The sequence below is a fragment of the Pleurodeles waltl genome, chromosome 9 (assembly GCF_031143425.1).
Source record: "Pleurodeles waltl isolate 20211129_DDA chromosome 9, aPleWal1.hap1.20221129, whole genome shotgun sequence".
In the NCBI taxonomy this organism is placed as follows: domain Eukaryota; kingdom Metazoa; phylum Chordata; class Amphibia; order Caudata; family Salamandridae; genus Pleurodeles; species Pleurodeles waltl.
In genome coordinates, this window is record NC_090448.1 from 1,077,433,824 (window position 1) to 1,077,722,181 (window position 288,358).

Sequence of the window (288,358 nt, forward strand, 5' to 3'; positions counted from 1 at the left end):
CCCCCTTCCCAACACTAGCTTTGGATCTGCCCCTAGTGACGGTATTTACTGAGGACCGTTCTTCCTCGTCCTCACTTAGGGTCAGATGCCTTCCCTCCCCTGAGTGGTTAGAGCTTGCATCCTCCCTTCTTTCTCCCTCCTCTGGAGCTTCTTCTGACTCTACCTCTTGGGCCTCAGCCCATGCTGTCAGGGATGTGATCAGGATTTGCTTCCTGAGATCAGTGGTTGCAGGCAACCCTCTTTCAATACACAACCCCCTAAGCTGGACTACTGTCAGTGTGGGTAGGCTAGCCAGATCAAGCTCCATCGTTCCCTAGTTTTGTGTCAACAAAAACTTTTTGCAAAAATTGGAAACAAGAATTTAGAAAAATTACAAAAATTCAATAATTGAAATTAATCCAAATTAAAAATTAAAAACAATTTTTGCACTAGGACAATTTAAAGGATTTTTAATTTGTTTTACCTAAAACTGTAACGTGATATTGAACACAAGTACAGGATCCCATCGCTGCTTCCAATTATGTTGGAAAATGGGTTATTGGTAGGGCAGATAGGTACCTACACCTAGCAACAAGCCACTAACCTCCACTTAGGTACAGTTAGGTCTCAGTAAATTAATCCCAGCTCAACCCTTGGTAGCTTGGCAACGAGCGTCAAGGCTTAACTTAGGAGACAAAGTGTAAAGCATTCAAATATCACAAAACAGTAATTAAATAAAACACAGGAAACAGTTTAAAAATCCAAAACCAATTTATAAAAATAGTTTATATTTTTATCTTTAAAATGACACAAAAACGATTAAAATCGGTTCAGGGGAACCGGAGTTATGAATTTTTAAAGAATTATTACTTTTATAGCGCTTAGAAACAAAAAGCGCCAATCGGGTCATCTGGTTGCACCTCGACCGGGGCAAAGTCAAACTTTCAGGCCGACCGCGATGGAGCCCTGCTCGGCTACAGGTCGCGGGAGGCCTCGGTTAAAAAGTTACCTTCTGACTTCGTCTTTATTTTGAAGTTTTTCTTCACCGGGACGAACCTGCCAGTTGAATCCGACCTCCTGGAGCCCTTGTCCGGATACGCGATGTGGGTTTCCTCGGTGGAGTCTTTTACCTTCGGACTTAGTCGTTTTTTCGAGATGAAAATCCTTCGACCGGGGTAAACCTGGATCTTGATCCGACGTCCATGGAGCCCTTCTCGGATACGATGGCTGGGAGGTCCCGGTCAACTTTTTACGTTCGGACTTAGTCTCTTTTTTGGATGTTTTTCTTTACCGGGACGAACCACAAAGTCAGGCCGGGTCGCGGTTGAGGCAAGCCGGCTAGAATTTCCGCGGCGGGTCGGTCCCTCTCTGGAGCTTTTTTCCAAAAATTCTCAAATCTTTTCCAAACTTCTGGGGCTTCACCCAGATGTTCTTTTAAGGTTCTTTTGGGGTCCACAGCTCACCCCAAGGGTCCAGAAGTTCTGTGATGGTCCTTGGGGGGTGCGGACTTCAACTCCCAGAATGCACCTGGCGCAAACTCCTTTTTGGCCACTGGACAGTGGTCAGCTGGTCGCTTTCTTCAGGAGTTGGTGCAGGGGACTCTGGTTTAGCAATTTTTCACCTGTAGCAAACAGGGAGTCCCTCCTTGAACCAGTTGAAGCCAGGCAAAGTCCTTCTTGTGGTGAAGCCCAAGTGTGCAGCTGGTGCAGTCCTTCTGAGTGCAGGGTCCAGGTGCAGGCCAGGGGTCCAGCAGGGCAGTCCTTCTTCTTCTTTAGTTCCTTTCTTGTTGAATTCTGGAGGGGATCTGAGGTGTGGGTGCAGGTCTGCCAGTTTTATCCTTGCTCCTGGGTGAAAAGCAGGGGGGTCCTGGTTCTCCAATCAGGGACAGGGTCGTCCCCCTGTGATGACCACTTCCTGGGAAGTGTGGCAAAAATCCATCCCAGAAGGCAACAGTCTCTAAAAATCCAACATGGATGAATCTGATTTTTGGAGGTTACATCTGGCTGAGGCCACCCACTGGTGTGGCTAAAAATCATAAACACACCCCTCTCCTGCCCTCTCCTAATCTAATCAAGGGGGCACCTAATTGTCTGGGGTTGCAGGATGTGGGGGTGTTGCTGGGTGCTCCAAATGTCCTTCTCTGCCTTTGAAGACCAGTTTGGCCGCCCTCCCCCTTCCTGCCTCACCATCTGCTGAGGGGAGATTCTCTCCCCCAAGCACATTCCTTTGTGTGAAGTCAGGCCACTTCACGCCTCATCAAGGTAGCCTGGCAGAAGCTGCTGCAGGCTGGCCAATCAGAGCACAGCAGCAAAAACAATGCAGAGCTGAAATTGGCAACTTTTTAGGTAAAGTCTAAACTTTCTACCTGAACAAGTTATATTAAATCCAACAACTGGAAGTTGTGGGATTTATTACAACAATTAATTTGATACCAAATTCTTGGTATGTAACATTTAAGGAGACTTTAAAATTTAAAATAAAGTCTGCCCATTCTAGCCTATGAAGGCCATTTACTTCAATGAGGGAAAAACGAATTTGGCTGTTTTTACCTCACCTGGGCTTATAAATCTATTTTTATAAAGTCCCTGCTTATAGTTACATGGCACCCAGCCCTAGGGGCACATAGGGCACACCTTAGGGGTGACTTATATGTAAAAATAAGGTAGTTTAAGACTTTGGAAGTACCTTTAATTCCAAAGTCGAATTTGCATATAACTTTAATTTAAAAGCAGCCAGCAAGGCAGGCTTGCTTTTAAAATGACACTGGGCACCTCAGCAGTGCACCTAGGTGTGCACCACCTATGCTGTGGTCCCTAAACCTACATGCCCTACCATATACTAGGGACTTATAGGTAGGTTAACTTAGCCAATTATAATTAGCCTAATTTGCATATCCATTTTACCCAGAGCACAGGCCCTGGGACTGGTTAGCAGTACGCAGGGCACCATCAGAGTCAGGAAAACACCAGCATAAATTGGAAAATGGGGGCAAAAAGTTATGGGGCCTCTGCAATCAGCCCTAGTTTCTCACAAGAGGTATGCACCCTATCCAAGCAGGAACCACAGTCCTATTCAGGGTAAGTCACAACCACATCCTAAATTAACCAGTGCTCACACCCTGGTTGCTTGGCACAGAGCAGTCAGGCTTAACTTAAGAGACAATGAGTAAAGTATTTGTGCAACACTTCAAACTGTAACACAGTGAACACACCACAATAAGACTCCACACTAAGTTAGAAAAATAGATCATATTTTCATGAGCATAACAAGACCAAAATGACAACAATACAGGAAGTACAATCTGAGATATGAACTTTTAAAGAAGAAACTGAAATGTAGAGCTTAAAAGCATAAAGCGATAATCAGAGTTATCTGGTCGCACTAGACCAGGTTAAATCAAAATGTTGAGGCCGAACATGATGGAGCGTGGGTTGGATACAGCCCCAGACAAGTTTTGCCTTCTCAAGATTTGAGCCAAGAGTCCCGTTCACTGGGAAGAAGTTTAGCTGGAGCAAGAAGAACATCACTGGGTGTTGTGGACAGGCAGACTGGAGCATCACGTTCACGAGCAGTGTGAAGAGACAAACTTGTGGTGGCTCGCTCTGATTCTTTGGGTGAGCAGCACAGTTCAAAAGCAAATAGACATGTTTGCAATTGCGAAAAGCCCAAAAGCTTGATTTCAGGAGCCCAAAAAACACTTTTAAGGGCCCAGGACTTGAGGGGCATCTGTTGGGGTCAGGAGATGGTGTAAGATGGATTCAGGAGCTGTAGCAGGTGTGTTGGAAGTCTTGAGTGTCTCTGAGACTTCAGAATAGCAGGAGGCAAGTCAGCAAGCGTTTGGAGTCACTCTGGTTCTAGGTGAGATAATGTGTGTCCAGTACTTCTGACCTAAGAAAGGAGGGCAGCAGGCAGCAAGTCAGCAGTGCAAGAAAGTAGTTCTTCCAGGTCAACAGTCCAGCAGAGTAGCGTCCTTGCAGCAGCAAGGCAGACCTTCTTCCTGGCAGAGTATCCACAGGTCTAGAAGTGTACTGAAGTGGAAGTGTCTGAGGTTCAGAATTTATACTTCGGTGCCCTGGTTTTGAAAGGTGGGAGAAGCTTTTAGACAGTGGCTTTGAATTCCCTTCCTCCCCTGCCTGGCTCCAAGCTGGCTGGAGTGACAATACAGAGTCATAAGGCCTATTGTGAGGAGACAGAGCACAGCATATGAAAGTGCAAGTGGGGCTCTGCTTAGCTCTGTCCCTCCCATCAAGCCAGTTAATGGTCATCAGAGCCCATGATGTCACACCTAAGCTCCCATTATGTGTGGCTTTCTAGAAGGAATGCACAAAACCCAGCTGTCATCCGATCCCAGATGTGTGTTGGAGACCAGCTGCAGGCACATAGGGCTAAGAGCAGGAACATGCCACATATTACTGAAAACTGAAAATGGCATTTTCCAAATTGTAACAATAAATCTGACTTTCCACTAAGGTGGATTTATCATTACTATGCCATATATACTAAACATGACAGCTCCACCCCTTCCCAATCATGAATTACAGCTTATGAAATGTAATTAGGAATCCCCAATATAATCATAAGAGAGGGATAGGCCTCACACCAGTGAAAATTGAATTTTGGAGTTTTTTACTACCAATACATATAGAAAGTAAAAGTATGTGTCCTTACTTTTAATTACACAGCACCCTATGGGCTACCTTGGGCCTACCTTAGGGGGGACTTGTATGTAATAAAAGGGGAGTTTAAGGCTTGTAAAGGGAGTTTATATGCCATGTCGACATAACAATGTAACTCTGCAGTCAGGCTGCAATGGCAGGCCTGGGACATGTTTTAAAGTGCTACTTTAGTGGGTGGCAAAAGAAGTTCTGCAGACCCACTAGTAGCATTTAATTTACTGGTCCTTGGCACATGTAGTGCATTTTACTAGGGACTTATAAGTAAATGAAATATGACAATAGGGTATATACTAATCCAACCTTATTTTAGGGGGAGAGCACAAGCACTTCAGCATTGGTTAGCAGTGGTAAAGTGCACAGAGTCCTAAGGCCAATAAAAACAAATACAGCAAAAAGTAGAGGGGAAAAGGCAAAAGTGGAGGGGAAAGGTAAAATGTGTGGATACTATGCAGAGAGAGCCATGCCCAACATTTGTGTTAAACAACTAGCATCTGCATACATACAGGTGAACCAGACTCTTGCTTCGGTTGAGTTTCCTGGGAAGATTTTGGTTTGCTGGGACAATTCAATTTCAGTCTTCCTGGTGTTAACCATGATAACAGTCACCACTGTCCATAAGTGGGTGCAGCACTGAGTGCCTTGGCAGAAAAAGGAGGGCTTTATGCCAGTGGTGGCAACAGATTTTTTCTCCTCAATAGTCACTTTTTTGGCAGGAACATCGGTCTTTGTGACCATCTTCTTTACTACCTGTTGATCAGCAGCACAAGTAGCACTTAGCCAGAAGGTCTCTATACTACGATGTCTGCTTATTCACATACTTCTCTGTGTCTTAGTGTCACTTTTTGAACCTGCATGCAATAAAAAAATAGGATAATCAGAGATGGCTATTTTAGTTGATTCAATACAAATCATCATCATAACAATATTATACCCACATGTAACCTAACAGATTTGTTAGACAGGGCACTACTTAAATCCTTGAAAAAGGTACCTAACAATACCCAATGTTTCTCAAGGGCCAATGGGTCCCCATTGGATCCAGGGAAAAGTTGGCAAAAAATTGAGATTTTCCTAGCCTTGGTGTCAGAAAGGCTAGATTTTATTAAGGACAAGGAGGCGAGTATTATGCTTTACTTTTCTTGCTTTATTTTAAACAGCAGCCAAGAACTACAAATCCCAGAATCCCTGGGAAAAAACTACGAAATTGCGTCACAATGGGGCCCACCAATCACACAACGAGCCCCTTAATAACTATCTTGACTGAGAGCAACAAGCCCTCTTTTCTTGCGAAAGTCAATCAATAGAACGGTGCGAGAAAAACAACAATAAACCATAAAGAGTCAAAAAAGCTGAAAGGAAGTCTATACAGAAGGCCTTGAGGAAAGGATAATCTTGTGTAGATCCTCTTGGTTGAGGCGAAGGTCCAGAAGAAGGAGCTGATGGAAGCTGGTCAGACAGTAGCGTTGGTATTGGTTGCAGTTGAGGCACCTAGAATAAAAGAACAGGGAGGGTTAGAAGAGGCGGGATAATACTCGCCTCCTTCTCTTTAATAAAATCTAGCCTTTCTGACACCAAGGCTAGGAAAATCTAAATTTTATTACAAGACAGGAGGCTCATATTATGCTTGTTCAAAGCAATGAAACAACAGTTTGCAGAGGATGATCAACTGGTTTACAATAGAAAGTTCTAAACGTACTGACGTTAGACCAATCTGCAGATCTGAGGATATCTTGTAAACTAGCGTCATCTAAAAAGGCTTTAGAAGCTGTAGCTCCCCTAACGGAGTGGGCACCATAAATGTTAGTAGGGATACCAGCCAAATCCATCAGCCACTTGAGCCAACGGGCTAAAGTGGGAGACGAGACAGGTTTGTGGGGTTTTTGATAGGAAATTAGCAATTGAGAAGAAGAAGCTGCCCTGAGATCTGCAGTTCGTGAAACGTACGTTTTCAAGCAATTAGCCACACACAACTTGGGTTGGGAAGGAAAAAAGGGTTAAAACACAGAAGACAGATTAGTCTTAGTACGTCTAGCCACATTAAAACACACACCGAAGGCAGAGAAATGAAAGGAGGAAACATCCAGAGCTTTAACATCTGAAACTCGTTTGATGGAGATCAGACAGAAGAGCATAGTGATCTTAGCAGATAAATATTTTAACGATAGGTCCGAATTATCGGGCCAAGAAAGCAGAAGCCGGAGAACTGAGTTCACATCCCACATGGAATTATATTTGGGGGCTGGAGGTTTGGAAAAACGTATTCCTTTTAGCAGACGGCAAACCAAGGGGTGTTCTCCCACTGGTCTACCCTCCACTCTGATGTGTTCTGAAGAGACTGCTGACCTGTAGATATTGACGGTACGGTACGCCTTGCCTTGAGAGGCTAAGGAAGCTAGAAAATTTACAATTAAGGTAACATCCGCTGAAACGGGATCGGAATCCCTGTCCATACACCAGCTGCACCATACTGACCAAGCAGATCGATAGACCTTTGAGGTACCCGGAGCCCAAGATTGTTGGATGAACTGGACAGCCTGTTGCGAAATTCCTGGGGTTCTCCAGGAAGCCCCGAAACTCTCCAAGCTATGAGGAACAGGGAACCTTGAACTATGAGGTTGTGAGGATGTCCCTGGGGATTCAAAAGAAGGTCTGGGAAGGGGGAGATCAGAACTGGAAGGTCTGACGAGAGTTCTAGTAGGGTCGGAAACCAAGGTTGAGACTGCCAGAAAGGGATGATTAGAACCAGGGAGGAACGCTGGCGGCGGACATGTGCCAGGACCCGGGCAATAAAGAGGAAAGGGGGAAAGGCGTACAGAAGGGAAGGAGGCCACGTTTGGAGAAAAGCGTCGGAAGCCAAGGCCAAGGGGTCTGGTCTCCAACTGAAGAAGTTGGGAAGATGGGAGTTGAGTCGTGAGGCAAAGAGGTCTATGGACATTATATCGAAGATAGAAGAAAGACGCTTGAATATAGAAGGGTGAAGACGCCAATCGCTTGAGTCCTGGGAGTGTCTTGAAAACCAATCGGCCACCACATTTAGATTGCCTGGGAGGTATTCCGCTCTGACAGAGATATTTTTGTGAAGACAAAACTCCCAAAGACTCTTGGCCAAGAGAGCTAGAGGTTTGGATCGAGTCCCGCCCAGGCGGTTGATGTAGGTTACCGCCGATAGATTGTCCATTCTGAGAAGAATGGAACATTTTACTCTGTCTTTGGTAAAGGACTGGATGGCAAAGGAACCTGCAAGCATCTCTAAACAGTTTATGTGCATTGACGACTCCTGAACGGACCATGGTCCGCCAGTCGAGTGTGGACCACATCTTGCGCCCCATCCTGTCAGACTTGCATCTGATTCTAAGACAAGATCTGGGGCGGCAGAGAAAATCGTTCTCCCGTTCCAGGCATCTAAATGACTCATCCACCATGTGAGTTCTTCCCTGGAGTCTGCGTCGAGAACAACCTGATCTGAATATGACAGTCCCTGTTGGAGGTGGCGGATCTTGAGCCTCTGAAGGGCTCTGTAATGAAGAGGGCCCGGAAAAATGGCCTGGATGGAAGAAGAAAGGAGGCCTACGAGACGGGCAAGTGCCCTGAGGGAAGTACAAGGGAGAGACAAGGTCTGACGAATCTCTTTCTTTATCCAAGAAACTTTGTCTTGAGGGAGTTGGAGAATCGACTCGGCAGTGTTGACGAGGAAACCAAGGAACTCGAGTGCCTGTGAAGGAACTGGAGATGACTTCTGGAAATTTATAAGAAAACCCAACTGGGAAAGAAAGTCTTGGCAAATTTTTAGATGAGATATCAGGGAAGACTTGTTTTGAGCCATAATTAGGAAGTCGTCGAGATAGACGATTAGGCGTATTCCCTGAGCCCTGAGGGAGGACACCACGGGTTTTAGTATCTTGGTGAAGCACCAAGGGGCCGAAGCAAGTCCGAAGGGAAGAGTTTTGAAACAGAAGAAAGTATGTTCCCATTGGAACTGAAGGAATTTTCTGAAAGAAGGGTGCACCGGAACTGAGAGGTAGGCGTCCAGAAGATCTATACGAACTAACCAGTCGTTGTGCAGAAGAATATCCCTGAGATGGAGAATGGTTTCCATCTTGAAGTGGTGATACACTACAAAGTTGTTGAATTCTTTTAAATTTATGACCGGGCGATGTTTTTTGTTCTTCTTTTGAACAAGAAAGATATTGCTGAGAAACCCAGAAGTGTCGAACACCACTTCCTCGATAGCCTGTTTTGACAGCAAACCCTGTATTTCGTCCTGAATGAGACGAGATTGATCGTGAGAGAAACGAAGAGGACGAGGAAGGAAAGGTTGAAAAGGGGTCTGATAAAGTTCTATACAGTATCCTTGGACGGTCTGAATTACCCAAGGGTCGGAAGTTATTGACAACCACGCGCCTAAACACAAAGCTAGTCTGCCTCCTACTGGAGGAAGGCCAGAACTGAAAGTTCTTACCTGCAAGGTGTTCTCCTTTGGCTCTGTAACTCCTGTTACGGCCGCCGCGGAATCTGCGGGGGTAGAATTGGGGCTTGTATCCTTGATACACGTCAAGCTGGTTGGACTGAGTGTAGGAGCCTCTGTTGAGGGACTGGCCTCTTGCTGAGAAGCGGCCGGCAAAACAGCTCCTTCCTTTGCCGGCCCTTCCAAAAACCCGATTGGAAAATATTCTCTTCATTGAATAATGAGCTTTGTCAAGAGAATTAAACGTAGAGACGTATTTGCCCATCTCCTTTATGAAAGAGTCCCCAAATAGAAGACCATCAGCACTAAGGCCTTCTTCCTTGGAAGCAAGAGTGCTGAGTTTTGGATCGATCCTGAGAAGGAGGCTCTTCCGGCATTTCTGGGAAATGTAGGAGTTGGCGTTACCCAACATACAGATCGCCCTTTGAGCCCAGTTGGAGAGGGTCTCCGGATCCACCTGTGAGCCCTCCATCTTGGCTTCCTCAGCAAGGTCGAAGATCCTGGTGAGGGGACCCACCAAGTCTAGGAGTCTGTCTTGACAATTTGACCATGCCCGGTCAACTCCTTTCTTGGGGTCTTTGCCAAATTTTGTGAAGAAAAGAAGCATATTGGGGTCAATGGCAGGGGTATCTGTAACCTTACAGGGAAGGGAAGGTCTGGGACACTCGGATTTTAATTTATTTCTGGATGATTTATCTAGGGGATGCCGGAGATAGAAAGAAACGTAATCAGAAACATGATCGGAGGGGAACCATTCCGAGGAGTTGGGATGATGGATAGAAGTAGGGTCAAATAAGGGTTCGCCAACCGGGTCAATCAGGTCCTCGGGCACTAAGTGAGGGGAGTACTCATGTGGAGAAATTTTTCGCCTTTTCTCCGGAGGCCCATCAAAATAATCATCATCTACATTGTCTTGTAAGACATCATCATCCCCGTCACTATCAGTGTCCCGTAAGTGAAGGATGTTAAGGGGGAGGAGGGGAGACCCGAAGATTTCGCCTCTCGGGTTGGAGGCCCAAATTTATGAGAAACGCCTTTTGAACTGCCATGGGAATAGGACACACGTTTCTTACCTCTCAAAAGAGGATTCACCTTGGGTGCCTTAAGCATTTTTTAGAGAGAGGCTTCCAAATTTTTGGAAACGTCCAACATAGACACCGAAACAGCGTGTTGGACGGAATCCTTGATAAAGGATTTCAAATTATCTTTTATGGACTGGGTCTGGTCGTCCTCTGACATAATGAGAAAAACAATTATAGTTAAAATCAATAAATAAGGAGAGGAAACAGGAAAATCCTGTTAAACCAAAGTTTATGGTTAAGAAAGGGTTAAATGGCTTGGTAGCCTGGCCATGGTGTGAGGGGGGCATGCCACTAACCTGAAGGGTGGTGGCTGGGTTTGAACCACTGTCCAAGGGTAGCTTCATGCACCAAAGGTACTAGACTTGCCACTGAGCTACAGTCTCTTGATGGGAAAAAGCACGCTTGAATACAGTTAAGCGTGAAGTGGCAAACAGAATTCCTGTAGGGACGTGCTGGAACAAAGAAAGGCAGTCAAGCGTGTGAGACTGAACACGCTGTGAGGCCGGTGAACGAAGCGGGAAGATTACGAGCAAAATGCTCATAAAACCAAGGGAGCGTGACGGAGCCTGAAGCACTCGCTGCCGGCGAGTAGAAAATATGCCAGGAATGCCGTTGCCTGAGGCACGGCTGTCAGAACGTTGGAGTAACGTTCTGACAGACGGCCTGCAAGCGCAGAGGTGCGCAATGAAGCGCGCGAGCGCGTTTAAAGAAAGAAACAACGGAAGACAGTTTAGGAAAGGCACAATCCACACAAAAAACACACGCACGTAATAAATGTTAATAACATATAACTACAACATTTTAATATCATAGAAAAATTATATAAAGGCGAGCAGTGTACTTATCTTGACTGCGAGCAGCAAGAAAAGAGGGCTTGTTGCTCTCAGTCAAGATAGTTATTAAGGGGCTCGTTGTGTGATTGGTGGGCCCCATTGTGACGCAATTTCGTAGTTTTTTCCCAGGGATTCTGGGATTTGTAGTTCTTGGCTGCTGTTTAAAATAAAGCAAGAAAAGTAAAGCATAATATGAGCCTCCTGTCTTGTAATAAAATCAAATACATAATTAATAAATGCCTGGTGTCCCACCATATCCCATGGGATCCCTATGGGAACTAGGTCAAGGCTGACAAACATGATTAAATTAAGTAATAATTACTAGCTGTACTTTTACAGTCCATGGGAAGCAAGTGAGAGCAAGAACAAGGCTGGCAAAATCTATTAATTCAATTGAAAACAAGCACACTGACCCAAAAGGGTCAATTGATTAGGCAAAACATATGGGGGAAAATATAATACTTGGAAATAAATACCTGGAGTCACTCCACAGCCCATAGGACCCATATAGGAGCCATGGGAAGCAGAAATCAATGACTAAAAATAAAAATAACAACCATGTACTTTAGAATACTGCAAGCAGCCACATGAACAAACACATGTAACAGGACATTTATATTTTAAAAAGGGCCATTACAATGATTGCTTCTAGTAAAAGGCTTTTAAAAGTGCCATAAAATGAGTAATACTCAGGCACATACTGGTTTCACAAAATGTTGGTCGTCAGCATGGCAAGAAAGGCTAAGGCATGGAGAACAAATGCAAAATGGCTTCCGATGAGGCACACAATGGATTCACAAAATGGTGGTCAGCCATATGGCAAGCAAATAAGGAGGCATGAAGAATAAAGACAAAATGGCCACCAATGACACACACAGGTTCCACAGAAGGGTGGAACCAATCACCGTGCAGGGCAGCATGTGTACACGATGGCTTGCTGTGCAGCCCTGAGCCAAAAGTCCATACAAAGGGGTTAAAGTGACATTATTCCATTGTTAAAGGTAATTTTGTCACGGTTTAGTCAGCTCTATAAAGAGCAGGGTAAAGAAAAAAATATTAATGTCTATATATTTAACATATTTGTATGGTTTCGAAAACGCAAATATATTGTGATCCTATGTGAAGGACTCTCCTAGTTTTGATTATTTTGCAGAACACCTCTCTATTTCAGCAGTTGCCTTTTCTTTTCTCATCTAGCCACCCACCATCCTTGCGGGAAGCCATTCAGAAAACATAATTCTGGCTTCCAAACTGGTGATTTTCTCACAAGCTTAAACCATCATTTTAATATTCATTGTGTACCCATGATATGCCTTTATTGTGAAATCCACAATCCACTGTTGACAGCACAGCCGAGGAAATAGTATGCAAAGCTTTCATTATCCATGTACATATTATTGAAATGATTTCACATTTTAATACAGACTGATCATCAAAGAGTGAAAACAAAGGAACACCCCATCTGTGTTCTGAAAGAAGCTTTCTTCAAGACCGCATTACACTGACAATATGGACGCCAGCGATCAAAGCACAATAAGCTCCTTTTACCCAACTGTGTAGATTTGTTAACAAAATCCTTTGAAATGTTCAAATCCCACCACTCCCCACAATGCCTGAGCCTTCTGTTGGCAGACGTCTAAACTCTTCCATTTACAAGCAGATCATCAGCTGCATGCAGGCGTATGAGCATTTTGTAGAACGGACTTCAACATGAAAAATCTCGGAAACAACCAGAATTATGTCTCTGCTAAATAATTCAGCCTGACTTTGGCAGAAAAATATACATGATAAAGTCGGCATGAGTTGAAGTAGAAAGGAAAGAAACAGCATAATTATGTGAGACAAACTCAAATCATGGCTACGTAGCATTTAATTTCCAGAGAGATCTTGCAAGTATTTTGTTTCTGCAAAATGTGTTCTTTTTACCTGATTTAAACAAATCATATTCTGTCTTTTTTGTACTCTGAGGCTTAGGCGTCTGAATGGTTGCAGACACAGAGGCAACATCAGTGGAAAAGAAAAGGCATGTGCAGTGCTTAATTTGTAAATAAAAACGTGCCAGTGCCCAAAGCTCTCCTTTGAAACACTGGGTTTCCGCAATTGAATGCGCGAGCACGGAATACTGAGGTAGGGAAATCATAAAGCCATATAGGGCCTCCTTAATCCATTTACAGCCACTCACTGTCCCTTCACCTCACTCTTGCACCTTTCTGCTTTCTCCCTTTGTGATGCTTTTTCTTCCTCCATCTTACCCATATTTGTCTTTTGAGCACAGTCAATGCTTGAGACAGAAAAATAAGTGCTGTCCCTCAAAAATAAGTGCTGATGCCCAGCACCAGAAAACACCAACACAAATTAAGCACTAGGCATTTGAGATGTACATGTATATAGCATAAGAATAGCACTGTATGCTATTTCTTAACATTGTTCAGTGGTTCTTAACCTGCGATCTGCGGAAACATGGGGATCCACAGCACCTACTCTGGGATGTTTGCGACACTACAGGAAATTAAATAATATTAGCAGATCAGTAAAGGGTAAAGAAACATACTGTAAATTAAGACTGTTAAAACGGTCTGTAAATGTGAGGGAATTTGAAACTGGAGGGTAAAAATTAAGCTAGTATCCTTAGCTTGATTTGTTAAAGCATAGCAAACACAATATAGTATGGGTGATGAGCAGCCTCATTTGAATACAGACAAAAACACAGCATGATTGAGGAGCAAAAAAGAAAAAAAAGATATGCTAGACTGAATTGGGAGCAATCCCAGTTGATGTGCGTGTTTGCAGAACATTCTTGCTTTTTTGTACAGGTTTATTCTTCCTTTTTAGGTTGAGTGTAAGCTTAGGGCCTCTTGTATACTTTTAGTATACTTCTGTGGCCTTAACCCCTTCGCTGCCAGGCCTTTTCCCCCTCCTGTGCCGGTCCTTTTTTTGCCTATTTGGGGCAGTTCGCGCTTAGGCCCTCATAACTTTTTGTCCACATAAGCTAACCAAGCCAAATTTGCGTCCTTTTTTTCCAACATCCTAGGGATTCTAGAGGTACCCAGACTTTGTGGGTTCCCTTGAAGGAGGCCAAGAAATTGGCCAAAATACAGTGAAAATTTCGTTTTTTTAAAAAAAATTGGAAAAAGTGGCTGCAGAAGAAGGCTTGTGGTTTTTCCCCTGAAAATGGCATCAACAAAGGGTTTGCGGTGCTAAACTCAGCAGCTTCCCAGCTTTCAGGAACAGGCAGACTTGAATCAGAAAACCCAATTTTTCAACACAATTTTGGCATTTTACTGGGGCATACCCCATTTGTGCAATTTTTTGTGCTTTCAGCCTCCTTCCAGTCAGTGACAGGAATGGTCATGAAACCAATGCTGGATCCCAGAAACCTAAACATTTCTGGAAAGTAGACAAAATTCTGAATTCAGCAAGGGGTCATTTGTGTAGATCCTACAAGGGTTTCCTACAGAAAATAACAGCTGAAAAAGAAAAATATTGAAATTGAGGTGAAAAAACCATCAATTTTTCTCTACGTTTTACTCTGTAACTTTTCCCTGCAATGTCAGATTATCGAAAGCAATATACTGTTACGTCTGCTGGACTCCTCTGGTTGCGGGGATATATAGGGTTTGTAGGTTCATCAAGAACCCGAGGAACCCAGAGCCAATAAATGAGCTGCACCCTGCAGTGCGTTTTCATTCTATACCGGGTATACAGCAATTCATTTGCTGAAATATAAGGAGTAAAAAATTGCTATCAAGAAAACCTTTGCATTTCCAAAAAGGGCACAAGATAAGGTGTTGAGGAGCAGTGGTTATTTGCACATCTCTGAATTCCGGGGTGACCATAGTAGCACGTGAATTACAGGGAATTTCTCAAATAGATGTCTTTTTTACACACACTCCTATATTTGGAAGGAAAAAATGTAGAGAAAGACAAGGGGCAATAGTACTTGTTTTGCTAATCTATGTTCCCCCAAGTCTCCCGATAAAAATGGTACCTCACTTGTGTGGGTAGGCCTAGCACCCGCGACAGGATATGCCCCAAAACACAACGTGGACACATCACAGAAAACAGAGCTGTTTTTAGCAAAGTGACTACCTGTAGATTTTGGCCTCTAGCTCAGCCGCCACCTAGGGAAACCTACCAAACCTGTGCATTTCTGAAAACTAGAGACCTAGGGGAATCCAAGGAGGGGTGACTTGCGGGGCTCGGACCAGGTTCTGTTACCCAGAATCCTTTGCAAATCTCAAAATTTGGCTAAAAAAACACATGTTCCTCACATTTCTGTGGCAGAAAGTTCTGGAATCTGAGAGGAGCCACAAATTTCCTTCCACCCAGCGTTCCCCCACGTCTCCCGATAAAAATGATACCTCACTTGTGTGGGTAGGCCTAGCGCCCGCGACAGGATATGCCCCAAAACACAACGTGGACATATCACAGAAAACAGAGCTGTTTTTAGCAAAGTGACTACCTGTAGATTTTGGCCTCTAGCTCAGCCGCCACCTAGGGAAACCTACCAAACCTGTGCATTTCTGAAAACTAGAGACCTAGGGGAATCCAAGGAGGGGTGACTTGCGGGGCTCGGACCAGGTTCTGTTACCCAGAATCCTTTGCAAATCTCAAAATTTGGCTAAAAAAACACATGTTCCTCACATTTCTGTGGCAGAAAGTTCTGGAATCTGAGAGGAGCCACAAATTTCCTTCCACCCAGCGTTCCCCAACGTCTCCCGATAAAAATGATACCTCACTTGTGTGGGTAGGCCTAGCGCCCGCGACAGGATATGCCCCAAAACACAACGTGGACATATCACAGAAAACAGAGCTGTTTTTAGCAAAGTGACTACCTGTAGATTTTGGCCTCTAGCTCAGCCGCCACCTAGGGAAACCTACCAAACCTGTGCATTTCTGAAAACTAGAGACCTAGGGGAATCCAAGGAGGGGTGACTTGCGGGGCTCGGACCAGGTTCTGTTACCCAGAATCCTTTGCAAATCTCAAAATTTGGCTAAAAAAACACATGTTCCTCACATTTCTGTGGCAGAAAGTTCTGGAATCTGAGAGGAGCCACAAATTTTCTTCCACCCAGCGTTCCCCCACGTCTCCCGATAAAAATGATACCTCACTTGTGTGGGTAGGCCTAGCGCCCGCGACAGGATATGCCCCAAAACACAACGTGGACATATCACAGAAAACAGAGCTGTTTTTAGCAAAGTGACTACCTGTAGATTTTGGCCTCTAGCTCAGCCGGCACCTAGGGAAACCTACCAAACCTGTGCATTTCTGACAACTAGAGACCTAGGGGAATCCAAGGAGGGGTGACTTGTGTGGCTCGGACCAGGTTCTGTTACCCAGAATCCTTTGCAAACCTCAAAATTTGGCTAAAAAAACACATGTTCCTCACATTTCTGTGGCAGAAAGTTCTGGAATCTGAGAGGAGCCACAAATTTCCTTCCACCCAGCGTTCCCCCACGTCTCCCGATCAAAATGATACCTCACTTGTGTGGGTAGGCCTAGCGCCCGCGACAGGATATGCCCCAAAACACAACGTGGACATATCACAGAAAACAGAGCTGTTTTTAGCAAAGTGACTACCTGTAGATTTTGGCCTCTAGCTCAGCCGCCACCTAGGGAAACCTACCAAACCTGTGCATTTCTGAAAACTAGAGACCTAGGGGAATCCAAGGAGGGGTGACTTGCGGGGCTCGGACCAGGTTCTGTTACCCAGAATCCTTTGCAAACCTCAAAATTTGGTTAAAAAAACACATGTTCCTCACATTTCTGTGGCAGAAAGTTCTGGAATCTGAGAGGAGCCACAAATTTCCTTCCACCCAGCGTTCCCCCACGTCTCCCGATAAAAATGATACCTCACTTGTGTGGGTAGGCCTAGCGCCCGCGACAGGATATGCCCCCAAACACAACGTGGACATATCACAGAAAACAGAGCTGTTTTTAGCAAAGTGACTACCTGTAGATTTTGGCCTCTAGCTCAGCCGCCACCTAGGGAAACCTACCAAACCTGTGCATTTCTGAAAACTAGAGACCTAGGGGAATCCAAGGAGGGGTGACTTGCGGGGCTCGGACCAGGTTCTGTTACCCAGAATCCTTTGCAAATCTAAAAATTTGGCTAAAAAAACACATGTTCCTCACATTTCTGTGGCAGAAAGTTCTGGAATCTGAGAGGAGCCACAAATTTCCTTCCACCCAGCGTTCCCCCACGTCTCCCGATAAAAATGATACCTCACTTGTGTGGGTAGGCCTAGCGCCCGCGACAGGATATGCCCCAAAACACAACGTGGACATATCACAGAAAACAGAGCTGTTTTTAGCAAAGTGACTACCTGTAGATTTTGGCCTCTAGCTCAGCCGCCACCTAGGGAAACCTACCAAACCTGTGCATTTCTGAAAACTAGAGACCTAGGGGAATCCAAGGAGGGGTGACTTGCGGGGCTCGGACCAGGTTCTGTTACCCAGAATCCTTTGCAAACCTCAAAATTTGGCTAAAAAAACACATGTTCCTCACATTTCTGTGGCAGAAAGTTCTGGAATCTGAGAGGAGCCACAAATTTCCTTCCACCCAGCGTTCCCCCACGTCTCCCGATAAAAATGATACCTCACTTGTGTGGGTAGGCCTAGCGCCCGCGACAGGATATGCCCAAAAACACAACGTGGACACATCACAGAAAACAGAGCTGTTTTTAGCAAAGTGACTACCTGGAGATTTTGGCCTCTAGCTCAGCGGCCACATAGGGAAACCTACCAAACCTGTACATTTCTGAAAACTAGAGACCTAGGGGAATCCAAGGAGGGGTGACTTGTGTGGCTCGGACCAGGTTCTGTTACCCAGAATCCTTTGCAAACCTCAAAATTTGGCTAAAAAAACACATGTCCCTCACATTTCTGTGGCAGAAAGTTCTGGAATCTGAGAGGAGCTACAAATTTCCTTCCACCCAGCGTTCCCCCAAGTCTCCCGATAAAAATGATACCTCACTTGCATGGGTAGGCCTAGCGCCGGCGACAGGAAACACCCCAAAGCGCAACGTGGACACATCCTAAATTTTGGAAAAAAACAGAGGTGTTTTTTGCGAAGTGCCTACCTGTAGATTTTGGCCTCTAGCTCAGCCAGCACCTAGGGAAACCTACCAAACCTGTGCATTTCTGAAAACTAGAGACCTAGGGGAATCCAAGGAGGGGTGACTTGCGGGGCTCGGACCAGGTTCTATTACCCAGAATCCTTTGCAAACCTCAAAATTTGGCTAAAAAAACACATGTCCCTCACATTTCTGTGGCAGAAAGTTCTGGAATCTGAGAGGAGCTACAAATTTCCTTCCACCCAGCGTTCCCCCAAGTCTCCCGATAAAAATGATACCTCACTTGCGTGGGTAGGCCTAGCGCCGGCGACAGGAAACACCCCAAAGCGCAACGTGGACACATCCTAAATTTTGGAAAAAAACAGAGGTGTTTTTTGCGAAGTGACTACCTGTAGATTTTGGCCTCTAGCTCAGCCGGCACCTTGGGAAACCTACCAAACCTGTGCATTTCTGAAAACTAGAGACCTAGGGGAATTCAAGGAGGGGTGACTTGCGGGGCTCGGACCAGGTTCTGTTACCCAGAATCCTTTGCAAACCTCAAAATTTGGCTAAAAATACACATGTTACTCACATTTCTGTGGCAGAAAGTTCTGGAATCTGAGAGGAGCCACAAATTTCCTTCTACCCAGCGTTCCCCCAAGTCTCCCGATAAAAATGATACCTCACTTGTGTGGGTAGGACTAGCGCCCACGAAAGGAAAGGGCCCAAAACACAACGTGGACACATCACATTTTTTTATAAAAAGCAGTGCCTACCTGTGGATTTTGGCCTATAGCTCAGCCGACACCTGAGGAAACCTAGCAAACCAGTGCATTTTTGAAAACTAGAAACCCAGGGGAATCCAAGATGGGGTGACTTGCGGGGCTCTGACCAGGTTATGTTACCCAGAATCCTTTGCAAACATCAAAATTTGGCCCAAAAAACACTTTTTCCTCTCATTTCGGTGACAGAAAGTTCTGGAATCTGAGAGGAGCCACAAATTTCCTTCCACCCAGCGTTCCCCTAACTCTCTCGATAAAAATGGTACATCACTTCTGTGGGTAGGCCTAGCGCCCACAAAAGGAAATGGCCCAAAACACAACGTGGACACAACATATTTTTTCAAAGAAAACAGAGGTGTTTTTTGCAATGGCCTACCTGTGGTGTTTGGCCTGTAGCTCAGCCGGCCCCAGGGGGGGGGGGGGCAGATATGCCCTAAAATAAATTTGCCCCCCCAACCCCCACCCTCCCCCGCCGTGACATTGGCGCCAAAAAACAAATCCCCGGTGCCTAGTGGTTTCTGCCCCCTTGGGGGCAGATTGACCTAAAATTGGCCAATCTGCCCCCAGGGGGGCAGAAATGGTCTAAATACAATTTGCCCCCCCAGGGGAGCGACCCTTGCCTGATGGGTCGCTCCCCATCTCTAAAAAAAGAAACAAAAAAAAAAAAAAAAAACAGAAAAAAAAAATTGCCCTGGTGCCTAGAGTGTTCTGCCCCCCCCCGGGGGCAGTTCGGCCTAATAATAGGCTGATCTGTCCCCCGGGGGGCAGAAATGGCCTAAAATAAATTTGCCCCCCCAACACCCACCCCCCCCCGGGAGCGACCCTTGCCTACGGGGTCGCTCCCCCTGCGTGACATTGGCGCCAAAAAACAAATCCCCGGTGCCTAGTGGTTTCTGCCCCCTTGGGGGCAGGTTGACCTAAACTCAGCCAATCTGCCCCCAAGGGGGGCAGAAATGGCCTAAATACAATTTGTCCCCCAGGGGAGCGACTTTTGCCTGATGGGTCACTCCCCATCTCTAAAAAAAAAAAAACAAAGAAAAAAAAAGGAAAAAAAAGAAAAATTCCCCTGGCGCCTAGAGGTTTCTGCCCCCCCCCGGGGGCAGAAATGGCCTAAAATAAATTTGCCCCCCCAACCACCACCCCCCCCCCCCGGGAGCGACCCTTGCCTACGGGGTCGCTCCCCCTGCGTGACATTGGCGCCAAAAAACAAATCCCCGGTGCCTAGTGGTTTCTGCCCCCTTGGGGGCAGATTGACCTAAAATTGGCCAATCTGCCCCCAGGGGGGCAGAAATGGTCTAAATACAATTTGCCCCCCAGGGGAGCGACCCTTGCCTGATGGGTCGCTCCCCATCTCTAAAAAAAAAAAAAGAACAAAAAAAAAAAACACAAAAAAAAAATTTGCCCTGGCGCCTAGAGGTTTCTTCCCCCCCTGGGGGCAGATAAGGCCTTCCCAAAAAATTGCCCCCCCTGGGAGCGACCCTTGCCAAAGGGGTCGCTTTGTTGCGTGACATTCGCGCGCAAAAACAAACTCCCTGGTGTCTAATGGTTTCTGCCCCCCTTGGGGGCAGATTGGCCTTATCAAAATAGGCCAATCTGCCCCCAAGGGGGGCAGAAATGGCCTAAATATATATTGCCCCGTAGGGGAGCGACCCTTGCCTAAGGGATCGCTCCCCACCTAAAAAAAAAGAATTCATCACAAAAAAAAAAAAAAAAAAAAATGGTCCCTGGTGCCTAGAGGTTTCTGCCCCCCCTGGGGGCAGATCGGCCTAATAATAGGCCAATCTGCCCCCAGGGGGGGCAAAAAGGCCTTCCTAAAAAAATGCCCCTCCTGGGAGCGACCCTTGCCCAAGGGGTCGCTCCCTTTTGCCAATTTCAAGAAGAAAAAAAAAAAATCCCTGGTGTCTAGTGGGGTTTCAAAAGCCGGATTGCAAGCAATCCGGCTTTTGAAACCTGTGAGAGACTTCAAAGGGAAGGAAATACATTTCCTTCCCTTTGAAGCCTCTCGGGGCCTCCCCCATGGGATTGAAAAAGAAATGCAAAAGCATTTCTTTTTCAATCGCGCTGGAAGCTCTGCTTCCAGCGCGATGGGGGAGACCCTGTGACTAATCAGCGCGCGCTCGCGCGCTGACGTCACAGGGGGGGTTGGGGGGGTCGGGGGTGGGAGGGGAAGGGCTTCCCCTTCCATCCCTGACTTGGGGGGGTGGGGGGGAACCCCACAGAGGGAGCGAGAGCGCTCCCTCTGGGCTCTGTGCACAGGACGTAATGGTTACGTCCTGGGCACAGCAGCACTGTGCCTCAGGACGTAACCATTACGTCCTGGGCACAGAAGGGGTTAAAGCCATTTTATTTGTTATTTTCAGTGTCATTTGAAAATCCTTGCTTGCTAGTGATCAGTCATGCCTTTTTGTCCCTCTTTTTTCTCTCTGGGAGCAGGGACTAACTGCTGTATCTTTACGCTTTGTCGTGTTAATCTGTTATTTGGGGGACTTTTTTTCTTCGTTTCCTGCTCGTCTTCGACAAAGCTTCCCTTTTCATTTGCAAAGCATTCTTGCTCTTAGCTAAAGTTCTTTATGAGTATTTACCTTTTCCAGTATGTTTTTTTTTTTCAGCCAGCACATTACTCTTTTCTTCCTTTCATCATAACCAGAATACACAGCGTAAAACGTTTCAAAAACTGGGTGCCAGCACAGGACAGACAAATTCACCTAAAACTTGCAGATCCTCACATCTGGTGTCTCTCTTCTGGGGCCCCTCCCTGCCATTCCTCACAACATCTACATGCTGCACATAGCTTATCTCCCTCATCAGGGCCATAAATCTTCTCAGGCTGCTTGTTTGCTTCACTCTCATGTCCTAGCTCAGCCACTGTTGTGGTTAACGTCGAGCACGCGCTTTACTGCTGAATAGCATTTCACTCCATCGACCGATGGCCAGAACCATAGCGCTGTGTTTTTATTTTTTTTCTGTCTTTTAAAGTTTACCGTGTTGAATCCGCCAGACAGTAGATGCATTTTATTATAAACTCACGTCCTCCTCCCTGCCGTTAATGTTGACATGGCACTGGGCCTCCTCCCGCCTCCTTCTTATTTCCAAAATTAGTTGGCTGCACTGCAGCAGCTTGCCTAGAGGACACAGTCCCCCAGAGGTCTGAGACTGCTGCCTTAAAAACCTCTGTGGTGCCGGCTTGAGGAAATGGCCACAACAAAGGGTGGTCAGTTTACAGGCCAGCTATTTTCAGTTAGTGCCTTAAAAGCAGGAAGGTTTATATTTGGAGTTATTCCTTGCTAAGGACACCCTTTCATCTTCACAGTAGGCCATCTTCACAGTAGGCCATCTACTGCGTCCTGATGAGGGTGGTGCAGTCTGCAAATAGCTCCCACATACACGGTCACTGGAACACCATTCCACCTCTGGGGTGTGAGCCTTGAACAGTGTGTGTTGAAGATCCTGCTCCCCGGGGGAAGAACAGGTTTATTTATTTAATTTATTCTTTGCAGGTTTATAGCGCACAAATAAGCACTAAAAGGTGTCAGGGAACTGAACATGGCACAGAGAAAACAGAAATGCTAATCACCTGGCATTGCTGAGATATAGCAGTTGAGCCGATAAGACACTGTAGCCTTTACAGTGGTACCTTGTGTATCTCCTAGAAATCATAAGTTCACGTAGCCTAGGTTTTCTACACTACTTGTTTTCCCTTCATAGCTCTGCTGATATCAACCTACTTGGGCCCTCATTACGACCCTGGCGGTTTGTAACCGCCAGGGCCGCTGGACGCGGAGGCACCGCCGACAGGCCGGCGGTGCCCCGCAGGGCATTCTGACCGCGGCGGCTTAGCCGCGGTCAGAGAAGGGAAACCGGCGGTCTCCCGCCGGTTTCCCGCTGCCCCCAAGGAATCCTCCAAGCTGGCGCAGCTTGCTGCGCCGGCTTGGGGATTCCGACTCCCCCTCCCGCCATCCAGTTCCTGGCGGTTCTCCCGCCGGGAACCGGATGGCGGGAGGGGGAGTCGCGGGGCCCCCGTCAGAGGGCCCCAAAATGTATTTCACTGTCTGCCTTGCAGACAGTGGAATACGCGACGGGTGCAACAGCACCCGTCGCACCTTCCCACTCCGCCGGCTCTATTACGAGCCGGCATCGTCGTGGGAAGGGAGTTTTTCCCTGGGCTGGCGGGCGGTCTTTTGAAGACCGCCCGCCAGCCCAGGGAAAAACTCATAATACCCTCCGCGGTCTTCTGACCGCGGAGCGGTATTACGGAGGCCGGAATTCTGGCGGGTGGCCTCCGCCGCCCGCCGGAGTCATAATGAGGGCCTTGGTGTCATACAAATATTATAAAGGAACATGGGTCCCTTAGATAAAGACACTATAGACTAAATACAACATAGAATTATAATGAAATCTATGGAAAATATACAATAAATTTATATATTTATTCCAAACGAAATAAAAAAACAATGTAATAGGAGCTTGTGTCAGCATTAGGACCATATTTTCTATGTATTATTACTTTTTTTGATAATCCATGTAGTATTACTATTATGTAATGTGGAATGGAGTCCCTTCGAAATAGCAAGTCGCAGTGATATGAAAGATTGTTTTGCGAAAGTGAATGCGGTCACAAAACAATCACAATTACCTCCAACCTCAAGTTGGTGGAAACACATTCACAAACAGGAAGAGGTCCCCAAGGAACTCCTTCCCCTTTGTGAATGTGGTACCAAAATGATTTCCCACAGACCACGGCATAGTCTGAAAACATGAAAACAAAACTTTTCATTTTTTTTGTAGTACATCCCATTTTCCTTTGAGGTAAATGGGCTGCATTTGAAAAAAACTGCTTTATTTATGAAGCAGTCACAGACATGTGGGGTCTCCTGTCCCCAGCAGGCCACCATCCCTGTGAATGCAGCCATTCCCAATGGGGTCGCAAATTGCGACTTACCTCATGAATATTATTGAGGGTATGTAGTTTGCAACCCCACTGGGAATCGCAAACAATATGCTTGACACTATTGTACATTTTCTTTTGTGACTCGCAATTTGCAATTCCCAAACAGATCGCAAATTGCGAGTCGCAAAAGTCATACATCTGGCCCTTAGGCATGCCCTAAGTGTGACGAGTCTGCTCAGACATGGGTCCAGTGCTCACCGTGCCACTGGAATCAAGGTATACCTGGCTGAAAAGCCCATATTAAGTGCAAAATCGGTCCTTGGTTGCATGTATTCCAGTTCAGAGAGGACCTGTCCTGACAGTTCAGTTGGACTGTTCCCATTATAGCGGGGTCAAGGCTGATTTCCATATGGCTGGGTCCAAGCTGAGGTGGCATGATGGGCAAAAAATGATGGAGTGGGATGCGGCCCAAGCAATCACCAGGGGCTGAGATTAATTCAAGCATTCCATCCATCCATTTGTTTTTTGACACCCTAAGTGGGATGGAAACACCCAAACGTGGGTGGCATGCTCACTGTGACACTGGAACCAAGCTGTACCTGGCGAATGAACTCACAAAAAGAATGAAACAGTCCTGGGTTGTTTGCATTCTAGTTCTAGGAAGACCTTGGCTGATAGTTTGGCTGGACTGTTCCAATTGGAGTAGGGTCAAGGCTGATTTGCATATGACTGGGTCCAAGCTGAGGTGAATTGGGATGGAGCCTGTCACGATTCTTCCATTTCGATTGTAGGCAAGCTAACAGCTATGATTTGATTCTGGTATGTTCCAGTGTAGTGTTCATTGTAGGACAGTGGCGGTGAGTGTTAGCTGTGTTACAGACTCGTTTTGACATCGTCATGTTCATGGGATATTGTTCATTGCAATGTTGATCATGTCCTTTCCCAGTTCAATTGCAGCAATCAGTTGCATTTTCCAAGGCTTTTTGAACTTTGCAGTAATCCTTGTGTCCTTTCTCAGTTTCCATGGTAGCTTCCACGGCTGTCTATGGGGCTATATCAGCAGCCCCACCCCACACACACATGCAGGTTATTCAAGGCAGAGACGGAGGTCTGGTGTTGTCTCTGATCGTACTCATTTCCATGGAGACGCTCTTCTTTCCCTGTCCCCAGAGAATCAGCGTGTCATTGCGTGTTGTAAAAGCAGAATTCACCAAATGTTTTTAGTCATTGTCAGGAAGGGGATAAACGGTTATTTATAGAATCTAAAGAGCGACAATCCAGCAGCAAGTTCCAGCATTTAAGGTTTGTTTTTGAGTTTCTATGGCAGGCCGAACTGCCCAGTGAACTTTTGTCAAGCGTTAAACCAGTGAAATCAACATCATAACAAACAATATTGAAATATGGATGATTGTTGTAATTTCAGGATGTTCTCATAAAGTGAGAAACAAAATCGAAAGTGAACTTTTGTCAAGTGTTAAACCAGTGAAATCAATGTTGTAACGATTGTTACCGATGATTGTCATACTTTTAATGCTGTTCACCTAAAACAGGAAACGAAACCGAAAGTGAATGCTCGTCAATAGTTAAAACATAAAGGCAATGTCATAATGAACAATAGTTATATACCAATGATCGTTATAATGTTCATGATATTCAAATAAAGCCAGAAGTGAAACCGAAAGTAAATGGAAAAGGAGAAATCATCATAAATACGAGAAGGAAGTAAATCTAACAAATTCTTATAATTTGATAATGGTTTGAGAGTGTTTAACGAAGAATTCAAGGTAAAGCAAACTTTAAGAATTTACAAGTAATATGAAGTGTATTCTAACCGACTCTAAGACAAAAGAAGGTCACAGCATTCGCAGGTATTAGTGACTACATTTTTGAACCTTGATATTATATTTACTGAGAGAGAAAAGACAGGATTCTAATTATTATATTCTGCTTTAAGTTATCCCTCCCCGCACCACCCTCCCTGAATCCCTTCCCCTTGTCTGGCAATTCTGATACTCTGTAAATATATATATATAATCAAAGTCGGAGCTGCCGGAAGGAGGGCCTCTTGAGGGTACTGCTCCTGAGAACCAATCAAACGAACCTTGACAGAGCCCCAGCAGTCGCCAGTGGCTGAGATTATTTCAAGCATTCCAACAATCACTTTTTCTTTTGATTATCCCTGAAGGGGCACAGATACTATCAGTCAAGAAGAGTCTCTAGATTTTGATAATTCCATTGTTTGAAAGTAATCTTGTGAAGGAAAAGTTCTGAAGGCAGACACTAGACTTGGCAGGCCTAATTTAGTGCAAAGGGTTCTAAAGTGGCGCAATGCATGCATTGAACCACTTTGTAAGTATAGCACAGGGAAAAGACCACCTTAGCGTAAAAGAAAGTTATGCTAAGGTGGCGCTAAAGAGGTGCTAGGCCCTCTTAAATTAGGGCCTTAGTGTTTTAGACAGTATTCAGCCTTTAGACTTTTTACTCCAAAATGTTAATAACACATTAAACTCAAGAAGCTATTTTTCTCCTGGTATCTTATGAAATCACAATAGAACTGCATTGTAGAAATTGTGGAATTCCATTCCACCTTTTAACTCAGAAACACAGGCTTCGAGTGACATCAGGGTAGCCTTCATTGTGTTACCCTATTCCAATTACATTTTGGATTTAGGTGTTTTTATGGCAGGGGAAGAATCTTTGATTGAAATAATATTTTCACTTCAGATAACAAAAGCAGACCTTACATTTTTCACAAAATGCTTTTTTACAAACTGCTTCTAGACACTGAGTTAGTTCGAGTTAACAAAATGCATCTCAATTTGGGATGGCGAAACTGGCTTAGAATGGTATGTAACTAAAGCTAAATCATTAGGGGCCTAGTATTATTAAAACAGTAAAACAAGCAGCTGTCCCCGGGCTGTTTTACATAAAATGAACAATGGAAGTACTAAGTATTGAATACACTGTCTCTGCAACAGGTTTGAGTGGGCTGGTGTATTAAACTGTTGACAAACTGGAGCAGTGCTATTTTACCACCCTAGAAAGTAGTAAATGGTTGTTTTTCACTCGTTCTCTAAAAGGAATTTTATGTTTTTGGCTTGACATTTAGTGACATTTTTCATAGTGTCTAAAGTAAATACAGAAGAACACAGCAAATTAATGTAAGTGAAATAAAAATATAAACATGAGAAAAACATAAATGGTCAGAAAATAGCATCAAGATTCACCAATATGCCTATGATACACAACTCTACCTGTGCTGCAGACATCGAACACCTCAATCACGGCTGCACTTCATTCAGACTAGAGTGGGCGGAATATTCCTTTCCGCCCATGGAATTGGTGGAATTTTAGCAATTTTGCATTACTGTTGTAACAGGGAGTTCAGGCTAAAGTCTGCCAATCACGTGTGGTGGACTGTTTTCTCACATCCGGCTCCAGAACAGTAAGTTGGTGAGTGTGAGTGAGATTTGGCATTTCCTAGCACTATTTCTGGTCACTAGGTGAACATCCAGTAAAATTTTACTAACATGGGCAGCTGCGGGTGGTCGCGACTTCTCACTGTCAGAAAGCTGCTTACCAAAGTAATAAATCTATTCAAGCAGCAGCAAAATCAACTTGAGTGCTGAATTTTCAACATGGAACATGCTACTGACACTAAATCACAATGTGAGCAGAGCAACTTGCTTATTTCTTCCCATTGACAGAACTCCGGAGAATCTCAAGAAGGTTTTATGTAACTCTGAAGCGGAGTCAAACTTCACATGTTCCGCCCACCCCTAATCCAGAACTGAATATCTAGGGTCTACTAGAAGCTCAACCCAACCAATACAGAATTCTGTGCCAAAACAAAAAACAAATTACATTACTAAGCTGGCTAATGAAGGAACCTTGAATGTTTCAAACAAGTATCACAAAATGCAAAGTCACTTGGACTCACACTGGAAATGTGGAAAGAACACCAGTGATACAAGGCTTTGTGTTGTGCACCCCATGTCAGATGCTCTTGCTCCAAATTCATAGCTACTTTTGGATGGCACATTCGACTACCTACTGGCAGGGGGGAAGAAAACTCACTGGATTTCATGTATTATGCCAGTACAATATTAAGGCCTTATGTATTATGTCCTAATCACCAGTTGGTGTCTTTTGCATGCAAGCTGTGTGGCGACCTGCATTTCATTTTGCAATGTGACTAATGTACTAATCACTTTCTCAGAAAGTTACAAAATCTCATGCCTAAATAATATTTCAGAGGCAGCAGTGATTTTAGGAAGTCCTCCTTATACTGGAAAGGAGGCCTTTTGGGATGGCAGGTCTCATCCATGTATTTGCATTGTTTGCATGTGAACTTTTCAATAAGAAGACCCTACCATTTATTGGGAAGAATGATCCCTCTAGACAGCTGTCTGCTCCCCTCACTGCCACTATTCAGAAAGTGAGAGCTGTCCCAATGGGAACCTTTAGTCCATGGGTTTCCAGAAAGGGTTTGCATAATTTAAGCTATGCTCTAAAAATTAAACATGGTTGTTCTAGGCTAGAGTAGGGTAGGAATTGTACTTTGTGTATGTCATTAGAATACTGTGCATGCAATAAGACAATGGGTTCCTCAAGATTCTAGGCTCTGGCAGTTGGCACTGGAGTTGGAGTCTGGCAAGGAGCTGTTGATGGTGCTTACTGTTAACTTGAATAAATCCACATCTTCTCCCTTAACCTAGGTGTAGAGTCTACTCTAACCAATGTTATTCGCCAGATCACATATGAAGAGTGTAAGAAAATATTATAGGCCTAAGACCGTCAGGACAAAAATGGCATTAGTACCGCAAAAGGCTGGCGGTACTAAAGCCCGCATTATGACCCTGGCGGTCTTGCCACGGTCATACAGTCGGGACTGCCAGACTACCGCCATGGCGGTCCCGGCGGTTGTAATCCTGACCTGGGGATTACGAGTCCCCATCCGCCAGCCGTTCCATGGTGGTAAATACCACCATGGAACAATTGACCGAATGGGTGACTCGGGGGGCCCCTGGGGGCCCCTGCACTGCCCATGCACTTGGCATGGGCAGTGCAGGGGTCCCCATGCACAGCCCCATTGTGCAATCCACTGCCTGAATTACGGGCAGTGGATTGCGCGATGAGTGCTGCTGCAGCCACCGCACCGCCACATTGCCCCGCCTCCATTAGGAGCCGGCTGCAATGTTATGGCCGTAGTCCCCGCTGGGCCGGCGGGATGTCAAATTACAGCCGGTGGATTTCAGTCCGCATTGGAGGCCTGATGGTGGTACAATTTGTTGTAATGAGGGCCTATGCTTTTGCATGTTCACCCCCCTAATTTTTGGACTAATGCTGCTGATATTTGGATTTTTTGAAAACTGGGGTGCTGAAGTACAGTTCCCAATGTGTGTTGTAACCCCTAAAAAAAGGTAGAATTGGCTAATTCCTGACTGGCACATTTAACTTAGTATATGGTACTCTGAGAACCCAGGGCCTGTAATTTAAATGCCACTAGTCCACTGCAGCACCTTTTGTGCCACCACTAAAGTGGCAATGCAAAGCATGCCTTTATGCTTGCACCTGCAGCCTGAGTGTGCAGTTTTAAAAACACAAATTCGACCGAGCAAAATAAGCACTTTGCTGGCCTAAACCTACTTTTTTAATACTTATGAGTAACTCTTAAGGTAGGCCATAAATGCCCATATGTCAGGGTTCATGGTATTTAGGAAGTAGGAGATGTGTACTTAAGTTTCATATCTCCTGGCAGTGAAACATTTTCAAATACGTTTTTCACTGTGGCAATGCTGGCTCATTCAAAGAAAAGCACTGAGTTACATTATAACACTTTATAACGTTTAACTTGAATTTGGAAAGTTATAATGATGATTGAAGGACTCAAATAAATAGGAATTTAAAATTCAACCTGATGGTAAAGTGGAATTTTAAAGTAGTATTTTGGAAATGGCACTTTTAGAAAGTTGGTATTTTTCTGCCTAAAAGACTCTAGCAGCCTTTTAGGAAATCCTTGGTGTAGCTTTCACACCAGCATTTTGCCTTACTGCTCTTGTTTTTGCAGACTTTGTTTTTGCTGGCTTTAGGACTCTGTGCACGGTACCACTGCTAACCAGTGCTATAGTGCTTATGCTTAAACAAGGTAAAATTGGCTTACATCCAATTGACATATTTAATGTACTTGTAAGTACGGCACATGCTGCAGGCCCATATCTACAAGGCCAAGCAAAGCCACTTTGCATGGCTTTTCATGGCCTTGTAGATATGGAGTAATGCAATGCAGCACAAGTTACTGTGTTGCCTGTGTTGCCTTACCTTGCATCAAAGAGGCGTTCCATGGGTGTTGTGGTGGGTGAATTTTTATGCATTCCCAGATTTTGTAAACCTGGGAATACCTCAAAAACCTACACCTCCTCAGGTGAGGCATAAGGGAGGCACAACCAGGAGGAATACCTTTACTTCTCATTGTTTTTTTTCTTTCTGTGAGCTGCATTCTGCATCACACATAGAAAGAGGAAAACACCTCTCCTGAAGGCATGCCTGCATTGCTGCATGGCAGCCCATTGTGTGCCAGAGCAGTTAGTCCTGTCACCTCGATATACCTCCTTAAAAAATTGTTGTCCGGAGATTTTCATTTTTATTTTGTGTTTTTGAAAAATGGCGGATATGTTGCAGTGATGATGTCATATTTCAGGAAGCATGAGACCTATTGTGGTATCTCATTGTCTATTTTCACTTGTTAAATATCTTCATGTTGTTATGTTCCTTTCTCCCCTTTTTTCTCCCGTAAGAAATGTATTGTTCCTATTTGGTTCTAAGTTGGAATGTTACCTTTCAAATGTGGCGTTTAATGGAGAAGCCAGTGGATGCATGATCTTTGTGGCTGGAGTTTCTTCTTTGATATTAAACTTCAAATATTCATGCTTTACTATCCGGATCCAGAGTCATCATTTTATTACCTGTACTACAATTTGGTGGCGTTTGGACTTACCCATTGTTAACGCGTCCTTAATGTCAATTTTATACACATTAGGACTCGTTTTAGGCCGATGAATCTTTTGACCCAGTGGTGAGACACCGCAGGACGAGATAACTGATCAATTTTTCAAGTAATATATCAATGACGTTATCAATATATATCACCACAATATACTTTACTTTGGATAAAGACATTGATTAAACTGTCGGCGCAACCATGACCTTTCAGTCATGAATAAGCACACCTTATTAGAGTTTTGTGAATTTTATTCCCTATTAATTACAATCTAATAATAGAAGTGTCAATCTCAAAACCAAGAAGCAAAAGAGCAAAGTCACAATATGGCAGCTGTGCTAAGACTTCGATAATGCAAAGATCACAAACACAAGAGTACCAATATAAGATATGCATAGATCAGAGTGCATAGAATATCATATATGTCTCAGTTCAGCATAGCACAATGTCAGTCACGTCTATTTGAGTCAGTCAAAGTGATCACCTAGCCTAACCACTAATTAGCATCAGCATGTTGGGCTTCATGCAAAATAATTTTGAACACAAATTTGGAAAACATCTAACTAAGGTCTCTATTAAAAAATACAGCAGTTGGTACCTAGAAAGGAAAAGCAAACAGACAAATTACAATAGCATTGTCATAATTACCCTCCTCGGAATAAGTCAGCATACAGGATCAGTCTTCGTCTTCAGGACATCAGTTAGATCGCCATCAGTCTATTTCATCTAAGGGACAGGGGACACTTCCCTCATAAGGAGGAAAAGTGTAAAGGGGCAGTCTATGAATGAGGATAGTTGGTTTAAGTCTCAAGTCACCAAACAGAGTGACAGAGTTTCTGGATGCAATCGATATCATTCCCTACCTAGTTCTAACGACCCTTCTGTGTCCTGAGTTTTTATCCCTTTTTCACAATACCTTCCCCGAAAATTCTATTGGATATTCACTATACCCCACTATCTTCAACCTATCAAATTATACATTAGGTAATCCAAATTGTCACCCCACGATAATTTATAAGACGTTGATTGGTCTTCATAATTGACGTCTTCGTAGGTGGCACATCCGGAGGATGTCATCGCCTTGGCACGTTCCTCAGGTCAAAAGTTCTCTTTTCCATGGTCAAATGTCCTTGAATATTTCTACTTTTGTTGTAAAACGTATAAAGTCCATGGTACAAACAGCCAATATGTGGATGGGAAGAAAATCATTATTGTTACACGAAACAAAGGAAAAGAACAAATGCTGGGTCATGGCCCTTTGCGAGTCAGCACACTAGAAAAACAGAAAATATACTTTAATATGAGAGTTACATGGCTAAATCTTCGACTCACGCTAACTTAAGGCCTATAGGATTTTTAATGTAATATCGTAAATACTAATATAAGTTTGATTAATCATATCATAAACAAGTTTACTCATTATTGTCATTAGTTCAGTTTATCATAGTCGTAATTCAAATGTACATTAAGCAAATAACTAAAATTATTGTTTTCTATGTCCAGCATTGTTAAGCATTTCACGTTAGCATATGTAATATTTAAGCTACGCTCTCTCACCATGATATATTTTTACTTCAAGGAACTTCAACACAGCCTTTGGTCACCTTTACAAGGCGTTCGAGGTATGCATATACTCTCGTTGCCGCTCACTTTTATGGTTAAATCTCTGTGATTTCTGCAGACCATTTGAAACTATTAATCCTCTAGCATCCTGTGACGCAAGTTTTCTCTGGGGCATCCGCGTTCAATATGCTCGTATGTTTTTGGTAATTTACCGGTGCTGTGTAGGCGGGCTAAACACCGGATGAGGCATGACGTATGCATGCCTTTCACAAATGAAAGCAAGCGGATTTTAAAGAGCAAGCCAAGGAACCAATGAAAGAGACTGACATGACCTGGGCGTGGTTTGAAGCCCAAAGAGAGATTACTTTATAGCCGGAGCGCTTTGCACTCGCCCATAAAAAGGACTATAACATATAACTGGACTCCCATCAACATCAGAGCTGCAACATGTTACTCAACTCTCATCAACATCGGAGCTTCATCTTTATTTTATTTTCCTGCAGAGGACCTCGAGTATAAAGTTTGTATACCGGAGTATTATTTTCTTTCAGTATTTGTTTGTATAAATCATTATATTTCTGCAAGTGCTGCATGTATATATATTTGTTTCATTATTTATTTTCCTTACAATGCAGCACATTACTCCACCACCTTTCTTTCTACCAGTTCCTGGAGAACCACATATTTCTGGGCCAAAATGAAGGAATGTATTCTTAACATATATTCTTGTGTATGGCAGTAGTTTATCAGCTGAAAGAAAAAATTCTCTATTACAGCATTATTTGAGGACAAGAGAATTCAGAAACGTTACCGCCCATTTCAGCATTTGATAAAAGTGAAGGTGATGTGACATTAAATGAATTTGAATGTATATTATTAAGATTAGACAAACACTATTTACCCAAAATTTCTGTTATATTTCTAAGATACCATTTTGGCAAATGCAAACAGAATGATGAGGAAAGTGTAGAAGATTATTGCTCTGTGTAAATTAGTACCATCTTGCAATTTTGGTAATAGTGTATAGAACAGTTATGAAACTAATTTATGTTGGAGCGTAAGAGTGACAAAATTAGGGAGGAACTATGGTCTAAGAGAGACCCCTGTCTTGATGAGGTGTTGCCATAGTGAAACAAGTGGAGCATTCCATGTCATGCATTAGAAAATTACAAAAATCTAAAAAAAAATCACTTCTAGTGTACATAAACTTGAACTTAAAGACAACATAAAATATAATTGTATTCAAAGGGAAAAGTGTTATGTTATCGGTATGCACCCATTAGTCACCTAGGTTATTTGCAATCGTTGTGGTAAAAAGGGTTGTTAGAAATTAGGTATTTGGTTGGCAGAGGGGTTACCCCCTGTTCAAGCAAGAACCCTCACTCTAGTCAGGGTAAAAGAGAATCCCCCTCAGCTAACCCCTGCTTACCCTCTTGGTAGCTTGGCACGAGCAGTAGGCTTAACTTCAGAGTGCTAGGTGTAAAGCATTTGTACCAACACACACAAATAACTTAATGAAAACACTACAAAATGACACAACACAAGTTTAGACAAATAGGACATATTTATCTGAACAAAACAAGACCAAAACAACAAAAATCCACAATACACAACTCAAGTTAGCAATAAAAAAGCAAAAAGAGTCTTCATGTAGTTTTAAACACACACTAACACTGTTATAATGAAAATGTACCTTGGGCGCAACAAAAAAAAGAGCGCGGGAGAGTGTGCATCAGAAAGGGCTTGCGATGTGTCGATTTCACACACAAGCGAGACCTTGCGTTGGTTCTCCTTTCGTCGGGTCGGGCGCGTCGTTTCTTCTCTCTGCAGGAGAGCGATGCATCGATCCGGTCAGCACTCTCGGGTCCTGCAGGCCTTGCATTATTTTTACACGCCCAGCGGTGTTTGCCTCAGAAATCCAGCCGCACTATCATCCGAAAACCACGCAGCGCGGGTTGTGATCTCACCAGCCTCCCTCAGCAATGCTGCGCATCGTTTCTCCAGCTCCGTGCATCGATCTTCGGGTCGCGTTGCAGGCGAGTGCGATTTTCAGCTGCAAAGCCGGCAGCGCATCGATTTTTCAGCCACAGATCGGAGTTGCGTCAATCTTTTCCCCGCGAGGCGTTCTGTGCGTGGATTCCTTCCTCTTAGGCTGCCAACTTCTCCTTTCAGGGTTGCAGGAACTGGATGGGAACCACAGTGCAGAGTAGGAGTCTCTCCAGAGACTCCAGTGGCTGGCAGAGAGAAGTCTTTGTTGTCCCTGAGACGTCAAACAACAGGAGACAAGCTCTAAATCAAGCCCTTGAAGCTCTTCACAAGATGGAAGGCACACAAAGTCCAGTCTTTACCCTCTTAATCTGGCAGAAGCAGCAACTGCAGGATAGCTCCACAAAGCACAGTCACAAGCAGGGCAGCTCTTCTTCCTCAGCTCTTCAGCCCTTCTCCAGGCAGAGGTTCCTTGGTTTCCAGAAGTGTTGTAAAGTCTGGGGTTTTGAGTACCCTTCTTATACCCACTTTCTCCTTTGAAGTAGGCCTACTTCAAAGCAAAGTCTCTCTTGAATGTGAAATCCTGTCCAGGCCAGGCCACAGACACTCACCAGGGGGTTGGAGACTGCATTGTGTGAGAACGGGCACAGCCCTTTCAGGTGTAAATGACCACTCCTTCCCTCCATCCTAGCACAGATGGCTCATCAGGAAATGCAGACTACACCCCAGCTCCCTTTGTGTCACTATCTAGTGTGAGGTGCAACCAGTCCAACTGCCAAACTGACCCAGACAGGGAATCCACAACCAGGCAGAGTCACAGAAATGGTATAAGCAAGAAAATGCTCACTTTCTAAAAGTGGCATTTTCAAACACACAATCTTAAAATCAACTTTACTATTTAAATTGTGAGCTTAGAGATCCCAAACTCCAAATGTCCATCCGCTTCCAAAGGGAATCTACACTGTAATCAGATTTGAAGGTGGTCCCCATGTTAACCTATGAGAGAGACAGGCCTTGCAACAGTGAAAAATGAATTTAGCAACATTTCACTGTCAGGACATATATAAACACATTACTATATGTCCTACCCTAACCATACACTGCACCCTGCCCTTGGGGCTGCCTAGGGCCTACCTTAGGGGTTACATGTAAGAAAAGGGAAGGTTTAGGCCTGGCAAGTGGGTACACTTGCCAAGTCGAATTTACAGTTAAAACTGCACACACAGACACTGCAGTGGCACGTCTGAGACATGAGTACAGAGCTACTTATGTGGGTGGCACAACCGGTGCTGCAGGCCCACTAGTAGCATTTGATTTACAGGCCCTGGCACCTCTAGTGCACTTTACTAGGGACTTAGTAGAAAACCAAATATGCCAATCATGGATAAACCAATTACATATATATTTTGTAAAGGAGCACTTGCACTTTAGCATTGGTTAGCAGTGGCAAAGTGCCCAGAGTGACAGAAACAGCAAAATCAGAGTCCAGCTCACATCAACAACCTGGGAAACAGGCAAGAAGTTAAGGGAGACCACGCCAAGGATGAAAAGTCTAACAATGGTCATTTTGCCAAAAGTTGTAATTCAGTAGCTTCAAATAAGTTGAAAGTTAATGAAGTTGGGTATTATGAAGGAGCTCAATTTGTCCTGCAAGTTGTGAATGATGTAAATTATGTTTTTAAGATATGTTGCGAATATCCATCAGATGAAGTGAATTTGAATGGTATAAGTTTATCCATGATGATGAATTCAGGAGCCAAATTGTCATTGGTTTCTGAATATGACTATTCTAATTATTTTGAAGGCATAGTCCAATTGTTTGAACCAGATGTTACAACTTACAGTTCATTTGGGAAATCCCCATAATGGGTTATTTTATTGCCAATGTCATTTTCAAAGGAAACAAAGCTACAGGAAAAATGTATGTGCCTGTGAAAGGAGATACTATCTTGAGTTGGCCACACCAGAAACTGCTAGGAATTTATTTCAATCCCAATTCAGTTATTCAGGTTTGTGTTCACAAAATTGGAAACTTGAAAGTTGAACTAGTGAAAGAATTCTCTGATGTGTTTGATTCAAAGATTGGTTGTATCAAATAATAAAAACACAGTATATGTCTAAACAATGATGCTGCACCTGTGGCTTTTAAAGTGAGGAGTATACTTTTAGTTTTCAAGAAGCTGCACGCTCTGAACTTAAAAGGTTGTAATCAGAAGGAATTATTGAAACAGTAGAAGCTTCACTATGGATAGATCCTGTGACTGTAGCTACTAAATGGTCAGGGGAAATTAGACTTTGTGTTGAACGTATGCACTTGAATAAAGAAGTTATAGAATATGAATTTCATTTGCCCAATATCACAGAGATGATTAGTTGATTGGGAAATGCTAATTATTTCACAACATTGGATTTAAGTTCAACCTATCATCAGGGTCAATTAAGTGATGAATCGAAAAATGTTACAGCTTTTATAACGCCTTTTGGGGTGTACAGGTTTAACAGGCTGACATTTGGTTTATGTTCTGCTGCATCAGTCTTCCAGAGAACAATGAATGACATTCTTGGTGGGGATGAAGGAGTAAACGTTTTCAAGATGATGTTCTTATTTTCTCTGATAAGATGGAAAAACACACATCTATACTGAAGGAAGTTTTGAGTGTTTTCAAGTCAGAGGAAATCATGTTAAAAAGTGAAAAATGTAAATATGGATGGTGAGAGATAACCTACTTATGTCAAGTAATTTCGGCAGAAGGAGTCAAACCTAAAGAAGAATTAGTAAGGTCTATTGCTGAATTGAAGAGTCTAGAAAAACTTGTAACTCAACTGCCTTGCCAACGTGTGTGAAATCACTACAAGCCATCAACACATCCAAGTCTACCAGAATGTTTCAAAGTGGCTGAGGACATGGATCTTCTACCTGACACTGCGGTCTGCAAAGCTGATTTAACTGAATTTATTGTGTTGCTTATTCGGTGTGGACTGAAAGATGAAGGATGAAGAAAAGCCAGTTCCACCTGGGCGGGAATTCATGCTCTGATCTCCCTGAATGCCATGCCTCTGAAAAAGGTTGTATTTTTACCAGTAGCACAATTTCCAGTCACAAACTATGCAACAGTATGTACAGCTCTAAGAAATTTCCGAATTGGGCGGCTCAGCTTGAAGACCAGCCTAGCGTGCCAATTTTCTGCGATGAAGGTGTTTTCCGTATTGTAGCTGACATTTTTAGGATTAAATTGATTTCTATTGATTTTCATGGACATCAGAACCGCTCACCCACATCCAATGGCCGGCGAGTAATAAGCAATAATAAAGAATTAACAATGGGGAGGGATACAAGGAGGGGAAGATGGAGAGAATTAACTAAAATCCCAAAAGCTCCTGGGTGGGGGTGGGGGAGGAGGGGAAGGCGGGGGGGGGAAGAGAAAACAGTGCTCACACTTTTTAATGTCTCTCAGGTAATTTGCTAGTGGTAGAAGGAGAAAGAACCACCATCAACAGGCAATTAGGTGGAGTCAGGGATCTCCATTGTAAGCTGCAGCATTCAAAGATATGATGGACACATCAATTTGTGAAAGTGGGCTGGGAACTGGATGCAAGGGCTCTAGCGTTTCGGAAATCAGGGAAGAGTGTGATCGACAAAGGCTGTCAGTTTCTCCATACTTAGAAGGCCCCAGAGTTTATACTGCCAATCTGTGTATGTGGGTATGGTCTCTGTGCCACATCTCAATAAATAGACTTGATAGTTGCGCAGAGCACCAACGTAACTGCCCTTCCTTTAAAAAACCACAGGGGGCAGGTCAAGATGTTGGGAACACCAAGGAGGATCTAACTAAGGAAGCATGCCAGTTCGGTATCAAACATCTGATCTATGTCTGCTAGGACATTCGCCCAATAGCTGCGCAGTTTGAGGCAGTGTCAGAGTAGGTGGGTCAGTGTGCCTGTGTGATTGCATTGGCGCCAGCAGCGACCACTGCTGTGTTTCCATATCGCCATGTGCACTTGCGTGTAGTGTCATTAATGGACTAATTGAGGAGGGTCTCTTTCCCGAATGTGCTGCCAGCTGAAGTGCATGCTTGTTGTAATACGTCTGACCATTCTTTGTCAGAAAATTGTCACTCGCATCCCAGTTCCCACCGGATTCGGGCAGGAGAGGTGATATGTGTGGTATGTGTATTAAGGAAGGCATAAATGTCTGAAAGGATGCGTTTATCATTGCTCCTGGTGAGGAGTCACTTCTCAAATGGGGTAAGAGACCTACTTACATCTGGGCGCAGTACGGGGTGTCTGACCCAGTGTTTTGAAGCAGTATAGTGCCCTTATTCTATATCTGTAAGACTGCAATCTTCTTGGAGCTATGGGAAGTCCAGTAGTCTGGGTACATCAAACATGTTTCCTGCTCATTTGCAGTTAGCTTCCTGCCAGTGTTGGAAAGCAGATTCCTGGAAGGCTTAAAGGAAGGCGGGTTTTCCTATGATTAGTGTGAGCGGGGCGACCGGTGTGAAAAGGTGTTTAGAGGTGCAAAGTTTATCTCATGTCCCCATTGTAGTCCTTACCACAGGTTACTTGTTGACTCACAGTGGGTGGTGTTTTTTTAGGGAGCCAGGAAACTTTCCATATGTATATACCCGCGATGGGGGAATGGCCTTTTTTACAGGGCAAAAGCAATGCAAGTGCATGGTTAAGGCACCATGCATATGCGTAGTTCAGGCACACAGCAGGAACAGCCAGGAGAGGAACACAGTGGCCTGGTAAGTGAAGCTGGAGTGGGTGGGGGGATTTTTAAGGACAGGGTTGGGTAGGTTTTAGAGTTCAGGGCAGGGGATTGTGGTAGTTTTTTTGGCCAGGGTAGGGTAGATTTTAGGGTTCAGGGTGGTGGGTTGGGGAAGTTTTTAGGGCAGGGTGGGATAGGTTTTAGGGTTCAGTGTGGGGCTGGGGAGGGGTAGTTGTTAAGACAGGGTGGGGTAGGTTTTAGGGTTTGGGTGAGGCGAGTGGTCAGGTAGCTTTTAGGACAGGGCAGGCTAGGTTTTAGGGTTTAAGAAGGGGTGGGGTTTTGTGGTCGGTACTAGGACAGGTTAGGTTTTAGGGTTTAGGGCTGGGGTCAGGTAGTTTTTAGGTCAAGGCAGGGTAGGTTTTAGGACCGGGCAGGGTAGCTGTTAGGGTTTAGGGTGGGAGCGGGGTCAGAGTAGTTTTTAGGACAGGGTTGGGTAGGTTTTAGGGTTCAGGGTGGGTTTTAGGACTGAGTGGGATAGTTTTTAGGACAGGATAGGTTTTAGGATTAAGGGCAAGGGTCAGGTCGTTTTTAGGACAGGGCGGATAGGTTTTAGGGTTCAGGGTGGGATGGGGGATCAGGGTAGTTTTTGTAACAGGGTGGGTGGGTTTTAGGGTTGGGTTCAAGGTAGTTTTTAGGACAGTGCAGTGTAGGTCTTAGCATTTAGGGCAGGGTGGGGTGTCAGGGTACTTTTTGGGACATGGTGTGATAGTTTTTAGGACAGGTCAGGTTTGAAAGTTTAAGGTGGGAGGGTCGGGCAGTTTATAGGACAGGGTGGGGTAGGTTTTAGGGTTCAAGACGGGGATGGGGGCTGGGGTAGTTTTTAGGACAGGGTAGGGTAGTTTTAGGACAGGGTAGGTTTTATGGCTCAGGGCAGATCAGGATAGGTCTTAGGACCAGTGGGGTAGTTTTTAGAGCAGGGTGTGGTAGGTTTAGGGCTTAGGGGGCGGGGACGAGAGTCAGGGTAGTTTTTAGATCAGGGCAGGGTAGGTTTTAGGGTTTAGGACAGGGGTGGGGGGTCGGGATAGATTTTAGTACAGGTGCTGTAGTTTTGAAGACAGGATAGATTTTAGGGTCTAGGACAGGGGTTGGGGGTAGCTTTTAGGACAGGGTAGGTTTTATGGTGTAGAGCGGAGGGTCAGGGTATTTTTCAGGCAGGGAGGGGTATTTTTTAGGACAGGGGAGGTTTTAGGGTGGGGCTCAGGGTAGTTTTTAGGAATTGGCTTGGTAGGTTTTAGGACAGGGCAGGGTAGGTTTTAGGGTTTAGGGTAGGGTCAGGGTCATTAGTAGGACAGAGCAGGATAGGTTTTAGGGCTGGGGCGGTGGGTCTGGGTAGTTTTAGGACAGGGTAGGTTTTAGGGTTTAGGGCGGGGGTCGGGGTCGTTTTTAGGACAAGGTGGGGTAGGTTTTAGGACAGGGCAGGTTTTAAGGTTTAGGGCAGGGGTGTGGGGGTCAGGATAGTTTTTAAGACAGGGAGAGGTAGGTTTTTTGGACAGGGTAGGGTAGCTTTTAGGGTATGGGATGGGGCAGGGTAGTTGTTAGGACAGGATAGGTTTTAGGGTTTAGGATGGGGGTCATGGTAGTTTTTAGGACAGGGCGGGTAGTTTTTAGGACAGAATGGGGTAGTTTTTAGAACAGAGCAGGTTTTAGGGTTTAGTGCAAGGGTCAGGTAGTTTTTAGGACAACCTATGTTTTAGGGTTTAGGGCGGGGGTCAGGGTAGTTTTTAGGACAGGGCGGGGTAGGTTTTAGGTAAGGGCTACTTAACTTCTAGGGTTTAGGGGAGGACAGGGCAGGGTAGGTTTTAGGGTTTAGGGTGGGGGTGGATTGGGGTAGGTTTTAGGACAGGGTGGGTAGTTTTTAGGACAGGATAGGTTTTAGGTTTTACCACAGGTGATCGGGGTAGTTTTTAGGACAGGGTGGGGTACTTTTTAGGACACAGTAGGTTTTACTGTTTAGTGCAGGGTTAGGGATAGTTTTTGGGACAGGGTGGGGTAGTTTTTAGGACAGGGCAGGGTAGCTTTCAGGGTTTAGGACAGTACGTGGGGTCAGGGTAGTTTTTAGGACAGGGTAGGTTTTACGGTTTAGGGTGGGGGGTTGGGGTAATTTTTAGGACAGGGTGGGGTCGTTTTTGGACAGGATAAGCTTTAGGGTTTAGGGCAGGGGCAAGGGGTCAGAGGAGTTGTATCACATGACCACTCATGGCGTTACCACATATACCTTTACTAAGTATGCTTTTACAACGAAATTTGTTGTAAAGGCATGTGTGGTAAACACACAGTCGTAGTTCGGACCGTGTTGTTAAGCCATGGGTGGTTCTGCCATGCCTGGTTCTGTTATACAATCCCCGCAATGGCCTGATCAATAAAACACATTTGTTACTCTGTGCTCGGCCTCTGCCATTCTACCAGGTAGCTTAACTGGGTCACCTGACAATAAATAGTGTACCAGGTGTGGGATGCCCAACCCTCCCGCGTCAATGGGAAGTATCTTTGCTTCTTGGCCATGCAGGGATGCCTCCCCTCCCAGATATATAATTCAAGGAGCTGCTGAAGTTTCTGCAATATGTTGGGGGGTGGTTGAAGGGGTAGTATTTGCAAAAGGTATAAAATCTTGGGGAGGATAGACATTTTGATAGCTGCTATGCACACAATCCACTACACAGGACCCCCCACTCCAGGACAGTATTGTGGAGTGAACGGTGTGTACTAGAGTCATGTAGTTGCGGTCGGTGGTCTTGTCCAAGGTGGGGAATAGTTGAATACCCAAGTAAGTGACTCTTAAGTGCACCCAGGGGAATGGAAAGTGAGTGTGACTTCCCTGTCTGTGGGATAGTGAGGTTTAGGGCTTGGGATTTTTGTGTATTTTATCTTGAACCCAGGCACTGTGCTGAATGATTTAAGCCCCATTAGTAGTGGAGGTAAAAACTGGTGTGGTTGGGTGAAGGCTAGCAATACATTGTCCACCATAAAGTGGCATTTTAATGCTATTTATGAGAGGGTACTGCCAAATCCACTCCGCTAGAGGTTCCATATACAGAGTGAATAGGAGTGATGATAATGGGCACCCTTGACACATTCCATCAGAGATGGAAAAGGGACGGGAGAGCAGCCCTTTGATCCGGACGGAGGCCATGGAGCTAGAATAACTAGACCACACCCAGTTGTGAAATCACAGCCCAGACCTACTTTCTCTAAAACCAGGCAGGGAAATGGCCTGTGAACTGGATCGAACGCATTCCCAGCATCAGTACATATCAGGAGCACCAGTATGCGGGAGAGAGTACATTTCTCAATAAGATGGAGAAGACATGTAGGCCCTCATTACAACATTCGCGTTAAGTGACGCTTACCGCAATGCTGACTGCTGCCAACATACCACAACCGCGGCATTATACCGCTACCCGTATTATGACCGACACATAGAAATCCGCCACTATACAGACACATACACAAGTCCGCAAGCCCAAAGGTAAATGATAAACTGGCGGTACCAATACCCACACCGTTACTGCAACAGAAATACACCCACAGCATCATGACCAAGGAATCACGGCGGCGGTTACTCAACCGCAGTAATCCATTGGAGGTATACACTGCCGCGCTCAAAAGACACACACACTAACAAAACAACAACACATTGGACAATTCAAAATACACACACCTGCTACACATACCCACACCACACCCACACACCCACACCACTATAAAACACACACCCACACTACCAACAACCCTTTACGACCCAAAGATTTTGGCAAGTGAGAGAGACAAGCCAGGAGCACCCACTGAATCTGAGCCACAAAACACCATCACCCATATACCATCCACGCACCTCACAGCACACACCCCAACACATCAACCCACACACCCTCACACATACCACTCACACTACACCCATGGCACCACAAGACACCCCCAGGTTCTCAGAGGAGGAGCTAAGGGTCACAGTGGAGGAAATCATCCGGGTACAGCCACAGCTATTCTGATCACGGGTGCAGCAGACGTCCATTGCAAGGAAGATAGAGCAATGCCGGAGAGTTGTGGACAGGCTCAACGCCATGGGACAGCACCCCAGAACAAGAGATGACATCAGGAAGAGATGGAGCAACCTACAGGGGAAGGTGTGTTACGAGGTTGCAAGACACCAGATAGCTGTACAGAGGACTGGCGGTGGACCCCCACCTTCTCCCCTACAACTAACAACAAGGGAGGAGCAAGTCTTGGCGATCATGCATCCTGAGGGTCTGGCAGGAGTAGCAGGAGGACTGGACTCTGGTAAGTCAAATCTTTGCTACTTTATCCCCCACCCTACCTGCATGCCATCACAAACACCAACCCCTACCCTCACCCCCATGACCCCACCACCTCACACATACCCCACCATCACAACCCACCCATCCCAATACCAAGCCCTGCGTACTATAACAATGCATGGACCCCCATCACAGACCTGCATGGACACCCATCACCACAGCATGCACACTAGTGACAATCACTTAGCCAAACCAATCACAACTCACACAAGCCAAAGCTGCCTTGCTAATAACAACCAGAGAGGAAAACATTGCCATGCACAAGATGGCACACGCAGATACAAGAACACTGCATTTACATCCCCACAGGACCCCCACTCAATGTCACAGGAGAGGAGGTGCCAGCCACATCCATCCCCCCCCCCCAGAAAAGGCCTGCAGTGATGACAGCAGCTCTGCATGCCTGGATCACGACGACCAACCTGACCCATTAGGGACCTCTGGACAGTTGGTGACCCAGGCACAGTCCCAACCCACCAAAGAGCCTCCCCTCTCAGGAAACACTACCACAGCACCCACCCAGAGGGCCCATCCCTCTGTCCCCAGGACACGTCAATCAGCAGTGTGTCCACCACTACAGGGACCCCAGGCAAACCCACAAACACAGGACGATCAGGGACCTGGGGTCAGTGGCAGTGGGCACATGGTTCAGTGGACAGAGGCACAGGACAATAGGGAAGCTGGAAGGACTGCTGTACGACAGGGGGAGGATGGGCCCAGGGAACTAAGTCTCCACAAGGCACTCACCAATATCCTGGGAGCATACCACCATTCCTAGGAGACCATGGGCCAGATACTGGCCAAGTTGCGGGAGACCCAGCAGCTGCAGGAGGGACAGTACCTGGGGATCAGAAAGGACCTGAGGGGCATCCACACTACCCTGGTCACCATTGCAGGGGTGCTGGCAGACATGGCCAACACCATGAGGGAGGCAGTGGCACATCAACGGCCCCTGAAACTAGCCACAACGAAGAACAGCCCTCCACCTCCGCCGACTCTAGTGGACAGGAGGCCCTGCCACTGGAACAACAGGCCACCGGCACCCCACCCTCCTGCAGAAGGAGAACCACCTCGCAAACGGTCCCTGCGATCCAGGCAGAAGCCAGAGAACATTGCCAAGATCCCCGCCAGGAAATGAGACTCTCCTGATTGTCAGCCTTGTGTCCCACTCTGTCACCCTGTCCACCTTGAACTGCCATTGCTCTCCTTCCTATGCCCCCTTGGACAATGCACCTGTGATACAAATAGACTGGACTCTACCCTGGACTTTCCTCCATCAGCAACCCAGCCCATTGCAATACCCACTCCACTTATTAGCACCAAAATAAACACCCTTGGAACAAAATCAAATATGGAGTCTGTCAATTGTTTGACAAATGTATTAGTTTCATAAACTGTAAACATTGCAATTCAAATGCACTGTAATATTTACATAGGTATGACCTGTAGTGGGCAGCAGTAAACACACCAGGAGCCAAAGTGGGGCACAGAGATCTGAAAATGGAGATGCCAAAGGGTACAGTAAGTGGCCATAGAAATAGGGAATTCAGGATGCCATGTTCAATGTCAAGCACAAAACTGGCAATGGAAGGTGAAGTTACAGTGTTTTACCTGTGTGTCACTGGAAGTACTGTTGAATTACTGTAGTTCTGTTGTCCACATCTTCTTCCTCTACCTCCTCTTTGTCACTGTCCACCGGCTCCACCGCTGCCACACGACCATCCCCAGGCTCATCCTCCTGCAGAAAAGGTACCTGGCATCTCAAGGCCAGGTTGCGCAACATGCAACGATGATCTGGCACACCTTCTTGGGTGAGTAGTATAGGGATCCACCTGTCAGATGGAGGCAGCGGAATCTGGCCTTCAGGACGCCAAAGGTTCACTCAGTGATCCCCCTTGTTCACCCATGTGCCTCATTGTAACGTTCCTCTGCCCTTGTCCTGGCATTCCTCACTGGGGTCAGTAGCCATGAGAGGTTGGGATAACCAGAGTCACCTGCAAAGATCGAGGGATACCTGTTAGCCACACATTCACCCTTAGGGCCAAACCCACACCCATATACCTACATCAACAAGGTGGGGACCTTGGGCTCACCTATTAACCACACCCAGTGCCTCTGGAGTTGAGACATCACATGTGGGATGCTGCTATTCCTCAGGATAAAGGCATCATGGACAGAGCCAGAATACTTTGCATTGACGTGGGAGATGTATTGGTCTGCCAAACACACCATCTGCACATTCAGAGAGTGAAAGCTTTTTCTATTTCTGAACACTTGATCATTTCTCCGGGAGCGGGGACAAATACAATATGTGTACCATCAATGGCACCAATGATGTTGGGGATATGTCCCAGTGCATAGAAGTCAGCCTTCACTGTAGCCAAATCCTCCACCTGGGGGAATACGGTGTAGCTGTGCGTGTGTTTCAGCAGGGCAGACAACACTCTGGTCAGCACGTTTGAGAACATAGGCTGTGACATCCCTGATGCCATGGTCACTATTGCTTGGAAGGAACCACTTGCCAGGAAATGGAGCACTGACAGGACCTGCACTAGAGGGGGGATACCTGTGGGATGGCTGATAGTTGAGATCAGGTCTGGCTCCAATTGGGCACACAGTTCTTGGATTGTGGCCCTATCAAGTCTGTAGTTCAGGATAATGTGTCTGTCCCCCATCCATTGTTGCCAGGTCCACCAGGGGTCTGTACATGGGGGGATGTCTCTAACTCCTATTCATCCTCAGTGGTTGAACTCTAGGGTGAAAAATGGTGAGCAGAAGGTATTATACACACATATTCCAACATTATTATGCAATTTCTTCTTTACAGAAACAGTATGTGAAGTCGTAAGTCAGTTGAGGTGGCAATGTCTTCTGTGATGCAGATAGATATGTTGGGCCATGACCTGTGCCCCCCCCTGAAAAGGCGGCTGCCTGACATGTGGGGGGTACAAGTGGAAATGAGGTAATTCCGCTGGTGTTGTGTGCCGGTGCGGTCGCCGGTGGACGACCGACACGCAACAACGCATTGCTTATTATTGGGCCCTATAGGTTCCAGGAGCCAATGGCAATGTACGCCGGCGGTGACGGTACGCACCGCCGCTGACGTGACCACCGTTTCCTATCTGTTCACTCACTTGCTACCTGACCTTCAACAGAAGATGACCTACACTGCAAGTGCTGCTGTGGCCTGTGTCTGGAAGCGACAATGGCTCGAGTGACTGGGGAAAGGGCCCCAGCCTTTACTGCGGAGGAGTTGGGCAGACTGGTGGATGGGGTCCTACCCCAGTACACTTTACTCAGTGGTCCTCCAGAGAAACAGATGAGTATACTGTGAGCATGATGTGTGGGCCATGAATGTATGGATTGCTATGTGTGTAAGCCTCGTACTGGGCAGAGGGGTCCTGGGCAGAGTGCTTCATGTATGCTGGGCAATGTATGTGCATAAGAGGATGGGGGGATATGTTGGGCCATGAGTATAACAATCCGAACGGTATGACTAATACAGTTTCTGCTGTTTTTTTTCTGCAGCTCAGCGCCCATCAGAAAAAGGGTATTTGGCATGCCATCGCCAAGGAGGTGCGGACCCTGGTGGTCTTTGACAGGCGGAGCACCCACTGCTGTAAACAGTGGGAGGACCTGCGCTGCTGGGCAAGGAAGATGGCAGAGGCCCAGCTGGGGCTGGCCTCAAAATGAAGAAGGGGTAGTATTCATACCCTAACCCCCCTGATGTTCCGCATCCTGGCGGTGGCTTATCCGGAGTTGGATGGGCGCTTGAAGGCTTCACAGCAGCCACAAGGGGGTGAGTACAGATTCAGAATCATGACTTGGCACGCGTTAAGGTATTACCTAGGTGGGGGATGTGGGCTGTGGGTGCCCCTAGGCCAGGGTGAACATGGCAAGGTATGTTCAATGATGGGCAAGCTCAGATGCACTCCAACCCCAATAATGTTAGTGGGAATCTACTACTGGGCAGGGTCCTGTGGGTTTCAGGTGTGCAGCTAATGGCGTTAGGCATTGCACCCCATGGGCTGGTGACTAGCATTGTAACTGGTAGTGCATGGCCTAGTGCATACGGCTGTTCCCTGTGAGTTGTGTACACCAACGGTAGTGTTGTTGCTGGCATTGACCAAGTTTACCTCTGTCTCCCCCCCCCCTTTTGTTTTGTCACCCTGTCCTTGTGTGCATTAGCATCATCTGGCAGAGGAGCAGAGGGACCGGTGACAGAGCGAGCTATATCCCACATGGGCCTGGAGTCCGAATCCACCAACGGTGAGGGCACCAGTGGGACGGAGGGCGAGGGGAGCACCACGACGGAGACAGGAGGGGACACTACCGACAGCGACACCTCCGCAGATGGAAGCTCCCAGGTGGTGGCGGACACCTCTGTGGCCACCCCAACTACAGGTATATCTGCCACCCCCGTACCAGCACCGCCCTCCCAGCAGCCCCTCAGCGAGCTTCCCGTGCCCGCTCACCCAGGAGAGTGGGCATCTCCTTCGCCCCATGCACCTCAGGCCCTGCCCCAGTCAGCCCTTCTGCCCTCAGTGAGGAGGGAATTGACCTCCTGAGATCCCTCTCTGTTGGACAGTCAACCATACTGAATGCCATCCAGGGTGTCGAGAGGCATTTGCAACAAACAAGTGCATACTTGGAGGACATTCACTCTGGTGTGGCGACCCAACAGAGAGCATTTCAGGCTCTGGCCTCTGCACTGATGGCAGCCATTGTACCTGTCTCCAGCCTCCCCCCTCCAACTTACTCTACCCAGTCCCAATCCCCTCAACCCCAACCTATCCCAAGCACACCTGCAGACCAGCATTCACCCAAATCAACACACAGAAGTGGCTCAGGCAAACACAAGCACCACACGTCATCTCACAGGCACTTACACAAGCACCATCCCCATGCAGACACACCAACATCCACTGCCTCCACTGTGTCCCCCTCCCCCTTGCCATCCTCCTACCTCCCAGTAGCTTCTCCACCCACACCTGAATGCACTACATCCTCATCCAATACCTCCATTACCAGCACGCCCATCACTACACACCCCTCATTGGCAGTCACCACCCCCACATCCATGCACACGTCCCCTGTGTCGTCTCCCAGTGTGTCTGTGACTCCTTCTCCCAAAGTACACAAACGCAATATGTTGCTAAAAGTAGGAAGGATATAGCATTGAAGCTTACTTGCTTCTTTTAGGGTTTGCACAAAGGGTACCCTGTAATTTTTCAAGAGGCTCAGGAGCGAAGCTGCCTCCGAGGATGGTCTGGTTGTTTTGATGTGACTGCCCAGGGTCCTGGTGTTGATGTTGCCTGCCATAATTGGCATGTGGGAGTAGTATTTGTTTAGAAGCTCTTCAATTATGGATATTAGAGAGTTTATGGCCTATTTGTTCTGATGCTGTACAGGATTGACAAGCAGTTTAATAGCAGCACTGGGAGTGATTTAAAGTCATTTTTTAGGTCCTTAATGAGAAATGTTTGCAGTGTGTGTAAGTTGGTGGGTATTGTAGTGGCCTTTATTTTTCAGTTGTGCTTGACATAGTTGGAAAGTCCTCCTAATGGCCAGCAGAAGATATTAAGTTTTTGTGCTGGAGAATGAAATTCATAGTAGACTGAGAGTGTAGTTGTTCCTGAAGCCCAGGTCTCCTGAAAGCATAAGATGTCTCCTTTGTGAAGATAACCAAGGGCTGAGTTGTCCTCAGTAATTAACTTGAGGCCTGCCACGTTCAATGAAATGATTATTAACGAAGGGCTGGAGACACCCACACCTGAGTGATTGCTTTTTGTACAAGTGTGGTTGGTGTTAGGAATGGCATTGGTTGAGACACAAAACAGGCAATGTCCATTGTTTCCGTTCCAAGTGCACAACCCTCTGTTCATTTGTGCATGATATTTTAAAAATGATATGCGTCTTTAATTCAGCTTGATATTCAGGAACATGATAGGTATTTTTGTCCCTCGAACTATGGATTGACCCATTGCTTCAGGCGTTGGCCCTGGAACACATGTGGGTATTTCTATGGGTGATTTTATTTAATGTCTATTCCCCATTCCGTGCACAGGGGCACTTCCTTAAGTGTAGCGACCTGGTGTGGTTGTTGACGCAAGCCTACCAGAGTTGAGTCACCATGAGTGTGAGTATTGCCTGGGAGTTTTTAGAACCTAACCCAGACAAGATCTGCCAAGCGAATATGGGCTAAAGATGGTATATGTCTGAATAGACGAAGAATGTCTTCTCTGTTTAAAATGTCATGTTGTCCTTTAATGTGGTATTAGGGGATAACAATGTCTCCAGGATGCCCATTCTCACCTTAGTATGAGTTGATTACAGTGTTTTGGCCTAATGTTCCAGGGGAACATTGGCTTAGTCGGTACCCAGGGTTCCTGAGGTTGAAGACACATTTTGAATGGATCCAGGGTTTGACAGAGTGATGGGCTGCCCTGTGGAACTGTATCTTTGTTATGGTGTTTTTCCTAGGCTTGTGGATTAGTGTGACTCAGGTGCTTTGGCCACCCTTTCCTTGTTTGTTGGTTGGGAAAGAGTGATGTTAAGGGCTGAGCTTACTACAGAGATATCTTTTCTTTCCTTGTTTGTCATTGAGAGTGGGGCTGTCTTGGGGACTTATCTTGCTACAGCAAGGTCTTTCATGCTGTTAATGCCTGCCCTGGTGATGAATATTGGGTACAATTGAGCGCCGTCATATTCTGCAGGTCGTTTCCGATCTTTGGTGGTTATCAGGGAGGCCAATCTTTTGGCCTTTGTGCCCCTTTTATGCTGTTTCATTCATTTTAACTTTGGTCTCCTGGAGAGTGACCTAGCTGTGATGGACTACTAGGTAGTATCTCCTTTTTGTTGCCTCCTGTTAGCTGATCACTGCTACTAGAGCCACAGTCTGTGTTAAGAAGTGGTTGGTTTTGCAGGGACATTGAGCTCTGAATGTGGGGGTTTGACTAAGAGCCATCTATATTGTTTATTGTTGAGATGAGGTATGTTCCTTCTGCATCTTCAGCCACCTTTTTTGTTGAGGTGTAACAAGTGCCTGCTGTCTGTGGTGGGGTCAGCCTTACATTTGACTGTGGCAACAAGTTTAGTTATGACCTCTGGAAGTGTGGCCAGTTTGTCGATGATGAATGTTCATGAGAGGGTACATGGCCTGTGTTCTAAACTACGTTTGATTTTGACATCAATAAGGTCCATCTTGACACTCAGATCTGTGAGGCGCTGAGCGATTGACTGTAGGAGGTCAGTCTGTAATTCCATCTTGGCGGGCTGTCATGTCAGTGCTCTGAATATTGTGGTGTTTTGTGCAGCACAAATGGAGGTCAATTGCAGGTCTGCATTCCCATTGGTGTCTTGTGCGTAGGGGGAGGATCGGCTTGTTGCATCCAGTGGTCTGAACAGCTCTGGTGTGAGGTCCAGTGATGTTTCTAACTTTGACTCCAAGTTGTGATAATAGGATGCTGAGAAGTCACCCAGATCATAATTGTGTTCAGCTGCAGTGATCACATTCATACTTGTGCTGATTAGCTCAGGAGAGCTATTCTGAAAGGCAAGTCGCACTGATGGATTTTTTTGGTAATTACTTTGAAGGTTCATGAAGGTTCAGGACAGAAGAGTGAGCTTCAAGGGCTTTTTGGCTATCCTACTAGTAAGCTGCAGGGTCACCAAAAACTGCAAGAATATCACCTTTCAGATGAATCAACTGACCAGTTCCAAATGGACTTGCCCCAGAGTAAAAACATTTCCAAGGATTTTTTCTAAAAGAACCAGAGACTATCACCAGACTACCGCCAAGCCTCAGCTGCTGACCATGTATCACTGACCAGATGGCAGTCCAAATACTAGAGCCATATGTCAGACTTTCAACTTTTTTGTATGTCCAAAAAGGAAATTCCAAAGCTTTTCTTTTTGAAAATAAAAGAAAAACAGTCACCCCCTCACCTTGGAAGGATACTCCTATGGTGTGAGGGTCATTTTGCAGTTTTTACTGACCTTTACCTTATCTGGCAGTGATGAACAGTGAAAACTGGTGATGTGTTAGTGCACTCTAAATAGGGCAGGTGAACACATTGCCAAACCTCCAACGCTGTTTAATCTGTTTTGTCATCAGAGGTGTACGTTGGTTACAGAGATGGAGTAGTTTCTGCTGTCTACATATTCAAGTTCCCCCCAACTCTAAACGTGGTTTGCAGTACTTTGATTTGGTGGACAAGGTACTCCATTGCTGTTGTGACAGAGTAACCCCTCACCCAAAGTCTAAATCAGGACTTGAGTCACATTTTTCGGGTTCAGATTCTTCCAGTGGGGAAAGCTGCAGGCTGTTGCAGAAGAGGCCTTCACAAGGTCAGACACCTTGTTTGAGAAGTCCCGCTGGATCTGATTTGCTGATGATGAGAAGAATGATGCACATTTGCTGGATCAGCTTGGCAGGTTGGTCCACATGCTCCATTGGTTCTCACAGCAGAAAGTTGGCAAAAAAAATTTAAGTCCCAGGTTTCAACTTTCTAGCAACCACCAGACCTGAATCAAGCACTCTTAGTTGTTATAATGTAACCCAGTATTTTTCTATGTGAGGGCCAGCCTAGCAAGGGTGAAAAATGACTGTATATTTTACACTGCCAGAACATGTAAAACTTTAAATATACATGCCCTACTTTTTAAATACCAGTCACTCGGCCCTGCCACCCAGGCGTCATATTTGTACTATGACGCTGGGTGGCACTAAAAATTGATTAGAGTTATATTCCCGAAGTTAACCGTTGTGCCTTGTTGTAAGGCAAAAAGACGTTAACGGAGGAAAAATGACTTTAATCCATTTTACGACATGTAACATGTCGCAAAAAGGAAATGCACCATTTTTGTCCGCAATAGCATCAAATACAGACGCTAATGGAGAAAACAGTGCTAAGGAGAGTCAAAATGGAGCCAGGAAGCCAGGAGAGCCCCCAGGGAGACCCCATTCAACCAGGAACCAGACAGGAGGACACAGACAAGACCTAGGGGAGGGAGAAGAAAAAAGAGAAAGTGTTGTTTCAGTGCAGAGGAGCATGAAATACTGGTGATAGGGGTGAGCATCAAAATCAACTCTTTGTCACCTCAAAATTGCCAACTGGAAGGAGAGAGGCTATTTGGCAGCAGATAGTGGATAAGATTAACAGTGTGGCAGAGGTCAGGAGAACTGTAACTGACTGCAAGAAATGCTGGAATAACTGCAAATGAAGGACAAAGTAAAAACTTGCAAGGAACAGGAAGGCAGCACTGCAAACTGGAGGTGGGAGTCCAGCACCACAAGAGGACTTGGACGAGATAGAGGAGATGGTTACAGCGGTCTTCCCGGAGAAAATCGTCACAGGCATTGCAGGACAAGCAGAGCAGACTACCAGGAAACACCACAAATGTTGCGTGGGTAAGTTGCATGGGGAAAGTTTCTGCTAAAATGTCAAGTGCAAGAAGGGGGATACACTTAGGACTCAGGCAATGCATGTCAAAGGAGGGCAGAGGGACACAATGCACATTCAGCAAGTTGCACCATGCTGACGTAAGCTACACATGTACCTTTGCCTTGGAAGTGCCATGCACCATAGCACATACACAATCTGGACATACGTTGAACACCAGGCCTCAATACCTAGATGTACATATGCAGCACATGGGATGGATGGCACGTATAATCACTGTGCCACTGGTTGTGTCATCACAACATCCCTTGCATATAGCCATGTCAACCCTACCAACACGACCAAGACTACCTCTGAGACTAGTTAGTCAAGCAAAACCATTCCACGGGTTACGTCAAAGTGGTGTCCCTTGCAGTATCACCTTGCAACTGCCTTGCCTCAATGCCCAAAGGCATGTATGCTGCATCTCACAGCACACAAGTCATTGCAACTGTCCCAACAGTGCCCAGACATGCGCCGGTAGCACCACCACACCGCACATTGACAACACATCCACATGAGGTAGCCACCACTCCATCATGCAGTCAGAGTGCCCCATGGGTGCATGGAACAATTAACTGAACAGGCGCTGGGGGAATAGGAGGCTGGACCTGTATCATTGGTAACATGCCACTCCCCAGACCAGCTAAACTGCAGTAGTGTTGAACCACACATCTTGATGCTGAACTGAAATATGCCACTACAGAAAAATTGTACCACAGATAGCAAACAGTAGATCACAACAGTCACAGGCTAAGCCCACAACTACTCTGACACAGCCATGTCATACACATGTGAATGGGAATAAACACACACATACAACACAAGGGGTATGACTGTGAAAATAATGGCTTATAATTCCACATCGACGGGCGGGGGATGGTGCATGAGCAAGTCCGGTGTTGGTAAGACTGCCAGTGCAGTGTACCCTTTGCGGTTGCCAATATGAGTCACACGTTGGGATGGCGGCTGGAAATCTGTATGCTAATGGTAGCTCTGTAGGGCACTTAGTACACCATTGTTGATGGATCAAATAGACTCAGTGCCAGTTTTGGGGTGCATTGGGTGTGACGCGACACGCTGCACTCAGCCCTGCAAATCAGGCAGTGGAAAGGGCAAAGGGGCAGGGCATGGGACCCCCTGCACTGCCCATGCCAAGTGCATGGGCTGTTCAGGGGCACCCACCGCCACACCACATCACCAGCAACCTTTACATAGGGGTTTCACCACCATGCAAAGGCTGGTGGAAATGCCTATACAGACCTGGAAGGTAGTATTGAATGTAATACTGGTCTTGTGTCACAGGACAGATGGAATTGCCAGTCTGTAAGCTGCTAGAAACCTGCCAGTGCCAGGCCATTGGCCCATGGGGCATTCCACATTGACAGTTGCCACTACACCTGTGCTGTTGGGGGTGGTCAAATACACAAGGGCAGTCAGGTGCCCATTGGACTGACACTTGAAATGAGGGACCAGTATGACTACCTTCAGAATCACGTCAAACTAGCTTCAGGCCCTGACCTAAGTACAACTCCTGTTAACTGGCTCTGTCCATAGACTTATTTACCATCAGGCACTGTCACATACAGAATGATGTACACAGCAGAAATTTCAAACCCATGCTGGCCATCCCTGGGTCTAACCCTGTGCTTGTGTCAAGCCAGCTGCACTGCCACCATGCTGCACTTATGTATCATAGTGCAAGGAAGGCTGCATTGAGGGGGAGGACGTAGGTGTGTAGGAAGGCAAACAAACCTGCACAGACAGATGATGAAACTGAACTCTGCCAGGTCCATGAGTGCCATGCAATGTAGCACACATACACAAACAACAACATGAGGAGCCAGTATTTGTAACAAGAGCATGATGTGCTGGCAATGCCATCCTTGGGGTGGTGCAAGGTCCCAGCACCGCATGGGTGTATGTGAAAAATGTAATACTGTGACAGGTAAAAATTGCCATGTGTAGTGCAGTGGCATAAGCACAGCAACACCCATTGCAAGGCCTCGCCATGCAAATGGATGCATAGGGAGGGATGACGACGACAAGATGGTGTCAAGCCACAAAATGGATAGACATCCCACCTAGAAGATATGATGCAGCTAATTGTGCCAACTGGGCTTCCCTCCATGTGACACGGAGATGTGGCATAGGGCTGTAGACTGCAGCCATGATGTACAGGAACAATGTTTTGTAACTAAGGTGCCTATTTATAGGCCCCTATCGCCACAGAAGCGTCACTTTTAGTGACTCTCCTGTGGCGCTAAGCACTGTGCCGTATTTACAAGGTGGCGTTAAGCCACTTTTATGTGGCTTAATGTCACCTTGTAAATACAGCCCCTTCCCGCACAGCACTGTGCATGGAAGTGGCATGCAATGGGTGTTGCTGTGGGTGTGCCACAGCAACACCCATTGCATTTTGACGCTGCCTTCGATTTATGCCTCAGGGGTGGCGTTAGCAGGGTGCAACGAAGAGGAATACTTTTATTCCCCCCTTGTTTTTTGCTTTTCCTCTGTGTGCTGCATTCTGCAGCACGCATAGAAAGAGTAAAATGCCAGAAATTATTGTTTATGTGCAGGAAGGTGTCCCTTCCTGCACATAAACAATCATTTGAAACTGACACTTTGGCACTTCTGTGTGTGCTGCATTCTACAGCTCTCACAGAAGTGCCAAAGCACCATTAGCGATTGTTTATGTGCAGGAAGGGACACCTTCCCGCGCATAAACAATCCCAACCCTCAACACAGACATCCTTGCACAATGGTGCAAGAATGCCTGCGTTGGCGCTGGCAGCTGAATTTAGCGCCACCACAGGTGACAACACAGGGATGTGCCATTTCACTTACATATGGTGCATCCCTGTGTTTCTAAAGTGACCGAGCGAGGCACTGCCAATTTTGATGCAGCACCACACTGCGCCACTTTTCCATAAATCTGGCCCTAAGATGACAATGAGCCTCAAATATCATGTCAGTGACGTGACATATCAACTGCCACAACACAGATAGACTGATTTTACACCATCTCATTGCAGAGGATGATCGCTTTCCTGCTGATCTGCCTGTCCTGGAGTACCCTGATGACCTGGATGACCAGCTGGCAACCATCAGCCAAGAGACCCTCCAAGAAGTCCTTGTAAACCTACAGACACCACCTCCAGTCACAAGGAGGAGTACTGATGTAGCAGACATCCCACATGCCCCACTTAGCACCCCAATAGTATGACCTGCCAGCACCAACACAGCTGAGGACTCTGAGAACCCAGTAACTAGCTTTGAGAGGACAGTCGTAGGAGTCCAGCGGGAGCTGGCCAAGGAGGGCCACATATCCATGCCAGCACACGTCTGGCCTTGACCTGCATTCACGCCTATTACATTCCACATAAGTGTCATGTAAATGGAGTACAAAATATGGGGCACCATGCTGGGGGACAATTGCCCACCCTATATATACATTGCAATACAGGGATGCACCAATTTGTGTTCAAAATGTTGCATCACTGTGTAGTGGGAATGACGGTGTCCCCCATTGCCAATATTCTCACAGCGGTGCACTTCTAAGTCACATATGGGCCTACATGTGGCTTGTCATCACCTTGTTTACACAATGTTGCCCATTCAGCCCCACAAGCCTCACAAGATATGACTCTCTGCTCATGCATGGGGAACCCTTAAATGGGACACAATGCTACCATCCACCCTACTCTGATATCTGATCATTTGACAGCTCATCTCTTCTAGCATTGTGTGCAACACACATGATTCACTCACACAAAAGCCTCAATCACTACGCAGGACAGACATAAGCACACTTACTGGATACATGTGGGTCCTCAAATCTTCCCACTTCGCTGACGGGTTAGGGGGCAGGTCCACCTGTAAGATATGGATGGAAAAATATGCTTAGTGTCATATCACCGTCACTACTAGTGAACAACATATTACAGTGTGTACTATTTTAGAGGAGTTAGCTAATTATCCAGGTTGAAGGCAGTGCAACAGACACACCACTGCAAACTCACGATGAGACTGACACTCAGGTGAGTGAGAGACACACATCTCCACACTTACATTGGGCCTGAGGCTCATGTAGTGCTACACCCTGCAACAACCATATGTGGGCAATCTGTAGAATATGGAACTCCATGGTACGAGGGGAGTTGGGTGACAGATACATGACACTACCCTGGTGCTCTGCAAAACAACTGACTCAGGTATTCTGCCTTGTCTTGCAAGGCACACAGAGGTACTTTGTGATGGACCAGCGGCTCAATTTTTAGTCAGCAATAATCATGCCTTGAGTCATCCATGGCTGATGTGTCAAAGTCGTCTGATGGTATCAAATGCCCCATTGCCAGTGCCCCCTAAGGTAGGTATTCCCCCATTGCTAACATAATGGCAGGGATAATGTGTGTGAAATGTTGACAATGTAGCACTATACATGGATTGCCCAATTTTGATATCACAATCGAGTCACATATGGTATGCTGGTGGTGTGTTGGCTTATCATACATGACACTATGCTGGGGTACAGGTGTTGCCATGGCCCCTGAAACATGTGTGACTTAGTGATGGGTGCGCATGACTCACCAAACATCTGACCTGCGTTGGTAAAATGGTAGGACATGTGAACTCCATGTCGGGACTGCCGTAGTTACACTTAATTCATGTTGCATGCAACCTGCCCACAAGCATTGCATGCAGCATGCCAACACATCTGCTACTGTAATTCAAGAGTGGTGAACAGTAAATAGTTTGCCAATGGGAGACTCACCAACACGGCCACCGATCACCACACCAAGATGGTCAAGCAGATCCTGCTCCCTAGCTACCAGATCTGCATAGCGATGCTTCAGCTGGTGCTCGTTGCAGCTGCTGCAAAACACCCTCTTCAGGTGGTGGAGCACCTTGCCCCACCGCAGCCGCCTCGCCTCCGTCCGGTATCTTTGGATCACACGTCCCCCATCTCCAACATTAAAGGCAGGTAGTGGGCTACCAGCCACACAGAGCCTCCCAGCTCCTCCTACCCCTTCCGTGTCAGCCTCACCCTACCAGACATATCTCTCAGGTACAGGTTGACAACAATAATGAATATAAACAAAATTAAAATAAAGGAAACGTAAGGCCCAAAAAAATAATCCCAACTAACCCAACCTAACAACTATCCCGGACAGACACCCAACAGTACAAGTACAATGATAGATACAAAAAACAAACAAATTTACAAACACTGGGACAAAGTACAGTCAAAAAACAGGAGGGACACCACAAGGTACAATACAGAGCAAGAACACACCACCAATCCCAGGACACAACCACACAGTCAAAAGAGGCACAGACTGTAAAGAGAAAGTGAAAGTATACCCACTGTACCATGCCTGTAAACAGGATTTCCTATTACATCACTTACTGACCCCATACGTATTTCAGACGCATGACCTACATGCGTCTTTTATTTTGATGCATTACCTTTATACATCGATCTAACAGTAAATCAGCATTGAGATGAGTGCGAAGGTGGAATTCACACTAAGGGCCCATGGGTTATATACCTTGCGCATGCGGATGATTTCAACACATTTGCGTCATTTTTTTTTACTCTATTCCTGAATGTGTGATTTTGTTCCATTGTCTATGGATGGACCCTGTATCAACATACAAATGGAATGGGCGGTGCTGCAGTGTGGCATTTTGTGTATGGCCACATGTGGTAGTCCATGCAACAATGTGATTTGGATGTGATTGGTCTGTTACACCGATGTGTGTGTTGCAGAATCGACAGTATGCAAATATTTGCACGTCATGCATATGTGTGCATGTGTGACAACAGTGTATCCACATATGGATGGCAGTCAGTACTATGCAACAGTTATTGTATGTGATTGTGAATTGTGTTTACTAATGTGATGTGTGTAGTTGTCTTACAGGGCATAATATTTTAGATGACATACACAGCTCGGACATTGTTGATGATGGCTGATGAATGCTATTTAGGAAATGTTACACAATAACTGTCTCCATATGTTGATCTTGAGTTTATGGTGATTTATGTGTGAACTACACATATGTCTGGTATGTGTACATATTTCGTATATACTGTGATTGACACACTCTGCCTACATTCCACCCATATCATGTTTTGAACCCAATAGAAAGATTAAAGTCATTATATTTAGCAAAGGTCATTGTTTTTGTGTGGTGGACCTGCAGCCCTAACTACATATGTTATCCATTCTGATGTGTATTTCACAGATGTGCCTGTGCAAAGTGTGAGGTTATGTGTACCCTGTGTCAGGATTGGGCCACATGGCACTGGCAGGGTTGATTTCTATGGATGTACTGCACAGGCAACATTTTCCATTGCTTGTCATACCTGGGCTAATCATGATGACCATTGTTACCAAAGATGTCCCCTCCTTGTCACACATGCTCTATGCAGCCACTGCAACTCTCACACTGAGTTGTATCAGTGGTCTGTTCAAACATTACAGTATCACCATGTTTTGACATCCACTGCCTCATGTGTGGAGCCATTGTTTACCTCCTATTTGGACATGTTGTAGTTGTGTGTGATGAGCTATTGTTGTACAAGTTGGCAACGTGGATGTAAATAATATGTTGTGGTCTATAGATTGTGTTCTTCAGTTGTCACATTCAAGTGGTGAGGCTATTTATGATTTGTGTGATGGTAGCAGTTCACATATCACATGTGATGTTGCTACAGTACTCTTCAGATTAGTGTTTGTAACATGCTCACTGAGGTTAGACTCACAATCCTGAGGTATATGTTGTGGGGATTATAGAGACCAAAGCCGGATTGTTTGAAAAGTGAGGTGTTTATTGACGAAATGTACAAGGTGAGTTACATGATTATTAAGAGAAGAAATTCTCCAGGATGTGCAGTCTGTGGCGTATCCCAGCAGCTGTGTTGTGCTGTTCCCCCTCATTTTCTTCTCCTCCGTCCTCCTCCTCTGGCAGGTCATCAACCTGCTCATATAAGGGGATGTTCATCTACACAAATATGTTGTGCAGGATAGCACATGTCATTATAATCTTGCAGAGGATGTGAGGGGCATATAGGAGGCTGCTTCCTGTGATGTCCAGGCACCTGAATATGGACTTCCGGATGCCAAATGTCCTCTCCACAATAGTCCGTGTCCTCCAATGTCCCTCATTATATGCACGCTGCTGTGCTTGGGTTGGGAAATGGGGTCATTATACATGTCTTTATGTCAATCAAAAGATTAAAGGAGTAAGTTGTTGTTAGGACTTGCAACAGGTTTGTCCTGTAGCATAGCAGTTGATATTTTGAGTTGGTTGTGACTCATATGTGTTTGTGGTATGCTGTGAGTTCCTATCCTTGTGTAATGTCTCCTCAGCACTGGGTTGTTGGACATGACAATCTTGTGTTTGGCTCGAGGACCTGGGACATATGATTTGGATTCCAAACTGATGGTCATAATGTATGTACCATGCGTTGTGTAGTGCACCTTTGTATCAGTGTGCTATCACTAGAGGGGACATAACACGTCCTCATAACACAATGGGGTCAGATGTAGTGGCAACACGGTAGCACCATAGAGCCTGGAGATCCAATCCATTTTTACATGTGTCATTGCAGACGATGTGCGTCACTTAGGGTCTTTGAAGTTGGTAAGTGAAAAGGCACAACACGTCTCCAAAATTGGCTGCACTGTCCTGCAACACTTAGACTCTGCAAGAATGCCCCATGTGTGACATGTTACTAGGCAACCCTTTGTTGTCCCCTGCACCAGTTTCTCATATCCAGCCATGCACCTACACTACCTACCTTGCACCAGGGTACTTGGCTAGCTGCCTTGTGGAGGTAGATGTATCTCTGCAGGAAGGGACATTGCCCTATACATGTGCTATTTTGATGACCAATTGGCCCTTTCTGTGTGTGCAGCAGTATGCAGCATGCATTGATGGTACAATCATCTGAGTTCACAGTCTACTTCCCTATTGCAACGTGCATACTGCACCCTTGGGGTGGTGTTTGTTCTTGCCACTGCCTCAGGTTTTAGGTGACAGCTACATTTGAGTCAGCATCATCATGCTATGTATCTTGTGGTGACAGCCCTGCAGTGTCACACATTGCACACCCGTCCACACTGCATACATCATTGGAGGGTGGGCAATTTGCAATTTGGCTTCAAGTCATTACGAAATGGTCATCTGCCAAGTTGTACATACATTTTAGGTCATGACAATGGCACTTTGGGCTTTTATAGAGGTCCCTTGGTGATCCAGAGTGGCAGCTAATGTTTGTGGCAGCCATGAGGTGCCCAAGGGTGTGTATCCCATTGTTACAGGATGATCAACATAACTACCAGTGTCTCTCCTATCTTCCAAAACATTAATCAGCATTTATACTGTCGACACATGCACAGTGCAGACTATGGGATGGAGCTCAGCTACTTAGCAAATGTGTCCCTGGGCACAGTGCATGTGAGGTCAGTGTTGTCCTGTTTTGTCCTCCTGGGTCCCACTATGGCCCCCATGAACTACAATGTCTGACAGTGACTCTGCCCCATGGTGGACCATTTATTGTATCTGTTAGCAAAAGGTACATGTCTGCACCTGTCCTTCACGTGGTGTGCCTAGTAAGTTGTGGGTGTGTTACATACATGTGGGTGTATGTGTTTGTGGTGTGCACTGATTGTTCTGTACTGCAGCATGGTGCATATGTGCTGTTACCTGCACATCTGTGTTACCCTGGCCATTTGTTAATGTAGTGGTGTATGTCTTGTGTGTCCTTCAGGGTTGGTGTGTTGTGTGCATATTGCTAAGTTTGTTGACTTACCCACAAGTAGGCAATTTTCATATTGTCCATCCTGGAGTTGTTCATTGATCCTGCTGTGCTGTAATATGTAGGCATCATGGACACTCCCAGGATACTTGCCCAAAATGCTTATGAATAGTCACCGGTGTCCCACTATGGCCTGCACATTAATGGAATGTGTGTGCTTGTGATTCCGGTATAAGTGCTCGGTTGCTGCAGGTGCTACGAGCATGGGTGCAGTCATTTGCACCAAGCTCATGCAGGAAGCCATGGATTTGATAGAACCCCTGTTTTTTCTCCTGCTGCTTTTGCTGGGTGTTGGGCAAGCTGATGTGGTGGGGTGTCAGGGAGATAATAGCATCTAACACCTTTGGCAGGAATGTAGAGAACGACGGCTGTGAGGCACCAGCAACCAGGGCACCCATTGTTTGGAAGGAGGCACTTGCCAGCATGTGTAGGACAGCTAGCACCTTTGTCCCAGGTGGTATGTTGTGTGGGGTCTGCAGGCTAGCTGTGATATGTGGCTCAATGTGGTGCAGCAGGTGTAGTATAGCTTGCCGGTCATGTCCTAATGATGCCCTGGTCCCTTAGGCCAGTGAGGGTTGTCCTGGTTCTGAAGACCCTCTCCTGCCTTCTGTGTTGCCATTGTGGCCCGCGTTGTTATGGTGGTGATTGCTGTAGTTGTTGCTGTCCTCTGCGTCGTTTCGCAAGCTGGATCAGTATCACCTCCATCTTCTCCTGTGGGTTGGTAATGCTGCTTCTGTGTGTTCTCCTTAAGTAATGATGAGTTTGCCTCATTTTTATGCCTGCCCTGACCCAGGTGTTAGATTTTGACGCAAATCAGTGTTAACGTAATTTTTGGGGTCCGCCTCCCACCCGTGCGTCTTTTTTGCCTGGGTGGATAACTATAGCTCTAGAGGATTTGAGTCATTTTTGGGACGGAAAGTCTAACTTGCATCCCATTGACGCAAGGAGGTTTCACACATCCTGAAAATGACGTTAACACCAATATTTTGATGGTAGACTGTTCTAGCGTCAAAATATAAGTATGGCCTTTAGATTGCGCTGTATTAGCATAAACATTGACGCTAATTCAGCGCAAACAGAGTATAAATATGCCCCTCAATGTGCCAATCAGGTGCATGTCCATTTTACAAGGCACAAGCACTTTACTACTGGTAAGCCAGAGTAAATAGCGCAGATTCCTATAGCCAACAAAAATGGGTTCAGTTAAAAAGGCAAAGAAATCTGGCTGAATACCACCGAAAAGAATATCATTTCCAACTGAAATATATATTATAAAACCATGCATGATTAGTGCATGTCCAATTGCCTTGAAATTGATAAAAAAACATCATTCGAATTGCCGAATTCTTGCTGCAACAGTAGTCAATGTAATACATTGGAAGAGCTGCCTGCCACTTTATTATTTGAAAATGTACAGTACCGATGTGTTGTGAGTCTCAAGTATCAAAGAGCTGCAGCATTCTACAATAAAAACCCACGAAAATAAGCAAGATAAAAAGTAATTTCGCCATCCACTGATGTTACAATAGCCAAACAAACCAGTACGTTATCAGAACTATTTCCCACCTCAATTAACAGAATGGAGACTTACTATAATTCTGTTACAAGAAGTGTTTAAAAATGAAACCCTGAAGCAAGCACTGACATGTAAATGCCCTAAAGGATTAAAATACAACAATCTACAATAATCCAATAACGCATTGAGTCATAGCTCTCAAGATGTAATTTCTAAATTTGACATGGTTAAATCACTTCCTATTTGGACAACAACTGAAAATGTGATAGATAGCTAAACTTCAGGAATTGGCATACGGCGTCACTGGCTCGGTTCTCTCTGGGAGACGGTGGCTTGAACCCTGTTCCATAGGTGTTTTGTCTGGAAATGATTCTCACCACCTGCATTTGATCATGCTGGCTATAGATCAATGTTAGTTTCACATTTAAACAGAATTTCAGTCCTTCCTTTAGTCTTCCACATGATGTGTTCAGTTCTACTAACTTAATAGCTTGAGAACATTACAAGTATAGTGGTTAAAAAGAAAGTCCTGGCATGAAGAATTCATATTCACTGAATGCATTTTTAGTGATGCAAGATGCTCATAATACCCCCTGCAATCCCCAGGTGTTGGTGTAATCGCCAAATTGCATTTACCCCTTCTGCATCTAACTCCTACCCATATCCTCCAGCAGCAATCTCAAGTCCTCGATCTGACTTCTTTGGGATGTATTTTGTGGTCTGTAATGGAAGGAACCAACCGAATCAGGGCTTTAAGATCTGCAGTAATTCCTCATGTCATATCACACCATTGGACAACGGCCTATTTCTCATGGGGCTACTCAGAATATTGCGTTGTTATTTAAATCAGGAATTACTGCACCAATTTGTATCCGAATTTCCAGGTGTGAGATTCCTACATCAGGATCCCGTTGAACATGCATTGAGGTTTTAAGCCCAACCCAGCATCAGAAGTGAACCTGCGTAAGGTAAATTGTAACGCAAACCAATGGGTCATGTGAAAAATTAACACAAAAAAAATCACTTACTGTTAATCATATTTGCTTGCTTGAATGTATCAGAAGTTCAATAAATGTGGTTTTCATTAGAATACGTCTATAGTTAGTATGGTTAATGGTTGATGGGGGAGGGTTAAACCCTACTCAAGCAACAACCACAATTCTTGTCAGAGTGAAACACAAGCAAAACACAAATTAATCTGGTAGTTTACCACAAAAGCATTCAGGCTTAACTCAGATATAATGTGTGAAGTATTTATGTGGCACATGAACAGTGAAACCACACAATAAAAAGCTCCCACCAAAGTGACAAAAATCCAGTTAATAGAACCGGAAAAATGCATTTTTTGAAGAGTTAGATACAAAAAACGCTGAAAAGCACAAAGCTATCTATTTGCACTGGACCAGTACAAAGTTGCAAGTTTAGACTGATCACAATGGTCCCTGGGCCACATATAGGGACCAAGTAAGGCCGGCTGAACAAAGTACTTTAAATCCTGGTTGCGGAGCATTGGGAGCTACCTCGTTGAGAATGCAAAGCGCAGCTGTGGTTTCCATGAGCTGTGAGGTCCCGCATCAAGGATGCATTGTGCAATGACAGTTCTAAGGAGCTGTAGACTGTAATGCAAGGTCACAGGTCGAGGAGGCATCAGGCAGTGGCAGGTTCAAAACGTTACAGGTCCTGTGTCAAGGATGCATTGTGCAGTAGCGTTCCAATGCAGAAATGCAGGGAGATGCATTGCACTGCTATGTTCCACAGCTGGACTGCCAGGCCACCTTCTGGCCCACTTCCAATTATCCAGGACAGGGGTGCCACCACCTGGAGACAGGACTCAAAGCAGGTAGAGTCCAGGTGCCGAGTTCAGGGTGTTTAGAGCCTTTTCTGTCCCTGAGGCTCTGATCAGAAGGCCAGTAAACTAGTCCTTGGTCAATCTGGTGGTTCTGGGTTCAAGATGTTGGTCCAGCCCTTGTCAGCCAGGCAACAGGGCAGCAGGGCAACAGAGTAGCAGTCCATCTTCCAACAGAGCAGCTCAGCAATCCTTCTTCTGAGTCTTCCACAGGTCCAGAAGTGTGCTGAAGAGTTGGGTCTGAAGGTCCAGTATTTATACCTGGTGTCCACTTTGAAGTGGGAGAAGCTTCTAGAGCCCTCCCCCTACAGAGATGTCCTGACCCCCTGCCCTGGCATCAGTTTGTCTGGGGGGGACAAAACAACTAGTGTGAAACCAGTTGTGAGTGTGCTGAGGCAGTCTTTGTGAAGTTGAAGTGTGGTAGGGGGCAGTTCTGCCCCTATAAAGTCAGAGATGTCCCATCCTGCTAACACCCACCCCCCCTTATCTCCCTGTCTGGGAGTAATACACAAAGATCAAAAGCCAGCTACATTTAGGCATGTGACCCAGGTTGCAGGTACCAAATGGTTGGGACAAGAAACTGGCAACTTTCTAGGTGTGGCATTTTCAGAATTGTGACTTAAAATCAAATTTTACTATTATTGAAGGATTTAAATTACAATTCTTTAGAGGCCAAATTTTACATTCTTGTCCGCTCCCTATTTAAAGTTGTCACTTGTCAAATGTAATAAGGTAACCCAATGTTATCCTATGGGAGAGGCAGGCCTTGTAGTAGTGAAAAAGCAAATTAAAAAGTTTTTCACAACCAGGACATGAGAAAGCTAAAATTACCTTTCCTGCTTTTTAAATACACTGCACGCTGCCCTATCGACTGTTTAGGGTCTACCCTAGGGGCAGCTTATATGTATTCAAAAGGAAAGCTAAAAGTACATGTCCAGCTTCTGAAATCTACTGTACCCTGCCCTACTCGCTGTTTACGGTCTGCGCTAGGGGTGGCTTATATGTATTAGAATGGAAGGTTTGGACCTGGCAAACGTTTTATTTCGCCTGCTCAAAATGGCAGTTTACACCTGCACACACAAGCTGCAATAGCAGGCCTGAGATATGTTTAAAGGACTACATATGTGGGTGGAACAATGTGTGATGCTGGGCCACTAGTAGCATTTAATTTACATGCCCTTGGGCCCTTGTTACATGTAATACAAATGTACTTGGGACTTACAAGTAAAATAAATGTGCCAATCAGGTGTAAGCCAATTTTGCCATGTTTACAGGAGAAAGCAAAAGCACTTTAGCACTCATTACCAACAGTGGTAAAGTGCACAGAGTCTTACGGCCAACAAAAAATAATTCAGCAAAAACAGGAGGAGTAATGTTTGGGGGAAGACTACTCTAAGGCTGACAAGCCTAGCAACCCACAACTGAATTCCAAATTACACCACACAAAATAAATACAGACAGATTATTGTATCAATGTAGTCATATATATGTGCTTGTGAAGATAATGTTACCAGTATTGGTCAGTAGTACCAGTATACAAAAGGGATGAGATACAATTGACTTTTAGTGACTGTACATATGTCTGTTTTAAGAACTCATTGATTCAGTCTCACTGCAGTCCCAATTCCCATTTCAAAGATGGCTGTTCAGGAATGTCTTGGCTTGCTCAGTCCTCTCAAGTCAACATGTAAATTGCAGGATCCCTTTCCAGCAATGGCAACTAAGGACCAAGTTATGGTTCAGGCGGAAGTGAAACTCACTCGATAATCAATCTCTCTACTCTGGTGCTGTCCCTACAAGCCTGGAAAAAGTGATGGTGATCGCATTGCTTATATAAACTATTGGACCCTTCCGTTTTTAACAATGTCTGTCCCATTACAGACCTACCATAGTTAGCTATGATTTGAAAAAGGTTGTATGTCAACAGCATGAATCTCAGTCAGAGGAGTCTAATATCCTTGACTCATATCAGTCTATTTTCTGTCCCAGACAATTTACTGAACCTGCCTGAAATATTGTATAGGACGATATCCTTTGCTGCTTTGACCCGGAAATTTTACCTTTCGGAAACATTTGACACAGTAATCCTCCCTCAATAACTTGAAATCCTAAGATTTTGGTTGGTGCCAATGACCCCACCAAACAATCATCAGCATCTTTTATTGAGGAGAGAGCACACTGGAAATATGTATTAACTTTTAATGCAACACAGCAACCAAAGTTGCTGCACAGCATTGTATCAAACCTAGAAAGAAAAACAGAAGCATATCTACTATTATATGGCACGTCTTATCTCTCCCCTAGTGCTGCTGCATTCTAGGCTGCCTTGCACCAAGGCACACACCCATACAGAAAGGGTTTTGTACTGGAATGGTACTCTTCCTGGACAAAAATAATGCTTTAACATAATTTGATATTTCCACAATGTTTTATTTGTGCTGCACTGTGCAGCACATAGGCAAAGTTAGGAAGGTGTGGAAACTTTGAAAACTTGCTACACTGTGAAACCTGCATCAAGGAGATGTGATTTGTTGCACAAATCCCTTTCTACAAATGTTAGTAGATTTGTGTCAAAACCTATAGGTAGAGGAATAGTAATTACTTTGTGCCATCATTGAGATGCCCCTTTGTCACAAACTAGTGAAGAGCAGCACATCAATTTGTACAAAGTTTGTGTCATGTTTGTGATGGAACCTAGTGCAAATTGCTAGGAAATGTCCACCAATGTGTTACTTTAGGTCCTTTCACATCTAACCACCATTCCAGTGAGTGGGGTGTTCCTAACGGAGCAACTCTGACTATCTTAATAATAATTATTTATACTTAACCCCTTTTTCACCTAATCTACCATGAGGATTAAACCTTCCACTCCTATGCCGAAGGCGTTCACATCCATCTCCGTGTAAATGGTCCAAGTGTCAGATTTGAAAAAGCCTACGCTAAGCTTAAATAAATTTGCCATTCTCTTCATGTATCTCTTGGTGTTCAGCAAGTGAGATCGAATCAATTTATGGATCTTTAGAAGTCGTTTGGAAAATGAGGTGACAGCAGGAAGAGAAGAGGTAGACTGAGGAGTAGTAGGAAAAGAGGTAGGATGATGGCACATCTGTAGCACCTTTTCTCTTAGTCCGCTAGTGGGGAGGAACAACAGGTTCCTATAATAATAATACCCCTTCTGTTTATGTATTAGGGGGTTTAAGTTCTCTAGCTCTTGTTCAGAAAGGTTGGAATATTCCAGTTGTACCTCATCCAGGAATGATTGAGCTACACCGATGATCTTGCTGGGCTCAAGTAGATATTGTGATGGGGTAGGAGTACAATCTGGATAACGGCGAGACAGAGCATCGGCCAGTATATTTTGGGATCCAGGAATGTAGGTGACATAGAAGTCCTACTGACTGAAGAAAAAGGCCCAACGAGCCTGACGACTGTTCTGGCATTGAAAGTTATGCAAACATTGTAGATTACGATGGTCCATTCTCACCTTGAAGGGCTCTTTTGAACCCATAAGGAATTGTCTCCACTCTTGGCAGGCAGTCTTCAGGGCTAATAACTCCCTTTCCAATACTGAGTAATGTTGTTCCGACGCAGATAGTACATGAGACAAATAGAACACAGGATGTTCTAGACCATCATCATCTTGTTGTTGGAGTAAGACATCTCCGATGGCTCTTTCGGAAGCATCAGTAACAACAACAAATTGTTTGTTGTTATCTGGATGTCTCAGTATTGGTGCTTGAGTGAAGGCCTTTTTTAGACTTTGAAAAGCTGTTTCAGCTGCCCTTGTCCAGACAAATCCTTTACTTAAATTCTCCTTCTTTAATGTTTGAGTAATGTGGCTGGTCTGTTCCGCAAAGTCAAAAATAAACTGTTGATAAAAGTTGGCCAGTCCTAGAAAACATTGAGTTTCCTTAATGGAGGAAGGGGAAGGCCAGTCTTGGATGGCTTGTACCTTTTCCGGATCCATAGCTATTCCAGTGGGACTAAGATTATAACCCAAATATTTGACCTCGGTCTTATCAAACTCACATTTCTCTGGTTTACAGGACAGTTGACGTAACCTGAGTCTTTGGAGGACTTGTTTCACATGTGTAGAATGCAGTTCAGGATGTCTAGAATATATGAGAATATCATCTAAATAAATTACTACAGTATGGTTAAAGAGATCAGAAAACACAGAGTCCATAAATCTTTGGAAAATTGAGGGGACATTAGTGAGACCAAAAGGCATAACTCTGTATTCATAATGACCGAATGGGGTTCAAAAGGCAGTCTCCCACTCATCTCCTTCTTTGATGCGCAAAAGGTGGTAAGCTCCACGAAGATCTAGTTTGGTAAATCGTTGGGCCCCTATGACTGCCTCCAGAATATCCTTGATGAGGGGTAAAGGATAACAGTGTTTTATAGTGATCTTGTTTAAACCATGAAAATCCAGACAGGGACAAAGATCTTTAGTTTTCTTGGGTACAAAAAAGAGAGGAGCCCCCGCTGGAGAGGAGGATGGTACAAGAAGACCACTGTGCAGATTTTCTTGCAGATAATCTTTGAGAACTTCCTTTTCAGGTTCTGTGAGAGAATACATTCTCCCAAAGGGAACGATCGCCCCAGGTTCCAGGGGAATTGTACAGTCATAATCTCGATGTGGGGGTAAAACAGGTCTGGATGGTTTTTGGAATACATCTTGAAATTCTAAATAGTGATCGGGGACTCCTTGGACTGTAATGATGGAAAAACCTGTAGTAAGTTCAGTAGGCAAAAACTTCTTGGGTGACCAGTACGTGGCTGATGCAAAATAATTTTCATGACAAAACTGTGAGGACAAGGAAATAGTCCTGGTTTCCCAATTCACATTAGGATTATGTCTTATGAACCATGGAATTCCTAAGATGATAGTATGATTGGGAGATGATATTAGGTCAAATGAGATGTGTTCTTGGTGGTTCCCAAATTGTAAACTTAGAATCAGGGTGGTAGTAGCGACTGGTCCAGAGGATATTAAGGACCCATCCACTGTGTGTACTTGTTCCGGAACTTCCTTGGGTCGTGTTGGTATTTGTTGTGTTGTGGCCCAAGACGTATCCGTATAAATGCCACTAGCACCACAATCAAGTAAGGCCATTGTTCTCTCTTCACGACCGTCAGGTAACTGCAAAGTCACAGGAAGCATGAACAAAGTAGTGGCGTTGTCCTTGAATGAACTAATGGAAGGTATAGCAGATGATCCTGTCCCCTCCCTTCTTACAGAGGACGGGAAGTAGCATTTCCCAATGGCCTTAGAGGACGAACGGGGCATGTACGAAGCATATGACCGGCAGCACCACAATACAGGCACAATCCTTTTTTACGTCTTTCTTCCCGCTCACTGACAGAAAGTGGGCCACGAGTAGTATCCACCTGCATCGGTTCACCTTCGGCTTCTCTGATGGGAGGGCGAGGTTCCTCCGGACGGTGCAAGAAGACACGTGAGGTACTTGGCTGGGAAGGTCCTCTGTGTCTTCTCTTCTCCAAACGTCGTTCTTGGAGACGATATTCGATGGAAAGGGCTAGATCCATCAGATCGCAAAGATCTTCAACTCTGGTGAAGTGCACTAACTCGTCTTTGATCTCCTTCTTTAGCCCTCTACGGAATAGAGTAACCAGAGTTCGTTCCACCCAGGTTGTCTCGGCCGCAAGCTGTCGAAAGCATGTAATATATTGGAGGACATCTTGAGAGCCTTGTTGGATGTCACACAGTGCTTATTCAGCAGAGGCCTCCAATCCTGGACGGCTAAACATCTGTTTAAACCAATTCATGAAGGCTGGATAATCAGACAATACTGGGTCATTGGATGATACCAGCGGAGTTGCCCTGGCCAAGGCAGGACCGGATAGAGCACTGATAAGATAACCCACCTTTGTCTTGTCGTGGGAAAATTGTGTAGGTCGGAAGGCAAAGCAAACAGTTAATGCATCTAGGAACTCTCGCAGTTTTGTTGGTTCACCGGAGTAACGAGGAGTTGAGGTGGAGACGGTAGGGACATCTGTGCTGCGGAAAGCCAAAGCCTGTCGTAAAGCAGCATTCTCGTTGGTAGTTGTTTCTGTTCCTGAGCCGGTTGCTGAATGGTTGCCAGAAGGGACTGATCAGGATCTGCAGCAGCTGCCACTGAATCATCCATGGTGTTAGACGATGTCGGGTGTATTAGGCGCTGCAATCTGTCACGACTTACACGCTGCTTTAACCTGGAGTCCGCTGAACGAGTGGCGAGGTTCTTGTTCCTAAATGTTCGGCCTTGGCCCAGGTAGGGGCGACTCTTTCTGGTAGCCACAGTGCTGCAGGCAATAGGAACACCAAAGGCAGGCCGTGTCCTTCAGAAATAGAGCCAGAGGGATAGAAACCCTGAATAGGGGAAAAAAAACTCCAAAAAGGAAAAGTCCTGCAACAGGAGCAAAAATCAAAGTAAATACAAGATAAAAAAAGAACAGGAAAAACACTGGAACAGACGTGAACCAGTATCTGACACAAGGAAGAAGGAGCGAAGACACCATCCAAACAGAAAGTGTTGCAGTGCAAGGAGGGAAAGAATCACAGCCCTTAAATACCCCAAAACAGGAAGTGCAAGGACACCATATTAGATAGGGAAAAAACACATAGAAAGTAATGGACAAGGAGCCATAGAAGATAGGGAACCAAAGCATGCTGGGAAGAGAGGGGAATAATGGGAAAGAAGGAGAAAACATAAAGGGAAGCACAAATGAGGGCGACAGACAGAGAAAGAACAACAATAGCAGATGAGTGGGGGAGGGTCATGGATTCCCGAATGCGTGCCGCACTATGGAGAAACGAGGCCCCATGCCCAATTTGGGGCCTATTATGTTGCAGGATAGACTGGGGGCGCAGCGTGTCTCTGTGCCGCGCGCCACGGCGCAACACATTTTTTATTCGTTTTCTCTTAATCAGTTTATACAGTTTGTAAAATCCAATAGTACAACTGACGCAAGCAATTACGATCAATAACGGTCTTAGAATTTTTCCCACAATACGTTTACCATGGTTACCCAGCCAATTTCCCACATTTGTCACACTTTTGCCAACATTTTCCCATAACCCTGGTTCTTTCAGAACTTTTAAGTCTGAATTTGAATCTGTCAGGTTCTTAATAAAATTTCTAATTCCTTTACTATTGTTGGGGATATACGTACAACAATGTTTCGATTTCAGCATCCAGCAGACTCTGCCTTCTTAAGCTAAAATGATGTCTAACGCAAGACGGTTCTGACAAACCATTGAACAGACCGCATCCATTTCTGTATCCATTGAAATTACAGCTCCAAAAAAATCAGTTAGCATGTTACCTACAATAGTAGACAACTTTCTAATTTTCAGAGCATTCAGAACAACTCCTACAGAAGGAATAATTGCTCCAAATATATCCCCAATTATTTCAGAATCGGTTTCTCTTTTTGGTCTTGATCTTTGCAATTCATTTGAATTATATGTGTGATCTATGCTATCAATTTGGTAAATTTTCTGGAATACAACCCCCAACTAGCAAGTCCCGTACCATCCACTTAAGAGACGATAATAAGCATTCTTTCCACAAAGGTAATAAACTCCTGGAATAACAAGGTCCTGACCATTTAGAATAAAATCCCATGCATTCTTAAAAAGAAATACACAACTGCATTCACTCGTTCCAACAAAGTTAGTATCAGTTCTAGATTGTGGTCTACAAATGCAAAGCTTTCCTACATGTTGCACATCTAAATCTAACATCCCTTGAGTTTTAGTTTTACCAAAAGCATAATCATTTTTAAGGGTCTTCTTTCACTAACTCTTTCTCTATCTTCTCCTTCAAAGCTTTTCTCCAGTCATCAGTTTGATCTGAAAATGACTTTTCTACTGGTGAAAGCAAGCATGTAAGATTATTGCGATGAGCATATGTAGTCCCAAATGTTAGTGTAGGATCAAAGAGACCTCCCACAATGTCAATGTTTCTTTCTTTGGCAATGTTACTCAAATGCTGATTAATCGGAACAAAAGAAAACACTAAGGCCCTCATTACGACCCTGGCGGTCGGTGATAAAGTGGCGGTAATAGCGCCAACAGGCTGGCGGTAACTACCGCCAAATTATGGCCATGGCGGAAAGATCTCTGAAAGACAGCCAATGTACCACACCGACCTCCAGGGTGGAAACAACAGGCACCAGGGGCGTAGCTGCCTACAGCCAGGCAGAAGTCAAAGTTCCGCCCATCATATTATGACAAGACAATCCGCCACCTTTTCCAGGGCGGTACCAACGACATCAAAAGCCTGGTGGAAACACTGCACAGAAGTGAAAGGACTCACCATTGGAGAGACAGGGAAGAAACATGCCGGTGAAGACGCCTGCGGGGTGTACAGCCGCCTAGCACGCAAGGGAGGGGGGAGGAAAACAAGAGTGACACACACACACATTATACACACATCTGACACACACAACTAGCTGCCCAAGAAAACAAGTTAATTGCCGTAAATCGGCTAAATAATGCAAGGATAACAGGAATTGACTAAAGTGATTGTAATAAGATCAACACAGTATAAATAATAATTTTGCCAATGCAACAGATATGTACAAATGGACAAAAAAGGGACACTGCCCAGTCCTCAGTTTGCGTGGGCCACATGGCCACAGGGCAAAGTCCAAGGCCCCGCTTGTTACCTACATCAATACGGAGATAACACTGCAGGGGCAGCAGTTGGCAAATAGGCAGGCACCTCAGGGGGGGAACCTCAGCCAGATGCGGAAACAAGACCACTGGTTCGGGAGGGGGCAAAATGCCCTGCGCTTGGTCCTGGGGAGTGCAAGGCCACAGTCTCTCAAGTGGGTATCTTCTCCACTGGTTCTGGAGCAGCCGATGGAGGCTGGATCACATTGCGACCGCCAGCGGTGAAGGCTGCACTGTGGTGGTGGTGGTGGGTGACTCCTACACAGCCCCTGCACCCTGGCATGGCTGAACTGTGGTGGTGGTGGAGGTAGTGGGAGGCTCCTGCTCAGCCCCTGCACCCTGCGATGGCTGCACTGTGGTGGAGGTAGTGGGTGGTCCTGCTCAGCCCCTGCACCCTGCGATGGCTGCACTGTGGTGGTGGTGGAGGTAGTGGGTGGGTCCTGCTCAGCCCGTGCACTCACTGATGGCTGCACAACCGCGGTTGGTGGTGGTGGCTCTGTGACAGCTGCTGGTGCAGGCTCCTTCCCCTTCTTGCTTGATGGTGCAGGCTCCTTCCTCTTTCTGCTGGCTGGTGCAGGCTCCTTCCCCTTTCTGCTGGCTGTTGCAAGCTCTTTCCCCTTCTTGCTTGATGGTGCACGCTCCTTCCCCTTTCTGCTGGCTGGTGTAGGCTCTTTCCCCTTTCCGCTGGTGGGTGCAGGCTCCTTCCCTTTTCTGCTGGCTGGTGCAGGCTTCTTCCCCTTTCTGCTGGCTGGTGCATGCTCCTTCCCCTTCAGTATTTGTGGCCTGGAATCCTTTCCACCACAAGTAGGTGTGGATGGAAGTGGGACCATGGACTGTGTGGCTGAGGTGCTTGGCTGGGTTCTTGATACCCTGGCCATACGTGCAGGACAGGGGAGGGGTAGGAAAAGAAGTCAATCGTGGAAAGGAAAAGCTTTTTTGGGACATTAGGGTGGGAAGAGGAATAAGTAATGGAGTGAAGGATGAGGGAGTGGTTGTTGGAGGTGTTTGTCTGCTGGATTTGGGTGCAGGTGCATGGGCTGTATGCTGTTGTGAGGTTGATGGCTATTGAGTATCTGAGTGCTTGCGTTTGTGTACCTTTGGGGAACAGACACGGTGAGAGAGGACACAGGGGTCGTGTACATGAATGTTGTGGAGGTGTCTGCCAGTGAGGTGTGTGTTCTGCTTGGTGTGGTGATGATGCAGGTAGTGGATGATGACATAGTGCATGCAGGTGTGAGTGTGGACTAACTGGGTGGGAGGTGGAGGAGGAGGAAGAGGGGGAGACAGTGGAAATAGTGGACGTTGTTGTGTCTGCAACTGGATGGTGTTTGTGTGAGTGCCTGTGGGGTGAAGTGCGGGGTGAAGTGTTTGCCTGTGACTCTCTTGCGTGTTGTCCTGTGTGCATGTTCATCAGGCTGTGCGCTTGGGATGGGTTGGGGTTGAGGAGAGTGGGACTGGGAAGAGGAAGTTGGAGGGGGGACGGTAGAAACAGGGACAATGGCTACCATCAAAGAGGAGGCCAGAGCCTGAATTGATCTCTGTTGGGCCGCCAATCAAGTGTGAAAGCCCTCCAGGAATGCTTTAGATTGTTGCATCTGGGCTGCCAGCCCCTGGATGGCATTCACAATGGTTGACTGCCCTACAGAGATGGATCTCAGGAGGTCAATAGCCTCCTCACGCAGGGCAGCAGGGTTCGCAGGGGCTGAGGTGCCTGGGGTGAAGGAGATGCCCACCCGCTTGGGTGAGCAGGCATGGGCAACTCGCTGAGGGGCTGCTGGGAGGGCAGTGCTGGTACGGGGGATGGCGGCTGTACCTGTAGCTGGGGTGGTCACAGAGGTGTCTACCACCACCTGGGAGCTCCCATCGGAAGAGGTATCAGAGTTTGTATTGTCCCCTTCAGTCTCTGCCGTGGTGCTTCCCTGGCCCTCCATCCCAATGGTGCCCCCAGCGTCGGTGGACTCTGCCTCCTGGGTCCTCTGGGATGCAGCTCCCTCCATTACCGGTGCCTCTGCTCCTCAGCCAGATGATGCTAATGCACATAAGGACAGGATGGCAAAACAAGAAAGGGGGGGAGAGAGAGAGACAAAGGATACACTGGGTCAATGACTGCACCAACAGCACTGTTGGCATACCCAGCACCCTCACACACAGGGAACAGGCCTACGCACTATGCAATGCACTACCAGTGATATTGTTAGCCACCAAGGCATGAACAGGGGCACACACCGCCAACTGCAACACACCTGGGACCCACGCAGGCCTGGCCAGTAGTGGATGCTAACAAGCTAGATAGACGTCATTTTCCATTCAGAACCCTAGCCACCAGAGGACCTATGCTGCAATGTCTGGACTGGCCTAGGAGCACCCGCTGCCACACACCCACCACCGGTAATACCACCAGGCATAAGCTGTAAAGATAGCCACTGTACTCACCCCCTTGTGGCTGCTGTGTTGCCCTCAAGCACCCATTCAGCTCTGGATAGGGAACCGCAAGTAGGCGGGCCATCATAGGGGTCAGGGTTCGATGGGCACCCCTTCCTCGTTAGGAGGCCATCTACCAGCTGGGCATCCATTGTCTTCCATGCCCAGCGTCTCAGATCCTCCCACCGATTCCGACAGTGGGTGATCCACCTGCCATTGACCCCCAAGGTCCGCATCTCCTTGGCGATGGCACACCATATACCCTTCTTTTGATGGGCGCTGACCTGCAGAGGCAATACAGACAGGAGAACACCATTAGACAAACAGTCCAGCCAGTCACACACATGGCCCACCATACCCCTTTCTCGCAGCATTGGCACATACATAGCCCAGCTCACTACATGTACACCGCCAACAGATAATCCTCCCCTTACACAATGCTTTCACTCACATATCCATGCATCCATGACACATGCATCGTGCCCACAGTGTACTCACCTGTTGGTGTGGAGGCCCATACAACAGTCCGTATTGGGGTAGGCCCTTTCCTCAGTCACACAGGCCAAGGTAGGTTCCAGACACAGGTCACAGCAGCACATGCAGTGTAGGTCCTCTCCTATGGAAGGTCAGGTAACAAGTGAGGGTTATGATAGGAAATGGCGGTCACGTTCACGGCGGTGCATGCCGTCACTGCCGGCGTAGATCATCATTGGCCACTGTAACTCATCGGGCCCAATATTAACCAATGAGGAGTTGCACTGCGGTTCCCGACTGCCACACGCCACGGCGCACGTCAGCGTAATTACCTCACTTCCACCTGTCCCTCCACACAGGACAGGCAGACGCCATACTGGACAAATCACACTGACCCATTACATGTTCACAGAATGCAAACTACTGTTGTGGCTCCATTGTTCAGTTTGTGACAGGTTCCTCAATCTTTTGTTCCATAGATTCTGACCACTGCGGATGAATAGGAGATGGAGACATACCCCCATGTACAGACCCCTGGTGTACTTGGCTACACTGGGTGACAGGCACATAATACTCACCTATAGGCTGGACAGGGCCACAATCACAGAACTAGGTGTCCAATTGGAGCCTGACCTGATATCTGCTATCCGTTACCCCAACAGGGTGATATCAGTAAGAGTGTTGTCTGCCATGTTAAAACACATGTGCAGCTACATTGCATTCACCCAGGTTGAGGATTTGGCCACTGTGAAGGCCGAGTTTTATGCAATGGGACATATCCCCCATATAATTCGGGCAATTGACCGAACACATATTGCATTTGCCCCCTCCGCCAGAATGAACAGGTGTTCAGGAATCGTAAGAGTTTCCACTCCATGAATGTGCAGATGGTGTGCTTGGCGGACCAGTACATCTCCCATGTCAATGCTAAGTAACCTGGGTCAGAGCATGATGCCTTTTTTCCTAAGGAATAGTAGCATCCCAAATGTGATGGCCCAACTACAGAGGCACAGGGTGTGGCTTATAGGTGAGCCCTGGTTCCCACCCAGTAAATGTTGGTGTATGGGTATGTTGTAGGCCATATGAGATAGTGTGTGGCTAAATGTTGTCCCTCAATAATTGCAGGTGACTCTGGTTACCCAAACCTATCATGGCTGCTGACCCCTGTGAGGAATGCCAGGACAAGGGCAGAAGAATATTATAATGAGTCACATGGGCGAACCAGAAGGATAATTGAGAGAACCTTTGGCCTCCTGAATGTTAGGATTCGGTGCCTCCATCTAACAGGTGCATCCCTGTGCCACTCACCTAAGAAGGTCTGCCAGATAGTGGTGGCATGCTGCATGTTGCACAACCTGGCCCTCATACGCCATGTACCTTTTCTGCAGGAGGAGGAGACTGGAGATGCCCCTGTGGCAACAGTGGACCCTGTGGACATTGAGGATGAGAAGGCAGAGGATGAAGATGAGGACAACAGAACAACTGTGATCCATCAGTACTTCCGATGACACCCAGGTAAGACAGTGTAACTTTACATTTAAATGATTTTGGTTGTATTCCGTGTGGCATTGGCATGCTGGTAGTTCCCAATTCAATGCCTACTTACTGTTTCCTCTGGATATTAATTTTGCAGATGTTGGTGATATGACAAATACTCCTGGTGTGATCACTACAGCCAGCTACAGGTCATTAATTCTATGCTCATTCTATGTACTGTTCATTTGCAATGGTTGTACCTGTTTCAGACAATACATATTTGATATACATGACATACTCGAAATCGATTTTTGTCAAAGGGTGTTTATTGAAGTGCTAACATATGGGGGAAATTACAATGGGATGGGTTAATGATGGAGGAAAGTCCAGGGCATTGTTCCAGTCTGTTTGTAGTACAGGTGCATTGTTCAAGGGGACATAGGAAGGGGAGCAATGGCAGTTCAAGGTGGACAGGGTGACTGAGTGGGACACAAGGGTGACTATCAGGAGAGTCTCATTTCCTGGCAGGGGTCTTGGCATGTGTCTCTGGCTTCTGTCTGGATCGCAGGGAACATTTGCGGGGTGGTTCACTTTCTGCAGGGGAAGGGGTGCTGGTGGCCTTTGAGTCCTATGGTGAGGCCTCCTGGCCACTAGCAGCAGTGGAAGTGGATGGCTGTTCAGATGACTGGCTAGTGGCAGGGGCCCGCTGGTATTGCCTTCCTCATATTATTGGCCATGTCTGCCAGCACCCCTGATATGGAGATCAGGGTGTTGTTGATGGCCTGCAAGTCATCCCTGATACCCTGGTACTGTCCCTCCTGCAGAGGCCTGTTCTCCTGCACATTGTCCAGGATCTGGTCCATCGTGTCCTGGGAATGTTGGTAGGCTCCCAGGATCTTGGAGAGTGCCTCCTGGAGAGTCGGTTCCCTGGGCCTGTCCTCCCCCTAGTGCACAGCACTCCTCCCAGTTTCCCTGGTGGCCTGTGCCTCTGTCCCCTGAATTGTGTGCCCACTGACCCCAGGTCCCTGATTGTCTTGTGTACGAAGTGTGGCCTTGGGTCCCTGTACAGGTGGACACACTGCTGATTGACATGTCCTGGGGACAGAGATGTGGGGACCCTGGGTGGTTGCTGTCATGGTGTTTCCTGAAGGGGGAGGCTCTGTGGTGGTCTGAAACTGGGCTTGGGTAACCAGCTGTCCAGTGGTCCCTGATAGGCCAGGTAGGTCATTCAGTCCTGAAGCCCAGAGTTACTGTCATCACTGTGGGCCTCTTCAGTTGGGGGAGTAGATAGTGCTGGCACCTCCTCTCCGGTGATATTGGCTGGGGTACCTGTAGGGATATAAAAGATGTGGTATGGTTGATGTGTATAACGTATTGTACATCCCTGGCTTCCTCTCTATGGTTGGTTTTGCCCTGCCAGCTTTCACTTTTGTATGTTAGTATATGGTGTAGTTGTTAGTTCTCTATGCTGTGCATGCTCCAGTGATGGGTGTCCATGCAGGGCTGTGAGGGGTGTTCATGCATTGGTACAGCATGCAGCACTTGGCATTGTGATTAGTGAGATGTGATGGTGGAGTGTGTGGGATGTAGTGGAGTGATGGGAGTGAGGGTGAGGGTATGTGATGGAATGCAGGTAGAAGGGTGATAATTGTTGAAAGGTGACTTACCAGAGTCCAGTCCTCCTTCAAATCCGACCAGACCCTCAGGATGCAGTATTGCCAAGATTTTCTCCTCCCATGCTGTGAGTTGTGAGGGAAGGAGGTCGGGGTCTACCGCCAGTCTTCTGTATAGCGAGCTGGTGCCTTGCTGCAATGGAACGTACCTTCCCCAATAGGTCGTTCCACCTCTTCCTGATGTCGTCCCTTGTTCTGGGGTGCTGTCCCACAGCATTGACCCTGTCCACGATTCTCCGCCATAGCTCCATCCTCCTAGCTATAGATATTTGCTGCATCTGTGCTCCAAATAGCTGTGGCTGTACACTGACAATTTCCTCCACCATGACTCTTAGCTCCTCCTCTGTAAAATGGGGGTGTCTTTGTGGTGCCATGGGTGTTATGTGAGGTGTGTTGGTGAGGGTGTGTTGGGTAATGTGTTGGTGTTTGTGATGTGGAGTGCGTGAGTGGTGTTTGGGCTTGAGTGGTTTGTGTATTTAGTTGTCTCAGTGGTCTTGGTGTCTCTCTGGTGGCAATGATTTGTATTCGTAAAGAGTTGTGGGTAATGCGGGTTGGTGTTTTATAGTGGTGTGGGTGTGTGGATGTGGTGTGTGTATGGGTGTCAGGTGTGTGTTGTTTGAATTGTCCAATGTGGTGTTGTTTTGTCTGTGGGTGTCCATTGTGAGCGCGGCGGTATATACCGCCAATGGTTTACCGCCGTTGAATGTCCGCCAGTGGTGATTCGTGGGTCATACTGTGGTGGGTGTTGTTCTGTTGGCACAACAGTGTGGGGTTTGATACCGCCACTTTATCACTTACCTTTGGACTGGCGGATATGTGTATGTGGCTGAATTCTGTCGGATTGGTGTGTGTGTGTCGTAATATGGGGAACGGATATCCACCGCCGCCGCGGTAAGTTGGCGGCCGTCAGCATGGCAGTATGAAGGATTTACTGCCAATGTCATAATGAGGGCCAAAGTCTAGGTTAGAGTAGAAATACTGAATGTACTCCTGGTCATAAAGCCTTGTTAGAAGAAGACTACAACTAACTCCATATGTTAATGGTAAACTATGGTGCTATTCCTTCTTGAACTGATGAAGGAGTTTGCGTACAAACAGCACTCTCTCACATTCATCGTCCCAACATATTCTTTTTTTGGTAAATCTTTTTATTTAACACCGCATGGCATACAGTAAATGTAAACAACGGAAATGACATGATAGGTAGTGAATGGGTGTGACGGAGTCCAATGTCTTTCTAGGAACTTTTGTCCACGGATCCCTCTAGTATGCTTCTACCTACCCTTCTCCTGCTAAGAGTAAGAACTCCAATCTCTACCTCCCTTGTGGCCATTTCCCTTTTCCCGGGGTCCTCCTCCTGCTCACATACCCTGGGTTGCGTTCCATTGTCCCCAGATCTTGTCCCATTTTGCTGAGCACCCCCTGCTTTTATAGACCACTCTCTCTGACCTGCAGCACCAGTACTTATCCGCCACCCACTCCACCCCTTTCAGTCAGTGGGGAGCTCCCCATGCCCTGGCCACATTCCTCTTAGCCACCCCTGCTGCCAACCTCGGCCATACCATTTGAGGTTTTTTTCCACCCCATTTCTCCTGGGATCGACAAGAGTAGCCACCTAGGGTCCATCGGGATCAGGCCCTCCACCACTCGTGACATCTCGTCCACCACTTCTTTCCAAAACAACTGTATCTGAGGGCAGGACCATAGTATGTGATAGAATGTCCCCGGCATCTTACACCCTCTCACACAGAGATCCGATTGTGTGCGCCCCATTCGCTGTAGTCGCAACCTGGAGAGATAGGACTTGTGCAGTATCCGAAGTTGCACCAATCTAAATCAGGTCTGAATTGCAATTTCTATAGCGCTGTTCAACGCGTCGGCCCAGTCATCCTCATCCATGGGTCCTACGTACTCCTCCCATGCCACCCGCAGTGGTTCATTTGGATTGGAGGAGTTGTTGAATAGCTTCTTATAAATGATTGAGATTTCGGTATTGGCTCAGCAAGGATCCTGTCTTCAAATAGTGTAGTGTCTTGGATTTGCTCCCCAATGTGTATGTGGCAACACAGCGCATTGTGCAGTCGCAAGTATTTGTATCTTTCCACCTCCTCTAAGGCAAATTCCATCTGCAGGTCCTCAAAAGATATCACAGCATTGTCCCTCCACATGTCTCCCAGGTGTTCTATCCCAATCAAGGTCCATCTAGAGAACCCCTGTAACACACTCACTTCCTTCAGGAAGTTGCCAGTCCAGAGTGGGGCATGAGCCGACACCACCCCCTCCGCCTCAAGGTAGCAATTTGCCTCTCTCCATGCCCGCACCACCATCAGGGTGTGGGTCGGTAAGTCCTGGGCCCTCCGCCGGAAGTATAGGACCCCCTCGTAACCCGAAGCACCCATCACTGCTCTATCGACCCTGTAAGCTGGCTCCTCAGGTTCTGTGAATGCCTATTCACTGATCACCACCAGCTGGGTCACCCAATAGTGCATCCAGACGTTGGGAATATCCAGTCCTCCATCACAGACCCCCCTCTGAAGCTTCTTCAGCGCTACACGGGGGGATCCCCCGCCCCCACAGCAGCGACCTAAGGGCCTGGTCGATTTACCGAAAGACCCCTTTGGGGATAGCCACTGGGGTGTTCTGAAACACATAGAGCAGTCGGGGGAAGTGTCATCATCTCATACAAGGTTGCCCTGCCCATTAGTTACAATGGTAGTTGTCGCCAATGTTCTACATCCCTCTCCAGCCTGTCCACCTGTGAGGTCAGGTTCACTCGGAGGAATTCTTGCTTGTCCCTGGTGATGTATATCCCCAAGTATTTGAAACCATTGGGTGCCACAGGAATGTCTTCCGGGAGGGGCATCAGGGCATCAGAGAGTACAGTAGGGATTTGTCCCAGTTAATTGTATACCCAGAATAATCTTCAAAGTTGCAGAAGATTTGTAGGAGCCTGTCAATGGAGCGGACCGGATCCCTGATGAACAGTAGTATGTCATCTGCATAGAGAGTAATACGCTCCTCCCATCCCTCCCCACCCGGGCTGCTAGCGGTTCCAGGGCCAGTGCAAACAGCGTAGGGGAAAGTGGGCATCCCTGCTTCATACCCCTCTGCAGTTCAAAATTGCAGGAATTTACCCCATTTACTCTCACCCTTGCCAGTGGTTTCTGGTAAAGCAGCTTATCCCAGGCGCAGAACTGTAGACTTAACCCCAGCTTTCGAAGTGTCACGAACAAATAGCCCCATTCCAGACTGTTGAATGCTTTCCATGCGTCCAGGGCCAACAATTCTACCAGGGTGCCCCCCAGGGATCGCGTCATGTTAAGCACCCCATACAGTCGACGGATGCTGAGCCGGGTGCTTCTACGGGGCATAAACCCTGATTGATTGGGGTGAACAATGGAGGTGATCACTGTTTGCAGCCGAGTGGCCAGCACGTTCAATGGAGATATGGGCCTGTATGACGCACATTGCGTTACCAGATTCCCCTTCTTGGGAATGACCACTAGAGTTGCTCTCCTTTGATCTTCTGGCAGTTGCTGTGCATTTAGCACCTCGAGGTACATTTGTGTCAGATGTGGGGCTACCCTGCTTTTCAGCCCCTTGTAGATCTCCAGTGGGAGCCCTTTCGGGCCTACTGCCTTTCGCACCGGTATGGCACAAATTGCTTTCCCTATCTCGTCAGCCGTTAGCTCACCCTCCAGTGACTCCCTTTCTACCTCGGTGAAGGACACCAGTGTAACGTCTTTAAGCAGGTCTTCACAGTCGTCATCTGTACGAGTCTTTGTGAAGTATAGCTTCTCATAGTAGCAGGCGAAAGCCTCAGCTATTTCTGGGCTCTAATATTTGGACCCATCCGATTTGTCCAATATCTCACTTACCCCTCTTTGTTTTTGGTCTCTATGGTTTAGGCACACTAGCAGTTTACTTGCCTTGTCCCCAATGTCTTATAACTTTCTTTGCGTTGCCTGTGCATATTTCCTATCCTCGTCCTCTGCCAACTCACATAGTTCAGTTTGCTTCGCTATTAAACGCCGGCAGAGTTCCTCTGACCTGCCGCCTGGAGGTTGGGCCTCTCATGCTCCTTGTTCCCTCTCTAGGGCTTCTATTTGGAGCTTGTTCTCCTTTTTCTTTCCCCCGTCAGCGCCTGGGATTGTCCGCGAAGGACCGTCTTAAATGCCTCCCATAATATGCATCTGGAGGACACGACCCACATTTTCGTTAAAGAAAAGGTCCGTCCCTTCCCGTAACTGTTCCCCAATTACTTGGTCGCTCAAGTACCATGGATCTATTCTGGGTATGGTGGCATAGTCACGCTGCCGTCCCTTTAGAGATATCACCACTGTAAAGAGGTCTGAAATTCCTCGTGCCCCATGCCTGGCCTCCCCAAAGTGACCTATGTATCAGCTATGTGTGTATATGTGGTCTATCCTGGAAAAACTGCCATGTGGGGCAGAGTAGTACGTGTATGCCCTTTCTTGTGGGTTCAGCGCCCTCCAGATGTCTACCAGTCCCATCGCCTCTATGAACGATTTCAGTGGTCCCCCCCACAAGGGGGGTAAGATTTAGTCTGTCTGTCTGCCTCTGTGTCTGTCACTGCATTCATGTCTCCCCCTATGATGAGGATCCCAACCGGCAGTTCCAGCATCTGAGTTCCAATGTCATGTGATCGCAGCAAATTGACCCATGGGATCTGCCCAGGAGCGTATTGGTGTGAAGGGAAGTGTTTTCCTTAGCAGGGTGCCCACCCCCTGGCATCTGGGGAGTCTCCCACGTGTACCACCAAGGTGTATACGAATCTGTTTAACGCCTTATAATTATTCCTTCTAAGGTGGGTCTCCTGCACCAGGACTACATCTGGAGACTACGCCTCAGGTGCTGTAAAACTATCATCCTCTTAATTCTACTCCCCAGCCCGTTAACATTCCAGACATGATGCTCAGTCCATTATACAAACCACTAGCCATCATATGCAGTTGGGCTGGGCATTGTGTTTTACTCCCCCAGTCATCAGCTCTCTTCCTCTTCGGTTGGGTGCCCTCTGTGGGCCCCATCCCCCCAAGCTCAACTTGTGTATGCATGCGCCTAACAGTTAAACTTGTATGCTGTCTCTGTTGAACTTCCCTCCCTCCAACAAACCCCCCTTCCCTCCCTGCTGCCATGCACCCCCCTTCCCAACTTGGCAGAGTGCTTGTCGCCCCAACCTTTTCAAACTCATTTATGGGTGCGGTCTGCGAACCATTGCAGACGTCCAGCCATAAGTCCCCTGCTCCTATCTGACCCTGTTTATTATTTGCTGTAGAACCAGACTGATGGCAGGGATCAACACTTAGGGCCAGATGTAGGTATATTTCATTTTGCGACTTGCAAATTGCGAGTCAGATCGACTCGCAATTTGCGAGTCGCAAATTGGAATGCAGGATGGTGTCCCTGACACCATCTGCGACTCGCAAGGGAGTTGCAAAGGCCCACCTCATTAATATTAATGAGGTGGGTCGCAATTTGCGACCCGCTTGAGACTCGCGACACTCACAAGGATGGTGGCCTGCTGGAGACAGCAGACCACCATGTCTGTGACTGCTTTTAAATAAAGCATTTTTTTTTTTTAAATGCAGCCCGTTTTCCTTAAAGGAAAACGAGATGCATTACAAAACGAAAAAATGAAATGTTTTCGTTTAATTTTTTCAGAGCAGGCAGTGGTCCATAGGACCTGCTCTGGAAAAATGTTTTTAATGCCATCCACAACGACCGCGTTCGCAGTCAGAAAGCAATCTGGCATTGCACTGTGACTCGCAATTAGGAAGGGGACTCCCTAACCTGGTTACCGAATCGCAAAAGAGGTTTTGTGCACTGCCATGTGCAGTTTGCACGTCACAAACAGCGAAATTCGCTGTTTGCGATGTGCAATCTGTGTGCTACATCTGGCCCTTAGTTTCGTCCGAGGTCCCGGGCCGATGTCCCGGCTCCCACCTGAGGTGCAATCAATCTCTCCTCCTGTTACGTGGCTCAAGTCCAGTTCCCCCTGGACTGATACACCCTCCGGGCTAGGCGCAGAATGGTCCCGCAGCCAATACCGTGCATTCAAACTGTCCTGAGGTTCCGCTCTGGATTGGACAGGACTTGGTTGGACGCGTCTCAGAGTCCCTCTCTCTCTCAATCTCTCTTGCTACTCACTGGCCCCACGGCCTTGCCCATCCATCTAGCGCAAGTCCTCCAGCCAGTCCCATGTTTCCTCCGGGGACTGGAAGAACCAGGACTTGCCATCTTGCACTATTTTTAGTTTGACTGGGAAGATCATCATATCTTTGATGTCCTTGGCCTTCAGGGCCCATTTGACCTCCTCAAACTGGCATCTCTGCCTCTGGACCTGAAGGGTAAAGTCTGGGAAGAAACAAATCAGTGAATTTTCCCATTTCATATCACCCCTGGCTCTGGCTGTCAGGAGAATTGGATTACGGTCTCTGAAATTGAACACTCTAGTGATTATTGTTCGGGGGCGCCCACTGAAGGTGGCCATACTGGCACTCTATGTCCTCTTTCGATGGTGAAGTAGTTCGACAGGCATTTGGGCCCCAGTTTGTTCAGGATAAGGTCCTCTATGAATAGTTCTGTCCAGTGTCCTTCTGCCCATTCCGGGACTCCAGTGATTCTGATGCTGTTGCTACGGGCCCTGCCCTCCTGGTCCTCCAACTTCACCTCCATCTCGGTCTGCTTCTTTGTCAGGTCTCGTACTTGCTTTTCTAGTTGTTTGTTTACGGCCTGGAGCCCTTTGATCTGACCCTTTGCTGCGGTGACCTTATCTGTGACCTTGCGAAGGTCCACATGCAATAAATTAACATCCAGCATCACCGCATCAATTTTTAGCTCGATGTTGTTCCTTAGCGCTTGTATGATATCCATGATTTACCGCAGCGAAGGGTCTCCACTCTCTCGGTTTCCCCCTGTAGGATCTGGTGTGGTTCTCACCAATCACATTGACCCAAGCTGCACCGTGTACTTGTCCAGATTATTTGTTTGCATTGCTTGTGGGCCTCAGTTGCGCCCCATGTTTTCAGACCCCTTGCTGGGGCGCTCTTCCGGTCTCTGTGCGGTGAGTTGTTGCATTCTGCAATGTGAGACAAGTGCTCTGCAACCCCCCCCCCCCGGACAGTTGAAGATGTCACCCTCCTTTCAGGCTGGCATGCGGCTCAGTCCAGTCAACACTCAGGCCCTCATTATAACATTGGTTGTAAAAAACGCCTACTGCCGCGGCGACGGCTGACAAAAGATCGTCGCCACGGCTACCAATCATCCGCCATATTATGACCACAGCAGGATTTCGGCCACACAAATGGCATAAATCCAGCTGTGGCAGTAAGGTGGCGCTGTTATATGACAATTAATACAGCCTGGAGATGTTCTGCTGGCCGGCGCTGCTGGCAGTAGCAGCGCCCCATCCCCTGCCGGAGGACCCCGAGGATCCAGGTAAGTCGGGTCTCTGACAGGGGGGGGGCAGCGGGGGTGTTGTGTGTGTGTGGGGGTGTGTGAATGTATGTTTGTGCATGAATGCGGGTGTGTGTTGAGTGTTGAATGCGTGTGTGCATGTACGGACATGTGAGTGAGTCTATGTTGTGAGATGTGAATGCGTGTCTGCGTGCATGTTTGGAAGTGTATGCGGATGTTTGTGTGATTGGATGTATGCATGCGTGTATGTATGTGTGAATGACTGTGTGTGTGCGTGTGTGTGTGTGTGTGTGTGTGAAGGGGCATGGATGTGGAGGGGTGGGGGTAGTAACTGGAGAGGTAGGGAGAGGGTGGGGGGTAACTGGAGAGGTAAGGAGGGGGGAGACCCCTATCAGTGACAGGGAAGGAATTCCCTGTCACTGATATGGCCTACTGCCATGATTTTCATAGCGATACGGACGCCACAAAAAACCATGGTGGTAGGCGGGGTCATAACCCCGCAGGTGGAACAATGGCAGCCGCCGGGCTGGAGATGGATATCTCCAGCCCGGCGGCTGTTACTGCTGTGGCGGTCGGAGTGGTACATTGGCCGGTTGGCTTCAGCCAACACGCCAATTTCATGATGTGGCGGTAAGTACCGCCAGCCTGTTGGCAGTACTACCACCACATTATCACTGACCGCCGGGGTCGTAATGACCCCCTCAATGTCCTGGGCCCAGGGCAATTGCCCACCGTGATCTATGGACTACCCCAGGGCTTCTGCTTGTCCCAAGTGGGGTGTTGATTGTTGGGAGCTCTGCTCCTTCCATTCACGGAGAAGCTTTTCAGTTTGTTCTGCCACTGGGGTCGCGGATCTTATCCCCTTGGGCCCCTCCTGTTCCCATTGGAGGCTGCCATACCTCTGTGTTGATCAAAGACCTGAGGAGTCTCTCATGGCATCCTCTTTCTTAGCGCCGGTCTCCCTTCCACTGCCGCTTCCACGCGGCCATAGTGGGTGCCCAGGCCCACCAGGGGTGTGGCCTGGGTGCCTCTGCTCCGTCTTGCGGACTTGAGTCCCTCCGTGCCCCACAGCGCCCCTACGTTGTTTCCCTCCTGTTGTGTTGGTCGCCTGGGGGCTGCAGGGCCGGATCCTCCCACTTCAGACCCCTCCTAGGTCCAGGATGCCCCCTCTTGAGCTCACTTGAAAGTCCCTTGACAGTCCCTTTTGCTGCTGGGAATCGGGGGGGAGCACGCACCTCAAAGGCCCCGCTCCTGGCCTTATTTATTTTTCCCGGCCTTTTTTGCTTCTTCCCGGCTGCCTGTTGCTTCATGTTTCCTTCTGCGGATCTTCGTCTGGAGCTTCCTGTTTTGCTCCGTTTCAGGTCTCAGAAGGCTCTCAATTACTGGCTAGCCTTTCGCCTGCCTCTGGTCCAGATAAGCGTAGCGGATTTTATCGGGCCTGTAAGGCACCGCTACGGAGCCGCTCGACTATGTGGCCATCTTCCTCAGTGCCAGACCACGCCCCATCTCAACATATACATACAACAAACAATAGAAAACTTTAGAAGAAAGATCCCCTTGTAAGTGATCTAAATGTAAGTATTTCTCATCCCTATGAAACTTTTCTTTTTGAAAGTGTAGTAGTCTCTACAGAACTAATATAACTATTTTCTGTATGTGATGAATACTTTCCAATCAACAACAAACACACTAGCACACATACAATTCCCACACCTATTAGTTTTCACTCTATTGCGATTGTTATCCATCCTGTAAAGAATCAGAAAGTAGAGGGAAAAAGAAAAATAATTCACTATTCAGCCAAAAATCAAAAATAATTTTCTTTGTAGTTATTTACAGCTTTCGGACTCTTCTCCAGAACTGTTGACAAAAAAATGGTTTAGCAGCTTGTCAAAATCAGTTCAGTTTGTCAAAAAATCGGTTTCAAAGTCTCTTTCAGTATATCATTGTCTATTAAACAACAATTTTAATTTGCACTTGTAGCATGTAATGTTCTTCTTGTTCAGCTGGCACTTTACTTTCAAATTTCAATTCAAAAACAAATTCAAGTTCCATGGAATCTGAAACAAAATCACTGCTGGATTTGGTACCACTGGACAACATTTTACCACCATATCATTAATTTTCCTCAAATCTTGGACAATTCTAAATGTGCCACTTGGTTTTCGCAAACCCATAATAAACAATTTACATAGGCTGCTCAACAATACTTTTAGAACTCCCTGCTTCACAAAATCTTCAATATCAGGAATTACTCCTTCAATCACATCTGGACCCATGTGATATTGCGGTATCTGTGGAAAAATTACATTGGGTTTAACTGTGACTTTAACTGGTTCATCTCCTTTGATCAGACCAATATCTTTTACAGAAAAATCCCAAACTTTTAAATGAACTGTATCCTGTAAATCGGTCGGCAGGTCTTTTACTGTGAAAGCAGGATAGAAACTAATCAGTGGAAACTCTTCATTCACTGAATCACATTCAGTTTGTATAGATGAATCATCATCATTAATTTGTCTGAATAGCAATTCCATCATTTGAACAGGTAATCGAACATCTTGTTTTGCACAATAGATCTCTTCCTAACAAGGAAACTGGACTTGAGTACAAATTTGTGTAGTCCTTCAAAGTTTCCAATTTTAACAGGGACTAGTTCAGTAATCAGGTTTGTCAGATCTGATTGCAACTCCTACAATCTGGATTGTTTTCCCAGAAAGTGGTATATTAGGAACTTCTCTTGGTCTCAATGTAGAGCATGTAGCTCTTGTGTCAACTAGGAATGAGACATTATGAACTATTACCTCTCCATTTACATAGGACCCTTGGGATCCACTTTTAATGAAGCTGCTAACACGCATTCTTCTTCATCTTAACTTTCTCTCTCACCCATCATTCCATCACTCATCACTTCATCATTCGATTCATCCTCACTGTGAAGTGTGAACTGTTGAACTGTATGATTACTGTGTTTTAACTTTTGACTTGTGTTCTGCTGAGGAAGCATCATCAGCTGCTGCACCATTGGAGCTTGAGGTATTTGCATCTGTTGCTTAGGTACCATTTGTACCTGTGGCTGAATTAATTGTGACTGAGGCACCTGAAAACGTGGCATTTGTATTTGCTGCATTGGCTGAGAACTTTGCATTTGCTGAGGAATCTGCATCTGATTGTTTTGGACATTGAAATTAGGACCCCTCATGTTCAGACCTCTCGAATTTGGCAACTGATTGTTTTCGTTCATCTGCGTAACCATACCTTTTAGTACCAACATTGGACACTCACACTTCCAATGCCCCCCCAAAAAAGTAACATGCTTTTCATTGCCTGCATATCACCTAAATTAACCATTGCATTCCGTGGATAATTTCCCTGCATCCCTGATTGTGCCACTTTAATCTGCATCCCCATTGTCTTTTCCTTTAATTTCTTCTGCTTCATTTCAATCTTAGTACTACATTATTTTGCAAACTGTAACACTTCATCAACTGGTTTTGCTTGCCAACAAATAAAGTGACTCTTAAGCAGCTGTCCAATTTCAGGTCCCAAACCTTCAACAAATCTAAGCTCAAAATGAATCTTGTCTTTCAGCTCAATTGTTTCTGTACCACTGTAATGTTTAAACGCTTGCAGTAATTTTTCATAGTATGCATGCATCGACTCTTTCGCTTCCGGTGCTGTCCTATCAATTCTTTGCCAATCAATACTTTTGGGTGAAATTCTCATTTAAATAAATGTAATCACTTTCTGATAGTACTTCATTACATCAGGTGATGGTGCACCTGTAACTGGATCTCGTGGAGGCTCTCTTGTTGGCCAGTCTACACTCCTCTTGCATTCAACCCATAAATCTGCTGGAACCTATATTTCTAACAGGGTATTCAAATCTTCCCACAGGCATTGTGCAAGCTTCACAAACGTATCTGTTTGCTGGTACCATTCCACTAGTTTCTCCCTCAATCTCTGGTAGTCATTTGTAAATGACGAAATATCACTGCTGCTCCAAGGGACATGTACAAAATTCCCTCCTGGAATTTCTCTCATTGGAAATACTTTTACTGTATTATCAGTCTGCTGTGCATTAGCATTCAAATTGGCCGACTCCTTTTCGTTCTGATCTCTTTTTTTCACCCATCTGCCTTCCGATTTATCTAATGCTCCCCATAATTGGATATTCTAAATTAATTCTTTAATGTGAATCTTCATTCCTGGTATTCTCATGTTCTCAAAATCCTTTGAATCAAATTCTAACCTGTAACGTTTTCTCAGTTGGTTTGTTTTCTCAAGATTTATGTCAGATTTCTCTTCAAGGTCTGCTAATTTCTGGTGTACCAGTCCTGCTCTGTGTGTAAAATTTTTATATGTGAAGTGTAACTCATCCTCATTATATGAAGCTATTCTGTTTACACCAATTGTTCCCTCAATTATTTCATTTATTTCTAATTTAAGCATTGCCAGGTTCAATTAATATTCCCTCTCAGTTTTCGTCTTTGTCTTTCTTCCATTCATATTTTCTAGTCAGTCTGTTAACTGCTGAGCTGTCAAACCTTGTAATAAAACATTATTATTATTATTTACATTGGGTATGTTATTAATTACATTTGATATGCCCTGTGGAGTAATAAATGGACTCTCTGGAATCTGTGAAGTTCTGAAAAAGCTCAAATCAATGTTTTGTCAAATGTCCGGTTCATAGGAGACATGACTCCCGTATGAACATTTAGGCCCTCATTCTGACCTTGGCGGTCTTTTCGCGAGACCGCCGAGTTACCGCCGCGGTGAAGACCGCCGACCGCGGCGGTATGCCGCTGTGCGCATTCCGACCGCTGGGAGCGTTCCGCCGGGAAACCGCCAGCAGCCACACTGGCGGCCGGCGGAAAAGTGGAGACTGGTCAACCTCCACCGCCATGCCAGCAGAACACCGCCCACAGAATTACGACCCACATATCTGTGTGGCGGTCTTCTGTTGGCGGTGTTCTGTTGGCGGTCACCTCCCCATGGCTCCCGTCACCTCCCGGAGGACCAACGCACAAGGTAAGTTGACCGTCCGTGAGGGGAGGGGGAGGGGGGGTGTTGTGTGATGTGGGCGTGCATGGGGGTGTGCGTGTGAGTGTGTAGAGGGGGTGTGTGAGTGCGTGTATGCGGGCGGGGGGTGCTGCTGTGTCTATGGGTAATGTGTGCTGTTCGGCAGGTGCGCATGTCTGCATGTATGTGTGTGGGTATGTGTCCCCGTTGTGTATGTGTGTGTAGGGGGTGTGTATATGTGCATGTTGGGGGTGTGTGCATGTCGGGGTGCATGTATGTGCATGTCGGGGTGGGGGTGGGGAGGGGGTTCGTACCACCTCTGGGGGGTGGCAGGGGGGTGGAGGGTGTGGGGGGAGGACTCGGGTGGGTAGTGGGGGGTGGGGGAGACCCCTATCAGTGCCAGGGAAGGAATTCCCTGGCCCCGATAGTGCTTACCGCCATGGTTCGCATGGCGGTTCCCGACCGCCAGAAACCGCGGCGGTAGGCAGGGTCATGATACCGTTGGCGGTCTTGGGACGAGCGCTGGGCCGGAGTGCGCAAACTCCAGCCCGGCGATCATGACCGCCGTGGCGGTCGGAGTGGGGAAGCGGCGGTCGATCGCGGCGGTGACCGCCGCGGTCAGAATGCCATTTTTCTGACCGCCGGTCTGTTCGCGGTCCGACCGCCGCCTCTCCGCCGACCGCCAAGGTCAGAATGAGGGCCTTAATCTCTCCATTTCTGCATTTGAATTGAAAACATTCTGTACATTATTCTCATCATTTCCCTGAGTAAATAATGGTACAACAGGCCCAATAGTTACAGGTACTGTCAATGCTTCTGGACTTGTCTGAACATTCTGATTTCTTGAGTATATTACTACTGAATTCTGACCTGTCAAAATTGAGTAACTAGTCTGTAAAATTACAACAGGTGTGTACCCCTGAATATTCCGAACCTGTACTGGAGACACTAAACTAGGTGTAGACTCCATCTGGACCATCACTGGTTTCTGGTAAGCCTGTGATATATGTGATGACTGTACAATAGGCCCTGTTATACTTGGTGCCCGACGCACAACAGGAACAGTAGGATAGACTAAAGGTGGGACAGTCTGAATCATAGGTGTCTGAGTAACAGTAATAGCAGGAACATTAGTTGCAAGCTGTGCTTAACTCTGGTTACTACAACTGGAACTGGAGAATTTGGTACTAGTACTTGGACTTATCTCTTGTGCTGCATTTGGTGGAGGACGTCTTCTCAGTAACCGTATTATAAATTCCTCATCATCTGATTCATGATCATAAGTCAATAATTTTCTAGCCTCAACTGACTTCAAATCACCTTCTTCAGAAGAGTATTTATATTTCTTATTATTCTTTTGTTTGACACTGCTCTCTTTCTCTTGTAGAAATGCAGGAAACATTTTAACTCCCTGTAAAGACTCAGGGGGTCATTCCGACCCTGGCGGTCATGGACCGCCAGGGCCGGGGTTGGAGGATGCACCACCAACAGGCTGGCGGTGCATCAAGGGCAATTCTGACCGCGGCGGTAAAGCCGCGGTCAGAAAAGGGAAACCGGCGGTTTCCCGCCGGTTTTCCCCTGCCCCTGTGAATCCTCCACGGCGGCGCTGCAAGCAGCGCCACCATGGGGATTCCGACCCCCTTCCCGCCAGCCTGGTTCTGGCGGTTTTCACCACCAGAACCAGGCTGGCGGGAACGGGTGTCGTGGGGCCCCTGGGGGCCCCTGCAGTGCCCATGCCAATGGCATGGGCACTGCAGGGGCCCCCTAACAGGGCCCCACATTGATTTTCAGTGTCTGCCTAGCAGACACTGAAAATCGCGACGGGTGCAGCTGCACCCGTCGCACACCAGCAACTCCGCCGGCTCCATTCGGAGCCGGCTTCCTCGTTGCTGGTGCTTTCCCGCTGGGCGGGCGGCCTTTTGGCGGTCGCCCGCCAGCCCAGCGGGAAGGTCAGAATGACCGCCGCGGTCTTTTGACCGCGGTACGGTCTTCTGGCGGTTCCTGCCAGGCAGGCGGCTTCCGCCGCCGGCGGGGGTCAGAATGACCCCCTCAGTCTTCTCCGTTTTTCTGATTCTTATCTCAAATTTTAATTTCTCTTGTTGTATGGCCACTAATTCAGAATTAGCTAAAGCTTCAAATTGTGCTGGTCTCGGAGGAAGTTTCAAATCATACAGCACTTTTCTCAAATTTTGTAAAATTCTCATATTAAAAGTTCCATGGACAGGAAACGCTAAACTCCCTTAGCGCACTCTTTAACACAAATCCTTTTAGGTTGCCTCTCTCAACCAATAGCTCTTCACGGTTGTCCACCAATCCGTTCACAAGCTCCCTTTCGCCAATCGACTTATCCCAGCGCGGACCTTTGTAACGTCACATTCGCACACGATCTGACAAAGTCTTGCGGCTCAAATCTCACAAAACGAATGCAAAATATTGCATATTACCAGGAATCACCAATATTGGTCAAACTAACACTCCCCTTTAACATGCACTTTAGGAATTTTGTCAATCATGCCCAATCGACCCACGAAAACAGACAAGTTACAACAAAAACACAGTATCTCACATACTTGTATCAATGCTCTGGAGTATCAGACCACGCAGGGTCCGTACATCAACAACCATGTGGGCAAGGTTTGAGCACAAAACTCCACACACAATTGAAGTTTGATGACTTCCCCACATACACCCTTTGGAGTACGCACACTCCATAATAAACTACATTGGAGTACGCCAATTCCCTAATTCTCACAAACATCACAATTCACCTGCGATTTGCTTAAGCAGTGCAAGCGCAAAACCTTAACTCAATCACAAGTCACACTAGGAACGCTGAAAACATCTTCAAACAAGCATTGGCAAAATCAAATTCCAAAATGTTGTCATTTTCAAACAAGCATTGGTTAAACCATATCTCCACATTTTCCAAATGACATATAATCAATCTCCTTCTCCTGCAACATAGCCAAACGTCTCCTTATTGAGACATAACCATTCTCTGTGAATACCAAATTATGTGGGCACGCCCTACCTTATATTTGGTTTGATAATGTATTTATAAATAATTTTGGACTCAGATAGGTGTGAGTGTTTGGCTCTGAACAAAACGAATTCAACAACACATAAAACCAAACAATACCATCATTAAGCAACACTAGAGTCAGTGACTTAAACACGCCATGACCTATTTGGCCATGAATCACCACACCAGTTTAGTAAAGTTTAAACATTTATTGCCCTTTAGATTAACAATGCTAAGATCACGTAAATCAAGCGCAAAAACAAATTATAAAGATACATGTATAACACAGGTTGACCAAACCTTTTAAAGAATCTCAGCGTTGACAGAATATGAATCATTAGGCACTCAAGAATCATCACACAGAATAACAGCAATATCAGATGTACAGTTCAGATTGAATACATTGAATTAACACAGATGTATTATTACATCTGTGTAGTTATTTTGCACAGCCAAGTTCAGAATATGACATTCTAGCTATTACCCTAATTAGATTAAGCATGTTGGACTTCATGCAAAAAGAAAAAGAAGACAAAAAATAATTTGGAAAACATCTATCTACGGCGCTAGCAAAAATAGCAGTTGGGTTTCTACAACAGAAAAACATGAAAACCTTCAACAAAGACAAATGCGCACATTAGGTTATACCTCTCCTTCTTGGGTTCAGCAGGCAGCAAAGTCTTCATCAGTTGAGCATCTTCTGGTCATCTTCAGTGGACAGTGACATATATGGGAACAGTTCAGTTATTTTTGGCCTCAATGCATCTGAACTGTCAGTGACACATAGCACATTATTTCACCAGCGGAAATAAAAACACATCTGAATACAGCAGAGGACAAAGCAAAATCTCCTTCAAGCAAGAACGAATAAGTCTGCTCTTGAGCAAGAAAGAATACATCTCAGAACTGACATCACCTAAACATTGCTATATTAAAGTCCCAGGAAATAGCTAGCTACTCTACCATTGGTCAGACTATGAGGTGGTTAGAACAGAAACAATTAAACCTAAAGCACGTTTCTTCCTGTTGCATTCTTGATTTCTTTTTCTCCCTCATTGGTTGAGCTTCTTCCACTGCCTTGCCAGTTTTCCATTGCAGAGATATAGGGGGTTATTCCAACTTTGGAGGAGTGTTAATCCGTCCCAAAAGTGACGGTAAAGTGACGGATATACTACCAGCTGTATTACGAGTTCCATAGGATATAATGGACTCGTAATACGGCTGGTGGTAAATCCGTCACTTTTCCGTCACTTTTGGGACGGATTAACACCTCCTCCAAAGTTGGAATAACCCCCATAATATTTCAAACTACATAAAACTACTGAAAGCCATTGTTCTCTGTGGGACACTATCTAACATGAAATTAAATTAAATGTTATAAATGTTACAACAGGAGAACATTTCTCTCCGACATTAGATCATCACACAGGATGTTTCAGAAAGAACAGAAAACTTTCCACTGCCATCAGCATTTTCTAAGCATCACACTATTTCATTCTGAATTAGCTTAGGCCTTTTTTAAAACGCAGTAAAATGTGCAGTGCACAACATTTCAGAAAACTCAAACAATTTTTTTCTGAACATGTAATTAATATTTTTCATTACTCTTAGTTAGTAAAACATAAAATACATTTAATGAGACAGTGGTTTATTTTCATTTTTGAAATATCTGGGTCAATTACCAGTGTAGGCCTTATCTTCATTTCAGCCTTGCATTTTTATATGCATGTTTTTCTTTCAGTTAATCACACAATTGTATTAGTAATTTTCAAACTCTAACAGTTCTTCTAATCAAACTTCAGTCGTTCCAATGTTTGGGCTGTCCCATGGTAATATTGCATTTTGATAGGCTTGTATTGAAAGTTGTTTACATTAACCTGTGTTTGTAATACAAGCCTTCAACTTTATTTCGGACTTGGGGGTTCCTTGTGTGGCCAAATTGCTGTATTGTATATTTAAATGTTGATTGATTTGTGATATTTGGTTCTCTCCTACCCCCTTGCTTGGGGGAAATGACCTGTCAACCTCATTTAAAGCATGCCCGAAATGCTTTACCACCAGCTGGCTGATAGTAGATGGACTGAAGCTTACTCCTACTAAAACTGAGGTCATTCTACTTAGTCCTGTCCATATCTGTGCTTGCCGGCGATTATGCCCAGCGTCCAGACAGTTTTTTGAAGCTAACTCTTGAATCACAGACCTGGTTAAGAAACTGTGGGTTACATGGAATAGAGACATGGACCTAAACCTCATATTGACAGCATCATCAAAGATTGCTTGCTCAAGAAGCAGAAACTGTGATGAAAATGGTGCTTCCTGCACACAGAAACACATAAACAAGTCGTAGGGGCACACTAGCTCTAAAGTTGACCATTGGAATGTCCTACTTGGAGGGCTTTCTGAAACACCACTAACCAACTAATTTAGCCTTAGAACCCGCCGTAGCGGGCTCTACCGGCTATTAAAGGCCCGCTCCCGCGTTAAATGCCCGAGCCGAAGGCGAGGGCATTTAACAAGGGAGAGGGACTTTAATAGCCGGTAGAGCCCGCTACGGCGGGCTCTAAGGCTATTAGAACATTCTGCCACTCAGGGCAGAATGTTCTATTAAAAAAAAAATGTTCACGGAGCCCGAGGGGATTACAATCCCCTCGGGCTCCGTGAGGCTTTGTTCACAGCTGTTGCTGTGAACAAAGCGAACTTTGGAATGTTGGCGCTGCGGTCTTTTACCGGCCAGTAAAAGCCCGCAGCACTCCATTGTTTTCAATGGAGCCCCCAGCATTCCAATGTTCTAATAACGAGTAAACATTGCTATTGATATCTGGTCTACATAAGATGGAACATTTCTACCATCTCCAGAAATCCTTCTACTCTTTTCCAATGTAGGTAAGAGTACACTTCAAAATATTGACATTATCTTTCATATGTTTGCTGGAAATTGGCCGATAGTTCATTACACAACAAAATGGTGGAATACGGAGGGGAAACATGCAGAAATCTCCAAAGGTAAACACAATTTCTACATGTTATTTCCCAACTACTCATAATCCCCATTAGTCGCCAGTAATTGTTGGGATTCCCAGAAACAGTGACTCTATAGAAGGGAGTACCAGGGATCAGAACAAGGGCCTATATGATGCCAACGTACACCCAAAGGGATATTATTTTCCTCTTTTCTTGGTGCCAGTCATGTAACTTTTTTGTGACACAGATTTACGGCCTATTTTGCACCTACTGTATCTTTTTGTAAATGTCAAGGACGTGTTCTAGAAGGTGAAGGTGGTAAAAAAACAATCCGAGACTGGAAAGTGCATTTTTCTAGTTAAGTATATCCTCTAACACAATGTATCAGATTTGTTATTTCCCGCAAACTCTTATTATCCAATTCGTGGCATTGCTGAACTTAAGTCATGTCTCTTAGCTGCTACAGGTGGTTCCGCTCCATTGCTTCCATGTGTACTACTCTCAATGCAGCAATAAATCATGGTACTTTCCTTCAGAGTCCTATGCGCCATGGTTCAGAGAAACTGCAATTCTCCCCGAGGTGTAAGCGACTATTTAATGCAAATCCTTTAAAGCACAATCCAGGCTGACAGTCCAGAATTCAGTTTCTGGCTATATGTTGTGTTTTTATTGGCTATTTAATCGCCCTTGGCTTTCACTTTTGAATAGAAAATGGTTGCTGCTAGGCGAAATACTTGGAATCTGACAGCTAGAGTAACAGCTTTCATCCCACAGACCACTACATTTTGCAACTCCTGATTATTTCAGCAGGTCTGTATGAACAGCTGCCTTTTGCTGCCAACAAATGTGCCATGAAGCCCATGCTCACAATGTCCCAGATTCAGATTATCAAGCATGCAGCTCAACTACTTAGACAAACATTACCAGCAAAACTAGTTATGTAATTTGGTACTAGCACATATAATAGTAGGAAGGCACTTATAATTATTTGATTCAACTAAAAAATGGTGCTAACCTTTATTTAAGCTGGGGATTCTATTGACTGCGGCTATATGCTTAGTTTATGCCGGCGGATACAGCTTGTGGGCGCCGGCACTCACATTCAAGGTAAGAGACTGAGGCCCAGATTTACGACAAAGTGAGGCAGCATGGTACTGCGCCAAAAATAGCAGGGCCGCACCGCTTCACTTTTGAAAACACAAGGATGCTCCTTATTTACAGGAATATGGAGCAAAATGCAGCACACATAGACGTACCAAAGCTTAATTTTGGAATGATTTTTTATGTGCAGGAAGGGAAACACCCCTGCACATAAACAATCATTCATTGCCTTTTACTCCTTCTATGTGTGCTCCATTCTGCAGCACACATAGAATGAGCAAACAACAAGGAGGAATAAAATGATTCCTCCTTGTTGTGCCACACTATCGCCACCCTTGCGTTGGCGTTAGTTTTTGACTCTGCTTTACATTTCTGCCTTTTTATAAATCTGGGTCGGATTCAAAAGCAATGGGTGTTGCAGTGGAACACCCACAGAAAACGACATCAAAGGGGCCCATATTTGCAAGAAGGTGTTAAGCCAAAAAAAGTGGCTGAACGCCTCCTTGTAAATATGGTGCAGTGGAAGGTGACACTGGAGCAGCACTGAAAGAGACGCTCTGGTGGCACTAGGGCCTTGCATATCTGGCCTTTATTTTTTTATCATTAGATTTTGTCCCAGAGCAACAGAGAGAAAAGCAAAAAAGGTCGGAAAAAAGGGGTATAGAAAGCTAGGAATACAGTGACGAAGGAAAATGCATGGATGAAACCTATAAGTGTGAGATAAAAGAAACAGGAAGTGCAGGTTGTCAAAAAGAAGAGGGATGAGGTGGAATAAATACTAAGCAACCTTGAGATTACCCAATTCAGCCATTCCGTAACCCTCACTGTGGGCTCTGTAGCATCTTCCCCAACCCTGAAGAATGCATATGAATTACAAAACATGGGAGCTGTGATCAAACATTATGTATTCCTCAACATACACTAACGCACTGTGCATTACATCATACCTTCCATTAACCACACCTTACCACCTCCCCATACATTAAGTACTTCCTGTTCAGAGTTGGACCAGAACCACAAGGATTCTAATGTGCATAACATAAAGATGCTACATCTTCCCCTTTGTTAAACTGCACCAAAATCACATTTCCATGATTAGTTGGTGAGGTGCTCTCTGCCAGCTCGGGTGATTCGAGATGATTGAGGTTCACCCTGATCGGGCAACAGTACCATAGGCTCCTGATGGTTGGGTTGCTTCCTGTACAGTTTCAGGACTCAACAAGTGTTGCAGTAGGTGTTTGAAATGTGATGTGTCCCGAGTGATGGAATGTTCATTCCAATGTGCTGTCACCAAATGTCCTTTGCACGCCACAACTTGTAAAGGATCAGCAGCAAAAGAAGTGTCTGTTTTTCATCTGTGTTTCTACTTAACCAATACCCAGTCTCCCTCGTCAAAAACAGTCTTCTAGACATGGCAACACTGATTTGTATAGGTTTTCATTTTTCTTTTGCGAGCTGCGTAGGCATCTCAAAACTTGTCAGTATTCACAGATCAATCGGGGGTCCATTGAGGTAGTTTTGTTCTGATGGCTCTCCCAAATAGCAAGGTGGCTGGACTCTCACCAGTTGTGGAGTGAGGGGTTGATCAATAGACCCAGAGGGCCTGACACATGTCTTGGGTCAAAATGATTCCCTCCATGGACGCTCATTGAATGAATAACTAATTTTAAGGTAAACTTACATTTCTTTTTATGGGTTATTAGAATTTATCTAGCTATCTATCTATACATATATATATATATATGTATATATAGATACATATATATATATATATATGTTGTTTAGAATTGATATATATCAATTCTAAACAACTAATTAAATAAACCATTAAAAAAAAAGAAAAACTTACCTTAAAATTCGTTGTTCAGGCAATCGTTATTTAGGCAAAATCGTTGTTTCGACAGTAGTTGTTCAGTACTTCGTTGTAGAGCCTTTTTAGTTGTTTAGCAGTAGTGGTTTAGGCAAGTAGTTGTTTAGGACTTAGTTGTTCCATCACATATTCTTGCCTACATTGTGTTCTGGAGCATTTCCTGTCACAGGCACTAGGCCTACCCACACAGGTGAGGTATCATTTTTATCGGAAGACTTGGGGAAATGCTCGGAGGAAATTTGTGGCTCCTCTTAGATCTCAGAACTTTACATCACCGAAATATGAGGAAAAAGTGTTTTCTTTGCCAAATTTTGAGGTTTGCAAAGGATTCTGGGTAACACAACCTGGTGAGAGCCCCACAAGTTACCCCATCCTGGATTCCTCTTGGTGTCTAGTTTATAAAAGTGCACAGGTTTGGTAGGTTTCCCTTGGTACTGGCTGAGCTAGAGGCCAAAATTCACAGGTAGGCACTTTCCAAAAAACATGTCAGATTTCAATGTAAAAATGTGATATGTCCATGTTGCGTTTCTTGTCATGGGAAATTAGGCCTACCCACACAAGTGAGGTACCATTTTTATCAGGAGACTTGGGGGAACACAGAATAGAAGAACAAGTGTTATTGCCCCATTTTTTCATTCCAAATGTAAGACAGTGTGTAAAAAATACATGTATTTGAGAAATGCCCTGTAATTCACATGCTAGTATAGGGACCCCGGAATTCAGAGATGTGCATATAACCTCTGTTTCTCAACGCCTTATCATGTGCCCATTTTGTAAATACAAAGGTTTCCTTGATACCTATTTTTCACTTGCTGTATTCCTCACACACAACGAAAACTCATTTCAAGGTGCAGCTCCTTTATTGGCTCTGGGTACCTAGGGGTCTTGATGAAACTACAAGCCCTATATCTCCCCACAACCAGAAGAGTCCAGCAGATGTAACAGTATATTACTTTTTAAAATCTGATATGGTAGGAAAACGTTACAGAGTAAAACGTGGAGATAAATGGCTGTTTTTTGCGGCTCAATTTCAATATTTTTGCATTTTAGCTGTTATTTTCTGTAGGAAAACCTTCTAGGATCTACACAAATGACCCTTTGCTGAATTCAGAATCAACTTTTCAGAAATTTTTTGCTTTTCAGGATTCAGCATTGGTTTCACACCCATTTCTGTCACTAGCTGAAAGGAGGCTAAAAGCACAAAAAATAGTAAAAATGGGGTCTGTCCAAGTAAAATGCAAGAATTGTGTTGAAAAATGTGGTTTTCTGATTCACGTCTGCCTGTTCCTAAAAGCTGGGAAGATGGTGATTTTAGCACCACAAACCCTTTGTTGATGCCATTTTCAGGGAAAAAAACACAAGCCTTCTTTTGCAGCCCTTTGTCCCATTTTGTTTTTAAAAACAAAATGTTTGCTGTATTTTGGCTACTTTCTTGGTTTCCTCTATGGGAACCCACAAACTCCGGGTACCGCTAGAATCCCTTTGATGTTGGGAAAAAAGGATGCAAATTTGGAGTGGGTAGCTTATGTGGACAAAAAGTTATGAGGGTCTAAGCACAATAAAAAGCCTGGCAGAGAAGGGGTTAAGAGTAATAAGTAAACATGATAGTTAATGGGCTTATCTGGGCAATGTAGAGGTAAGGGTATTGACGATGTACTGGTTGATAAATGCATGAGAGTAGATATTATTGGGTATTAACTATGATATAGTGGCATACGACCCTATACATCAAAACAATTTCATATAATTCCCTCTAAAAATGTGACATAATGAGGCACTTAGAAACAAAATGCTTTTTTACCATCCTTTTCTCTTTGGGACCGATATGCTCTTCTCTTAACAACCAAAGCATATGGAGGCTCTGCTGCTGGAGCAGAAAATCACTCTAGTGAGAAACTGCAAATGATGAGGTAAGCAGACCCTTCACTCCATGAATTTCTAAGTGTATTTGGCTCGAAGACTACATCATTTCAGAACAAGCAGAGCTACTTTACCAGAAAGGGAAGTTAATTAGGGAGGCTGGCAGGTGCCCTTTTCGAAACTAATCATGGCAGGAAAAGAAAATAGGGCATTTACTAACTTGGCGCCTATCACAAACTGCTTAATTTACTCACAGAGGCCCAAAATATAAAACTTTTTACACACGTAAGTCAAATTGAGATGCACACAAGGTGGCTTCTGAATTTGAATGAGGATATTCTTTTTTCACAAAATTAGAATCTGAAAACCATTCTGTATATTCATTCTACTGATAGTAATAAAAAGTCCGCAAACGTTCAGATTTCCAAAATAATCTAGGCACGGGAAAAGGGCATCCCCATGCAGTGTTATGTTGAAATAGCAAATATGGTGAACAGTCACAAGACTTAACTTCAGTGATATTCTCAAATAATTCCAAATCATCCCCCCTCAACCTATTGCAATTCTAAGCACATACCCACTTGAATTAAGGGCTGGAGCTCAAAACTATGAGAAAGAGTCCCAACCACCTTTGATCGCAAGATTGCTGAAGAAGGGATTTATTCATATGGGAAAAGATTTCCCTTGTCAATAAACATGGCAAGGCACTGGGCAGGCAGACCTTCCACTATATCCACAACCCACAGGCATCAGGGTAGTACTGATGTGTTTGTAAGGAAAATGATGTATGAAGGGCTTAATTCATAAAAAACCTGCATACCTTTCTTTCATTTAGGTGCACAAACTATATGATTCATGCGTGCAAGTTCACATTTGCAATAAAAAAGTTTCAGCACTCCATCCATCATCTTGTTGTGTTGCAATGTTTGTCCTAAGTGGCAAGGATTTGCCCAAATGTGGGTCCCTTGCTCACTGTACCACTGGATTCAAGCTAGCCTTGCTGATGAAGGGTGATACCCCGAAACTGGTCCCAGGATGCTTGTTTCCAGTCCAGGGAGGACCTGGCCTGGCACTTCGGGCTGGAATGTTCCCATGGGGAACAGAGTCAAGACTGATTTGCGTTGCATATGGCTGGTTCCAAACTTTGGTGGCATGGTGAGCAAAAGAAAGACGGATTTAACCCAGATATGTGACTAGGGGTGAGTGTTTGAAAAGTTTCAGCATTCCGTCATTATCTTGTTGTGTTGCTACCTAAAACATGACCTGAATCATGCAGAAAACTAGCAGTAATCACGTACAGATTGAGTTCACAGTTTAAGTAGCCCCTCCGTTCTTCTAATGCTTGGTTTGCATTATGGCCACTGTAGTTGAGTATGATACATTTCTTTATATTCAGTCCTTGCACTGGGTGTATAGAAATACTTCTTAGTTAAAGTCCTAGGATGTATGTTGCTTTATTTAGAGCTCTTCTGGGTAGGGTAGTAATGCCAGTTTGAAAGCAGCTGGAAAGCACAGCACCACATTATCTGTTTGGTAGAAGCCACTTATACATAGGAGCAGCACCTGCTGTTATGCTCTCTCCAGCCTCCAAAAGGATGTAATTAAAATGAACAGGTAAAACACCTCAGGAGGGAGCACTCCACTAAACCAGTGGTAATCCCTTGCTGGTGTAGTTAATGAATAAAGTAGCCCTTTCTCTCTCTTGTTTTGCATTATGGACCGTATAATTATGTATACTAGAGTTCATATTCCATTATGTAGTACTTTGTGTACTACATAATGTGTTATTGCATCGCAATTCGGAGCTCTTTGGAGGAGGATAACAATTTTGATTTGTAAGTAGTTGAAAAAAGCATCTCATCTCAGCAACAGCCATTTCTATACGGGGACATCCCTCAATGAACCAAAACATTTCAAGCATGAATTCCACAAGTTAATCAAAATGTTTCTTTCTTGGATTTATTTTGTTATTTTACTGATTGTTTTACTTATGATCTTGGCTTTTATTCTTAACAAAACCTCTGCATTCACCTGCAAGTACCACTCTGCCCATAAATCTATGTTTCCCATTGGCTGGAAGTTAGTAATCCCTCATACAGCTTAGAATTCCCTTCTCACAACAAACATCTATCACAATGGTAAGATCGTGATTCAGTCCAACCAGTCCAGCTTCAGTTTTTTTGGCTAGAGCATCACAATACTATAATCTGTCACAGAAGACTGTCCATCACTAAGGGGTTTATCCACTCAATCATTACTAGACATGCTTGTCTTCCTACCCCTTTACATTCTACCCTCCCATCCTGTTAATTCCCTTTCCATCTGTCACTTACTGCTTCCCTTATGCCAGTTCTATTTTTCCCCCACTCCAAACAACACCCTAGCTGACGCCATCATCAATTCTTGATCCATAATCAAAAATTCCCACAATATTTCTGACCTTAACAAGGACAAAAGTGTTCATCTACCTTCTTGCTTTGCACCCTCCTCAGTCTTTGTCTAAACATATCTCTTTAGCCCTGATTATAATATCCTACACAGAAAAAGTGTTGGAAAGCAGGGGGGGGTCTCCTTATTTTAACAAACTCATTCTCCATCAAACTGATTCAAGGCCTCTTGTTTGACCGTTCTGAGTAACTTATGTTCAAGGAGATCATGAGTCCAACCTCCTCTTTTGTATGTGATGTGCTTTACTATAGCCTTAGAACCCGCCGTAGCGGGCTCTACCGGCTATTAAAGGCCCGCTCCCCGCTTTAAATGCCCGAGCCGAAGCGCTACGGCGGGTTCTAAGGCTATTAGAACATTCTGCCACTCAGGGCAGAATGTTCTATTAAAAAAAAAATGTTCACGGAGCCCGAGTGGATTAAAATCCCCTCGGGCTCCGTGAGGCTTTGTTCACAGCTGTTGCTGTGAACAAAGCGAACATTGGAATGTTGGCGCTGCGGGCTTTTACCGGCCAGTAAAAGCCCGCAGCACTCCATTGTTTTCAATGGAGCCCCCAGCATTCCAATGTTTTCATATACTTTAAATAAATGCACCGTTTCCTTTCACCAAGATCTACTTAATTTCGCCTAGCATGCTCTTACTCTTTTGTCGTGTGTGCTTTTCCTGGTTGACTTGAACATTTGAGCAGATGACTTAGCAGATATCTATAGTCATTGTACCATTGAAATCATGGATTCCCTAGGCTATATCCAGTTGGTTAATGAACCCACTAATGAAGGAGAATATACTGTTTCTATAATCTCCTATTCCAGCAACCTTGGACCAATCTTTACCCAATGATGTTTTATAAGGGGAATGAGTTTGAGCGGCAGTCCAAGGTTATCATGGATGTTGGCAAACCCCTGCTATTGAGTATAAGACAAATTCAGTCAGATGTCTTAGCTGACCTACTCTTTTTAATTCCAGACTGTCATTTGGAATCTCGTTCTGACATTCTCCACCATCTTGGAGACAAAGTAACAATAGCACTGGACAAGCTTCATGCTCTCTCCTCTTGCAGACTAAGCCCAATGATAATCAACAAATGATATAAAGGTGATCTACACTAACTGCAAGAGCAAGGCAGAAACCTTGAGAAACTCTGGTACAAAACGAAACCATGGACTGCATGCAATTCTGAGCACACAACAAAGGCTACAAAAGAGATTGTTTTACAGCAAAGAAGGAAAATGTTCAATCACACATTCATGACTCCGTTAACTCAACCAAACAACTGTATTGCATCTACAAAAAATGTATATCTTCCAGAACACTTTCCCGCTGCCACACCCTCCATCATCCTCTGAAACTATCTCATGTCCTTCTTTACCAACACAATTAACACAATTAAGCCACTCTTCTCAATACTTGGACCCACTGCTCAACTCTACCATTCACACAAGTGTTACCCCCTCAGCAACTAATTGCCTGTCTCTTAGTCCAACATGCACATGTGCCCTCCTTCAAAATGTCAACACCTCCCTGGGACATTTGTAATACCAAAGTCCTCAATGTGGGCCTTGTTGCCCAAACAACCAAGTCAGCTCCTCTCTTACAACAAGATCTATCCCACAGTCCCTCAAACATGCTATTTTTAACCCTACACTTAAAACATCCTGCTGTTGAATCAGAGATTCTCTCCAATCACAGACCCATTTCGGTGCTACCATGCAGTACTAGGCACTCGAACCAGGTGTTAAATGACAATTGTCACAACACCTGGAGGCCAATTAACTCTTAAGCAATTATTAATTTGGTTTTAGACCCTGATGGAGCACTTTGACTACAATTCATAACATTTGAAGAGAACATCTGTGGCTCTTGACCAATGTCTTCCTTGCACGCTGATCCTCTTGGACCTATTAGCTACCTTTAATAGCATAAACCATTATATCTTGCTCAAAAGCTTCTCAGCTCAGCAGATATAAAGGACACTGCACTGTATCAGTTTGAGGCATTCCTGCTCAACAACTTCCATCACGTTAAATGGTGACCATTCCTCTCCAAAACCACAAATATTCATGGTAGAGTTCCCCTGTTCTGTCATTTTCTCTCTTCAGCATTTATATGGCACCCCTTACCGCTATCTTGAACTGCTTTTAGATGGTTTTGAGTCAACGTTCAGGCTAGGAAGGAAAGAGTTGCTTGGTGCCTCCACTGCCAACACCAAGCACCATGGCCGGGGCGGCCATTAATCTTAGGAGGTAGGGGGGTGAGCAGGAAGCACACTCACACTAATTCATTCACACACGCTCGCACATCCATTCACAACACTCATCAACATTCAAACATACAAGCACACACCAAACATTCTTTTAAAAAACACACACACACTTACCTTCAGCTCGGAGAACCCAGGAGGGTTGGGACTGCTGCTTTTCTTCATTGGCTGACCTTAGATCAGCCAAGGAGGGAAGGCAGCAGTACCAACTTCATCACAGAGTGGGATGGGGTCAGTGAGACTTCTGACCCCATCCCACTCTGTGATGAGGTGTCACTGATTGACACTCGCCTTGGGTGCTTCAGGGCATAAACCTGAAGCGCCCAGGTCGGAGTCAAAGGCTGACGCTTCCCCTTGTCACAAAGGGGGAGGGCCTTGAGGCACCTTTGCTGAGCCGAGGAGGTCACACCCATAGGAGCTGTGACCGCTATAGACCAGCAAAGTTCGGCTCAGGCAGCCACGATTCTGAGTAAATCGCGCATGTCTCACTCCTGGCTGCCTGAGCTGAACATGAAGAATGTCGGTCAGTCTGACCTTTGCTCAGCCTGACAGCCACTCTTCATGAGGGGCAAAAGGTGGGGGGCGCGAGGCCCCTCCGCCCGAAAGGTTGTGCTGCGGCTGCCCAGTGGTGCACTCTCATGCAAATATGATACGCAGTAGGTCACATATCACACGTTAAATATCGAGTTATGAATCCAAATCAGCTGTTGCTAATAGTTCAACATATAAAATCTTTCATTACCAGTCTTCCCCATAAGTTCAGGATAATTCGCCATCAAACTTCCAAGAACATAACCAACACCTGTTTTGGGGACCACCGCTTTCTCAAGGCCAAAATTGTCACATTTGTCTAGTATATGTACAGGAATATTGCATTACTTTAGCTTAGAAATTACCTTTTTTGTCTCCACATCTTATGTGCTAGATAAAGTGTCAAATCACAATTCCATCAATGGTATACTTTTTTCAAAAAGAACAATCTCATAATCACTGTATTTTGATTTTCCCACTTCATTTCACCCCCTCCATTTTCCATGACCTACAGAACTGGATCCCAAGCAAATCCTATGGATTTACAGTGATGTTTCATTTATCCCCAAATTTCCAAAACCACTTTCTGCTTTCTCCGGCCACTAAGCGGTATAGGGGTGTGTTTGCACTCTCTATCCTGCTCACAAAAGATCTCATTGCAGAAATATTGTTATATTTGGACTACAGTATCAGCCTTTGCAGTGGTCTCCCTAAAGTGACCATGGAGAAGCTTCATAGAGTCCAAATCCTCATCACCTGCCTGTCACCCCATCTTGAAGCCACAGGAACCTAAGTCTTCTAACAGAGGTCTCATGTCGATGTACAGAGCCAGAAACAAGATGTTTGGTGGATGTTTTTTAGAGTTGCAAGGATCCACCCTTTGAAACTCCCTGCCCTCGGATCTACAATTTCACAATGACTATATCAAGTTCAGGAAACATATAAAGAATTGCCTATTTTCCACAGGATTTGGTAAATGTCACTTTCTATTCCCAAATTCCATAGCCTTGTTGGTCAGACAACTAAGAATGGCACATCTCCCATTGGGCCCTGAATTACTAGCATAGCATTACTATCACCAGACTCTTACCTTGACAAATATATCTTCCACCCTACTCGTAGTGTTTGACCTACTACTGACTGCTAAGAGTTAAAAAAGAGGTCACACGATAGACAGCAAACAACAAGTTGATCATGAACTGCAGGACTATAATGGCCACATGGGGGCTCCCAGAAGAAAAGACACAGGTCACCATCAATGAGAAGAAGGTTGCAGCAATGATAGTTCCGTGAACTGATTGATGGTATTGAAGAACTTGATACTACTGCCCGTCATGACACTGAAAACCAGGGTGAACAATGTCTAGTAACAGGTATCCTCAAAAATGTCCTACACTCAAATTTTCCTTACACATAGAGCACTTGCTGAGCGGTCATGTGTGCCAAAAGCTGAAACTAAAACAAATGCAGCACAATATAAACATTTTATGAACTTTGTTTTGTGAAGGTGACAACGTAAGATATATTGCCATGTTCCTTTTATCTTGTCCTGCACTAGCAAAAGGCATGTTGTATTGCTTAATATACCAACTTGCACATTAGCAGAGTATGCATTGTCTTGTGTTTGATTTATGCTGCATGTGTAACAATCTAAAAATTCACTTCCATATGTATCTCTTGAAGTGTCTGATGCAGTTGATGCATGCTATGCACTGCAATACACATGCAATACATTGCTTAATCAATATTTTGGAATATCTCTTCAGACATACAGATTGTTTTTTGCTGCTGCACTAAAGCTATTGGTTTTTGCTTGGATACATTTTCAGTAATGGATCCTTGATCCAAATTGTTTCTATGCTAATGTTAATGTTGGTAAGGCAGGTTACAACAAGAGCTACTCTTTCTAACTGTGTAAACAACAAACATTGCAATGAATGTTTGTTTATCTTTCATCATGTTCAATATACACATGTTTGAGGTTTAAAATATGTTGTATTTATTGTATTAAATTGAATTAAACACGGGTATCTCTTTTGCATATATTACAACTTTTATGTATTTGTAAGTTAAGATACAATTGGCTTCATGTACATGTACTAGAAGCTGGGGGGAATATTTGATCCTGTGAAAGTTAAGAAAATGTAAAGATTGTAGCATTACACAGAATAACCAAATTGAAAAAGATGCTGTACCTGACTAAGTAACCTCAGTGCAGCAAAGGGTCAGTGTTAGAAATGGGATCTTTGGTTGACAGTCAGGTTACCCCCTGTACAAGCAAGGACCCTCACTCTCGTCAGGGTAAACGAGAATTACCCTCAGCTAACCCCTGCTTATCCCCTTGGTAGCATGGCAGAGCAGTAGGCTTACCTTCAGAGTGCTAAGTGTAAAGTATTTGTACCAACACACACAGTAACTTAATGAAAACACTACAAAATGACACAACACCAGTTTAGAATAATAGGAAATATTTATCTAAACAAAACAAGACCAAAATGACAAAAATCCACCATACACAAGTCAAGTTATCAATAAAAATGCAAAAAGAGTCTTTAAGTAGTTTTAAACACACACTAGCGCTGCTAGAGTGAAAATGTACCTGATGCGCGTCAAAAATAACCCCTCACGGATGGGTGTGCGTCAAAAATAACTCCGCCCGGCGGTACGTGAGTCGAAAATCCAGCCGCACGATGATCCGAAAATACCGCAGCACAGGTTGTGATCTCCCAGCCTCTGTCAGAGATGCTGCAAGTCGTTTCTCCTGCTCCGTGCATCGATTCTTCGGTAGCGTTTCCTGCGTCGTTTCTCAGCTGCAGAGATGGCAGCGCTTCGTTTTTTTCAGCCGCAGATCGGATTTGTGTCAATCTTTTCCCCACATGGCGCTCTGTGCGTGGATTTTCTTGTCTTTAGGCTGCCAGCTTCTCCTTTCAGGGTCCCAGGAACTGGATGGGCACCACAGGGCAGAGTAGGAATCTCTCCAGAAACTCCAGGTGTTGGCAGAGAGAAGTCTTTGCTGTCCCTGAGACTTCAAGCAACAGGAGGCAAGCTCTAGATCAAGCCCTTGGAGATTTCTTCTCAAGATGGAAGGCACACAAAGTCCAGTCTTTGCCCTCTTACTCTGGCAGAAGCAGCAACTGCAGGATAGCTCCACAAAGCACAGTTACAGGCAGGGCAGCGCTTCTTCCTCAGCTATTCAGCTTTTCTCCAGGCAGAGGTTCCTCTTTGTTCCAGAAGTGTTTATAAAGTCTGTGGTTTTGGGTGCCCTTCTGATACCCAATTTCTCCTTTGAGGTAGGCCTACTTCCAAGTAAAAGTCTCTTTTGAATGTGAAATCCTGCCTTGCCCAGACTAGGCCCCAGACACTCACCAGGGGGTTGGAGACTGCATTGTGTGAGGGCAGGCACAGCCCTTTCAGGTGTAAGTGACCACTCTTCCCCTCCCTCCTAGCACAGATGGCTCATCAGGAAATGCATACTACACCCCAGCTCCTTTTGTGTCACTGTCTAGTGTGATGTGTAACCAGCCCAACAGTCAAACTGACCCAGACAGGGAATCCAGAAACAGGCAGAGCCACAGAAATGGTATAAGGAAGAAAATGCCGACTTTCTAAAAGTGGCATTTTCAAACACACAATCTCAAAATCAACTTTACTAAAAGATGTATTTTTAAATTGTGAGCTCAGAGACCCCAAACTCCACATGTCCATCCGCTCCCAAAGGGAATCTACACTTTAATCAGATTTAAAGGTAGCCCCCATGTTAACCTATAAGAGGGACAGGCCTTGCAACAGTGAAAAACAAATTTAACAATATTTCACTGTCAGGGCATATAAACCACATCACTATATGTCCTACCTTAAGCATACACTGCACCCTGCCCTTGGGGCTACCTGGGCCTACCTTAGGGGTGTCTGACATGTAAGAAAAGGGAAGGTTTACTGATAAAACTGCACACACAGACACTGCAGTGGCAGGTCTGAAACATGATTACAGAGCTACTTATGTGGGTGGCACAACCAGTGCTGCAGGACCACTAGTAGCATTTGATTTTCAGGCCCTGGCACCTCTAGTGCACTTTTCTAGGGACTTACTAGTAAATCAAATATGCCAATCATGGATAAACCAATTACATACAATTTTACACAGAGAGCATATGCACTTTAGCACTGGCTAGCAGTGGTAAAGTGCTCAGAGTTCAGAAGCCAACAACAACAGGTCAGAAAACATAGGAGGCAGGAGGCAAAAAGATTGGGGATGACCCTGCAGAAACTTAAAAGTCCAACAGTCAGTGTCTAGCAACATCTCTTAGCTCCTTCACCATGCGGAAGCTCCTCCTAGCAGTACTTCCTGCTTACCTTTCAAATACTTCCATTGCTTGCTATCCTCATCTTGTGTCACCAGTGATGTCATTCAGGTGTGACATGTCTTTGGTGCACAAACTAAAGTCATTAATATAACCCTCTTTTCAAATAAGAGCAAGATAAACAAATTTACAACACTGATTTGGCAGACATGGGGGAGGCACAGGACTGAGTAGAAGAAAAGAAAAACCTGAGTAACCAGTTGATGGATCACCATGAAAACAGATGGCACAAGGACACATCAAGCGCACAATCAAACCAGTAGGAACACAGACTCAGACAATGATGCTTCCAATGTTACAACACTCAAGCATGATGGAAAGCAACTCATCATTCACAACCTGGATAAATAAAGAATGAGGGCCAGATTTAGCAAGGTTTTGCATTGTTCTTGTGCCACACAAGGGGATGCAAGGGCAATGCAAAATCTAAATGAGGTTTACCAAGTCATGCAAGGCCGCCTTGCATGGCCCTATGTGGCTTGATAAATCTAGAGCAATGCACAGCAGTGCAAATCGCTGCCTTGTTCTGCCTTGTGTTACTCTGGGTTAGGGAGGCATTCCATGGGTTGAGTGTGGTTGTTCCCATGCATCCACCCATGCATTGTGACACCTTCACAGATTTTCCAACACTGGTAGACCCCGGAATGCATCAGAATTGTACAACTCCCCAACAGAGGGGCAGCGAGGAGAAATACCTTTATTTGTCCCTGTTGTTTCCTTTTTCTAAGTGTGCTGCATTCTGCTCTCCAGGAAATCCATTAGGCCATTGGTAACTTTAGAATCCCTTATAGATATGCTGGTAAAAAAAGAACCTAATCTTGGTCTTGACTCATTTTGTGAAAAAAAGATAAGCAGCCTAAAGTGTGAACTGTGAAAAAGAGCTAATCTTGGTGGAGAGTGGCTTACCAGTCAAGGAGTAAATGATTGGATTTTCTGCATGGAAAGTGACCTAGTTTACAGTAGTGAATGGTTGATGATAGGTAGACATACACCAATACATAAACCAGGACATTCCTGTGTTCGGCGGCTAGCAGCTGGCACCCCATGATCCACAAATATAATTTTGGATGCATGGAGGGATACTCTGTACTTGATAGATGAGAACAAGAAATTAATGGAGGAAGCTCAACTTTGGATGGGGTCATTCTTGCCTAAGTTCATGATATTGAATGACTTTAAAGGATGAGGTACAGTAGGAATCTCCAACCTGGGGATAACTACATGAAAGCATCCACAGTGCTACCAGAGAAATGTGATCTTCTGTTATGCCAGATATTTTAATTCTTATAGCTATGTCTGTCCCTACCCAACCACCGTAGGTGAATTTATCATGCTGGAAGGGATGCTCCCTATATGCAATCTGCCTGACAAAAAGATATCAAAGATTTATAAAACTCTGGTGATGCTTATGCCCGATAGGTTTGCAGGATTTAGAGACTCGTTTGAGCCACCATCCCATATGCAAGGGAGATTGGAAGACCACTCTAACAGTCCTAAGGCTCATATAATTAAATTACTTTCACTACCTATATCACACCAGGAAAATTCTATCGCACAATGAAACATATTCCTCCCCCACATTTCTGAGTTGTCAGGAGGATGACGGAGAATCCCTTCACAAAAAACAGAGCTGTAGAGTGTCTGAAATCGGGTTGTTGGGTGAGAAGGGTGTGAATCCTTCCCAAGCAACAGTCACAATCCCCGCCAGGGTAAACCACAAAAGTCAATACATTTACCTGTGCTTAACACTCTGGTAGCTTGGCACAAAAGCAGCCAGGCTTAACTTAAAGGCAACGTTAAGTATTTATGCAGCACACAAAGAGTAATAAAGTGATAAAGTAATAAAGTTGAAATAAAACACAAAAAAAATTTAGAAATGTAGGAAATTTTTAAAAATAGTGTATATGTTAACAAATTATTTGACACCAAAATGACAAAAATCCAGTATAAAGTTTAAGGTAGAAAATAGCACCTACAAGATCAAAGCATCAACCGCGGACATCTAGTCTTACAAGACAATTGCAAGAAAATTATGGTTGACTGCAATGGAGCATGGTTCTGGAACACAAAGTCCCTTCTGGAAGTCCTGCGTTCAAGGAGAACATGAGGGCTCAAATAGTAGGGCCGACCTCTGCGGCTCAGTGCAGGCTTCAGGCAGTAGAGTTGTTCTTTTTAGTGCAGCAAAGAAGTCCCTCTGAAATACACAGCAGGCCAAAGCAGCAGGCAGTCCTCTGAGAAGCAATGGAGGGATTCCTGACAGAGGTTATTGGTGGGTCAATTGTCCTCACCTCCCCACAGGCACTTCTTAATATACGTGATGGCCTAGACCAGAATAGCTATAATAGGTCATTTGTTTTTGTGGGCCTGGTTCAGGTTATTGCTGAGAGGAATCTCATCCATCAATGGAGGACCATGGGAGAACCTGTGAAATCGGTGGCAGAGCTTTAACACTGCATAATCCTAGAATTTTTTTTTAAGAGGCCAGTAGCTTTGGATTAATAATAATAATTCTTTATTGCAGATTAGTTCAAATCAACGCAAATATAAACAGCAAGTAAAAAAAGACAAACTCATAGATACAATGGACACATAAAGTGCAAACATATAATAAATTCAGTTGCTAAAATCAATTGAATCAATGCAAGCAGGGCACAGTTTCAAAGTGCTTGAAAAGAAAACAACAGTTGCTTGCACCATCCGCTGTTCCTATATGCTAAAGTGCAAAAATGTCTGCTAGCCAGGAGAGTGCTATTTCGCCTAATAAATAACGAATAACTGTTATAGCCTGCACAGCTGGGCCTATGCTATAAGACTTATTATTTGCTTTAGGGCCCACTTTTTGGATGAAAGATAAACCTATAGTATCACTGTGGCCAGAAAGACTTTTTGAGCATTTTTTAGGGCAAGATGTAGGTAGGATCCAAATTGCGAGTTGCAATTTGCGAGTCTCAGCGACTCGCAAATTGCAACTCGCAATTTGGAATGCAGTCGCTATGGGGTCGCAAAGACCCACCTCATTAATATTAATGAGGTGGGTCGCAATTTGCGACCCCATAGCGATTCAGGGCACTCACGGGGATGGTGGCCTGCTGGGAACAGCAGACCACCATGTCCGTGACTGCTTTTAAATAAAGCAGGTTTTTTTTTTCGAAGTGCAACCCGTTTTCCTTAAAGGAAAACGAGCTCACTTTGAAAAAAAAAAACGAAACCTTTTGTTTCGGTATTTTTCAGGGCAGATAGTGGTCCATTGGACCACTGCCTGCTCTGAAAAATTAATTATTGTGCCAGACACAAAGGGGAAGGGGTCCCATGGGGACCCCTTCCCGTTTGCGCCTGGGTTACCATCCACTTCAAGTGGATGGTAACTGCGCTTTCATTGCGGTCGCAAATGAAAATTCATACCAGTGCGACTCGCAAATAGGAAGGGAACACCCCTTCCTATTTGCGACTCGGAGATGCATTTTGCGAGTCGGTTCCGACTCGCAAAAATGCATTTCTACATCTCAAAGTGGCTTTAGCGACTCGCAAACGTTGATTTTCGCCGATTGCGACTCGCTAAAGCTTTCCTACATCTGGCCCTTAGTTCTTAATTAAACGTCACACGACAAAATAACATAGTACCACAGTGATTGGACTTTAAATTGTAAATTAAAAATTTTAAAAGCCTCTATTTAGCTGTAGTTAAACTAACGTTAGCCTCTATTGGCTCGCATTCGCTAAAGTGCCCAATAGAATTTTGAAATTTGTATAAACACAGACTGATGTTTTTAAAGGTGAGGTCAAAGGTCTGCACTTCAATCAACATCACATGCGTGGCAAATTAAGGTGTTAAAAGCAGTTTTCTCACATACATTAAGAATTTAGTGGCCCAGCAAGTGAGCTGAATGTTATGACCAAATAAAGGCACCAGAACAACAGTCCAACATGTTTTAATCAATGCGAGGCATATCAGGTGAGCAACCACTGAGCAAATACACAGGATGTGAAGTACACTTTCTTCTAGGAGGCCACACAGGAGACAGTTAGGGTATGGCCAGGTTTGCTTCCAACTTGGCACTTGGTCCTTCGAAGGGAAATAAAAGAAGAGAGTGTTGAACAGGTGCAGCTATATGGGTTACAAGATACGGTTTTGGGCTCCAGGATGTGTACGACTGGAGTACAGTCCAGCCGTGCCTCTTTCCAGCCAGAAGTGCTTTGTCTGATGTCCAAGAGGGCAGTTTTTGAAGCCTTGATAGTAATTTATTTAAATGAAATATGAGCCCCATATGCTGGTCAACTATAAAGTGGGCAGTGCTCCTTCAATTACCAATGGCCAAGAGTTTTTTTGTTTGAACATGGACTCCACCTCCAACCAACAGTGGGCGGCCAATTAATCTGTTGGTGCTGATCTGAGCTTCCTGCAGAATTTTAATACTGCTCCCATGCTAACAGGAGCCTGATTGAAAAGGTCGAACTCCAGTCTCACCTGTGCTTGTAAACTGTGGAGAGAGAGCTGAAAGATACATTTGAACAGAGTGGATTGAAGATGGTTTAGAATGGATTAGTTTTGCCCTACCAATAGATCTGAACCATAGGTAAGAGATGGGAGAAATTTGAGCCTGATGACCTGAAGCAGGAAATGTTGAGATGTGCTGCTAAGCTTATTCTGACAAGCGTAGTTTCTGAGCCAACACTTTCCTATGAAGTAGGTGGGCCTCAAAAGATAGCCTTGCATCTAAAAGCACTCACAGATATTTATAGGTTTTAACCTGTAAGTGCAACTGGTTTTTGGCCACTTTCCATCTACATTTGTTGTAGGGAACGCGTGAGCTGGCTGAAAAAACAGATGACTTTTGTTTTTTCATAATTGAGTTCCAAGTCCAGAGATCCAGTGCACATGGGCAGTTTAGTTATTAAATGCTGTAAGCCGATCGTGGTCTGACTTAGTAGCACTATATGGTGTGCTAATTGAAGGCAACTCACTGGTTCCCTTCCTTGCTTTGCTGCTTTCAGGTCCACAAAGCAGGTGCAAGATTGGCACGATTGTTAATAGAAGTTAATAGAAGTTTCAGCACTCCATCCACCATCTTGTTGTGTTGCAATGTTCGTCTTAAGTGGCAAGGATTTGCCCAGATGTGGGTCCCTTGCTCACTGTACCACTGGATTCAAGCTAGCCTGGCTGATGAAGGGTGATACCCCGAAACTGGTCCCAGGATGCTTTTTTCCAGTCCGGGAAGGACCTGGCCTGGCACTTCGGGCTGGAATGTTCCCATGGGGAACAGGGTCAAGACTGATTTGCATATGGCTGGGTCCAAACTGGGGTGGCATGGTGAGCAAAAGAAAATGGATTTAACCCAGATATGTGACTAGGGGTGAGTGTTTGAAAAGTTTCAGCATTCCGTCATTATCTTGTTGTGTTGCTGTGTAAAACATGACCTGAAGCATGCAGAAAACTAGCAGTAATCCCTTACAGATTGAGTTCACAGTTTAAGTAGCCCCTCCGTTCTTCTAATGCTTGGCTTGCATTATGGCCACTGTAGTTGAGTATGATACATTTCTTTATATTCAGTCCTTGCACTGGGTGTATAGCAATACTTTATAGTTAAAGTCCTCAGATGGATGTTGCTTTATTTAGAGCTCTTCTGAGTAGGGTAGTAATGCCAGTTTGAAAGCAGCTGGAAAGCACAGCACCACATTATCTGTTTGGTAGAAGCCACTTATACATAGGAGCAGCACCTGCTGTTATGCTCTCTCCAGCCTCTAAAAGGATGTAATTAAAATGAACAGGTAAAACACCTCATGAGGGAGCACTCCACTAAACCACTGGTAATCCCTTGCTGGTGTAGTTAATGAGTAAAGGAGCCCTTGCTCTGTCTTGTTTTGCATTATGGACCGTATAATTAAGTATACTAGGGTTCATATTCCATTATGTAGTACTTTGTGTACTACATAATGTGTTATTGCATCGCAATTCAGAGCTCTTCGGAGGAGGATAACAATTATGATTTGTAAGTAGTTGAAAAAAGCATCTCATCTCAGCAACAGCCATTTCTATAAGGGGACATCCCTCAATGAACCAAAACATTTCAAGCATGTATTCCACAAGTTAATCAAAATGTTTCTTTCTTGGATTTATTTTGTTATTATACTAATTGTTTTACTTATGATCTTGGCTTTTTTTCTTAACAAAACCTCTGCATTCACCTGCAAGTACCACTCTGTCCATAAATCTATGTTTCCCATTGGCTGGAAGTTGGTAATCCCTCATGGAGCTCAGAATTCCCTTCTCACAACAAACATCTATCACAATGGTAAGATCCTGATTCAGTCCAACCAGTCCAGCTTCAGTTGTTTTGGCTAGAGCGTCACAATACTATAATCTGTCACAGAAGACTGTCCATCACTAAGGGGTTTATCCACTCACTCATTACTAGACATGCTTGTCTTCCTACCCCTTTACACTCTACCCTCTCATCCTGTCAATTTCCTTTCAATCTGTCACTTACTGCTTCCCTCACCCTTGAGGAAGATTATGCCAGTTCTATTTTCCCCCCACTCCAAACAACACCCTAGCTGACGCCATCATCAATTCTTGATCCATAATCAAAAATTCCCACAATATTTCTGACCTTAACAAGAACATAAGTGTTTATCTACCTTCTTGCTTGGCACCTTCCTCAGTCTTTGTCTAAACATATCTCTTTAGCCCTGATTATAATATCCTACATAGAAAGAGAGTTGGAAAGCAGGGGGGGGTCTCCTTATTTTAACAAACTCATTCTCCATCAAACTGATTCAGGCCTCTTGTTTGACTGTTCTGAGTAGCTTATGTTCAAGGAGATCATGAGTCCAACTTCCTCTTTTGTATGGGATGTGCTTTACTATACTTTTAATAAATGCACCGCTTCCTTTCACCAAGATCTACTTAATTTCGCCTAGCATGTTCTTACTCTTTTGTCGTGTGTGCTTTTCCTGGTTGACTTGAACATTTGAGCAGATGACTTAGCAGATATCTATAGTCATTGTACCATTGAAATCATGGATTGCCTAGGCTATATCCAGTTGGTTAATGAACCCACTAATGAAGGAGAATATACTGTTTCTCTAATCTCCTAGTCCAGCAACCTTGGACCGATCATTACCCAATGATGTTTTATAAGGAGAATGAGTTTGAGCGGCAGTCCAAGGTTATCATGGATGTTGGTAAAGCCATGCTATTGAGTATAAGACAAATTCAGTCAGATGTCTTAGCTGACCTACTCTGTTTAATTCCAGACCTTCATTTGGAATCTCGTTCTGACATTCTCCACCATCTTGGAGACAAAGTAACAATAGCACTGGACAAGCTTCATGCTCTCTCCTCTTGCAAACTAAGCCCAATGATAATCAACAAATGATATAAGGTGATCTACACCAACTGCAAGAGCAAGGCAGCAACCTTGAGAAACTCTGGTACAAAACTAAACCATGGACTGCATGCAATTCTGAGCACACCAAAGGCTACAAAAGAGATTTTCTTACAGCAAAGAAGGAACATTTTCAATCACACATCCATGACTCAGTTAACTCAACCAAACAACTGTTTTGCATCTACAAAAAATGTATATCTTCCAGAACACTTTCCCGCTGCCACCCCCTCCATCATCCTCTGAAACTATCTCATGTCCTTCTTTGCCAACACAATTAACACAATTAAGCCACTCTTCTCAATTCTTGGACCCACTGCTCAACTCTACCATTCACACAAGTGTTACCCCCTCAGCAACTAATTGCCTGTCTCTTAGTGCAACACGCACATGTGCCCTCCTTCAAAATGTCAACACCTCCCTGGGACATTTGTAATACCAAAGTAATCAATGTGGGCTTTGTTGCCCAAACAACCAAGTCAGCTCCTCTCTTACAACAAGATCTATCCCACAGTCCCTCAAACATGCTATTTTTAACCCTACACTTAAAACATCCTGCTGTTGAATCAGATATTCTCTCCAGTCACAGACCCATTCCGGTGCTACCATGCAGTACTAGGCACTCGAACCAGGTGTTAAATGACAATTGTCACAACACCTGGAGGCCAATTAACTCTTAAGCAATTATTAATTTGGTTTTAGACCCTGATGGAGCACTTTGACTACAATTCATAACATTTGAAGAGAACATCTGTGGCTCTTGACCAATGTCTTCCTTGCACGCTGATCCTCTTGGACCTATTAGCTACCTTTGATAGCATAAACCATTATATCTTGCTCAAAAGCTTCTCACCTCAGCAGATGTAAAGGACACTGCACTGTATTAGTTTGAGGCATTCCTGCTCAACAACTCCCATCACGTTAAATGGTGACCATTCCTCTCCAAAACCACAAATATTCATGGTGGAGTTCCCCTATTCTGTAATTTTCTCTCTTCAGCATTTATACGGCACCCCTCAACGCTATCTTGAACAGCTTTAAGATGGTCTTGAGTCAAAGTTCAAGCTAGGAAGGAAAGAGTTGCTTGGTTCCTCCACTGCCAGCACCAAGCCCCAGTGGCAGTGGCGGCCGTTAATTTTAGGAGGTAGGGGGGTGAGTGGGAAGCACACTCATTCATTCACACATGCTCGCACATCCATTAACAACACTCATCAACATTCAAACATACAAGCACACACCAAACATTCATTTAAAAAACACACACACTCTTACCTTCAGCTCAGAGAACCCAGGAGGGTTGGGACTGCTGGCTTTCTTCATTGGCTGACCTTAGGTCAGCCAAGGAGGGAAGGCAGCAGTCCCAACTTCATCACAGAGTGGGATGGGATCAGTGAGACTTCTGACCCCATCCCACTCTGCGATGAGGTGTCACTGACTGACACTCGCCTTGGGTGCTTCAGGGCATAAACCTGAAGCGACCAGGTCGAAGTCAACGTCTGACGCTTCCCCTTGTCACCGAGGGGGAGGGCCTTGAGGCACCTTTGCTGAGCCGAGGAGGTCACGCCCATAGGAGCTGTGACCGCTTCAGCCCAGCAAAGTTCAGTTCAGGCAGCCAGGATTCTGGGTAAATCGCACATGTCTCACTCCTGGCTGTCTGAGCTGAACATGAAGAATGTCTGTCAGGCTGACCTTTGCTCAGCCTGACAGCCACTCTTCATGAGGGGCAAAAGGTGGGGGGCGCGACGCCCCTCTGCCCGAAAGGTTGTGCTGCGGCTGCCCAGTGGTGCACTCTCATGCAAACATGTTACACAGTAGGTCAAATATCATATGTTAAATAACGAGTTAGGAATCCAAATCAGCTGTTGCTAATAGTTCAACCTATAAAATCTTTCATTACCAGTCTTCCCCATAAGTTCAGGTGAATTCACCATCAAACTTCCAAGAACATAACCAACTCCTGTTTTGGGGACCACTGCTTTGTCAACGCCAAAATTGTCACATATGTCCTGTATATGTACAGGAATATTGCATTACTTTAGCTTAGAAATTACCTTTCAAGGTTCTCAAAATAATTTTGTCTCCACATGTTATGTGCCAGTGAAAGTGTCACATCACAATTCCATCAATGGTACACATTTTTCAAAAAGAACAATCTCATAATCACTGTATTTTGATTTTCCCACTTCATTTAACCCCCTCCATTTTCCATCACCTACAGAACTGGATCCCCAGCAAATCCCATGGATTTTCAGTGACCTTTCATTTATCCCCAAATTTCCAAAACCACTTTCCGCTTTCTCCTGCCACTAAGGGGTATAAGGGTGTGTTTGCACTCTCTATCCTGCTCACAAATAATCTCATTGCAGAAATATTGTTATATTTGGACTACAGTATCAGCCTTTGCAGTGGTCTCCCTAAAGTGACCACGGAGAAGCTTCATAGAGTCCAAATCCTCACCACCTGCCTGTTACCCAGTCTTGAAGCACCAGGAACCTAAGTCTTTTAACAGAGGTCTCATGTCGATGTACAGAGCCAGAAACAAGATGTTTGGTGGATGGTTTTTAGAGTTGCAAGGATCCACCCTTTGAAACTCCCTGCCCTTGGATCTACAGTTTCACAATGACTATATCAAGTTCAGGAAACATATACAGAATTGCCTATTTTCCACAGAGTTTGGTTAATGTCACTTTCTATTCCCAAATTCCATAGCTTTGTAGGTCAGACAACTAAGAATGGCACATCTCCCATTGGGCCTTGAATTACTAGCATAGCATTACTATCACCAGACTCTTACCTTGACAAATGTATCTTCCACCCTATTTGTAGTGTTTGACCTACTACTGACTGCTAAGAGTTAAAAAAGCGGTCACACGATAGACAGCAAACAACAAGTTGATCATGAACTGCAGGACTATAATGGCCATATGGGGGCTCCCAGAAGAAAAGACACAGGTCACCATCAATGAGAAGAAGGTTGCAGCAATGATAGTTCCGTGAACTGATTGATGGTATTGAAGAACTTGATACTACTGCCCGTCATGACACTGAAAACCAGGGTGAACAATGTCTAGTAACAGGTATCCTCAAAAATGTCCTACACTCAAATTTTCCTTACACATAGAGCACTTGCTGAGCGGTCATGTGTGCCAAAAGCTGAAACTAAAACAAATGCAGCACAATATATACATTTTATGAACTTTGTTTTGTGAAGGTGACAACGTAAGATATATTGCCATGCTCCTTTTATCATGTCCTGCACTAGCAAAAGGCATGTTTTCTTGGTTAATATACAACCTTGCACATTAGCAGAGTATGCATTGTCTTGTGTTGGATTTATGCTGCATGAATAACAATCTTAAAATTCACTTCCATATGTATCTGCTGAAGTGTCTGATGCAGTTGATGCATGCTATGCACTGCAATACACATGCAATACATTGCTTAATCAATATTTTGGAATATCTCTTCAGACATACGGATTGGTTTTTGCTGCTACACGAAAGCTATTGGTGTTTGCTTGGATGCATTTTCAGTAATGGATCCTTGATCAAAATAGTTTCTATGCTAATGTTAATGTTGGGAAGGCAGGTTACAACAAGAGCTACTCTTTCTCACTTTGTAAACAACAAACATTGCAATGAATGTTTGTTTATCTTCCATCATGTTCAATATACACATGTTTGAGGTTTAAAATATGTTGTATTTATTGTATTAAACACGGGTATTTCTTTTGTATATATTACAACGTTTATGTATTTGTAAGTTAAGATACAATTGGCTTCATGTACTTTTACTAGAATTTGGGGGGAAATTTGATCCTGTGAAAGTTAAGAAAATGTAAAGATTGTAGCATTACACAGAATAACCAAATTGAAAAAGATGCTGTACCTGACTAAGTAACCTCAGTGCAGCAAAGGGTCAGTGTCTAGCAACATCTCCTAGCTCCTTCACCATGCAGAAGCTCCTCCCAGCAGAACCTCCTGCTTACCTTTCAAATACTTCCATTGCTTGCTATCCTCGTCTTGTGTCAACACTGATGTCATTCAGGTGTGACACGTATTTGATGCACAAACTAAAGTCATTAATATAACCCCTTTTTCAAATAAGAGCAAGATAGACAAATTTACAACACTGATTTGGCAGACATGGGGGAGGCACAGGACTGAGTGGAAGAAAAGAAAAACCCGAGTAACCAGTTGATGGGTCACCATGAAAACAGATGGCACAAGGACACATCAAGCGCACAATCAAACCAGTAGCATCACAGACTCAGACAATGATGCTTCCAATGTTACAACACTCAAGCATGATGGAAAGCAACTCATAAGTCACAACCTGGATAAATAAAGAATGAGGGCCAGATTTAGCAAGCTTTTGCATTGTTCTTGTGCAACACAAGGGGATGCAAGGGCAATGCAAAATCTAAATGAGGTTTGCCAAGTCATGCAAGGCCGCCTTGCATGGCCCTATGTGGCTTGATAAGTCTAGAGCAATGCACAGCAGTGCAAATCGCTGCCTTGTTCTGCCTTGTGTTACTCTGGGTTAGGGAGGCATTCCATGGGTTGAGTGTGGTTGTTCCCACGCATCCACCCATGCATTGTGACTCCTTCACAGAGTTTCCAACACTGGTAGACCCCGGAATGGATCAGAATCGTACAACTCCCCAACAGAGGCGCAGCGAGGAGAAATACCTTTATTTGTCCCTGTTGTTTCCTTTTCTAAGTGTGCTGCATTCTGCTCTCCAGGATATCCATTAAGCCAGTGGTACCTTTAGAATCCCTTATAGATATGTTGGTAAAAAAAGAACCTAAACTTGGTCTTGACCCATTTTGTGAAAAAAAGATAAGCAGCCTAAAGTGTGAACTGTGAAAAAGAGCTCATCTTGGTGGAGAGTGGCTTACCAGTCAAGGAGTAAATGATTGGATTTTCTGCATGGAAAGTGACCTAGTTTACAGTAGTGAATGGTGGATGATAGGTAGACATACACCAGTACATAAACCAGGACATTCCTGTGTTTGGCGGCTAGCAGCTGCACCCCATGATCCACAAATATCATTTTGGATGCATGGAGGGATACTCTGTAATTGATAGATGAGAACAAGAAATTAATGAAGGAAGCTCAATTTTGGATGGGGTCATTCTTGCCTAAGTTCATGATATTGAATGAATTTAAAGGATGAGGTACAGTAAGAATCTCCAACCTGGGGATAACTACATGAAAGCATTCACAGTGCTAGCAGAGAAATGTGATCTTCTGTTATGCCAGGTATTTTGATTTCTATAGCTATGCTTGTCCCTACCTAACCACCTTAGGTGAATTTAGCATGCTGGAAGGTATGCTCCCTATATGCAATCGGCCTGACAAAAAAATATCAAAGATTTATAAAACTCTGGTGATGCTTATGCCCGATAGGTTTGCAGGATTTACAGACCCGTTTGAGCCACCATCCCATATGCAATGAAAATTGGAAGACCATTCTAATGGTCCTAAGGCTCATATAATTAAATTACTTCCACTACCTATATCACACCAGGAAAATTCTATTGACCATGGAAACATATTCCTCCCCCCACATTTCTGAGTTGTCAGGAGGATGATGGAGAATCCCTTCACAAAAAACAGAGCTGTAGAGTGTGAGAAATTGGGTTGTTGGGTGAGAAGGGTGTGAGCCCTTCCCAAGCAACAGTCACAATCCCCGGCAGGGTAGACCACAAAAGTCAATACATTTACCTGTGCTTAACACTCTGGTACCTTGGCACAAAAGCAGCCAGACTTAACTTAAAGGCAATGTTGAGTATTTATGCAGCACACAAAGAGTAATAAAGTGATAAAGTAATAAAGTTGAAATAAAACACAAGAAAAATTTAGAAATTTAGAACATTTAGAAAAGTAGCATATATATTAGCAAATTATTTAACACCAAAATGACAAAAATCCAGTATAAAGTTTAAGGTAGAAAATAGCACCTACAAGATCAAAGCATCAACCTCGGACATCTAGTCTTACAAGACAATTGCAAGAAAATTATGGTTGACTGCAATGGAGCATGGTTCAGGAACACAAAGTCACTTTTGGAAGTCCTGGGTTCAAGGAGAAGATGAGGGCTCAAATAGTAGGGCAGACCTCTGAGGCTCAGTGCAGGCTTCGGGCAGTAGAGTTGTCCTTTTTAGTGCAGCAAAGAAGTCCCTCTGAAATGCACAGCAGGCTAAAGCAGCGGGCAGTCCCCTGAGAATTAATCGAGGGAGTCCTGACAGAGGTTATTGGTGGGTCAATTGTCCTCACCACCCCACAGGCACTTCTTAACATACTTGATGGCTTAGACCAGAATAGGTATAATAAGTAATTTGTTTTTGTGGGCCTGGTTCAGGTTATTGCTGAGAGGAATCTCATCCATCAATGGAGGACGATGGGAGAACCTGTGAATTCGGTGGCAGACCTTCACCCCTGCATAATCCTAGATTTTTTTTTTTAAGAGGCCAGTAGCTTTGGATTACTCATAATAATTCTTTATTGCAGCTTAGTTCAAATCAACGCAAATATAAACAGCAAGTAAAAAAAGACAAACTCATAGATACAATGGACACATAAAGTGCAAACATATAATAAATTCAGTTGCTAAAATCAATTGAATCAATGCAAGCAGGGCACAGTTTCAAAGTGCTTGAAAAGAAAACAATAGTTGCTTGCACCATCCGCTGTTCCTATCTGCTAAAGTGCAAAAACGTCTGCTAGTCAGGATAGAACTATTTCGCCTAATAAATAACGAATAACTGTTATAGCCTGCACAGCTGGGCCTATGCTATAAGACGTATTATTTGCTTTAGGGCCCACTTTCAGGATGAAAGATAAACCTATAGTATCACCGTGGCCAGAAAGACTTTTTGAGCATGTAGTTCATAATTAAACGTCACACGACAAAATAAAAGTACCACAGTGATTGGACTTTAAATTGCAAATTAAAAATAAAAAAAACGCTATTTAGCTGTAGTTAATCTTACGTTAACCTCTATTGGCTCGCATTCGCTAAAGTACCCAATAAAATTTTGAAATTTGTATAAACACAGACAGATGCATTTTAAAGGTGAGGTCAAAGGCCTGCACTTAAAACGACATCACATGCGGGGCAAATTAAGGTGTTAAAAGTAGTTTTCTCACATACATTAAGAATTTAGTGGCCCAGCAAGTGAGCTGAATGTTACGACCAAATAAAAGCACCAGAACAGCAGTACAACATGTATTAATCAATGCGAGGCATATCAGCCGCTGTTTCAGATGAGAAACCACTGAGCAAATACACAGGATGTGAAGTACACTTTCATCTAGGAGGCCACACAGGAAACAGTTAGGGTCTGGCCAAGTTTGCTTCCAACTTGGCACTTGGTCCTTCGAAGGGAAATAAAAGAAGAGAGTGTTGAACAGGTGCAGCTATATGGGTTACAAGATACGGTTTTGGGGTCCAGGATGTGTAGGACTGGAGTACAGTCCAGCCGTGCCTCTTTCCGGCCAGAAGTGCTTTGTCTGATGTCCAAGAGGGCAGTTTTTGAAGCCTTGATAGTAATTTATTTAAATGAAATATGAGCCCCATATGCTGGTCAACTATAAAGTGGGCAGTGCTCCTTCAATTACCAATGGCCAAGAGTTTTTTTGTTTGAACATGGACTCCACCTCCAACCAACAGTGGGCGGCCAATTAATCTGTTGGTGCTGATCTGAGCTTCCTGCAGAATTTTAATACTGCTCCCATGCTAACAGGAGCTTGATCGAAAAGGCCGCACTCCAGTCTCACCTGTGCTTGTAAGGTGTGAAGAGAAAGCTGAAAGATACATTTGAGCAGAGTGGATTGAAGATGGTTTAGAATGGATTAGTCTTGCCCTACCAATAGCTCTGAACCATAGGTAAGAGATGGGAGAAATTTGAGCCTGATGACCTGAAGCAGGAAATGTCGAGATGTGCTGCTAAGCTTATTCTGCCAAGCGTAGTTTCTGAGCCAACACTTTCCTATGAAGTAGGTGAGCCTCAAAAGATATCCTTGCATCTAAAAGCACTCCCAGATATTTATAGGTTTTAACCTGCAACTGGTTTTTGGCCACTTCACATCTACATTTGTAGTAGGGAACACGTGAGCTGGCTGAAAAACAGATGACTTTTGTTTCTTTATAACTTAGTTCCAAGTCCAGAGATCCAGTGCAAATGGCCAGTTTAGTTATTAAATGCTGTAAGCCGATCGTGGTCTGACTTAGTAGCACTATATGGTCTGCTAATTGAAGGCAACTCACTGGTTCCCTTCCTTGCTTTGCTGCTTTCAGGTCCACAAAGCAGGTGCAAGATTGGCACGATTATTAATAGATTTTCCGGCAACAAGTGTTACTGCTAGGAGACTGATCAGTGTGTTTGATTCTGCCTTGATCCCTATCTGTGTTTTAGGAATTATGTTTTCGGCTGACTCCTAGGCTTCCAGATTTCTTAATTAATTGGAGGCGAAGATTTTGGCCTCTAGATCTATAAGAACGATTAATCTGTAATTCACTGGATCGGTCCTGGTGCCCGATTTCAAAATGGGGTGTAAGGTGCTGCCTCTCCAAGGTGACGGTATGGAGTTGGTGGAAAACGTCAGATTGAAGAGGGGCATAAGATAGCTGGCCTAAAATGTTTGATCGTGTTTAAACAGAGCATTTGGAATTCTGTTTAGGCTAGGGGCCCCATCTGATCTAAAAAATTTAAGAGTCAACTGCACATAAGATTCAGTCAGCCATGAGTCTTCTGTAGTAATTGGTGAGGGCGTTCCTACAGGAGATCCGCCGAAAGTTGAGACAACTGGTAATGTCATAGTTGCTGCTGGGGACCCACAATACATGGCGGTGACATCATTTATCCAGTCCGCTTCACAGATGCCTGCTGTATGATGGGAGAACCTACCGTTTGCCAGTGTGTTAATATCAGCCCAAAAGGACTTGCAGTTGTTTGCTCTGGATGAATGGAGAAGCTTCACCCATGTGGTGGCCAAGTATGACTGTTTTGCTGACCAGACGTCTTTCCTATAAGTTAGCCTTAAATTCACAACTTTATTTCTGACAGCTTGGCTATTTAATGACTCTGTTTTCCGTAGCTTCCTAATCTCTATGTTTAACTCTCTTTTTTTGCCAGGAGGGTGACTTTGAGTAACAGACAGCCCCTTTCAATTCTTTGTAACAGAGTTGAACAATATTTGCTGAGAAATTCGCTATGAGAGCTGGGATCAGTATTTCCCATGACAGAGTCAAAGTTGGTCTGTTGCGAGATAAAAACTGAGATAAAGGACATAGGGCCTCATTCCGACCCTGGCCTGGAGGACGGGGGTAGCACTGCCAACAGGCTGGCGGTGTTACATGGGCAATTCTGACCGCGGCGGTAAAGCCGCGGTCAGAAAAGGGCAACCAGCGGTTTCCCGCCGGTTTACCCCTGCCCAAGGGAATCCAGCGCCGCCATGGGGATTTCGACCCCCTTCCCGCCATCCTGTTCCTGGCGGTTATTACCGCCAGGAACAGGATGGCGGGAACGGGTGTCGTGGGGCCCCTGGGGGCCCCTGCACTGCCCATGCCACTGGCATGCCTTGCAGACACTGAAAATCGCGACGGGTGCCACTGCACCCGTCGCACCCCTTCAACTCCGCCGGCTCCATTCGGAGCCGGCTTCATTGTTGAAGGGGCTTTCCCGCTGGGCCGGCGGGCGGCCTTCTGGCGGTCGCCCGCCGGCCCAGCGGGATAGTCGGAATAACCGTCGCGGTCTGTTGACCGCAGAGCGGTCTTCCGACGGGGTTACTTTGGCGGGCGGCCTACGCCGCCCGCCAAAGTCGGAATGACCCCCATAATGACTGGCACCCCGTCTCTTTGTCAAACAAGGCACCTCAGATTGTAAGCACTGGATGTCCTGGACAAGTCATTTGCGTGGGGGACTCTGGGCGGGCAAAGCCAAGCTCCCCATGCTGAGGGAAATGATCGCTCTCCACACTAGCGGTTATGCTCTAATGCATCACCCTCGAGAACACCATTGCATCAACAAATGTGTAATCTAAGACTGAAACGGATTTTGAAGAGATCCTGGTGAAGGCAGCCGGTTGATCTTGCTGAATGCACCCATTGACCCTGTAAAGATCTATGTTTGCCAGGGCCATGGTGATCGACTCTAGTAGAGGATGTAAGAACTGAAGGAATTTTCCGAATGAGGTTCATTTGAGAATTCATACTTACTGGGGAATTGTAATGAGTGCATTTTAAAAACCTCTGACAGCAACAGGGAAGCTTGAGGGTAGGTGTACTGATAATGATTTAAACAAAGATATCACAGCATCTGGCTTCCCCACTTTGCTCCCCTTATTTGGGTGAATGTTTACGTTACATATTAACAAGGTGAAGACACTGTCTGCGGTTGAAGATACCTGTGGCTCTGCCTGCCTATGTGCTTTTTTTATCCTCAAGATGATGTTCCTTAAAGCCGGCGATTGAAGTCGCCTTTCTGTCCAGGTTTCCTGAAAAAGGAGGATGTTGAATTTTTGTAAATAAGAGATAAAGGTGCTCATTTAAGAGCTCCTAGAGCCATCCTCACAACACATTAGCATCCTTTGTTTATGCTAATGTAGCGTTAGATGGCCAAAAACATCACAACATATTTACAAAGCAGCACTTTGTAGCCCTTTGAGCTATATTATGCCTGCGCCAGGCATAATTTATACAAAGGGGATGTTCCCCTGTTAGGGGATGCAAAGAAATGGCACAAGAAAATCTAAGACATTTCCTTGCACCATTTTTTTCAGCACTTTTAACGCCTGCTCAGAGCAGGCTTTAAAAGGGGGCATTGAATACAATGGGACATATGTACTCTGCAGGATAGCGCCAAAATGTTGGCACTGCTCCTGCAGAGTACATCAATAGCGTCAGTAATTCTGACGCTATTGCCCCTTACCCTGCACCATGGTGAGCTGTATTTTAAATATGATGCATACATGGTGGTGGTAGGGTGGGGCGAAGGGGTGCAAAGAAAGTGGCGCTGCACTGCACTTAAATCAGCCCCACTGTCCTTCTCTCCTACTTTACTGATTAGACCATTCACTTTCCAGGAGGTGAAGGTTAGAGGGCTCAGTCTGCTGCTACCACTCCTGAGAGTTGGTATTCCTGCTGCCCTCTGGTCGCCACAAAGCATGCTGCTGAAAACAGGGAGACTAGTCTTTGGGATTCCTGGGGCCATAACTTGATGAATTGTTAATTAATGCAACATGCTGCCTGTCAGCTCTAACGGGCAGATTGCTACTCGTGGCACCCCAATTCTGGATGGACCACCCTTAAAAATGTGGGTCTGCAATGGGAAAAGGGGGGGAGATAGCGTTCAACAATGGGCCTTCTTAGTTCGATGCCCCATTTTAAGAAGCACTCCCTAGATTGCATACTTCTGTGGCAATTCTTGCATTAGCCCACGTAACTACAGAGATATCATTTCCAAGCGGGAATGTGTTTGGTTTAAACTGTACACATACAATGTGCTCTAACTGCAAACAATTAAGGTTCTCTAAGGACCGGTCCAATTTCAGAATCACAGCCTTATTTAGTGTGTCATGTAAGCCTCTGGACATGTAACATGGTTTCAATTCTAACGACACAGAGGCGTCTTAATAGGGCGCGTGAGGACGAGTATAAAACTCATACCTGGACAGGATGACAGGCCCGGGATCTTCTCCAGAGCATTCTATTCAGCCTTTGTTGTGCCCTGGTTGTGGGTTTTGCTCGTGTAAGTCCATGCCTACTTGTTGGTGCAATGGTACTCCTGGTTATGGTGAAACTGAAGAAGGGAAAGTTGTTAACCTTGACGCAGATGAAGGGTTACTGTGAGTCTGAAACATTTGCAATTGGGTTTTGAGAAAAGAAGGAGGCAAACTGGCAGGAGGGGGAGAAACTTGGCTAGACAAATCCCAGGTAGAGATTGCAGAAGTTATTTCATCCTGTTGATCCTTGGGGTTACGTATGAGGCCTTGATAGCCTGTATGTAAACTTTTAGTGCAGATTATCATGGAGGAGGCCCTGCCTTGGGAGGTGGCAGGATTGAGCACAGGTTTGTTACATGCATTGGAGACAGATGCCCTTGTATCATGGCTGGAATGGCCAGAAAATGTTGGTTTGACATGTGTAGAAAGACTTACTTTTTGTTGAAACAATGAATAAGTGGGGAGTAGCTCCTGCTGTGGTTTCATTGTCTTAATTCTTTTTGTTTTTTCTCACTCTAAATCGATCAAAGGATCCTGGTCTGAACATTGTGGTAGATCTACTTGGCCTTTCTGCTTGATATTCCTTGATTTCCTAAAGTGCTTGTGCTCTCTTTTTGTCAAAGTGGGTTTTAGAGTTTGGAGAAACCCACCCTGAATTAGTGTGCGCTGAGTCTTAGTTGGATTAAGGCTTACATTTGTTTGGTCTTCAGGAGATTTAGCAGCTTCCTTTCTAGTGGGGCTCGACTCAGCTTCTGTCTCCTTAAGCAGGTGAGCCTGATGGCCAAGTGGTAGTGGCTGCTGAGATGCAATCTAACCAGTCATTGGCTGTGTGCCTACCCGGACCTGGTTCGTTCCCCGATGTGGCAAGGTGTTCAACTGCTGGACTAAGACTGAAATGGATTTTGAAGAGATCCTGGTGAAGGCAGCCGGTTGATCTTGCTGAATGCACCCATTGACCCTGTAAAGATCTATGTTTGCCAGGGCCATGGTGATCGACTCTAGTAGAGGATGTAAGAACTGAAGGAATTTTCCGAATGAGGTTCATTTGAGAATTCATACTTACTGGGGAATTGTAATGAGTGCATTTTAAAAACCTCTGACAGCAACAGGGAAGCTTGAGGGTAGGTGTACTGATAATGATTTAAACAAAGATATCACAGCATCTGGCTTCCCCACTTTGCTCCCCTTATTTGGGTGAATGTTTACGTTACATATTAACAAGGTGAAGACACTGTCTGCGGTTGAAGATACCTGTGGCTCTGCCTGCCTATGTGCTTTTTTTATCCTCAAGATGATGTTCCTTAAAGCCGGCGATTGAAGTCGCCTTTCTGTCCAGGTTTCCTGAAAAAGGAGGATGTTGAATTTTTGTAAATAAGAGATAAAGGTGCTCATTTAAGAGCTCCTAGAGCCATCCTCACAACACATTAGCATCCTTTGTTTATGCTAATGTAGCGTTAGATGGCCAAAAACATCACAACATATTTACAAAGCAGCACTTTGTAGCCCTTTGAGCTATATTATGCCTGCGCCAGGCATAATTTATACAAAGGGGATGTTCCCCTGTTAGGGGATGCAAAGAAATGGCACAAGAAAATCTAAGACATTTCCTTGCACCATTTTTTTCAGCACTTTTAACGCCTGCTCAGAGCAGGCTTTAAAAGGGGGCATTGAATACAATGGGACATATGTACTCTGCAGGATAGCGCCAAAATGTTGGCACTGCTCCTGCAGAGTACATCAATAGCGTCAGTAATTCTGACGCTATTGCCCCTTACCCTGCACCATGGTGAGCTGTATTTTAAATATGATGCATACATGGTGGTGGTAGGGTGGGGCGAAGGGGTGCAAAGAAAGTGGCGCTGCACTGCACTTAAATCAGCCCCACTGTCCTTCTCTCCTACTTTACTGATTAGACCATTCACTTTCCAGGAGGTGAAGGTTAGAGGGCTCAGTCTGCTGCTACCACTCCTGAGAGTTGGTATTCCTGCTGCCCTCTGGTCGCCACAAAGCATGCTGCTGAAAACAGGGAGACTAGTCTTTGGGATTCCTGGGGCCATAACTTGATGAATTGTTAATTAATGCAACATGCTGCCTGTCAGCTCTAACGGGCAGATTGCTACTCGTGGCACCCCAATTCTGGATGGACCACCCTTAAAAATGTGGGTCTGCAATGGGAAAAGGGGGGGAGATAGCGTTCAACAATGGGCCTTCTTAGTTCGATGCCCCATTTTAAGAAGCACTCCCTAGATTGCATACTTCTGTGGCAATTCTTGCATTAGCCCACGTAACTACAGAGATATCATTTCCAAGCGGGAATGTGTTTGGTTTAAACTGTACACATACAATGTGCTCTAACTGCAAACAATTAAGGTTCTCTAAGGACCGGTCCAATTTCAGAATCACAGCCTTATTTAGTGTGTCATGTAAGCCTCTGGACATGTAACATGGTTTCAATTCTAACGACACAGAGGCGTCTTAATAGGGCGCGTGAGGACGAGTATAAAACTCATACCTGGACAGGATGACAGGCCCGGGATCTTCTCCAGAGCATTCTATTCAGCCTTTGTTGTGCCCTGGTTGTGGGTTTTGCTCGTGTAAGTCCATGCCTACTTGTTGGTGCAATGGTACTCCTGGTTATGGTGAAACTGAAGAAGGGAAAGTTGTTAACCTTGACGCAGATGAAGGGTTACTGTGAGTCTGAAACATTTGCAATTGGGTTTTGAGAAAAGAAGGAGGCAAACTGGCAGGAGGGGGAGAAACTTGGCTAGACAAATCCCAGGTAGAGATTGCAGAAGTTATTTCATCCTGTTGATCCTTGGGGTTACGTATGAGGCCTTGATAGCCTGTATGTAAACTTTTAGTGCAGATTATCATGGAGGAGGCCCTGCCTTGGGAGGTGGCAGGATTGAGCACAGGTTTGTTACATGCATTGGAGACAGATGCCCTTGTATCATGGCTGGAATGGCCAGAAAATGTTGGTTTGACATGTGTAGAAAGACTTACTTTTTGTTGAAACAATGAATAAGTGGGGAGTAGCTCCTGCTGTGGTTTCATTGTCTTAATTCTTTTTGTTTTTTCTCACTCTAAATCGATCAAAGGATCCTGGTCTGAACATTGTGGTAGATCTACTTGGCCTTTCTGCTTGATATTCCTTGATTTCCTAAAGTGCTTGTGCTCTCTTTTTGTCAAAGTGGGTTTTAGAGTTTGGAGAAACCCACCCTGAATTAGTGTGCGCTGAGTCTTAGTTGGATTAAGGCTTACATTTGTTTGGTCTTCAGGAGATTTAGCAGCTTCCTTTCTAGTGGGGCTCGACTCAGCTTCTGTCTCCTTAAGCAGGTGAGCCTGATGGCCAAGTGGTAGTGGCTGCTGAGATGCAATCTAACCAGTCATTGGCTGTGTGCCTACCCGGACCTGGTTCGTTCCCCGATGTGGCAAGGTGTTCAACTGCTGGATCATTGTGGTTGAAGCACTGCCAACTGCTGTGTGGGGATTCGATGTTTTAACCTCCGCCAAAATGTCCACAAGAAGGTTGGGCATCATTTTTAGAAGATCCAGAAAAGAGGAGCATTGACATGAAGGATAGGCAGTATCAGGATCTGCTTGCACCTGCCTAATCAAGGAATTTAAATCCTGAAGTTTGGGATCAGTGCCAAAAACATGGACAGCCAGAGAGTTCAATAAGTCAACTTGAATTTCAAGTTTTCCTGAATGAAATGATAAGGCAGATGAAATCACCTCTTTTGTGTCCAGTACAGGAGCCCACAGAGGAGCTGGAACTGATGTGTTATTGCCCAAAGTGTTTCTGACAATATGATTTGACACTGATTTTTTAATTGCTCTAACAGAGGGAGATCTAGTAGTATCCTCATATTGTCCCATGATGCTTGGGGTGACTGGCAAGCTACTTCTGGAACAAGCATGCAAAGTGAATTCGACTTGGATAGAATTATTAGGATGCTGAAGTTTAATTGGAGAAAGCAAAGCATTGTAATGATGTTTTGGGCCTGAATTAGCTGTGATGTCGGATGGTTTCCTTGCGCCGTCATAGATAGATAGATAGATATTTTCAAAGGGACTCAATAAGAGCTCCTGCCATGGTATTGAGGCCTCCAAGGACTTTTCTGGTGATGAATTGTCCTGACAAAAGCTGAAAACCATATGGGGAGGCTCCTTAGATGCAGTTGTTGACCAGGATATGCCATTGTGACGAGGTCTAGAGTACACTTCCCTGGGAGTGGGTTCATACTCATTTACAAGCACTTGAGCTTCAACCAGCAATTGATTGTTACTGGATGGCTGGCTGGACTCCACCTCGATCCTCTCCAAGTAGGGTCGACATGTGCCAGGCAAGCTGCCATGTTCAAACACCTCTGAGGACCTTGAAAGTTTTAGAAAATAGGTGATTTTGAACTTCCTAGAATAACTTTGGGTTCTAGTTGACGCAGCGGAAGAGGTCTCATTGAGGCCCAAAGGTTCTGTTGGTTTGGCTTTGGCCGTGGCCCATCATTTCTTGAAAGGTTTAATTTCTCCACGCACCTTACTAGATCTCATGTTGATGCAGCAGTGGTTCGAGCCAGAGCCGGGACAGCTCAACTGGGTGGAAACGGCTCGGCTGATAGCCAAATTATGGTAACAATTTTAGTAAAGTTGCTGCCCCTACAGGTGCCTACCAAAAATGTAATTGAATTAATAGGTAGACCCTAAAATGAATATCCACTACATCCTAAGCAGATAAGTTGTTAATAATGGGAAAGGAGGCACGAGCATGCAGGTTGTGGAGGAGCAGATAAAGCACAAAGGCCGCACCAGGATCGAGTGCTTACTGGAGTGTTCTTTCGATCGCGATGACGATTCAGTCGGTCGTAGTGAGATCGTAGTAAAATTGCCACTCCTGCGGGCATCTGCCGATATTGGTATTATTTGTTTGGTGGTCCTGGTTATTAATGTCTTCTAGATGGCACCACCACACTCTGGCATGATGTTGATAGGTGATGGGGGAGGAACGAGCATGCACATCTATTAAAAGAAAAGAAAAACAGAAGTACAGTCCGCCAAATAACCAGTTCACCAATTCACCAGCTAACCAAACAATGGGAGCCCAAGGTGAGGATCAGAGGAAAGAGGGAGGGGGAAGTAACTGCAGGCCGACCAAAGGTGCAAGCTACACCGGCCTACTGCCGGCCGCCTCCGCTCCACTTGATGGAACTTGAGGCTCTAAGCTTTGCAAATGTCCCTCTGCGTGCAGCACTTCCTGTCCATGCTGCCGCTCCGCACTTCCACACCGCTGCCCCCCTCGGGGGGGGCGAGCCGATTAGACCATCGGGCTGGGGGTTGGGCTGGTGACTTCAAAACTGGGAGCAGCTATGGTCCTCCTACGGGGCCCAGCAATAATTGTTGGTGGGGCATGGGGGGGCAGCAATGACGTCCTTCTGACGGGGCCAGAGAGTAGGCCTTTGCAAGGGAGTGAGCCTTTTGCAAGGCCCAGTGGGGGCAGTGGTGAGCAGGGCAGTGCAGAGTGACCTCAAGGACGAAGTCCAAGAGTCTGCAGAGAGCCTGCTGCTTGGATCTGCTTGGTGCTGGCGCCTCACCTGCTTCGGCCGCTCATTCTCCTCACTCACAGCTGCGGGCTGCAGACCACCGCGCCTCAACTCCATGGCTTCCCTCTCCTCCTCAGCAAACTCCTCCCTGCTCCTCCTGTGGTGTACATTGCGGCACATGCTAGGTAAACAAAGGCCAGTTGCTGTCAGCAAAAGCATGGGAAAAGCATGGGGAAATATGGGAAATGTGGCTGGAGAACCGAGGTATACTAGTTTCTTTGGTGCTATTCCAGCCATTCATTGCACATGGATAAATGATGCCTATGTGATGCATATATATATTCACTTCAAGATGTGTCTGTGATGTTACATGTTGGCTTGTTGTGCCTGATGCTCACTAAAATGCCAGTAAAAATGCTTATTAGTAAAAGCACACAGTACAAAGAAATCCATTAGTGCCACAGCATCCCCATATTTTCACCTAATTTGAATGGATTCTTGAGAAAACCTTTTCCTCTCAGAGACCTCCTCTGTCATACATGCCAAACATGGGTTTTCTGAGCAAAATCTAATTTGAAATATTAGGTTCCGTTTTTTTAGCCTTGGTATGGTTTCTACCTGTGGGCCGTGAAACTATCCTACCGCAAATGTTTTGCTTATATTTTTGAATAAATACTTGATTTTGCACATTTCTTGTCTTGTCATAAACCATTTTCAAATGTGGTCACAGCTGTCTAAATATTAAATTGCTTGATTGGAAAACTCTCTTGATTATCCTTCTGTGTGTTGCATCACAATTAATGAAATGAACACGGAGTGAGGCTGTATCCTCAGCTGTGTCTGTCGTTTTTTAAATTGTTTGGAGACAAAGATCAGTAAACTCTTCTTGGTAGATTCGAGACTTATATTTAGTTTCAATTCACCTTTGGCTCAGTATGCATGTTAATGAGAACGTTCTGACAATATGATTTTTTTTCTGAGATGAAAACTGTCTTCATTATATGACCTTTCCCTTTAAGGGTTTTTCAATTGGCTATTGAGGGGCGTGGGGCATTCAATAATCGAATCTCTCTTGTTATATTGGCATATTTTTGTTTCAACTCTTTTTGTACTCTAAAATAAAAACACATATCCATAAATGTACTTTTAAAAGATAGCCCTGGAACATTGATTGTTTTAAAATGTATTACTTTGATGAAAAATATAATATCTCCTGCTGTCCAGTTGGTGAAATACACACAAAATCGCGGAACATAACGCTATTTCTCAAGGTGGACAACATAACTTACTTTGACATTATAATTTCTGCATACAATAATCAATTTTACAAAATGGCAAGGTATTTTCTTGGACATACATTCACTTCACAATCCATTTGTTGGGGGTTTTCTTCACAGGATTTTTAACTCTGATTACATCAAGGAAAGTGAGGGCATATAACCTTTGAACCATGATGAAATTAAAGGAAGTGGCATTGCTGAACGTCACAAATACCAATATGCAGCTATCATCTACCTTAAAAGTCTCAGGCTTGATAGAGCGGTCCGTAGTAATAATTTACCTGTTTTCGGACGCTCTTTAGGCCGATGAATCTTTTGACTAAGTGGGACTCTCCGTACTCTTAATCGATCAATTGCATTCAAATCAATAATCAATAACGAACATAAGCAATACCTTGATCAACATAACACTTAACAATTAATCCAGAATACATTTTCGGTGAACCCTGACCTCTCAGTCAGGAATAACCACACCAGTTTATTGCAAAGTTAGTGAATTTATTTCCCTATATTAACAAAGCTAGCACAATATAAATGTGTCTCAACACCAAATGATAAACATATATGAACATTAATAGCTGTCCATAACGGCGAAACATGTGCAATCTATGTAGCATTTGAATAACAAGACATTCGATAATAGCAATGCAAATTACTAATACGATAATCTGTAATGAACTAATTGCATACATTTAGTCAGCATAACAAGGTCTCAAATTGCATCGTGCAGCAAAGGGAATCCTCATCTAACCTCAAATTAGCATCAGCATGTGGGACTTCATGCAAAAACAATTTAGCAACATTAATTTAGAAAAAACTCCTAACTAGGGATCTTATCAAAATCAGCAGTTGGTTACCTAAAAGAAACACAATGCAATTTTACAATTTCCTTTCATATTTACCAATTACGATCAGCAATCAAGGAAGTCTTCGTCTCACAGGTACCGTTTCTCGGTCAGCATTGGTACCGTTTCGATCAGCATAGGACGGGGCAAAGGGGCAGGGGTGGACGGGGCATCTGCCTCACGGCGGCAAGGTAAAACTACTACTTAATGAAAGGGATCAAAGTTAAAGTCTCTAGGGCCAGAATCATTTAAAGTCTCTTTCTCTCGATTAGAGAAAGCATCAAAGTCTCTCAAAATGGCGTCGCAGCAAAGTGGGCCATAATAGCTACGAAGTCTACAAAATGGCGGGTATCGAGCTGGTAATGGCTACTTTCTTCTCGTGCACCTGGGTTTTATAGACAACAGTTCAAATCCAGTAGGGTCTTCCATTGGAGGGTTCATAGGTTAGCTTCAAATTGTCCAATCAAAAACGACAGTTCTCAAGCTTTTACTTAAGCATACATTATCCTTGGAGATGGGTACGCAAGTTGCAACATTGTATACCAATTAGCTCACTTTCAGAGCCTCCATTGTCCGCACCTGCAAATCGACCTTGGAGTAAAGAGAAAATATGCCAGGCTGGCACGAAACTTTAAGATAAGCATGTGAACGATCTCAGTGGAAAAGTACAGCTTCAAGCAAAAATACACGTTTATTAGCACATTGGAAAAATACGAGCATCTAAACCGTGAGACCAGGCAACTAGGCCAAAGCCTCTACTAAAGTAATGCTAAGCTAAAGCATTTCAAGCAAGCAAATCATAGCACACGTTTACGATTATGTCGGATTAGTGCAATTCTAATACATCACGTTATATAAAGCACGCTTATAAATGTTGGCAAACTACTCTAAGGGCACATTTTGTCCCCGTACAATCTTTATTAGTTCGGTTAAAGTCACACATGATTATTTCAGCACTACGTTTAAGCATTAATAAATGTAAAACCTTCATTTTCTGCTTCATCAATCCCTCCTCTGATGACTACTTGTCATCACACCAAACCATGCCCACAAATTTTATTCCATTAAAATTCTGTCAGTTCTCTTTTCCTTTTAATTCCCCTAGTTTGCGCTTTGTATTCGTCTGCCATTCTTTTCATAATTTTCTCTTCTTTTCTTCTCTTAATTCTTTCCATAATCATTATTATTCCCCTTTTTATTCCCCAAATTCCAAATATGCAAATTATTACTATTAATATTCCCTCTATTATTTTCACCAATATTCCATTCCAAATTCCCCCAATCCAATGTCCCACTGAAGCAAGTCCTTTTCCAACCTTCTCCCACACTCCTGGTTCTTTCAGTTCCTTCAAATCTGCACTTTCTTTTGTTAGATTAGCAAGCATAGTTTTAATTTTCACACTATTGTCAGGAATATAAGTACAACAGTGTCGTGCACCAAGCATTTTGGAAACGCCACCATCCTTTGCTAAAAGAATGTCTAAAGCAAGCCTATTTTGAAGAGTCATAGCTCTTTCCGCTGCAAGTTCAGCATCTATCAGGATTATAGCACCTGAAAACTTCGTCAACATGTTATCCACTATAGTAGACAACTTTCTTATCTTGATGGAATTCAGCACAACTCCCAATGAAGGAATCATGGCTCCAAATATATCTCCTACCACAGCAGCTGCGGTCTCTCTTTTCTGGATACGATGGGATCCAGATGTCTTTTGAATCATCGATAGGTCATCCAGTTGATAAACCTTTGGGAACACTATACCCAAATAACATCTCCCCCACCATCCCTTTGGAAGACGATAGTAGGCATTATACCCACAAATGTAATATACACCTGGAATGACAGGATCAAGTCCGTCCATCATGAATGTCCATTTGGCCTTAAAGATAAACGTATGTTTACACTCACTTGCTCCTACAAAAATATTGTCATAATAGGATTCTCCTCGATATATACATTTCCCTACATGCCAAGCATCTAAAGCTATTTTCCCTTGTGTCTTTATTGCAGCAAAATCATAATTATCTACTGAAGTCCTCTTATGTAGCTCTTTTTCTAATTTCGCCTTCATTTGTGCCCTTCTATCATCTGTGCGAACTAAAAAGCTTATTTCTACTGCAGAGAGCGAGCAGGTAATATTTTCCCTATGAGCGTGAGCCGTTTCAAAAGGTTGCATTGGCTCGAAAAATTCCCTCATTATTTTAGCATCCCAATCTTTAGCAATCTGGCTTAGCTGCGCTATTATAGGAACATATGCAAAGGTAACATCATAATTCGAATAAAAATACTGTATGTTAGTTTGACCATAAAACCTAGACATTACTATACTACACGTAATCCCGTATGTAAGTGGCATGTGGTGATAAGTCACCCCTTCCTTTACTGACGTCGGTATCTGTGTGCACACGTAACAATCCTTCGCATCCATAGTCTCAACATATTCTGTTAGCAAGCGATAGAAAACGTTATACGAAAGCTCCTTCCTATCATGCAAGAGCCTCTCATCTATTTCTAATCTTTTCAATGCGGTTAGTTCAGTGACAGTAACAGGAGCAAAAGTAGAAGCCTCAATATTCTCATTCTCACCCTTTCCATGCATTCCAAGCACAATTGCCATTATTATTAGTACACATGTAATTACCAAGCCTATACACACATATTTACAATATTTCTTTCTATTGTTTTGCGTCATGATCTGTATAGAATCAGAGAGCTGGAAGCACTTGTAAAAGAAACTATTTAGCAATTCAGTTACAAAGCTGAGCGAGCGCAATGTTCACACCGTCTTCTTCAAAAGGCCAGTCACTTATCGGTTAGCAGCATTTGTCTCAATTCAGCAATAACTCAGTCTTTTATCAGTTCAGCAAGTGTCTCATCCGGTTTAGCAATGTCTCAGCTGGTTTTTTCTTTCACGTTATATTGTAGCAAGCAATATCATTTATTACCCTTTCAATCGACAGAGTCCATAAAACTTTTCTTTTCTATTGGTATCTCTTCTTCTTCTTCGTTCTCGCTGCTTAGAGATACAAACTCGTCAGTCCAATCGTCATTGACTACATATGCCCATTCAGGACCGGAATATCTCCTGTTTGGTATCCTTTTCCTTTTCAATTTTGCTTCTCTTTTTGATTCTGCTTCGCTGGTACTTTCCTCTTTTGTCAAGTCTTTTTCTTCACTTGAGGATTGTTCCACAACAGTCACTTCCTTTCTTTTCTCTTTCACTTTTGGCCTTTCTCCGTCGTTCAAACTTTCTTTAGTCCTTTCTTTTATTGGTGATATACTTAGTCTCCTCTTTGCACCGTGTCCATTTGATGGACCTGCGATCTTTTCTGAGGAAGCTTGAACCTTTTCGTTCTGTTTTGCCTTGTCCCCTCCTTCTGGGGAATCAATCACGTTCTCTTTTTCTTTTTCTATACCGTCTGCTTCTGGGATAGCCCTCCTCTGATCAGGCTCTCCTGCTTTTTCACCTTTTTCGAGCCCTTCGTCACCGTTACTTTCGTCAGGCTCTTTATCACCTTCAGCTGCTTCAGGTTCTTTGTCACCTTCAGCTGCTTCAGGCTCTTTGCTACCCTCAGCTGCTTCAGGTTCTCTGTCACCTTCAGCTGCTTCGTCGCTGTCTGAGCTTTCTCCTTGGTCTCCCCCAAGCAAGTTGGTCTCTTCGTCGTCAGAGAATATCTCTCTCTATCCTGTTTCTGCCTGTTCGCTTTCAGTTCGGTTTTGCTCTGTCTCAGCACTCAGCACTGTTTTGTCAGACACTGGCAGTTTCAGCGCTTCAACTTCCTCCTCTGTTGGACACAACACTTTCTTTGTGTGACTGGCGTGGATCCAGTTGGGAACCCCCGCACACTTCACAGCGGTAGTTGTCGTCAGGATCACTTGGAAAGGGCCTTTCCAACGGGGTTCCAGACACGACTTCCTCACGTGCTTCTTTACCACGACCCAGTCACCTGCTTTCAGTGCGTGTCCTGGACCTTGGATCGGTGGCAAGGTGGTCGCTTCCACCTGGTGAGAGAAAGAGCGAACCACGTCAGCCAGACCCTTGCAGTAGTCTAACACCATATCATCTGTAATATTCAAAAGCGCGTTTGCGGGAACTGCAGGAAGTCTCATAGCCCTGCCCATGAGAATTTCATGCGGAGACAATCCAGTCTTTCTATCAGGGGTGTTTCTTATTGACATTAGCACTAAGGGCAATGCGTCAGGCCATTTCAAATTTGTCGATGCACATATTTTCGCCATTCTCGATTTCAGTGTACCATTCATCTGCTCCACCAGTCCTGAGGCTTCAGGGCGATAGCTACAGTGCAGCTTTTGCTCAATGTTCAGCGCTTCGCAAAGTAACTTTATCACCTCGTTATTGAAGTGACTTCCCCTATCTGATTCTAAAGAGATCGGGAATCCGAAACGTGGTATCAACTCCCTGAACAATAGCTTCGCAACTGTAAGGCTGTCATTTCTACGTGTGGGGTATGCCTCAATCCAGTGACTAAAAATGCACACAATCACCAACACATATTTCAGACCTCCATGCACAGGCATCTCAATGAAATCCATCTGCATTCGACTAAAAGGCCCGCTTGCCCTACCAATGTGGCTCGCGTTCACAACTGTTCCCTTTCCTGGGTTCATCTGCTGGCAAGTGACACATCAATGGCAAACTGCTTCTGCAGCTTGACGAAATCTGGGGTTAAACCAATCAGTTTTGAACAATCTTATCATGGCATCTCTCCCTAGGTGAGCCTGCCCATGATAAAACCGCGCAAGCTGTGATAAGAGACTGTTTGGCAAAACAAATTTTCCCTCATGTGAAACCCATAACTCGTCTTGTCTCTTTATACATTGTGATTTAATCCAGGAATCTCTTTCATCCTCCCTGACATTATTTTGTAATGCTTTTAATTCATCTATTGTATCTACGACCTTCAAGGCAAATGCTTCAGCTGGTTCGAGTTCTGGCTCACTTATTGAGTTCCATTCATCTCTCAGTAATATACAGTTCAAGGCACAAAATCTTGCGACTTGATCCGCATATGCATTTCCCAGAGAAACATAGTCCTGTCCTTTCGTGTGAGCACTGCACTTTACCACTGCAACTTCGGCTGGCACTTGAATGGCGTGTAACAATTCCCTTATCCTCTCCCCGTTCTTCACTGGGGATCCTGAAGAAGTCAGAAAACCTCTCTGTGACCATAGTTGTCCAAAGTCATGCACAATCCCAAACCCGTATTGACTATCAGTGTAAATGGTGACTTTCATCAATGCAGACAGTTGACATGCTCTGGTAAGGGCTACAAGTTCTGCTACTTGTGCAGAATAGACTCCTTGAAGCCATCCCGCTTCCAAGACCCCTGTTACAGTACAGACAGCATATCCTGCTTTCAAAATCCCTATCCCATCTCTTAGACATGAACCATCCACAAAAAGAATTTGATCATTTTCATCAAGCTTAGTATCCTTAATGTCCGGTCGAGGTTTTGTGCAAAATTCAGTCACCTGAAGGCAGTCGTGCTCGACATCTTCAGCGTTCTCAATTTTGACATTTTCTCCAGGAAGCAAGGTTGCTGGATTCAACGTAGATCACCTTTTCAGCTGCACATTCGGTGAGCCCAGAATTATCGTTTCATACCTTGTGAGTCTTGCTCCAGTCATGTGCTGCGTTCGGGAGCGGGTCAAAAGTATCTCGACTGAGTGAGGGACCATGACTGTTACTGGGTGTCCCATCACTATTCCTTCACTCTGAGTGAGGCTGATACCAACTGCTGCTACGGCGCGCAAACACCCTGGGAGTGCTGCTGCGACCGGATCCAGAGTAGCTGAAAAATACGCTACCGGTCGGTTTACGCCACCATGGGCTTGAGTCAAGACAGACAGAGAACATGCATCACATTCATGACAAAACAATGTGAAAGGCTTTGTGTAATCAGGCATACCTAAAGCTGGAGCCCTGCACATGCATTCTTTCAATTCAACAAAAGCATCCATCTCATCTCCTTTCAGCTCAATTTGATCCAAGGCATCCTTCTGGGTCAGCTTCAGTAAAGGCTTTGCTAGAGTCGAGAAGTTGGGAATCCACTGGCGACAGTAGCCCACCATTCCCAAAAACTTCCTCACCTCCCTCCTTGTCTTTGGTGGACTCATTTGAAGTACGCTTGTTATTCTTTCCTTCATTATTCTCCTTGACCCTTTCTCTATCTGGTGACCCAAGTATTTCACCTTCTTCTGACAGAACTGCAATTTGGAAGGAGACACCTTATGTCCATTCCTTCCCAAATGGTTCAACAGAGCAATGGTATCGGCTGTGCAGCCACTTTCTGTCTTTGATGCAACCAGTAAGTCATCAATGTACTGTACTAGGGTTGACTCGAATGACAATTCTAATGCTTCCAAATCTTTCTTTAGAATCTGATTGAAGATTGACGGTGACTCAGAAAACCCTTGAGGAATTCGACACCAACTGTACACTCTGTCTAGGAATTTGAAACAAAAGAGAAATTGGCTGTCCTCATGAAGAGGCACAGAAAAGAATGCTTGTGACAAATCGATGACTGAGAACCACTCGGCATCGCAAGGGACCTGGAACATTATCACAGCTGGATTCGGTACTACTGGGCAGCATTTGACTATGATGTCATTTATTTTTCTCAAGTCCTGCACAAGTCGGACCTTTCCACTTGGCTTTATTAGTCCCATTATTGGTGAATTACATGGACTGCTCAACACTTCTTTCAGTACTCCCTGCTTTACAAATTCATCAATAAGTTGAGCAACTTTCATGAGGGTGTCTTGTGCCATGTGGTATTGTGGGGTCTGGGGAAAGATTGCATTGGGCTTTACAGTCACTTTCACTGGTTCCACTCCTTTCATCAATCCCACCTCTTTCCCTGTCATGTCCCACACTTCCTTTCCGACTGTCTCCCGTAATTCGGCTGGAACATCTTCTTCAGTTATCATCGGGAAAAGACAAATCAGAGGATACTCTTCATCTACAGTTTCCATCTCGTCCCCCTCTACACTGTCCTCTTCTTCCCCATCACTGCTCGTCTGTATTGTTATTCCTTCGTTCGAACACATGATCGAACAACCCAATTTGCACAATAGGTCTCTCCCTAATAGTGCTATCGGGCTTGAGTCACATACCACAAACTGATGTACCCCTTGATAGTTACCGATGCTGACTGGTACCGGATCTGTAATTGGGTTCGTCAGATGTCTGTTTGCTACTCCCACCACTTGAACTGTCCTCCCTGAGAGTGGCAAATTTGGTACTTCACTACTCTTAACAGTTGAACGTGTGGCTCCCGTGTCAACCAAGAATGAGACACGATGACCCATCACTCTTCCCTCCACGTACGGACCCCTTTGATCAACTTCCAAGGATGCTGCAAGCACACAATCTCCTTCTTCTTCTGAACTTTCACTCTCCCATACATTGTTTATTCCACTCTCACTGTGTAATGGGAACTGTTGTACGGTGCCATTTGTACTCATTACCTGACCCGAGACCTGTGGAGGAACCATCACTTGCTGCTGACTCATTGGTGCCAAGGGTATTTGCATTTGCTGATTAGGTACCATAGGTAACTGCTGTTGCATTGGCTGCATTTGCGTCATCTGCGTACGAGGCATCTGCATCTGCTGCGGCTGCATAGGTTGCAATCCCTGCAACTGATTTACGGTCTGAAAATTTGGGCTTGGACCTCTCATTTTCGGTCCCCTCATGGTCTGAAATGCATTGACATCATTGTTTTGCTGACCAACACCTGCACCTGCACCTGCACCTTCCTGCACCACCATCGGGCACTCGCGTTTCCAATGACCGACAATTCCGCACACGTGACATGGCATCACCTTCTTCATTGCCTGCACACCAGTCACAACCGTGTTCAAATCCGGACCATTATTCACAAAACCTCCTCTACCTCTGCCTCTCGCCTGTGGCTGAAACGCCATGTTTCCCTGCAACTGCGGCTGCTGTTGCGGTACCTGCTGTTGGAACCCTTGCATCCCTTGCAAACCTTGCAACCCTGTCTGAGCTGCTTTAAGCTGCATCATCATCACCTTCTCTTTCAGCTTTTTCTGTTTCACTTCAATTTCGTCACTACAGTATTTCGCATAATTCAACACCTCATCAATCGGTTTCGATTGCCAGCAAATCAAATGCGACTTTATCATCTGACTTATCTCTGGTCTCAGCCCTTCCACAAATCTGAACACGAAATGAAGCATGTCCTTCGCCTCGATTGTTTCCGTGCCACTGTAATTCTTAAACGCCTTCAACAACCTCTCATAGTAACTATGGATCGACTCTTTAACCTCTTGGGCCGTTCTATCGATCTTCTGCCAATCCACATTTTTCGCGGCTACCTTCGTCTTCAAATGCTCAATCACCTTATAGTACAGGCTCATCACCATAGGCGATGGTGCACCCGTCTCCCTGTCTCTCTCTGGTTCACTCGTCGGCCAACCTACCGCCCTTTTGCAATCCTCCCACAAATCTGCCGGAACCACAATCTCAAACAGAGTGTTCAGGTCTTCCCAGAGACATTTTGCAAGCTTCACAAACCTGTCAGTCTGCTGATACCATTCAATCGGTTTCTCTCTCAGTTTGGGAAAATCATCCGTAAAAGACTGAATGTCGCTTCTGTGCCATGGTACATGTATTAACTTTCCCCCTGCCGTCTCCCTCATTGGTAACATAGTTACTGTATCACTACTCTGCGGTCTTTTCTCATTGTGCTCTGTAGCACTGTCCCTCCTCTTTTCCTTCCTCTTTACCCACCTGCTTTCCCACTTGTCTAGACACCTCCACACTTGGGCACTCTGCAGCAATTCTCTAAGGTGTGCCTTCATGCCTGCTGACCTCATGTGTTCAAAATCTGTGGTCCCAAAATCCAACCTGTAGCTTCTGCTCAAGTGTTTCATCTTGTCTATGTCAACCCCGTTTCTGTCAGCTGCTTCCTGCAAGCTCTTATGTACCTTGTTCACTTCCTTCGTAATCCTGGGACATAGATACCTCAGCTCTTCTTCCGTGTAGGACTCTAACCTATTCACACCCATAGTCCCTTCCACCAATTCTTGTGCTTCCATGTTCAACCTGACCCTATTCATATAGTCTTCTCCTTTCCCACTGGCTGAACTTTGTGTGGAATTTAGACTGTTGAACCATTGTGTCAACTGTTGCGCATTCACCCCCATCAGCGTAGCGTTCACATCGACTGCCATTGATGGTTGCGGCAACTTTTCAGTGTTCGATGTTAGAGGTATTATCAGTGGGGGACTCGACCTCACCAGTGTCGACTGAGCACATATGGGACTAAACTCCATCAAGGTCCCAGATCCATTTGGCTGAGCCACTATTGGAGTTATCCCTGGAGTGTTTTCTATGCACCTTCTTTCTGTCCCATTCTGCAGCATTGTTCCCTGACCGCTCATACCTAAATTAGGCTGACTGTACAAAGGTACCGGTGGACCTACAGTAATGGGTAGCGATATCGCATCTGGGTTCTGTCCATTCCCCATGTTCTGAGGCATGTTCATTCCCACACCATGGGTCATCATTGCCGGCATGCCCATCTGGCTCCCCGTCATCTGAGTATGTGCGTTTCCCCCTTGTATCTGCTTTTGAGGCATCAAAAACTGGGTTGATTCGGCTTGTGACAATGTCTGGTTGTGACCATTCTGTACTCCCCTTACGGTTGGATCTAGAATCATTCCTGCACTGTTATCACTGTTGTAGTACCCTGGCATCTGCGGCTGATAATTTTCTGCTGGTTTCAACACGGGCACATCTGGATATATTCTCCTAACCTGCGGTATCTGCGGGGTGAGCAATAAACTCGGGTCCTTAGACCCCGATGATGCTCCTGAACTCTGAGTTTCACTGTTCTGTACCGATGCCGGAGGGGCAGAACTGGTACTTGGACCTTGTCCATTCTCCGCATAAGGTGGTGGACGGTCGTTCAGCAATTGCATTATTAACTCCTCATCCTCTAACTCCTCTTCTCTTCTCAACTTTTCCTCGTCCTCTCTATCCTTGGAACACTTCCTGTCTGTCTTACAGGCAGCTTTCTTACCTGTCTCCTCTTCTTCCTTAGTAATTGCGGGAAACAATTTTATCCCCTGCAATACATCTGACCTCCACACCTTCTGTGCATTATCCCACCTAGCATCCGCTAGTGTCTTTTCTACCTTCCTCATCCTTGTTTCACACTTATTTTTCTGTTGCTGTCTAGCCATTAATTCCAAAATCGCTAGAGCCTCAAACTGGGCTGGCCTTGGAGGCACCTTCATGTCATACATCGTGAATCTCAAATTCTCTAGGATCCTTATATTGAATGTCCCATGTATCGGGAATGCTACGCTCCCATGTTTCTCTGTCAACTTGTGCCATTGCTTTAGCCAAAGGCACGGAGCTACCCCCTTCTCTTCCATTACAATGTAAGCTGGTGTACCTTCGGGCGGCGTCTCCTCTCCTACGCTCGCTTTAATATAAGACTCCCCCTTCATCGCACTCCTAAATGCTTTAAAGAATTTCATTTTCTCGTCCTTTTATTTCACAAAGTTTGTAATCAATAGGTGACTTTAATTCCCGGAATACTCTTCGCTTGCCTTTCCCCTTCCAATCGCGCCCCACGGACTGCGTCCAATCCGTGCGCGACCCTTCTCTGCAACCAACCTATCCCAGCGCGGCTCCTAGTGACGTCACACTCACACACACTGCGGCTGACAAAGCCTCGCGGCTAGTCCTCCTTCACTCACCTCCTCCCGTAACAACTTCTTGCATGTATTGCGAGCTACCAAAAACTAAAACAGATCTGTCGGTTTACTACAGGAAGGGTAACACAGTCGCTTCAGGACCTTAGGGACCTTTCACTAGCCTCGGCCGCTATTCCGTCTTTCTCGGTCCCCAAGTTCGCAAGCAAATCTGACCCGCAGACTTACTCTCAACTTGTCAGTGATCTATTCTAGTGCACTTAGAATCTTGTCAAAGCCCGAAGTCGAAGTTTCTTTCACTCCCTAACACACGTACCGACTTGTTGACCACGCCCGATCAACCTACTAAACCGCCCAGACCACAACATGGATCAACATACTCCGGAGTCTCTTGACCTCGCAGGGCCCGTCTCAACAACAACAACCACGTGGACCTTTTTATGCACAAAGCGCCACACGCACATGAAGTTCGACGACTTCCCTACTCTCACACTCGGAGCCCCACCTCCGCTATTTCTATGAAGTTCGACGACTTCTCTACTTCTACCCTCGGAGTCGCACCTCCGCTATCCTCTAAAAAGAAATAATTCCTCGCAACCTTCTCACACAATCTGCGGCAATAAGCTGTGCAAGCGCAAAACCCTAGCTTCACTCATACCATCACTAGTACCGCCAACGCCGATTCCACATCTCCGTTCTCTTCATTCGCAAGCTCCGAGATCCCGGGAAAGTCGCGGTGGACCTAGCCCATCATCATTCTGTCAATCAGTTTTATCCAAGAAAAATCTAATTCAACTTCTCGAGTGGGGTCTCAAAATGTGTAACCGTTAATTCAACACCATGTACTCTAAGAGTACAGGGTCCCAAAAGACGTAACCGTCCTCTGCTACCATCTACTGATAGAGCGGTCCGTAGTAATAATTTACCTGTTTTCGGACGCTCTTTAGGCCGATGAATCTTTTGACTAAGTGGGACTCTCCGTACTCTTAATCGATCAATTGCATTCAAATCAATAATCAATAACGAACATAAGCAATACCTTGATCAACATAACACTTAACAATTAATCCAGAATACATTTTCGGCGAACCCTGACCTCTCAGTCAGGAATAACCACACCAGTTTATTGCAAAGTTAGTGAATTTATTTCCCTATATTAACAAAGCTAGCACAATATAAATGTGTCTCAACACCAAATGATAAACATATATGAACATTAATAGCTGTCCATAACGGCGAAACAGGTGCAATCTATGTAGCATTTGAATAACAAGACATTCGATAATAGCAATACAAATTACTAATACGATAATCTGTAATGAACTAATTGCATACATTTAGTCAGCATAACAAGGTACCGTTTCTCGGTCAGCATGGGTACCGTTTCGATCAGCATAGGACGGGGCAAAGGGGCAGGGGTGGACGGGGCATCTGCCTCACGGCGGCAAGGTAAAACTACTACTTCATGCAAGGGATCAAAGTAAAAGTCTCTAGGGCCAGAATCATTTAAAGTCTCTTTCTCTCGATTAGAGAAAGCATCAAAGTCTCTCAAAATGGCGTCGCAGCAAAGTGGGCCATAATAGGTACGAAGTCTACAAAATGGCGGGTATCGAGCTGGTAATGGCTACTTTCTTCTCGTGCACCTGGGTTTTATAGACAACAGTTCAAATCCAGTAGGGTCTTCCATTGGAGGGTTCATAGGTTAGCTTCAAATTGTCCAATCAAAAACGACAGTTCTCAAGCTTTTACTTAAGCATACATTATACTTGGAGATGGGTACGCAAGTTGCAACATTGTATACCAATTAGCTCACTTTCAGAGCCTCCATTGTCCGCACCTGCAAATCGACCTTGGAGTAAAGAGAAAATATGCCAGGCTGGCACGAAACTTTAAGATAAGCATGTGAACGATCTCAGTGGAAAAGTACAGCTTCAAGCAAAAATACACGTTTATTAACACATTGGAAAAATACGAGCATCTAAACCGTGAGACCAGGCAACTAGGCCAAAGCCTCTACTAAAGTAATGCTAAGCTAAAGCATTTCAAGCAAGCAAATCATAGCACACGTTTACGATTATGTCGGATTAGTGCAATTCTAATACATCACGTTATATAAAGCACGCTTATAAATGTTGGCAAACTACTCTAAGGGCACATTTTGTCCCCGTACAATCTTTATTAGTTCGGTTAAAGTCACACATGATTATTTCAACACTACGTTTAAGCATTAATAAATGTAAAACCTTCATTTTCTGCTTCATCAGGCTCAAATGACTTGGCATATCTGTCAACTACCTAGTGAGAGGAAACAGAACAAAAGCAGGTTGCAAATGTCTTGGCACAGCCTCAAATGCTCATATTAAAGTTTTTTATCTTTCACAAGAATCAAAATGCTTCACTGAGGTCGAGGGTATGTTTACCCATTAAGGAGTATGGTGAACCATACACACATTTACATTAACACCACCCACAAAATGTAGACACCATGAGCAATGTAGCAACTGAAGAAAACTCCAATAAAGGAAAAGTTTAAAAGCCATATTTTACAACCACAAAGCTAATGTGACATAGGCTGTGTGCAAAATCAACACCATTGGTTGCACAAAACTTGGAAACATGTTTAATCAGCATGGGCACTGCAGGGGCCCCCTAACAGGGCCCCACATAGATTTTCAGTGTCTGCGTCGCAGACACTGTTAATCGTGACGGGTGCAACTGCACCCGTCGCACCCCTTCGACTCGGAGCCATTCGGAGCCGGCATCCTCGTGGAAGGGGGTTTCCCGCTGGGCGGGCGGGCGGCCTTCTGGCGGTCGCCCGCCAGCCCAGCGGGAAACTCAGAATGACCGCCGCGGTCTTTTGACCGCAGTACGGTCTTCTGGCGGTTCCCGCTTGGCGGGTGGCGACCGCCGCCCGCCAATCTAGGAATGACCGCCTAAGTGTCTATAGTAATGAACCATCAAGTAATCACTGATTAGCACTTCCAACAAATAATGTCTCTGTTCATCAAGTGGCAATGAGATTTCAAAGTTTAGTTCTAAAGAAATTTCAAGTTCCAAAATGTTCAGCTGGATTCGAATTGTCAGCATAACAGCCAATGAACTCCTTCTCCTAATCATCAGCTACGTGATAAGTCCATTCAGGAGCTGAATATTTTCAACTGGGAAGTCTTTTTCTTTTTGACCTCCTTGCTGCACAATCTTCAGTATCACTAACTTTGCTCTGATTCCTGATGGGCTACTGGTCTCCAACCACAATTCTTTTCTCAGGGACAACTGGAACATCAGCATTTTCTGAGCTAGCATGGGTCAACTGGCTTTGACTCGACCCTCCTGCACCTTCAATTGCCTGTGACTCACTCAGACTTTGACCAGACTGTGCATGCTCTGCAATAGCCACTTGTCCATTTCTCACAGTTTGCTAACCTGGACCCCTTCTCTCCCTGTATCGACCCTAGAGGAACAGGCACTGTATCATCAAGAGGACTTGGAGCTTTGCATGTGTGGCTCTCATGTACCCAGTTCAGTAGACCAGCACACTTCACAGCAGTTGTAGTCACGAAGGCAACCTAATAGATCCCTTTCTAACGCAGCTCTAAGCGTGACTTTCTGATGTGCTTCTTCACCAGAACCCAATCTCCAGGACTCAAGTCATGGCACTATTCTTTTAGTGATTGAGCAGTTGCTTCCTCAACCTGGAGAGACAAAGAGCGAACCACATCAGCTAGTCCTTTGCAATACTTTAGCACTAAGTCATATGAAATGATCACACGTGCATTTACGGGCTCAGCTGAAAATCTGATAGCATACCCCATAAGGATATTGAGAGAGGACAATCCTGTCTTTCTGTCGGGTATGCTTTGAGAATGCTCACCAGGACAAGAGGCATGCATCTGGCCATTTCAATGTTGTAGACGCCTGTCCAGACTTCATGGTTCCATTCATTTGTTCAACTCATCCTGAAGCTTATGGTCTGTAACTGCAATGCAATATTTGCGCAATTTGTAAAGCCACGCACAACAATTTTAGGATCTCATTATTGAAATTAGTTACTCTGTCTGATTCCAGAGAAGTCGGAAAGCCGAACTGAGGTATCAATTCTTTCAAATGCAGCTCAGCAACTGTAAGGCTACTCCATCCTGCAAGTTGGGTTAGCCTCAACACAATGTGATAAAACACAGACCACAACCAAAATGTATCTCAATTCATTGCACACATGCATTTCAATTAAATCAAGTTGCATGCTGTTGAAAGGACCTCCTGATCTACCTATGTGGCTTAGGTTTACCACAGTGTGTTTCCCTACATTCATTTGTTGACATGTTACGCATCTGTGACACACTCCCTCTGCAACCAATCTGAATTGGGAGTTGTACCATGTTTGTCTGAATGTTCTGATCAACATCATGGGAGGCATTTCTACCTATATGAGCCTGTCCATGGTAATATCTTGCCATCAGGGACAACAAACCATTAGGCAATGCTGCCTTTTCCTCACTTGAAACCCAAAATCACTCTCATCTCTCTGAACACAAGCTGCTTTACTCCAACCCTTCGTTCTTCTTCTGGCACAATCTTTTGACGTCTTCCCAAGTATCAATTGCTGTTATAAAGGAAGGTTGATTTGTGTCATTGGTGCTGCTTTCATCGCTCCATTCCTCATTAAAGGATGTGTCATGAACAGCACAATAACGTGCCACTTGGTCAGCATAGGCATTGCCTAATGAGATGTAATCATTTGACTTTCGATGTGTTGCACATTTGACAACTGCAACTTTCACAGATAACTACATGTATAATGCTTTCAATAGTTGATAAACCCTGTCACCATTTCGGATAGGTGATCCAGAAGAGGTCACAAAGCCTCTCTGGAACCACAATTGTCCAAAGTCATGTGCGACACCAAAACCATACTGACTTTCAGTGAAAATGGTCACTTTAAGCTGTTCAGAAGCACAGCATGCTCTAGTGAAAACAACCAATTCGGCTACTTGGACAGAAAAGACTCCTTGAAGTCATGAAGCACCTATCACTCCAGAGACTGTACAAACTGCATGATCATATCTCAGAGTTCCATTAGTATTGCTTAAACTGGAGCCAACAATGAACATGACATAGTCATTTTCATCTAATGGGGTATCTTGAATGTCAGTTCTTGGTTTGGTGCACAATTCAGTCACATCAGTCATGCACTACCTCTCCTTCACGGCCATTTTCATTTTCAACAGAAATTGGTGAAAGATTTAAAACATTGCACCTTCTAGTAATAACATTTCAGGATCTCAAAATAAATTGTTCATAGTGGTTAAACGAGCATAGGTCAGGTACTGAGTCTTCGTATGGGTCAAAAGAACTTCAACAAAATGGGGAACAAAAACATTCAGGGGATGACCCATGACTGTGCCTTCACATTGTCCAATAGTGACACTCACAGCTGCCACAGCTTTTAAACAGCCGAGCAATGCAGCAGCTACAGGATCAAGTGTGGCTGAAAAATATGCCAAAGGCCTGTGGGCACCTCCATGTAACTGTTAAAAAAAGAAAGTGCACAACCCTCTTTTTTGCAGCAAAACAAAGAAAAAACATTTATTGTAATCAGGCATTCCCAGAATTGAGGCTCAGCACAGGCCTCCTCTCAACTCAGAGAAGGCCTTCATGCATTTGTCATGAACAGGTACCGGATCAGACACATTCTCGTTGGTCAATATTAGTAGAGGCTTGGACAAAAGGGAACAATTCAGAATCCACTGGCAGCAGTAGCCAACCATTCTCAAACAAATGTTGACATATCTCTGCATTGCTGGTGGGTTCATCTGCATGATTACTGAAATTCTCTCTTGCACCTTTCTCTACGTGGTGACCTGAGTATTCCACTTCTTTTTGACAATTCTGCAACTTTGCTGGGGAAACGTTATGTCCATTCTCTCCTAACTGATTTAGCAGGGCCATTGTATCTCTCATACAGGCTTCACGTGTATTTGATGCAACCATCAAATCTTCAATGTATTGCACCAAAGCTCAATGAAAAGACATTTTGAGGGACTCCAAATTCTTTTTCAAAATCTGATTAAACATTTATGGTAACTCCATATACCCTTGAAGCATATGACAGCATGAGAAAACACAGCTTTCAAATTTAAATGCAAAAAAGAATTAGCTATTCTTATGTAGTGAAATGGGGAAAAATGCTTGGCACAAATCATTGACCATAAACCATTCTGCTTCACAGGGAATCTGGAACAAAACTAAAGCTGGATTTGTTACCACAGGACAAGATGGAAGACAATCTTGTTCACGTTTCTCAAATGCTGAACTATGCAGTATTTCACATTGGGCTTCCACAATCCTAAAATAGGGGAATTAGATGGGAGTTATTCCTGCAATTATTTCTGGGGTCATGTTATAAGGCGGTATCCTTGGGTACACTGTGTTTGGCTTCACTGTGCTTTTAACTGGCTCAACTCCTCTTAGGTGTCCTATCTCCTTTCCTGAAATATCCCAAACCTTTACCATAACTGTCCCTTGAATCTCCTCGGGTGAATAATTAACTGTCATCATTGGGAACAATGAAATGAGAGAGTACAATTCTTTAATTTTGCAGGGTATTTCTTCATCACTATTTGTTTGATTTGCTATTCCATTGTGTGTGCAGCTAATGGAACAATTTATCTTACACAATAGATCACGACCTAACAATCTCACAGGACTTGAATCGCTTACCACAAATAGTCCTCACATTACTCTATTTTGACTGGGATATATTCTGTAATTAGGTTAGTTAAGTGCTGATTTACCACTACTACCACCTGATTTTTTTCCTGATGAGGGCACATTTGGTACTTCTGTGGTTCTGACAGTGGAACGTGTTGCTCCAGTGCCAACCAGGAAGGAAACATCATGTCCCATAACACCGGCATTTACATAGAGGCCACATTGATCTTCCTCTAAGGTTGCCGCTAACATGCAAGCCTCATCATCAGAACTGCCACTGTTAAATGTTTCAGAAAACTGCTCATCACTCAAACCAATTAAGGTAAACTGTGTCAATAACTGATTTACATCTGCATTTGCTCTCTGATTTATGTTTTGCTGAGGAACCATCACTTGCAGTTGGTTCATAGGTACTTGTGGAATTTGCATTTGCTGACGGACTTGAATCTGTTGTGGGACCTATATCTGTCGGAACAGCTACATTTTGGTCTGGGGTCTTTCAATTCTCTGAATTTGAACTTGATCACTGCAGTCTGAGCAACACCACCATTCTGCACCAAATTATTCACATTATTATAAGGACATTCCTGTCTCCAATGTCTAAAACTTCTGCATGCATGATATGGCTGCATCTTCTTCATGGACTGCACATCGATTACATTTCCAGTCTGATCCATACAAACACTGCGTCCTCTACCTCTAAACTGAGGCACATTGTTAACCTGCTGTTGCACACCTTGCATTCCACTAGTGTTCACCATCGTCTGTGGGCCCTGATTTCCTGCCTAGGCAGATTTAAATTTCATGCCCATTACATTAATTTATCTTTGAACTTTTTCTGCTTCAATTCAATTTCATCATTCAGTACCTTGCATACTGCAGTACCTGGTCAATAGGCTTGTTCTGTCAAATAATGCTGCTGAATCATTGTACTATTCTCAGGCTTCAATCCTTATACAACTCTAAATACAAAATGACTCATATTGGCTCAGTGGTTTCTTAATCACTGTGCTGTTTGAACGCTTACAACAATCTTTCATAATATGCATGGATCAACTGTGCTGTCCTGTCAGTCTTCTGCCAATCAACATCTTTTGGGGTAACTTTGTTCTTCAGGAATCCCATCACTTTATAATGCCCTTTCATTACCTCTTCAGACAGTGCACCTGTTACTGGATCTCTCGGTGGTTCATGATTTGGCCAATCAACACTCATCCCACAAATCAACTGGAACCACAATGTCAAACAATGTTTTCAAATCTTCCCACAGGCATTTTGAAAGCTTTACAAACCTCTCTGTCTGCTTATACCACTCCACTGGCTTCTCCCTCAATCCTGGGTAATCATTTGTGAATGATAGTATGTCACTCCTCTGTTGGGGTGCGGCCACTCTCCTGAAAACCAGGCTGTCTGCAGGGGCAAAGACTGTTCCCCCGACCTCCTGAGGCACCTGTTGGTGTTTCTGATTGCACCAGGAGCTCCGGCAGGTGCCACAAAAGGGAAGGGGATTTAGAAAAAGGGAGAAAGAAACACTGCACACCTTACCAGGTCCAGCCGGGTGCATTTCTTCGGGTTATGGAGGACTGTCAGGGGAGCCACTTGAAGTTGCCTTACTGTGATGAATTACGGCATTGGTGAAGCTATGTGCTATTAGGAAACTGTTTCACAACATTCAATAAAACATGCACTGGTCTCATTAAACAGCATTCAAAAAGGCAATCACTGATCTCATTAAATTCATCTAATTTGGTGATCACAGCACATTCACCTGGTAATATCAGCAACTTGGCCCTCTCCCTCTTCTCACAGATTAATATATACAAAAGGTGATGAGATCTGAATGTCTCTAAACAAATTAGGAAGTTCTTCAAGTCTCTTTCATGGATCTGCACTTTCACATCAGGTTTTCTGTGGTAAAACTACAACATAAAACGAGTTGCAATACCAAAAGCAAGACAACTTACTTATAGAGTATGCCTAGCACTGAGTTGCTTAATCACTATTAGTACAAAAATAAACAATTGGAGGATAGTGAAGGTCTGTCACAGGTCTCAGTTACAAAACAAAAGTTGTCAAGGCCCCAACGCTAAATCTGTTATTCAACTTTCATCAAGGCCCCACTCATAACTGATATCTGTGTCCTTAGAAGGGGCCTTTCAAAGTCTCAAGAAGGCTAGAGTGCAGTCAGTCTCAGTTTTCAGCTTTCACCAAAAAACAAAGCGACCATAATAAAATTCTACACAAATAGATTCCAGACAGCATGCTCCACTTAGCTGACAGAAGTGTGTTCTTTCCAGAAGATCACTGATGTGGCTTTTTGCTGCCAGCTGAGTCAAGAGGGCAGCGGGTGGGGCCTGGAGGTAACTCCAGAGTGCAGAGGCCTTTACTTGTCAGACAGGAAGAAAGCCAAGCAAAGTCATGTGCACAGCAAGAGTATTAATGGGCAGCATGACTCACATCTTTGAAAACATGAGGCAGCTGCTCCCTGGAGACCTTGGGGAACTGGTGGTTGCTTGGCAACCAATAAACAAGTGAACCTAACACATTTAGAAGCAGGAGGACTTGACACAGTCACATGTGTACAACAAGCATTGGTGAAAACAACTATATAGTGAAACAAGCATTGGTAACATCAAGTACATATCAAACATTGACAATATCTATCCTGAAATGTTCAACAGTAATGAAAGTCTGTCCTGTTTGCTGTTTGACTCAGGGTGATATTTGACATTGGCGTGTATATACAGGCATAGTCTGAATCTGATTAAAATTCTGCACGGGTGTAGTCACATTAGGAATAGACACCATCTGGTTCACATAAAGACCTGGCACTACCGGATTCATAACTGGCCTTGTAATGTACTGTGCTGTATTGACAGTCAGAACTGGTGTATAAACCACAGGCACTTGTGTCACTGACTTTGCAGGTGTACTTGGAACTATCTGAATAGGCTCTCTGTAACTGGAGCAGTTGGCACATTTGGGGCTACATTCTGCACTTCTTCCTCAACTGAATTATATGGTTGGGGCGATTAATCAGAAGTTGTTTTATGAACTCATCTTCTGAATCACTTTCATATGTGGCTGTCTTTTTCTCCTCTTCTGCTCTCTGTTCTGCCTTAGCTGTCTGCTTCTTTCTTGTCTTAGATTGCGTACCCCCATCATCTTCCTCTGTGGTAGCTGGAAAAATTCCCTCCCCTAATACCTTAACTGCGTTCTTCATTCTACTCTAATTTAGCTGTTTCTCTCTGTGTGGCAACAAGTTCCCAAATAGCAAGGGCTTCAAATTGTGTGGGTCTTAGGGGAGGCTCTAATTCACACAGTTCTGTCCTCAAAGTTTATAAAATTCTCAAATTAAAAGGTCCTTAACAAGGAAAAGGTCATGAACCTTCTTTCTCAGTGATCTTGGTCCATTGTTTAACCCAAATGCACACTGACTCCTTTCGCCTCTGACACTTCGCATGCTGGTGTCCCTTCGGGTGCTACCTGTTCACCCTCTCTAACTGGAACACACACATCTCATCTCAGCACAGTTCATAAAGATTTGAAAAATTTCATTTTTGTACAGTTTCAATTAATAACAAAAAATTTCAATGAAACCAGGAAGTAAATTCAATTCCACTATCCTTTTATCAAGTTGGTCTCAACTGATAACAACACTGTACTGTCCACCAAAACGAGTGCAGCTTTCTCACCAACTGACCAATCCCAGTGCGGTACAAATTAAATCACTCTCACTTCACTCAGCAGCTGCAGTCACTTCGCAATTGTCTCCCACACAGTTACTCACACATACACTAAATACAAAATATAACAAGCAAGATCAAAAACCAGAAACCTGTCTGTACACTACAGGTAGGTCTCAAAAGCCATGAAAGCTGTACGGCTACACTTCCAACTGTGGCTTTCACAATTACACAATGAGTGAAACTTGACCAGCAATTCTCACCCTGGTTGAAACGGCTCTGTCCTAGGCCTTTGGGATTCACCTAATGCTAACCAACAACTCACATACTCTCCAGGAAAGCTAATGGCACTCTGAATGGTGCCTCACAACCAGTATCTCACTGCAGACAATCAATTGACCAAGTGTCTTCTACACTTGTGTGTTATCCCAGAATCTTAGGCCTTGACGGACTGTCAACAACAACAACCGCATACAACTTTTTAACACAAAGCGCCACAATCACTTCAAGTACGATGACTCTGCAAAGCACTTCACTGCAATCTTCCAGCAAAAAACATTGCAAGTGCAAGTCCCTACTTATACTTACCCAACATGACACAGCACTGGAACTTCATCAATCTCTCGAACGGACCATGGGACAACTTACGGGGGGCAAATTACCAACTGGGCAATAACATGTGCCTAACAGTAAAGAAAGATATGGTTACCCTTCTCAGAGGGCGTAACTGTCACTCTGCTACCAAAACGTCACAGAAATCAAAATGCTTCACTGAGGTTGAGGTATCTTTTGACCCAGTAAGTAGTGTGGTGAACCATACACAAATTTACATTAACACCACCCAAACCCACATTTACCTCCTATTACAGACACTCTATCATCAACCCTACACTGATCGGTCTGCTGCTATACAGACCCTTTTGGGAGGTGTGATTTTCCCAACACTTGATCAAATTGCCCACGAAGAACTGCAATTGTCCTCACAGAGCAGGAGCTAAGAGCATCCATCAACAGGATGACCACGGGTAAAACCTCAGGCTTAGAGGACCTACCAGTAGAGTTTTCTAAAGCCTAAGACAACATACTAGTGCCTAAACTACTAGAGCTCTACTAAGCAGCCCTCACAGAGGGGAGACTTTGTATTGCCCACTATCAATGCTAGGGACATACTATAAAATACTTAGTAAAACAATAGCTGGGCATCTCACAGGGCACATGGTACACCTGGTGCACACTGACCAAAAAGGCTTTATCCCCAGCCACTGCACTACCCTAAACATCTGTAGACTGTATCACATATTGGAACTAGCCCCACCACTCTGGCCATATGCTGCATCCTTGATGATAGATCTGGAACATGCATTTGATTCACTGGATTGGAACTATGGCCCTCATTACAACCCTGGTGGTCGGTGATAAAGCGGAGGTAATATCACCAACAAGCCGGTGGTAAAAAAAAAATGGAATTATGACCACGGCGGAAACCGGCAACACAGACAGCCTCTTTAACACACCAACCGCCATGTGGTAGCAACAAGCACCGCAGCGGTAACTGCCAACAGCCAGGCAGAAGACAATGTACCACCCACACTATTACAACTAGCATACCGCCACCTTTTCTAGGGTGACATCCTAAGCACGGCGGAAACAGTACACAGAAGGCAAAGGACTCACCTCTGGAGACTCAAGGAAGAACCACGACGCCATGGAGCCCGAACTGCAGATCTTCCCCATGCTGGTCCTCCTACACCAGGAATACCAACGCTGGCGACGACGACCACGATGAGTCCTGCCGCCTAGCACACAGGGGAGGAGGGAGGAAAAAGAGAGTGACACCCACACGCAACACCCCCACCCCCAACACCATACACACAAACAGATGCAGTAACATTACACATCCACCCCGTCCCCCACAGGAATAATGTAAAGAGGTTATTGAAGTGAGTGTAATAAGATAAAAAACTAGAAATACGTCCTCAAAATTCAAAACAGTATTTACAGATATACAAATGGAGGGACACTGACTAGTCCATTATGTCCGTGGGCCACAGGGCCATATCACATAGGCCAAGGCCCCACTTGACTCCTGCATCAACATGGAGAGAACATTGCTGGGGCATCAGGTCGAAAATACACAGGCACCTCAGGGGGAAAGGGAATGGGGGAGCACCTTAGCCGGAAGATGGTACAACACCACTGGTCCAGGAGGGTGCTCAATGCACTGTGCGATGTCCTAGGGAGTGCAAAGCCACAGTCTCTCAAGTGGGTGGTTTGCCCAATTGTTGGTCCTGGGGAGTGCAAAGCCACAGTCACTCTAGTGGGTGGTTTGCCCACGGCTTGGTCCTGGGGAGTGCAAGGCCACAGTCTCTCAAGTGGGTGGGTTACCCACTGCTTGGTCCTGGGGAGTACAAGGCCACAGTCTCTCAAGTGGGTGGTTTGCCCACTGCTTGGTCCTGGGGAGTGCAAGGCCACAGTCTCTCAAGTCGATGCCTTCTTCCACTGGTTCTGGAGGGGGCCTTGTGCCCAGTGTGCTTCATCCTAGCAAGGAGGGGGTGAGTGGATGTCCTCTTCCAGTGGTTCTGGAGGGAGTCCTGTGCCAAGTGTGCTTCATCCTGGCAAGAAGGTGGGTGAGTGGATGCCTTCTTCGTCTGGTTCTGGAGGGGGCCCTGTGCCCTGTGATGCAGCACTTGGGGAGTGCAAGGTCACAGTCTCTCACCTGTGTGTCATACCCACAAGAGTTGCAGTGGGCAGGATGCATAGCACTCCATGGAAGTAGGACTACGGTCCGTCCGCCGGCGGCGACAGCTGCACAGTGGTGGCAGTGCCAGTGCTGGTGTTGGTGCTGCCAGTGGTGGGGGGAGGCTCCAGCCCTTCCCCTGCAGCCTCGGACGGCTGCCTGCTGGGGCTGCTGCTGCTGCCAGTGATGCTGGTGGCAGTGCAGGTGGCAGTGCTGATGGCGGTGCAGGTGGCAGTGCTACCAGTGGTGGGGGGGGGGGGTCCAGCCATTCCCCTGCAGCTTTGGACGGCTGACCACTGGGGTTGCTGCTTCTGCCAGTGGTGCTGGTGGCAGTGCAGGTGGCAGTGCTGATGGTGGTGCAGGTAGCAGTGCTGCAGGGGTGGGGGGAGGCTCCAGACTTTCGCCTGCAGCCTCGGACGGCTGAAGCGCCATGGTTGGTGGTGAGGGCTCAGATCATGTCACAGCACCAGGCCTCCTGTCCCTCCTGCCTGCAGGGGCAGGCCCTTTGCCCTTGCCCTTGGCAGCTGGTGGTGTCTCCTTGCCCTTGCCCTTGGAAGCTGGTGGTGTCTCCTTGCCCTTGCCGTGCGGTGGTGCCTCCTTGCCCTTGCCCTTTGGTGGTGCCTCCTTGCCCTTGCCGTGTGGTGGTGTCTCCTTGCCCTTGGCAGCTGGTGGTGCCTCCTTGCCCTTCCCCTTGGCAGCTGGTGCAGGCACACTGCCAGTGCTGATGGGTGTCTCCTTAGAGACTCTCACACATGCAGTAGCTGCCGAAACTACAGTGGCAGTGGAATGGGTGGCTGAGGTGCTGGCCTGGATTCTGCCCAGCCTGGCCCGAAGTGAAGGATGTGGGGAGGGGTAGGGAAGAGGTCAAGGGTGGAGAGGAAACGCTTCTTAGAGACACTGGGGTGGGAAGAGGGTGAAGGTTTGGGAGTGGTGGAAGAGGGAGTGTTTGTTCGGAGGTGTCTGTCTGCTGTGTTTGGGTGAAGGTACATGGACTGGATGCTGTCATGAGGAGGATGGCTGTTGGGTGTCTGAGTGCTTGCGTTTGGGTACTTTGAGAGGAGGGGACACAGACACAGTGGGAGAGGACACAGGGGACGTGTGCATCGATGTGGGGGTGGTGACTGCCAGTGAGGGGTGTGTAGTGATAGGCGTGTTGGTGATGGGCATAGTGGATGGGGATGTAGTGCATGTAGGTGTGAGTGTAGAAGCTACTGGGAGGGAGGTGGACGACAAGGAGGAGGGGGACACAGTGGAGGCAGTGGATGTTGGTGTGTCAGATTCTGGATGGTGTTTGTGTGAGTGCCTGTGGGATGATGTGTGGTGCTTGTGTTTGCCTGAACCACTCCTGTGTGTTGTCTTGGGTGCATGCTGGTCTCAATGTGTGCTTGGGATAGGTTGGGGTTCAGAGGAATGGAACTGGGTAGAAAAAGTTGGAGGGGGGAGGCTAGAAACAGGGACAATAGCTGCCATCAGGGAGGAGGCCATAGCCTGGAATGATCTATGTTGAGCCGCCACGCCAGAGTGAATGCCCTCCAGGAATGCATTTGTATGTTGCAAATGCCTGTCAGGCCCTGGATGGCATTCACTATGGTTGACTGCCCATCAGAGATGGATCTCAGGAGGTCAATAGTCTCCTCACTCAGGGCAGCAGGGCTAACTGGGGCAGGGCCTGAGGTGCCTGGGGCGAAGGAGATGCCCACCCTCCTGGGTGAGCGGGCACGGGAAACTCACTGAGGGGCTGCTGGGAGGGTGGTGCTGGTACGGGGTGTGGCTGATTTACCTATACTTGGGGTGGCCACAGAGGTGTCCGCCACCACCAGGGAGATTCCTTCGGAGGAGGTATCACTTTCGGAACTGTCCCCTCCAGTCTCCGCCGTGGTGCTCCCCTGCCCCTCCGTCCCTCTGGTGCCCTCACTGTCGGTGGATTCGGCCTCCTGGGCCCTGTGGGATGCAGCTCCCTCCGTCGACTGTGCCTCTGCTCCTCCACCAGATGATGCTAATGCACAGAAGGACAGGGTGACAAAACAAAAAGGGAGGAGGAAGAGACAGAAGATGCACATGGTCATTGCCAGCAACAACACTACGTACTAGGCAATGCACTACTGGTCACAATGCTAGTCACCAGACCATGGACAGTAATACCTAATGCCAGTTGCAGCATTCCCTTTAGACCCACAGAGCCCTGGCCAGTAGTGGATGCCCACTAGCTTGTTTAGGGGTGGAGTGCATCACCCCCTGCCCCATGTTGAACCTACCCTGCAATTGCCAGCCTGGCCTAGGGGCACCAATAGGTGCACATCCCCCACCCAGAGACCACCCCTCCACGTGCAAGTAGTATATTGGTAAGTGTACTCACCCCCTTGTGGCTGCTGTGATGGCCTCAAGCGCCCATCCAGCTCCGGATAGGCCACCGCCAGTATGCGGGCCATCGGGGGTCAGGGTTCTACGGGCACCCCTTCCTCATTGGGAGGCCATCCCCAGCTGGGCCTCTGCCGTCTTCCGTGGCCAGCGTCTCAGGTCCTCCCACCGTTTTTCGACAGTGGGTGCTCCACCTGCCATAGACCCCCAGGGTCCGCACTTCCTTGGCGATGGCACGTCATATACCCTTCTTTTGATGAGCGTTGACCTGCAGAGGGAATACACACAGGAAAATAGTATTAGTCAGACAGTTCTGCCTGTTACACTTATGGCCCACCATACCCCTTCACATCACCATTTACACACACATGTCCCAGCACACATCCTGTACGCTGCCCAGGGGACATCCACCCACCCCCTTACAAGATGCCTTCACACCTCACTCTATGCATTCATGCCACATGCATCGTGCCCACAGTGTACTCACCTGTTGGTCTGGAGGCACATACAGCAGTCTGTACTGGGTATGACCCCATCCACCAGTCTCTCCAAATCCTTTGAAGTGAAGACGAGCCATAGTAGGTTCCAGACACAGGTCACAGCAGCACATGCAGTGTAGGTCCTCCCCTGTTGAGGGTCTGGTAGCGTGTGAGGAATCAGAAAGAAATTGGCGGTCACGTCCGCGACGGTGCATACCGTTACTGCTGGCGTACATCACCACTGGCCACTGTACCCCATGGGGCTCCATTATAACCAATGAGGAGTTGCACGGCGGTTCCCAACCACCTCCCACAACAGCGCGTAAAGTCAGCGGAATTACCTCACTTCCGCCTGTCCCTCCACACAGGACAAGCAGACGCCATTTCAGGGGGGGCAGGCCCTGGATAAGTTCTGTGTCACTGTTTAATTTTGGACATACAGGGCAACTCTCACTGACCCATTACAATTTGACAGCATGCATTGTACTGTTGTAGCCCCATTGTTCAGTTTGTGACCGGCTCCTCCCTGTTTTTTCCCTTAGATTGCTACCGCTGTGGATGAATAGGAGATGGAGACATACCCCCGTCTACAGACCCCTGGTGGACTTGGTAACAATGGAGCACGGGCACATCATCCTCACCTATAGAACTGACAGGGCCACAATCACAGAGCTGTGTGCCCAATTGGAGGCTGACCTGATATCTGCTATCCGTCACCCCACTGGGATCCCCCCCTCTGGTGCAAGTTCTATCAATACTCCATTTCCTGGCAACTGGTTCTTTCCAAGTGACAGTTGGCTTGGCAGAAGGAATGTCACAGCCAATGTTCTCAATAGTGCTGACCAGAGTGTTGTCTGCTGAATAAACACAAGTGCAGCCACATTGTATTTCCCCAGGTGGAAGATTTGGCCACAGTGAAGGCTGACTTCTATGCAATGGGACATATCCCAAACATAATTGGTGCGACTGATGGAATACATATTGCATTTGTCCCCCCCCCATCAAAATGAACAGGTGTACAGAAATCACAAGAGCTTTCACTCAATAAATGTACAGATGGTGTGTTCGGTGGACAAGTACATCTCCCATGTCAATGCTAAGTATCCTGGGTCGGTGCATGATGCCTTTGTCCTGTGGAATAGCAGCATACCAAATGTGATGGTCCAACTACAGAGGCACAGGGTGTGGCTAATAGGTGAGCCCTGGTTCCCACCCAGTAGAAGTTGGGGTATAAGTATGATGTGGGCCATGTGGGATAGTGTGTGGCTAAATGTTGTCCCTCAATATTTGCAGGTGACTCTGGTTACCCCAACCTATCATTGCTACTGACCCCTGTGAGGAATGTCAGGAAAAGGGCAGAAGAACGTTATATTGAGGCACCTGGGCGAACCAGAAAGATTATAGAAAGCACTTTTGGCCTCCTGAAGGCCAGGTTTCGGTGCCTCCATCTGACAGGTGCTACTCACCCAAGAAGGTCTGCCAGATAATAGTGGCATGCTGCATGTTGCACAACCTTGCGTTGAGACGCCATGTACCTTTTATGCAGGAGGAGGAATCTGGAGATGCCCGTGTGGCAGCAGTGGACCCTGTGGACAGTGAGGATGAGGAGGCAGAGGATGAGGATGAGGACAACAGAACAGCAGTGATCAGACAGTACTTCCAATGACACACAGGTAAGACAGTGTTACTTCACATTTCATTGTCATTATTTTTAAATTCTTTGGCACTGGCATGCTGTTATTTCCCGCTTCTATGCTCACTTACTGTACCCTTTGGCAATTCATTTACAGTGTATTCACTGCAGCCAACTACAGGTCTTTCATATGTGCTCATTTACTGTACAGTAGTTTTGCAATGTTTGTAATGTGGCATACTCCATACTTCTATTTGTTGCAAGGGTGTATATTTAAGTGCTAAAATATTGAGAGGCAAGTGCAATGGGATGGGGTGATGATGGAGGAAATTCCAGGGTAGAGTTCCAGTCTATAACACAGGTGTGTTGTCCATGGGGACATAGAAAGGGGAGCAATGGCAGTTCAAGGTGGACAGGGTGACAGAGTGGGACACAAGGGTGACAATCAGGAGAGTCTCATTTCCTGGCGGGGGTCTTGGCAATAGTCTCTGGCTTCTGTCTGGATCACAGGTAACGTTTGCGGGGTGGTTCTCCTTCTGCAGGGAGAGGGGTGCTGGTGGCCTGTTGGTCCTGTGGCAGGGCGTCCTGTCCACTAGCGGCAGCAGAGGTGGAAGGTAGTTCAGATGTCTGGCTAGTGGCAGGGGCCTGTTGTTGTGAGACTGCCTTCCTCATAATATTGGCCATGTCTGCCAGCACCCTTGATATGGAGACCAGGGTGGTGTTGATGGCCTGCAAGTCCTCCCTGATTCCCTGGTTCTGTCCCTCCTGAAGTCGCCTGCTCTCCTGCACATTGTCCAGGATCTGGCCCATCGAGTCCTGGAAATTTTGGTATGCTCCAGGATCTCGGTAAGTGCCTCCTGGAGAGTCGGTTCCATGGGCCGGTCCTCCCCCTGGCACACAGCACTCCTCCCAGTTTCCCTGCTGGCCTGTGCCTCTGTCCCCTGAACCGTGTGCCCACTGCCACTGACCCCAGGTCCCTGATTGTCTTGGGTATGAGGTGTGCCCTGGGGTCCCTGTAGAGGTGGACACACTTCTGATTGACGTGTCCTAGGGACAGAGGTGTGGGTACGCTGGGTGGGTGCTGAGGCAGTGTTTCCAGATAGGGGAGGCTTTCTGGTTGTCTGTGACTAGGCTTGGGTAACCGACTGTCCAGAGGTCCCTGATTGGCCAGGCTGGTCATCCAGATCCAGGCGACCAGAGTTGCTGTCATCACTGTGGGCCTCTTCTGTGGGGGGACTGGATATTGCTGACACATCCTCTCTGCTGACATTGGCTGGGATACCTGTGGGGATGTAAATGCTGTGTTATTGTTTCTGTGTGTGACATATTGTGCATCAGTGGGTTGCCCTTTTTGGTTGTATTTGCCCTGGCAGCTTTCACTTGTGTAAATTGGTATATGGTGGGCTAACCGATTCTCTCTAGTGTGCATTATTTAGTGAAAGGTGTCCATGCATGTCTGTGAGTGGTGTCCATGCATTGGTAGAGCATGCAGAGCTTGGCATTGGGATGAGTGAGATGTGATGGTGGGGTGTGTGGGAAGTGGCGGAGTGATGGGAGTCAGGGGTGAGGGTGGGGGTATGTGTTGGCATGCAGTTAGGGGGGTAGTAGTAGTATAGCATTGACTTACCAGGGTCCAGTCCTCCTCCTACTCCGGCCAGGCCCTCAGGATTGCCATATTTGCTCCTCCCATGTTGTTAGTTGTGGGGGAGGAGGTGGGGGTCCATCGCCAGTCCTCTGTACAGCGAGTTGGTGTTTATCACTGACCTTTGGACTGGCGGATGTGTGTCTGTGGCTGAATAGTGACGGATAGGTGGGATTTATCGCCAATGTCATAATGAGGGCCTTAAATCCCTAGAAGACAGTGAGAACGCTGTTAGTGCACAAAAGTACCTGAGTAACATCAAAATAAAGCCGCACGGGAGAGTGTGTGTCGAAAAAGGCCAGCAATGCGTTGATTTCTCACCCGCAAGGGATACCATGCGTCATTCCTCCTTCGGTCAGGTCAGCTTGCGTCGGTTCTTCTCTTCCTCAAGACAGCAATTCATCGATCCGGACAGGCACCTCGGGTCCGGGCAGGCTTTGCGTTGATTTTCCGTGCCCAGCGATGTTGCATTGAAATCCATTCAGACAGTGTCAAGAAACCGCGCTGCGTGGAGGGATTGCATCGTTAAGAGCAGCTGCTGTGTTGCGTAGATCTTCCAGCCGCGATGGAGGTGGAACATCAATTATGGCCGCAAGGCCGGTGGCGTGTCATTTATCAGCCGCGAAAAGGGTGGTGCGTTGAAAGTTTCCCCACACAGCGGTCTTTGCATGGATTTTCAGTTCTTAGCTGCTAGCTTCACCTCTCAAGGGCCCAGGGACTGGATAGGGCACAAGCAGGCCAGGGCAGAAGTCTCAGCAGAGAGCCCAGGTGCTGGCAGGGGAAGTCTTTAATGGCCCTGAGACTTCAACAATAGGAGGCAAGCTCAGTTCAAGCCCTTGGAGATTCTTTGCAAGCAGGAATGCACAACAAAGTCCAGGCTTTGTCCCCTTTCACAGGCAGAAGCAGCAACTGCACGATATCCCAATAAAGCACAGTCACAGGCAGTGGCAGCACTTCTCCTCAGCTTTTCAGCTCTTCTCCTTGGCAGAGGTTCCTCTTGATTCCATAAGTAATCTCTTTTCAGGGGTTTTAGGTGCTCTTCTTATACCCCTTTCTGCCTTTGAAGTAGGCCTACTTCAGAGGGAGGTCTCTGTTGTTTTCAAGTTCCTGCCTTGCCCAGGCCAGGCCCCAGACACGCACCAGGGGGTTGGAGATTGCATTGTGTGAGGGCAGGCACAGCCCTTTCAGGTGTAAGTGACCAATCCTCCCCTCCCCTCAGCCCAGATGGCCCATCAGGATATGCAGGCTACACCCCAGCTCCCTTTGTGCCACTGTCTAGAGGAGAGGTGCACAAAGCCCAACTGTCTAACTGACCCAGACAGGGAATCCACAAACAAGCAGAGTAACAGAATGGTTTAAGCAAAGAAATGCCTACTTTTTAAAAGTGACATTTTCAAACCCACAATCTAAAAACCAACTTCACTAAAAGATGTATTTTTAAATTGTGAGTTCAGAGACCCCAAACTCCAAATGTTTATCTGCTCCCAAAGGGAATCTACACTTTAATAATATTTATTGTTAGCCTATGGGAGTGATAGGTCTTGCAACAGTGAAAACCAAATTTGGCAGTATTTCACTGTCAGGACATGTAAAACAGATAAATACATGCCCCACCATTAACATACACTGCACCATGCCCACGGGGCTACCTAGGGCCTACCTTACGGGTGCCATACATGTATAAAAGGGAAGGTTTAGGCCTGGTAAGTGGGTCCACTTGCCAAGTCGAATTGCCAATTTAAAACTGACCACACAGACATTGCAGTGGCAGGTCTGAGACATGTTTACAGAGCTACTGATGTGGGTGGCACAACCAGTGCTGCAGCCCCACTAGTAGCATTTGACTTACAGGCCCTGGGCATCTCTAGTGCACTGTGCTAGGGACTTACTAGTAAATAAAATATGCCAATCATGGAAAGTCAATTGTACATAGATTTTACATAGGGGCACTTGCATTATAGCACTGGATAGCAGTGGTAATGTGTCCAGAGTGACAAAAACAGTAAAAGCAGAGTCCAGCATACATCACTCACCTGGGAAACAGAGCCAAAACGTTAGGGGAGACCACGCCAAGGATGCCAAGTCTAATAACCCTAATGAGATACAGGCTTTGCTAGGTCAAGGTAATTACTCTTCTGGCCAACAGGCACATTAAATCCTATCCAATAAATAGGAGTCTCAAACTCCTGATACTCTCATATGCGGAGCTGCTTTTTACTCTCCACGTAATTTTCAATTGATGTGTTTTAGACTCATTGAGGCCAAAAAAGGTAGCAAAAAAGTCCTTCCACAAGAAGGCTAGATTTTACAATAGATTACCTAAGCTGCAGCAAAAAATCCTTCTGAGGTTAACAACTCAGACCTATGATTCCTTCCCTTACCGAAATACTGTTAGCCCACCTTATCACTCAGTGATCCAGACTTCTTTTCAATTCATAAGAAAAGTTACATATTAAATTCAACTGTTCTTGACATACTCCAAACGGAGCCAGTTAGATGATTTTACCTGGGTGAATAGAATTCAATTTTTATATTAAATGGAAAAATTTGCTTTCAAAATTCTAACTTTGTAGCATGTAGTCTCTCTATCCACCAGAGATCTCACTGTCTTAATAGTATCTTTTTATCCCTTCCTCTCCTATTTAAAATACATGTTCCAAGTGCATGTTCAATGCCCCATAATTTGGCATTCTTTAATTGAGCTATTCCATGTACTTTTTTAAATTGACCAGCCTGGGGATATCTTTTATCACAATTCTTGATGGCTCTTATATGTTCTTTCCATTGAGATTTAACACAGTATCTAATAAAATATTTTGTATGCATTCAATGGTGTTTACAAGGTTTACACTTGACAACATTGCCCTTAGTATAGATCCTGAGGTCTAGAAAGTAAATCCTTTCTGTACTGTACTCAATGGATAGTTCTATATTCAAGCCATTCCTATTCATAGATTGATAATATTCAAGTAAATTATCAATATGCCCATTCATAAGTATAAGTAATATATCATCAATACATCTGATCCAAATTAATATTATTTTATGACCACCTGATAGGGTTTAAATCCAGGCATAGTCCTTCTCATACCAACCTATAAATGGTTGGCATAAGAGGGAGAAAACCTGGCTCCCACACCAACTTCCTTTTGCTAGTGTTGTTTGGTTTTGATAGAAAACCTTATTCTTTAATAGAAACTCAGTAAATTCAAGAATAATCTCCAAATGTTGATGGTCACTGGCATATTTTCCAGAAAAAGTTGTTCTTAAAGTTGTTACTCCTTTCATGTGATCAACGATAGTATATAAACTTTTCACATCAATGGTTACAAGTACACAAATATATTCTTGAGCAAAGTCATTGACTCTAATCAGTTCATCCTTATTGTCATTCACATACGAGGATATTTTACATGTTAAGTGAGACAGAAATGCATCAAGATATTTTGATAATCCTAGGTTAAAATACTCTTTTCTTAGCATTTTACCTTAAATATTACAGTCGCCCAAGAATCAAAGGGTTATTGGGTTGCCCACCTCTACTTATATGTAAAAGATCAAAGTGCCAAATGCGGATATCTAGTCGCACGAGACAGGGTCAAGGTTGAAAAATATGGCCAACCACAAAGGGGCACGGGTGGAATACAAAAAGTGGAGTGGATCTGGTCGGCACTTACCTTCGGGTTTAGAAGAAATTCTAAGAAAAATGTTCTGAGAAGGTAAAGTTTAGCAGGGCATGGCTGCAGGCAGTGGCTGAGGAGGAAGCGTTGTTGTCGGGAGACTGCTGGATGAAGTTGCAGTGAAGATTTCTACGTTTGGACTGAGTCACTTTTTTGGAAGTCAAAATTCTCCAGCCAGGGGACCCTGGAGGCCATAGCTGATGAGAGCTCCAGGAGGTCAGATAGTCCTTGGTGGAAGGACTGATGAACAGGAATTGCTGTTACAGAGAAGAATGTAGCGGGGGCTGCGGCAAAATCATGCCAACTGGTGAGTGGATCAACAAGGAGGATGGTCCCGGTCTTCTCTCATTCTCAAGTAGATTTTAGCAAAAACAATTCTAAGTTCTGAGTTTTAGATTTACCAATCAGGGCACCTTTAGCACCACCACCAATGGTCCAGGACCGGTGGGGCTTTACTTAGAGAGTTACAAGTCACTCATTTTTGTAGGCAATATTTTTAACTTTACACACACAGGACCATATTTATGGGTTTTTTGTGTAGGGCAGTGCTGCAAGTCACCTTGCTGTGCTGCCCTGCGTCAAATGGAAAGTGCAGGAATGTGCCCCATCTATGGCATACTCAAAAACAAGGAAACAGATGGAATGCTTGAATTAATTTCAGTCACTGGCAATCGCTTGGGCTACATCCCAATTCATAATTATCTTGCCCACCATGCCGCCTCAGTTTGGACCCAGTCATATGAAAATTTGTCTTGACCCCGCTCGCCATGAGAGCGGTCCAGCACAAACTGCTGGCAAGGTTCTCCCTGGACTGGAAACAAGAATCCTGGGGCCGGTTTTGGGGTGCCCCTCCTCAACAGCCAGGTTAGCTTGAATCCAGTGGCACAGTGAGCCCAGGTTGCACGTCTAGGCATACCCAGCACACTTAAGGTGGCAAAACAACAATGTGGTGGATGGAATGCTTGAATTAATCTCAGCCACTGTGTCACTGTAACCAATCTGTACCTGGCTGATGAGCCCATAATTAGGGTGAAATTAGTCCTTGGTTGCCTGTATTCCATTTCAGCGAAGACCTGGCTTGGCAGTTATGGCGGTACTGTTCCCATGGGGACATAGGTTAAGACTGATTTACATATGGCTATGTCCAAACAAGGGATGCATAGTGAGCAAAAAATGAAGGACATCTTTTTTGTGTTTCTATAGTTGCCTTAAGTGGGAGGGTGTGCCCAGACGTGGGTCCTGTGCTCACTGTGCCAATCAGGTGATATCACTAGATAGGTGTTCGCCCACCTTGGGCTAGACCCTGTGCATCTCTAGTGGTGTCAGAGAAGCTTCTATCTCAGTGGGTGCTACACCTCCGAGACTGCTGTATAACCTAGTAGAGTATTCTCTAAACCCTCAATTAATGTCCTCCTTTCGGTATACTGTGTCACCTGCTGCTGTATCATTTCCACTATTACCGAATCCCATTTTGCCAGGTTCTCCAGCCACTCAAGTAGTTTCTCTTCCCTGACTCCCTCAGCGTGAGCCCGCATCATGTATACTTGGTAATTGTAGCAGCGCAACCTCTCAATGTGCTCAGCCACTTTTTCTTTCATCTCCCGCAGTTCGGGCTGCACTTCAGGATGACCAGGTCTACGCTGCTCATAGTCATGCATGGGTTACCTCAGTGTTGAGGATCCTAGATACTAGAGTTTTCTGGATCACCACTGATTCTGAAATGCAGTGCTCCCTAGGGTTTTTTTTTTAATGCCTCCCATTCTACCTGCAAGGTAGAGGCTGTCCCTACATTGTCCTCAAAGTAGCAAGTAATGCTCAAATCTTCAGCTGCACAATAGACCGGGTCCTCGAGGGACTCTGGGTGCAGCTTCCATATTGGGATATTAGGGCACACTCTTCCCCATTCCAAGCATAGTAGCAAAGAGTTATGGTCTAATATTGTTAGGGTGAGGTGCTCGCTGGAGTGCAAATCAATGTGTCTAATCTCACATGTAACTCATGAAGGGAGGAAAAGAAGGAATAGTTGCAGACGTTTCTGTTATGGCAGCACCATATATATTCAGTAGTCCCCATTCTGCCTGCCAAGCTCCAAATGCCCAAGCCAGCCAGAGCACCAGCGAATCTCTTAAGGGGGGATGTGAATGTTCTAAAGACACATCAGCTATACAGTTATAATCACCACCTAGAATGACCGAACCCATTAAGTGCGGAGCCAAGGTCCAAGACAGGTCCCAGAAGAAGGATGTCTGCTCAGCATTAGGCCCATAGATACTGCCAAGGACGATATCTCTGTCATCCACTCGTCTGGAGTGTGTACTGAAAGGGGGCCGCTGGGTGGATTCAGATGAGTTCTCCTCTCGCAAAGGCTGACTATGTGGTGTTCCAACTTAAAATTGTATATCCTGTGGCAGTTGTCATATTAGAATTGTGCTATGGCATGTTAGATCCATTGAAGTGTTTGGTTTAACGCTGTGGATGAAAAGCCCCCAAACAACTGGGGCAGTCCCATGGGACACACATCAATCCCAAACATCCCTTCAGGCAAAAGTAACAATAACAAATCCCAGAACTCCCCATCCCCAGGACAAATAGGACCAAGCCCCAGCACAAGTACAACCAAGCCCCTCTTTCAAACAGGTGAACAATGTAGGGGGGCAACCTTCAGTTGTGGATAATTACCCCTAACCTTTCAGTCAAGGAGGATCCTGACCAATAAGTCGCCCCCCCACCTGGATCCCCCATCCACGATCCCAGCTGAAGAACACTTGTTTCATTGATGCATACATTGTAGGCTCCTAATGGTGTTACAGGTCAGTGTAAAAGAATACCCCAGCCTAAATGGGATAGGAACCCCCCTCAACCAAAAACATCATTTTTCAACAGTTAAATGATAGATTGGTCCCAGTGCTTCAACGTGGTCAAAACAGATTGTCTGTGGAGCATAGTGTTACTGTCTGAAGTTCTTAAGCAGAGAGGTCAGAACCTCTGTCACTATAATTGCTCGAATACTCCAAGGCCCCAGACTCCAGCACCCCTCCCCACTCTGGAGAACCCAGCCTCCCACCACTTAACATCGCTACTTCTGTGATTAAACATTGTTGCGACTGCTGGGCTTCCGCATTGGTCGGGGTTCTTGCTTCCCACTCTCTCTAATGCTGTGGTCTCTTTCTTGGCTCTCACACTTTCTACGGTGAGTCCCGGCTGAAACCTGGCCCCGGGTTCGCCTCAATCTGATCCCACACGTCCCGTGGTGTATGGAAGAAGAGAGTTCCCTCTAGAGCGATCATCCGCAAGCGAGCCAAGAACAGCATGGAATACTGGACTTCCATCTGGCACAATGAATGAGGCTTGTTATTTTTGGACTCCTTTCATGAAGTCAGGGGAAATTATAATTTTATGATTGTCTATTTGAAGGTCATATCTCTTCCTGGCTTGGCCTAGAAAATGATCCCGGTCTCGGTAATGAAGAAGTTGCACCACCACGGGTTGAGGCGGCGTGCCTGGCAGAGGTGGTCGAGTCAGAACTCTGTGTACCACTTCTAGGGCAAAGAAGGGGGAGAGGCCTTCTATGGCCACTTTGTCACACAGCCAGCAACCCAGGAATGTTAGGATATCCCACTCCTAACTTGCCTGTAAATGGCAACATTAAAAGTGGTCTAAGGGCAGTGAGGTCGTACTGAGTGCAGCAACACTGAGCTCCAATGTTACGAAGTCAGGTTTTTATGCCACTCAGCCCCTTTGTGATGGCCAGTAACAGATCTCTTTTCTATCATTATGAAGTGATAGATTTTAGTGAGTCAAAATCAAAATGAAGATTGCTGAAAATTTTCATCTGTAATAAACACATTGAAGTACATTGATAATACCAATTTTGAAACTGATGTTGATGGGTATTTAAGTAAAGATTCAGGATGCTATAATTTTGAAATACATTATTTTGGTATATTTAAATAACATACAAATAGTTCAGGTTTTCTGGATGAATTCTCACAATGCTTCAAAGTAATGGTTAATTTCTGCCTGCAGCCTCAAATGGAGATCACAGATTTTCTCAGTAGTCTTCATGCAACGTACAACTTCTTTATCTGTCCTAAGATGCTCCCTTGGCATGCATCTGTGGAACATGCCTCATCCACTGCTCAGCTACTTTCAGCTAAATCAGAGCTTATGAAAGCTGTATCACTCTGGTCTGTGACACCACTTGGTGAGAATGTCCCCATGTTTCAAATGTCCAATAAGGTGTACATATCAGACTTCAGCATACATTAATTGTAGGATCAAGTCAACCATCTTTGACACAAATACCAGATTTTGACTTTCCACATCTTCAAACATTGCATATATATTTATTTTACAGGCTTCAGCCCATCTGAGGGCGCAGGAGCCACTGTCTGGGGACATTTAATAAATATTTCTCTTCTTGAGAGCGTAGAATAAAAAAATTGCCTTTTTTACATCTTCTCCTAAAATGCCTGTTGTTGGGCTTGCTTCAGTTGAATAATATTACAACTTTGGACAGCTGAAAAACATATTCAAATAATCTGCTTCTTACAAACGACATCTCTTACATCTGTTCTCCTCATTTTTTCTCCTCCTAAAAAGTTAGACCGGGGCCCAACATATAGTGTACAAAGTAAAAAAAAAACGATTTTTCTTACGTTGCCGCAATACAATGCAATATATCTAGCCTTAACCTTGGCTTGCTTAGCCATAACTCTTTCTTCAACTGCTCGGCCACAGCAATTCTTATACTTTTTTCTGTGCTTCTACTCTTCAGCCAACTTGGTTCCTTCAATGTAATGCCATTGCACTCCTTTAATGCTTCAAATGATTTAACCTCCATCGTCAATTGGTCGATTAAATGATAAGCCCAGCAAATTTCTCTTAGCACATCCCCAACTGTAATGTTCCTTACTATTCCCCACTTGATACACTCACAAATGAGCCAGTTTGCCTTCTCAACTAGACCATTTCCTTGTGCATGATACTAAATTATTATCTAGTATTAAATGTCAGTCTTCTTTTTAAAGTCTTTCATTTGACCTGAACTAAATTGCACACCAATGTAGCTTAGGCACACCTTCCAAAGGGAAAAATCTGTTAAAAAATCAACATAAACTTTGACATCCAGATATTTTCTTTCAATTCATTTGACATGTAATAATCACTAAAAGAAAATGTGGTCCATTTTGTAATCCTTCAATGTGACACAGAAAATCTATTGCCACTCTTTGCTATACTCCTTCCTGCAAAACCAGGTATATAATAGTTAGCTCCTTATCTGTGCTCTTGCTGTCCCTGTACTTTTGACCCAACATCCTTTTTCACTTTTGACCACCAATGTGTTTTTAGTAGCCTCATTTTGTTGAGGTTCATGCCTGAATGCCCTGTATGAATCAAATTGAGTAACTTTGAGCTTACCTCCATGGGAGGAATCAACTTCTAGCCTATGAAGAGACTGCCACCTTCAATTGAGAAGCCCACTGCTATTTTCACAGCTGATTGTAAGTCACCAGTTAGATAGTTCCCTTTTGGCCATCCTTCTCTTGCAATGTTCTCCACAGAATTAAATCAGATAGCATCTTCTTCCACTGGTTCTCTGTAAGGCAATTGCTGTCTTCAACCTTGATACCTGAGATTTGACATTTTGAGGTGCCATTTCATCCATGTCATCATCTCTGATTGACAGTCTTGAAAAACAATTCGCTCATACATTATTTTAGCTGAAATGTGTTGAGCAAACAATTGTATTATAGTAGTTCGGACTCCAACGATAGTATTTTAACTGCACCCCACTTTTTCCCAGAAATTAAAGAAGTGACTTATGATCCGCTCTCACTTTTAAATATGATCTAGTCTTCTGAGCTGCTCGGATACAAGCACACATTTCCTTTTCATTCATGAATGTTGTTTTTTCTGTCTCCATCAGAACACATGAAGCAAAGTACACTGTTTGTTCTCCAACTGTCTCTTGGGCAAATACAGCCCCCAAGCCACACTCACTTGTATTCACAGTATGATTAACAGGAATTCTAGGTACATTCATGCTGGGCCATGCACTATCTGCCTCGAAGTACTTCCAAAGGAACCAACAATGTAAAATTAAGCAAGAACGTTTCAATTTAATTTACAGAAGCATTATGTGAAATAATTTATTCTCATTATTATTATGAAATATGAAATCACTTGATATTGTGGATAGCAGTGGTACATCCAAATTCTGGTAGTGATTTCATGCAGCGCAGCACAGAAGTGAATTTTTTGTGTAACATGAAATGGAGAAAGAGCAGAGCTGCCCCATATCTTCAAAGAAATGAAACAGTTCTGCTCATTGCTTGCACTGACACACAGTGTGCTGCCTAGTGCCAGCACAGGCACCCCTGTGCCATTGGGCAACAGTGCATGTGATAGGGTAAGGATAGTTTTTGTACAGGAAATGGTACCTCCCTGCAGAAAAACTATCTTTTGAGGCTTTTTCTCTTTTCAAAGAGGAAATAACAAGGAGAAATAAACATATTGCTCAAGCCTCCGTTAGGTAACCAATTTAGGAGCAAACCCATATCTACAGAACTTTGTAAATATGGATTTGTGTCAATACCCGTGAGTCAGTGTTTAATTTGTGATTGTTGTTTCCGGTGCGTATTTTTGAGAGCCGGAGCTTAGTTTTCTGCATCAGGCATTTACTGTGAGAAAAAGACACATGTGGGAAAGGCGGAGGAAGAGAAAAACGAAAAAGCGTTGAAAGGGAGAGAGCAGAAAGCTGCAAGAGTGAGCGAGGAGGCAGGGAGTGGCTGTGAATGGATTAAAGAGGCCAGAGAAGGCTTTAGGATTACACTGCCTTGATGTTCTGTGTTTGCACATTTAATTGCAGCAGCCGCGTGTTTCATAGGAGAGATTTGGGCACCAGCACGTTTTTAATTTCAAATTGAGCACTGCTGTGAGTAGATGCACAGAAGCACAGGAACACCCATGCACCACCCATGGAATGCATCCATAATGCAAGCATGAGCGTCAATTCACCAAACGGCCAGGGGTAGCAGAAGTGACATCACACACTATTTGACCTTTACATTCGCTCACACACGCACATGTTACACATACACATACAGTACAATCTCACATAAACACACTCTCACTTGCAAGCATGAACACAACATACATGTAAAAAAAATGTTTTACTTACCTCAACTGCAAGGGCGCCTCATATTCCAGCTTATGTAATCCATGTTTATTATACTAATAGTGAATAATATGCTATTAGTCACTATTAGTGTAATAAATATTGACAAAAATGGAGACTGCAGCCCTAATCGATGTCCATAAGGACGTGCTGCCACTGTGTTTCTGGCACTAAATTTGCCACCTCTGAGGCCAGGGGTCGCAAAGGCAGTGCCAGGGGTTGCAAGGACCCCTAAATGATATCCATGAATGCAAGATAACACAAGCAAACGAAATGTGTTACATTTTTTTTTTTTTTTTTTAAACAAAGCTAAGCAAATCGGCATTTCCATAGCTTTGGAAATCCCAAAACGTGTTTTGTGTCAGAGCTGCGCCCAAAAAAGTGACACACCCCTAAGCAAAAACTTAGTAGATCTGGACCGTAGTGTTATATTTTCGTTGACCTACACTGATATTAAAGGTGCCCAGGGCAGGGGTCTGTGGAACGGACATGCGCAACGTGGCCTGCTGCTGCCTTCCGAGTTGCATCTCACGTAGCCGGGTGCAAGTGATGTATTAGCGTGACATGCTGGAACAGAATCTGCCATCTAGGTAATCATTTTTCCCGTGAAATATGAAATCCATTTCCGTGCGATAGGGTTTCGTCCAAATGTTCCAACTCTGAAAAAAAAGCCCTGTCAGTAAAGGAAAACTTTTCGGGTGATTTGTGTGGCTCTCGGGATCTTCAATTACCCTTCATCACGACTGTCAAGTCACCGCTGCGTGGAGATTCAAGTGGTGTGTGTCTGTGAGAGAACGCAGTATACAACACCTGTTTCTTGTTGACAGTGTAGCAAGCATAATTGAGGAATACGTCATAACTCATGACCGTGGCGTCGTTTGAGGTGGATCACCGGGACCCGAACCTGCTAACATGCTCGAAAGTGACTTATTGTCCAATTACTGTATTTTTCACTCCCCGTCCTCTCATCTTCTCTGATCAACGACGGCACAATTCAGTCGACAAGTCTGCCTCGTTGGGAAAAGTGTATTTTTGAGCTACTGTCACGCCATTTGTACTAAGATTTGTAAATGGCATGTGGAAGTTCATTATTCGTCCGGGAAATAATAGTGCGTTTTGTGGGTCTGGCCTTAGTTACGACCTTTTGTTTTTCAATACAAATATGTGCAATACAAACCTTATTACAAGGGTCTTTGGTCAACCGTCTTCATACATTGGTCTGCTGCAGTGTTATTCAGATTTGGCTTCTGCCTGCCTTAGCTTTGGCTTACCTTACAACCTTATTATAAGTGACCACGTTCCATTGGTGCACAATGTGCACATCCGCAGACTAAGTAGTTCCTTTCCGTGCCAAGGAACACTGGTGAAGTGTATTTTTTCTTTGTTTTTTTTTTATATAATGCTTGTTTTCAACCAATGTGTGCCATCATACAAAAACCAACCACAAACAAAATACGCATTTGCAAAGGCAAAATGTCAACAGGCAACAACAGACCTATTGGGTTTGCCAATCCTTGTTTTCTTTGTCTTGGTGTGGTACTCCCACATCATTACTGATAGCCAGGCCCAGTGAAAGAGAATGCAATAATTCACATGCACTCTGTGTCCCTGGACCCCAGACTCCATCTGCTAAACAGGGAATATACATATATTCTCAAAACAATTTTATTTTATATATTTTGCCCCTCGAAAATCATGGGTCTGTGACCCTATGCGTGACTGGGCCAGAATGGGGGAAGTGGTAAACGCACCTGGTTAATACCAATACCAAGATGCAGTATTTAACAGGTGTGGTAAATGGTTTTTGTGTCATGGTTCAGCTCTGGGACTGAAACAAAAAGTTGGATGCTGTATTGACAGCATCCAATTCTCCACAGCATTCTATCAGGCATTTCCCCAGTGGTCTGGGACCAGCGGAGGCCGGTTTTGAAAAGCCACTGATGGTGCCTCTGCCACTTCTCGCAGCTCTCCAAGATTATTTCAAGAAGGACAGGTGGCTTCAAGATAGAAAGGTGGAGGCGGAGAGGGTTGGTGAAAGAGCGAGTGATCAGAGAGAGAAGAGAAAGAGGAGAGGAGAGAGAATTGATGAATAAAAAGAGAAAGCTCGAGTGGGAAGGGAAGGGGAGCAGAGCTGATTTGAGCATTTTTGCTAGGGCTGCCTTTGGTTCCCCAGTCTGACCTTGGTGATAAATATTAGTGTTGGACCTTTTTGCTTATGCAGGGTCATGCCCAATCTTTTTGCCTCCTGCCTCCTACTTTTCTGACCTGTTGCTGCTGGCTTTTGAACTCTGAGCACTCTACCACTGCTAACCAGTGCTAAAGTGCATATTCCCTCTGTGCAAATTGTATTGTTGATTGGTTTATCCATGATTGGCATATTTGATTTACGAGTAAGTCCCTAGTACAGTGCACTAAAGGTGCCAGGGCCTGTAAATCAAATGCTACTAGCACTGGTTGTGCCACCCACCTAAGTAGCTCTGTAATCATGTCCCAGACCTGCCATTGCAGTGTCTGTGTGTGCAGTTTTAACTGTAAATTCGAGTTGGCAAGTGTACCCACTTGCCAGGCCTAAACCTTCCATTTTCTTACATGTCAGACACCCCTAAGGTAGACCCTAGGTAGCCCCAAGGGCAGGGTGCAGTGTATGGTTAAGGTAGGACATATAGTAATGTGTTATGTCCTGACAGTGAAATATTGCTAAGTTCGTTTTTCACTGTTTTAAGGCCTGTCCCTCTGATAGGTTAACATGGGGGCTACCTTTAAAGATGATTAAAGTGTAAATTCCCTTTGGGAGCGGATAGACATGTGGAGTTTGGGTCTCTGAGCTCACAATTTAAAAATACATCTTTTAGTAAAGTTGATTTTAAGACTGTGTGTTTGAAAATGCCACTTTTAGAAAGTGAGCATTTTCTTGCTTATACCATTTCTGTGACTCTGCCTGTTTGTGGATTCCCTGTCTGGGTCAGTTTGACAGTTGGGCTGGTTGCACCTCAGACTAGACACTGACGCAAAGGGAGCTGGGGTGTAGTCTGCATTTCCTGATGAGCCATCTGTGCTAGGAGGGAGGGGAGGATTGGTCACTCACACCTGAAAGGGCTGTGCCTGCCCTCACACAATGCAGTCTCCAACCCCATGGTGAGTGTCTTGGGCCTGGCCTGGGCAAGGCAGGATTTCACATTCAAAGGAGATATTGGGTATTAGAAGGGCACACAAAAACCACAGACTTGAGAACACTTCTGAGAACCAGGAGGAACCTCTGCCTGGAGAAGAGCTGAAGAGCTGCCCTGTATGTAATTGTGCTTTGTGGAGCTATCCTGCAGTTTCTGCGTCTGCCAGAGTAAGAGGGCACAGACTGGACTTTGTGTGCCTTCCATCTTGTGAAGATCTCCAAGGGCTTGATTTAGAGCTTGCCTCCTGTTGTTTGAAGTCTCAGGTACAGCAAAGACTTCTCTCTGCCAGCACTGGTGTCTCTGGAGAGACTCCTACTCTGCCCTGTGGTGCCCATCCAGTTCCTGGGACCCTGAAAGGAGAAGCTGTCAGCCTAAGAGGAAGAAGTCCACGCACAGAACTCTGTGTGGGGAAAAGATCAACGCAACTCCGATCTGCGGCTGAAGAAACAACGCGCCGCCAGCTTTGCAGATGAAAATCGACGCTTGCCTGTAACGCGACCAAATAAACGACACATGGAGCTGGAGAAATGACATGCAGCATCGCTGACGGAGGCTGGGAGATCGCAACCTGCACTGCGTGGTTTTCGGATCATCGTGAAGCTGGATTTCCGACGCAAACACGACTGGGTGTGTAAAAACAACGCAAGGCCTGCCCAGACCCGAGAGTGCTGACCGGATCGATGCATCGCTTTCCTGCGGAGAGAAGAAACGACGCACCAGACCCGACGAAAGGAGAAATGACCCAAGGTCTCGCGTTGTGAGTGAAATCGACGCATCGCAAGCCCTTTTTGACGCACACTCACCCGTGTGTGGTTATTTTTGACACACCCCAGGTACATTTTCACACTAACAGTGTTAGTGTGTGTTTTAAGCTACATAAAGACTCTTTTTGCTTTTTAATTGATAACTTGACTTGTGTTTTGTCGTTTTGGTCTTGTTTTGTTTAGATAAATAATTTATATTTTTCTAAACCTGTGTTGTGTCATTTTGTAGTGTTTTCATTAAGTTACTGTGTGTGTTGGTACAAATACTTTACACCTCGCACTCTGAAGTTAAGCCTACTGCTCGTGCCATGCTACCAAGGGGGTAAGCAGGGGTTAGCTGAGGGTGATTCTCTTTTACCCTGACTAGAGTGAGGGGCCTTGCTTGGACAGGGGGTAACCTGACTGCCAACCAAAGACCCCATTTCTAACACTTAGCATGTCAAATCTTCCAAACTTTAACTGGGGAGAATGCCCGGTATTTACCAGAACATGTGGATTTTGGTGAGCTGAGCTTGTGCAACAGTGGTTACTGTGAATTTACATTGCAGTGTAGTTCAGCGCAGCACAGTGAGTATCTGGGCGCACAGGTTGACGTGCTGTAGGAAGTACATAGTGATGTAAATTAAGGGCATAGGATGATGTCCAGTGAGGAAGCATAATGTACAAAAGGGGCTAAGCTTGATGTGAATTGAGTAGGTGCATGGAGGCATTAGAGTGAATAGCTTATCCAGTCCTGTTATATACTTAGTATTATGGTAGTTGTAGTGTTTCCCAGGATACATACAGGGCTACAAGTGTCAGGAAGCAAAGAAAAAAATCAGAAGCCATAAGTTCCTGATGCCAAATATGAAGAATATGGGAACATTTGGGAAGACAAAGATGGGCCTTTTATCCATTCAGTTTAAATAATGTATTTATTTTTAGTGACATTGTAATATTATTAGATTCTTTATTTAATTTGATTTTTAAAGGCATCCATGTGCATTGAAACGCAAGATATACTGGAAACCCTGCATACCTATCAACAACAGTACATGCATTAATGTGCCCAGGGTGTACAGATATATAATATTAGGCTTGGGTGGTATAAACGGAGTCCTGCTCTGTGGAATTCTGCAGAGTTGAAAAAAAACTCTGTGGAATTCTGTTGCGGCGGAGTTCTGCGACCCGCGGAGTCTTACTGAATGCACCCATCTCGGAAATGCTAAGCAGGGTTAGACCCAATCAGCTAGGCCGACCCTGCTTAGCGCTTCTGAAATCAGGCACATTCAGGAGGGCCCTATGCAGTGAAAGCTGCTGTTTCAGGCCTTTTGTGCTCCAGCCTGTCCCGTGTGCAGTGCATAAGGGGCAGGCCGGTGCACAAGACGCCTGAAGCAGCAACTTTCTTTCGCTGTCTACGGCCCTGCCCTGAATGCAGGCCAGGGCTGTAGGCAGCAAAAGCTGCCAGGCCTGTTGTGCACTGGCTTGTCCCATGCGCCGTGCACTCAGCACAGGCCTGTGCTCAAGAGGTCTGAAATGGCAGCTTTTCATGCCCACATCTCTGGCCTGACAACAAAAGGAAGACATAAGGACTTACCTTGGTCTTCCCGGGGGTGCTCATTTCCTTGCCATGCGATGACGACGAGTCTTCTCTTCTTTAGCGGCTGCCTCCTTTGCTCCGATGCGCACTGCAGCCCAGTTGTGGGCTCTACAACGCAAGCGCAGATTGTCTGCACTTGCGTTGTGCTGCCCATGCTGGGCTGCAGCACGCGCAGGGTGAGCTCCGCTCCACTGGCAGGGCTAGCAGGTTTTGGAATAACTCTGCGTAGTTCCAAAAACTCTGATGGATGAATGCACAGAGGAGAACGTTATACGGCCTAGAACACATTCTCTGAACCATCACTCATAACAGTGGTGAAACTGCTTTTCTTTGAAATATGTTTTGCCTGTGGTGCCCAAAGAAGAATATTTATACTGTGGGTCAAATATAAAATATTTTGTTGTGAATAACAACATGAGAAAAAAGACTTTGATGATGAAAATGAGTTTATTTGCAGAAAGAACAGCACAGTAGCCAGTCCAAGGTCAACTGTCTTCCCCCAGAATGCTCCACAAGAACTGTCACTGCAACATTCCAACCCTGATCAATAATTCAACCAGATTCCATTACAAATGTCACTTAAGTAATTGCAACCCATAACACATCTTCCCTCTTTAACAGATCTAAAAAATTAACTTGGTACATAAACTGAACCAATAATAATTAAATGAGGATAAAATAAAACTAAGGAAAACAGATCATAGGCATACAATCACTAAATGAGTACATGATATATTCATGTAAATACGCACGAAGAACAGTATTCCTCACATTGCATACTCTTTCAGCGTCAGATGAGGGTCAAATTGGATCAGACACATTACCCTGGCCATCCTTGGTAGCTTCCCCAGATGAGCAAGGAGATAATACATTTTCATGAATGAGATAGGAATCTCCATTTCCTTCATTACAAAACCGAGGGTTGACTTCAGGTAACTCCGCTTGATCAACCCCACTCAAACCATCCTCCAACTACCACGCAGTCTCTGATTCAGAAACGTCACTATGTTGCATTCCCTCAACTGTACCAGAACCACTTTTATGTTCTCCTCTGCCTAGTGCCACCTTACTGTTGTTCCACCATATGCCATTTTCAACCGAGATGGCATGATTTGCAACTTTCACCACACATGTGGCAGGAAAAACGTGGAACCTAGCATCTTTTGTCCTTGAGGTCTCTTAATCTTCACCATATCACCAACAACCTTCTTAACATTGTGAAGAGCATCATACCTCTCTTTATATGTCTTTTGCTACTCTCCTATCTTGCATCGCACCACCTCACGACTAGGAACTCTTTTGCTTGCTTCAGTCTTATTTAAAACCCACACCGGAGATAAGTCACAGGAGGAATGCCTGCCTCTTAATAACACAAAAAGCTAAACTTCTGTCGAGGCATGCAGGGTTTTATGATAGCTCCAAAACCTGTCTTGAACTGCTTTAGATACAGCTACCCCAACAGCTAATGCTAGATGAACTGTTTCTTTCAACATTCAGTTATTCTTTCTACCAGCCTGTTGCCTTGGACTATACAGTTGGGCAGTGAGATGTTTGATGCAATGGTTAGCAATGAATTCTTGCACGGCATTGGATTTAAACTGCACCCCATTGTCCGTAACAGTAACCTGGGATAATCCTCCCTCTCAAACAAAGAAAACAAAAATGCTACTAATGCCTCTATATTGGGTTCTTCCATAAACTTGCACTCAACCCATTTAGAGTAGTAATCACCAATTACCAAAGCATATCTCTTACAGATTGGTAAATAAACATGAGACTAATAAAATCCATACCCAGCTTCTCCCTTGGACCCTTAGGAAATGTGACTGGGCACATAGGAATCTGATACACCATTAGGGTTTGTTGGTCTGACTGCTCACCTACATATCCACTTTGTTGTTCATGTCTGGGCATCAATAGAAGTCATGCACCCTTTTTTGTGCCAGTTCTGCCAAAAAAGGCCTTAATGGGAAGGATCTACTAAGCACTTCCTTAAACAACCTTGGGGAATTAGTCTGTTTCTCAGCACATTCCTTCCATTCTGAAAATGAAATAGTTTTACTGGAAATTACCACACCATTCACTTTCCCAACCAAATACGGAACCTCATCATCCATCATTTCCTTCACTTCCAAAGGACACTTTGATAGATAATCCGCTCTGGCATTCTTTGCACCTGCAATATGTTTTACCTCAAAATTGATTCATACATTCTTACAAACAGCTTTATTAACCAGAGACCGGCTTTGCTCAAATTCTCCTCAGACAGCAAAGACACTAAGGCCCTCATTATGACCCTGGCGGTCAGAGGACCGCCAGGGCCACGGTGGCGGTTTCACCGCTGGTGGGCTGGCAGTGAAGACTGCCACATTACGAGTGTGGCGGGTTGGCCTCTGCCAACCTGCCACATCCACCTCTGCCAACCTGGCACATCCCCGCATTGTACCGCCAGGGTGGTTCGACCCGCGAGAAATTAGCTTCTCTGACCCAGCAGTCCAATGAAGACACACACAGACACCGACACGCATCCTGCATACACTCATACACTAACAATGACATACACGCATTTGCTCACAAGTATTCATACACGCATACACTCACAGGCATCCGTACACGAATGCACTCACAAGCATTCATACATGCATACATTCATCAACACAAAAACACATACAAGCACACATACACGCTGACATTCACACATGCATTCAACACCCACTCACACATGCACATACAACACCCACTACCCTCCCGCACCCTTCCCTGTCAGACATCTGACTTACCTTGTCCGGTGAGGAGGCCGTCTGGCATGGAATGGGCGCTTCCACCTCTGGTAGCACCCCGCCATCAGGACACCACCAGGCCGTATTACAGGTCGTAATACGGCTGGCGGAGTCCTTTTGGTGGGGCCGATGGTGGAACCACACATGCGCCTCCGACCGCCAGCACGACTACTGGAGGATTTCTGCCTAAAATGTGGTGGAAATCCTTCAGTACTCGTGATATGGTGGGCGGAACACCGCTAGCACTGGTGGTCTTCTGGTGCCTGCGGCTTTAGCGGTCTTTGCAAAAGACCGCTAAAGTCATAATAGGGGCCTAAGTGTTTGTGGTCTGAAATGAGGGAAATCTTCATTCCCCACAGACATATGAAAAGATGCTTGCCCACACGCAGGCCAGTGCCTCACGCTCAATCGCATTGTAATTACGCTCTGCTGTGGACAGGCGTCTGTCGGCAAAAGCTATTGTACCTTCTTTTCCTTCTGTCAATTGTGATAGTAATGCCCCCAGACCAATTTCACTAGCATCTACTGTCACAACTGACTTGGCATCATCTTTGAATGGTGATGAGGCAGGCACATCAACAATTAATTGTTTCATAATTTTGAATGCTTCACGTTCTTCAGACCCCCACACATATTCATTCCTTTTGCGTAACATTTTTGTTAGGGATTCAATTTGTAAAGCAAAATTCTTTATGAATCTGGAATAATATTCACACAATCATAAGAAGGATCTTAACTAGTCTTTGTCTGTAAGTTCTGCGCTCTGTTTAATTGAATCAACCAAATTTGCCTTGGGTTCAATACCTGCTTTAGACAAAATGTGTCCCAAGTACTCCACCTCAGAAGCTATGAAGCAACATTTGTCTCTTTTTACTGTTAAACCTTGTCTTTCCAGTGTGCTCAAAACATTGTTTGGAATGTCCAAATACTTCTTCTCATTGCTTGTGAATATCAGGATATCGTCCTGGCATGTCAGAGCCTGTTTATTGTCACCAAAAAATGTAAACATTAGTTTCTGAAAGACAGGTGCAGCAGCAGCTATGCCGAACAGTAGTCTCAGGAACCTATACGCACCAAAAGGTGTAATTAAAGGTGGTAATGGTCTGGAATTTTGACACAATTCTATCTGGTGATACGCTGCCCTAAGGTCAATAGTAGAAAACACCGTGGTGACTCCCAATTGTGCTAGCATTTCTTGAATTTTAGGGAGAGGAAAACAATCTATTAAAATGTTCTTGTTGAGAGATCTGAGGACTAGACAGAGCCTCATATCCCCATTCTTCTTCCTGACAACCGCAATGGGGGACACCCAATCTGAGGAATAGACAGATTCAATGACCTTATCAGAGCACAATGTATCAAGATGATCATTTAACTGCACCCTTGATACTTAAAGGAATATTTCCTATTTTATGCACCGCATCTTTTTTAAAGATAATTTTCTGCATGAATCCTGTTACCACCCCAAGTCAATCCTCAAAAAGAGAATCATGATTCTCAAGCAACTTTGTTAATGTTTAAGTTTAAGATAATTGATCTTCGCGTATTTTTGTTGTCTTTTGGGATTGCACCAGGGGATCTAAAAGGGAAATGGGAGACTCAGTTCCTGGTCTGAGCACCATGTCAAGTGCACCTTGATCTCTCCATCCCAAGATATTGTAACCTTTTATTGCTATGTATATTTTTGTGGCAATGGACCTCCATTTAAATGACAATTCATCCACGAAAAAACATTAAATCAATACTATGGAAATCATATTGGCGAAAGCACTTTTGTCAGGCAGAAACAACCGGATAGAACCATTCCCAAAATAGTACAATTTGTCAGTAATACTAGTAATAGACGATCCAGAATTGTAGGAGGCTGGCCTGGTTTGTAGTGGGTACCTAAGATACTTACACCTTATACCAGGTCCAGTTATCCCTTATTAGTAAATTGTAGGCAGTGTCTAGCAGCTTGGGCTGTCTAGGGGTAGCTGTAGCAGAGCAGCCAAGGCTGAACTAGGAGACATGCAAAGCTCTTGCAATACCACTATAGTTACACAGTACTTATACACAATAAAAGAGAATACTCAGTGTTACCAAAAATAAAGGTACTTTATTTTAGTGACACAAGGCCAAAAATATCTTAGAGGCAATACTCCTTAAGGAGGTAAGTATTATACACAATAAATACACTAGTAACCAAAATCAGGTAAGTAAACAGTCATAGAATAGTGCAAACAGTAGAAAATACTATAGATTGCAATAGGCCTAGGGGCAACACAAACCATATTCTAAAATAGGGGAATGCGAATGTCGAATTCCCCCCTAGGCAAGTGTAGTGTGTAGAGGGGCACTGGGAGTTTAGGAAAACACCAAATGTAAGTAAAGTACCCCACCCCAGAGCCCAGGAAAGCAAGAGTAAAGTACAGCAAGTTTCCGCAGAACACACTACAAGTTGTGATGAAGAATTATGAAAGAACCAAGCAAGACTGCAAGCAACCAACAATGGATTCCTGAACCTGAAGACCTGTGGAGAAAGGATACCAAGTCCAGAAGTCGCAGAAGCACCCAGGAAGAACAGGAGTCTCTGCCCACATGGAAGAAGGTGTAAAAGTGTATTCTCCAGTTGAAAGAAAAGTACAGAAATGCACCAAAGAAGAAAGCTGTGGGTTCCTGCTTGGTGCAAGAGATGTCTCACATCGAGTTGTTGGATGCAGACTGTTTGCATCGCTGGATTCTGCCAACAAGTCTTGGTTCCGCAAGTATGCAGTTTGCGTCAAAGAGGAGTTGCATGGACTCAGGAGGGACCAAGGGTCTCAACTCAGACCGAGGAGACAGAGGGGGCTATCAGCACTTCAGAGAGCCCTCAGAAGACCAGGCAGCACCCACGGGAGTCCCAGATCACAGGAAGAAAGGAGTTGCAAAGTGTGGTCATTGTAGCACTACACTACACTTGAGGGTCCTACTCCGCCAGAGAACAACTTAGAGAGCTGTGCATCACAGGATGGAGTGCTAGGGACCTGGGCTACGCTGCGCATGAAGGACGTTTGGAAGAAGTGCACAGAAGCCCACGGAGCTGCAGAAGATGTGGTGCACAGGGGTCCTGTCGCAGCACAGGGAGGCAAGCTCTTACCTCTGCCAAATTTGGACAGCTGGACCTTTGGACAGTCTGGGTTACTTTGGTCTACCACCTGTATTCCAGGGATCACGCTCATTGACAGGAGAGGAGTCCCAGAGTACCAGTTGTCATTGCAGAGAGGTGCCTGCTGAAGCAGGGAAGTGACTCGGTCACTCCACGGGAGATTCCTTTGGTTCTTCTGGTGCAGGGTGAAGACAGGCAGTCCTCAGAGTGTGCACACCTTGGAAACTGTTGTAATTGCTGGCTGGAGCTGAAGTTGCAGGTCACAGGAGTCTTCCTGGATACTTTGTTGCAGTTACAGCAGTTCCTGTAGCAGTCTGCGGGTGATCCGACGGTCAGAAGCTGAAGCAGAGGATGCAGAGGAGTCCTGGAGGAATCTTGCAAACTGAATCTGAGGAAACATCCAGACATGCACAGGAAGTATCACCTTCACTTTCAAAGACTTTCATATATTACTTTTTATTTATGTATTGTTTGAAAGTAGCAATATATGTTGGAGAAGTGACTACTTTGTATCCAGATAAACCTCATATATTGCTGAATGTTTGTTACCTTACAGTTCAACAAAATAATCTTGAATATATTACTGATTCAGAAATCGGGCTAAAATATATCTAAATAACTTTTACCTTAGTTTCATGGATAATATTTATGTTTCAGCTCTAAGCAATCCATAATAACTTAGAGCCACATGTACAAAACATTTTTCTAGTCGCAAACGGATTCCCACTGACCACTGCCTACTCTTAAAAAATGAAACTGAAACTTTTCATTTTTTTCTTTTTAAACGCAGCCTGTTTTCCTTTAAGGAAAAAGGGCAGCGTTTAAAAAGAAAGATTGCTTTATTTAAAAGCGATCACAGACATGGTGGTCTGCTGACACCAGCAGGCCACCATCACTGTGATTTTTGTGTTTTCCAGTGGGTCGCAAATTTCCCCCTACCTCATTAATATTAATGAGGTAGGTCTATTTGCGACCCATCCGGAAACCCAAAATAAATTTAATGAAGTTTCTTACATTTGGAATTGTGATTTCCTAATTGCAATTCACATGAAATCGCAATTAGGAAATTGCAATTCCAAATATTTGTACATGAGGCTCTTAGAGTTGGAAACACAGAGACATCCCAAAAGGAGCACCTACAAAAAAAAAATTCTAAGGCTCAATCCTTTGCATAGTTTCTAGTTTGCATTGGAACTGTAACAGACAAAGACCATCCTTGCCTCCAGGCAAAAACAGACTGAAAACTTGTCAATACTGTGAATAGGTATTTGTATGTCATTTAAGGAGCTCCTATTTTGGCAAGAATTTAGAAATTATTTAGGACTATGCCAATTCTCATACTATTTACATATATTGCCTCCATTGTTATCAGCATACTGTTTATATTAGCAAATCAACTTTATAAATATATTCTGCACTGAAATCTGACTTTAATATATTAATAAAGCCTTTTAAACTTATAGCGTGGATTTCTTTTGTGAGCATTCTTTAGGGAAATGTGTTCTATTAACCCACTAAAATTAAATATATGTGTGATAATCTCTGACACATTCTGATAATTGAACAACAATCATTATCTCCAGGTATGCTATGGGAGATGCGTGAGGGGCATAGGTCACAGTCTGTCCACATCGCTCATTCAAGCAGGTAACGTGGTACATTCCTGTACATGCAAGCCAAGTGGAATCTACTGGGCAGTGATCACAAGAGTCAAACATCTCAAAGGTACACTTTAGGGGTGACACTAACATAAGACAGGTTTTCCTACATTACTAAGCAGTTTTCCTTGTCTAGTGTTAGTGGACTGTCATTCATCTGCAGCATATCCAGGGCGCAGTGGTGTTGTTAGGAGTCATATATTGTTGTCATAGGTTCAGGTGGCATAAATGTACTGCAGCCCACATGTGACATTTAACTCCCATGCCATTTGTGGATTTTCTGTACCATTTAATCTAGTCTTGCATGAGTGGCAAAAACACATATTGGGTGAAACCAATTTTACCAATACCATCTATGGACAGAGCACACACCCCGTGGCACCGAAAAGAGGCATACAGGGCCCTAAGTCCTAGTACCTGTAAAAATATGGTTCAGAATAATGTGTGAAATCAGGGTGACTATGTAGAAAATGCGCAATGAGCATTCTGGAAATACACCCAATAGCTTCACCCATTGCAATTAACAACATTGAGGATAATAGTAACTCAGGGATATGTTGTTAACAGGGAATTACAAGTAGGACTGTGAAGGTCCACTAAGAAGTGAAGAAGAACCAGAGGAATCGGTAATTCAGAGTCAGATTACCCCAGCAACTTATCATTTTCCCTTTTAGCTTTCCCAAAGATTTCAACTGCTTTCAGCAGTTTATGTCCCCAGAGACAATTGTTTCAGAGTCTGTGGTTTTGTCTCTAAACCTTTGAATCCTGATGGGACTTAAACCTTCTGTTAATATCTTCATTGAAAATTTAAAGAATATTTTATTAGGGACTAAGAGTGACGTTAAAGGTTTGACAAGCCCAAGGCCAACAATTATTCAATGATTCCCATATCAAGATCACACAGAATCAAACTTCTACTTAATCTACTTTTACCAACCCAATGTGTAGATTTTTAGTCATATTTTCTTTTTGCAATATGCCTTGTAACAATTTACACCTTATACATAGGGTTAGCCCATCATTGGGGGGATTGGTGGTGGTGCCACACTAGACTTGGAGGCGGTAGGAGAGAGGATTTGACAGCTTGATCAGCTCTTTCCCACTGGCTAGTTTGGCAATGTAGGAGCAGAAAGGTAGCTAAAAAAACACTGGGGATGGGCAACTTCAGTATCAACCAAATCTCACATGCACAGTATATGTCTTTGAGGCAAAAGTGAGGGACACCACGCACTGCCCAAAAAAAATAATTATGGCCTGGTTAAGTGTAAGCAATTGGCTCGCCCTCATTGAGGAAGTTTGTTAAGCACTCACTCCAGATACCTCATCCCCCTCTGAATAGCTGCCCCTCTTAAGTGTCAACCAATGAGAGCAGAAGACACGACCTTCTGCTCTTATTGAAATTTGTGCATTTGTGTGTGTGCTTGAAAGTGGGCACATGTGAATCTATGATTTTGCATATGAGCGGGCAGTTGTGAATGAGAATGACCTTTGTGTGTATGTTTTTTTAGGCTGCTTGTCTGGCTGAAAAGGGGGAACCTGACAGGAGGGATGAACACAAACGTTCACCTCTTCAAAGATTCACTAGCATTTACTCTTTATGCAGAAGATGGCAGACTGCAACAAAGAGAAGCTTGAACAGACTTTAAGAAACAATACATAGTGTGATAACTTAATTGACCGGAAGAGATTGTGATGGCTTCACAAATCAATATAGACTGTATGGATGAGATGTTTATTGTCAATCCAAACATGCTTGGAGGCTAATAATTTAAATCTGAGCATACAGGAATATGAAAAGATTATGAAACAAATTTGGTTCTTAAAATTCACAGCTACTAGTGATAAAAATGTTAAAACTTGAAATAACTTGGAATAACAGGATATAAGAAGAATTACAGATATTTTGTTAAAAGTTTACAATGTTACTAATGAGTGGCATGTAGCGGCATTGTACATCAGGTGCAGAATCGTAGTGCATTTTCGTAGTGCATTTTCAGTTTGGAGAACACTTTAATACTTTAAAATCAGAAATATGTATATATCGACACATCCATCAGGCCGATGAAGGCAGTTATGCCGAAGCGCTTTCCTGTTGTGCTTGCATAATAAAATTCAAGAATACACGCTCTGGAGTGCTGTTCCTCTGATTTATTATTAGAGGCAAGTGTGGATTGTAGAAAGTGGTGGCGCGCGTTCAATAACCGCACCACCAGCGATTTGGTACGGAGTGACCACGCCAACATCAGTATACATATATATATATATATATATATATATATATATATATACAGTACATGTGAGTATGTGTATGTGAGTAACTCTTGTGAAAGAAAAGCAACAGTTCTTGTCAGAGTGAACCACAAAAAAGTCAGTAAATAAACATGTGCTTAAACCTCTAGTTACCTCTGGTAGCTTGGCACACAAAGAGTCATGCTGAACTTAGAATATGTAGAGTATTTATGCAGCACACAAACAGTACTAAACTGAAAACACAACACAAGAAAAATCCCACACAAATTTACAAAAAAAGATAGAGTGAATTTTTATAAACAAAATGACACCAAATGTCCACTCAGTAGAACCAGAGATATGCGATATCAAGGATTTAAGTAGCCCATAAAAGCACAAAGCATACCTTGGGGGTCATGCAGTCGTGCTAGACCAGGAGAAGTCACAAGTTTAGGCTAACTGTGGAAAAGTTACCTTCTAAATTCTAGTGTGAAGAATCCAGTTTGCATGGGACGAGGACGCGAGAAGCAGGGGGAACGTCGTTGTTGGTCGTTCCTTCTAGCACAAAGAGCAGACAGGGCATAGTGGATGGTCGTCTCTGTAGTGTGAAGATCTTGTCAGGCATTGCGGATGGTCGTTGCTGGAACTTTGTGTAGGCAGTCACCACAGGTTGTTGATGATGTAGCATGAAGGGCAGATCTCACATTGCCATTTAATACTGTCCGATGTTGTAGTACAAAAAGCTGGGTCCACCGGAGTTTTGCATTAGTGGTCATCATGAGTCATGAGATCTCGCACAAACGGGAGGGTTCTCAGTCGTGGAGTGCCAGAACTATCAGAATTTTCCCCTTCTCTTCAGATAGCTTAACTAGTGCCAACCAAAGATCTCGGACCTGGGGAAGCACCTTAAGAGGCATCTCTTGGGAACCAGGAACTCACTGCAGCAGAAGCCAGCCGCGCTCAGGTAGGTCCAGTTGCATGTCTTGGCAGGTCCATTGCAGCAGGTCAGCTGGGCAGTTTCAGGGAGGCCTCTGGAGATTGTTGTGTCTTGGTAGCTCAGAGCTAGAGGTCTGCCTCTGACCCTTGGAGTCAATCTGCCTGAGAAGAAGGGGGCTTATCCAATCATCCTTCTCAGTGAAAAAGGCAGGTCTCAAAACAACAGGTCAATTTTCTGGCAGCAGGGCAGTCCTCCTTATGTAATATCCACAGGCACAAGAATGGCTCTGAAGGTTATATCTATATACTTGGTGCCAGTTTTTATGTGGAAGAAACTTCTGGTGTTTTACCCCAAGAGATGGTTCTGTCATACCCTACCTCTCTGACCTGGTCACAGGATGTTTGTGGTGACAAAAGGCTAGTGTGAAGTTCTTTGTGTGTGTGCTGAGGCAGCTACTTTGAAATGTGAGTGAGGCTGTGCACAGCTTCGCTTCTTCATTCCTGGCAGAATGGCCCATCCTGTCAACATCTAGTCCCCATTCATGTCACTATCTAAGAGGACTACACAAAGGCCAACTGGCAACTCCACCTAGTCATGTGACCCAAGATACAGACTGCAGGCACCATATGATTAGGAGAAAAAAATTCCATCTTTCTAAAAATTGCAAAAAGAACAAGTGATGGACAGAATGCTGAACAGTGTCAAACATTCTGACTGGGTCCAAAGTAGAGTGGCGTGGTGGGCACAAAAACAATGGATTAAACCCAGATCTTTGTGACTGGGGGTGAATGCATGGTTCATCATTCCATCCATCATCTTTTCTTTTTGCCTTTGTTACCCTACATGGCAGGGTTTGCCCAGACATGGGTCCCTTGCTCGCTACACCACTGGATTCAAGCTAGCCTGGCTGATGAGGGATGATACCCCAAAACCTGTCCCAGGATGCTCGTTTCTGGTCCAGGCAGGACCTGGCTTTGCAGTTCAGCTGGACTATTCCCATGAAAAGCAAGGTCGAGATTAATTTGCATATGGCTGGGTCCAAACTGGCGTGGTGTGGCGTGGTGGGCAAAAAACAATGGAATAAACCCAGATCTTTGTGCATTGTTTGCACTGTTTGCATTGTTTAGCATTCCGTCCATCATTTGTTCTTTTTGCCATTGTTGCCCTAAGTGGGAAGGGTATGCCCTGACGTGGGTCCCTTGCTCACTGCACCACTAGATTCAGGCTAACCTGGCTGATGAGTGGTGATACCTGGCTGATTGGTGGTGATACCCCTAAACCGGTTCCCAGGAGGCTTGTTTCTGGTCCAGGGAGGAACTGGCCTTGCAGTTTGGGCTGGACTGTTCCCATGAGAAGCAGGATCCAGACTGGATTTGCATATGGCCAGGTCCAATCTGGGGTGGCGTGGTAGGCAAAAAACAATCGAATAAACCCAGATATTTGTGACTGGGAGTGAATGATTTTATTGTTCATCATTCCGTCCATCATTTGTTCTTGTTGCCTATGATGCCCTAAGTGGAAAGGGTATGCCCTGACATGGTTTTCTTGCTCACTACACCATGGATTCAAGCTAGCCTGGCTGGTGAGGGGTAACACCCTGAAACCGATCCGAAGATGCCTTTTTTCAGCCCAGGGAGGACATGGCCTTGAGATTTGGGCTGGACTATCCCCATGAGGAGCAGGGTCAGGACTGATTTGCATATGGCTGGGTCCAATCTGGGGTGGCATGGTGGGCAAACAATGGATTAAGCCCAGAACGTTGTCACTGGGGGTGAATGTTTATATTGTTCAGCATTCCTTCCATCATTTGTTCCTTTTAACTTTCTAAAAGTGGCATTTTCAGAATTCAGAAAGAAAATGCAATGTGGGACAGGGTAGCTTTTTTCTAACAGATTTCTGCCTTTTTAATGTGTATTTTCACAGGGATGATTCACTGATAGATGCTTGCATCAAGACTGGGCCTGCAAGGGTGAGTTTGTCAGATGTGTTGATTAATGTTCTAAGAGCAGCACTGTCATTGTGGAATATATGTTTTAACCAGCACTGTAAGTTACAGAAAATAATTCACAGTTCTATCTCCTTTGTGTAAAATACAGTTGTGAAACCACTGACAAACGGTTTGATAAAAATATATGATGTTTGTGAGGGGGGGCATACTGCATGTGTGTGTGTGTGTGTGTATATACACATTTATACATAGCTATAAATATGGGCCCAGATTCAAGAGGGCCTTGCTCCATTCTAACACCACATTAGTGTCATTTCTTTACGCTAATGGGGCGTTAGAAGCCCCAAAACGCCACATCATATTTACAAAGTGGCGCAATGCATGCATTGCGCCACCTTGTAACTCTTTGCTCTACATTATGACTGTGCCAGGCATAATGTATGCCGGGGGGTTCCCCCGTTAGTGGGGCATAAAAATGGTACAAAGAAATCTAACAGATTTTAATCTTTTAATGCCTGCTCAGATCTTAAAGGGAGGCTTCCATAGGTGCGTTGCAGGATTAACGCCTGCGTTTTTTACACTAATCCTGCAAAGCGCTTGACTTGCTTAAAAAATTATGATGCTAGCACACCTAACTACAGCCATGGTGTGCCATATTTTAAATATGACGCACACATAGTGAAGTTGGGAGGGCGCTATGGGGCGCAAGAAAAAGCCACTTTTCATAAATCTGCCCCAAGGTGTTTTAGAGTGCTAATATGTTAATATAACACTGAGAATTAGCTAAAAAATGAGAACAGCTGGCAATAGATCACAAACTAATATGCATGCAGGTGCACATTTAAAAGTAAACCCAGGCAAGAAAGAAGTTGTTTGGCCCACTGAACTCCTGAGAAATCAATCACATTAAGCTTGGATAGATGCGTCGTTTGAATGTATTTGACGCGAGGAATTGTAAGCTTATAAGCCTTTTTTAAAGCTAATATCATAAAAGACATTATGAACTGAAGAATGCTTAAGCTCGTTGTAAGCGGCTGTATCCATTTCTTTCCAACCAATGGCCTTGGGAGGTATTTGATTTAAAATACACCTCCATTTAAGCCGTGCTTTAATAGCACTGAGGTGAATTCGCCATGCCATCTTTTAAGGTTGTGTCTGCAGAAACAACCCCTCTGCTTGCTGTAATACGCACAATGTCTCTTCTGCGCTGGGGCAGTCATTGCTCCAGGCAGTAGCTCACTGAAATGGTCATTGTATTGCTTTGTGGTTTAGATAAGGGTGTATTTTGGTTAGCCTTCAAGGATGCATTCTTCCAAATCGATCAGAAGGCGCTCATAAAGATCTAGTACAGTGGAGCCGCTGCATTACAACCCTTGTGTATTAGCAGAGGCTATTTATTCAGGAGTGATTGCTGCTCCTTGGAAGCACACTATTTCTAATATGTATTATTTATTGTCTTTCTGTTACCGAACCCGGCTAACGCACAATGCATATCAGGCAAAGACATCCCAAAAAAAACAGCATTACACTTTTTTCCACAAATATTTTAATTACCTCTAGCGCAATTTCAAAGTATCCATCCACAATTTACAAACACGTATATGGCTCCCAGGCCGTCAATCTGAGTGGTTTAGGAGGAAACTGGGTGTGTTTGAACAAAATGGAATTACAAATGGTACAGGCTTAACATATCTGGTACACCCAGGTACAATTATACCGCTGTTTTACTACAAACCCCCAAGTCCTTCTTAGTCCTCAGCAATCAGGGTTCATGTGTGCATGTTATGCCCCATTCCTATAGCAACCTACAGTAATCAACTTGTAATACTACCCCCCACCCCCCATCACTTTTACTGGGTTCGGCATTATCACTGAGAATACCAAGTTACAGAGACATTTATTAGCAAGTTTTAAAATACCTTGTTCTGCCATTGATTCTATGTGTTTCCACAAAGTGGTGATCTAATCATACCTCATTGTGTATTGCTGCCGTCCTAGATCACTGTACATGCAACAACATAAGTGTGGCTAACGTCAGAAATTGTTAGAAGTCTGGATATGTACTTATGTTTTGAAAGCATCCTCCATTCTTCTAGCTTTCTTTCTGATGAGTAATAGTCGTCGGTCACTTCACAGACATGAGATATTTCAGTTGAAGTTTCAGAACATGTGACAGCCCATGTCATCCCAATAGAAAAAAACAAAGACAGGTTTTGTGGCATCTTTTTCAGTCAGCCTGCTTTAGCCATTGCTTGGGGAAAGCGTCATTCATATTTAAGATCAACCCAGCCGAGTATTTTCTGCTCATCAATCTCGACTGAAGGACTAAATGTATCAATACATCACCTAGGAGTCCTTTTACTGCAGGAATGAACAGTGAAGATCTATGCACATCAAGGAAGACACTGTTTTTATTTATGGTTTTAGCTCTATCCTACTGCCTCTAGTTGATACTACCCATAATTGCTGAAACTAGGTAGACACCCTCTCCATGCCTTGTAGGTGTGCTGAACCGGAAGACAGAAGAGTCAGTGAAGTCTAATATGCATAGATCAGAGAGGTTCCTTTGCAGCACCACGAGCCAAGCAGTCAAAGAATCAAGTGGAGGACTGGCGCCAACGAGGAAGACTATGTGCTGAAGGATGATTGACCACTGTCAGTCTTGGTACTGCTGTTGCCCTCGCAAGCCCACAGATCACTCTATCTCAGATTCTTTCAGCGGGGGCTCTGTCTACTTCAGTCCCCCATCTGTTTATTTCTCTTGGGCTCTACATGCTTCAAGTAGTCCTATGGTGTAGGGCCTGCTCCTCACACTTTTTTTTCAGTGGCACCACATGACAATCTGCAGGTTTTCCTCCATCTCTGTCTGAGATGGCTAGCTCTCTGTCATTTTATGGAGGGTGTCCTAATAATTTCCCTGCATACATTCTAGGAATTTAGAATGAAAGCAGCTTGGGAGACTTACAACCGATATTGCATTAGAACCTCTCTGTACCCATTCTATCGAAAAATAGTGACTGAAGGGTCATTAGCTTAATCTTACTGAAGATGTAATCACACTATATAAGATAAATATTGGTATGTTCAATGAGGAGGGGAGTCTGTCCTTGCGCACCCAATGATTGCTTACATAAATTTAGTTATTTCACAACATCTAGGAAGAAAACATACTTGAAGTTAAAGCAGTTGACAGGTGTCATATGCTTTCAATCATGCTTACAATTTGTGAACTGGTAGATGTATTTTTTTAATCTCTTGTTCCTTTTAATGATAACATGCCTGTAGCCGGTTCACCTGTGGGTCACAATCCATGTTTCTTGTAAAAGTTCATGAGTCAGATTTAAATGGCATGATCTGCGCTCCCAGCCTGGATTGTGATTTAAAAAGAATTGGCGCATGGAATTTTGATAGCTTTGGCACAAAGGTCGCGCACCACGCAGCACAATGCTAATTGCAGACATTTCTGAAAAGTTGAGACCAGAGGATCCATGGAGTGAATCTCGCCAACATTTCTTTCCCAGCATACTTTGGAAACATTATACTATGTAAAAAGCATACTTACCTTTCATCTATTTCCCATAATGCTCATAAAACACTGAAATGCACAATAGCTAATTACTGATGTTCCCTCTCTTCTCTCAATACAAATGGTCCCACGACGATGTGGATGGGCTGCCCACACAAATAGGAACTGGGCAAAGAATAAAGGCATCCCACCTGCTATACAGTTCTTTTCTTTTACAGATGTTTGGCATGTGGGAAGATGGATGTATTTTGCCTGTAGGTCGCCTGTACCGCAAAAACAAATCTACCAACCTCGGACATTCCTGACAAGAGAGTCCTGGAAGGCAATTCATTTTTAAATTGCATTGCATTGTCTTACTGAGACTACCCTGCAAATTTCAAACCTTGGTTTAAATAATACTTTCTTTAGATTTGCGTAACAAAAGAACTGAAACTTGCTACCTTTCTGCATTCACACACTTCCAATTAAATAGCATTCTTGGATTGTTATACTGTGTGTAGGTGGAAAACAACAAAAATTCTGAAATGTCAGTTGTGACATTTCTTAGAAAATGGTGCATGATTAAGGCATTGGAGCAGTGTCATTTTTGCTCCACCCTCATACGTCACATATGCACAATATATATGTGCACTTAGCACTACATGCTTTATGTGTTCTAACATTATTAATGTAAAGGGTTGCACTTTAACTGAGTTCTGGAGTGTTTTCACTGTAGGGCTAGAAAATCATATACTCTGTGTTTTAACCTTATAAATGAAATGTATTCTTTTAAAATGAGATAGAAACCATCCTGGCACTATTGAACTGTATTTACTTTAGAAACAAGAAGAGTTTATATAAATGTGCACCATTGTTTTCACATTTGCATGCAAAATGCAGTTCTCAGTTGCTTTAGATATTTGTGTGTTCAAAGTTGTATTGCTTTTACCTAAAACTGTAAAATGAGCTTTATTTGAATTCATGTACTGACATTGTAATATATTTGTACTGATATGTGCACATTGACATGTATTAAATGTGTGAAAGTGAATTATGCCCCTCATTAGGTCCTTGGCAGCAAATGCCGCCTACCACCACAGCGACGGCCACCAACATACCGTCGCCGTAGCTACTGACCGTCCATGGCATTATGACCGTAGACGGAATTTCGCCAGAAGGCTGGTGAAATTCCATCCACGGTCATGGCGGCGGAGGCTGCTCATGGTAGCAGCGCCACGTCCCGTCTCCTGCCTGAGGACCACCTGCAAGCAAGTAAGTCGGATTCTCCGACAGGAGAGGAGGGTGGGAGGTGTTGTGTGCATGTGTGGGGGTGTGTGTGACTGTGTGCGAATGCTAGAATGCGTGTGTAATGCGTGTGTGCATGAGTGGGTGTGAGTATACGTGCATGTTGTGTCGTGAGATTGCATGTGTGCCTGGATGTATGTTCCTGAGTGTTGCTGTGAGTGTGTATGAATGTATGAATGCGTGGGTGAATGTGTATATGCATGTGTGTGTATGTATGTGCGTGTCTGTGTGTAAATGTGCGGGGGGGTTGGGAGAGGGAGGGGGAGGGTTGGGGAGGACTCTGGGGAGTGGGAAGGGGCGGGGAGACCCCTATACGTGCCAGGGAAGGAATTCCCTGGCACTGACAGTGCCTACTACCATGGTATCAGTGGCGGTACAGAAACTACTGAAACCATGGCGGTGGGTGGGGTCATAATGCCATGCGCGGCCTAGTGACAGCTGCCAGGCTGGAGACTGAAGTCTCCAGCCCGGCGGTCATTACCGCCGTGGCAGTCGGTCTGTTGACTTGGCAGTTTGGCTTTTGCCAAACCGCCAAAGTCATAATAGTGGAGGTAGGTACCGCCAGCCTGTTGGCGGTAATACCTCCACTATACCACCGCCCGCCGGGGTCGTAATGACCCCCTATATGATTAAACTGTCATAACTAGGCTTCCAACAAGAAATGTTATTTTCCATTTCTGCTTTCATGTATTTTCCTTTGCAGGAACGTTCACATGAATTGTTAGTTTGAGAATAGATGTTACACTGTATTACTGATCAAGAGTCTGAGAACAAGACCTTGATGAGGAATATAGAGAAGTGGAGTGTTAAGTGACAGTCTCTATTCAGTAAATGTATCGAGGATTTACATGTATCAAAGGCCAATGGCATTCTCAGGACTTGTCTGGGAGAATCTACATATGTTGCAGTTCACAACATAGGAATGGAGAGGACACTCTCTTTATTTGAGATTGCTGCAGGAGTTTAAACAGCATAGTGGGATGGAGACTATTGAGACCAAAGATATGGAACATTTCATGTTCAGGTTTGTGCATGGATTGAGATCTGAGATTAGCATGATGATTCAACAGCATTCGATTTGTTGGCAGAGTGGGTCAATTGATGAAATAGAGGGATATGCCAAATATTGTAGTGATGAATTGGAGGTAAAGAAAAAGAAATTAAAAGATAAGCTGATGATGGCACAAATATAAGCTGCATAACGAAGTCAAATTCAAGAGTTTGTTAGGAATGTTGATTCTATGCAGGGAGTGTATCAACAGGGAGCTTCGGCAATGCAAGGTGGTAATATATTTCCACAATAGGGTAGAGGTCATTGTATCCCAATTGATCCAAGTTCAAAGATTGATGTGGCTGCTTTGAAGAAAACAAATCCTTGTCACATCTGCAGCAAAGTAGGGCATTGGAAGCGGGAGTGTTGTTGCAATTCTGGTAACATAATTAATAAGAATGCAGGTTCCACACACCCCAATGCCACAACAGAATGCAAATGCTTCCAGATCTAACTTGAATCAGGCCCATATTTCAAATAAAAAGCCTTTGGTGAATCTGTGTATGTCTCAAAAGTGCCCTATGACACAAACAGACAATGATTACAACTCAGACCTGTCACAATGGCATTGCCTGAGAGGGGAGGAGCATTGTGTACCTGGTGCAACTTTGGCGGTAGACCAGATTGATCCATTCATGGATGGTGAGGTGAATGTCCACCCTGTATCACTCTTGATTGATACTTATACAGTGAGAACAGCAGAGGTTCCCAACCTACCCCTCCTGGGAATGAGGATCCAAGTTGTAGGAGTTGCCAATAAACAATTGACTAGCCCTGTTTCTGAAGCTGTACCTGTTAAAATAGAGTCCTTTGAGGAGAATCACCAATTTGTGGTGTGTGATTCGAGTCCAGCAAGTCTGCTTGGACGCAACCGTTTATGTAAGCTGAATTGTTCCATCTATGGTACCCCAAAAAGCATTGTGTTTCAAACTCATGATGAAGATGTTGCCTTTAAGCTGTAAATCAGAATTCAGATATTAGAATGTACTCCCTGTTGATGTACCCCATGCTGACAAGAGTTAAGCTGCCTCATGAGCTGAGAGACACAGTATTACCTGAAGTCTGGGACCTTACAGGAAAAGACATAGGTCTCATCGGAGGTGTTAAAGCTATCGGCATAACAATGTAACCTAATGCTGAATATCCAAGAACCCCACAATATAATCTGACCCCCTGAAACCATTGCTGGGATTAGTCATGTGATTGACTCAATGGTTCAACAGGTCATACTAAAAGAGATTATGGGGAGTCCATGTAACTCACCAATTATGGACTTGCAGAAACCTAATGGCAAGTACTGCATAGTGCAGGATTTGGGAAAGGTTAATGCCATTGTTGTTCCTTGTTGTCCTGTGGTACAGAATCCATCTGAGATATTATTTCAGATTCCATGTGAGGCCGAGTGGTTCACTGTTATTGATCTTTGCCAAGCGTTTTTCTCCATAGTGTTGTATGAGGATAGCCAGTTTCTCTTTGCAGTTTGGTTCAGCAGTCGTGTTTCAGCATGGTGCCAAGTCCCACAAGGGTATATGGAGAGTCCTTCCATTTTCAACCAGATCCTTGAAAAGAATCTGGAGTCAATGGAAATTCTTTTTCATTCAGTCTTGGTCCAGTATATTAATGGCCTTTTGGTGGCAGCAAATACGAAGGAAGCATACAAGCATGATGCCATTGCCCCGTTGATCCACTTAGCTGAGAATGGACATAAAGGCCCTCATTACGACCCTGGCGGATGTCGGTATTTTGGGGGAAAGTACTGCCAAAGGCTGGCGGTACTCTTCCCCAAAATATGACATTGGCGGTTTGGCTCAAACCAAACCGCCATTGCACCACTCCTTCTGCCATGGCGGTAACAGCCGCCGGGCTGGAGACTTCAGTCTCCAGCCAGGCGGCCGTCACTGTCCCACCTGCGGCATTATGACCCCACCTACCACCATGGTTTTCGTGGCTTCCTTACTGCCACGAAAACCATGGCGGTAGGCATTATCAGTGACAGGGAATTTGTCACTGATAGGGGTCTCCCCTGCCCCCTCCCCAAAGTTCTCCTCCACCCTCCCCCTCCCACTCCAGGCCCCCCCACAACAGACACGCACTTTCACTCACCATCATACACATGCATACACACACTTATACCCACATGCACCCACGCATGCGTACATCCATTCACACACACATCCACACACACTTACATTCATACAAGCACCCACGCATTCACACAACACAACATACACACTCACAACCATGCATGCACACATGCATTCCACATGCCACACACCCACATGCACGCACACACAAACATACACCAACACCCCCACACACACACACAACTCCCCCACCCTCCTCCCCTGTCGGAGCACCCACCAGAAGAACACCGGCAGGCCGTATCATGTGTCATGATACATTCTGCGGCGGTCTACTGGCGTGCCGCTGCTGCTGGCAGCAGTGTCACGTTACTGCCATCCACCGCAGTGGCCGCAGCCAGAATTACGCCATCCTTCTGGCGGAATTCTGGCTAAGGTCATAATATGGCGGGTGGCAGGTAGCCGCGGCAACTGTCTTTTGGCGCCAGTCGCAGCGGCGGTAGGCGGTCAATACCGCCATTGTCATAATGAGGGCCAAAGTATCCCTGGAAAAGTTGCAGTTCTATAAGACAAAAGTTCTGTACCTCAAACATCACATTGAGAAAACAGTGAGGAAGGCAACACAAGAAACAACCTCAGCAATTCTGCAAATGATTCCGCCAATAACTCAAAAAGAAGTCAGGATGTTCTTGGAAATGGTGGCGTACTGTCATGATTGGATTCCCAACTTTTCCCTAAAGGCCAAGCCTTTACAGAGGCTGTGTCAGATCCTGTACTTTGGGATGACACTTGCATATGTGCCTTCTCAGAGCTGAGAGAAAGTCTCTGTTGTGCTCCTACTCTGGGAATAAATGCTATATTTTGTTTTGCAGTAAGAGGGAGGAATGCACTCTTTCAGTGCTAACTCAGATGCAAGGGAATGCTTGTAGACCTTTTGCCTATTTTTCAGCTACATTTGATCCTGTAGCTGACGCTTTGCCTTGCAGTCTTAATGCGGTGTCAGCATTGAACAGTGCAAGAGCATTGTTAAGGGTCATACTTTGAATGATTTTGTTACCCACTCTGTGGAAATATTGTTGACCCTCACCAGAACTCAACATCTTACCAATAGCCGTTTGACTAATTATGAGCAAGTCACACTTGTTGTGAGTATTGCCACTCTCAAAAGCTGTACAACATTGAATCCTGCTAACTTGTTGCCAATTCCTGGAAATTATGTGGAAGGTGAAGTTGAGCATGACTGTCTAGATGTTACTGAAGTATGCAAAAAGCCAAGACCTGACATACAAGATGTGCCACAATCTGAATCAGATCATGTGAAGTTTGATGATGGCTCTTGTTCACAAGACCATGAAAGAAGACTGACAGATGCCTATGTAGTTTCTACTGTCTCAGGTGTGGTTGAAACCTCCTTGCTTCAAGCAGTATTTCCGGCACAAGTGGCTGAATTGGTCACTGTTACTAGAGCATGCTCTGTTTCAGATCATCTGAAGTGACTTTTTACGCTGATAGCAACCTTTTGCTAACTCGGGAGGAAGTTCAGAGACTGCAGGAGGAGGTGCTGGAAGCAGAACAGCAGAGTTGGATTACAGCTGGTTGTCCTAAAGAGATGAGGATGATATTTGAGTTTCAGTAGATGGAAGAACTGTATTGCCAGATAGTTTGTTACCCCCAGTGGTGAGACATTATCATGGACCTGCTCATTATGGCAGGGATGCAATGGTGTAACTGTTTCAGGAGACATAGTTTAATTCAAGGTTCAGACTGATGGCAGAAGTGTTCTGTCACTGGTGTGTTGTGTGTAAGCAGATGAATGTAGGCAAAAGAACTTCAGTAACACTGAGTCTCATAGGGAGATCAGGTGGTCCCTTTAACAGGATGCAGATGGACTGCATTGAAATAACTTTGTTCAATGGGCTGAGCTGTGTCCTGTTATTGTGTGTATCTTCTTGTGTTGGGTTGAAGCCTACCCAATCAGGAGAATTGACAGTCTCACAGCGGCTAATCTGTTGTTAAGGTAACTTAACCCTAGGTTCAGGTTCCCGACTTCTCTGGAGTCAGACCGAGGGACCCTTTTTAACAATGAGGTCCTGAGATTATTGTGTACAACATTGCAAGTGGAGCACAGGCTACATTGAAGTTATCAACCTGAGGCTTCAGGTCTTGTGGAATTAGTCAATGGGATTCTGAAATCCAGACTGGCCAAAGTGTGCTTCCACTTCTTTGAAGTGGCCTGATGCTTTGCTGCTCGCGTTAATGAGACTTGACAGTAGTTCTGATAGTTAGACTGGATTGTCACCCCATGAAATTGTCATGGGCAGAGCCATGAGATTGCCAGTTGAGTCTGCAAATGCGCTTCTTAACATTACAAATGACACGGTTCTTGAGTACTGCAAAGAAGTGCCTGATGTGGTGTGTTCTGTCTCATCAGGTTGGAGAGGCTACAGCTGCGCTTCAATAGGAGCAGTAGCATGACCTTAGTCCTGGCAAATAGGTTATGGTGAAGAAGCACATTTGTAAAACGTGTTTGAAGCATCATTGGAGAGGACCCTACCAGATTAGGTTGGTCACTAGTACAACTGTGAAGGTTGGAGGTCTCCCCAAGTGGGTGCATGCAGCACATACTCACAGAGTCCCTTGTCCCCTTGATGATATAACAGCACCTCTCCCTGAAGTGCTGGTGGTTAAAGTGAAACAGAGGGAGGAGGCTAGCCAAGCTGTTTGTGACCAGCAAGAGTCTGGGACAGCACATGCTCATCCTGAGATGGTTCTGAGCTTCTCAACAATTGAAGCTGGAACAAGAGAGTCTCATCCCTAAGTGTTGACTGCATCAAACTCAGATCCTGGGCCTAGTGCAGTAGTAAAGCGAGTAATGCCTGGGGACCAGTGGCCAAGAGGACAGAGTCTGCCTGAAGTGAAAGTACCACCCACTATTCTGGAAGAAACTGAGGAATTTGGCCTAAGTGGCAGAGATAATGAAATGCAGAGATCAAACAGAGCAAGAGTGCCCTGTTGGAGGTACTCCTCACCTGAGTGGACATATCTTACTATATTTTGTTAGAAATGAACCTCCTTGAACTAAACCTTGTGGCTGAACTAAGTTTGAAATTAAATTGCCACTAAACAGACTAAGGCACGGTATCTTGGATGTAACTATAAGTGAATTTGAACTGTGCATTTATTAGAGACATTTAAATAGACTCTGTAGGGAAAAAGAAGAGTACCCAGGTCTGATTCAGTAGAAGAGTAAGGTTGTGATTTAGAAGAACAGAGAGTATGGCTAAGGAAGACTCATGAAGGCTTTGTAAATAAAAATGTAACTGCATTGCATAGGCATTGCCTTGTCACTATGGCACAAACAGGAATCAACTGAAAATAAGTTGATGTTGCTGCCTTTCACTAACAGGCTGAATTCAGAAAAGCCATGGAATCTAATAACAATAATAATAGACAGAGATACATACTTGCAAGAGTGTTAGTTGTAATAACTATAGTATTAATTGCTTTGCTAGTAGGATTATGTTTATTCACACATTCTAGCATAGAGGAGATTGGGCCTACATATGTTCGTAAAGTGTCACTTCCCAATAATGATAGTTTGCGTTTATTTGATGAGAAAGACTTGCATGTAGATGCATCTAGAGGAGATTGTATGCTGACAATCTATTCCGAATTGATTTATGAGTATGTTGACACTATGGATGGTATGGATTGATCTGTATGTATGCAATTAGCTGCATCTACTGCAGAGGGCTTAACAGATGACCATGTACCTCTGACCTATGGTGTGTTATGTAGTTTGTTGTTGAGTCTAGTCTATGGAAAGGGACATCTCCAATATTATTGTTTAAACTATAACTTAGTTTTCTCAGAGATTCTTTTGTTGAAACCTTTGAAGTGGCATGTCAACCAAATACTAAAACACTAGAAATAGTTGGACACTTCTTCAAGCCTACTATGACATTAGACACAACTTATGCTCATAGGCACAACTTAAACTGTATCTTGGCAGATGTGGAGAAGAAATTTATAGATTCAGTGGAAGACAGGAGAAGAAACATAATGGCCAGATCTGCAAATTACACACGTTTATCAAACTGGGACAAGGAGGAGATTGAACATTTAGTAATAGGAGATATAGCAGCTTTAGCATTGATTTGGCAACATCATGGGAAATTGTGTATATTCTCTATACACTAGAAAAGCCAGACTAGACACAAATTGTGTAGGTAAGAGTATGTTAGACCTGGCTTCCTTAGAGTGATCTTATCCCAGACTTTTTACTTTGCACCTCCTTTTTTTGCTATCTCTTTTTGTTGGCCTTAGGATTTGAGTACTTTACCACTGCTAACCAGTACTAAAGTGCATGTGCTTCTCACATAAACATGGTATGATTGGTTATAAGTCGCATGTAAAGTGGCATAGAGGGCCTGTAAGCTGAATGTTGCTAGTGGGCCTGCAGCACTGATTGTGCCACCCACTTAAGTAGCCCTGAAAGCGTGCCTCAGGCCTGCCACTGCAGGGCCTGTGTGTGCCGTTTCACTGCCACTTCAACCTGGCATTTAAAACCTCTTGCCACGCCTTAAACTCCCCTTTATTACATATAAGTCATCTGTAAGGTAACCCATAGGGCAGGGTGCCATGTAAGTAAAAGCCAGGACATGTACCTTTAAGTATTACATGTCCTGGTAATAAAAAGCTCCCAAAGTAATTTTTCTCTACTGTGAGCCCTACTCCTCTCATAGGCTAGCGTTGGGAATTCCTTAATATACTTTCAAGCAGTGATGGTTCCTCATTATGGCTGAGGAGCATCACCCCACTGCTGATAGCCAGCAGAGGAAACGTTAAAAATAAATGATAATAAAGCAATCTTATTATCGTTTTAGTTTTCACTGTGCCAGCAAGTCTTAGAGTGGGGTAGGGAGGAGGAGTGGTGGTCACTGTGAGTGCACATGTCAGTTTGGCCAGCCATCATAAGATGGCATGTGCAGTTAGTATTTCTCCAACCAAGGCACTGTCTGATCACCAAACCAGGCTGCTCAGACCAATCCCAGCACTTTTCTCATGCTGGGTAATAGTATTCCCAGCATGAGATCAGCATCTGGATTGGCATCTGAAAGCCTACGCAGTGTGCACCATCCTGTGGACTGTTGAGAGTCGGGGATCGGGACAGAAGCAGGGGAGCTAGGTAGCAGCTGGTAAGTACTATTTTATATTTATTTTAATTGTTTCATCTGTGTTTTTTGGTGTATGTCCCCCTGCCCTGCCCACCAGTTGGCATTGAGATCAGCCACCACTGCTTTTAAGCTGTAAATCCTGATCAGGAAGGATTTGCTGCATAATTTTTCATATCATTGGAATAGTAATGATCAAGCCTCTTTACTGGTGTAGTCCGATTTATGATACCTATTTTAGAAATGCCACTTTTAGAAAGTGGACATTTCTGTGCTCTCACTGCTCTGTGTGTCTGACAGCCTGTCTCCAATCCATGTCTTGGCTTGGCTGGGTAACAGTTACATTTGTGCATTCCCTCTAGTCAGCCACAACAGAGGACACTCACCTGCATCTGCATTCATCTGCATACTGATAGGTCTTCCTGGACAGGGAGGATGGGAAGGGCTCACACTTACACTTCAAAGGGTAGTGTCCTGTCCCCACACAAAGGGCTAATTACCCCCAACCGATAGTCTGAAGCGAGGACTTGGATGAAAGGGGGACTTCTGCACTTCAAGGAGCTGCTTTGAAGTCAACTCCATTTCAAAAGCACTTTTGGGTATAAGTACTGGGGCTCTGACTATAGCAAATCTAATCAGTACTGGACTTGGGAACAACTCTGCTGGAGTAAAGACTGCTGTGCTGTAAGGATTGACTCTGTATGGACTGACTGTTTCAAGGAACTGCTTCTCTGCTGAGCTGCCCTGCGGCCTTCTCATCACTGCCCTGCTGAACACAAGGAATTGACCCATCCTGCTGAACCAGAGTGAATGCAAAGGCTTGCTGGCTTGCCCCCTGTACTCCTGCACTCTCAGGGACACCAAGACTGCCTACAACTCTCCTTATGCTGAAGCACTCTGCCATCTGTGAATCCTGAGGTGCCCCTCTTCAGTCCCGGGCCTCAGAAGTGGATTCTGCAGATGATTGCTGCAAAAACCAATTCATCACACATTATCATCACAAACATTTTCCACATTGCCCTATGACCCCAAACCAGAGGCTCCTTGAGGACATCGGATCCACAGCCTGCAGGCTTGAGAAAGACGCATCGCATTCACTTCAAAGGAGCCAAATGGCGATGCAGTGACCCGACTGCGTGGAAAAGGTCAGCGCATCATGCCCTCGATGTCAACGCTTTGCTCCATCAAAGGTACATTTTCAGCTGACCCTGCTTGGGTTCTCTAGTCAGCCTACTCTCCATCGCAGTTGGCCTGAACTTTGGATATGCACCGGTCATTCGCAACCTCAAGTAACCTTTTGACTGCTAATGGCTTCTGAGCAACATTTCACATTTAACCTTCAAGAATGAATACCTCAACTTCTACTGATTAGATTTCTGGTGTTTGTGGTCTTGTTTTACTCAGATAAAAATTCTCCATGTTTCTCAACATGCATGGAGTCTTTTTGTGGTGTTTCCATTGTGTTTCTGTGCCTGTGTTCCACACATACTCTACACTTTGGCGGTCATTCCAACCCTGGCGGTGGGTGATAAAGCGGCGGCCAACCCGCCAACAGGCAGGCGGTCAAAAAAATGGAATTCTGACCCTGGCGGGAACCGCCAACACAGCCCACCACTTTACCACTCCGACCGCCACGGCGGGACAGACAAACAGCACGGCGGTCACCGCCAACAGGCAGGCGGCAGACAATGTACCGCCCACAGTATCACAACTCACCAATCCGCCACCTTTTCTGGGGCGGGAGTCCCGCCGATAAAAACACGGCGGAAACAGACTACGAACGGGAAAACGCTCACCTCTTTACACTCCACGAGGACGGAGGACAGCATGGAACCCGAATTAAACATCCTACCAGCTCTTGTCTACCTGCTCATCTACCACGAGTACGAACTCCGGCGCAGAAGACAACGGTGAGTACTGCACCTACGACACAGGGGAGGGGGGAGGACGAAAGGTTACGGGCACACACATACGCCCCCCCCCAACTATCAACATACCAATGCAGAGCAACAACTGAGTGACACCCCCCAAACCCCCCTGAAAAATGCAAAGACATAATAAAATGTTAATTTAAATTTATGTATAAATTAGGTTCATTGAAGTCATGGAAAATTATTGTTATGAAATATCAAAGCAAAAATCATGAACAGTGCGAAAGCTATGTACATAGTCAATAAGTCCTGCTCAGTGTGTCAAATATCCACAGTCCGTGGGCCAATGTCTACCAAACACATGGGCCCAGCGGAGCGGTGCTTGACAGGAAGGGTCCAGCGGAGCAGTGCTTGACAGGAAGGGCCCAGCGGAGCGGTGCTTGAGACAGCGGGGCCCAGCGGAGCGGTGCTTGACAGGAAGAGCCCAGCGGAGCGGTGCTTGACAGGAAGAGCCCAGCGGAGCGGTGCTTGACAGGAAGGGCCCAGCGGAGCGGTGCTTGACAGGAAGAGCCCAGCGGAGCGGTGCTTGACAGGAAGGGCCCAGCGGAGCGGTGCTTGACAGGAAGGGCCCAGCGGAGCGGTGCTTGAGACGGCGGGGCCCAGCGGAGCGGTGCTTGACAGGAAGAGCCCAGCGGAGCGGTGCTTGACAGGAAGGGCCCAGCGGAGCGGTGCTTGACAGGAAGGGCCCAGCGGAGCGGTGCTTGAGATGGCGGGGCCCTGTTCAGCGGTGCCTGTCTTCGCGGCGGGGCCCTGTTCAGCGGTGCCTTTCTTCTCGGCGGGGCCCTGTTCAGCGGTGCCTGTCTTCACGGTGGGGCCCTGTTCAGCGGTGCCTGTCTTTACGGCGGGGCCCTGTTCAGCGGTGCCTTTCTTCTCGGCGGGGCCCTGTTCAGCGGTGCCTGTCTTCACGGCGGGGCCCTGTTCAGCGGTGCCTTTCTTCTCGGCGGGGCCCTGTTCAGCGGTGCCTTTCTTCTTGGCGGGGCCCTGTTCTGCGGTGCCTGTCTTCACGGCGGGGCCCTGTTCAGCGGTGCCTGTCTTCACGGCGGGGCCCTGTTCAGCGGTGCCTTTCTTCTCGGCGGGGCCCTGTTCAGCGGTGCCTTTCTTCTCGGCGGGGCCCTGTTCAGCGGTGCCTGTCTTCACGGCGGGGCCCTGTTCAGCGGTGCCTGTCTTCACGGCGGGGCCCTGTTCAGCTGTGCCTTTCTTCTCGGCGGGGCCCTGTTCAGCGGTGCCTGTCTTCACGGCGGGGCCCTGTTCAGCGGTGCCTTTCTTCTCGGCGGGGCCCTGTTCAGCGGTGCCTTTCTTCTCGGCGGGGCCCTGTTCTGCGGTGCCTGTCTTCTCGGCGGGGCCCTGTTCTGCGGTGCCTGTCTTCTCGGCGGGGCCCTGTTCAACGGTGCCTTTCTTGTCTATCAAGGGAGCCAGACCTGGCCAGGACTCCCTGCTTACTCGCCCTCCGACCATGCAGTTGCTGGACCCTCCTGTGATGGAGTCCTGGGCCCGTGGGTGTCCTCCGTCACACCCGGGATGGGGCTTGTGGGGCCCTCCTGGTCCGCGCACCTGCTGGCTGACTTCTGCGCCCTGCTGCCCTTGCCCTCCTTCGATGAGGCTCTCTGGCCCTTGCCTCCCCTTGATGTTATGGCAGGTGACGGGCCACGACTTTGCTCCTTGGGGGTAGCCGTGTCAGCCTTCTCACGGCGGCCCTTGGTTTTACGGGTTCTCTTTCCAGGGGGGGGGGCTGGCTGTCCCCTTGCTGCTGGCCGATGTATCTGTGCTGGGAAAGGGTGGACTCCAAAACCCGTGCACAATGTTCAGACTTGATCCAGGGCTGGTGGTGGCAGAGGTGCTCTTCGGACTCCTACCAGATGGAGGGGGTGGGTCAGGTGGTGCAAAGAGGTCAAGTTTGGAGAGGAAAAGTTTTTTAGGAGCAATGGGAAGGGTAGGTGCAGTGGGTATGGGAGTGGAGGGAGAGGATGTGGTTGTAGGAGAGTCAGGTGTGCTGTCTATGGGTGCAGGTGCTTGTGACGTAGGCTGTCGTGTGGTGGTTGGCTGTTGTGTGGGTGGCTGCCTGCGTTTGTGTGTTTTGGAAGAGGGGGTGACAGACACAGTGGGAGAGGACACAGGGGACGTGTAAATGGCAGTGGGGGTGGTGACTGCACGTGTGCGGACTGTACTTGAGGGTTTGGTGGTGATGGAAGTACTGGCTGATGGTGGTGTGCATGCAGGTGTGAGTGGAGACGTGACAGGGAGGGAGGACGGAGATGAGGAGGAGGGGGACACAGAGGTGGTAGTGACTGTTGCCATGGCTGCATCTGGATGTTGCTTGGGTGAATGCTTGTGGGATCTGTGGTGCTTATGTCTGGATGAGCTGCCCTTGGGTGTTGAGGTGTGTGCCGGCTGGTCTGATGGTGTGGATGGGATAGGCTGAGGAACAGGAGACTGGGAGACGGTGGAGGCAGTTAGAAGAGGGAAGCTGGAAACAGGGACAATGGCTGCCGTCAGTGCTGAGGCCAGAGCATTGAACGATCGTTGATGGGCAGCCTGACCCGAATGAATGCCCTCCAGGTATGCATTGCTCCGATGCACCTCCCTCTCTACCCCCTGGATGGCATTCAAAAGGGTAGACTGCCCAACAATGATGGTCTGTAGGAGGTCAATGACCTCCTCACTGAGGGCAGCAGGGGTAACTGGGGCAGGGCCTGAGGTGCCTGGGGCAAAGGAGATGCCCGCCTTCTTGGGCGAGCTGGCACGGAGCGAAGGATGAGGGGCTGCTGGGAGGGCGGAGCTGGTGCGCTGGGTGGCGGCTGTACCTGTTGAGGCAGGGGGAACGGATGTTGCCGCCACCGCTAGGGAGCTCCCTTCCGAGGACGTGTCAGTGTCGCTGGTGTCACCACGGGTCCCCGTTGTGGAGCTCCCCTCGCCCTCCGTATCACTGGTGACCTCGGTGTCTGTAGCATGGCCCACCGGGGCCTTGTGAGTTGCAGCTCCTTCGTGCTCCGATGCCAATTCTCCTCCGCCTGATGATGCTAATGCACACATGCACAAGAAGATAAAGAAAAAGGGTGGGGGGAGAAATAAAGACAGGTTGAATGCATGCATTGTCAACACTGTTGTCGGAGAGGACAGACACAGGAGCCTCCAGCACTACGCCGCGCAATCGGGGTACACTACTCAGTACTTGTGACTAGGCCTACAGGTCTATGGACAACAAATGCACACATGGGTGATGCTGGACCATGGATTGCTGTACTTGGCACCCTACAGAGGTGGGGGGCGGGGGCACAGGGCCATGCCTAAAGGAGGGGACTACACTACAGAAAGCGCCCTGGCCTAATGTCACCCACAGCCCTCCTCCCCCACCCAGACACCTCCACTGCGCGTAAAGATAGCAGAATGTGCTGGTACTCACCCCCTTGTGTCTGCTGTGATGTCCTCACGCGCCCATCCAAATCGGGGTAGGCCACCGCCAGGATCCGGGACATAAGGGGGGTCAAGGTACGACTGGCACCCCTCCTACGTTGGGAGGCCATCCCCAGCAGTGACTCGGCGGTCTTCCTGGTCCCGCGGCGGATGTCCTCCCACCTCTTTCGGCAGTGGGTGCCCCGTCTGTTGTGGACCCCCAGGGCCCGGACTTCCTTGGCGATGGCACGCCAAATGTCGACTTTCTGATGGGCGCTGACCTATTTCACATGTACAGGGTGGGAAAGGAAATTTCAACATTTTTCTGCATGTTAGATGTGATTGCCCCCCCTCCCCAACCCTGCCATGTGGCACATGCTCTCATCTGTCGTGCCTTGCACTCCTCATTCGCTCCCCACCCCACCATCTTACATCCACCATACACAACCCAGGCATAGCCCATTCAACGTGCACCCAGTGTACTTACCTGTTGGTCTGGAGGACCGTAGAGTAGCGCATACTGGGGCAGGACCCCATCCACAAGTTTCTCCAACTCTTCTGAAGTGAAGGCAGGGGCCCTTTCCCCAGTCGCAGCAGCCATTGTCTCTTCCAGACCGAGGTCACAGCAGCACTTGCAGTATATGTCCTCTCCTGTGGATGATCAGGTCTCGAGTGATTAAGCAGATAGAAAATGGCGGTCACGCCCGCGGCGGTGCGTACCGCGACCGCCGGCGCACATCGTCATTGGCTCCTGAGACCCATAGGGTGCAATGTTAACCAATGCGCCTTCGCCCCGCGGTCTTCGACCGCCTACCGCCACGGTGTGCCACGCCAGCGCGTTGACCTCACATCCCACTGTCACACTTCTCAGGTCAGGCAGCCGCCATTACAAGGGCCCACATGGCTTAATTGCTACTGCGTCACACAGGCCTAGGCCTTGCCTTGCCACTCATACAATCCTTTCAATGCATAGCGATTCGTGTACTGTGCAAGCTGGGTGAACGTACCTGTGGGTTGCTTGACTCTGTACTCCATGTTGTCCTTCCTAGGCACCGTCCGCTGGGACTTGCGAGGAGAAGGATGAATCCTCCCGTGTACCGACCGCTGGTGGGCCTGTCGACAATGGAAGAACGACATATTATACTTCGATACCGACTTGACCGAGCCACTATACATGAACTGTGTGCCCAGCTGGAGCCAGACCTGATGTCCCCCATCCGCCAACCCACAGGAATTCCCCCTCTGTTGCAGCTTCTGTCAGTAATCCATTTTTTGGCAAGTGGGTCTTTTCAGACAACAGTGGCCATGTCATCAGGGATGTCTCAGCCTATGTTTTTTAAGGTTTTGTCCAGAGTTTTGTCTGCCCTGATGAAATACATGCGGAGCTACATTGTTTTCCCTGAGGAGGGTGATTTGGCCACTGTGAAGGGTGATTTCTATGCCCTTGGACATATTCCCAACATCATTGGTGCCATTGATGGGACCCATGTGGCTTTAGTACCCCCAAAAGACAATGAGCAGGTGTACAGAAATAGAAAAAATTACCATTCGATGAATGTCCAGGTGGTCTGTTTGGCTGACTAGTACATCTCCCATCTAAATGCCAAGTTCCCTGGGTCAGTGCATGACGCGTATGTCATGCGAAATAGCAGCATCCCTTATGTGATGGAACAGCTACAGAGACACCGTGTGTGGCTAATAGGTGACTCTGGTTACCCCAACCTGCCTTGGCTATTGACCCCAGTGAGGAATCCCCGGACCAGGGCAGAGGAACGGTACAATGAGGCACATGGGCGAACTAGGAGGATTATAGAACGGACCTTCGGGGTCCTGAAGGCCAGGTTTAGGTGCCTGCATATGACAGGTGGATCCCTAATGTACTCACCAAAGAAGGTGTGTCATATCATCGTGGCCTGCTGTATGCTTCACAATCTTGCATTGCGACGCCAGGTGCCTTTCCTGCAGGAGGATGGTCCAGATGGTGGTGTTGTAGCAGCTGTGGAGCCTGTGGAGAGTGAAGAGGAGGAAGACAACGGGGACGACACGGACAACAGGGACACAGTTATACAACAGTATTTTCAGTAGCACACAGGTAAGAATCACCCACGCCATTTTACATTTACTTCTGGCCTCCTGCATCTCTACCTTCTGTGTTTCCCCCCAGTTCCTTTCAACTGTTTTATGTCTTTCCCTTCCCTTTTCAGAGCTGTATGACCCACAGCGTGACTTCTGCTTTGTTTGCCCATGGACTAATGCTTATTGACATTGGTATGTTGTCATCACAATGTAACTGAACATTATTGCACCGTTATGTGTAATACATTTGTAACGAATACAAGCAGACTCTTGATTTTTGAAGTGCAATTGGTGATTTATTTTAAGTGCTGCATATAGGTCCATGATAGTAAAACGGTGATGGGTGGGGGTGGAGTGATGTCCATGGCAGAGTCCAGTTCTCAGTCTCACAGGTGCACAGTCCATATGCCTGTGGAAGGATGGAGCAGGGGCTGTTTGAGGTTTGACAGGGTGACAATGTGGGACAGTGGGATGACATCAGGGGGTATCTTATGCTGGCGGGGGTCTTGGCATCCTACTCTGTCTTCTTGTGTGATCTCATGTTCCGCTTGCAGGGTGGTTGATCTTCAGCAGGAGGTGGGGTTCTGGTGGCCCGTCGTTGTGTGGGGGCCTCCTGTCCACTAGCGCCGGCGGAGGTGGTAGGCTGTTCGTGGTCCGGGCTAGTGACAGGGGCCCTTTGGGGTGGCACATGGTCCCGCAATGTGGTGACTATCTGGTTGAGGGCCAGGACGATGGTCCCCATTGCGGAACCAATGTTCCTGAGTTCGTCTCTGAACCCCATGTACCATTCCTCCTGCTGTGCCTGGATCTCCTGGAACCTGGCCAGTACCGTCGCCATCGTCTCCTGGGAGTGGTGGTATGCTCCCATGATGATGGTGAGGGCCTCTTGGAGAGTGGGTTCCCTGGGCCGGTCAACCCCCTCTCGCACAGCAGCCCTCCCAGTTCCCCTGTTTCCCCGGGCCTCTGTCCCCTGGACGGTGTGCCCACTACCACGGTCCCTGTTGTTGTTGGGGTGGTGGGTCAGCCTGGGTGCCCTGTAGTGGCGGACACACCGCTGATTGACGCGTCCTGGAGACAGAGGCATGGGCCCGCTGGGTGGGAGCTGTGCTGGTATTCCCAGAGGGGGTTGGGTCTGCTGTGGCCTGTGTCTGTGTGTGGGGAACCGACTGTCCAGAGGTCCCCGATGGTCCGGGCTGGTCATCAGGTTCCAGGTCGACAGAGCTGCTGTCATCACTGGGGGCCTGTTCTGGGGGCAGGATGGACAAATCTGGACCCTCCTGGCCGGTGTGTTGGCGTTCGGGCCCTGCAGGGGTAAAAGAGTATGGTTATAGCTTCTGTGTGTGCCATGGCGTGCGATTTGTGGGTGCCCTTGTCCCCCAGTGCTGGCATTCCCTTGTGGGAGGAGTTGTGAGGGTGGTTTGGGGGGGGGTGATGGGTATGTGCAGTGGTCATGCTAAGGTGATGGGTGTCCATGGTTTGTGTTGGCATTCAGGGATTGGTGTTGTGTTGGGTGGGTTGTGCTGGTGAGACTTTGGCAGGGAGGATGTGTGCTGGGGGGTTGGGGGTGAGGGTGGGGGTGTGGGTTGGCATGCTGGTGGTTGGGGGGGGTGAAGTAGTTGAGATTAGACTTACCAGAGTCCATTCCTCCGCCTACTCCAGCGAGGCCCTCAGGATGCAGGATGTTCAAGACCTCTTGCTCCCATGCTGTGAATTCGGGTGGAGTGGGTGGGGGTCCGCCGCCAGTCTTCTGCACAGCGATGTTGTGTCTTGACACCATCGACCGCACCTTCCCCTGTAGGTCGTTCCAGCGCTTTCGGATGTCTTCCCGGTTTCTGGGATGCTGTCCCACAGCATTGACCCTGTCGACAATCCTTTGCCATAGCTCTGCCTTCCTGGCTATTGTGGTGTGCTGCACGTGTGTGCCGAAGAGCTGGGGCTCTACCCTAATTATTTCCTCCACCATGACCCTGAGTTCTTGGTCCGAGAACCTGGGGTGTCTTTGGGGTGCCATGGGGTGGTGTGGATGAGGTGTGGGGTGGTGTTTGTGGTGATGTGAGTGATGGTGTGTGGTGATGTGTGCGTGGATGTGGTGTGGGTGATGATGTTGGGTTCCTGTGTGTGTTGTGGTTTGCGTTCCCTGTGCTCTCTCTCTGTGTATTGCACCTTGTCTCAGAATTTCGATTTGGGGGGGTTTGTGGGTGATGTGGGTGTGTGTTTTATATGGTGATGGGTGTGTGGGAGTGGTGTGTGTATGTGTCTCAGGTGTGTGTATTTTGAATTGTCCAATGTGGCTGTGTTTTGTATGGGTGTGTGTATTTTGAGCGCGCCGGTGTGTACCGCCAATGGAATACCGCGGTTGAAAGACCGCCGCGTGGATTCGTGGGTCGTAATGGCATGGGCGTGTTTGTGTTGGCGTGACGGTGGAGGTTTGGTCATCTCCAGTTTATCGCTGACCGCTGATGAGGCGGCCTTCCGTGGATGTCGGGTTTTTGGCGGGTTGGCAGTTGTGGGTCAGAAGGACCGTGGCGGTTTACCGCGGCCGCGGCGGTAGAATGGCGGTCTTCTGACCGGCGGTAAGAGCCTTTTACCGCCGAGGTCAGAATGACCCCCTTTGTCTCTTAAGTTAAGCCTGACTACTCTGTGCCAAGCTACCAGAGGGTGAGCACAGGTTAGTTTAAAGTGTGTATCTGACTTTCCCTGACTCGGGTTGTGGTCTCTACTTGAAAAGGGCACATACTTCTGCCAACCGTAGGCCCAATTTCTAACCTTGAATATGATCATACTTTCGAAATACGAGGGAATTGGGGATTATATTTCTATGATGAGGATGCTGTTATTCCTGGAGTCTACTATGTTGGTAGAAAAATGCTAATTACAGGTAATTACAATTACAATTGCATATTAATGATCCAGCAGGTAGAGAACATACCAGAATGAAGAGGTGCTAGTGCTAGTGAAATTGTTGAAGATATATTTGGTGCAAGTATTCCATCTGTAGGAGTGATACCGAGTTCTCATAAGATTAGAAAGTTGTCCACAGTAGTTGATAATCCGTCCACAAATACAGCTGGAGCACTTTTAGCTATAGATACTGAAATGCTAGCAATTCAATCTATAGTTTTGTAAAACTGAGTGGTGTTAGCCATTCTTCTTACAAAGTAGGGCAGAGTCTGCAGGATGTTGAAAGTTCAGCAGTGCTGTACCTAATTTCACTATTTCAGCAAGGATTTGAAAAAGTATATTAAGCACATTACTGATCTGAAAAAGATGTGAAATGTTTGGATGCAACAGTTGCATGTGAAGCATATAGGACTGGATTTTCTGCTGTTAGGAGATGGTTTGGTAATTTAGGGAATGGAATTGTTGAAAGCATCTTGAGACCCATATTGATGATTGCTCTCTGTGGATTATTCTTATTTTGACTTTATTAGGGATACAATCATGCATATGTGAAGAAGGGAGTAAAGAGGAAGAGAGAAGACATAGAATTAGAAATCAGACAGTGCAGATACTATCATGACATAAAGCAGCTGAAGGAATCCAAGCAAGCATTTCTGAACATGCATGTAAGGTTTTAATTGGTCCAACTGATAAGAGATCTATATCTTGATGTGATGGCTTAATTCGCCATCGGAGAGGGGGACTTGACCAGTGTCACTTTGGTCCACCCTCACACATCACATATACGCGATATATAAATGTGCACTTATCACTACATACTTTGTGTTTTCTAATGTTATTAGTATAAAGTAAAGCACTTGAACTCAATTTTGGACTGTATTCACCGTAGGACTAGAAAATCATATACTCTGTGGGGTTTAACATTATTAAATGAAGAGTAGTCTTTTGAAATGAGATAAAAACATCCTCATATTACTTAATTGTATTTGCTTTAGAAAAGAGAAGAACTCATGTATACGTGTGCACTAATGTTTTCACATTTGCACTTAAAATGTTGTTCTCAGTGGCATTTGATACTTGTGTGTTCAAAGTTGCATTGCTTTTACCTAAAACTGTAATATAAGTTTAATTTGAATTCATGTACTAACAATTCTGCTTGTATGTCTTTTCCTTTGCAGGAACATTCTCATGAATTGTTAGCTTAAGAATAGATGTTAGACTGTACTAGTGATAGAGAGTCTGAGAAAGAGAGCTTGACAAGGAATATGGAGAAATTGAGTGTTAGCTGGCAGTCTCTATTCAGTAAATAGAAAGTGAAAGTGAAAGTGTGTAATGGAGCTTGGGTTAGAAACACCAAGTGGATTGGTCCTGCTGAATATCTGGAAGTCAGAAAGTTCAAAAAGGTAGGGGATTAGACTATGAAAATTATTAGTATCCTCTGACATGTAACACGAAAATCCAGTTTTAAGCACACCCTGGAACAAGAACAAAAAAACGAGACAGAAATCTATTAAGACAAAGCAGCTCACTGATGTTACTGTAAATACTCTCTGTGGGCATCCTTCCATTTCTCATATGTGAGGTCCTGTTTCGATCTAAAAGACACTTTTTATAGGTGTGGCTTGAAATAATAAACACAATATTTCTCTGCAAAATGACTCTACACAGCTGGTCTGGTAAGACAAAGCAGGGTTCTTCAGCAACCAGACAGTGGATAAACAAGAATTTTGAATTGGTCCTGTATCAGTCCTTTCAAGGATGCACATATTGTACATCAGACAATCATTTCAGGAAGGAGTTCACACTGTTGTGTCCACAGGAGGAGCACCATCCCCCACCCTAAATGTTCATCTGAGCTCAGAGGAGTCATCCCTGTCACTTCAGGTTGATCTGCCAAAGTGGTTTATAGAGTGGTCTCTGAAAGGATTTTCAAAACTCATTAAAGACTAAGGGCCTGATTACAACTTTGGAGGAGGTGTTAATCCGTCCCAAATGTGACGGATATACCACCAGCCGTATTACGAGTTCCATAGGATATAATGGACTCGTAATACGGCTGGTGGTATATCCGTCACATTTGGGACGGATTAACACCTTCCTCCAAAATTGTAATCAGGCCCTAAGTACAGCCTGGGCAGCTGCTGGAGAGCTAATACAAATTTGCATTCAGGAGGAAACTAAAGGCTGCTTTCTAACATCTACTTTTCCTTGATCCTTATTAAAAATCCTGCTTAAATATTGAATTAGATTTTTAATAACTGTTTCAACTGGTTGGTAAATGATTTTTTCAGAGGCTCCAAACCTGAGTTAGCAATATTAATAAGTTAATCTGTACTCTGGTTTTCTGTATAGGACAGCTAGTCCTGCCACAATGAAAACTGTTTGTGAGGCCTTGTCACTGTAGGGCATGGTTCATTCTCTACATATCCCACTTTTAAATACTATGCACCATACCTTGTAGGTTACAAAGCCTACACAGGGGTGACATCAATAATTAAAAAGGAGGACTTTGCTTGTCCAAAGGGATATTTTGACAGGCCACACTGCTGGTTTTGCACATAAGCAGTCAGGCTACGATTGTCAGACTGAAGCTGATTTTTATAGGTCTACTCTTTGGATGGCATAATAGGTTCTGCAGTCCTCAGGTGTTATGCTATTTAACTTCCAGGCTCTGCATGCATTTTCTACGCCATATACTAGGGAGTATGGTTGAAATTAGTCAAATAGGAATGAGCCAATGTAACCATAAAAGGCTGAGCACAGGAACATTACTCTTGTTCACCAGGCATAACAATGCACAAAGTTCTAAGTCCAGCAAAAATAGGGTTGAGTAAAGGGTAACACATTTGGTGCAACTATGCATAAAAAGTGAATTTCCTACACCTGGTGACACCTCTGGGTGGGCACATAGGCTCTGCACAAGAGAGGAAGGGTTTCTCCATTTTGGATTGTTGGAATAAGGTGCACTGTGGAAGTGTCTGCAGTAAGGAAAATAGAAACGGCTGAAGAAGTGGGTAGAGTTGCCTCTGGGAACTTTTACCCCATTGATTCGGGAAGAGGGAAGAGTGACACCCACCTCCTGGCTAGTGCCAAACCTAAGCATGGCACTACCAAGGCAGTCTCCTCAGAAGATACTTTGTACCTGTGGAAGAACAGAATAAGGACTGCACCTGCAGCTAGAGACCTGTGATGAGACCTGAAGAACTAGAACTTCCCCCTTTGTATCCAGGATAAAGAAGTGGACTCAAAACGTCAGTTGATGGACCTTCTGCATGGCTACAGGGACACAAGATGCAAGAAGGATTTTTCCTGAGGTGCCCAGCTGACCAGAGCAACTGGATCTAGACTGGACCTTGCTGTTAGCATCTGCTAAAGTGAGTTACCACCCCCAAGTGCTGTTCCTGAGGTCACTGGACACTCGGCTGTGTCTAACTAAGCTTCTCCTACCAACTCTGAAAATTTGGAAATCAGAACATTTTTGGACTAATCAACCCAGCTAATCCGCCCAAGGCACGAGCATTCTTGGTTGAAGAAATAGGTTTCTCTTGCTTGGAGCTTCTCTATAGCAGCAAATCTGTTTCAGCTGGTAATCACCAAGAAGGTATGTGACCGTGAGGAACTCATCGTCAGATGCAGCCAGAAACTTTTGCTGAAGGATTAAGATCTCCAAAAAAGAGGCTAAGTCAGAATGTAGAAATCTAGATGAGGCGAAAGCACCAAAAGTATCCAGTTGATGCAAGGACTTACTTGGGAGTGAACATTTAAATTCCCCACTTAGAGTTTTTCCTGCCAAAATCAACGGATTCAGGGGGTCCTCATCCAACTGCTAGTCACTTTGAGAAGAATTCCTCAGATACATGCTGTAGCCTTGCCCCACTGGAGGACTCTGACTTTCATCTCAGATTAATGTCTGAAGGTGAAAGCGCTAATCTGGTCTAACTTGGCTAATGTATCTGACAGCAGCCCCTATCACAATTAACATGAAATTGCACCACAGGGGTTCAGGAGCATATTTAAAAAGCTCTGTGGCGCAGGGCAGCATAGCAAGTGACCTTGTTGCTCTGTGCCATATCTCCGAGATATGGTGCATTTCTGTCCTCTCTGCCTGCACTGGTGCACAATGGGCTGTCTAGCGCTGATGGAGGCACCCTTGCACCATAATGCTAGGATGCCCGTGTCACAGACAGGATTGATTCTGTGCCGGAAGGGACACCTTTCTGCTCAAAAACTATCCATGGAGGCATTTTCAACTTTGTATGTGTGCTATTCTGCAGCACACATAGAAAGAGGAAACACTGAGGAGAAATAAAGATATTTCTCCCCATTGTGCCTCCACTGGGAGGCGTAAGATTTTGACGCATTCCCAGGTTTATCGTTTCTTGTAAATCATGTAAATATTGGAATGTGTCAAAACCCCTGAGTGTTGCATCAGAAAACTCACCTCAACACGCATGGAATGCCTCCTTCACGCAGTGTAAGGCAATGTAAGACTTGCGCCGCATTGCCTTACATCGTATCTACAAGGCCATGAAATACGGGCAAAGTGGCTTTGCATGGCCTTGTAGGTATGGACTTGCACTATGCACCGCCGGTGTGTCACAAAAAATTATGCTCCAGTGGCACACAGGGCTTGTAAATAAGCCCCACGGCTTGTAGCCCTCTAATGCAAGTACATAGTCATGTGTGTCAGCAATTAATTAGAAAAATACTTTGACCACAGCCTCCACACATTTAAGAACATTCTGTACATGGAAGCTAACAGAGGCTACATAGCACGCAAATATTTCTGCCACAGTAGAATCAAGGCTGAAATGATCCTACACGCCCCTAGAAATATTAGCCATTCCAATGCCTATGCCAAGATAAGTATCATGATGTTTAATTATTATGTTTAATTATTATGCCCATCAGTGTTCCTCTACAGACTAACACACCACAAAAACATTAGAAACAAACTTTAACAGGGCTACGTGCTGTGTACATGTCTGATGATCTGAAGAGTCAGAGGTTTCATAACGTATATGCTCGAAGCTCAGAGAGCAGTTACCCAGTGCGCCCTAAATACTGCCAGGAAGCCAGTCTCCACATTGCCCTAGAAAACGCTGCCATTTCAATTTCTGCTTTGCCCTAGTATGTATACATTGCCTCACCACTGTCTGCACTGATCCCCAGTAGGTAAAGCACCAACTCAAAATCAGTTTCTGTGCTGTCTCCTCAATTAGAGCACCAACGTCAAGGTTTCAACTGGCCCAGCGTATATTAAAAAACGTTGCCAGTTTCCAATTTTCGCAGCTGTATTCCGCTTCTATGTGTAAAGAAAAATCAAGCATATTTCCTAGCCTGGGCCCTACTATGCAAGGTACCACCCATACCACTTTCACATTCAATTGCCCCCACCTACAGCACAATTACTACCTGGGTTCCACACACAGCTGTCCGAGGGATACTCTTGTGCCATCCAAACAATCGCAACAAAATCCCACAACTATAGGACTTTCAGTGCCTTTGCAAAACAATACTGTAGAAAATTACAACTCGATAATACAAATTCCACAAGTTCATTACAGCAAATAAAGTTATAACAAGCCTGATTTAACATTTTTACTACACCAGGAACATTATTACACCATCCCTTTAAAAAGCCATACGGTGACGCGTGGTAACTTGCTTTCCACATATTGCCTCCCGCACAGTCTTGCAGATTTACACTGCTCTGAATAACAGGTGCTGCTATCAATTTAGCATTTTATAACCTTCCAAGGTGGTAACAGACCACGTCAATCCGCTGACATTTAAATCAATTCCACGGCGCCCCAGATAGAGTTTTGCAGCAGACACGTTAACTCATGGGGCATCCTTGAAAGCTGAAGAGCATCCAAACCCTCCACATCAACGATATCATACATTACTGAAGAAGTCACCTTAACCCTCTGAGCTCTGGCTTAATATAAACCAGGCACTATATCCAGAGACGATTTCAGGCATGGGCAAAGTTCTGGCCTAGGGCTTTAAGGGGGCCTCCTGATAAGGCCAGCTTTGTTCTGCAGAGTCTTTCCCTGCTGACCTTGAATGATTCTTGAACAGATTGGTTTAAATACCGTTTCCTTTCATTTATTTTAAATGTGAGAGTCTATCACAGACATTTTGCAGAGAAACATTGGGCTTCATTTATGAAGGCCTGTAGGGCAGGGTGGCGCAGCAAGTGCCTTGCTGTTCTGCCCTGCGCCACAGGAAAAGGGCAGAAATGTGCCATATCTACAAGATGTGGCACATTCCTGTCCTCTCCCCCTGCGCTGGTGCACAGATTGCTGCCTAGTGCCAATGTAGGCACCCTTGCACCATGGTGTGAGGATGCCTGCATTGCGGAGATGATTGTTTTTGTGCAGCAAGGGACACCTTCCTGCAAAAAATAATCACGAGGTGCTTTCATCTTTCTATGTGTGCTGTAGCATTGAAAGAGGAAAAAATGTTGAAGTAAATATATTTCTCCCCATTGAGTCATTCTTTTGCCACCCCTGAGGTGATGTAGAAATCTGACACATTCCTAGACTTGTAAATCTGAGAATGCATCAGATTCCTTCGGGTTCCATGGTTGTTTCATGGAAAGATCCACAGCAACACCCATGGAAGGCATCTTTCACGCAGTTTTATGTGTAAGAGTTTCATATGTACATGGCTATGAAAGGCCATGCAAAATGACACTCCGGTGGTGCAGTGTGCTTGTTTCATGCAACATCCATCAAAAGTTTATTTTCGATCAAAACAGGGCCTCACATATGAGAAATGGTAGCGTGCCACAGAGATTACTTGCAGTAACATTAGTGAGCTGCTGCTGCTGTGTTATATTATTGAAAACACACATCACTATTCTTGAATATTAGATGTAGTCGCATTTAGAATGTGCCCAAAGAGGTAATGAAAGAGCTGAAACTGGTTCATAAATTCAAAACTGTTCCGTACAGGGCCCCCTAAAATATGTTTGGCTCAGGGCCTGTAAAATCCTTAAGCTTTCCCTGACTATATCACAGCACCCCACCATGAAACATGCTGTGTACATTGTTGGTATTTTATTGTTTGCACTGCAGTATAAACAACACATCCATGGGCTTTGACGGTCATAAATCTGAGAATAAGAGGTGATGCATGATACGGTTCCAACACCACTGTCATGTTGCCAGATTTAAATTCATTCGCAAGAATGATTAGTTTACTAGAATAATTTGCAGCATTCAAAAGAGCCTGAAAGACATTTTAAACAGTATAATCAAGTGCCATCCTTTTCACCAATACCTTTACATACAGAAGTAGTTTACATTTTAAAACAAGAGTAGGGCAGCTGAGGAAGTTAAGGCATGGAGAGAGAAGGCCTTCTTTTAGCATTTTGAAATATACAACATGAATACTTCAATTAATGGTGGACCACTGATGGCTCACAGAGCTGATCCGAAATCACACCTTCTGCTTCAGAGAGAGACATGACTCAGGGTCAGATTGGCATATAGGGCAATCGGGTGGTGCCTGGAAGCCGGGTTGAAAGGTCAGTGTGTGGGCCAGCTTTTGGGCTTGTGGTCGATTTTTAATTGTTGATTTCCCCGATATTTTCACAAACGTTGACTGCACCTCACAAAGCACCTCAACATTGTCTCTTTACAAGTTCAAAACTACCGAGATTTGCACATGTGGGCCACTTTTGTTAGCTGTCTGATTCACTAATGAGGGTCACTTTTATTTTGGTGCCAGTCGACCCCACATCGACTCTGTTAACTATCGCTGTCTCACTGTGGAGGATGTGTGCTCTGCTTAAAGCTAACTCTACAGATTCCCTGTGTATCCCTCATGAGTGCTTTTAGTGGGATGAAAAAAGTGGAAGATTTCTACAAGGAGAGTTGCTAAAGAAGTGTAATCGGGAATACTTTCCAAGAGGTGTGGTCTATGTGATTATGAGCCTGACTTAAACCAGGCAGACTATAACCCTGGGCTTCACACACCATGCTCATTGCTTTGGGTGCCTTTCCCTGAGTTTTCTGTTGACAGAGCAGACATGTTATTGCTATCCCTAATGTCACGTTGATCATCTGTACTGGCAATCTATGTATTCTGTTAATTGAAGTATCAATAGGTTTGTTGTAATGTAGTGCACTGAAAGACATTTAATGTGCATTTACCATAGGTTATTAAAATAAACTATTGTGGTTTAGCCTTTAAACTTCATGTCTCATCAATTAATTTGTTTCCATGTTATTCTATACCATGTTAATTAATAGTGTGTACTACAACAGTAAAAGATTTCAAGTGAGTAGTGTTTAAAATATGACATGCAAAAGTTGAAGATTACAGTTCTGCATCATTCTTATGACAATGTATTAACAGAGCTATTTCATTTAAGTCTATTGCAAAATGAGCACTGACAAAGCTTATTAATGTTGAATTTATAATTCTGAATACCATATGTGCTTTATTTGCATAAATGAATGTGCCATTTTAATTCACTTTCTTACCCTAATAGAGACCTGCATGGCCCTGTTTCATGATTGTGTAGAAAAATGTTTTGTCATTCTTGCTAACGTGAACTGTAATGGAAACTTTTCTTTCAGAGATTGTTCCCATAAAATGCTAGCTTGATAATAGATGCTCTATTGTTTTACACAAACTAACCTTGAGCACAGTACATTCAGGAACTGTGAAATCGGACTATGTATACAATTGTTTAAACCTGCACTAATGAGTTAAGATTGATGCCTTCCACAAATTGGTAATGGGAATCTTCACTAATGTTGCAATCCATGTCTCATAACTGATTTTCACTGGAGAATTATACCCTCTGCATCATGTGGAATGATGGATAAATGAATCATCTCGCACTTTAATATACCTTTCCTCAGTTGGACTTTGGTCAGTCTTCCCCACTCTTTCCTTATTGCAAGACCCCTTGGATTCTGAGAGGTATAGTCCTCTCAACCCTTACCTTTCCTCTACCATGTTTGCTGAGTTTCAAAACTTTTCGCCTGACCCCAAGAAGAAGACTCTTGATCCAGCTTCTGAAATGCTGACGCTTTCTCTTTTTACTTACTTTTTGCCAACTTGGTTAGTCACCTTTTGGTCCAGATATCATTTTTCCAAATTCGATTTGTCCTTTTTCTTTTAACCTTTTGTCCACATGTGTTCAGCCCAGCACACAGTAACTTTGATTTGCTAATCTGTCTAGATTTCCCTTGCCCTAGCTAGCTAAGCATAGATTACTTTAAATTGTCTTAATGCTTAAAAGAAATGAACATGACTTGTTTTCTGTACATCAGATTATCCTACTCATGTTTCGTATTGCTTTTGTCGGATGCTTAGTTCTATTGATGCTAGTTCGTTTGAATCTTGGTCAACCAATCGTGATTTTGTATCTTTATAACTTTGTTTTGAGGATTGTCTACATGACTTTTAGTCAGATTTTGTAATGAAACCCCTTTAACTTTATTTCAGACTGAAGTTTCCCTTGTATGGTCACATGGGTCATACTGTCATTCTCAATTGATTTGTCGTGAAGTTTTGGATGCCTTATCTCTCCATACTCTTATGTTGGGTGAAAAGATTTATTGACCTTGTTTAAAGCACAATCCTTAGCAGGAAAATGCTTTGGCACTGTTATTGCATCCAGGCATATCACACAACAAGGAATGTACACCTAAAACAAGTGAGATGTATTGCGTTTTCCAATGCTGGTTACCAGTATCAGATAAATGAATTACAAATATGATTATGTTGTGAATAATTTGAATTGAAAATGAGTCAATTCTGAAATGTAAGACTATTAGTTAAACATTGTTAAGGGCTGTGGAAGACGTAGTGGTCTTCGGAGTGTCTCAATCCTGTTCTCGCTTTCACACCACTTTCGTCTGCAATCTCCGTCTCTGTTAGACACTTATGCCTTTATTTTAGCCACATCTTTCTGTAAGCCTTGATCTACATATTTCACTTGTCATCTCCTTCTTTTCATTACTGTATTTTCATCCTGTCTTTTTGCATGTACTTTCTTGCATCGCCTCCCCTTCACCAAGTCCCCTATCTCTTACTCTCTCTCTCGTGCACAGACAATCATTCACACACTTTCTCGTCTCACTCGTAAACAGACTATTTTCTTTACATTTAACACTGTCAATATTTCAGAAGCTGTGCATTCCTCTTTCTTACAGTTATACCTAAAATAAGAATTAATTACATTATGGTGTAAAGACATCATTGAGTGGGCACTGGCGGGGGAGGCACACATGAAACTTAACCGTCAAGATGGCAAATTGCAGGAGGACTTAAAAACGTGGGCCTCATTTTTGGAGGATATACAGTACACATGGGGATGGCTGGGGGAAGCAAGCTGGGCTCGCACTCACAAGACACAGTCCAGAGGGTCACACAGGCATGGAAGTTGGAAGATATTAGGAGGGAGGGAAGTTGATGCCTAAGGGTCAGGCTGAGCCGGAACCCATCGAGGTGTGTAGCCAGAGGCTTGGATGATTACGGATTACTGATGCACCAACTGATGCACTTGTTGTGGGAGTATTGAAGTGGAGACGGAGGGGTGGGGTATGTGGTTTGGTTACCTCACTGTGGACACTTGGGAATGATGTGTACACTTCCTAAATAAACTGTTGATTGATGATTGCACGTACTATTCCTGATTGGTTGTGCCAACTTTGCAATGTACACTTTTGATGTTCATTGTAGCCCTGATACAGGGCATGCAATTAACAAAAAAAAATATTTTAAAAAAATAGTAATTACAACTGGTATGTTTATTCTGTGCACTATACAGAGAGGCCCAGGACTGGATGAGCATGTAGCTTGAACACCTTTATGACCCACTCAGATGCACTGTGAGAAACTCTCACTGTCCTCTGTCTCAACTCCGAGTTCTCAGTCATATCACTTTATGAACAACCCCCACCCACAACTTGAATTCCCCCAAGACACTTAGAGGTAACTCAGTTTACAGTATGCACTGTACAAGAGTCACATGCTGCATGAAACTAACTACAGAGACACAACTTCAGTGTAGCGTGTTGCCATTTTTGCATGGTCACCCCACAGTTTTGCTTTTTATGGGCCCTGTTTTGATGGAATTAATGCCTAGAATTAGTATTAGTAAAACTGGTTTCACCCACTTAAGATATTTAACTTTCATGTGTGGTCACTGCAGATGCACAGAAAATGCACCAATGGCTAGAGAGTTAATTGTCACGTGTGCACCATTGTGTATTACATACATGACACAAATATGTGCTGCTAAGAGTACCTCTGTGCTCTGGCTGAGCTGCACTTTAAAGGTGCTACAGTAACATATGGCAAGAAAAAGTGTCTTTGCCGTATAGGAAAACCTATTTTTATATTAATAATTAACCCTTAAAGTGTATCTTGAAAGATCACAAAGCAGACTCTCTAATATATGAACAAAAAGGCACAACATTTGAAAAGGTGTGCCCTCACTGTCATTGAGTTACTGAGTGTCCAGCTACATTTTTCATAGTAGATGGCTAAGTAGGATTCAAATAATACATTTCATTTTGCCGCCTGGAAAAATGCCAGCAAAGTCCTTCAAAGTTATTTCTGACTTAATTTTCAAAATCTGGTTTATTGGTGAAATCAGATTGCTGATAATTTAAGTAGATAAATAACTATAAAAATGTACTTTGCACTGCCTGAGCCAGAAGTAACTTAAACCAGCTCTGCCACTCATCAAACCACTAGAGATGGAGTTAACAACCCTGGCTCAGAAAACAATAGCATGTCTGTAAACCCACAAGGACAAAGAAGTGTTAACTCCTGACCGCTCAGCAGGGATGAGCTAGCTGGGTGCCGACAGGAATATTAGGCAGGACAAATGACAGCTTTTACATTACCTCAATTGACTAGGAGATGCCAATGATGCCTTCTCCATATTTCTACACAGGGCCACCCTAGATAACAAGGGTCCATTAAAATGTGAAGGGGGTGGAGAACCAATTTGGGGCCAGTCAGGTTGGAGGAAAATTCAACTAAATAGGGGCTTTTAGGTGATTTTATGGCAAGGCAAAGAGAACATGCTGCAAATAGAGTTGAAGTGACTGTGAGAAAACAGTTAGGATCGGATGGCAGAATTTCTTCAATCACCAGCGAGTGCATAGGATAAATTTGGTACCTCTTGCACCACTCCTTGGAACATTTTTGGACTGGGAAAACTCCACCTGCAGAAGAAGGCCCTGCTGGAAAAAGAAGACTCCTGACTTCTAGCTCCTGCTGTAAAAAAAGGATTCACTGAAGGACTCAAAGATGTCTGACTCCTGCTTGCACCAGGAGCTGGAACTGCCCTCTAAGAAGGGCCAAGTGGCTGACTTCCTCTTTGCCTGCTTCCTGAACAGCAGATGGACTCCTGACTTTGAGAGGTGTCCGTTAACCTCAGAGAACTGGGCTTGCAGGAGACCTCACTTGAGAGAAGCTTGGTGCCAGAAGCCCAACCTGAGGAGCAAAAGGCTGGAAGACCAAAAGGAACTTTCCTAGCAGTTGGATGCAAGGGTCACTTAGCCATTAATTTAGAGTTTGGCTGGGAGAGTACTCCATAGCAAACATCACAGAGTACGCTGCCCACCAAAATCTCAGTCCTCCCACTTCAGTAAGGGACAAACAGGACATATATATATACCATCAACGGCAAAGGAGGGTTATCATCCTTTGTAAGGAAGACACTTGATGTTAGGACTTCCCACTTGTATTCTCTTGGTGTCAGATCCCTGAATGAAGAGGGGTCCAGTATATTGTTTACTTTGGGCCAAGTATTGGAGTGATGTTCATTTTATGAGCCTGCCTTTGCCTCTTCCTATTTGTGCCCGAGAGACCTCACATATATGAGATGTGGTGATCTTCACATACATTCTCTGGTGTGCACTTAAATGGAAGACCCTCCACTGTGGTCCCTGCCATGCATTCTTAAGGATACAATGTATGATAAGACAGAGATCAGCTAGGATTATTGGATAGGAAGTAATACACTAAGACCCGCAAAACAGTTCTTTTGATGATTTGTTCTGCTCTTGTATCGTAGCCCTGAATAGGTCCGTAGAAATCGGGGACAAAACACATTTGATGATTCTCTTCCATTTGAATAACGGAAAATAGAAACAAGGAATCTGAAGAACAAAAACACATGATTGTACTTTGTGTATTTCACTGCATATGAAAGGTAAAGTGCCTACCCAAGGCATCTTTACAGTGCTTCTCGAACTCGGAGGGCAGCCAGGTTGACCGAACTATGCTCAGCCCTTCCCTAAAAGAGCTGCCTATTAGCCTCCCTATGGAAAGAAAGTCCAGTGGCTTGGGGCACATCAGGCCACTTTTCTGTATGATTCTTTTATGTCTGTAATGTCTGTGAACATTATTTAATCAATAGTATCAGAAAACACCAGTGCATGATAAATGCTTCATGAATATTACATACATAGAAAATGTATTTAGGGTTATCCAGTACTTTTCATGAACTTTTATTTTTGAATGCCGACTGCAGAATAGAGAATGAATGCTATTGACAGAGGTCAGTCATACCCCCTTCCCTTTTCCAGTCCTTTCTAGGACTGTATAGAGGGACTACACAAGGTTTCCCACCAAACTTGCCTCCTAAAAAATTTACCCGATTTTCATCACATAGGCACATGTTCCTGTGTGAATGGACTAACTCGAATTGACAGTGTGTCATTGTCCAAGTGCCTAAACTAGGAAATATGGTTTCCTCCAACTAGTGCTTAATTTGGGCTGATGGTGTCTGGTGCTTGGCACCGGCACTTAATTGGCAATACGGCATTTATGACAGTCTGCCACATGGTAGTGCTGTTTGTCTAATGTAGTGATCAGCATAACAACAGTTGTTTATTAATTAAATATTCTTTAAAAATAGTTAATACCTGTCACCCAAGCTATTCTTATAGCTTTGGGGGTATGAAATATTCTGAACTGTCACACATGTAGGTGTCTGATGGTTAGTGTTAGAAATGGGGTCTTTGGTTGGCAGTCAGGTTACCCCCTGTCCAAGCAAGGACTCTCACTCTAGTCAGGGTAAGTCACACACAATCCAAATTATCCTGTGCCCACCCTTGGGTAGCTTGGCACTGAGCAGTCAGGCTTAACTTAGAAGGCAATGTGTAAAGTATTTGTGCAATAAATCATGCAATAACCCAGTATAGCACCACAAAAATACACCACACAGTGTTTAGGAAAATATATAATATTTATCTGGTAAGATGCAGGTCAAAACAATTAAAATGCAATGATTATATGTTGAGATATCACTGTAAAAATTATATAAAGTGTCTTTAGTCTTTTAAAAAGCAATAAATGTCTCTTTCAAGCACAAAGTGCCTGGTTTGCGTTCAAAATCTCAGCAAGGAACCGCAGAGGAGGAGATGCATGGAAAACAAGGAGGTGTGCGTCGATTTCTCGGGCCGCACACGGTGATGCGTCGTTTAGTTTTTACGCAGGGACGGTTGTGTGTCGATTCCCGGTGCTCGGTTGTGGATACTCTTAGGGTTGCGGGGTTTCTGGCACTGACAGGACGAAGTCACAGGGGCTGCATTGATCCAATAGACGTTGTGTGGACATTTCTACCGCACAGCAGGCGCTGCGTCGATTCCTCTCTGGAAGTCAGGCTGCGTCATTCTGGGTCGTCTGTGGGTCGATCCAGTGGGCCGTGCATCGAATTTCCAGTCGCTACGCTGGTGCTGTGTCAATCTGCTCATTGTGAAGTAGGGCTGTGTCGTTCCTTTTCGGCATGCAGTGAATTTTTCACTGCGATGCAGGCTGTGCGTCGTTTCTGGCCGGTTGTGCGTCGATTTTCACCGCACAAGGAATCCTTCTTGTAGAGATGAAGTCTTTTTGGTCCTGAGACTTCAGGGAACAGGAGGCAAGCTCTATCCAAGCCCTTGGAGAGCACTTTTCAGCACCGCCAGAGAGCAGCAAGGCAGCATCGCAACAGCAAGGCAGCAGTCCTTCACAGAAAGCTGCCCAGTTCTTCTGGGCAGGTTGCAGATTCTGGTTCAAGTTCTGGTTCAGGTTCTCTTCTCCAGGAAGTGTCTGAGTTGGTAGGGGCAGAGGCCCTGTTTAAATACCCACATGTGCCTTTGAAGTGGGGGAGACTTCAAAGAGTGGCTTAGAAGTGCAAAAGGTCTCCTTTCAGTTCAATCCAGTCTGCCAGTGTCCCAGTAGGGGGTGTGGCAGTCCTTTCTGTGAGGGCAGGCTACTGTTCTTTGACATGTAAGTGTCAGGCCCTCCACCCTCCCAGCCAAGGAAGACCCATTCAAAATGCAGATATTTGCAAGTGAGGCTGAGTAGCCGGTGTTTGGAGTGTGTCTGAGTGAATGCACAAGGGAGCTGTCAGCTGAACCCAGCCAGACGTGGATTGTAAGGCACAGAAGGATTTAAGTACAGAGAAATGCTAACTTTCTAAAAGTGGCATTTCTGAAATAGTAATATTAAATCCAACTTCACCATTCAGCAGGATTTTGTATCACCATTCTGGCCATACTAAATATGACCTTCCTACTCCTTTCAGATCAGCAGCTACCACTCAAACAGTATATGAGGGCAGCTCCAATGTTAGCCTTTGAAGGTAGCAGGCCTCACCGCAGTGTAAAAACGAATTTAGGAGTTTTACACTACCAGGACATGTAAACTACACAGGTGCATGTCCTGCCTTTTGCCTAAACAGCACCCAACCCTATGGGTTCCCTAGGGCATGCCTTAGGGGTGACTTATATGTAGAAAAAGGGGAGTTTTAGGCTTGGCAAGTAATTTTAAATGCCAAGTCGACTGGCAGTGAACTGCACACACACACCTTGCAATGGCAGGCCTGAGACAAGGTTAAGGAGCTACTTAAGTGGGTGGCACAATCTGTGCTGCAGGCCCACTAGAAGCATTTAATCTACAGGCCCTGGGCACCTATAGTGCACTTTACTAGGGACTTATAAGTAAATTACATAATCCAATTTGGTATGATCCAATGTTATCATGTTTAAAGGGAGAGAGCATATGCACTTTAGCACTGGTTAGCAGTGGTAAAGTGTGCAGAGTCTTAAAACCAGCAAAAACAGTGTCTAAAAAGTGGAGGGAGGCAGGCAAAAAGTTAGGGGTGACCACCCTAAGGCTGTCAGGTCTAACAGTTAGTAGTTGTGTTGGTACTGTCATTGGCAGCGATGGTAGGGACATTGTGAGGCACAAGCAACAGCGGCCTCCTAACGAGGGCCCTGGCACTTATTTTTTTTTACAATTTAAGCACTGCCCTCAACTTATTGAACAGCTTTTGGATCTGAATTCACATAGACAGGACAGCTGTGAGTGAACCCGGAATGCAAGCTGAGTGTCACTCCCTTCTCTTTGATGGGATCAAGCCCATGTAATCCAGAGGGACTGACACCACTCAATAAGCCCACTCCACCCCTTCTCAGAAATAGGCAAAGGCTGCCAAAGAAATCTACTGTTACAAAGTGCAGGGGATCTGTGTGGTGACTTAGCCTGGTTCTTCCACAGAGGACAACTTCTCATTGCTGACTGTGTTTTCATTTGTGATCTTCAGCCAGTCAATAGGATTTTTCACCTGTGTAGCCGATAAGCTACACAGGTGGAGAGCTTTTACGCTCTGCCTTAATTTCTCTTTGCCTAGACGTGATCTGACCCACAATCATCACCCTTGGTAGTCACCACTGTGAGTGGGAGAAGGATCTGGAATGTTTAGAGCTCCGAAGTAGCAAGATACCTGCGTTTTGGATGAAAAACATCACTATCTTTGCATCCAGCATCTTGGTTTACTTTTAGGATTGTGTAAAATAAATATTGCCCACTTGTAACAAAGTATCCTATTTGGCAGGTGTTGTTGGTCGTGGTCAGCTAAGGATTACAATCATTCATTGTTTGTAAACAATGCGTAGTCCTTTTAATGGACTACAATTATTGCTGTAGTATTGTGCTTTCTTTGTGCTTACATTCACAATCATCTAATAAACACAAATACTCTGTAATGTGAATGTAAAGGGGACTTTAGTTATTATTACCACTATATAGAGGTATACAACTGTTTAATCTGAATTCTAAAATGTATTATTGAGTTATCATTAAAGTGTAGTGTAACCACTACTTTCGGTGAACATTGACAACTGTATTGCATCCCTGAGCCTTTACTTGCCCTGATGCTCCACCCCATTTGACCTAGGTTGTGACTGCTATTCCACGTATACTCAGGGAGCCAATGTAGTTTCTGGTTACTAGAGGCGTCTAGATACTTCAGTTTTGAGTACTTGGTGGCTGTTGAAATTATCCTTGTGAAACCAGGGCTGCCAGCGGGTTTGAGCAATGCAATCGGTAGCCGTTTGCTTTCTTTGAAGCAAATGGTCGTGTCAATATATACTAGTCGCAAGAAGCACCTGACTTTAACATTCGTTAAACCTACGGTAAACGTAGTTAAAGGTATAGCCACCGGCAGGCCAAACTAGGAGTAGATGTCATCAGTGCATCGGAAGGGCTTCAAGTCCTACTTGGGGCATCTTCATGCTCAGGGAGTGCCTTAAGAAGTCAAGGAGACCTCCGGATACTCATGTCTGTCCTTAAAATCCCAGTATGGCCTCCCCATATATGTCCAGTTCAATCTCCCCAGATGATGACTACAGCTGAGTGCAAGCTCCTCATTTGCAGATATAGACAGAAACATTCAGAGCAGTCGCTGCAGGTGCAGGTGAGGCGTCTAAAGAGGGAAAGCCCAATGCAGCCTCTCTACTGCACAACCAGAACAGTTCTTGTGAAACTGTGCAAGTTTCTGTGCACTAGAAGTCCAAATCAGTAGCATGTAATAAATGTAACAAAGATAATTGAGGGGTTTGATGTGTGGATAGTATGGTTGTTGTTCCTCGGTTTCTCCCCGTGTTGTTCAAATGTTCTGATGTAGATGTCATTGCCAAATCGGTTGTGGGTTAATACAAACAACCAGCTGTTGTAAAAACTACTGCAAATCACACTTTCACCAGGGCAACTCCATATTTTGCATGGCATCTGTTTTTATCGTTTTATCTGTGTGGGGCGTGTACCTGTTTTAAATGTTCAAGGATGGAAACTGCTGTTTTGTGGGGAAGGATGCAAGAGCCCTCTGCTACAAAAAGGGAAAAACATGTTTTATTCTGTTTAAAACCTTTCCAGCCAGGCGTTGCAGCCGCCTACTGACTAATCTCCATTGAAAGCTTTATTTCTTAGGGAAGTGTTAAAATACGTCCCCTTTGCCATGCATCTCTTTAATGACCTCTAAGGATTCTAAAGGCATTTTTAATCAGGGCTGCATATCAGACACAGCGCTGACAGCAGTTATATGTGCGTTTAATGATCTCCTCTTCACTGTGTGGACGGGTGCTCTGCACTCTTCTTGCCTGTCAGTATTTATTCAGTCTTCAACACAATTGATTAGTACACTTTTATTATCTTGCATGCTGAGCTGCTGCTACTTGCTACTTGGCATCATCTTTCTGGTTTTCATTTTAAACCGGTCGTCTACCAACAGTTTCTGCAATTTGTTTCCAACTTTCGAGAGACACTTCTCGTTTTTAACATTTGTTTTCTGGCCGGATTTTCAAAGTGCTTCCAGTCTGCCCGTGTTTCAAAAAGCACACAAAACAAAAAGGTGCAGTCCACTGTGCTCCAGTTCGTAGTAATTTATTTGCAGTTTAAAGTTTGTGGACTGAAATTCACTTAGTACTTTAACATTTTGAATTTAAAACACCGAGTCCTATTTACCTTCACAATGCTCACACTGTAATTCTCAAGCTGTCGTTCAGTTTGGAATGTCAACTATATAAACAGTCAGTAGTATTAATTACAGTAACGTGTAACGCCCGTGAGGGTGACAATTTAAATGTCTGTCTAAGAGTGACAAGCAGAGGTGATTTTGGTATCATGCACAATGCCTCTAGTGCCATCTTAGTGAAATGCGTGCACCAAGAGAAAGTTGGGAGTTTGCGAAGCAAGACAAAACTAAAAAGGTGAGGAGTACTCCTCTATCCCTTGTGAAGGTACCTTCCTTGGTCATAACTAGGCATGGATAATGTGAGTTCTTTCGAATGTCTTTGTGTTGGTAGATTACGCTTCTAGGTGGATCTTTACAGGGGTGCATGAGTTTGTAGGCACCTCTAAACATACTTGAGTTTCTTCAAAAACTTTTTTTACCACAGAGCACTACTATTAATATCACCGGTTTGTAACCTGTGTCATCTGAGATGTGCAGGTTTTCAGGACTCGTGGCCGTCACACATTACAAAATTGTGCTTTACTCTCCATCAGTGTGAATGGATATGGCTCATATTAGGGATATGGGCCAAACTACAAAATCATGGATACAGGATGGCAACATTCCCTTAAGGAAACAGAAATCAGACTTCATGCAAGTCAATAATCTGCTTACTACTGGTGGAAGGATACTTTGATGGGAAAGACTGGTATTTCAACAGATACCACCTTTGACTGTTTAGAAACTTGTGGGCATATTCAAGAGCCCCTAGCACCACCAGAGCATCACTTTATGTGATGCTCCAGTGGCGCTATGCCCTGCACCGTATTTAAAAAGTGGCGTTAGGCCCCTTTTTGTGGCTTGACTCCACTCTGTAAATTCAGCCCCTTCACACACAGCCCTTTGCGTGGTAGGGGCATGCAACTGGTGTTGCTGCGGGCCTGCCACAGCAACGCCCGTTGCATTTTGAAGCTGCCTCAGATTTCCGAGAATTCATATACATGAGGCAGTGCAAAAATTTAACGCCACCCAGAGGGGTGGCGCTAGCATGGCGCAACGAGAAGGAATATTTGTATTCCTCCTCATTTTTTGCTTTTTCTATGCGTGCTGCATTCTTCAGCAAGCATAGAAGGAGCACAATGCCAGACATGATTGTTTTTGTGTGGGAAGGTGACCCTTCCTGCACATAAACAATCATTTCAAAATGACACTTTGGCACTTCTGTGTGTGCTGCACTCTGCAGCTCACACAGAAGTGCCAAATCATCATTACTGATTGTTTATGGTCAGGAAGGAACACCTTCCCACACATAAACAATCAAACCCCTCAATGCAGACATCCTTGCACGATGGTGTAAGGATGCCTACGTTGGCACTAGGCAGCTCAATTTAGAGCCAGCGCAGGGGACAATGCAGGGTTGCTACATAGTCAATTAAATACAGCGCATCCCTGCATTGTGAAAATGACGGAGTGCAGCGCTGCCGATTTTGGTACAGCGTTGTGCTCTGTCATAAGGGTCGAGCGCAAGCGCTCTGTCCCTGCTTTAATCTCTCTGTGGGCTTTTAACCTCGCCCATGTCATGCCCATCACTTTCATTGGATTGTGGGCCTGCTTTTTATAATTTGCTTGATTTCATTAGTGAAAGACATGCATACGTCATGCTTTTTCCAGTGCTTAGCCTTCCTCAAGCGCACCGGTATACTCCTGAAAACATATGAGGCTCCGTGTTTTCCGAGTGGCTTCTGGACTACTTTTTCTTTTTATTTCCTACGCAGCACGATCTTGCTGGGCAGTAGTTAAGTGCTTTGCATGACACCGACCCTGTTATATGGATAATTGCACTTTTGCCAGTTACATCGATAATTGGCATTTTGCCGATACGTTTGACTGCGAGCGAACTTCTGTTTCTTTTTGTGTGTCTCCTTTGTGCTCATGCTCATGGTGGCCGTCGGCTCGCATGTGTGAAACTGTTTTCCTTTTATCTTCGGAAACGCCACCTCAGCTTGGGATGACTCCTGGTGGTCCTCATTCCTCAGCACCCTGCCTGCACCGACTGAGCACGCCCGCAACCTAGGCATCATCCTCAACTCCTCCCTATCTATGACCCACCAGGTAAACTCAGTTGCCTTCTCCTGCTGGCACACACTCCTCAAACTTCAGAAGATCTTCAGATGGATCCCAGCAGACTGTCGCAGGACAGTCACCTATGCCTTAGACACAAGCAAGCTCGACTACGGCATGCCCTCTACACCGGCACCTAGACTAGAAACATCAAAAAACTATAACTCATCCATAACGTCCTGGACCGGCCACGCCAGGAACACAGCTACCAACATGTGAGGACCCTCCACTGGCTCCCAGTCAAGAAACAAATCACCTTCAAGCTACTCACCCACACGTACAAGGCCATACACAATGCAGGACCAGCCTACGTGAACCACCGCGTCTCCTTCCACACTCCTGCCAGTTCCCGCTGCTCTGCGCCCAGATGGCCCTGGCCTTCATCCCTCGCATCCCTAAAACCACTGCCCGAGGACGATCGTTCACCTTCATCTCAGCAAAGAGCTGGAACAACCTCCCCCTGAACCTTAGACAAAGCACTTTGTTCACCATCCTCAGGAAGAACCTCAAGACGTGGCTCTTTGGATGAGGCCACTCCCCTCCCAGCACCTTGAGACCCTTTTCAAAAATTGATTGATTGATTGACTTTCCATTTTCAGTTTATGCGGCAAGAAAAGTCCGGTTAGGAGTTTACAATGCTAATAGCTCCAACCCAAGGAAATGCGAGACCCATTGCATTGCAAGTGCTTGTTTTCTTTGAAATATGGGCCCTAATTTACATTAGGTGCCTAACTTTATGATGAGGCACCTTAATGATCTAACTGATTTAAGGGAGCGTTACCCATGGAAGACTGACAGAAAGACTTGAGAAAGTTCAAACTGCCATCTCTTCATTACTTTGACAGGTATGTGGAACTGCATTATTACATAAGAAAACATGCCTAACATTCAATTCTACTACAGGAGTAAATGTTTGTGGATTTGGGAAGGGCGCTGCAACCCATGTTTGTTTTTCTGAAATTGTACCACCTTGGACTGGTTTCTGATTGACTACAAAAGTGCTGATTCACAAAGGTAAACTTACACTTTTGGATAAGTTTACATTTGTTTGCAATTAACAAAGATATCTTATGAGTAGGGTCTTTACGGCTGCCTGTCTTTTTATGAGCGAACTCTCCACTACGTGTGCAGAGGCTTAGCAGTTGTGAAGATAGTACTCATAAAATTGCTTTGTAAATTGCAAACAAAAACATGAAATTACACAAAAGTGTAAGTTTACCTTTGTGAATCAGGTGCCAAGTCTCGCAAGAAGGGTGACTTGAAGGGGGTTGGAGATCTGGACGAGACCTATATGTACATTTAAAAAAATCTCCTGAATCCCATTTATAATGGCATAGGTGTGGCATGTGATTAAGGGCCAGATGTAGGTAGGTTCCGATTTGCGACTTACAAATTGCGAGTCACAAATCAGAATGTAGGATGGTGTCCCTGACACCATCTGCGACTCACGAGGGGGTCCCAAAGGCCCACCTCATGTATATTCATGAGGTGGGTCGCAATTTGCGACCCCCTTGAGACTCAAGGCACTCATAGGGATGGTGGCCTGCTGGAGACAGCAGACCACCATGTCTGTGGCTGCTTTTAAATAAAGCAGTTTTTTTTGTAATGCAGCCCGTTATCCTTAAAGGAAAACGAAATGCATTACAAAACTAAGAAATGAAACGTTTTCGTTTCATTTTTTCAGAGCAGGAAGTGGTCCATAGGACCACTGCATGCTCTGGAATTTTTTTTTTAATGCCATTCACAAAGGGGAAGGGGTCCCCTTTTGAAATGGGTGCTAACTGCGATTGTTTTGCGACCGCGTTCGCGGTCACAAAACAATACAACATAGCGCTGCGACTTGCAATTAGGAAGGGAACACCCCTTCCTAATTGCGACTTGCAATCCCATTGTGCTATTCGGTAACCAGGTTACCGAATCGCAAAACGGGGTTTGGGCATCGCGATGTGCTTTTTGCACGTCGCAAACAGCAAAATTTGCTGTTTGCGTCGTGCAAAAAGTTTCGTACATCTGGCCCTAAATTACTTTTGTAGAAGGAAGGGCAATGTGAGAATAGAAACCTTTATGGAAGATACCACAGTTCGAACGTCTTTAAAACTGAATATACCACTAACAAAGCAATTAAAACCCAATAAAGGGAATGACCCCTATTCAATTATATGCAGACGACATGGCGCTATTCCTAAAACCAGCAAGGCAAATTTAGATCAGATCTTTAAAGTATTTCAGGAATTTCAAGAGATGGGTGGCTATAAAATAAATAAGTTGAAAATGGAAATTTTGTTGAGTAACTGTACACAAGACTCCTTGCCAATAGAGTTCCACCCATTAGTGAACCATCGTCCTAAAAGATATTTAGGTATATGTGTGTCTGAAAATGTGAATAATTTATTTGCCCTGAACTATGTGCCTCTCATTCACAAGATAAAAGCACTGTTTTCCCGCTGGACCTATCTGCCACTCACAATAATGGGGCGAGCAGCATTGATCAAAACGTCAGTTCTTCCTTTATGTATTTTTTTATTTTAAGCAGTTCCATGTGCCCTTCAGATGAAGTTTTTTTAAGGAGCTTGAAGATTTATTCTCAACTTTTATATGGGCAAATAAAACGTCTAGGCTCGCTATTGAGGTACTCTATAGAGCCCCAAAAGAGGGGGGGTCTGGCTTTGCCAGATCTCAGATTATATTATTTTGCTAATTTTGCATACTGCTCTAATAGTTTTTTTCTAAGGTAATAGTTCATGGTAAGACGAGCATAGATAACTTTTTCACTAATCAGATCTTTTCAGAATACAAGATTGTCGACTTCCTGCGTATCACAAAGTCACCCAACAAGGTCAGGTATAAGACTGTAGTATGTCTTCCTAAGCGTAGGGATCAAATGTTCAAGTACTACAATATTGTGATTATTAATGCTACAACCCACCTGGCCGATATCTGGACTAGAAATCATTCTCTATCCAATAAGAATATCTTGGCCAGGTGGAACTCTAATCAAAATTCATTGAATTGCAGATTTTTTCAGTGCTGGTGGTTGAACAAATTGGCCAGAAACAGCACACTCAATAAGACAATTTAGAATATTTATGCAGGGGTCCTATATTTGCGTAAGGCAATTTTAAAATAAATTGGACATCTGTAAAATAAGGGACAGTCTAGAATTTGTCGAAGATTGCATAGAGTCCGCTACTCGCAGATCTATCCGCTCCTGGGTCGCCATCTTGAGGGGGCAGAAGACAAATTTATTGTATTTAAAAGCACGAAATAAATGGCAGTCTAAGGAAGGCCTTGTAGTCTCAGAGTATAGGTGGAATAAGGTAAACATGTTTAACTTCTCTTTGTTCAAAGGTGCTAATCTTTGTAGAATGCAGTTTTATGCAAAGTGGTTACTCTACAGAACTCCGGCATTCTTACACAAAATTAACCCTCGGATTCCTAATAGATGCTGCAGGTGTCATATTGTGTGGGAATGTCCACGCATCACCTCTTTCTGGACAGAAATCCAGCTGCAGTGTCACTCCACTTTTAGCTCATATTGATAATTACACTGCTGTTCTTGGATATTCTTCAAATATAAGTGTTTCCTGTTGGCTGAAAAAAAGAGTGTTTATGTATGCTCTGATAGCCAGATCCTTGATTCTGCTAAACTGTCGATCCGATTCAGTTCCTACGTATGCACAATGGTTGTTTAAAATGTAGAAAATCAAAGAATCGGAATATCGCTATGTACTCAGATCCCAGTCTTTTAAGAAGTTTTGCAGTCTGTAGGAAACCGTAGGTTAACGGGAATATGGAATGCTGTGGAGGGTGAGATCAGGAGTCTGATAAGTGTCGACAATAGATAATGTGGTGTTTTCAATATCGGATTCGTATGAAGGTCTTTTTGGGGATAATAGTATATGTATCCTCGTCGTTCCAACTATATGTAAGATGGTATGCGAAGAAGGTGTTAAATTTGCCTTTTGTTCTTTTTGCATTATAATATTTTTTTTTTATACCATATGAAATCTCCCAATAAAAAAAGCGTAAAAAATACTCCTTAGGGCTGGGGGATTTTTCAAGTTTCTACTAAAAGGAAAGGTTGATCCTTCAGTAAACAAACAACATTGATGATTTGTTTTTAGTTTTTTCAGATATTGTGACTCATTAACAGTAACTATCCATGTCTGGAATGGCCATGCTCCTAAATTTTAAAAATGTATGAGAATCACTGGCACCTATCTGTCTTCCGGGGTGTTGGAAGCATGCAGGACATTGCTTGGTGCTACTCTCTACACTGCAGCCTTTGGAGTCAGGTTAGCTGATGCCAATGAATGGTTGGGGACCACATTCAGAGCTCAGAGTCTGCTGAACATGGTTGGATGCCAAGCATAGAGTTTGGTGGGGCAGAGTGAGTTTCATGGTGGCTAAGTACAGGGTGTGACCAGAGCCACCACTCTACACAGAGTCTCAATGTGCACAAAGGCCATGCACAGTGTGTTCTGTGGTCACTGGGACTGGGTGTAAGATGTGGAAGAACAGCACACCCTCCCAAGTAATACTTCAAAGTCAGAACTCCATTTACATTCTGCTATACACAATAAGGTTCCCTCATTATGTACATTTTGAGGAAATTATTTGTGATATCAGAGTGCTGTGTCTATAAAAGCATTTGCATGTGGATTTGTGTTTTATATAACATAGAACCCCTTGGTGATTTATAATAATATCTTGGCTTGTCAGCCATAAGAGTCTGATACTGCACACCTCAGAAAAGCCACTATTAATTTCATTCCGTATTATGTGGTAGACAATTAGGGCAAATTTTGGAATTATGAAGTTGGCAATCGACCATTACACAAAAGCGGTGAAGTTTGGGGCCTAAAAGAAGGCAAGAAGATTACTTGCAAAAAAGCAAACTGAAAGCATTAAAATATCATTTCTCTACCAGAAATTGTTTTAGTCAGTAAGTGTGAAAAGCCATGAAGTGATCATTCAGTGCTCAACACTTTCAGCAATATTTCATGTTATGCCATTATGTTATGTAGATTTCTATGGCACAGCTTATTATCACTGATGGTATCCAGGCACCAGAGCAGGAGCGTAGGTCTAGAGGTGGTTTTAGTTGAACCTTCAGGTCTCCAGCTTGTTGCAGAAGCCGAGAAGTGGGGTGTTGGTCCTGATCTGTAGAGGGAGTTTGTTCCAGCCTTTGGCTGCAATGAATGAGAAAGTGCAACCTCCTTTCTTGCTTTTGCGGATGCAGGGGAATCATGTGACACAGAGAGAAGGGGAGCATAGGTGTCTGTAAGGTTGGCAGAGTTAAAGTCGGCAGTTGAGGTATGCTGGTACTGCATTGCGGAGGGCTTTGTAGGTGTTGATGAGAAGCTTGAACTTGAAGCATTTCTGGATGGGTAGCCAGTGCAGTTCTGTGAGGGACGGTGTGATGTGTGCACTTCATAGTATGTCTAGGATGAGTCTGCCAGTGGTGTTCTGGATGGTTTGGAGTCTTTGGGTGAACTGGTTAGAAATGCTGATCTATAGTGCATTACCATATTTGAGTCTGCTGGTGATGAGGGCGTGGGTGACCATGTGTCTAGTGTGCGTGGGGAGTCATTTGAAGATTTAGGGAAGCATTCTGAGGATGTGGCAGCAGGATGATATAACTGCTTTGACATGTTTGTTCATCGAAAGCTTGTTGTCAGGGGTGATGATGAGGTTCCTGGCATGGTCAGTAGGGATGGCCAGCAGGAGGAGTCCCAGGGGGACTTTTTATTTCATAAACACCAATAACAGATACAAATTTTGACATCTCACTTTCAAAATGCTGACCCATACTAGGCCACTTCACCATAGGTCGCAGAAATATTATTGACAAACATGAACCATGGACCATCTGATAAATTCTGCAACTCAAAGGGCAGAACCCAAAACTGGAAGTGCCCTTCTAGTGTGGAGTATGCTGACCACACCTTAGCTCCTTCAGTCAGCATACTCTGTCAATATCTTAATGTCAAGTCAAAGGTACTGAAGAATTTGGCAGCCCCTAACATGTCAACGAGCTCATTAGCTCTGCACACTGGGTATGCATCAATCTTGATGACTGAGCTGAGGCCCCTCCAATCCATATAGAACTTCAATTATGGGACACTACCCTGTGGGGCGGCCTTGGGTACCAGCATCAGTGGACTGGACCAACGACTAGAGGAGGTTTCAATCACCCCGAGCTCCTGAATCTTGTAAACCACATCCTAGATACTGGCTCTACTCTTGTCAAAAATCCTGTAAATCTTATTTTTGAAAGACAGACTGCCATCTGTATCAATGTCATGGTTAGATCAATTAGTGAGCTCATGAATATGGAGAACTATCAGGCAAACTGTCCCAGCAACTGGTGACACTCTTTCTGTAGACTGTCTGTTAGTATGGGGGAGAGGACTATACCTCTACTGACCCATTCTGCTCTTTGTATGACAGGAGTTCTGGAAGAGGTTCACTTTCCTCCTTCTCACAACCATATGTCACCATGAGCATTGTCACTTTGAACTTCTGAAAGTGTGGTTTTAACCGGTTTACCTGGAGGACTCTTAAGGAGTTTTGGAAATCCACAGGTCCACCAGGTAGGTGACCTCCCGTTCTCTTTCGTTTACTGCATAGGGCCTAGCCCAATGGTCCCAGAGGGCTTGGGTCTCCAGGGGCTCCATGATGTACACTTTCTGGCCAGGCTGGTACTAAACAAGGGTAGCCTTTTGGCCTTACCATTGCTTGATCATTTCCTGACTGGCCTCTAAATTGTCAGCGGCCTGTTCCATGTAGTGTCTCATCTTGGCTCTGAGAACTAACATGTAACTGACATATTCTTAGGTTTTGTGGGGATCTTGATCCCACCCCTCCTTCACAAACTGAGATGTTCTCTCACAGTGCACCCAAAACAGAAAATCAAGGGACTGAAGCCCACACTCTTCTGTTGTACCTCCCTATATGCGAACAAAAGACATGACAACAAGACATCCCACTTATATCTCAGGGGCTCAGATAGACCAATGATCATGCCCTTTAGGATCTCATTGAATGTCTCAATAAACCATTTTGGCCTGCCACGGATGTCCTGCCAAGGGAATATCATGAACCAGCTCCAGTAGGAAAGCCCAATAGCACTGGGGGGCCACCAATACTCTGATGGACCAAGGTTCAAGAAGCTTAGGCTTTTTAAATAGAAGAGTACTCTCCCAGTAGAGATAGTGACCACCCGGGGTATCATAATTTTTCTGGCTTTTGGCCTGCTGCTATAGACCCTCAAAGGACGGTTTCGCCCACTGCGGCTTGCAGAGCTCTGCCTGGTGGTCCTCCTGCAGCTCGCCACCCGGCCAGCTCGAACAAGTCTACCAGATTCTCATCTGTGGCCTACAAAAGTGGATAACCAGGCAGTCAGAGGTCTTGGTCTGCCACAGATGTCCTGCCAAGGGATTATCATGAACAAACTCCAGTAGCAAGCCCCAATAGCACTTGGGGACCACCAACACTCTGATTTGCTATGGTTGAAGGAGTTTAGGCTCATTGTATAGAAGACGATTCCCCCAATAGAGATGGTGATCACTATGGGTATCACCATTTTTCCGGGCTTTGGCCTGCTGTCGAAGACCCTGAAGAGTGGAGTCCTACAACTACACCTTGCAGAACTCTGCCTGGTGGTCCTCCTGTAGCTTGCCATTGGCCAGGTCAGACAAGTCTTCCAGAACAGTATATCTTCCCCTGTAGGTGATGAGGCCTCTCACTCAGGGTCAGCCTCCTTATGGAACGTGGGAACTTATGGGGATGGTTTCACATGTCCCTTGCCTCTTCTCTTTCGGGCAGGCACATATCCACTTCAGGCTCCATTTTCTACTGACTCCCCTAATGGCCTGCCATGGACTGTGTGGTCCTGAACACCGACTGAGACAATAACCACATTTCAACATGTGACCTGAGCTCCACTTCCTTCCAGATGGTTCAGATAATTCCCCAACAAAGAGCTTACAGTTATAGCTGGACTCGCAGCTGCATTCACAGTGCCATGGACTCCATGGGGTCATTATGATCCTGGCGGAAGGCGGAGAAGCGGCGGTAAGACCGCCAACAGGCTGGTGGTCTTTCCTCAGCGTATTATGACCATGGCGGTTACCGCCATGGTCATCCGCCAGTTCTCCGTTCCGCCCGCCAGGCTGGAGACCAGGGTCTCCAGCCCGGCGGCCGTCACTATTCATGAGGTTTGAAACCACCATGAAATCCATGGCGGTAAGCACTATCAGGACCAGGGAATTCCTTCCCTGGCACTAATAGGGGTCTCCCCCACCCTCCACCTTAACTCCCTCCCCTCCCCCCCACCCTCCCTGCCACCCCCCAAAGGAGGCAGGACCCCCCTCCCCACCCCGACCCCCAACATAACAACACTCATACACACACGACACGCACACAGGCACCACCAACACACATACACGCACACACACCGACATACATGCCAACAGCCACACACACAGTCAGACACGCACACCCACATTCAAACATACACGCACACATCCATACAGCCATACCTACAGACATACACGCACTCATTCCCATACACACAACACCCCTGCAAGCATACACGCACTCACATACCCCCTCTACATACACACACGCACACCCCCATGCACGCACACAACACACAACACCCCCCCACCCCCCTCCCCTCATGGACGATCAGCTTACCTGGTCCGACGATCCTCCGGGAGGGGACGGGAGCCCTGGGGGCAGCTCCGCCGACACCACACCGCCAACAGAACACCGCCACGCCGAATGACAGGACATAATTCGCTGGGCGGTGTTCTGTTTGCGTGGCGGTGGAGGTGGAGCAACCTCCACTTCCCCGCTGCCCGCCAGTATGGCTGTTGGCGGCTCTCCGTCCGTAAAAGGACGGAGAGCTGCCAACTGTCATAATAGGCCGAGCGGCAAACCTCAGCGGTCTGGAAAAACGCTTAGGTCAAAATGACCCCCTATATCTTCCCCTGTAGGTGGAATAGTGGCTAACCTGGTTGTCAGTTGTCACAACTTTGTGGACTATGTCAGGGATAACTTGCTCTGCAGAAATCAGATGACACCAGACAGTTGTCCTATTGGCTTCTGTGTCTTTTAGAGCCTTCACCCTCTGTCCATTGATGGCAAACCACTGCCTGCACTTTTTAGTGTTATCAGAAATGTGAGCCTAGAGTAAAATTACTTTATCTCCTAAGGACACCAGGGTAGCCTCTGCACTGTTCCTAAAACTGTCTGGGACAATCCCCTCCCCTAGCACTACACTGGGCATTTGTGGTGTGGGCCCAGCAGTAGGGGCTTCTTCTTGGGATCAATGACAACTTCCTTCTTCTGCCCTGACTGGAGACAGTCATAGCAAACAACAGACCAGCACTGGTAAGGCCCAATGGGTTTCTCCCCAATAAGTCCCCCGCAACCATTGTCAGAAGAGGAATTGGATTCCCTTCCTTGGAAATTATGTTGGTGGCATTTGGAGAACCCTTGTTGTTTATTGCTGTTCTCTTCTCTTTAAGCTGGTGGGGGCCCTGTCCACCTCTCTTGTGGCCCTCCCAGGTACCTCCTTTGACACTCTGGTGCTGATCCTGATCTCAGCTTCCTTACGAAGTCCTACCGGCACAGTGAGCTCAGTATCAATCATGGCCCAACTAATTTACTGTGCTACCATTTGCCCAATCATCAAGTGCCTTACTGGAAGAATCCACAAAATCCACCCATGACTTTTGTGACTGCTTCTGGCTATCCCTGAACCTCAGGCAATATTTTTCAGGGGGCAGAACAGATTTTGTGATACAGGCTTCCTTCATCTGCTCAGCTACTTCAGTAGGCAATAAGGTATCACTCCCTGCAATTGGCAGGAACAGCCACCGAGTGCCTCCCCAGTATTTTATATGTGAAAAACATCTTATATGTCACTTTAATAACACCACTGAAGGCTGTCTATCCAAGAATAATAAATAGGAAGGCCTTGTGGTGGTTTTCACATAGGGCAACAACCCATGTGACCATTTACACCTTGAATAATTGTGGCTGCCTAAGATTGTGTAACAATATACCAATCACTTTATGGTACTGGAAATTTCTTTTTGCTTTGGTTTTGGTTTGTTTCACTTGGGGTACACTTATCACTATTTCACCTGTTTCATTACTCAAGAAATAATTTCCACTTGATGATATTTATGAATAAATACTTTGTTTGAAATTTACTGTAAATCTGGGTGCCGCATTCTTGATGGATTTTGTCAGACAGAATGGTTACTGTACTGACTGAAGAAGTTTATTATTGATTGATTCTATGCCGAATGTTCTGCTTTATTCTTTATGTTTTTTAAACGAGATTCACATGAACAGTTGTGCATGACACTATGAGCTGCTAGGGCCTAAATTAGAGGTAAGTTATTTTAGACCTGGCAACAGATTTATTTTGCCAGGTCAACATGGCATTTTCAAATTGCACTACAGGCTGCAGTAACGGGCTTGAGACATGTTTTACAGTGCTACTTTAGTGGGAGGCACAATGAGCCCACTAGTAGCATTTAATTCACAGTCACTGGGTACATGTAGTACTATTCACTATGGACTTATAAGTAAACTAATTTTACCAATCAGGTGTATGCCAATGTTACCATTTTAAAGGAGGGAGCACATGCATTTTGCCATTGGTTAGCAGGAGTAAAGTGTGCTGGAGTCATAATACCAACAAAACCTGCTTCAGTAAAACAGGGTAGTGAAGGTGAAACATCTGGCGGAATTCCTGGGCAAAGGGGTCAGGTCTAGGATATTTCCTCCCAGCACATAGCTAGGCACTAACGCCCTCATTATGACATTGGCAGTATATCCCACTTACCACCACGCTGACTGCCACCAACTTACTGCCGCCGCAGCAGCTATCCGTTCACCATATTATGACACACACACACCAATCCATCAGTATTCAGCCACATACACAAATCCGCCACACCAAATGTCAGTGATAAACTCGCGGTATCCAAACCCACACCGTTACGCCAACAGAATAACGCCTACCACAGTATGACCCACGAATCACCACGGCGGACATTCAACTGTGATAAACCATTGGCGGTGCATACCGCCACACTCAGAAAGGACACACCAACAAAACAACGCCACACTGGAAAATTCAAACAACAGACACCTGACACCCATGCACACACACATATAAAACACATGCCCACATTACCCACAACCCTTTACCATATCAAACCATTGCCAGCAGAGAGACATCAAGACCACAGACACAACTAGAGCCACACACTATTCAGAACTATACACCACACATGCACCCCACATCACACACCATAACACATTACCCAACACACCCTCACCTACACACCTCACACAACACCCATGACACCACAAAGACACCCCCTTTTCACAGAGGAGGAGCTAAGGTTCATGGTTGAGGAAATTATCAGGGTAGAGCCACAGTTATTTGGAGCACAGGTGCAGCAGATATCTAAAGCTAGGAAGATGGAGCTATGGCAGAGAATCGTGGACAGGGTCAACGCCGTGGGACAGCACCCAAGAACTAGGGATGACATCAGGAAGAGGTGGCACGACCTATGGGGGAAGGTATGTTCCATTGCAGCAAGACACCAGCTCGCTGTACAGAGGACTGGTGGGGGACCCCCACCTCCTTCCCCACAACTAACAGCATGGGAGGAGCAAGTCTTGGCAATCCTGCATCCTGAGGGCCTGGCTGGAGTAGGAGGAGGACTGGACTCTGGTAAGTTAACTCTCTACTACTACTACCCCCCTACCTGCATGCCATCACATACCACCACCCTCACCCCTATCACTCCACTCTATCCCACTCCCCCACTATCACATCTCACTCATCCCAATGCCAAGCCCTGCATGCTCTACCAATGCATGGACACCACTCACAGCCCTGCATGGGCACTCATCACTAAAGCAAGCACACTATAGAGAACTAATCATCCCACCATACACCAACTTACACAAGTGAAAGCTGCCAGGGCAAATACAACCAAAGAGGGCAATCCACGGATGCACAATATGTCAGACACATCAACCATAACACATCAGCGTTTGAGAGCCCTACGGAGCAGTACCATGGCAGCAGGACGCGCTGCTGACTTGGGATCCCCGCCTTGTCTTGCAGAAGGCTAGTAGTGTATAGCGGCTCACGTTCGGAGGTCTAAGAGCCATCGAGCCGGCAGCACAGAGTAAGGAGTTCTGAGGGGCATGGTGCGCGCGCCGCATTGACTTGCAGTGGCACTGACAGTATAGATGTCCCCCCCCCTCGATACAGGAATCGGCTGGAAGCTGGGGGAGTGGGCAAGTTCCTTTGGTCGGCTATCGAAGGAGGAAGAGAAACGAGGAGTGCCCGCAACACAGCGCAGCCTGCAGATTTACAGATGAGTGCCTAGTTACAGCTTGAAAGTCTGTGCCAATACTCAAAGTACTGCAGAGGGGGTTGGAGTGGAGTTTTGTTTATGGTCGGGGGTTTATTGGAATTGTGTAACCAACTTTTGCCCTGCATGGTCTTAAGACCTAATACTGAAAGTAAAATCAGCAGCGTGTGGCAATTATAGGGATTTGTTAGTTCGGAGGGCTCTTACCCAACTATATTTCTAATTTACTTTGGGAGAGCGATGGAAGCGGCTCACGTTTGAGTAGATGTGGCTTGTGGCCCCCTTGCGTCCCCCCCCCCGATTTTCTGATTTGCTATTGTTTCCTGGTCTTTCTCCACTCCCTGCCTCCTGGCTCTGCAGTTGACTTTCTGTTGTGACTTGGTTGCCCCCCAGAATGAAACGTATTACGCAAGACACCGGGCCAAATCCCAGTCAATGGTTAAGTTCCCGAAAGGAACTAAATCCAAGACCCTAACCCCAGTGTCAGGGAGGCTCAGGTTAAGCTCCAGCCAACAAGATCCTGTGGGCCCTTTGAGGGAATCTCCTCAGTCTCCTCAGTCTCAGGATTTTCCACCATTTTCTTCAGGTTTCACTTCTATGTCAGAGCTCAACTTTGTAGAGCCTACGTATCCACCTGGTGAGTGCCCATCACCTTTAACGGAGCCGTCTCCTCAAGTTCACTCTCAATCTCCCTCCAACTATCCGAGAGGTGTTGTCATTGAGTCTCTACCGGCATTACTTCATATAGCGCCACTAGGCAATCTTCCCCTTGACCATCTTTCATCTCTCCCTCAACCCAATACAAATCAATCAAAGAATCAATCAAAGAAACCTGCTTATCCCTTGTTTTCAAACCCTAATAGCAACTCCAAAGGTACACTTATATCAAGCATAAGGGGTGTAGAAGAAGGAGAGTTGGAGAGGGGATCTCTTCTAAGTAAAGCAACCCTGTCAAATCCCGGTGAGTTCTCCATTTTATCTCCAAGTTTCGTACGGGAAGGACCGGGCGCAGAAGCATCCATCTCATCTGGAGCCAATTGCAACATGAATACCATGTCGCACTCCTCTGGCTCTTCTTCCAGCCTCCTAATGCCAGCCTATACGGCAAGCGAGACAAAAGGTTCTTCAACCGTGGAGGAACTGATGGGTCAGATATTGGTGGAGCTCAGAGCAATAAAACTCTCTCAGGAGGAGACTCGTAGAGAGACAAAAGACTCAAATGAATACACATTTAACTCTCCTCTCCTCTCGAGTCGCACAGACGGAGCAGCGGGTCTCCGACCTAGAAGATGTTGAGAACCAAACTAAATCAACAACACCCCAGATTCAATCTGAGTTGGAGGACCTCCAGTTTAAACTGGATGAAGTAGAGAATAGGTCCAGATGCTCCAATCTCAGATTTGTAGGGGTCCCAGAGGGGATTGAAGCAGCCTCATCGGTACCCAACGTTATCCCGGAACTCATTAATAAAGTCGTCCTCCTAGATAGGGACAAAACAGGAGGGGACTTTTCTATCATGAGGGCTCACAGAGTGCCCTTCACCCGCCCTGTTAACTCTAAGTACCCACGTACTATCCTTGTTCATTTTGGAGATTTTCTAATTAAGGAGAAAATTCTCTCTCAAGCCATAACCGCGAGGGAGTTTAAGTATGATAAGTTCACTTTTTGTGTTTTCCTAGATATGTCAGTAGCGGCTGCCCACCGGTGCCGCAAATTTGTCAGATTAATAGACAGTTTGAAGAGTTTGGGGGCGGCAGCCGGGCTAGTCCAACTTGCTAAACTTAAAGTTTTACATAAAGGACAGGTGAAAGTCTTTCAGAACGTCCAGGAGGCAACTAAGTTCTTGGAGCTTTTGAAAAAGCAAGGTGCTGGTATGACTTAAGAGAACAGGAATCAGGGAAGGAGGCTTGAACTACCATCAGCACAACGTCATTGCGGACAAGTATTTTTTTTACACAGCGATATTACTATAGGTAATTCCTTACTGGTCGGCGAGAATCCTAGCCAGCAGAAATCAATAGGGGCTGCAAGGTGATTGGCCACTGTTCGGGGGAAGTGCCGCTGTACTGCTCTTAGCATTAGGTCTCTAAGGTGCCATGACATCGCACCCCCAAATTGGGTTTAGGGGGAGGGCGAAGGGATGGGCACTGGTTGGCGGGCTTTTGACACTAGGTGGGGAGCATGGGGAGACATTTTTTAAATTGGGTACATTAATGTCCTCAGGGATGTTGTGGGTGGTCTAGCTAAGAGTCTGTTAGTCTTTTCATACCCCGATCTTTTGCCCGATAGCATTTTTTGATTTTTTTTTACAATGGCTAGTTACAAAGGGGTTTTGATGAAATTTCTTTCATGGAATATTAATGGTCTACGGGTTACAGCGAGGAGGAGGAAAGTTTTTGATTTCTTAAAAGGGATAGACGAGGAGGTGATCATTTTACAGGAGGCTCATCTATTACAGTCTGAGTGGAGTACATGTCTTAAAAGTTTGAATTGGGTGGGTTTTAATGCGCATACAAATCAGTCGTATGCTGTGAAGGGTGTGGCGATCCTCATAAAGAAATCGGGAAGGGCAAATGTGGTAAATATCATAAGAGACCCCAAGGGCAGGTGGTTGATTGTTGAGGTGGGTTTGTGTCAAAGCCCAGCTCACCTGAGTTCTTGTTCAGTTCTGATGGAGGTTGAAGACAATCCAACCCCACCCTGAAACTGCTTGTTCCAGCACACTAGTTTTTAAAACAGTGCACTAAGAACAGAAGCTCAAGGGAAGGGGGGAAGTGGATAAAATAAAAAAGAGAGACAACACCGTTCTTGCGTTTCCACTGTTGAAGTGCTGCACAAATCTGCGGCCCTTTCTGACTTCTGTAGAAACTGGTGCCTAATGAAACATAAACAAAGAACAGATAAGTGCAACCTATTCCTAAATGGGTTCCTGACTATCCCTTTATTTATTAGAAATTCTCTTCTAAAAGTACCTCTTGGATCCTGGTCTCTAGTTTCCAGGTTTGGAATGTGTTACTGCTCTGGGATGTGTTTTCTATTACTGTAAAGCTTCTAAAACATTAAACAAATACCGTTATCAGAATTACCAATATCAAACATTCATCATAATATAACTAATAAAAGCCTAAATTCCCAATAGCAGACTCACTTTTCCCATATTTCCAGAATCTTTTATAAAACAAATACTGTACTTTTACATCAAAATACAGCATGTAATTTGTGAAAGTCCTTGATTTACTGTTTGCCTTGCTGTTAATGGTTTCCACTGTTCGATTCTTAAAAGTTCCATGAGAAAAAACAATGTTTGCTTCACAAAGTTCTGTACACGAATCCAGAAATTGTTGTCAAAGTTCTTTCAGGTAATAAAAGGTTTTGCACTTACTTGTTGCTGGCAAGAGATACTGATCAGTCTAACCTTGTCTTCTTTCTCTTTTGCAGATTACTCATAGGAGAGAGGCTGAAGCAAGGAGGAACCGGAAACCGGAAGAAGGAAGAGCCAGAAGCTGCGCCCATTGAAGTCAATGAAAGTCTGTAAAGAGCAGGAGTGCCAGCGCCGAGGGATCTGTTCTCAGGTAAGCGGGAGGTAGACGAGCACAAGCACTGGGTGAGGCTCGGGGGATGCCTTTTATAGACAGGGCTGGGTGTGGTTTGAAGGGCTGGGTGTGGTCCTCACATGCTGCACATGTTCTTGGAAGGTGTGCAGAGCTGGGTGTGGTTTGAAGAGCTGGGTGTGGTCCTCACATGCTGCACATGTTCTTGAAAGGTGTGCAGAGTTTCAGTTATTATACAAATGAGTTGGATTAACACATGGCCTAGGGAGGAGTATTTTAAAGAAGCCTTGGTAAAAGCAAGGCCCAATGTGTAAACAAAACAGCACATTAAACAACATACACAGAAGCCTAGGGGCGGGGAAGGTGAGATAACAAGAAAGGCTTTCAATAGTAAGTTTAAAAGGGAGCTATTACAGAACCCACTAGTGCAGTGAGAGGGGACATGCTCTTTGCTGTGTACAAACCCTAACAGTTTGCATGGCAATTGGTTCACAATAGCAGGATACTATGGGCCTAATGTGGATGACCCAGCACCTTTCCAGGAATTGTATACCCATTTATTGGTAGCAAAATATCCGATTGTAATAGGTGGAGATTCTAACGTTTTATTGGACCCAATGTCAGATAAGTCCATCTCAAGACCAACGGTGAATTCTCCAAAAACTCGCTCCTGGATAAAACAAGCAATGGCAGACCTGGGTTTGATTGATATTTGACACCAGAAGGGTGGGGAAGGCCTAAAGTTTACATTCAATAATAAAAAGCATGGTCATTGCTCTAGGATTGATTTTTTTTTAATACAGAATAATTTAAGGGTGAGATGCGTTAGACATGCCCCGGATCACCTCTCAGATCATTCTGCTGTGAAATTGCATATTTCCCTCAATAGTCAATCATCCACTCCCAGGTGGACGGCTAATCAAGCCCTTTTTTTGGATGAGTTGGTTGTCGATAGTTTGAGGCGGGACACCGAAGAATTTTTGGAAATTAATTATTGCTCTACCACCTTGCAAACATTGTGGAACACCTATAAAGCATTCATTAGAGGGAGAATTGAGGGTTTGGCCACCTTTAAACATAGGGAAGAAAAGAATCAGTTAAAACAACTTGAATCCCAGGTAGCCTTTCTGCAGGAGGCAATCTCTAATATTCACCCAGGTCAGGAAAGTCAGCAAGTTACTTTGGATGTCCAATTAGACTCTGCTAAGACTGATCTTTTTCTATTTCTAGAGAAGAAAAATAGAAGGAGATGGGATAGCAGCAGGTTTGCACATTATGAATGTGGGGAAGGCTGTGGCAAGCTTTTAGCCTGGAAAACTAAAACAGACCGTTCCAGGTGTTATATTGCATCTATTAAATCAGAGACCACTGGGGTCCTAAGCACAGCTGCATCAGAGATAGAGGAGGCCTTTGTAGATTTCTTCCAGGATCTTTATACTGATGACCTACATTTGTCGGAAATAGCCGGCAGGGGTTATTTAGAGGGAGTTCATCTCCCCCAGCTAAGGGGAACTGATCAGCCACAATTGGTGAGGAAGATAGATCCGGGGGAGGTGGAAGCGGCAATACTATATTTAAAAAAGGGGAAGGCCTCAGGCCCGGAAGGTCTACCTAACGAACTATATTATGCACTATGTGTGGAGTTAGAGCCAACTGTAGTGGAGGTATTTAATCTTCTTCTACTGGAAGGCGCCAATATGCCTAAATCCTGGGATGAGGCTGTGATATGCCTTCTTTTAAAGCCCGGTAAAGATCCAGCATTATGCAGTTCATATAGGCCGATATCCTTGTTGAATTCAGATTACAAAATTTATACCCATATTTTGGCTAAAAGACTCCAGGACTCGATTAGCAGGTTGATCCATGAGGATCAGAAAGGGTTTATTAGGGGCAGACAATTGCATGAGCTAACCCATGACTTACTAGCCGCAGTAGATCTGATGACTCTAGGTAGGACTCCCCTAACGGTTCTTGCCTTCGATGCTGCGAAGGCCTTTGATCGGGTGAATTGGCGTTTCTTGCAACTTGTTATGGAGAGATATGATTTGGGTCCGAAATTTATTAGAGCGATTCAGGCCATTTATAAAGCTCTGGTTGCCAGTATTTTGGTTAATGATAAAATATGCCCGAGATTCAAGAACGAGAGAGGGACACGTCAGGGATGTCCACTGTCCCCCCTTCTTTTCGACCTTTATATTGAGCCCTTGGTCGCAACAATTAGGGCTGACAACCAGATTTCCTCTTTCCAATGTCAATGGTGGGCAAAGAAGGTTGCTTTGTATGCTGATGATCTCATGATTTATACCAGTGACCTGACTCATGTCTTTCCCAGAATTATACAATGACTAGAAGAATTCGGAAGGGTGTCGGGTTACTCTGTAAACTCGGAGAAAACTGAGATTATGTGCTGGAACACTTCCTATAACAGTCCTCTTGTTAAACAACAAATTAGATATTTGGGGATCCAAGTTACTCCTTGTCTTGAAGAACTAGCTAAGATTAATTTTGATAAGGTCTGTATGGAAACTCGTAGATTGCTTAAAGCTTGGGTGGGCCTTCCTTTGTCTTTTATTGGGAGAGCCAATATTCCTACAATGATTATCCTTCCAAAGTTCACTTTTTTGTTTAATACAATCCCTTTGGAATTTAAGAAGTGTTGGTTCAAGAAGATACAGGCAGACTTAACCTCGTTTGTGTGGTCATCTCAGGGGGTGAGGATTGCCTGGCAAAAATTATGCAGGAAAAAAGAAAAAGGGGGGGTTGCGGCTCCAGATTTTTATAAGTACTACTTAGCTTTTAATTTGAAGAACGTGCGGATATTGTTACGCGACAGTCCAGAACATACGGGTTTCTGGAGTGCAATGACTCAGGAACTGTCAGAAGCTGGCAGGTATTTCTTATACAAGTTTGGCCATCCTAAATATTTTTAAAAGATTCGTTTGAAGATTCTCAAGGCCAGAGTGTGGTGGCTGGTCCGACTAGCACTAGAAATTAAGTACTACAGTTCCCTGGCCCCGGTTTGCCTTACTGATAAACTAGCACTTCCACTTAAGGGGGTGGCAAGGTGGGGACAAATCATGGAAGAATTGAGGTTGGTGTCTTGGCATAGGCTTGAGGAACTAACTGAACACAAGATCTCGAAGTTCAAATACTATCAGCTAGCCAGTTGGGCAGCTGCCCTTCAAGATGAGGGGGCTACGAAGAACGCTTGGGAGGAAAAATGAGTTCAAGTTTCAGTTCACAAAGAAATTGCTGTCTGGTATCAGGTGTTGATGAGACCTTAGAGTTAACCTTGTCTTTGTCTGAGAAGACATGTGGGGCAGCTCTACCAGTTATAGATGTGGCAAAAGCTTGGGAAATCTCCTGTTCTATGCTTTGGGCTGTCGTGAGATCGACCTCACTAAAGAAAAAACATTTGTTCACCTTGTATAGGGCCTACTAGTCTCCCCAGAAGCTGTCAGTCCTGGGGAAGTCAGAGAGATACTGTGCACGCTGCGGGAGGCTAATGCGAATGATATTCACATGTTCTGGAGTTGTGTTAGCTTTAATGTTTTCTGGGCCACTATTGAAAGACTACTTAAACAAATCATAAGTGTTGAACTAGAAGTGACTCTCTCATTAGTGATCTTTGGGGTTGCACCTGGCACAACTTGGGATCTATGGCTCCCCATATCTTATAAGTATTTGACGTTTATGTTGATATTACTGGCCAGAAGACAAATATGCTTCAGATGGATATCGTCTTCACCCCCCTCAGTTCACTACTGGCTGGCATCTGTAAATTACTTTTATAGCTTGTAGGGCATGGCCTCACTTGGTAATAGAGATGATTGCTGGGCCATATGGGAGCATTTTCAGCAAAGTAGTAACTTTCCCACTCTATAGTCCAATGATTATTGGCCCGAGGCCTTAGGAGGTCAACTCCATCAGAATGGCTGGTCTACAAACACACATCGATCAGCAGGCTTGGAGAACAGGTCGTGACCGGGAGAGGTGAAAATGTACGTGCCCTCTTGTATTAGAGGGCACAGGTTGATGACCCTCGCTTGGAAAAATGGGCTTCTATGAGGACAAAAAAAGAGAAAAAAGATTTTTTAAAAACCATAACACATAATTTACATCCCCACAGGTACCCCAGCCAATGTCGGCGGAGAGGAGGTGCCAGCAGTATCCAGTCCCCCAACTGAAGAGGTCCAAAGTGATGACAGCAACTCTGGTCTTCAGGTTCTGGATGACCTACCTGGCCCATCAGGGACCTCCGGAGAGCTGGTTACCCAGGTCCAGTCACACACCACCACAGAGCCTCCCCCATCAGGAAACACCACCACTGCACCCACCCAGCGTACCAACATCTCTGTCCCCAGGACATGTCAATCAGCACTGTGTCGACCTCTACAGGGACCCCAAGCCACACCTCATACCCAAGACAATCAGGGACCTGGGGTCAGTGGCAGTGGGCCCACGGTTCAGGGGACAGAGGCACAGGCCAACAGGGAAACTGGGAGGACTGATGTGCGCCAGGGGTAGAACAGGCCCAGGGAACCAACTCTCTAGGAGGCACTTGCAGAGATCCTGGGAGCCTATCAACATTCCCAGGACATGATGGGCTAGATATTCCTACTTTTGAAAGGGTGTTTCCTTGTGGGAAAGAGTGGCGCTTAAGGCTACGAGGTGAATATGAGTCTTAGCATGAATTATCACATGGTGCACTCTTAGACGACCACACCCCTGATCCCCAACTGTGTGGCAAGCCAAACAGACAATGATAATGAACAAACAAGAGGCACTCGTTAAATAAGCACTTGTATAACAATGAGTAAAAAAATATCTGCTGAAGTTACTGCAATTGTCCTTTGAAGTAGAACACCATGCTATGTGTCTTTAGGATGGTGTGAGATACAAACACAAAGATTGCGAGGCGAGGCAGTCTTCAATGCGATTCCAAAACTCTTGAGCTTTAATATCAATGTCCAAACTCAATCCAGTCAGTTATTCAGCAATACTGCCATGAATGATGTTCCAATCAGACCCCACAGCCAACACGTGTTTCGTCCAGGGGATACCAAATCGACTTCATCAGGGCTGAAATTTTACCAAAAATATGCCCAGTAAACAAATTTGGACATTCATCAAGTACCAAAAGGATTTTTATGGACCCGTCACCATGCCAAAAATGTGGGATGGATAGATGTGAACTTATAGTGAGGCAAGTGCTGTAAATGAGAACACACACTGTAGTGTACATGCCCGTGAAAGTGTCACAAAACGTGGACTCTACCTGGAAAGTTCCCAACAGAAACCTATTAGTGTAAGTTCAATCATGTCTCAAATTTGTGTGATGTAAAGAGATTAAAAAATGTATTAATATAAAAAAGCACTGGAAAGTAACTCTTATCTCAATGGGCTAAAGTACCTTAGTATCCAGAAAGAATCAGGGAGTAGATGTGAAACCATATAAATATATATATGTAGTCTGCCTTTAATCATGCAAACTGACAAAAATGTGGGTTCAAGAATGGCCAGTAAACGAGTTACCTGTAAAACAAATCAGCCCTGTGTCTCAAATCTTAAGATAGTGTAGAAATGGGTCATCTACTTATAAGCTAATATAATGCTCCACTCCAAAATCTTCTCCGCTATTTGGCCGTTCAAATCTGCTAAATAATATATATATTCGAAATTCAGTAATACTACTAATATTGTATCACGTAACACAGTTGAATAGTATTGCAAAACTGAGGCCACACATGGCCCCAATATCAGAATTGCAGAAAAACAAATAACCAAAAAGAACCCACCTGAGGATAAAATTCAGAGTAAACTGTCGCTATATCAACCTCTGTTCCGATCGTGAGTACGCATCAGGGACCTGGGGTCAGTGGCAGTGGGCACACGGTTCAGGGGACAGAGGCACAGACCAACAGGGAAACTGGGAGGACTGATGTGCGCCAGGGTTAGGACAGGCCCAGGGAACCAACTCTCCAGGAGGCACTTGCAGAGATCCTGGGAGCCTATCAACATTCCCAGGACATGATGTGCTAGATCCTGGACAATGTGCAGGAGAACAGGCGGCTTCAGGAGTGACAGTACCAGGGGATCAGGGAGGACTTGCAGGCCATCAACAACACCCTGATCTCCATAGGAAGTGTGCTGGCAGACATGGCCAATATTATGAGGGAGGCAGTCTCACAACAGCGGGCCCCTGCCACTAGCCAGACATCTGAACAGCCTTCCACCTCTGCTGCCGCTAGTGGACAGGAGGCCCCGCCACAGGACTCACAAGCCACCAGCACCCCTCCCCCTGCAGAAGGAGAACCACCCCACAAGCATTCCCTGTGATCCAGACAGAAGCTATAGACACTTGCCAAGACCCCCGCCAGGAAATGAGACTCTCCTTGTGTCCCACACAGTCACCCTGTCCACCTTGAACTGCCATTGTTCCCCTTCCTTTGTCCCCTTGGACAATGCACCTGTACTACAAACAGACTGGAGCAATACCCTGGACTTTCCTCCATCATCACCCCCATCCCATTGCACTTGCCCCTCTATATTTTAGCACTTCAATAAACACCCTTGGAAAAACAGAAGTTTGGGGTATGTCATGTATATTAAATATGTATTCATTGAGACAAGTACAAACATTGCAAATCAACTGTACAGAATATGAGCATATATTAATGACCTGGAGCTGGCTGCAGTGATCACACCAGGAGTATATGTGAGGTCACCAACATCTGCAAAATGAATTGCCAGAGGGAACAGTACGTGGGCACAGAAGTGGGAAATATCACATTCCAGTGCCACAGAAATTCAAACAAATGTAATTGAAATGGGAAGTAACACTGTCCTACTTGTATGTCATTGGAAGTATTATCTGATCACAGATGTTCTGTTGTCCTCATCCTCATCCTCTGCCTCCTCATCCTCACTGTCCACAGGGTCCACAGCTGTCACATGGGCATCTCCAGCCTCCTCCTCCTGCAGGAATGGGACATGGCGTCTGAGGGCCAGGCTATGCAACATGCAGCATGCCACCACTATCTGGCAGACCTTCTTGGGTGAGTAGCACAGGGATCCACCTGTCAGATGGAGGCACCAGAACCTGCCCTTCAGGTCCTGAGCTCGCCCCCCACGACCGCAGCACCAACCTGCTGCCTCCTGCCTCTGTCCCACGACCACGCTGCCGTTTGCGTGTTCGAGGCCCTCCTCCACCCGCAGGCATCCTCCTGCGCCTCATCCCTGGTGGCTAGTGGGCTCACTTGACCCGCGTGCCGCTTCCGCCGTCCCGTAAGTTGTTTTTCGTTTTTTCTGCGCCTCGCCGCCGGCGCTTCTGCCCCCATTGTGCCCCCCTGATTGCTGTCTCCCCGATCGTGTATTGTGCCAGTATTGTATTTCTTATTGTGTATTTTTTCGTATTGTGACTGCCTTGAATTTTGCTCGATTTCTGAGCTTTTTTGCCCCTTGTGCGCTCCCCGATCCCTGCCGCTGCCTCCCTGCGGCCCCGCCCCCCTCGCACCCCCATTTGCCGCTCCCTCCCGCCTCCCGCCTCCCAGCTGCTCCTCCCTCCCCCCTCCCTTCTTAATGGCTGGCGCTGCGCGTCGCGAGTGAGCGAACTCTGACCTGTTTCAGGTCCTGAGCTCGCCCCCCACGACCGCAGCACCAACCTGCTGCCTCCTGCCTCTGTCCCACGACCACGCTGCCTTTTGCGTGTTCGAGGCCCTCCTCCACCCGCAGGCATCCTCCTGCGCCTCATCCCTGGTGGCTAGTGGGCTCACTTGACCCGTGTGCCGCTTCCGCCGTCCCGTAAGTTGTTTTTCGTTTTTTCTGTGCCTCGCCGCCGGCGCTTCTGCCCCCATTGTGCCCCCCTGATTGCTGTCTCCCCGATCGTGTATTGTGCCAGTATTGTATTTCTTATTGTGTATTTTTTCGTATTGTGACTGCCTTGAATTTTGCCTCGATTTCTGTGCTTTTTTGCCCCTTGTGCGCTCCCCGATCCCTGCCGCTGCCTCCCTGCGGCCCCGCCCCCCTCGCGCCCCCATTTGCCGCTCCCTCCCGCCTCCCAGCTGCTCCTCCCTCCCCCCTCCCCTCTCCCTTCTTAATGGCTGGCGCTGCGCGTCCGCGCAGTGGACGCGCCGCTGGCGCGCCAGAGGCAAGCCCGTCTGCGCCCATCCGCGCCTGGACCGCGCCCAGCGCCACCCCCCCTGGTCCTCGCGCCCCCCGCATCCGCTACTCGGCCAACGAACTCCGCGCTTTCAACCCCGGCTCCTCCACGGAGTGCTTCCTGGCGTCCCCGAAGAACACTAAAGGACCTTTTTCCTGCCGACCCTGCAATTTCTCCTGCATCAGAACGACAAAACCAACAACTAAAACTCTCAACCCCAACCACCTGAACTGCATCCTCATCAACACCCGCTCCGCACGAAAACACGCCATCGAGCTCTGGGATTTGCTCGACTCCACTGCACCCGACGTGGCCTTCCTGACCGAAACCTGGTGGAACGACTCCTCGGCTCCGGACATCGCCATCACCATACCGGACGGTTATAAAATCACCAGAAGAGACCGAACCAACGGAATCGGCGGCGGAATAGCCATCGCTCACAAAGCTACCCTCAAAATCCACACCCACACTGACGACACCCTCAAGACAGCCGAACACCTCCACTTCCAGATCCACACCGACCCCAACACGACCCTCAGAGGAACCCTCATATACCGCCCTCCAGGACCAAGAGCCCCCTTCAGCGACACCATCGCCAACCTCGCAAGCACCCACGCCCTCGCTTCCCCGGATTACATCCTCCTGGGAGACCTAAACTACCATCTGGAAAATAACAATGACGCCAACACCGCAGCACTGACCTCCAACCTCCTCAACCTCGGACTCCGCCAGCTGGTCAACACTCCCACCCACATCGCCGGACACACCCTCGACCCCCTCTTCACCTCAAGCAACCACATCTCTTTCAGCCACACCTCCGAACTCCACTGGACCGACCATCACTGCGTCCATTTCTCCTATAAGAAAATTACCAAGCAGCATCTCATCCATCTACCCCCCTACCGCCGCTGGAGCAAAGTCACCCAAGACCAACTGACCAGCACCCTCGTCAAAAACCCTCCACCCGACGCAGCCGACCCGAACAAAGCTGCCATCAACCTCCATCAATGGATCCTCGAATGCGCTAACACCTTAGCCCCTCTCAAGAATCCCACCGCCAACCAAGGAAAGAAAAAACCAGCCTGGTTCACAGACGAACTGACCACCTCCAAAAGCCTTTGCCAGAAGCTCAAAAAGAAATGGATCCTAGAACGCACACCCGACAACCTCGCCTCCCTCAAAGACTCAAACCGTGAACACCACCAACGGATCCGCGTCGCCAAGCGCGCCCACTTCACCGAACGCATCAACAACAACGCCCACGACTGCAAAGAACTCTTCGGCATCGTGAAAGAACTCTCAAATCCAAAAGCCAACGCCAACGACCTCCCGCCCTCCCAGAAACTCTGCGACGACCTCTCCACCTTCTTCCACCAGAAAATCGTGACCATCCACAACAGCTTCAACACCGGCCCACCGCCAGACCCCACCCCCGACGTCTCCACCCGCGACTGCCGCCTCACCGCCTGGTCCCACGTGGATGACGCAGAAACCACAACAACCATGAACACCATCCACTCAGGCTCCCCCACGGACCCATGCCCTCATCATGTTTTCAACTCAGCCAACGCCACCATCGCACCCAAACTCCGCAAGATCATCAACCTCTCATTCACCTCCGCCACCTTCCCGGACAGCTGGAAACACGCAGAAATCCAACCCCTCCTCAAGAAACCCAAGGCCGACCCCAACGATCTCAAAAACTTCCGCCGGATCTCTCTCCTCCCTTTTCCAGCAAAAGTCATCGAGAAGATCGTCAACACACAACTCACCCACTTCCTCGAAGACAACTCCATCCTGGACCCCTCACAATCCGGTTTCAGACGAAACCACAGCACGGAGACTGCTCTCCTCGCCGCCACAGATGACATCAGACATCAAATGGACAACGGCGAAACCTCGGCCCTCATCCTCCTCGACCTATCAGCCGCTTTCGACACAGTCTGCCACCGCACCCTACTGACCCGCCTCCAGGAAGCCGGCATCCAAGACAAAGCCCTCCACTGGATCTCATCCTTTCTCTCCGACAGAAGTCAGAGAGTCCGACTCTCCCCCTTTCGCTCCAAAGCCACCAACCTCATCTGCGGCGTCCCCCAAGGATCCTCCCTCAGCCCCACATTGTTCAACGTCTACATGGCCCCCCTCGCTAAACTGGCCCGCCAGCATCACCTCAGCATCATCTCCTACGCCGACGACACCCAGCTCGTCATCTCCCTGACCAAAGACCCACTCACCGCCAAAACAAACCTCCACGAGGGACTAAAATCCATCGCCGAATGGATGAACAACAGTCGCCTGAAACTCAACTCCGACAAGACGGAAATCCTCATCCTCGGGCGCTCTCCCTCGGCCTGGAACGACTCTTGGTGGCCCGCCGACCTCGGACCCCCACCCACCCCTGCCAGCCACGCAAGAAACCTCGGCTTCATCCTGGACCCGGCCCTCACCATGTCCAAACAGGTCAGCACCGTCTCCTCCTCCTGTTTCAACACCCTCCGCATGCTCCGCAGAATCTTCAAGTGGATTCCAACAGAGTCCAGAAAGATGGTGACCCAAGCCCTCGTCAGCAGCAGACTGGACTACGGCAACGCACTCTACACAGGCATCCCAACCAAAGACATCAAACGACTCCAGCGCATCCAAAATGCTTCCGCCCGACTGATCCTCGACATACCCCGCCGATGCCACATCTCCCCTCACCTGAGGGAACTCCACTGGCTCCCGGTGGAGAAGAGGATCACCTTTAAACTCCTCACCCACGCTCACAAGGCACTGCACAACACCTGACCTTCCTACCTCAACTCCAGACTAAACTTCTACGCTCCCACACGTCAACTTCGATCCGCCAACCTCGCCCTCGCCGTCGTCCCCCGAATCCAGCGCAAGACCTGCGGCGGCAGATCCTTCTCCTTCCTCGCCGCCAAGACCTGGAACTCTCTCCCCACATCTCTACGCCAGACCCAGGACCTCCTCGCCTTCAGGAGACTCCTCAAGACCTGGCTCTTCGACCGCTAACTGCAGCGCACCCCCCCCCCCCAGCGCCTCGAAACCCTGACGGGTACATAGCGCGCTTTATAAATATCGTGATTGATTGATTGATTGATTGCCCTTCAGGAGGCCAAAGGTCGTTTCAATTATCCTTCTGGTTCACCCATGGGCCTCTTTATGACATTCTTCTGCCCTTGTCCTGGCATTCCTCACAGGGGTCAGCAGCCATGAGAGGTTTGGGTAATCAGTCACCTGAAATATTGAGGGACATCATTTAGCCACAGACTATCCCATATGGCTCACACCATACCCATACACCAACATATACTGGGTGGGAACTAGGGCTCACCTATTAGCCACCCCCTGTGCCTCTGTAGTTGGGCCATCACATTTGTGATGCTGCTATTCCTCAGGACAAAGGTATCATGCACCGACCCAGAATACTTAGCATTGAAGTGGGATATGTACTGGTCCGCAAGGCACACCATCTGTACATTCATGGAGTGGAAACTCTTCCGATTCCTGAATACCTGTTTATTCTGGCGGGGAGACAAATGCAATATGTGTTCCATCAATCACCCCAATTATTTTGGGGATATGCCCCATTGCATAAAACTCGGCCTTCACTGTGGCCAAATCTTTAACCTGGGGAAAAACAATGTAGCTGCACATGTTTTTAATCAGGGCAGACAACACTCTTGTCAGCACTATTGAGGACATTGGCTGTGACATTCCTGCTGCCAAGCCCACTGTCATTTGGAAAGAACCAGTTGCCAGGAAATGGAGCACTGATAGCACTTGCACAAGGGGGGGGATCCCAGTGGGCTGACGGATAGCAGATATCAGGTCAGGCTACAATTGGGCACCCAGCTCTGTGATTGTGGCCCTGTCAAGTCTATAGGTGAGGATAATGTGCCTGTCCTCCAGTGTTACCAAGTCCACCAGGGGTCTGTACACGGGGGTATGTCTCCATCTCCTATTCATCCGCAGCGGTAGGAATCTAAGGGACACAAGAGTGAGGTGCCGGTCACAAACTGAACAACGGAGCCACAACAGAACTTTGCATCCTGTAAACTTGTAATGGGTCAGTGTGGTTTGACCAGTATGTCCTAATATCACCAGTGATGCAGCATTTTTCCATGGCCTGCCCCCCCCCGAAATGTCATCCGCCTGTCCAGTGTGGAGGGTAATTCCGCTGGCGTTGTGTGCCATTTCGAGAGGCAGTCGGGAACCGCCGTGCAACTCCTCAGTGGGTATAATTGTGCCCTATGGGTACAGTGGCCAATGGTGATCTACGCCGGCGGTGACCGCCATTTTCTATCTGATTCCTCACTTGCTACCTGACCTTCCACAGGAGACGACCTACACTGCATGTGCTAATGTGACTTGTGTCTGGGACCTACCATGGCCCGTGTGACCGGGGAAAGGGCCCCAGCCTTCACTTCGGGTGAGTTGGAGAGACTGGTGGATGGGGTCCTACCCCAGTACGGACTGCTGTATATGCCTCCAGACCAACAGTGAGTGCACTGTGGGCACGATGCATGTGGCATGAATGCATGGAGTGGTGTGTGTGAAGACCTCATGTAAGGGGGGTGGGTGGATGTCATGCTGGGCCATGTGTGTGTAAATGGTGATGGATACAGATATGGTGGGCCATATGTTTGACAGGCAGGACTGTTTGTCTAAATCTATTTTCCTGTGTGCATTGCCTCTGCAGGTCAGTGCCCATCAAAAGAAGGGTATATGGCCTGCCATCGCCAAGGACGTGCGGTCCCTGGGGGTCTATGGCAGGCAGAGCACCCACTGTCGCAAATGGTGGGAGGATCTGAGACGCTGGGCATGGAAAACGGCGGAGGCCCTGCTGGTGATGTCCTCCCAACGAGGAAGGGGTGCCTGTCGAACCCTGACTCCCCTGATGGCCCACATACTGGTGGTGGCCCATCCAGAACTGGATGGGCACTTGAGGGCATCACAGCAGCCACAAGGGGGTGAGCACAGTGCCCATCATTGCAACTTACGCATGGTAGGGTGGTATGCGAGTGGGGGATGTTTGTCAGTGGGTGCCCCTAGGCCAGGCCTGACATTGCAGCGTAGGTCCCCTGGTGGCTATGGTTCAGAAGGGATAATCTTGCTACCTTGCTCGTAGGCATCCACTACTGGTCAGGGCTGCATGGGTCCCAGGTGTGCTGCCTTTGGCGGTGTGTGCCCCTCACCATGCCTTGGCCACTAACTATTTATCTGGAAGTGCAATGGCATATTGCGTAGGCCTGTTCCCTGTGTGTGAGAGTGCTGTGTACGCCAACTGTGGTGTTGGTGCAGCCATTGACCAAGTGTATCCTTTGTCTCTTCCCCCCCGTTTTTGTTTTGTCATCCTGTCCTTATGTGCATTAGCATCATCTGGTGAAGGAGCAGAGGCACCGGCGACAGAGGGAGCTGCATCCCACAGGACCCAGGAAGCAGAGTTCACTGATGCTGAGGGCACCAGTGGGACAGAGGGCGGGAGGAGCCCCACGGTGGAGATTGGAGGGGTTCTGACACAGATACCTCCTCTGATGGAAGATCCCTGGTGGTGGCGGACACTTCTGTGACCACCCCAGCTACAGGTACATCCGCCACCACCGGACCAGCACCGCCCTCCCAGCAGCTCCTCAGCGAGTTGCCCTTGCCCGCTCACCCAGGAGAGTGGGCATCTCTTTCGCCCCAGGCACTTCAGGCCCTGCCCCAGTGAGCCCTGTTGCCCTGAGTGAGGAGGCTATTGACCTCCTGAGATCCATCTCTGTAGGGCAGTCAACCATTGTGAATGCCATCCAGGGGCTGGCAGCCCAGATGCAACAATCTAATGCATTCCTGGAGGACATTCACACTGGACTGGATTGGTGGCCCAAAAGAGCTCGATTCAGGCTCTGGCCTCCTCTCTGATGGCAGCCATTGTCCCTGTTTCTACGTCCCCCCTTCAACTTCCACTTCCCAGCCCCATTCTCCTCAACCCCAACCTGTCCCATCCCAAGCACACAGGCAGACGAGCATGCACACAAGACAACACACACAAGTGTCACAGGCAAACACAAGCACCACACTTCATCCCACAGGCACTCACACAAACACCATCCAGTTGCAGACACAACAACATCCACTATTACGACTGTCTCCCCATCCTCCTCCTCCACCAACTCCCACCCAGTTCTGTCCACACTCACACCTGCATGCACTACATCATCATCCACTACCAGCATCACCACACCAGGCAGAACACACACCTCACTGGCAGACACCTCACAACAGCCTTGCACACGTCCCTGTGTCCTCTCCCACTGTGTCCGCCCCCCCAAAGTACACAAACACATGCACCCAACAGCCATTCACCTCACAATAGCATACAGCACATGCACCTGCACCCAAAAGCAGCAGACAGACAACTCCAACAACCACTCCCTCATCCTCCACTCCCATTCCTTCTCCTTCTTCCCACCCCAATGTCCCTAAAAACTGTTCCTATCCCCCATTGACATCTTCCCTACCCCTCACCCCCAGGGCAGGGTAGGAAGAACCCAGCCAAGCACCTCAGCCACACAGTCCACAGGCTCAGTCGTCACCACACCCACTTGTGGTGGAAAGGGATCCAGCCCACATGTCCTGAGGGTGAAGGAGCCTGCACCAGGCAGCCTAAAGGGAAAGGAGCCTGCACCAGCAGGCAGGAAGACCAAGGAGCCTGCATCAGCAGGCAAGAAGGGAAAGGAGTCTGCCCCAGCAGCCAGGAAGACCAAGGAGCCTGTACCAGCAGGCAAGAAGGGAAAGGAGCCTGCCCCAGCAGCCAGGAAGACCAAGGAGCCTGCACTAGCAGGCAGGAAGACCAAGGGGCCTGGGTCAGGAACTGTGACATAGCCCCCACCACCAACCATGCTTGTGCAGCTTTCTGAGGTTGCAGGTGATGGGCAGGAGCCTTCCCCGACCTCCAGCACCACCACTGTGCAGCCGTCCGAGGTTGCAGAGGATGGGCAGGAGCCTCCACCCACCAACAGCACCACCACTGTTCAGCCGTCCAAGGTTGCAGGAGATTGGCAGGAGCCTCCCTCCACCAACAGCACGACCACTGTGCAGCCGTCACCTCCGGCAGACAGTATGTAATCCTGCCTCCATGGGCTGATGTCCCGCCTGCCCCCTCCAAAGCCAGTGGGTATGACACCCACCTGACAGACTGTGGCCTTGCACTCACCAGGACCAAGAACAGGGCAGGTTGCCCCCTCCAGAACCAGTGGGCATGACACCCACCTGAGAGACTGTGGTCCATCACTCCCCAGGATCAAGCACAGGGCAGGTTGCCCCCTCCAGAACCAGTGGGTATGACACCCACCTGAGAGTCTGTGGCCCATCACTCCCTAGGATCAAGCACAGGGCAGGTTGCCCCCTCCAGAACCAGTGATCTTGTTACATCCCCTGGCTGAGGTGCCCCCTCATCCCCCTGAGGTGCCTGCCTATTTATCAACTGATGCTCCTGCAGTGTTCTCTCTGTGTTGAAGCAGGTGACATGTGTGGCCTTGAATTTTGGCCTATGGCCATGTGGCCTACGAACATTGTGGACTGGGCTGTGTCCCTTTTTCTGAACGTATGTATATATCTATTATCTTGCCTACCTTATTTTTCAAACTGTGTTGATCTCATTACATTCACTTTTGCGAAATCGTTTTGTCCTTGCATTATTCAGCTGAGTGACGGGGTAAAATTGTTTTTATAATGCATCTGTTGTGTGCATGGTTTGTGTGTGTGTGGGGGGTGTGTGTTGTGCATGTGTGTGTCACTCTCTTTTTCCTCCCCCTTCTCCCTTGTGTGCGAGGTGGCTGTACTCACCGTCGTAGTCTTCGCCGGCGTTGGTGTTCGTGGTGGAGCAGAACAAAGAAGATCATCTGGAAGACATGCGGTTCAGGTTCCATGGCGCTGTGGTTCTTCCCTGTGACTCCTATGGGGAGTCCTTCTGAACTCAGTTTCTGCCAGGCTTTTAATGTCGTTGGTACCGCCCCGGAAAAGGTGGCGGTTTGGCATGTCATAATATGGAGGGCGGAACTTTGACTTTCGTCTGGCTGTAGTCGGTGTGGTACATTGGCTGTCTATCGGTGATCTTTCCACCAGGGTCATAATTTGGCAGTAGTTACCACCAGCCTGTTGGCAGTATTACTGCCACTTCATCACCGACCGCCAGGGTCATAATAAGGGCCAAAATATTTGAGGATGTGGACACTTTTACCTTTCCTAGGCACTTCACTGTCACTTTCACCATCTTCACTGGATTCAGAAGCTTTCTTGGCTCCAAGGGCGAGCTGTCTCTGACTTGTCTCATGGGCCAGCAGCACCTTCATTACCTCCAAGGCCAGAGTTAATTTACTCTCCTCCACTGAGAGCTCTGCTGCTGCCTTTGTCTCCTTAGTAGCCAGCTTTCTTTCCTCCAAGGCTAGTGTAACCAGCCTCACTTTCATGTCCCACACAGCCTGTCTGTCTTCTGCCTCCAATTGGAGCAAAATGTGACCAGACATAATGCTCCCTGCTTTGGACATTGTGGCTGAGGCTGCTGTTTGGGACACACACTCCTCTGGCACCAGACCCTCTTCAAACTCACTTTCATTTTTCTCCTGCATCTCCTCCACATGCCTTGCTCCTGTGAATTGGATTGGTGCAGACATAACTCCTCCCAAGCTCAGAGGTCAATCTGGTATTCCTCCATTTTGGCTTCTCTCATCCTTCCTTGCACATCTTCCTCATCTCTGCCATTCTGGGGTTCTCCATGTTACTCAGTTCAACTTCCATTCTTTTAAAAAAAAACACAGGTACAAGAATGGAGGGTAGGAATGAATTTTAGAAAAATGACCAAGTAAAATCAAAAGTCAATAAAAACAAAATTCAAGGTTTACTGCCAAAGTACTGCAAAACACAAGTTCTGGATCCTACAGATGAACACCAATATAAGACATTGGAGTATTAGTTGTGAGATGAAACCAACCTCACATACTGATCACAATCCTTGTAACGATCAAACATAAAAGTCACTAAATAAATCTCAGCTCAGTCCACTGGTAGCTATAGCAAAGAGCAGACAGGCTTAACTTAGAGAAAATGTCTAAAGTATTTATGCAGTACCAAAACAGAAGAACATCAAAACACGCACAAGAAAAATCTCCAACCAGTTTTTAAAAAATAGCGTACATTTTGGTAAATAAATGACACCAAAAAGACTAAAATCTAATAATGCGAACTGAAGATATGAATTTTTAGAGTTTAACTTTAAAAATAGGGTTAAGCTTTTAACTGTTCGAGGTAGACAGGGAACTAGGTGCAATTGGAGGTTGACTGTGGAGTGCAGGTTGGCTACAGAAAGCAGGTTTGACCAAGTTTCTGAATTGTAAGTCCAAAATCTTCAATGGGGCAGGGCAGCAAGCTGGAGCTGAAAAGGGCTCCATTAGGTTAAAGGCTATCAAATGAGGTCCCAGTGAAGCAGTTGACTTTTGGCAGGAAGGCTCTGAGTGGGACAAATTCACATTTTGCAGCCATGGCAAGATTCAATTGGCCCATTTGCCTGGTGAAGATTTTAACTTCAGCACTTAGTCACTTTTTTTGGAGTTCGGATTCCTTCACTGGGGAGTGCTACAAGACCAGATACCTTCTCCGCAATGTCCCACTCAATTGGATTGGCTGCTGCAGAAGAGCCTCGAATATGTGTCACACTTAATTTCTATATGTGCTACTCTTAACTACCATGCAGACTGTCTTATTGGCAGTAAGGCCTACTTGAGGGTGACTTCTTAAATTTTAAAAAGAAGGTTTAAACCTGTCAGAAGGGTTTATTTTGAGAATTCAAATTGCAGCTTAAAAGCTGCTTTAATCATGCTACAATAGCAGGCCAGAAGCCAGTTTTAACTTGTTGTGTTGGCTCTCATTATAGTAATGAGACTGCTGGATTTGGGCAGCAGCACCACCAGGTTGTGCGGAACTGAGTCCAATTGAACACTGTGTGACAACTGTCAGGCTAACCCTTCCGGACAACTAGCTGTACCTCACCAGCACCTGGAATTGGCAGTGATTTGTGGTAGCCGTGCACAACATTCTGATTTCTCAGGGAAATTGTGGTATAACAGATCTCATCCTTTTCACTCAGTTACATTCATGTCACACATGCAAAGACAAACAAAACCAGGAATTGGTTCAACATATTTTATTAAATCAACTGTGCTCTAGATATAATGGCATGTACTGCAATGATTAGGATAATAAAACATAATAATAGCAATATGGTGACAAAGAAAGTGAAACATAAGAAAAGTCCCACCAAAGTGTCAGAATGCTAAGTGTTGCAAATCCTACCTCCACTACTAAAGCACTACTTAGAGCACAGCAGTGTTAGCCCTAATTGGCCGTTTCTAGATCCCCAGGAAGACACCATCACCCATACCTGGATATCATAGTAGCGAAGAGGGTTGTTGGACTACTAAGGGTCCTCTCTCATCTAGGTGGAGGTGCAATGAAGTAACAGCATGTGGTAGCAATTTTCTGGCTGGAGCTCTCCCTCTAATGTATAGGGGGAGAAGGATGTTTTATAGTGAAACAGTTGGTGTTCTGAGAAAACTTCCCTAACGTAAGAACACATACATATCACCACAGTATGAAGCTTTTGCTCCGAAAAAAAAAGAATAAAAATAAATTGTTACTAAGCAAAGGGGCACAAACTGCAGGCCTATAGCTTAAACAACATGCCATAAAAGCTGCTAAAATAACCTCACGACAAACTGTGTCACCATAGTGGATAGCACAATAGGTGATGCATTCTACTAGTGAGAAATGACTTACAGGTCCTGGGTACAGTTAGTATCATGTACCAGGCATTTATAGATAACTTACCTATGCCAATTAGGGGTACACCAATTTTATCACATTGAAAGGATGAGACACTCTGGTGCTCATTCCGAGTCTGGCGGTCTTGAGACCGCCAGACTAGGGGTGGCCATCGGACTGCCGCGGTAGTGGTGGTCTGTGTCAGGTGTTAGCCACGGCGCCTACATTGCCGATCGGGATAACATAGTCCTTTTGGACTACATATCCCATGACGCCTAGAGGGGAAGAGGTCGCTTAAAAAGCAAGCACATACAGGAAGTAATGTGCGTTATTCGTTTCCTAGAAACCAGTCGGAGGGGCAACGAGGGCTCTTGCTGACGGCGTTTCCGAGGTTGAGTTGTTTGCAAGGAGGTTTAATTCCTCCTTCGGTTTTCCGTGGAGCCTGGGACCTTCCCAATATCAGGGGGAGTGTCGAGTTTATTTTCCCAGAGGAACCTGCCACGAAGGAGAAGTGGTAGCGGTGAGACGATTTGGTGCCGGAATCCCTCACCTTTCTTTTTCAGTTCGATAAGGACACTGGTAACTTCTGAAGCACGGTGGTCTTTTGTTGAGTTACCAATAAAGCACGATTATCCTTGGAGCCAGAGAACATTATAGTTTGGGCTTCGACAAGGGGTTAATGTTTATTTTTGCGGGAATTGAACTGCCGGGACGATTTTTCTTTTCGATACGTAATGAATTAACACCGGGTTATTCCAACAAATTGCGTGACTATGACCTGGGGCTTAGTGGATTAACTGAGTCATAGAAAGGACTACGAGATATGTTCTTATCATCGTTAATTTTATTCCCTTTCTCTTTGTTCTGTCTCCTCATTATTTTGTGACTATCTTGTATAAATGTGGGTGTTGAGCAACCCCTTGGAGATCATCGGTATTAATTGTTGGCTTGGGGCGTCCATCTATGATTCAGATGGAGCACAGATAGGTGTTGGATTAGTTCTGCCCTCATGAGTTATGGGCAGGTACGGTCGTTGGTACTTTAGCGAGACATTGCGAGAGTAGACAGGCAATGTGATATTAACTCTGTGTATTCCTCTCTTTACAGATATCCCGTCCCTGCTGTTCCTTCCCCTTCCTTCCCTCACCCGATTACTCCAATGCACCGTGGTTTATATAGGTGACTTGGTGGAGTCAGGAGGTGGACCCTTATTTGCATCGCGCCGAGTCTGAGGAGCATCTACAACGTGACAGAATAACGCACCCACGAATAACGCTCCTCCCGCTCGGTGTAATGCAAAGATGGCGTCTATGGATGATGTATTACAGGCGTTAGTAGTAGTGCAACAAGAGTTGGCTAATTCTAGGGTGGGGGCAGCAGCGTTAAAGGAAAAGGTAGAAAGGCTTACTAGGAATCCCTTTGATGCTTCAGCATCCACACCACAGGTAACCGTGAATGTCTCCCCTCCTATCCCTTTGGCCAGCCCGGAACGGTATTCAGGGGACCCCAGGAAAGTTCAGGCCTTTCTAACTCAGTTGTCTCTACAATTCTCTTGTAGACCCGCGTCTTTTCCCTCTAACCTTTCCAGGGTAATGTTCGCTATTTCTTATCTCTCGGGAGACGCAGCCAATTGGGCCGTACCATTAGTCAGGAACGATGACCCCTTGTTATCAGACTGGAATGCCTTTCGGACGGCGTTCGAGAGGGTGTTTGATCATAGAACAACCACTTTTAGTGCTGACAGGGAATTACTGGAGTTGAGACAGGGGAGGTCTGATCTGGTCTCTTATCTCACGACCTTTAATAGATTGGCGCCAGAATCAGGGTGGCCAGAAGAGAAGAGAATGTCTCTCTACTATCAAGGTTTACGAGACGACATGAAGGATATACTCGCTCAAATAGACCCGCAGCCTTCCACTTGTACAGATCTTATGAATCTTACCCTGAGACTGAATCACAGATTAGCAGAAAGAAGGGGAGAGCGTAGAGCGGGGGATAGGCGACCAGGCCTTCCAGAAAGGGAAGTGCGATCTGTTTCTACTCCCAATGATATAGGTGGGGAGCCTATGGACGTGGGAGCCATTAGGGCACCCTTGTCGAAGTCCGAGAAGGAGAGTAGGAGGGTACAGGGGTTGTGCATGTATTGCGGCAGGAAGGGTCATTATGTAAGAGAGTGTCCCCAGAAACCACGTAAGAGATTCTCCTACTCCCCCACCCAAAAGGCAGCGGTTACGGCAGGAAAAACATCGGAGAAAGAGGAATTGCCCGTTATAGAACCCCAACCGGTGTTACGGTTAACTTCCTTAGCCCTTTTTCCACAGGAGCAAAAGGCGTCCAACCTTTTGTTAGCAGTGGGGCTGGTGTCCAAAGAACGAAATTTTCCAGTATGGGCGATGATAGACTCCGGAGCCACGGGAAATTTCATAGATGCAGGGGTGGTTAGGAGATTGGGACTTCCTAGCATTCCGAGAAAGGACCCCGAAATAGTGTTGGCGGTTGATGGTACACCGCTGAAATCTGGGCCCCTTACAGAACATACTGAGGACGTTGGGTTGATCTTCAAGGGGGTATCTCCGGAACATAAAGAAAGAATTAGACTGGATATAATAGAGGCTCCTCAGTATGAAATTATTTTAGGAATGCCCTGGTTAAGAAAACACAATCCTGTTATAGATTGGCAAACCAAGACGGTTAGTTTTCAGTCCTCGAGGTGTGAGAATAACTGCTTCTTGTATGACGAATCCCCCATGTTAGCATTGGCTCAAGGGTTACAGTTGGCCACAGTGATGGAGAAAACAGTGATATTGCCCTCTGTTTATGCCGAGTTCAAGGATGTGTTCGACGAAGGTCAGGCTGAGACATTGCCACCCCATCGTGTATATGATTGCAAGATAGATCTGATTCCTGGAGCTCTCCTTCCTTCCTGTAGGGTATATGCTCTATCAGACCCAGAAACCAAGCATTTGAGAAAATACTTGGATCACTTCCTGGAGATCGGGTTCATTAGACCATCTTGTTCTCCGGCAGCCTCTCCACTCTTTTTCATAGCTAAAGCTAATAAAGAGTTGAGAACCTGCATCGATTATCGAATGCTGAACAAGAATACAGTGAGGAATAGATACCCTCTTCCTCTCATTCCTGTGTTATTGGAACAGGTGAAAGAGGCGGTAATCTATACAAGGTTGGACCTGAAGGGAGCTTACCATTTGGTCAGAGTCCGCGAAGGGGACGAGTGGAAAACGGCGTTTAAAACCCGTTATGGTCTGTTTGAATACTTGGTAATGCCGTTCGGGTTGTGTAACGCCCCGGCGGCATTCCAGTATTTTCTGAACGATGTTCTCAAGGAATACGTAGACCGTTTCGTGATCGTTTATATAGATGACATTCTGGTGTATTCCACATCCCTGGAGCGCCACTCTGTCCATGTTTCCTTAGTACTCCTAGCATTGCGACAGCATAGTCTTTTTTGCAAACTGAGCAAATGCGAGTTCCATGTCCGGAAGGTTGAGTTCTTGGGGGTGGATTTAAGCCCTGAAGGGTTTTGCATGTCGACAAGAAAAATACAGGCTGTTCAGGAGTGGCCAGTACCCACTAGTGTGAGAGACGTGCAATGCTTCCTTGGGTTTTCCAATTACTATAGAAGATTCATCTTTCATTTTTCTCACATTGTGTCACCTATAACAAGGTTACTAAGAAAGGGGGTGTCTTTTGTTTGGTCAGAGGAAGCAGAGGAGGCCTTTTGCTTTTTGAAACAGGCCTTCTGCTCCGCACCTATACTTCAACATCCCCAGCCGGATGCCCCTTTTATCGTCGAAGCAGATGCCTCGGATATAGCGATAGGGGCCGTGTTATCACAAAGAAACAAAACCTCCGGACAGCTTCATCCTGTTGCGTTTTTATCTAGGAAACTATCGGCTGCGGAACTTAACTATACGGTGGCAGAAAAGGAATTGTTAGCCATCAAAAAGGCATTCCAAGAATGGCGACACTACCTATGGGGAGCTCAACACCCGGTCACGGTATATACGGATCACCGAAATCTGCAGTATATGAAGGAGGCAAGACAACTTACCCAGCGGCAAATGAGGTGGATGCTGTTTTTTTCAGAATACGAGTTTGTGGTGACCTTCCGTCCTGGGGTTGACAATCGCAAGGCAGATTCACTGTCTCGACAAGAGGACGTGAGAACCATCGCTTCAAGACCTGAGGAAGCAATCATCAAACCTGAACGAGTGCTTTGTGCCCTTCATATCTCCCATTTCTTAGAAAAGGTTTCTAAGCATAAGTCTGCTGCTCAGTGGAAGAAATGGGCGGAGTTAAGTCAGGACCGTACCCTTAAGCATGGAATACCGTTGCAAGGTAATCGTTTGTATTTGCCAACACGTGAACTCCAAGTGCAAGCCTTTAATTGGTGTCATGATGCGGTAACGGCTGGTCATCCTGGTTACACCAAAACGGCGCAAATAGTTCGACGACATTTCAGGTGGGAAGGTTGGGCTAAAGACGTTGCGGCCTGGGTGGCTCGGTGTGAGATATGTGCACGGGCCAAGGGAGAAAACGCGAAGAGCCAGGGCAAACTGATACCTTTGCCCACTCCGGATAAACCATGGCAAACCATTAGCGTGGATTTTGTGGTAGGATTACCAATGGATCAGGGGTACAACGCTATCATGGTGGTAATCGATAGCCTTACCAAGATGGGTCATTTTCTCCCTTGTAGAAATCTGCCTACAGCCAGTCACACCGCCCATCTAATTTTGTCTCAAGTGGTGCGGTTACATGGTCTACCGAGAACCATTATTTCGGACAGAGGCCCCCAGTTTGTTGCTAGGTTTTGGCGTATGTGGTGCAAGGTGCTGCGCATTGAATCCGCACTGTCCACCAGTTTTCACCCACAAACCGATGGCCAGACGGAGCGCCTCAATCAAACCCTGAAAAAATATCTGAGGTGCTATGCAAAGGACGCTCACGAATCCTGGGTTTCGTTGCTATGGCTGGCAGAACTATCATACAACAATGCTTGGCATAGTTCGATACGAGAATCTCCTTTTCGTGCTAACACGGGGTTCCACGCGGAAATGTTGCCCATAAACATACCTAGGGAAGTCACGGATCAACCTACGGTTCATGCCATGATTAAGAATCTGCAATCCGTGCAAAAGAAGATAAGACTCAATCTAGAGAAGGCCAAAGAACAGTATAAAAGGTGGGGTGATGAACATCGGCGTGAGGGGCAGGCATATCAGCCAGGCGATAGAGTGTGGCTTTCCACCAAGTATATACGCTTCAAGATGCGTAGCGTCTTTCATCCTCGTTACATTGGTCCCTATGAGGTGTTACGCCAGATAAACCCTGTGGCTTACCGTCTCAACTTACCTGCTTCCTTAAGGATCCATTCGGTATTTCATTGCAGCCTTTTGAAACCGGCTCTTTCAGCGACCCGGCAGGCGGTGCCTCCGGTGGTCAGAGATGGGCAGCTGGAGTACGAGGTGCGCAGAGTGTTGGATTCCAAACGACGGGGGGGTCAGCTGTGGTACTTGGTTTCATGGAAGGGGTACAATGCTGAGGACGATTCATGGGAGCCGGAAAGCAATGTCCATGCCCCTAGGGCAGTACGGCTGTTTCATGCCCGTCATCCCTCTAAACCTGGTCCTAGGAGGCGCTTTGGAGGCGGGCGTACTGTCAGGTGTTAGCCACGGCGCCTACATTGCCGATCGGGATAACATAGTCCTTTTGGACTACATATCCCATGACGCCTAGAGGGGAAGAGGTCGCTTAAAAAGCAAGCACATACAGGAAGTAATGTGCATTATTCGTTTCCTAGAAACCAGTCGGAGGGGCAACGAGGGCTCTTGCTGACGGCGTTTCCGAGGTTGAGTTGTTTGCAAGGAGGTTTAATTCCTCCTTCGGTTTTCCGTGGAGCCTGGGACCTTCCCAATATCAGGGGGAGTGTCGAGTTTATTTTCCCAGAGGAACCTGCCACGAAGGAGAAGTGGTAGCGGTGAGACGATTTGGTGCCGGAATCCCTCACCTTTCTTTTTCAGTTCGATAAGGACACTGGTAACTTCTGAAGCACGGCGGTCTTTTGTTTGAGTTACCAATAAAGCACGATTATCCTTGGGGCCAGAGAACATTATAGTTTGGGCTTCGACAAGGGGTTAATGTTTATTTTTGCGGGAATTGAACTGCCGGGACGATTTTTCTTTTCGATACGTAATGAATTAACACCGGGTTATTCCTACAAATTGCGTGACTATGACCTGGGGCTTAGTGGATTAACTGAGTCATAGAAAGGACTACGAGATATGTTCTTATCATCGTTAATTTTATTCCCTTTCTCTTTGTTCTGTCTCCTCATTATTTCGTGACTATCTTGTATAAATGTGGGTGTTGAGCAACCCCTTGGAGATCATCGGTATTAATTGTTGGCTTGGGGCGTCCATCTATGATTCAGATGGAGCACAGATAGGTGTTGGATTAGTTCTGCCCTCATGAGTTATGGGCAGGTACGGTCGTTGGTACTTTAGCGAGACATTGCGAGAGTAGACAGGCAATGTGATATTAACTCTGTGTATTCCTCTCTTTACAGATATCCCGTCCCTGCTGTTCCTTCCCCTTCCTTCCCTCACCCGATTACTCCAATGCACCGTGGTTTATATAGGTGACTTGGTGGAGTCAGGAGGTGGACCCTTATTTGCATCGCGCCGAGTCTGAGGAGCATCTACAACGTGACAGTCTGATCCGCCACATTTCGACCGCGGCCGAAACGCTACTGGAATACCACCAACACTGCCACACCGGATAATGACTCCAGCCTGGCGGTCCCGGCGGTTGTAATCTGTCAGGGCAGCGCTGCCCGCTGGATTACTAGTTCCATTCCACCAGCCTTTCCATGGCTGTTCACACTACCGTGGAAAAGCTGGCGGAATGGTGGTGCCGGGGGCCCCCTGGGGACTCCTGCACTCCCCATGCACTTGGCATGGGCAGTGCAGTGGTCCCCATGCACATCCCCATCGCTCATTTCACTGCCCGAATTACGGGCAGTGAAATGCGCAATGGGTGCTGCTGCACTGCCACATTGGCGCCGGCTCGATTATGAGCCAGCATCGATGTTAAGGCCCTTTTCACTGCAGGGCCAGCGAGCGGAAACACTATTTCTGCCCGCCGGCCCTGTGGTGAAGTCGGAAAACACCCAGCAGCGTTCTGATGGCTTCAGAGGTCAGGTGGCGGTTTGAGTTTGGCAGGTGGCCTACGCTGCCCGCAAATTCGGAGTGAGGGCCTCTATCTCTAGTTAGCAGGTGTAAAGGGCACATAGTTTTAGGGCCATCAAAAACAGTTAAGGCAAAAATCTGAGGCTACATCACACAAACTGTGCAGGTCCGACATGTTTAACACCTGTTTTCATTTTAATATGCTAATAGGTCTCTGGTAAATATACCCAGAGCCTGAAAGTTGAATGCCACCTATGGACTACATCTACAGAGTTGGCCTTTAAAACATGGCATCAGGCTCTCTATGTGTAGCCTGACTGAAACAGCCTAAAATCCTACTGTCAAACCTCTCAAAACAATCCCTTCTGCTAGATGGGGACCCTTGCTCTTAAATATTAATAAGTCACCACTAAGTAGAACTTGTTGCCCAAAAGTTAGGGTGCCTTATATTTTTAAAAGGAACATGTGTGAAATTGAAGTTGGCATGTTCCTCAAGTGACTTGCCCCAAAAGCTATCAGAGCTGTAGCTGGATCCAGGCAAATGTCAAAGTACAGATTATTAACGTTTATCTGTGACTTGTGACATGAAACAGCAAAATAATGGCTGAAATAGTCATTTAAAGTCTATTTTTCATATTTATTAAAAATCTGATTCCTTGGTGAGTTGGACTTTTCCTGCCTGAGCCCCATTTAAGCTGATTAACATTAGCTTGAAACAGCGGGCCTGCCAGTGTCTCCCTGACAATGAGGTATGAAACCTGCTCCAACAGCAGACAGTTGGTGTGGAAAGGTGTTTTTCTTCCATGGAAAGACAGTTGGGGTCTGGATTGGCTTGAAAGGGACCATGATGAGACATGGCCATTCAAATGTAGATGTAAAGTGAGACCTGAAGGGAGGCAAGCCTTTGTTCCCCAGGCCCACACTAGCCATCCAGTATGCATAATTAGTAGGAAGTGGACACAAGAGAAGGAACTGATCATTTTCCCAGCCACACCTTTGGTGAACACAAAGGCTGTGCACAAAGGAGGAAAGGTTCCTCCATCTTTGATTTTAGAAATAAGGTGCATTATAAGATTGTTTGCAATAGTGTAAATAGGAATCTCTCAAAAACAGGGCATGATTACCCTTGGGAACCTTTACCTTATTCAAGTCAAGTCAAAGGAACTTTATTTCGGCTACAAGAGCCATAAAAGCGCATAGCAGCAATAAATACAATAAATACATAAAGTAATAAATATAACAATACATATAATGATAAAAATGGAATAAAGATAAAATACACTCACACAGTGTGATGGGACAGTCTTGTTGGAACCATTAAGCAGATCAAAATTTCCCTCTAACAATCCAGCTAGCTCCGATGAACTTGGCAATGGCGATCACTAGCGTTGGCCTGGTGTCTGATCTGAGGATTCGCAGGGCTATTTCAGAGCTGCGGACTCCCAGCAGTCTGCATGCCGGGCCAGCCATTTCCTACGTGAGGCGGTGTACGCGGGGCAGGCAAAAAGGACGTGAGGGAGGTTCTCAATGGGGGCTTTGCAGGCTGGACAAGCGGTTGATTCTTTGTATGACCAGTGGCTGGTGAAAAGTCTTAGTGGTAGCGTTGCAGTGCGGAGCTGAAAGTACAGTTTCCTTTTCCTTGGGACCGTGATTATGTCCCAAAAAGCCTCATACTTGCATGTCTCTTTTAAGTTAACAAAGTCACAAGATAATGTAGTGTGAAGTGCGGCCCCTAGATCTTCGTGATCTGCCATTTGCCAATATAGTTTCTTTAGTTCGCTTTTCGAGGGAAAGACGGAGGTGGTTGGTGAATTCCAGAGTTCACTGAGCCCGAGTGAGTAAAGTGACCCCTTGATGTATCGTAGCCAGGGGATGCTGTGAAAATGATCAGCTTTTAAAATAACCTGCAGGGCATCAGTAAAGGTTTCAAGTTCTGGGGTACTCCAGAGACGCCTCCAGTACAGGAGAGGGCATAGGCGGGCTTTATGACCGATGCGTTTTATGCCAAGATCCTTAAAAAGGGGGAACAGTGGAGTGCTTGGCGGAAGGGACACAAGGTCTTACCTTATTGTATAGGAGCCATGAGTCACCCCCACCTATTGCATAGTGCACCCTACAGATGTGGCATCTGATGAAACACTGCTCAGAACAAGTTCGGGACCTATGAAAGATAATAATAAGCCTGGACCCTGCTTGCAGTAACCTGGAAGGAAGCCTTTGAAGACTGGAGTAGCTCCCTCTTGTACCCAGGACATAGAAGTGGACTTTAACAGTCAGTGGGTGATGTCCTGCGTGGCTACAGGGACACAACAAATTGAAAAAATAATTTTTCCTAGATTTCCAGTCACAAGTGCATGTGCACTAGACCCTAATCAGGGCCTTTGCTAGATAAAGCCCTAAAGTCCCAGGAGTCACCCCTAAAGTTTGGAAGCCTTAGCTGAAGAGCTGAGGAAAGAGGATTTACCCTTTGTTAGATTTGGCATCCGTGGCGTGGTTTCCCCGGACTTTTTGTTGCCTTCTGACCTCCTGTTTGTTGACTCAGTTTTTGCTGACTTAAGGACTCTAGGCACTTTACCATTGCTGACCAGTGCTAAAGGGCGTGTGCTTTTTCCCTAAATCATGATAACATTGGCTTATCCACAATTAGCACACTTAGGCCCTCATTATGATGCTGCCCGCCAAGATCTGACCGCCGTGCGGCCGCCAATGCAGCCGCACCCCCGCCGCAGTCATTAGGAGATCCCCACTGGGCCGGCGGGCGGAAACCTGGTTTCTGCCCGCCGGGCCAGCGGGGATCTTGGCCGCAACATAGCCGGCGCCAAATGGAGCCGGCGGTGTTGCGGCCGTGCGACGGGTGCAGTTGCACCCGTCGCGCTTTTCACTGTCTGCGTAGCAGACAGTGAAAAGCCGCATGGGGCCCTGTCAGGGGGCCCCGCGACTCCCCGTACCGCCAGCCTTTTCCTGGCAGTTTAAACCGCCAGGAAAAGGCTGGCGGTAGGGGGACTCATAATCCCCTAGCAGCGCTGCCCTGGCGGATTACAACCGCCCGGGCCAAGCGTGGCGGGAAACCACCAGCCCGGGCGGTGCGCCGCGGTCGAAATGTCCCTGGAAGCACCACCAGCCTGTTGGCGGTGCTTCCGTCATTTCAGCCCTGGCGGTCCCATACCGCCAGGGTTGAAATTACCCCCTTAATTTACTTCACAAGTTACACAAATATACACATGTTTAATTTTAGTGTAAGTGTCCAGTATCAGTATCATGATAAATGTTTGTACCAAAATCAACAAGTCCATCACAAATGTCCAACACTAATATATGCACCATATAAATATGTCAAGAATAAAATCTGTGGTTGTTATTGTCAGAAATGGAAATAAGTGCATGTCACATACATTTGCATAAATAACATTCTCAGCAATCAATTACTAATAATTTAAAAAGAATGCCAGGACAAAGTTAGTGAAAACTAATTAAATTTAATCAAATACTGAGA